The 288358-nt window shown below is 38.2% G+C and overlaps 1 protein-coding gene across 1 annotated transcript; it reads left to right on the top strand.

Moving 5' to 3' along the window:
* The first annotated feature begins 66107 nt into the window (after window positions 1-66107).
* On the top strand, window positions 66108-267699 carry SYTL3 (synaptotagmin like 3). The gene is made up of 16 exons (XM_053710653.1): window positions 66108-66121; window positions 158498-159049; window positions 163033-163248; window positions 163444-163508; window positions 181757-181808; window positions 185857-185920; window positions 186965-187037; window positions 198221-198345; window positions 206817-206957; window positions 208871-209049; window positions 212706-212808; window positions 214024-214194; window positions 226691-226805; window positions 226896-226995; window positions 261454-261659; window positions 267171-267699. Exons 2-16 carry the CDS (start codon window positions 158940-158942, stop codon window positions 267299-267301), a joined length of 1851 nt encoding a protein of 616 aa, XP_053566628.1. The 5' UTR covers window positions 66108-66121; window positions 158498-158939; the 3' UTR covers window positions 267302-267699.
* The last annotated feature ends 20659 nt before the right edge of the window (window positions 267700-288358 follow it).

The following is a 288358-nucleotide window of genomic DNA, read 5'->3' as shown; positions in this document are numbered from 1 at the left end:
CCAGGGCTCTTTCATCTAGTTACTCTAAAAGGAGTATATATGAGACATTGTTTAGATGTTTGACTACTGATCTTACCAACATTTATTGAAACATATTCCCAACCCTATTGCTCCATTATTCATCTTAAAGGGACACTGAACCCATTTTTTTCTTTTGTGATTCAGATAGAGCATGGCATTTTAAGCAACTTTCTAATTTACTCCTATTATCAAATTTTCTTTATTCTCTTGGTATCTTTATTTGAAATGCAAGAATGTAAGTTTAGATGCCGGCCCATTTTTGTTGAACAACCTGGGTTGTCCTTGCTGATTGGTGGATAAATTCATCCACCAATAAAAAAGCTTAGATGCCTTCTTTTTCAAATAAAGATAGCAAGAGAACGAAGAAAAATTGATAATAGGAGTAAATTAGAAAGTTGTTTCATGCTCTATCTGAATCACGAAAGAAAAAATTTGGGTTCAGTGCCCCTTTAAGCTTCTGTAAAGCATATATTCACTCTTAGATATGTATTACTAGTCCCTAGACTTCTCCAAGGTAAATGGTACTGTTTAGAAGCACGATTCAAGAGTAGGAATATCATCATAGCTGATACTGCTAGTACCAAAAAAAATATAAAAAAATTGTAACTACATAATTGGGCTTATATATTATACTATTTCTCTAAATACCCTCAATGCTACTGTACTAACTTTTCACCTCCCCCCCATCTACATAGTTTACTTATGGCTAGATTACAAGTTTTGCGTTATGAGCTATGCGGTGCTACCGTGCAGTTTTTGCTCACCGCTCACTTACCTACAGCGCTGGTATTACGGGTTTTCACAAACCCGGCGTTAAAAGGCAAGAAGTGAGCGTTGAACAAAATTTTGCTCCTTACCACACTCCAATACCAGCGCTGCTTAAGTCAGCAGTGAGCTGGTTATACGTGCTCGTGCACGATTTCCCCATAGGAATCAATGGGGAGAGCCGGCTGAGAAAAAGTCTAACACCTGCGAAAAAGCAGCGTAAAACTCAGTAACGTAGCCCCATTGATTCCTTTGGGGAAATAAAATTTATGTCTACACCTAACACCCTAACATGAACCCTGAGTCTAAACACCCCTAATCTTACACTTATTAACCCCTAATCTGCCGCCCCGACATCGCAGACACCTGCATTATATTTATTAACCCCTAATCTGCCACTCCGGAACACCGCCGCCACCTACATTATACTTATGAACCCCTAATCTGCCGCCCCCAATGTCGCCGCCACCTACCTACACTTATTGACCGCTAATCTGCCGCCCCCAACGTCGCCGCCACTATAATAAACATATTAACCCCTAAAGTGTTAGGTGTTATTGTAACTTAGGTTAGGTTTAATTTTACAGGTACTTTTGTATTTATTTTAGCTAGGTAGTTATTAAATAGTTAATAACTATTTAATAACTATTCTACCTAGTTAAAATAAATACAAACTTGCCTGTAAAATAAAAATAAACTCTAAGATAGCTACAATGTAACTATTAGTTATATTGTAGCCAGTTTAGGGTTTATTTTATAGGTAAGTATTTAGTTTTAAATAGGATTAGGGGTTAATAAGTGTAGGTAGGTGGTGGCGACATTGGGGGCGGCAGATTAGGGGTTAATAAATATAATGGAGGTGTCGGAGATGTTGGGGGCAGCAGATTAGGGGTTCATAAATATAATGTAGGTGGCGGCGGTGTCCAGAGCGGCAGATTAGGGGTTAAAAAAATTCTTTTAGTGTTTGCGATGTGGGAGGGCCTCGGTTTAGGGGTTAATAGGTAGTTTATGGGTGTTAGTGTACTTTTTAGCACTTTAGTTATGAGTTTTATGTTACGGCATTGTACCATAAAACTCATAACTACTGACTTTTAAATTGCGTTAGGACTCTTGACGGGGTAGGGTTTACAACTCACTTTTTGGCCTCCCAGGACAGACTCGTAATACTGGCGCTATGGAAGTCCTATTGAAAAAAGACTTTACGAAGTTTACGTAAGTCGTTTTGTGGTAAGACCAAAGAAGTGTGGTACACCTATACCTGCAAGACTCGTAATAGCAGCGGGCGAAAAAAAGCAGCGTTAGGACCTCTTAGTGCTGCTTTTTTACCTTAACGCACAACTCGTAATCTAGCCGTTAGTAAACTAAGGAAAATATATCCTACGAAATCTCCCTCTAAAACTATTATTAGCGACATTTTATACTAATTATACATTTTCAGTCCCTTTCCCTTTTCTATTATATCATTATTATTATTTCAATTTACATTTACTTCTAGTGCTCCAATAGACTTCATTGTATCTCACAATAACATTACTCCTGATTATTGTCCTGCCTCTATGATTGATGACCAACAGGTGGCTAGCTGATATACGGGAATACAGCAGCGTATTTAGGTTTTGTGCTGCCCTAGGCACTCATAATTCTGCTGCCCCCCCCCCCCCAAAAAAAAAATAATAGCTTTTTTGGGGTCAGTGTGTAAAATGTTTTTTTTGTTTTGTTTTTCATAACAATTCAAAAGAAAATGGGCTAGCAAAACACTTGCATACAGGTGGGTTGAATTGCATGCATCTCATACCATTTTCTCCATGAGAGAAGGGAGAGAAAAGAAGGGGAGGGGAGAAAAGGGAGGGAAAGGAAAGAAGGGAGGGAGGGAGAGAGAAAAGAGAAAAGTGGGGAGGGAGAAGAGAAAAGGGGGAGGGAAAGAAAGGAGTGAAAGAAGGGAGCAAGTGAGGAAGTTGAGGGAGGGAGGGAGTTGAGGGAGGAAGGGAGGGAGAATGGGAAAGAAGAATACACTTTAAAACAATCACTGCCCTTCACATGCAACAACATACAGTAATTACCATCATTCAAGTAATGAAACTTTTTAAGTGTCCGTTTACTATTTACTCCGTGGGTTCTGGAATGTTGAAAAAGCTAGCTATTAGTAGCTAACATATATTAGCGCTGAGAGGTTATGGTTAGACATCACAAGCTGATATAAGCAGATGCATCCAGTGTGTTAGTTACTAAGACCTGCAATAAGCACTGCACTCGCAGACCCACCACAGCTGACAAGGGGAGGCAGCATATCGGCACATGGTCTTCCTCCAGCCTCACCTTGTAAGCATATCCCTGGGTAAGTTTCTCACCAAGAACGCTTCCACTGCAAAAATGCCAGCGGCTCTAAATGAAGCAGCGGTTTAAAGGAGCACTGCCTGTGAAGAGCGACCTTAATCAGCACACGTGCTTTGTCTTCTCTGTAAAAGCCTGCACTTTATCGCTCACTGTACTGTGTGCTGGCTTTTAGAGAGAGGATAGGGCAGATGTGCTGCCCCTCTCAAATCTGACGCTCTAGGCACCGGCCTTGTTGGCCTAGGCCATAATACGCCCATATGGGAATAGGTTGATATACTCTAGAAAAAAAGAAAAATGATGAGGTTCACTATGATTATATCGGTCATATAAGTAGTTACTTCATATCTGGTGTAATTTATCCTATGTAATTACATATTGCTGTTATGTAACCCATTCTATTCCAATCGCTGACTATCTCTTTTTTTGTAAGTTTTTGAATTTAACCTTAATGTTATTTCAAGTATAAATAATTAACAAATTAGTGATAACATTGCACATAAAAAATCCATCCATATAATTGTGGCAAGGAAAACACTTTTTCAAAAGTAAATAGCCACATTTATAGCAAATAACTAACACCTAGATTACGAGTTTTGCATTGCGGCTTTTAACGCTGAAAAAATGGCAATTTCAGCGTAAAAGCAGGAATGCACTATTGGGAGTCGAGTCAGTATAGCTATACCGCAAGCATTTTAGCCTGTAACGCAACGTTAATTTCCATAGCGCCGGTATTACAGGTTGTGCGGTGAGGCTAAAATGCTTGCGTTGCAGCCTATACCAACACGATCCATACCGCCATCTGAGAGCAGTAGTTATGGATTTTGTGTAACAAAAATGTTTCACAAAACTCATAACTAAAATGTTACAAAGTACACTAACACCCATAAACTACTTATTAACCCTTAAACCGCCGCCCTCCTGCATCACAAACACTATATTAAACTTATTTACCCCTAATCTGCTGCCCAACCATATCACGGCTATTAAATAAACCTATTAACCCCTAATCTGCTGCCCACCCACATCGCCAACACTCTTTAAATATATTAACCCCTAAACCGCTGCTCCCTGACATCGCCACCACATTAATAAAGTTATTAACCCCTATTCTGCTGCTCCCCGAGATCGCCGCCACTAAATAAAGTTATTAACCCCTAAACTTTCGGCCTCCCACATCTCCGCCACTAAATAAACCTATTAACCCCTAAACCGCCGGCCCCCCACATTGCAAAACACTAAATTAAACTATTAAGCCCTAAACCTAACATCCCCCTAACTTTAAATTAAAAATACAATATAACTATCTTTAACTAAATAAAACTTACCTGTGAAATAAAAATAAACCTAACATTAAACTATAAATTAACCTAACATAACTATTCTAATAAAATAAAATAAAAAATACTACCAATTAAAATATCTAAATTACAAATTTTAAAAAACCTAACACTATGAAAAAAATCTAAATTACAACTAAAAAAAAACAAATCCCACAAAAAATTTAAATAACCTAAGTTTACCAAAAAAAATAAACACTAAAATCACTAAAAATAAAAAAATACTAACGGCTAGATTTAGAGTTTGGCGTTAGACGTCAAAAGCAGCGTTAAGGGGTCCTAACGCTGCTTTTTACCGCCCACTGGTATTTAGAGTCAGACAGGAAAGGGTCTACCGCTCACTTTCATTCCACGACTCGAGGCTACCGCAGATCCCCTTACGTCAATTGCGTATCCTATCTTTTCAATGGGATTTGCCAAACGCTGGTATTTCGAGTCTTGGAAGAAAAAAAAAGTCAGTAGTTAAGAGCTTTATGGGCTAACGCCGGAACATAAAGCTCCTAACTACTGTGCTATAAAGTACACTAACACCCATAAACTACCTATGAACCCCTAAACCAAGGCCCCCCCACATCGCAAATCCTATAATAATTTTTTTTAACCCCTAATCTGCTGACCGGACACCGCCGCAACCTACATTATCCCTATGAACCCCTAATCTGCTGCCCCTAACATCGCTGACACCTATATTATATTTATTACCCCCTAATCTGCCCCCCAATGTCGCCGCCACCTACCTACACTTATTAACCCCTAATCTGCCGACCGGACCTTGCCGCCACTATAATAAATGTATTAACCCCTAATCCGCTGTACTCCCGCCTCGCAAACCCTATAATACATTTTATTAACCCCTAATTTGCCCTCCCTAACATCGCCACCACCTACCTACAATTATTAACCCCTAATATGCCGCCCCCACCGTTGCCGCTACTATAATAAAGTTATTAACCCCTAAACTTAAGTCTAACCCTAACCCTAACACCCCCCTAACTTAAATATAATTTAAATAAAACAAAATAAATTTACTATCATGAAATAAATTATTCCTATTTAAAACTAAATACCGATAAAATAATCCCTAATATAATAATAGTTACATTGCAGCTATTTTAGGATTTATATTTATTTTACAGGTAACTTGTATTTATTTTATCTAGGTACAATGGCTATTAAATAGTTATTAACTATTTAATAGCTACCTAGTTAAAATAATTACAAAATTACCTGTAAAATAAATCCTAACCTAAGTTACAAATACACCTAACACTACACTATCAATAAATTAATTAAATAAATTAACTACAATTAGCTAAACTAAAATACAATTAAATAAACTAATCTATAATACAAAAAAACAAACAAACACTAAATTACAGAAAATAAAAAAAAATTACAAGAAGTTTAAACTAATTACACCTAATCTAAGCCCCCTAATAAAATAAAAAAGCCCCCCAAAATAATAAAATGCCATACCCTATTCTAAATTACAAAGTAATCAAATCTTTTACCAGCCCTTAAAAGGGCTTTTTGCGGGGCATTGCCCCAAAGTAATCAGCTCTTTTACCTGTTAAAAAAATACAACCCCCCCCAACATTAAAACCCACCACCCACATACCCCTACTCTAACCCACCCAAACCCCCCTTAAATAAACCTAACACTAACCCCCTGAAGATCTCCCTACCTTGAGTCGTCTTCACCCAGCCGAGCCGAATTCTTCATCCAAGCGGAGCAAGAAGATGTCCTCCATCCGTTAGAAGTCTTCATCCAAGCGGCGTCTTCTATCTTCATCCATCCAGAGCGGAGCGGAGCCATCGTCCATCCAGCCGACGCGGAGCCATCCTCTTCAACCGACGGACTAACGACGAATGAAGGTTCCTTTAAGGGATGTCATCCAAGAGGGCGTCCCTTGAATTCCGATTGGCTGATAGGATTCTATCAGCCAATCGGAATTAAGGTAAGAAAAATCTGATTGGCCGATCAGCCAATAGAATGCGAGGTCAATCCGATTGACTGATTGGATCAGCCAATCGGATTGAACTTCAATCTGATTGGCTGATTGAATCAGCCAATCAGATTTTTCTTACCTTAATTCCGATTGGCTGATAGAATCCTATCAGCCAATCGGAATTCGAGGGACGCCATCTTAGATGACGTCCCTTAAAGGAACCTTCATTCGTCGTTAGTCCGTCGGTTGAAGAGGATGGCTCAGTGTCGGCTGGATGGAAGATGGCTCCGCTCCGGATAGATGAAGATAGAAGACGCCACTTGGATGAAGACTTCTACCGGATGGAGGACCTCTTCTTGCTCCGCTTGGATGAAGACTTCTACCGGATGGATGACATCTTCTTGCTCCGCTTGGATGAAGAATTCGGCTCGGCTGGGTGAAGACGACTCAAGGTAGGGAGATCTTCAGGGGGTTAGTGTTAGGTTTATTTAAGGGGGTTTGGGTGGGTTAGAGTAGGGGTATGTGGGTGGTGGGTTTTAATGTTGGGGGGGTTGTATTTTTTTTACAGGTAAAAGAGCTGATTACTTTGGGGCAATGCCCCGCAAAAAGCCCTTTTAAGGGCTGGTAAAAGAGCTGATTACTTTGTAATTTAGAATAGGGTAGGGCATTTTATTATTTTGAGGGCTTTTTTATTTTATTAGGGGGCTTAGATTAGGTGTAATTAGTTTAAACTTCTTGTAATTTTTTTATTTTCTGTAATTTAGTGTTTGTTTTTTTGTATTATAGATTAGTTTATTTAATTGTATTTTAGTTTAGCTAATTGTAGTTCATTTATTTAATTAATTTATTGATAGTGTAGTGTTAGGTGTATTTGTAACTTAGGTTAGGTTTTATTTTACAGGTAATTTTGTAATTATTTTAACTAGGTAGCTATTAAATAGTTATTAACTATTTAATAGCTATTGTACCTAGTTAAAATAAATACAAAGTTGCCTGTAAAATAAATATAAATCCTAAAATAGCTACAATGTAACTATTAGTTATATTGTAGCTATATTAGGGTTTATTTTATATGTAAGTATTTAGTTTTAAATAGGAATACTTTATTTAATTATAGTACATTTATTAAGATTAATTTAAATTATATTTAACTTAGGGGGGTGTTAGGGTTAGGGTTAGACTTAGGTTTAGGGGTTTAATAAATTTTTTATAGTAGCGGTGACATTGGGGGCGGCAGATTAGGGGTTAATAATTGTAGGTAGGTGGCGGCGATGTTAGGGAGGGCAGATTAGGGGTTAATAAAATGTATTATAGTGTTTGCAAGGCGGGAGAACGGCGCTTCAGGGGTTAATACATTTATTATAGTGGCAGCGATGTCCGGTCAGCAGATTAGGGGTTAATAAGTGTAGGTAGGTGGTGGCAACATTGGGGGGCAGATTAGGGGGTAATAAATGTAATATAGGTGTTGGCGATGTTAGGGACAGCAGATTAGGGGTTCATAGGGATAATGTAGGTTGCGGCGGTGTCCAGAGCAGCAGATTCGGGGATCATAATATAATGTAGGTGTCAGCAATAGCAGGGGCGGCAGATTAGGGGTTAATAAGTGTAAGGTTAGGGGTGTTTAGACTCGGGGTTCATGTTAGGGTGTTAGGTGCAGACATAACTTTTATTTCCCCATAGGAAGCAATGGGGCTGCGTTATGAGCTGAAAGCTGCTTTTTTTTTTGCAGGTGTTAGTTTTTTTCCAGCCAGCTCAGCCCCATTGTTTCCTATGGGGATATCGTGCACGAGCACGTTTTTCCAGCTTACCGCTACCGTAGGCAATGCTGGTATTGAGAGTTGAAGTGGAGCTAAATTATGCTCAACGCTCCCTTTTCTGAGGCTAACGCAGCCATTCAGACAACTCTAAATACCAGCGTTGTCTTAAGGGTGCGCTGGAAAAAAAGCAGCATTAGCACCACGGGTCTTTACAGACATAACTCTAAATCTAGGCGTAAGATTACAAAAAATAAACGTAATTATCAAAAATAAAAACAATTACACCTAATCTAATAGCCCTATAAAAATAAAAAGCCCCCCCCCCCCAAATAAAAACACCCCTAGTCTACAATAAACTGCCAATAGACCTTAAAAGGACCTTTTGCATTGCCCTAAAGAAAATCAGCTCTTTTACCTGTGAAAAAATACAAAGTCCACCCAACAGTCAAACCCACCACCCAACCAACTCCCCAAAATAAAAACCTAAGCTACCCATTGCCCCTAAAGGGGCATTTGTATGGGCATTGTCCTTAAGAGGGCATTTAGCTCTTTTTCAAAGCCTAAACCCTAATCTAAAAAAAAAACACCCCAAAAAAACAAAAAACAAAAAAAACCTTACACTAACCCCAGAATATCTACTCACGGTTTCCGTGAGTAGAGCTTCTGGGGTTAGTGTTAGGTTTTTTCTTAAATTTTTTGGGGTGTTTTTTTTTAGATTAGGGTTTGGGCTTTGAAAAAGAAATGCAAAAGAGCTATATGCCCTTTTAAGGGCAATGTCCATACAAATGCCCCTTTAGGGGTAATGGGTAGTTAATGTTTTTTTTAGAGTTAGGTTTTTTTAATTTGGGGGGTTGGTTGGGTGGTGGGTTTTACTGTTGGGGGGACTTTGTTTTTTTACAGGTAAAATAGCTGATTTATTTAGGGCAATGCCCTACAAAAGGCTCTTTTAAGGGCTATTGGTAGTTTATTGTAGGCTAGGGGGTGTTTTTATTTTGGGGGGCTTTTTTATTTTTATAGGGCTATTAGATTAGGTGTAATTGTTTTTATTTTTGATAGTTTCAGTTATTTTTTTGTAATCTTAGTTTTTTTATTTTTTGTGATTTTAGTGTCTATTATTTTTGGTAAATTTAGATTATTTAATTTTTTCGTAGGATTTTTTTTTTTGTAATTTAGATTTTTTATTTTCTTTCCTAGTGTTTGGTTTTTTTAAATGTGTAATTTAGATATTTTAATTGGTAGTATTTTTTATTTTATTAGAATAGTTATGGTAGGTTAATTTATAGTTTAATGTTAGGTTTATTTTTATTTCACAGGTAAGTTTTATTTATTTAAAGATAGTTATATTGTAATTTTAATTTAAAGTTAGGGGAGTGTTAGGTTTAGGGGTTAATAGTTTAATTTAGTGTTTTGCGATGTGGGGGGCTGGCGGTTTAGGGTTTAATAGGTTTATTTAGTGGCGGAGATGTGGGAGGCCGGAGGTTTAGGGGTTAATAACTTTATTTAGTGGCGGCAATGTCAGGGAGCGGCGGAATAGGGGTTAATAGATTTTATAAGTGGCAGCGATGTTAGGGGCGGCAGATTAGGGGTTAATAACTTTATTATAGTGGCAGCAATGTCGGGGAGCGGCTGAATAGGGGTTAACAGATATTATTAGTGGCGGCAATGTTGGGAGCGACAGATTAGGGGTTAATAACTTTATTATAGTGGCGGCGATGTCGAAGAGCGGCGGAATAGGGGTAAATAGCTTTTATTACTGGCGGCGATGTCGGGAGCGGCAGATTAGGGGTTAATAACTTTATTATAGTGGTGGTGATGTCGGGGAGCGGTGGAATAGGGGTTAATAACGTTATTATAGTGTCTGCTATGTCGGAAGCGGCGGAATAGGGGTTAATAACATTTATTAGTGTCAGTGATGTCGGGAGCGGCAGATAAGGGGTTAATAACTTTATTATAGTGTCAGAGAAGTTGGGGGTGGCGGATTAGGGGTCTTTAGACTAGGGGTTTATGTTAGGGTGTTAGGTTTAAACTTAACTTTTTTTTCCCTATAGACATCAATGGGGTTGCATTACGGCGATCACCATGCCGCACTTCAGGTGTTAGTTTTTTTTTCTAACACTCTCAGTCTCTCCCCATTGATGTCTATGGGGGGAAACGTGCACGAGCATGTCAAATCAGCCCTTGGATTTTATGCGGTATGGAGCTTAACGCCACCATATCGCACGCACAAGGAGGCTTTTCAGTAACTCGTAATGGCAGCGCTTAATGCAACGTTTGTTGCGTTCGTTTCGCACCCTGTTTAGCGCAAAACTTGTAATCTAGGTGTAAATAAACAAATAAAGAAACATAAAATATAATGGTGACTTCAATAGGCAATGTGAGAAGATTGTTTACATAAAAATCTCTCAAATATACTGGACAAGTAGAGGTAAATAATATTAGAGCACGGGGGGGCGGAGCCAACTGCCGAAGAGATAAGACGCAACTTTCAGGAGCTCCGGTTCCATCATACCTTATTGGGAGTAATTTTAATATATTTTCGCTATAATCTCGACATTTGACTCTTATAATCCCATTTGGGGTCTCATCCTAACGATCTTGAGAAACATTGGCACATCTGGACACTTTGGTGCTTTGATAGAACCGTGTGGGTACTGAGAGCGGACACCAATACCAAAACGGCAAGTTTACAGTCTTATAGAGTCTAGGCTGCTGCACACCATCTCCCAAGAAACCTTACTAACAAGCAGTGAGACCCGTAGTGCCAAACCTGTCACTTTGTGTAGCGCAAAGCTGAACAGAAGAGGATGTTCAGCCATTTTGATCCCAGTGCTACAAGCAATGGATCGCTGTTTTACACTCTTAGAACAGAGTATACGAGCTGAATTAAAAGATATTTTAGGTTCCTCTATGATTGAAGCAACCTCGCTAGATTGTGCAACCACACAGCGTGCGGCACACAGTGTCAAGGGATATACCTATCCAGAATCAGTAGAGCCACCAATAAACAAAGCACATCAAGGTATCTGGCTAGTCATAACATCTTTACCGACCTACCACAGCGAGAGACCGGCACCTTGGAAGCGACATCAGGGCCTTCTACCACCATGAGATGGAAACTAATTGATGGGGAGTTACGAGTAGTCACGAGGCAGCCTAGAACCAGGGAAGAGATGGTGACCATCACAAAAAATACACAAGGAGCTCTACTCAGTCAAGGTGAAGCGATAAGTACTCACTTAGGGGCATATGTATCAAGCTCCGTATGGAGCTTGATGCCCCGTGTTTCTGGCGAGCCTGCAGGCTCACCAGAAACATCATTTATGAAGCAGAGCTCAAAAAGACCGCTGCTCCATAACCTGTCCGCCTGCTCTGAGCAGGCGGCCAGACATCGCCGGAAATCAACCCGATCAAGTACGATCGGGTTGATTGACACCCCCTGCTGGCGGCCTATTGGCCGTGAGTCTGCAGGGGGCGGCATTGCACCAGCAGCTCTTGTGAGCTGCTGGTGCAATGCTGAATATGGCGAGCGTATTGCTCGCCGTATTCAGCGAGGTCTAGCGGACCTGATCCGCACTGTCGGATCAGGTCCACCAGACTTTAATAAATAGGGGCCTTAGTCTTTATCATACATGAGGAGGAACCAGAGAAGCCAGGACCGATCCCCTCTCAACCACTTCGGATGGAGAACAGTGCTGAGGCCCTTGATGGATTGCTACTCCATTTGCCCCTGCTACCAGCTACCACCATACTACCTACTGCTATGTGGAAAATCATAACTTATTTGCTACCAAATATAGGGATGGGGTAAAGACACATTTGTTCACATCTACTATATCTAACCTTCCATTAAGACAATCTACACTTTATAAACTCCATGACAACTGGCTAGTTTGATGTTATATACCTGTTACCATTGATACAAACCAATAACACCGTTGTGTATATGTTTTTACTAACCTGAACTTACTAGATATATCCTTTCTTAAGCGTTTAAATTCTAACCACCTCACTGAGTACATATCTGTTGTTATCCGGAAGCCTATTGTTTTTGTACCAATATACAATCTGTGCACCTTTATATGTGTGTTACTCTAAACACTTAGAGATGGTCACTTACCCTATAAATACTTTTCTTTGATATAACTATCCACACATGTTGTAGAATAATAAGATTTTTGCATATGTACAGTATTCAAAATAGACGTGCTATTCGTGGTGTTTGTTGTCGACATGTTCTCCTGGGAAATTTGAATGTATATATTATGTTGAGCTTTGATTTATAGGCATGCAGCAGGAGGTTTTATTCCCTTACATTATTTAATTTGCTCTCATCAGTTTTCAATGTGATAACGCAGTTAGGCCTTTATTCAGGCCAGTAAATCGCACTTCCGCAAAGTCAATATCCAGATATAGTTCAAGTAGAACTTCTGTCCTGCTGTGGATCTCTATACACATTGCGATTGTTTATATTTCATTAGGGTCAATAGCACTACAGCATTCCCTAATATAATACTGGAGATACTAATATAGAAGGGTAAGAATAGAAAGAAAGCATGGCTATAAACATGAGCTTAAGTCCGATATAATTACAAAAGGCATCATACAGTATGTGTTAGTAGAGTTGTCACAATGCAGGTTATACTCTAGTTAGGTCCTCCTAGCTTTTAGTCGACACTGGACACATGGAGACCCATATCAGTAGGCTGCCTGCGGCCGGGTCAGTCATATCTGTTATTTATACAGTTGAAGTGGAGTTTTTCAGCCTCATATTAGCAGAGAACTATTAAGATCCTTTGGTTCTACTTTCTATAAGCTTTCTCTGCATGCTAGGAGTGCCTTATGATGTATACCTATTATAGACTGAATACTGATAAGTGTTTTGTGTCCTTTTTTATTCGCTGCCCCCATAATGTATAATATACACCCCTTCAAGATATTGAACTACTGAAAAACCAGAAAAGACCTTTCAAATCTACTATTAGTTATATAAACTCTTATATATGTACACAGACTCCTCTGCTACATGAAAATAGTTAGGGATTTTTATACGCAATATATCACAAATTCTCGTTGGGGTCCATATTGTATATACCCTTATATGTCACTACATGGTTTGTGTCAAAACATTGCATATCCGATCTAATTAAATTTATATGTTTCTAGTTTCATAAGGTACTATCAAAAATACTGCTGCTATTGATCATGATGGATTAATATGGTGTATCACGTTGGCTTCTATTTTATTTGTTCTGTTTTTTTATTTGTTTGTACCCATTACGAACTTTGTCATACCTTGGCTAATTGTATATAGTACTTGCTGTTTGATCTTTTTACTACTGCACCTGAGTTCTGGTTTGTATGGCTATGTTAGCTCCAATAATATATACCCGGAAAGGGAGGAAAAGAGAAAGGAAAGAAAGGTGTCTCCCCTCACCCTTTCCGGCTCTGCGGGGTAGAGCGGGTTATATCCACTACCCCTTTCCCGTCTTCGTCCAGTGGTGACAGCAACCCCTGAGGGGAGATACCACTTATATCCCTTTACTATATAGGTCCGGGGATGTTATGTTTCTATACCAACCCACCCTTCAAGTTATATTTCCTTATACTTGCCCCCTAGCCTCTAACCTCACTCCTTTGAGTTTCAGATGGCTCCGTTCCCCCATTATCCTTTATTTCTCCCCCCTCCTTACACCATTGAGATTACTTTGTAAGCAAAGGAAAATTAATCCTTTAGAAACATTTTTTTTCTCTCTCCATGATAACAACCTAATTCATCCATCAACTATATTTTATTTCCGTGATCTTAAAAAATTCCAGTTATAAATAGACTTTGAAGTGTGAACAACTAATTTTCTGTACTGGAACGGAGTAAGATTTCTAAAAGATCTATTATATCATTGATAGTATTTTGGTATTAACTGTATTGATATGTATGATCACTTGCATCTTTCTAAACAGTGATCATTTGTTGATGAGTGTACTTCATATGTTTACAGAAGAACAAAATGTTATCCATAATGGTTGAAACGTATTACATAATTTGTTGGTGATATATATATTTAATATTCTATACTCTATCAAGCCCAAAAGTGGCTATAGACTCAACTCACTTACCTTCATTGCGTACTTATACTTTACCATGGTCCAAGAGTGGCCTACTTATTTAAGAAGAGGTATATATAATTACAAAAATGAGGTTACTGATATCTCTGCCTATTTCATTTGGATTATAGATTTACCTGACTGTACACTGTTTTATTACCGTGAATTGTATCCCAACATTTGTACTACTCAAGTTTTGGCAATTCTACATACATTGTATATGTTTATATTAACCTCAATAAAAAGTAATTGGAAAAAAATAAATATTAGAGCACTTTACACTAACATCACTTGAGCGCAATCAATAGCACTTTTATTTTTGCCCTCATGTTACATGTTTAAGGAATATTTTAGTGCTCAAACTAAAGTCTAAGGTTTGCTAACATCAGCATGTTGGATAGTGTGGGTGCCCTGAATCCCTAACATAATAGACTTCTATGGTGGTGCGCTGAAAAGCTCATATTCGGCTAATGCTTGTTTAAATACTAAGCTGAATGTGCGCAAAGGTCAAATAGCAGAGCCACTTACTTTTAAAAGGTGATTTTGTATTGAAAAACACTGTTTTAAACCTCTTCTAACGTTTAACAATCTTCTCACTTTGTCTATCGAAGTCACTATTTTATATGTTTCTTTATTTGTTTATATCATTATTTGCTAAAAATGTGTGCTATTTACTTTTGAAAAAGTGTTTTCCTTGCCACAATTATAAGGATGGATTTTTTATGTGCAATGTTATTATCACTTATTTGTTAATTATTATTAAAGGAAAAAATTGTGCTACTTTGTATCTCTGTATAGATTAGGCCCTCACATCAGAGACCTGCTTATTCCTTTTTAGGTGACTGCATAGTGAAAGTTGTAGATAAAAACATAATTTCTGCTTACCTGATAAATTTATTTCTCTTGTGGTGTATCCAGTCCACGGATCATCCATTACTTGTGGGATATTCTCCTTCCCAACAGGAAGTTGCAAGAGGACACCCACAGCAGAGCTGTCTATATAGCTCCTCCCCTAACTGCCACCTCCAGTCATTCGACCGAAGACAAGCAAGAGAAAGGAGAAACTATAGGGTGCAGTGGTGACTGTAGTTTAGAGTTAAAAAATGCCTGCCTTAAAATGACAGGGCGGGCCGTGGACTGGATACACCACAAGAGAAATAAATTTATCAGGTAAGCATAAATTATGTTTTCTCTTGTAAGGTGTATCCAGTCCACGGATCATCCATTACTTGTGGGATACCAATACCAAAGCTAAAGTACACGGATGAAGGGAGGGACAAGGCAGGTACTTAAATGGAAGGAACCACTGCCTGTAAAACCTTTCTCCCAAATTTAGCCTCCGAAGAAGCAAAAGTATCAAATTTATAGAATTTTGAAAAAGTATGTAGCGAAGACCAAGTCGCCGCCTTGCAAATCTGTTCAACAGAAGCCTCATTTTTAAAGGCCCATGTGGAAGCCACAGCTCTAGTAGAATGAGCTGTAATCCTTTCAGGAGGCTGCTGGCCAGCAGTCTCATAAGCTAAACGTATTATACTTCTTAGCCAAGGCGAAAGAGAAGTTGCCGAAGCCTTTTGGCCTTTCCTCTGTCCAGAGAAGACAACAAACAAAGCAGATGTTTGACGAAAATCTTTAGTAGCTTGTAAATAATACTTTAAAGCACAAACCATGTCAAGATTGTGTAATAGACGTTCCTTCTTTGGAGAAGGATTAGGATACAATGACGGAATAACAATCTCCTGATTGATATTCTTATTAGATACCACCTTAGGTAAAAACCCAGGTTTGGTACACAAAACTACCTTATCTGCATGGAAGATCAGATAAGGGAATCACATTGTAAGGCAGATAACTCGGAAACTCTATGAGCCGAGGAAATAGCTACCAAAAATAGAACTTTCCAAGATAAAAGTGAAATCAGCACATTTGGTACACATTCTAAGAGGGGGTTCCACCATGGCTTCTAAACATAATGAACAAGGAGTTTCCTCTATGTCAGACATGTTTAAACAGACTAGCAATGAGGCCAGCAAGCTTGGAAAACACTTTAAAGCAAGTTAACAAGCAAAAAATAAAAACGGTACTGTGCCTTTAAGAAAAATAAAAAAGGTCAGAATTTGAAAAACAGTGAAAAAAAGCAGTAAATCAAATGAAATGTTTACAGTGTGTATGATAAGCTAACAGAGCATTGCACCCACTTGCAAATGGATGATTAACCTCTTAGTTCAAAAAACGGATAAAAAAAACCGATATAGACGTTTTTTAACAGTCACAACAAACTACCACACCCTACCCTACCTTGCCATACAAATGACTTTGGAAAGCCTAAAAGCCCTTTAGAGAGGTCCTATAGCATTCAGGGAACTCCTTGAGGGAAGCTGGATGTCTCAGTCTGAAAAAGTTACTGCGCAATGAAGCGCTAAATTAGGCCTCCCACTCATGTCTACACAGTGGGAGGCCTAAGAAAACTGTTTCTAGGCAAATTTAAGCCAGCCATGTGGAAAAAAACTAGGCCCCAATAAGGTTTTATCACCAAAACATATATAAAAACGTTTACGCACTCCCAGCAAACGTTTTATATCACAGGAATTAAAAAATAATAAGAGTATTACCTCTGACAGTAAGCATGATACCAGTCGCTATTAAATCACTGTAATCAGGCTTACCTTAAATAAATCTGGTATCAGCAGCATTTTCTAGCATTTACATTCCTCTAGAAAAAATTTAAACTGCACATACCTCATAGCAGGATAACCTGCACGCCATTCCCAAGCTGAAGTTACCTCTCTCTTCAGTTATGTGTGAGAACAGCAATGGATCTTAGTTACAACCTGCTAAGATCATTAGAGACCACAGGCAGATTCTTCTTCTATTTTCTGCCTGGGACCAAAATAGTACAACTCCGGTACCATTTAAAAATAACAAACTTTTGAATTGAAGAAAAAACAACTACATTTCACCACATCTCTCTTACTGCTTCCATGCTTGTCGAGAGTTGCAAGAGAATGACTGGAGGTGGCAGTTAGGGGAGGAGCTATATAGACAGCTCTGCTGTGGGTGATCCTCTTGCAACTTCCTGTTCGGAAGGAGAATATCCCACAAGTAATGGATGATCCGTGGACTGGATACACCTTACAAGAGAAAGAGGGATATAGTTGAAAGTAAGACATGTGGTTCTAATCTAAAACAAAGAAGAGAGTAAAGCTTTGGTGGAGTTTAGTAAATTGTCTGATATTATAATCTTCAATTCTGATAGTGCAAGATTGGTTTGATTATGTAAAGGACGCCCTTAAAAAACTGAGAGTAATACCTTTTAGCTTCTAACCTTTAATCCAACTAATAAATTGTATAATGAATTATATAAACTATTGAAAAGGTGGGGTAGTACTTGGTATATTAAAAAAAAAAGAAAAAAGAGAGTGCACCTCCGACTGAAGTGTAAATTATAACTTTTATTGGGTAAAACACCCCTAATAGTAGACAGACACTCACAAGATAAAAGTAAATATCAGGCGTATCACTAGAGAACACACAATGGGTCCGTAAGCGAAGGTGAGTGTCCCATCAGTCAGTGAATGCAGAATCCAGGATCGATCACAGCTGATAAGTTCCAAGGCATACACAAGCCTAAAACAGATACAAGTTTGCCAGTTCGAGATACAAAAGGCCCACTAAGCTAAGAGGAAGCCGGAAGCCGGCAAGGGCCAAAAAGATGCTCAGTCCTCAATCCTCAACACGTTTCTCTCCATCACAGTGGAGCTTTTTCAAGAGGGTATGGGGTAATAGGAGTTGCAGCACCTTTCAGTGTGCTTTGTTTTTACATGGGTCAGTGAGTAGAGGAGGAGAATCTCTGCTATCTGTTTGTCTCTATTGGGAAAGCAGGGGGGAGGGGAGCACAAAGAAACCACAGAGTACACACACACACATATATATATATATATATATATATATATATATATATATATAAATATATACAGAAATCCAATAATACCATTTGTAATATCATGTCCCAAAACTGCATATAGTCTTTAAAGGTTTTAAAATAAAAAATAAAAATTGTAATGCAATTTTTTCCATTTACCCGATAATATGTAAGTATTGCCATTGCAATATACTGTATATGATGTACATTACATCCTGTAAAGGAACATTTCAGGGAACATATATTGTTGGATGTTGATCCTGAAGATATATTTAGCTAGACACTTTGCTATATATAGAAATGGCCGGTCATGGAATGATGAACTGAAGAATTACATTTAATCTTTATTAAAATTTCAATTGATAGATAGCGCTCCACATTTAAAAAAGGGTGGTAATAGGTCATTCTAAACAAACAAGTAGCATACTGGATTTACTTTTTAAAAATGGGTGGTCCAACAGGCATAAGTGAAGTGCCATTTAGGCAGAAAATGCATTGGATGGCAATTGTTTTGTTCAGGAGTATTGTAATAGATTTTAATGTGTACCAATAAAACTTTTGGATTTTACTATTTTGGACTCTGAATAGTCTTTGATCTGTTCCAACTGAACATTTGCCATCCGCATCAGCACTAATAAGATCTGGTAATTTTGGGGTTCTATTGTTTGTGAGCCAAACAAATAATATTTCATACTTTCCATAGCGCTCATAGGGCTAGATTACAAGTGGTGTGCTAACTGTTGCTCGAGCTATGTTGGGGATTTCTCTGCTTGTTGCATGCAACAGAGAATGCTATAGTATTATTTCCCTGTGGTGGTAGCTTTTCCCAAATAGCTTTTATTAAATCCAAAATTTGCCTTGGCTGCCATTTATAGAACAACTCAAATGGAGTGGACCCTTTTGGGAAACTAGGCACCTCCGTAGTTGACAAATTAAATAACAGTCTTTTCCATTCTGCCACAACACATTTTTTACTTACTCTGTGTAATTAGATATACCGAGTTCAACAGCTAAATGGACTTAAAAACCAATAGGTAGACATAGCATTTATTATTAACTAGTCCTAAAGCCTGTATACACGGGCCAATTTTTTTAAATACCACGGTTCCAACCCTTGCTCCCTCTCTTCCCCCCCTCTTTTGCTTTCTCTCTCTCCCCTCTTTTGCTCTCTCCCCCCCTCTTTTGCTCTCTCTCTCCCCCCTCTTTTGCTCTCTCTCCCCCCTCTTTTGCTCTATCTCTCTCCCCCCTCTTTTTCTCTCTCTCTCCCCCCTCTTTTGCTCTCTCTTTCCCTCCTCTCTTTTGCTCTGTCTCTCCCTCTCTTTTGCTCCCCCCTCCTCTTTTTTTGCTTTCTCTCCCCTCTTTTGCTCTCTCTCCCGTCTTTTGCTCTCTTTCCCCCCTCTCATTTGCTCGCTTTCTTTCCCCTCTCTCTTTTGCTCTTTCACTCCTCTCTTTTGGTCTCTCCCACTCTCTTTTGGTCTCTCTCTCTCACCCTCCTCTCTTCCCTCTGTTTTGCTCTCCCTTCTGTTTTTCTCTCTCACTTGACTATGACGCTGCCACCAGGGCTGCTCACTTTGGCTACGCCCCTTCACGTGCGCTCCCGCCAGGCCATGCCCCCTCACCACTCCCACCAACCATGCCTCATCACAACACGTCCGGCCATGCCCCCATCACAGCACGCCCGGCCACGCCCCCACCAGGCTGCTTCCACAGTGCGCACTCCTCTGCTGCTCAAGGCCAGGTATGTTTGTCCTTGTGCAGTCTCTACTGCTCATGACTGCATCTGACAAACATACCTAGCCTTTTATTATATAGGATAGCTGATACACTCCTTTCATTAGCTTAAAAAAAAAAGAAGTTATAATTCTCTTTCTATAGTTTTTGTGGAAATATTACTTAAAGATATTGCTTCAGGATACATAGTTGCATATTGATAAAGACTATTAAAGACTAATTGAAAAAGACTTATATTGACTAATAAAAGACTAATATAAACTGACTACCCAGGATTGTCTTTTCTATGGGTCGGTCTTAGCTCATACCGATTCTCCATTTTTTTAAATTTATTTATTTGTTTTATTTTATTATTAGCCAGTGTTAGTACATATACAGAGATACAAAACAGTGTATATATATAAAGAACATTCTAGTATTAATGTCATACTGGTTACATTGCATATTTAGACTGAATAATAATAAATACTAAACAAAAAAAAATCAATAAACAACAGGTGCTTAATAACAGAAAGACATGTCACTAAAGTTACGTGTCGGTAGGCAGTGGCGTAGCGTGGGTTGTCAGTGCCCAGGGCAAGGCAAGTATTGCGCCCCCCCCAACCCCATTTTAGATATGCTGCTTCTTCTTACATTTGGGACAAACCAAGCAAAGACCCAAGCCTGGTAGATCACATAAAGCAAGGGACACTGTCTCCTCTCCCACAAAATGTTCCCTTAACCATCTTTACTGGATAACTAACAGTTATTGCTGATGATACCCATATCCCCAAAATATGTCCCTTGTCATAAGCAGCTGCTAATCAGTAGCGCCTTACAAACAAAGCCATGAAAATAATATATTGGCAATACAAGAGGCAGTGGGTGAAGCCTGCAAGCATTATGTGCTATCCCCCTGTGATCAAACCCTGTCTGCAGCTCTCCACAGCTGGGCAAATATATATAATATTAAATTTTAAGATTTATTCTCGTTTTACACATAGGGAAAGCCCCCCTTAACCCCCATCTGGTGGTGACATGTCCTGATCTGTAAAACTTCATGGTACAAATACTGCAGACCACAGGTTGCACCCACCCCCACATTGCAGCAACCCATATTGTATATGTGGTGCAATAGGTTTTTGGTAAGTCGTTAAAAAGAGGAAAAGGAGACACACAGGCTGGCAGCTGTTACATAAGGTTGGCCCTGCTGGGCAGACTGTCTTTTGGGTGCCAATGACATATAAAAGTGGGGTATATATTCTACCTTAATAAATATAGCAATTGTAAGTAATCAATATAAAAGGGGCATGGGACAGACAACCCAGCATTACATACATATACGGGGGAAGGGTGTATGGTATTTAGGGGGGTGCTGTTAAATGTATTTACTAACACAAATTATAGTTATTTTTTTTACTTTAAATGCAGTAAGGGTGGGTTTAATGTAAATAAAAAAGGCAATGAGCACCCAAACCCTAAAAATCGGTAAAAGTCCACACCTCAGGAGTCCAGCAAGAAATAGATTCAAGATGGTGAATTCATAGGACTTCTTTGATAGGAGACAAACACAGTGAAATGCCTGGTGAGCAGCACAATCCTGGTGCCAGACAGCACACAAATCCCTAAATCTACTTCTGCCCTAGGAAGATCATGGAGGGGAAAAATCAAATACAGGAAACAAGGTCTCATTTTTGTCAACTGTCACAAATATATTATTTTTGTGCAAGGACAAGATGGCGTAAGTTGTAATCAGAATCCGGTCAAACATGAAAGTATGGTCTCTGATCACCCCACCATCCCACTAACTAGGTAACTGGGGTTAATAGAAAGGCAGAGCACAGTCATGCTGCCACCAGTGCCACGGGTTTGAAAGATTTATTGCACTTTTTAAGGATTCCTCCCCCCACCTCTGCATAGAGATCCTTAAAAAGTGCCCCAGGCAATGCATGGCATTCTGGCTCTGGGTCCTTTGTTGGAACTTACTTGTTTGGTAATAATAGAACCATAATTAAGCTGCATTTTGCGTGTTGCTAGTATCAGGCAAAAACAGGGCTATAAGTAAGTCTGGTCCTGACACCTTACCTTAGTCACGGCATCACCAGATTCCTGACGGGTCGCAGAACAGAGCTGGGGGCCTGTCAGAATTTTTAGCCTCCCTTCTTCCTTTTGCTAAGTTGAGGCTGGAAGCGCCCCTCAGAATTATGCGCCCGGGGCAACCGCCCCTGTTGCCCCCCCACGCTACGCCACTGTCGGTAGGTCCTTAGTGAGTTTAGTTCTTATTCCTTGCTTTTTAGAGTACTTTATTGTTGTCTCATAGTAGCTTAGATAAACCTCTTTAACTGCGTCAATAACAATTTTTGCATAACATTCAGGTACAAAAGGGTATCTATCACAATTTAAAAGATCATATTTTACAATGTAAACAGTTAAATGTGTTGATGGTACAATAACCTTCTACAGAATCTTCCCTAGTTTGATTCTCCAGTTTTTCTCTGATATATTATACAGTATACCCATTTTCTGAACTGAGCACTTATGTAATCCTTTGCAATCAAAAACAGATTAATGATTATCCCCCTAGAAGACATTTATAGAATAGTGATTAACCCCTCCTTGGCAGCTACATAGTAAGCATTCCAGACAAAGTAAGCAGCAGTGGCTGCTTCGGAGGCCCATTGTTTCAGGATCGCCTGAAACAAAAGTTGAGGCAGCTGTCGTAAGATACGATTGGATGATTGACAGCCCCTGCTAGCTGACGATTGGCCTCTAGTGAGCAGGGGGTGGCATTGCACAAGCAATGAAATGCTTGTGTAATGTTAAATGCGGACAGCGTATGTCCGCTCAACAAATAATAAATGGAGCCCAAACATGTAGATTAGTTTTAGAGAAAAGAAGAATTATGACACAATGGGAAAACCAACCATCTAAATGAAAGTAGTAATTACACCCTCCATTAATAGACAAACACCTAGATTACGAGTTTTCAGTGGTATAGGGAAATTAACAACCGCCATAAAAGCGGCGTTATTTCACCTCCCTATAGCGATGCTATTACAGGTTTTGAAAAATCAGGCTTGTGCGGGCGACATGGTGGCGTTGAGCTCCATACCACACTGAAATACAAGTGCTGCTTTCAATGGGGAGAGCCGGCAAAAAAGAAGCCTAAGACCTGCGATTGCGAAAATAAAAGGTCCATAACGCAGCCCCATTGATATCTATGGGGAAAGAAAAAGTCATGTTTAAACCTAACACCCTAACATAAAAACCATGTCTAATCACCCCTAATCTGCCGCCCCCAACATCGCCGCTACCTACATAATGTTATTAACCCCTAATCTGCCGCCCTTAACATCACCGCCACCTAAATAAAATTATTAACCCCTAATCTGCCGCTCCCGATATCGCTGCCACCTACATTACAGTTATTAACCCCTAATCTGCAGCCCCCAATGTCGCCTCCACTGTACTAAATATATTAACCCCTAAACCTCTGGCCTCCAACATCACTAACACTAAATAAATATATTAATCCCTAAACCTAACCCTAAGCATAACCCTAACCCTAACGTAACCCTAGGTCTAAATCTAACCCTTACACCCCCTAACTTAAATATAATTAAAATAAATCTAAATAAACCTTAAAATTATTACCTAAATAATTCCTATTTAAAACTAAATACATACTTACCTGTAAAATAAAACCTGAGCTAGCTACAATATAACTAATAGATTGTAGCTATCTTAGGTTTTATTTTTATTTCACAGTTAAGTTTGTATTTATTTTAACTAGGTAGACTAGTTATTAAATAGTTATTAACTATTTAATAACTACCTCGTTAAAATAAATACTAAGTTACCTGTAAAATGAAACCTAACCTGCCTTACACTAAAAACTAACATTACAATAAAATAAATTAAATTATTAAAATACAATTTTCTAAATTACAAAAAATAAACACTAAATTACAAAAAATAAAAAACAAAATTATTAAAAATAAAAACAAATTACTCCTGATCTAATAGCCCTATCAAAATAACCCCCCCCCCAAATAAAAAAAACCCTAGCCTACACTAAACTGCCAATGGCTCTTAAAAGGGCCTTTTGCGGGGCATTGCCCCAAAGAAATCAGCTCTTTTACCTGTAAAAAAAAAATACAAACACTCCCCAAATTTTTGTAATTTAGTAAATTGTATTTTATTAATTTAATTTATTTTATTGTAATGTTAGTTTTTAGTGTAAGACAGGTTAGATTTTATTTTACAGGTAACTTTGTATTTATTTTAACTAGGTAGCTAGTAAATAGTTAATAACTATTTACTAACTAGTCTACCTAGTTAAAATAAGTACAAACTTAGCTGTGAAATAAAAATAAAACCTAAGATAGCTACAATATAACTATTAGTTATTTAAGGTTTAACTAGCTTTATTTTATTTATATTTAAGTTAGGGGGTGTTAGGCTTAGGGTTACGTTAGTGTTAGGGTTAGACTTAGGGTAAGGGTTACGTTAGGGTTAGGGGTTAATATATTTATGTAGAGTTAGTGATGTGGGAGGAGGTCAGAGGTTTAGGGATTAATAATTTATTTGAGTATATTTTGTTGTGGGGGGCTTGCGGTTTAGTGGTTAATAGGTTTATTATAGCGGCGGTGTAGGCGGATGGCAGATTAGGGGTTAATTAATTTATTTTAGTGTTTGTGATGCGGGAGGGCCTCAGTTTAGGGGTTAATAGGTAGTTTATGGGTGTTAGTGTACTTTGTAACACTTTAGTTATGAGTTTTATGGTACAGCTTTGTAACGTAAAACTCATAACTACTGACTTTAGATGGCGGTACGGATCTTGTCAGTATAGGGTGTACTGCTCACTTTTTGGCCTCCCAGGCAAACTCGTAATATGGGTGCTATGGAAGTCCCATTGAAAAAGGACTTTTTTAAAAGTGCGGTACTGACGTTGCGTGACGGCCAAAAAGGTGTGCGGTACACCTATACCTACAAGACTTGTAATAGCGGCGTTAGGGAAAAAGCATCGTTATGAAGCATATCAATGCTTTTTCACTCATAACGCAAAACTCGCAATCTAGCTGAAAGTTACTATATCAATTTCTGCTCTTTCTGGCCTAGATTTGGAGTTCGGCGGTAAAAGGGCTGTTAACGCTCCGCGGGCTTTTTTCTGGCCGCACCATAAATTTAACTCTGGTATCGAGAGTTTAATCAAATGCTGCGTTAGGCTCCAAAAAAGGAGCGTAGAGCATTTTTACCGCAAATGCAACTCTCGATACCAGAGTTGCTTACGGACGCGGCCGGCCTCAAAAACGTGCTCGTGCACGATTCCCCCATAGGAAACAATGGGGCTGTTTGAGCTGAAAAAAAACCTAACACCTGCAAAAAAGCAGCGTTCAGCTCCTAACGCAGCCCCATTGTTTCCTATGGGGAAACACTTCCTACGTCTGCACCTAACACTCTAACATGTACCCCGAGTCTAAAGACCCCTAACCTTACACTTATTAACCCCTAATCTGCCGCCCCCGCTATCGCTGACCCCTGCATATTTTTTTAAACCCCTAATCTGCCGCTCCGTAAACCGCCGCAACCTACGTTATCCCTATGTACCCCTAATCTGCTGCCCTAACATCGCCGACCCCTATATTATATTTATTAACCCCTAATCTGCCCCCCACAACGTCGCCTCCACCTAACTACACTTATTAACCCCTAATCTGCCGAGCGGACCTGAGCGCTACTATAATAAAGTTATTAACCCCTAATCCGCCTCACTAACCCTATCATAAATAGTATTAACCCCTAATCTGCCCTCCCTAACATCGCCGACACCTACCTTCAATTATTAACCCCTAATCTTCCGATCGGAGCTCACCGCTATTCTAATAAATGGATTAACCCCTAAAGCTAAGTCTAACCCTAACACTAACACCCCCCTAACTTAAATATAATTTTAATCTAACGAAATAAATTAACTCTTATTAAATAAATGATTCCTATTTAAAGCTAAATACTTACCTGTAAAATAAATCCTAATATAGCTACAATATAAATTATAATTATATTATAGCTATTTTAGGATTAATATTTATTTTACAGGCAACTTTGTAATTATTTTAACCAGGTACAATAGCTATTAAATAGTTAAGAACTATTTAATAGTTACCTAGTTAAAATAATAACAAAATTACCTGTAAAATAAATCCTAACCTAAGATATAATTAAACCTAACACTACCCTATCAATAAAATAATTAAATAAACTACCTCCAATTACCTACAATTAACCTAACACTACACTATCAATAAATTAATTAAACACAATTCCTACAAATAAATACAATTAAATAAACTAGCTAAAGTACAAAAAATAAAAAAGAACTAAGTTACAGAAAATAAAAAAATATTTACAAACATAAGAAAAATATTACAACAATTTTAAACTAATTACACCTACTCTAAGCCCCCTAATAAAATAACAAAGCCCCCCAAAATAAAAAATTCCCTACCCTATTCTAAATTAAAAAAGTTACAAGCTCTTTTACCTTACCAGCCCTGAACAGGGCCCTTTGCGGGGCATGCCCCAAGAAGTTCAGCTCTTTTGCCTGTAAAAAAACACATACAATACCCCCCCCCCAACATTACAACCCACCACCCACATACCCCTAATCTAACCCAAACCCCCCTTAAATAAACCTAACACTAATCCCCTGAAGATCTTCCTACCTTGTCTTCACCATCCAGGTATCACCGATCCGTCCTGGCTCCAAGATCTTCATCCAACCCAAGCGGGGGTTGGCGATCCATAATCCGGTGCTGAAGAGGTCCAGAAGAGGCTCCAAAGTCTTCCTCCTATCCGGCAAGAAGAGGACATCCGGACCGGCAAACATCTTCTCCAAGCGGCATCTTCGATCTTCTTCCATCCGGAGCGAAGTGGCAGGATCCTGAAGACCTCCAGCGCGGAACATCCATCCGGACCGACGACTGAACGACGAATGACTGTTCCTTTAAGGGACGTCATCCAAGATGGCGTCCCTCGAATTCCGATTGGCTGATAGGATTCTATCAGCCAATCGGAATTTAGGTAGGAATTTTCTGATTGGCTGATGGAATCAGCCAATCAGAATCAAGTTCAATCCGATTGGCTGATCCAATCAGCCAATCAGATTGAGCTCGCATTCTATTGGCTGTTCCGATCAGCCAATAGAATGCGAGCTCAATCTGATTGGCTGATTGGATCGGCCAATCGGATTGAACTAGATTCTGATTGGCTGATTCCATCAGCCAATCAGAAAATTCCTACCTTAATTCCGATTGGCTGATAGAATCCTATCAGCCAATCGGAATTCGAGGGACGCCATCTTGGATGACGTCCCTTAAAGGAACAGTCATTCGTCGTTCAGTCGTCGGTCCGGATGGATGTTCCGCGCTGGAGGTCTTCAGGATCCTGCCACTTCGCTCCGGATGGAAGAAGATCGAAGATGCCGCTTGGAGAAGATGTTTGCCGGTCCGGATGTCCTCTTCTTGCCGGATAGGAGGAAGACTTTGGAGCCTCTTCTGGACCTCTTCAGCACCGGATTATGGATCGCCAACCCCCGCTTGGGTTGGATGAAGATCTTGGAGCCAGGACGGATCGGTGATACCTGGATGGTGAAGACAAGGTAGGAAGATCTTCAGGGGATTAGTGTTAGGTTTATTTAAGGGGGGTTTGGGTTAGATTAGGGGTATGTGGGTGGTGGGTTGTAATGTTGGGGGGGGGGTATTGTATGTTTTTTTTTACAGGCAAAAGAGCTGAACTTCTTGGGGCATGCCCCGCAAAGGGCCCTGTTCAGGGCTGGTAAGGTAAAAGAGCTTGTAACTTTTTTAATTTAGAATAGGGTAGGGAATTTTTTATTTTGGGGGGCTTTGTTATTTTATTAGGGGGCTTAGAGTAGGTGTAATTAGTTTAAAATTGTTGTAATATTTTTCTTATGTTTGTAAATATTTTTTTATTTTCTGTAACTTAGTTCTTTTTTATTTTTTGTACTTTAGCTAGTTTATTTAATTGTATTTATTTGTAGGAATTGTGTTTAATTAATTTATTGATAGTGTAGTGTTAGGTTAATTGTAGGTAATTGTAGGTAGTTTATTTAATTATTTTATTGATAGGGTAGTGTTAGGTTTAATTATATCTTAGGTTAGGATTTATTTTACAGGTAAATTTGTTATTATTTTAACTAGGTAACTATTAAATAGTTCTTAACTATTTAATAGCTATTGTACCTGGTTAAAATAATTACAAAGTTGCCTGTAAAATAAATATTAATCCTAAAATAGCTATAATATAATTATAATTTATAGTGTAGCTATATTAGGGTTTATTTTACAGGTAAGTATTTAGCTTTAAATAGGAATCATTTATTTAATAAGAGTTAATTTATTTCGTTAGATGTAAATTATATTTAAGTTAGGGGGGTGTTAGTGTTAGGGTTAGACTTAGCTTTAGGGGTTAATCCATTTATTATAGTAGCGGTGAGCTCCGGTCGGAAGATTAGGGGTTAATAATTGAAGTTAGGTGTCGACGATGTTAGGGAGGGCAGATTAGGGGTTAATACTATTTATGATAGGGTTAGTGAGGCGGATTAGGGGTTAATAACTTTATTATAGTAGCGCTCGGGTCCGCTCGGCAGATTAGGAGTTAATAAGTGTAGGCAGGTGTCGGCGACGTTGTGGGGGGGCAGATTAGGGGTTAATAAATATAATATAGGGGTCGGCGGTGTTAGGGGTAGCAGATCAGCCAATAGAATGCGAGCTCAATCTGATTGGCTGATTGGATCGGCCAATCGGATTGAACTAGATTCTGATTGGCTGATTCCATCAGCCAATCAGAAAATTCCTACCTTAATTCCGATTGGCTGATAGAATCCTATCAGCCAATCGGAATTCGAGGGACTCCATCTTGGATGACGTCCCTTAAAGGAACAGTCATTCGTCGTTCAGTCGTCGGTCCGGATGGATGTTCCGCGCTGGAGGTCTTCAGGATCCTGCCACTTCGCTCCGGATGGAAGAAGATCGAAGATGCCGCTTGGAGAAGATGTTTGCCGGTCCGGATGTCCTCTTCTTGCCGGATAGGAGGAAGACTTTGGAGCCTCTTCTGGACCTCTTCAGCACCGGATTATGGATCGCCAACCCCGCTTGGGTTGGATGAAGATCTTGGAGCCAGGACGGATCGGTGATACCTGGATGGTGAAGACAAGGTAGGAAGATCTTCAGGGGATTAGTGTTAGGTTTATTTAAGGGGGGTTTGGGTTAGATTAGGGGTATGTGGGTGGTGGGTTGTAATGTTGGGGGGGGGGTATTGTATGTTTTTTTTTACAGGCAAAAGAGCTGAACTTCTTGGGGCATGCCCCGCAAAGGGCCCTGTTCAGGGCTGGTAAGGTAAAAGAGCTTGTAACTTTTTTAATTTAGAATAGGGTAGGGAATTTTTTATTTTGGGGGGCTTTGTTATTTTATTAGGGGGCTTAGAGTAGGTGTAATTAGTTTAAAATTGTTGTAATATTTTTCTTATGTTTGTAAATATTTTTTTATTTTCTGTAACTTAGTTCTTTTTTATTTTTTGTACTTTAGCTAGTTTATTTAATTGTATTTATTTGTAGGAATTGTGTTTAATTAATTTATTGATAGTGTAGTGTTAGGTTAATTGTAGGTAATTGTAGGTAGTTTATTTAATTATTTTATTGATAGGGTAGTGTTAGGTTTAATTATATCTTAGGTTAGGATTTATTTTACAGGTAAATTTGTTATTATTTTAACTAGGTAACTATTAAATAGTTCTTAACTATTTAATAGCTATTGTACCTGGTTAAAATAATTACAAAGTTGCCTGTAAAATAAATATTAATCCTAAAATAGCTATAATATAATTATAATTTATAGTGTAGCTATATTAGGGTTTATTTTACAGGTAAGTATTTAGCTTTAAATAGGAATCATTTATTTAATAAGAGTTAATTTATTTCGTTAGATGTAAATTATATTTAAGTTAGGGGGGTGTTAGTGTTAGGGTTAGACTTAGCTTTAGGGGTTAATCCATTTATTATAGTAGCGGTGAGCTCCGGTCGGAAGATTAGGGGTTAATAATTGAAGTTAGGTGTCGGCGATGTTAGGGAGGGCAGATTAGGGGTTAATACTATTTATGATAGGGTTAGTGAGGCGGATTAGGGGTTAATAACTTTATTATAGTAGCGCTCGGGTCCGCTCGGCAGATTAGGAGTTAATAAGTGTAGGCAGGTGTCGGCGACGTTGTGGGGGGCAGATTAGGGGTTAATAAATATAATATAGGGGTCGGCGGTGTTAGGGGTAGCAGATTAGGGGTACATAGGGATAACGTAGGTGGCGGCGCTTTGCGGTCGGAAGATTAGGGGTTAATTATTTTAAGTAGCTGGCGGCGATGTTGTGGGGGGCAGGTTAGGGGTTAATAAATATAATACAGGGGTCGGCGGTGTTAGGGGTAGCAGATTAGGGGTACATAAGTATAACGTAGGTGGCGGTCGGCAGATTAGGGGTTAAAAATTTTAATCGAGTGGCGGCGATGTGGGGGGAGCTCGGTTTAGGGGTACATAGGTAGTTTATGGGTGTTAGTGTACTTTAGGGTACAGTAGTTAAGAGCTTTATAAACCGGCGTTAGCCAGAAAGCTCTTAACTCCTGCTATTTTCAGGCGGCTGGAGTTTTGTCGTTAGAGCTCTAACGCTCACTTCAGAAACGACTCTAAATACCAGCGTTAGAAAGATCCCATTGAAAAGATAGGCTACGCAAATGGCGTAGGGGGATCTGCGGTATGGAAAAGTCGCGGCTGAAAAGTGAGCGTTAGACCCTTTAATCACTGACTCCAAATACCAGCGGGCGCCCAAAACCAGCGTTAGGAGCCTCTAACGCTGGTTTTGACGGCTACCGCCGAACTCCAAATCTAGGCCTCTGTGTTTTATTTTCTCTTTTTGTTTTGCCCACCTCCTCACAAGTATTATATCAAATCTCCTTCCTTATTTGAGATCCCGATGCATGGATAGAATATGACCTCAATAAATTTGGTTTCTTGGAATATTAGAGGCTTGGTGACCCCAATTAAAAGAAAATTGATCCTGAAACATATTAGAAGCTTGAAAGCTCAAATAGCGTTTCTGCAAGAAACATATCTTCGAGTTAAAGAGATAGCTAAACTAAAAACAAGTTGGGTAGGAGAAGTTATTGCTACGTCAGGCTCAAACAGGAAAAAAGGGGTAGCTATATTATTACATAAAGAGCTTAAGTATGAAATAATCAGTAAAGATATAGATGCAGATGGTAGATACATAATAATTCAAATTCAAATAGGAAACCAGAGACTCATACTCTGCAATATATATGGTCCTAACGCTCCAAATAAATTATTCTGGGATAAAATTATAAAAAACTCACAGAATATACACAGAGTAAACTCATTGTAGAGGGAAACTTTAAATTAATTACCCAGTTACCAATTTATATAACAGGCAAAATTTTAAAAAATATATGGAATACATCATAGGGGAATTAAATTCCTCAAGAAATTTAGGTTTTATTTACATTTAAAAGATATATGGAGGATTCAGAATCCTGATCAGAGGGAATATACCTGTGAGTAGAAAACTCACAAGTCCTTTTCTAGGATCGATATGTTCCTGATAAATTAAAAAAATGCTGGGGTTGAATTTAAAAGCTACTATTAATCCATTATTAATATCTGATCATGCCCCAATATCCTTGAATATTCCATTGAGGCCTTCGACACCTCAATCTAATAAGTTTATATTCCCAAAGTATATACTTTCAAATATTAAGTTCAGCAATTGGCTACAGAATGCTTGGTTACAATTTAAAACTTTTAATGAGAATACTGTCTCAAACCCAGAAACATACTGGGAAGCTTCAAAAGCTTTGTTAAGAGGGGATATTAAAAATTATTTATGTCCATGGAGAAAAAAAATCAAATGCAAGAAGTATTTAGTTAGCAAACCAATTACGTAACACATATAATATATATCTATTAAATCCTGTAAAAATTAACTAAAATACTAAAAATAGTAACCCAAGAGACGGTAAAGGCTAGTGCTAAATTTTAGAGGTGCGGAGGTAAGACAGGCAAATACCTAGCAAACACGATTAAACAGGCGAGAGGAACTAACATAATAGAAGTTATTATTAATAAAGGGATAAGATTTACAGAAAATGAACAAAAAATTTCTGAATTTGTAGATTATTATAAAAACATATACAAAGAAGACAAAATTAATAAGCAAAAAAAGAAACTGTTTTGGCAAGAATGCTCACTCCCCCAATTAGAGGCTAATAAACTACAGCAATTAAATAGACCAATAGAACTAGAGGAAGTAAATTTAGCAATCAAAAAAGCTTCACTGAATAAAGCAGCATTCCCTCTGAATATTTTAAGATCCTCATGGACCAAATTAATAGGCCGCTCCTTGACCTGTTCAATTTCTATTTCATTCAAAAGGGGAAAATATCTAAAGAATTTACCAAACCATACATCACGTTAATTTCTAAAAAAAAAAGAATAAAACCCCCCGAAAATAAGGGGTAACCCAGAATTCACTCCTGGTATTAATCAGAAATTATTTAAACTATGGGAGGAAAAAGGTCTGAAATTTGTACATCAAATCATATCAAACACAGGACATATATAATTATTTGAAATTTTAATGCAGCAATTTGACCTTCCTAGAAAAAGTTTTTTTGCATACTTACAAATAAGACATTATGGCCTAGATTTGGAGTTTGGCGTTAGCCGTGAAAACCAGCGTTAGAGGCTCCTAATGCTGGTTTTAGGCTAACTCTGGTATTTGGAGTCACTCAAAAAAGGGTCTAACGCTCACTTTTCAGCCGCGACTTTTCCATACCGCAGATCCCCTTACATAAATTGCGTATCCTATCTTTTCAATGGGATTTTTCTAACTCCGGTATTTAGAGTCGTGGCTGAAGTGAGCTAACGACAAAACTCCAGCCGCAGGAAAAAAGTCAGTAGTTAAGAGCTTTCTGGGCTAACACCGGTTCATAAAGCTCTTAACTACTGTACTCTAAAGTACACTAACACCCATAAACTACCTATGTACCCCTAAACCGAGGTCCCCCCACATTGCCGACACTCGATTAAATTTTTTTAACCCCTAATCTGCCGACCGCCAACTACGTTATCCTTATGTACCCCTAATCTGCTGCCCCTAACACCGCCGACCCCTATATTATATTTAGTAACCCCTAACCTGCCCCCCACAACGTCGCCGCCAGCTACCTACACTTATTAACCCCTAATCTGCTGACCGCAAAGCGCCGCCACCTACGTTATCCTTATGGACCCCTAATCTGCTGCCCCTAACACCGCCGACCCCTATATTATATTTATTAACCCCTAATCTGCCCCCCACAACGTCGCCTCCACCTGCCTACACTTATTAACCCCTAATCTGCCGAGCGGACCTGAGCGCTACTATAATAAAGTTATTAACCCCTAATCCGCCTCACTAACCCTATAATAAATAGTATTAACCCCTAATCTGCCCTCCTTAACATCGCCGACACCTAACTTCAATTATTAACCCCTAATCTGCCAACCGGAGCTCACCGCTATTTTAATAAATGTATTAACCCCTAAAGCTAAGTCTAACCCTAACACTAACACCCCCCTAAGTTAAATATAATTTACATCTAACGAAATTAATTAACTCTTATTAAATAAATTATTCCTATTTAAAGCTAAATACTTACCTGTAAAATAAATCCTAATATAGCTACAATATAAATTATAATTACATTGTAGCTATTTTAGGATTAATATTTATTTTACAGGCAACTTTGTAATTATTTTAACCAGGTACAATAGCTATTAAATAGTTAAAGGGACATTATACACTCATTTTTTCTTTGCATAAATGTTTTGTAGATAATCTATTTATATAGCCCATAAAGTTTTTTTTTTTAATTAATGTATAGTTTTGCTTATTTTTAAATAACATTGCTCTGATTTTCAGACTCCTAACCAAGCCCCAAAGTTTTATGTGAATACGCTCGACTACCTACTCCAGCTTGCTCCTGTTTGTGTAAAGGGTCTTTTCATATGCAAAAGAAGGGGGAGGGGGGGGGAGTGTCTTATTTGTCACTTGCAGTGGGCTTTCCAGCTACCTTTTCAACAGAGGTAAACTGACAGCTTCTAAGTAAGTTTTTAAACCTTTTTTTACTGGATTTTTATATCAGTTTCTGTGCATCTTATTCTTTATAGTAGTGTCTATTACATGCAGTTATATGAAAATGAGTGTATACTGTCCCTTTAAGAACTATTTAATAGTTACCTAGTTAAAATAATTACAAAATTACCTGTCAAATAAATCCTAACCTAAGTTACAATTAAACCTAACACTACACTATCATTAAATTAATTAAATAAAATACCTACAATTACCTACAATTAAACCTAACACTACACTATCAATAAATTAATTAAATACAATACCTACAATTACCTACAATTAAACCTAACACTACACTATCAATACATTAATTAAATACAAAACCTACAAATAACTACAATGAAATAAACTAACTAAAGTACAAAAAATAAAAAAGAACTAAGTTACAAAAAATAAAAAAAATCTACAAACATAAGAAAAATATTACAACAATTTTAAACTAATTACACCTACTCTAAGCCCCCTAATAAAACAACAAAGCCCCCCAAAATAAAAAATGCCCTACCCTATTCACCGATCGGTCCTGAAGAGCTCCTCCGATGTCCTGATCCAAGCCCAAGCGGGGGGCTGAAGATGTCCATGATCCAGTAGAAGTCTTCATCCAAGCGGGGCAGAAGAGGTCTTCCATCCGATTGAAGTCTTCATCCAAGCGGGGCAGAAGAGGTCTTCCATCCGATTGAAGTCTTCATCCAGGCGGCATCTTCTATCGACATCCATCTGGAACGGAGCGGTAGCATCCTGAAGACCTCCGACGCGGAACATCCATCCTGGCCGACGACTGAACGACGAATGACGGTTCCTTTAAATGACGTCATCCAAGATGGCGTCCCTCGAATTCCGATTGGCTGATAGGATTCTATCAGCCAATCGGAATTAAGGTAGGAATATTCTGATTGGCTGATGGAATCAGCCAATCAGATTTAGCTTGCATTCTATTGGCTGATCGGAACAGCCAATAGAATGCGAGCTCAATCTGATTGGCTGATTGGATCAGCCAATCGGATTGAACTTGATTCTGATTGGCTGATTCCATCAGCCAATCAGAATATTCCTACCTTAATTCCGATTGGCTGATAGAATCCTATCAGCCAATCGGAATTCGGGGGACGCCATCTTGGATGACATCATTTAAAGGAACCGTGATTCGTCGTTCAGTCGTCGGCCAGGATGGATGTTCCGCGTCGGAGATCTTCAGGATGCTGCCTCTCCGTTCCAGATGGATGTCGATAGAAGATGCCGCCTGGATGAAGACTTCAATCGGATGGAAGACCTCTTCTGCCCCGCTTGGATGAAGACTTCTACCGGATCATGGACATCTTCAGCCCCCCGCTTGGGCTTGGATCAGGACATCGGAGGAGCTCTTCAGGACCGATCGGTGAACCTGGTATGGTGAAGACAAGGTAGGAAGATCTTCAGGGGCTTAGTGTAAAGTTTATTTAAGGGGGGTTTGGGTTAGATTAGGGGTATGTGGGTGGTGGGTTGTAATGTTGGGGGGGGGTATTGTATGTTTTTTTTACAGGCAAAAGAGCTGAACTTCTTGGGGCATGCCCCGCAAAGGGCCCTGTTCAGGGCTGGTAAGGTAAAAGAGCTTTTAACTTTAGTAATTTAGAATAGGGTAGGGCATTTTTTATTTTGGGGGGCTTTGTTGTTTTATTAGGGGGCTTAGAGTAGGTGTAATTAGTTTAAAATTGTTGTAATATTTTTCTTATGTTTGTAGATATTTTTTTATTTTTTGTAACTTAGTTCTTTTTTATTTTTTGTACTTTAGTTAGTTTATTTCATTGTAGTTATTTGTAGATATTGTATTTAATTAATGTATTGATAGTGTAGTGTTAGGTTTAATTGTAGGTAATTGTAGGTATTTTATTTAATTAATTTAATGATAGTATAGTGTTAGGTTTAATTGTAACTTAGGTTAGGATTTATTTGACAGGTAATTTTGTAATTATTTTAACTAGGTAACTATTAAATAGTTCTTAACTATTTAATAGCTATTGTACCTGGTTAAAATAATTACAAAGTTGCCTGTAAAATAAATATTAATCCTAAAATAGCTACAATGTAATTATAATTTATATTGTAGCTATATTAGGATTTATTTTACAGGTAAGTATTTAGCTTTAAATAGGAATAATTTATTTAATAAGAGTTAATTAATTTCGTTAGATGTAAATTATATTTAACTTAGGGGGGTGTTAGTGTTAGACTTAGCTTTAGGGGTTAATACATTTATTAGAATAGCGGTGAGCTCCAGTCGGCAGATTAGGGGTTAATAATTGAAGTTAGGTGTCGGCGATGTTAGGGAGGGCAGATTAGGGGTTAATACTATTTATTATAGGGTTAGTGAGGCGGATTAGGGGTTAATAACTTTATTATAGTAGCGCTCAGGTCCGCTCGGCAGATTAGGGGTTAATAAGTGTAGGCAGGTGGAGGCGACGTTGTGGGGGGCATATTAGGGGTTAATAAATATAATATAGGGGTCGGCGATGTTAGGGCAGCAGATTAGGGGTACATAGGGATAATGTAAGTAGCGACGGTGTCCGGAGCGGTAGATTAGGGGTTAATAATAATATGCAGGGGTCAGCGATAGCGGGGGCGGCAGAATAGGGGTTAATAAGTGTAAGGTTAGGGGTGTTTAGACTCGGGGTACATGTTAGAGTGTTAGGTGCAGACGTAGGAAGTGTTTACGCATAGCAAACAATGGGGCTGCGTTAGGAGCTGAACGCGGCTTTTTTGCAGGTGTTAGGTTTTTTTTCAGCTCAAACAGCCCCATTGTTTCCTATGGGGGAATCGTGCACAAGCACGTTTTTGAGGCTGGCCGCTTGCGTAAGCAACTCTGGTATCGAGATTTGAAGCTGCGTTAAATATGCTCTACGCTCCTTTTTTGGAGCCTAACGCAGCCTTTATGTGGACTCTCAATACCAGAGTTATTTTAATGGTGCGGCCAGAAAAAAGCCGGTGTTAGCTACGCGGGCCCTTACCGACAAAACTCTAAATCTAGCCGTTTGTCTATAATAAGGGTTGGACTACTGACAGAATTCCTGATCCTGTGGAAATTAAACTGTGTGTCTATACATTTACGGAGGGAATGACATCTATCTCACTATTGTATAATATTATGTTGGTTAAACAAAGCCAAATCTATTTAGATAAATTAATTCATATTTGGACACCCTTTTTTTACAGATATAGACCAGTATAAAATAAAGGCAAGTTTCAATGCTTTAGAGAAGTGCAGGATCTCAATGAATTGGAAAGAATAACGTATGAAGTTAATAAACAATTATTATTTTACCCCTTTTAAATTAAGGAAAATATACACAACATAAATCTTTGCCTGTCCACGATGTTCTTGTTCGGAAGCTGACACCCTGCATATGTTTAGCTATTGTCCAAAGATTAATCAGTTCCGGAAAAGATTTTATTTTGGGTTACTAAAAATTATAATACTACTATTATTTTAGAACCAGAAGAAATTATTTTCCTTAAAATGAAAGAGGATAATCAGACCATACAGAAAATATTCTGAATATAATAATCCTCCTAGCCAGACACTTAATACTGAAATTCTGGAAAGGGAAAATAGCGCCAAGTTTCTCACTCTTTATTAAAGAAGTGCAGAATCAAATAACATTTCTTTTCATCTTCAGCTCTCAGGAGAAAAAAAAAATTTAAAAAGTTTATAGAGGGTTGGCTTCCTATAATTAAAACGTATCCATTACAGACTCAAAAACGTATTTTAACCCCCTTTCTGAGCTCGAAAAGCTTTGCAGATTTAGTGGTGTTAGATATATTTCCAAGTGAATGGGTGTCGATGTATAGAGAACCATACTAATAGACAGAATTTTTTTTGGATAATATGTAGGATAATCTGAATTAAGACCTCATGGGGTGAGGGTTTTTTTTTCTCCTTCTGTTGTGTTGTAGTTTATTTTAATTTAAAAAGTAAAAAACCCAAAAGAGTGGTAAAATGTTAATAACATTAGAGATGTGTTAAACAGTCTTTTTTTGTTTGCAAAAAAATGATGTTATATCCCTTTAAAACACCCTGCGTGGTGTGAAGTAGACACACAATGTATTGTATTAGTATACCACTTGTTGACTATAAATAAATAATAAAAAAAAAAAAAATGAAAATCTTAGCTTGTATCGCCCCATTTCGCTTCTCAATATAGACTACAAAATACTTACAGGGATTATAGCTAGGAGAATAAAAACCTTTCTTATGGATCTAATTCACCCAGATCAGACAGGGTTCATGCATCACAGATCTTCTTTCTCCAATTTAAGAAAAGTCCTTATTACACTGGACTACTTTTCACACAATGGGAAGAAGAAAAGGGAAGAAGTAGATACGGATAAGGCTATAATATCAATCGATTCAGAAAAGGCATTTGATCATGTGAGTTGGGATCATTTATATACGTTGTTTGAAAAATTTGGATTGAGGGGTGCTTTCTTGTCTCTATAGATGACCTCTCTCCACCTTAATTATAAATTGGAACATCTCATTAGATTTCCAATTAGCAAACAGGTTTAAGACAGGGATGCCCATTATCCCCTCTACTGTTCAATTCAGCAATAGAATCATTAGCAATCACAATCAGAAATAAAAGGAATTAAAGTAGAGAATAAAGAATTACAAGTAGCACTATACGCGGATGACCTGTTGATATTTATCAGTAACACAAGAATAAATATGCCCATTCTTAGCCAAATCTTTAAGGACTTTGGCTCCTTTACAGGATACAGAGTAAACACAGAGAAATCAGAGATCTTATGGATAAATGAACAATCTGATTCAAGCTCCATTTTTAAAGAAGCTCAATCTCACATAAAATATTAGGCATTAATAAATATCTCCAGGTCTCCGAAAAACTGATATGGGTTGAACTATTCTGAAATCATTAACAAAATCTGTACAGATTTAAAGCGGTGGGCGATTTCACCTCTTACACTTTCGGCTAAAATAAATCTGATAAAAATGGTAGCCTTCCCTTAGCTTCTATATTTCTTACAAAATCTACCACTACTACTTAAATACACACACATTCAAACCTTACACAAAGCCTTCCGAGGATTCTTATGGGGGAAGGGGAAGGCCAAAATGTCAATATATCATTTAAATCAATTACAAAATATGGCAGGGTTTAACCTACCCTCATTACAAAAATATAATTGGGTTTGTGTGGCAAAGATAGTACCAGACTGGGTAGCCGGAAAGGATCACTTTATGCTTAAAAATATTAAAGAAAATAAGTTAGCTCCCTTTAATGGAAAGGCACAAATTCATATACCAGTAAAAAAAATACCAGACATTATTAAAAAAAAAAATTAGTTTTCAAAACCCCCATCATTGCCTGGCAAAAGGTTTGCAAATCTCTAGTTGTCCTCCCTAATTTTTCTAAGTTTCTTCCATTAACGGGTAATCCCAATTTCCCAGAGGTTATGAGTTCAAATATTTTTAAGCAATGGAAACTGCAAGGTCTAGAATATACTGCTCAACTACTTGAGCCTAATTGGACTAACGTTAACTCCTTTGAACAAATCAAACAACAGTTTAATATTGACAATAAAAGCTTATTTGCCTTTCTCCAAGCTAGACATTATTGTACCTTCCTTAAATTGAAATCTACACAACAACAGTGGAAAGATTTAGAAGCAGGGATAAACTTACTTAAAAATGGTATCTGTTCGATATCATATTGGTATAGATTAATTCTTAAACAAGAAGGAAAGAGTAATACTACCATATTAACTGCAAAATGGAGAAAGGTGATTCACTTAGTGGGAGAGGATCTGATTACTAAAAGCATTTAAAGAGCATACAAAACTACGCTTCTCTCTTCCTGGCGTGAGTCCCATGTGAAATTGCTGAATTTTGTCTACATTACTCCAGATGAGCTTACAAAGTGGAATCAAGCGAGAACAGTGTCATGTTATAGGTGCAACTTCCCAAATGCATTGTCTAGGACTATGTCCAAAAATTAAAACAAATTGGGCTATGATATCACATTGGATCTCTAAAATACTGAGTTCTAAGACTGAGATTAACATATCAGATATTATATTTTTAAAAAGCAACAAGAGGGGCCTTATCAATGTGAAGTTTATTAAATTTATTATATTATGCGGTCAAAATGTAATATTTTCCAGCTGGAAGTCACAGAAATCCCCAAATTTAAAAAAACTGCTGGAACTAGTTAAAAATAAAATGATAATAGAACAATTTGATGCCCGATATAATAACAAGACTGAGGACCCCAAGTTTTTTGCAAAATGGGGGGACTACATAAGATTGTAATCCCTAGCGATACAAAAACAAATAATTAGCCCATTTACAAATACGATCTATCTACAGGAAGCCATTCTTAGAGGAGAATTTTTATATTAACTAATGATATTACCAGAAATGAGGCTGGAAATGGTTCTGGGGGTGGTAGGGCGCTCCTTTCCCCATTCCCCCCTTCTTCTTTTTTCTCTCTCTCTTTTTCCTTTTTTCTTTCTCTATTTCTTCTTTGTTTTTTTCTTTTTTTTTTCTTTGGTTTCTGCTCTGGTGTATGTTCAAACCACCTTCCTTAAAAGGAAGGAAAACCTCCAACAGGGTATTTTCATGCAATGTAATATTGTCTTATTGATTGTTTCATTTTCTCAATCAATTTATTATTAATTTGAATCTGTCGATTTATACTATTTTAGTTTTTTTTTTACAAACGTGGAAATGACTGATTTGTACTTTTTCGGTATAGGTATATGTCTAAGTTCTCAATCACCACTACATTATTTGTTTAATCCTTTCTGAATCCCCAAAACACCCTGTGTGGTGGATGGGAGATGCATAATGGCTCTTTCTTTATCATTTTACACCGTTAGTACATAAATAAAAGATTTTTTTTTTTTTTTAAAAAGTAATTACACCCTCCATTGAATCCATAGCTTGTATGAGAGTAATGTACTATAGTGTGCATTTGGAGGGTATTTTATAACACTAAGCATTTTTAAAAACTTAAAAAGTATTTAATTTTTAAATGGCTGGTATATAGGTATTATGTCCTTTTCTTTAATTATTATTAAATCACACATGAAAAGGTTAAGAACTTTCAGATTGTAATGTGGTCTCATAAAGAATGTATCACATTTTAATTAGTGGTTTATTAGAGCATTTACAGATTCTTCTTGTATTGATCTTGGGCACTTAAAGGGACACTCAATCAAAATTAAACTTTCATTATTCAGATAGAGCATGCCATTTTAAACAACTTTCCAATTTACTTCCATTAACTAAATGTGCACAGTCTTTTTATATTTACACGTTTTGAGTCACCAGCTCATACTGAGCATGTGCAAGAATAAGTGTGTATGCATTTATGAATGGCTGATGGCTGTCACATGGTACGTGTATGCATTTGTGATTGGCTGATGGCTGTCACATGGTACAGGGGGAGTGGAAAAAGACATAACTTTTAAAATTGTCAGAAACAAAAATGTACTACTCATTTGAAGTTCAGACTAAGTGCTATTGCATTGTCTTGTTATCTTGCATTTGTTGATTATGCAAATCTACTGTGTTGACTGGTCCTTTAATGAAATCACTGAATTCTCTGTAGCCAAATTCTCTAGGCCAAAGGCTCTTCAGTTTATCCTCTCTGAGAGGAAGGATTTAATATACATTCATTTATAGTCTATGAACTGAAGTGCTTTATGAAAATAGTAACATTTATATTTATCACATGCAGTGCATGTTGCCACTTTATATTATAATGAGACACAGGATACAGTAGAGTCCTATCTTGCCGTCTATATAGAAGATGGTAAGACTGCAAACGAACAAATCCATCTCATATTCATCTCACTTTAGTTTGTTAGCCTTTGTGAATCTAGCTCATTCAGCTGGGCATTGTGCCATTTCTAGTGACGAACAAGTAGGCTCAAATGTGTGATTATTCGTCCTTATCTGTTTTACAACTTCAAGGTCTGATTTCCTTTAAAGTTCAATATATGATTATTTTTCACAGAACTCTTGTCTCTAAATGCTCACCAATTCTGCCTTCAATATTCTGTTGTAACTACTTTTTATTATATGCTAAACAACCACTAGAGGTCCCTCTACTAAATTTCAAGATAAAAATACATACATTATTATTTATAAAATATTTTACCAGGAAGGATACATTGAGATTTCTCTCGTTTTCAAGTATGTCCTGGGATCACAAAACATTGCAATTGATACAATAGGGTACAATAAAATACAAAAACAATAATAATACACACTATATGCAAAAATTTAACATAGAACAGGTAGGAAATATATAAGCAACCATGACAGGTGAATTCTGTTTTGAGATATGTAGAGAGGGATCTCTTAAAGGATATTAGGCATGGGGAAGGTTTGAAAGTGTGTGGGAGGTCATTCCATAACTGTGGCGCTCTGTAGGAAAAGGAGGATCGAGCTGCTTTCTTTTTGTATTGAGGCAAGCTAAATAATGTGCTGGTACTGGATCGGAGGTTATAGGAGGTGGGAATAGCTGGGGAGAGCATTCTGCTCAGGTAGGGTGGGAGCTTCCCAGAAAGGCTCTTAAACACAAGGCAGGAAAGATGGAGGGTGCGTCTAGATTCCAGCGTCAGCCATTTTAGTTCTTCTAGCATGACACAATGGTGGGTCCTGTAGTTACATTGTAGCACAAAGCGGCAGAACGAGTTATACAATGTATTAAGTTTATTAAAGTGAGGTTGCGGTGCAGGTGCGTATTCTACATCCCCATAATCCACGATAGGCATCAGCATTTGCTGTACAATCTTTTCTTTTACTGTAGGGCTGAGGCAAGATTTGTTTCTGTACAGGGCACCTAGTTTTGGATAAAGTTTAGATGCAAGTTTTTCTATGTGGAGGCCAAAAGATAGATTAGGGTCTAACAACATACCCAAGTATTTGAAAGAGTGGACTGCGGTCAGCGTGCAATTGGATTTTGTTTTGATGCGTAGGTGGGAATTTTGTAGTTTGTGTAATTTAGGTCTTGTTCCAAAGATCATTGTGACTGTTTTGTCAGTGTTTAGGAAGAGTTTGTTTTTTGAGATCAACTTTTCTACCTCTGTGAACTGGTCTTGGCACACTGCTTCAAGCTTCTTTAGATCGGAATTGTTTGCATAGATTACCATGTCATCTGCATACATGTGTACAGTTGAGGATTTGCAGACATTAGGCAGATCACTTATAAATAATGTGAATAGTAGGGGGCCAAGAATGGAACCTTGGGGAACACCACACGTGACTGGGAGAGGGAGGGAGTCGCTGTTAGAAATGGAGACATATTGTGATCGATCCGATACATATGATCGAAACCAGGTTAACGGACGATCAGCAATACAAGAGTTTTTTAGTTTGATCAGTAGTATGTCATGGTCTACTGTGTCAAAGGCCTTTGCAAAATCAAGGAAAATAGCTCCAGTTAGTTCTCCTTGTTCCATGCCAGTTTGGATGTTGTTGCAAACTTTTAGGAGGGCAGTTGTAGTGGAGTGATTCAGGCGAAAACCTGATTGATCAGGGGTCAGATCGTTAGAAAGTTGGTAATACTTGCATTATTGCATATGGACGCATTTTTCTAAACTGTTTGACAATACTGGGAGCAATGATATAGGGCGATAGTTATAAACCAAGGTTAACTCCCCACTTTTATGAATAGGCACTACTCTTGCAGTTTTCCAGAGTTTGGGTATGTATCCAGACATCAAGGATTCATTAATTAGGGTTGTGACAGGCTTAGCAATTGCTGGCGCACTGAGCTTCAATCGCATTGCTGGGATTTGATCAGGTCCAGACTGGTTTTTCATTTTTAGATTATTAAGTTGTTTCTTAACGACATTGATGGGTACAGGTCTAAAATTGAACATCTCTATATTGGGTCTTTGCTGCTTTAGTGGGGCCTGATCCACATTTCTAGTTTCAAGATGCGTGCCATTAATTTGTTTGTCAATCAGGGTGGTGGAGCATCCGACAAAATAATTGTCAAAGGCATTTGCTACTTCTAAGGGGAGTTGCAGGGTTTGGTTATCCACATTGACAGTGGAGGGTTGGGAGTGGATTGGTGGATTTTGTAAGTTATTTATGAGTTTTCAAAACTTTCTAGGGTTAGATATGTTATTGTTCAGATTTTCACAGAAATATTGGGCCTTGGCCAATTTTGTTTGTTTAGTGCATATATTTTGCCATTGTCTATATACACCGTGATCGTTCATAGAGCCAGTATGCTTGAACTTTGACCACAATGAATCCCGAAACTGGTACATTTGAATGAGGTCAGCTGTGATCCAATTTAAGTGTGCTCCTTTTACTCTCACCTTACGCAGCGGGCATGTAAATTCCAAACTTGTAGGAGTTCAGACTGAAAGAATTCAACTGCAGAGTCTAGATCTGGGATTAGGTTTAATCTGTGCCAGGGGAGGTTCTTGATGTCATTTAGAAATGATTGAATATTACATTTTTTGAAGGACCTGGTGATTTTAACCTTGGGAGGGGATTTAGTTGCCTTTATTTTGCGCACGCAGTACACTATGCAGTGGTCACTAAAATTGTTAGGGAGAACACCTGCCTCCTGGATTCGGTCGGGAGAAGAGGAGAGAATCCAGTCCAGCAGGGTATGATTATGGGTTTTGATGTTTATGCAAGTTGGGGAGGAAATTAATTGCATTAGCTGCATAGATTTAAATAGCGTGCAACAACTGATATTTTTTGGATTCAGCCAATCAATATTAAAATCTTCAAAAACCAAAATTTCACTTTTTGGGTTTTCAGCTATGGTTTCACTAAGGAGATGGGCTATGTCAGAAATGGAATGCACAGGGGAGCTAGGTGGGTGGTAGATTCCTGCAACAATGATTGATTTACTGCACGGTATCTCAATTGTATCTTTAAAACTCAGCTCAAGATTCGACATTATGCAAAGTCTGGTACTTGAGGTCACTTAGAAATGTGTGTTACAAAATATCTAATGTTATTCTATGGACTTCATACAGGGAGTGCAGAATTATTAGGCAAATGAGTATTTTGACCACATCATCCTCTTTATGCATGTTGTCTTACTCCAAGCTGTATAGGCTCGAAAGCCTACTACCAATTAAGCATATTAGGTGATGTGCATCTCTGTAATGAGAAGGGGTGTGATCTAATGACATCAACACCCTATATCAGGTGTGCATAATTATTAGGCAACTTCCTTTCCTTTGGCAAAATGGGTCAAAAGAAGGACTTGACAGGCTCAGAAAAGTCAAAAATAGTGAGATATCTTGCAGAGGGATGCAGCACTCTTAAAATTGCAAAGCTTCTGAAGCGTGATCATCGAACAATCAAGCGTTTCATTCAAAATAGTCAACAGGGTCGCAAGAAGCGTATGGAAAAACCAAGGAGCAAAATAACTGCCCATGAACTGAGAAAAGTCAAGCATGCAGCTGCCAAGATGCCACTTGCCACCAGTTTGGCCATATTTCAGAGCTGCAACATCACTGGAGTGCCCAAAAGCACAAGGTGTGCAATACTCAGAGACATGGCCAAGGTAAGAAAGGCTGAAAGACGACCACCACTGAACAAGACACACAAGCTGAAACGTCAAGACTGGGCCAAGAAATATCTCAAGACTGATTTTTCTAAGGTTTTATGGACTGATGAAATGAGAGTGAGTCTTGATGGGCCAGATGGATGGGCCCGTGGCTGGATTGGTAAAGGGCAGAGAGCTCCAGAGGTGGAGTACTGGTTTGGGCTGGTATCATCAAAGATGAGCTTGTGGAGCCTTTTCGGGTTGAGGATGGAGTCAAGCTCAACTCCCAGTCCTACTGCCAGTTTCTGGAAGACACCTTCTTCAAGCAGTGGTACAGGAAGAAGTCCGCATCCTTCAAGAAAAACATGATTTTCATGTAGGACAATGCTCCATCACACGCGTCCAAGTACTCCACAGCGTGGCTGGCAAGAAAGGGTATAAAAGAAGAAAATCTAATGACATGGCCTCCTTGTTCACCTGATCTGAACTCCATTGAGAATCTGTGGTCCATCATCAAATGTGAGATTTACAAGGAGGGAAAACAGTACACCTCTCTGAACAGTGTCTGGGAGGCTGTGGTTGCTGCTGCACGCAATGTTGATGGTGAACAGATCAAAACACTGACAGAATCCATGAATGGCAGGCTTTTGAGTGTCCTTGCAACGAAAGGTGGCTATATTGGTCACTGATTTGTTTTTGTTTTGTTTTTGAATGTCAGAAATTTATATTTGTGAATGTTGAGATGTTATATTGGTTTCACTGGTAAAAATAAATAATTGAAATGGGTATATATTTGTTTTTTGTTAAGTTGCCTAATAATTATGCACAGTAATAGTCACCTGCACACACAGATATCCCCCTAAAATAGCTATAACTAAAAACAAACTAAAAACTACTTCCAAAACTATTCAGCTTTGATATTAATGAGTTTTTTGGGTTCATTGAGAACATGGTTGTTGTTCAATAATAAAATTAATCCTCAAAAATACAACTTGCCTAATAATTCTGCACTCCCTGTATATCAAAGTGCTCAAATAGGAAAATTATAGTCAATCTCTGTCATTAGTTCAGTGATAGATACACTGCAGTTGCCATTAGTGAATCACAGTATTTGACAGATTATTGGACCCGCTTCTACCAGTGTGTCCCTTACTATAGATGTGTGATTTTTACTTTCTACAGTTAGATCAACAGATTTTACTACAGATTTTTACATTCTACTGTTAGATCAACACCCTACTAAATAGAGGTAACTCAGTAGTAAATAATAGCAATAATATACATGCTACTCTGTATAATGATTTGAAATATAGACAAAAGGATGGACAAACCTCCAACCTGCACTAATAAAAGTCTCCCTTGAATTAGGATTGTACAATTTCTGCACACCCCTATGTATAGATTAGCTGCTATGGCCCCTCCAGCACTTAAAGGGATATTAAACCCACATTTTTTCTTTCATGATTCAGAAAGAGCATGCAATTTTAAGCAACTTTCTAATTTACTTTTTCTTATTAGTGCATTTTTCTTCATTCTCTTGCTATCTTTATTTAAAAAGCAGGAATGTAAAGCTTAGGAGCCAGCACATTTTTTGGTTCAGCACCCTGAAAAGGGCCTGCTAATTGGTGGCTACATTTAACCACCAATCAGCAAGTGCTACTCAGGTGCTGAACCAAAAATGGGACAGCTCCTAAGCTTTACATTAGTGCTTTTCAAATAAAGATAGCAAGAGAACAAAGAAAAAATTATAGTATGAGTAAATTACAAAGTTGCTTAAAATTGCATTTTCCATCTGAATCATTAAAGAAAAAAAAAATTGGGTTTAGTATCCCTTTAAGCCCTGGTGCCATTGCACCTGCTGCACCAATGGTAGTTCCTCCCCTACTTGGCCATATTTTAGATCTGAAAAAGGAACATCTGAGGTCTTGAAAACTGTTACATAGGATCAATTGAGCAATAATGCACCATCTCATAAGCTGTGAGATACAGAGGAAAAATCATGCGGCTAGATTTAGAGTTTGGCATTAGCCGTCTAAACCAGCGTTAGGGGCTCCTAACGCTGGTTTTGGGCTACCGCTGGTATTTAGAGTCAGTCAGGAAAGGGTCTAACGCTCACTTTGCAGCCGCAACTTTTCTATACCGCAGATCCCCCTACGCCATTTGCATATCCTATCTTTTCAATGGGATCTTTCTAACGACAGTATTTAGAGTAGTGGCTGAAGTGAGCGTTAGAAATCTAACGACAAAACTCCAGCCGCAGAGAAAAGCCAGGAGTTAAGAGCTTTCTGTGGTAACGCCGGTTCATAAAGCTCTTAACTACTGTGCTCTAAAGTACACTAACACCCTTAAACTACCTATGTACCCCTAAACCGAGGCCCCCCACATCGCCACCACTCTATTAAATTTTTTTAACCCCTAATCTGCCGACCACACACCGCCGCAACCTACGTTATCCCTATGTACCCCTAATCTGCTGCCCCTAACACCGCCGACCCCTATATTATATTTATTAAACCCTAATCTGCCGCCCCCAACGTCGCCGCCACCTACCTACACTTATTAACCCCGAATCTGCCGACCGGACCTCACCGCTACTATAATAAAGTTATTAACCCCTAATCCGCCTCACTCCCGCCTCAATAACCCTATAATAAATAGTATTAACCCCTAATCTGCCCTCCCTAACATCACCGACACCTAACTTCAAGTATTAACCCCTAATCTGCCGACCGGACCTCACCGCTACTCTAATAAATTTATTAACCCCTAAATCTAAGTCTAACCCTAACACTAACACCCCCCTAAGTTGAATATAATTTTTATCTAACGAAATAAATTAACTCTTAGTAAATAAATTATTCCTATTTAAAGCTAAATACTTACCTGTAAAATAAACCCTAATATAGCTACAATATACAGGGAGTGCAGAATTATTAGGCAAATGAGTATTTTGACCACATCATCCTCTTTATGCATGTTGTCTTACTCCAAGCTGTATAGGCTCGAAAGCCTACTACCAATTAAGCATATTAGGTGATGTGCATCTCTGTAATGAGAAGGGGTGTGGTCTAATGACATCAACACCCTATATCAGGTGTGCATAATTATTAGGCAACTTCCTTTCCTTTGGCAAAATGGGTCAAAAGAAGGACTTGACAGGCTCAGAAAAGTCAAAAATAGTGAGATATCTTGCAGAGGGATGCAGCACTCTTAAAATTGCAAAGCTTCTGAAGCGTGATCATCGAACAATCAAGCGTTTCATTCAAAATAGTCAACAGGGTCGCAAGAAGCGTGTGGAAAAACCAAGGCGCAAAATAACTGCCCATAAACTGAGAAAAGTCAAGCGTGCAGCTGCCAAGATGCCACTTGCCATCAGTTTGGCCATATTTCAGAGCTGCAACATCACTGGAGTGCCCAAAAGCACAAGGTGTGCAATACTCAGAGACATGGCCAAGGTAAGAAAGGCTGAAAGACGACCACCACTGAACAAGACACACAAGCTGAAACGTCAAGACTGGGCCAAGAAATATCTCAAGACTGATTTTTCTAAGGTTTTATGGACTGATGAAATGAGAGTGAGTCTTGATGGGCCAGATAGATGGGCCCGTGGCTGGATTGGTAAAGGGCAGAGAGCTCCAGTCCGACTCAGACACCAGCAAGGTGGAGGTGGAGTACTGGTTTGGGCTGGTATCATCAAAGATGAGCTTCTGGGGCCTTTTCGGGTTGAGGATGGAGTCAAGCTCAACTCCCAGTCCTACTGCCAGTTTCTGGAAGACACCTTCTTCAAGCAGTGGTACAGGAAGAAGTCTGCATCCTTCAAGAAAAACATGATTTTCATGCAGGACAATGCTCCATCACACGCGTCCAAGTACTCCACAGCGTGGCTGGCAAGAAAGGATATAAAAGAAGAAAATCTAATGACATGGCCTCCTTGTTCACCTGATCTGAACCCCATTGAGAACCTGTGGTCCATCATCAAATGTGAGATTTACAAGGAGGGAAAACAGTACACCTCTCTGAACAGTGTCTGGGAGGCTGTGGTTGCTGCTGCACGCAATGTTGATGGTGAACAGATCAAAACACTGACAGAATCCATGGATGGCAGGCTTTTGAGTGTCCTTGCAAAGAAAGGTGGCTATATTGGTCACTGATTTGTTTTTGTTTTGTTTTTGAATGTCAGAAATGTATATTTGTGAATGTTAAGATGTTATATTGGTTTCACTGGTAAAAATAAATAATTGAAATGGGTATATATTTGTTTTTTGTTAAGTTGCCTAATAATTATGCACAGTAATAGTCACCTGCACACACAGATATCCCCCTAAAATAGCTAAAACTAAAAACAAACTAAAAACTACTTCCAAAAATATTCAGCTTTGATATTAATGAGTTTTTTGGGTTCATTGAGAACATGGTTGTTGTTCAATAATAAAATTAATCCTCAAAAATACAACTTGCCTAATAATTCTGCACTCCCTGTAAATAATAATTATATTGTAGCTATTTTAGGATTTATATTTATTTTACAGGCAACTTTGTATTTATTTTAACCAGGTACAATAGCTATTAAATAGTTAACTATTTAATAGCTACCTAGTTAAAATAATTACAAAATTACCTGTAAAACAAATCCTAACCTAAGTTACAATTAAACCTAACACTACACTATCAATAAATTAATTACATAAAATACCTACAAATAAATACAATTAAATAAACTAACTAAAGTACAAAAACTAAAAAAGAACTAAGTTACAAAAAATAAAAAAATATTTACAAACATTAGAAAAATATTACAACAATTTTAAGCTACTTACACCTACTCTAAGACCCTAATAAAATAACAAAGCCCCCCAAAATAAAAAAAATGCCCTACCCTATTCTAAAATAAAAATAGAAAAGCTCTTTTACCTTACCAGCCCTTAAAAGGGCCTTTTGCGGGGCATGCCCCAAAGAATTCAGCTCTTTTGCCTGAAAAAAACAAACAAACAATACCCCCCCCAACATTACAACCCACCACCCACATACCCCTAATCTAACCCAAACCCCCCTTAAATAAACCTAACACTAAGCCCCTGAAGATCTTCTTACCTTGAGTCGTGTTCACCCAGCCAGGCACCGATGGACCAAAAGAAGACACCTGGAGCGGCAGAAGTCTTCATCCTATCCGGGCAGAAGAGGACATCCGGACCGGTAGACATCTTCATCCAAGCGGCATCTTCTATCTTCATCCATCTGGAGCGGAGCCATCTTCTTCCCAGCCGACGCGGATCCATCGTCTTCTACCGACGCCTACTCGTCGAATGACGGTTCCTTTAAATGACGTCATCCAAGATGGCGTCCCACGAATTCCGATTGGCTGATAGGATTCTATCAGCCAATCAGAATTAAGGTAGGAAAATTCTGATTGGCTGATGGAATCAGCCCATCAGATTCAAGTTCATTCCGATTGGCTGATCCAATCAGCCAATCAGATTGAGCTCGCATTCTATTGGCTGATCGGAACAGCCAATAGAATGCAAGCTCAATCTGATTGGCTGATTCCATCAGCCAATCAGAATTTTCCTACCTTAATTCCGATTGGCTGATAGAATCCTATCAGCCAATCGGAATTTGAGGGACGCCATCTTGGATGACGTCATTTAAAGGAACCGTCATTCGGCGAGCAGGCGTCGGTAGAAGAGGATGGATCCGCGTCGGCTGGGAAGAAGATGGCTCCGCTCCACTCCGGATGGATGAAGATAGAAGATGCCGCTTGGATGAAGATGTCTACCGGTTCGGATGTCCTCTTCTGCCCGGATAGGATGAAGACTTCAGCCTGATGATGGACCTCTTCAGCCCGATGATGGACCTCTTCAGCCCGATGATGGATCTCTTCAGCCCCCGCTTGGGCTTGGATGAAGACTTCGGAGCCTCTTCTGGACCGATCGGTGATACCCGGCGTGGTGAAGATAAGGTAGGAAGATCTTCAGGGGCTTAGTGTTAGGTTTTTTTAAGGGGGGTTTGGGTTAGATTAGGGGTATGTGAGTGGTGGGTTGTAATGTTGGGGGGGGTATTGTATGTTTTTTTTTCAGGCAAAAGAGCAAAATTTTTGGGGGCATGCCCTGCAAAAGGCCCTTTTAAGGGCTGGTAAGGTAAAAGAGCTTTTCTATTTTTATTTTAGAATAGGGTAGGGAATTTTTTTTATTTTGGGGGGCTTTGTTATTTTATTAGGGGGCTTAGAGTAGGTGTAATTAGCTTAAAATTGTTGTAATATTTTTCTAATGTTTGTAAATTATGTTTTTATTTTTTGTAACTTAGTTCTTTTTTATTTTTTGTAATTTAGTTAGTTTATTTAATTGTATTTATTTGTAGGTATTTTATGTAATTAATGCATTGATAGTGTAGTGTTAGGTTTAATTGTAGATAATTGTAGGTATTTTATTTAATTAATTTATTGATAGTGTTGTGTTAGGTTTAATTGTAACTTAGGTTAGGATTTATTTTACAGGTAATTTTGTAATTATTTTAACTAGGTAGCTATTAAATAGTAAATAACTATTTAATAGCTATTGTACCTAGTTAAAATAAATACAGAGTTGCCTGTAAAATAAATATAAATCCTAAAATAGCTACAATATAATTATAATTTATATTGTAGCTATATTAGGGTTTATTTTACAGGTAAGTATTTAGCTTTAAATAGGAATAATTTATTTAATAAGAAATAATTTATTTCGTTAGATTTAAATTATATTTAATTTAGTGTTAGGGTTAGACTTAGCTTTAGGGGTTAATAAATTTATTAGAGTAGCAGTGAGGTCCGGTCGGCAGATTAGGGGTTAATAATTGTAGGTAGGTGGAGGCAACGTTTAGGGGTTAATAATAAAATGCAGGGGTCAGCGATAGCGGGGGCGGCAGATTAGGGGTTAATAAGTGTAAGGCTACGGGTGTTTAGAGCAAGAAGGGAATTGAGAAGCACTCGAGTGTCAGCAAGTAAAAACATTTATTGGACAGTAACAAATGTTACATGAACGCAAAGTGAGGAGTAAATACTCATAGGTAAAATGCAGAGCAAAGTTAACAAAAAGGGAGTGCAGGGGCACTAGAACAAACGGCTTACGCGTTTCGGCCTAAGCCTTACTCATAGCCATATTAAAACAGTGTGACAAACAAACCTGTTATAAAACCTTGCCCATGCACCAATTGGCCGCCCGGTAAACACCTCTCTAAAGGCCGGCCAATCCTAAGTGTGTAATGTTACACACCCCTGTCTAACACACCCACCCCGTTTCCTTATAGTTAAAGCAATCAACACACCGACAAAGCATTATTAACACCAGATTGGTTGGTAGCTGGTCGGATGTCTATCCTCTTCGCTCTGTGTGTACCCGGGGTCACTACATTGAAGAGACTTTGGTGCGCGCAGAAGCCGCTCCGCCCAGTGACGTCAGCAAGCATCACATTCCCCCCGGCAATACACGTAGCGAAAGAGACAAGCCTGTTGTCACAGATACCAGCTGACTGATACTCTAAGAGTCAGCACAGCTCTGGCAATTATGCCAATTAGAATTCCATATATATGAGTGTCAAAAAATGACATGACACAAGGCTCACGATAGAGATCCCACCGCACCAGGGTCTGAACAATGAAATTATCGAAAAACAATTATGCAAACATAGTCTACTCTCATTCTCGATTCATGTATGTAATAGTAACAAATAGTCAGAGATGAAAATAAAATAGAGAACAAATACATAATGAATGCTTTGAAAAGAATTAATTAAATTGAAATAGAGATTCCAATTAAATTGAAAAGAAAGGGACAAATGGGACAGAAAAAATCAGAATCTGTAACAAAGAACCAATGGAAAAATTGTTGACAAGGGAGATACTAGGACAAATTATTCTTCTGTCTTGCACTCCCTGGCGGGAAAGTCCACAGTTAGTGGGTAATCTTACACCCCACGCCGGTACTTAACAGTTACCTAACGTGCCAAATTTTTTTACATAATAACCGGATAGAAATCCAGCTGAACTTATTGGTATTGAAAACCGACCCATAAGATGGGTCATAAGCCGGGTCTCCCCAGACAGGGCGTCTACAATGAACTAAATAGGTCCTAGAGGGTCGTGAGGTGAACAAAAAGAGCACCAAGGAGTGAGTGTTCAATAAGTCAGATTAGGTTGACCAAAAATTGATCAGATCGAACTCAGAGTTGAGGCCTTCTGGAAACCTGGTTCTCAGTTTAAAGATCCAGAATAAGGGTAATATCCAGAAAATTCACTTGTGAGTCCCGTATTTCCGAGGTAAACTCAATACCAACTGTATTCATATTTAGGTAGGTACTGAACTCCTCCAGATGGGATTCAGAGCCCCTCCAAATAAAGAGGAGGTCATCTATGTAGCGTCCAAACCATATGATCTCACTCCGGTGGGGATTCGAATCCCCAAAGACGTGGGACAGTCTTGGAGGGGCTCTGAATCCCATCTGGAGGAGTTCAGTACCTACCTAAATATGAATACAGTTGGTATTGAGTTTACCTCGGAAATACGGGACTCACGAGTGAATTTTCTGGATATTACCCTTATTGGCATCCCAGGCAAAGAGGTAGCCACTGAGGTGTACTATAAACCTATAGCGGGAAACTCCCTCCTTCACGCCTCTAGCTGCCATCCCCGAAGGGTCTTCGGGGGTGTGGCCAAGAGCCAGTTCATCCGCCTGAAGAGGAATTGCTCTGTACCATCTGTCTATGAGGTGAGTGCGGATGAGTTGGCTCTGAAATTAAGTGAGAGAGGTTATAACATGCGGACCATAGTGAAGGCTAGACAAGCTGTGGAGAGGATCCCTCGGGCTAAACTATTAGACCCAGGCAGCAGTAAACGGAGAGAGGCCCATGTGTGGGACAGACCTGACCCCAAGGTCACTTTCATCACAAAGTACTCTAGACAGTATCATGAGATCTGTCAGATTGTGGGCAAACATCTTAAGCTCTTGTCAGCGGATGACGGTCTCACTGATGTAATTGACCGGGGGATCAGGTTTGCATACAAAAGGAACAAAACTATTGGAAATTCGGTTTCACGTACCAGAATTAAACCTATTGGCTCCATTGCCTCCTCTTGGCTGACCTGCTTGGGTACCTTCAGATGTCACTATCATGCGTGTGTTGCGTGTGAAAGATTATCAGTGGGCAATTTGTTTGTTTCTTCAGCAACAGGCAAGAGATTTGAAATGAAATTTTGCTTGAATTGCAGACATACTTTTGTCATATATCTTATCACATGCAACACATGCTCGCTACAGTACGTGGGTCTCACCACAAGGGAGGCCAGAACACGTATTAAAGAACACCTGTCCGACATCAGGATGGGCACACTAACTACCCCTCTTGTAAAACATTTTGTGGATGAGCATCAGAAGTCGTCCAGATCTTTTGCCTGGACCCTCATCAACAGGGTACCACACAAGAGGGGTTTGGCTGAACAAACTTCCAAATTGGGAGAGAGGGAGGCCTTCTGGATCTTTAAACTGAGAACCAGGTTTCCAGAAGGCCTCAACTCTGAGTTCGATCTGATCAATTTTTGGTCAACCTAATCTGACTTATTGAACACTCACTCCTTCGTGCTCTTTTTGTTCACCTCATGACCCTCTAGGACCTATTTAGTTCATTGTAGACGCCCTGTCTGGGGAGACCCGGCTTATGACCCATCTTATGGGTCGGTTTTCAATACCAATAAGTTCAGCTGGATTTCTATCTGGTTATTATGTAAACATTTTTGGCACGGTAGGTAACTGTTAAGTACCGGCGTGGGGTGTAAGATTACCCACTAACTGTGGTCTTTCCCGCCAGGGAGTGCAAGACAGAAGAATAATTTGTCCTAGTATCTCCCTTGTCAACAATTTTTCCATTGGTTCTTTGTTACAGATTCTGATTTTTTCCGTCCCATTTGTCCCTTTCTTTTCAATTTAATTGGAATCTCTATTTCAATTAAATTAATTCTTTTCAAAGCATTCATTATGTATTTGTTCTCTATTTTATTTTCATCTCTGACTATTTGTTACTATTACATACATGAATCGAGAATGAGAGTAGACTATGTTTGCATAATTGTTTTTCGATAATTTCATTGTTCAGACCCTGGTGCGGTGGGATCTCTATCGTGAGCCTTGTGTCATGTCATTTTTTGACACTCATATATATGGAATTCTAATTGGCATAATTGCCAGTGCTGTGCTGAATCTTAGAGTATCAGTCAGCTGGTATCTGTGACAACAGGCTCGTCTCTTTCGCTACGTGTGTTGCCGGGGGGCATGTGATGCTTGCTGACGTCACTGGGCGGAGCGGCTTATGCAGCGCGCACCGAAGTCTCTTCAATGTAGTGACCCCGGGTACACACAGAGCGAAGAGGATAGACATCCGACCAGCTACCAACCAATCTGGTGTTAATAACGCTTTGTCGGTGTGTTGATTGCTTTAACTATAAGGAAACGGGGTGGGTGTGTTAGACAGGGATGTGTAACATTACACACTTAGGATTGGCCGGCCTTTAGAGAGGTGTTTACCGGGCGGCCAATTGGTGCATGGGCAAGGTTTTATAACAGGTTTGTTTGTCACACTGTTTTAATATGGCTATGAGTAAGGCTTAGGCCGAAACGCGTAAGCCGTTTGTTCTAGTGCCCCTGCACTCCCTTTTTGTTAACTTTGCTCTGCATTTTACCTAGGAGTATTTACTCCTCACTTTGCGTTCATGTAACATTTGTTACTGTCCAATAAATGTTTTTACTTGCTGACACTCGAGTGCTTCTCAATTCCCTTCTTGCTCTATGTTTATGTTTTTGGCCTGAGTGAGCACGGAGGTTTCAGCAAGTGGCTGTGGGATGGCTCATTAACCAACGGATCACTTGTGTTCAGACTGAAGACCGTTGTTCTCCGTGGGATGTGGACTACTGACGAAGTGGATACAGATACAGTCACAGGTCGGATATCCTGAGAGGTGGCCTGCTTGCATTGCAAGGTATGTACGCTACTGCTTATGGAGAACTGTGTTACATTGCTTTTTACCGTATGAGTTAGTGAAGATTCGTGTAACAGTAAGGTCTGTCTTTGAACGCATTGACAGACAGGAGGATTGAGGTTACCTCCCTGTCGTTTGTCACATCTTCCTATCAGGGGTTGGGACAACACGTATTGGATATGTTTATAAAGGACGTTATCCGTTACTGGCAGTAATAGCATACAGTCCGCCACTACCCCCTCTGGTTTGTTTTACACCCAATTTATTTCTTGCCTCACTTTCTACAGTTGTTACTACGGGTGTTTAGACTCAGGGTTCATGTTAGGGTGTTAAGTGCAGACATAGGAAGTGTTTTCCCATAGAAACAATGGGGCTGCGTTAGGAGCTGAACGCTGCTTTTTTGCAGGTGTTAGGTTTTTTTTTCAGCTCAAACTGCCCCATTGTTTCCTATGGGGGAATCGTGCACGAGCACGTTTTTGAAGCTGGCCGCATCTGTAAGCAACGCTGGTATTGAGAGTTGCAGTGGCGGTAAATATGCTATACGTTCCCTTTTTGGAGCCTAACGCAGACCTTCTGTGAACTCTAAATACCAGCGGTATTTAAAAGGTACGGGGGGAAAAAAACCAGCGTTAGCTATGCGGGTCGTTACCGACAAAACTCTAAATCTAGCCGATGGACTTTAACAATGCACTGGAGGCTGAAGTGTAAATTTAATCAAAATGTCATATAGTTATAAATATAAGCAAAAATGTTTAAAATGTACAAGCCACTATTGTAAGCACTGGGTTACTTTTGGGGAGTATTAAAGGGACAGTCAAGTCCAAAAAAAAACTTTCATCTTTCAAATAGGGCATGACATTGTAAACAACTTTTCCATTTACATTTATCACCAATTTTGCTTTGTTCTCTTTGTATTCTTAGTTGAAAGCTAAACCTAGGAAGGCTCAAATGATCATTTCTAAGCCCTTAAATGCCGCCTGTTATCACATGCTTTTTTATTTGCTTCACAACAGGGGAGAGCTAGTTCATATAAACCATATAGATAACATTTTGATCACGCCTGTGGATTGTGGCAGACACTGCACTAATTGGCTAAAATGAAAGTCAATAGATAATAAATAAAATGTCATATGATCAGGGGGCTGTCAGAAGATGCTTAAAGGGACACTGAACCCAAATTTTTTCTTTTGTGATTCAGATAGAGCATGGAATTTTAAGCAACTTCCTAATTTACTCCTATTATCAAATTTTCTTAATTTTCTCCACTTGTATTCTGGCCCTTAGTGTATAATGTCCCTTTAAGTGTAAAATATTTACTGCTCTACCTGCATTAGGCTATTTAATTTTAATACATGTTACTGTTTCACTTAAAATAACCACACTGCGTTTCCATTTTTTTTTAGCATTTTAATATGTAATTAGCGACACTGACAGTGCTACATTTTATTGTGTTCTAAGTTTAAGGAAAACAAAGCACCAAAGCACCAATGATCCAAGCTTAATTAATGCCTAGTCCCATACATAACTGCTCAGAGGGAGACAGGAAAAGGATGCCAAGACACAGGAACATATATATGGAGCTTGAGGCCCCTTGTTTCCGGCGAGCCTTCAGGCGAGCCGGAAACAGAAGTTATGAAGAAGCGGTCTAAAGACCGCTGCTCCATAACTTGTCTGCCTGCCCTTAGGTGGCGGACAGAAATCAAGAAGATCAAATACGATTGGGTTGATTGACACCCCCTGCTAGCGGCCGATTGGCCACGAATCTGCAGGGGGCGGCTTTGCACCAGCAGTTCACAAGAACTGCTGGTGCAATGATAAATGCCGACAGCGTATGCTGTCATCATTTATCGATGTGGAGCGATGTGCAGTGGACATGATACGCTACTTTGTATCATGTCTGCTCGCACATTAATAAATATACCCCATAGCATCCATTGTGTAACTTAGAAGAACAGAAAACTTAAAAACAAGTAAATAATAATAAATGTTTAATTCATCATAGTAAAAAAATTGTAGAAAAAAACAGTTCATAAAACATCTTCAGTTATGTTGCACCCATGATCTAAAAGCTAAAATGTTAAACTTGCTTGCACAAAATGAAAGACAGACGACGGATAGATAATTGTAAATATCTCTCTATAACTTGTTTCGTTGCTGATTTAGTAGTATAACCTTTCTGAATCACCAATGTAAAGCACAGTAATGTTAATTAAACCTTCCCTTTGTTTAAAAGCATGTAAAAAAACCCTGTGCCATTCAATTTTTTTAATTGATTTATAGGTAAACACATGTATAACCTGAATGAGAGAAGAATTTTCCGTTTTTCTTGTCAGGTTTAAAAGATCTGCAGATCTGCAGAGTTTCTTTATTAGCCAATGAGCAATAATACAGCAGTATTGTTTTCTGCATTTCCTGCTAGTTTCAATTTAATAAGCATTTGACACATACAAAAAGCAGTTTAATTGTTGCTTTTTCATAAACAAGATATACACAGTATAGGTTTGAGGCTTTATTTAGAATTTACAAGCAATAAAACTTAATATTAAAATAAATGATTGGGTACTAAAGGTTAAACAATCACTAAGATAAGTATAATAATAGGGAGTAAAATGAAATGATTTGCAGTCATACTATAAGAGAAATATAAGCATCTGCTAACAAACTATTATTCAGTAAATGAGTGAACGCCTTCATTTTATGCAAAGTTGAATGATATAAAATATTTTGTTATTAGTCAAGCAACATTATTGCTGATTCTGTAGGTAGAAAATGACTGTGACTATTCTTTTTAAATATAATCTAGACACACCATTATCCAGAAAAGGAAAAAGGAAATTACTAATGTATGTTTTTTTTGGTGTTAGCTGTAAATATCTGACACAATATAGAGGGTGAAATGGAATAAGTATTTAAAAGGACACTGAATTCAAAATTTTTCTTTCATGATTCAGATAGAGCATGCAATTTTAAGGAACTTTCTAATTTATTTATATTATCAATTTTTCTTTGTTCCCTTGCTATCTTTATTTGAAAAAGAAGGCATCTAAGATAAGGAGCCAGGAAATGTTTGGTTCAGAACTATGGACAACACTTGTTTTTGGTGCTGTCCAATCAGCAAGGACAAACCAGGTTGTTCACCAAAAATGGGCCGGCATCTAAACTTACATTCTTGCTTTTCAAATAAACATACCAAGAGAATGAAGAAAATTTGATAATAGGAGTTAATTAGAAAGTTGCTTAAAATTGCATGTTCTATCTAAATCGCAAACGAAATTTTTTTTGGTTCAGCGTCCCTTTAAGTATGGAAAGTCAGTCACTGTTCCCTTTTTTTATTTTCTATCTATCTATCTATCTATCTATCTATCTATCTATCTGTCTACTATCTATCTACAGTATATAGCTCTGTCTGTCTGCCTTTGTCTATCTACAGTATCTATCTATCATCTATCTATCTATCTATCTTCTATCTATGCACAAACATTTTAGCTCAGAAGAGCAGAATGAATTTACACAAATGCATCAGACATCAAAGTAAGAGATGCGATATTGCATAAGTGCTTGCATGATTATATTATATTCATTACATGAAGAAGTGCATGTGAAGTACTGAGAAAAGTAAAATGTTGCTTTGATCCTAAATATGAAAATTAGGGAAGGCAAAATGGCATCTGTTATGTTATCATAGGAGCATGATATCAATTATAAAAAGAAAAAGGAAAAAGAAAAAGAAGAAAAGAAAAAAGGAATGGAGGTTTAAGGGCAGGGATAGGCAAGGTGTCCGTACACGGACATTGGTGTCCGTGACTGGCCCTTGCAGTGTCCGCCACACATTTTGCTGTGGGGAGGGAGGAGTAAGACAGATGAATGCTGGTCCTGACTCCTCCTTAACACATGCAGCGCCATGTTTTGTAGGGTTGTGGCCACTCCCACATGATGCAGCTTGGTACCAGAAAATGACTCTGAGTGAGACAGAGAGAGAGAGGGAAGATTCAAGCAAACTGCCACTGTGTCCCTGGAGCTTTATATGCAAAGGTAAAGCACTTTAACCAGCACCCGAGGTTTATTATGAGTAGTATTTAAATAGAAAGAAAAGATATAGTAAGGTTGTGATTCATAACCTTAGTATATCTTTTCTTTCTGATTAAATAATAGGAAAGGGAAAATATTTAGTGAGAATAAAATGAGTGGCTTGTCAAGAGACTGCTAGCGATATTGGGTGACAAGTTATGGAATAAATAAAGCCTGAGTGAAATACTGGATGTGTATCTGCATCTGTATTATAACACCCAGCCCTATGCAAAGACACAGAAGTGACACTGGCACATGTGTATAGCCAGACAAGGGCTGGTTATAGGATCAGTGGTATCTGCATCAGTATAATAAAATTCAGCACTATAAAATAATAGTTTTAATTGTAAATGTACCTTGGTGTCCTTCACTAAAGGTCTTTACTTTAGAAAATGTCCGCCACAGCCTTGGCTCATGCCTATCCCTGTTTAAGGGGCACTATCACCCACTGTAAAATATATACCTTTATTTTAATTCATTAAAAATCCAGGTTTTGGAAATAATCTAGATTCTTAGCCAGTAATGGATATTGGGGATGAATGAAATAAATTTGATCAAAAATACTGCAGTTAATAGTGTTAAGGGTCAACTAATCCCTCATGGTACACTCCTCTGCAGAATAAGAATACAAAAATTCATATAGTTAAACCAGTTAGCTCACAATGATACATATTTCATGTATGCCCGGCCGATAATCTAGATACCTCTGCATCGGTCTAGAAACGTATTTGTGGCTTTCTGGCACTAGTTATAGACATACAAACATAAAATAACACAGATCCATGTGTTATTTTATGTTTGTATGTCTATAACTATTGCCAAAAAGCCACAAATACGTTTCTAGACCGATGCAGAGGTATCCAGATTATCGGCCGGGCATACATGAAATACGTATCATTGTGAGCTAACTGGTTTAACTATATGAATTTTTGTATTCTTATTCTGCAGAGGAGTGTACCATGAGGGATTAGTTGACCCTTAACACTATTAACTGCAGTATTTTTGATCAAATTTATTTAATTTATCCCCAATATCCCTTACTGGCTAAGAATCTAGATTATTTCCAAAACCTGGATTGTTAATTAATTAAAAGGTATATATTTTACAGTGGGTGATAGTGCCCCTTAAACCTCCATTCAATCTTTCTTTTCTTCTTTTTCCTTTTTCTTTTTATAATTGATATCAGTAATCACAGGCGGTAGGGTGCACCTAATTAAGGTAACCCAATATCAGGATCCTTATTAGTCTAATCCCACATTAATATACACAGTGCATGGCCATATCTTGTTATGCATCTTTACAGATGCATTTAGGTGATATGTACTCCTAAAACGTCTGAAAAACTTCTACAGATGTACAAGAACGTAAATACAAAATGTAAAAGATGATGCTGTTAGAAAGGATATTTTAGGGACCTTTTTGTTGTCTTTAGATCAGAAATACTTCTGAAATTAATGTGACACCCCTAACTAATGTTATGTGTATCTGAAAATTCAGAAGAAAAAGAGTGGAACTCTCCAGCAGGGCAAAATCTCTCTAATTTATTTATGTGCAGCAGAGACAAGCCCAGTGCAATATAGCACTGCATGATATGAGAGTTTTGTTAGACTTACACTTTGTGCATTGCATTTTATATTACTATACATTTCAGATTGGGTCCTTTCAGTATTATTACATTTAAGCTTTGGACTTTCTCATTTGTAATTTAATACATTTAATTTTTGATCTAGCAGTGACTTTACACATTCTGATTATGCTTTGGAAGTTTCTGTGTTACTTTAATAACTTAGGATCCTACTTTGTATATTTCTGTGTATATTTTACAAATTACATTGCACTTTGTATTTTCTCCATTGTAAACTGACAGTTTCAGAAAGAGGGAGGAACAGGGGCAGTTCCCTGGGCTGAACAGGGAAGATCCCAGGGTAAGTCTGAAGCTCTCTCACAAGTCTTGTGAAATTTTCTAAGCATTTTAAACAAGCTGGTCTCACTGATTTGTCTTGTTAGCTGTATGCAATACACTTATTTTAACTAACAGAAAAGCATTATAATAAAATATAGACAAAAGCAAGTTAAATTGTAGTGAAAACATTTCAGTTTAATTTGGAATTGATGCAAACGGAATGTTTATATCAGCCCCAGGGGTTCTGCAGTTACTTTCTCTCTCCCATGTGAACTTTTGTATCCCAGAGAGCTTCATTACTTTCTATGGAAGGCATCTCTCATCTCTCTGGGATTTCCAGGTTCCTCCCCTTTTGTTAGAAAATTTGTTGAGTTCTGCCCCTGTAAAATCAGCACTATGGGGTCAGTTTATCAAGCTACGACGGGCAGGGGCTGCTGCCGGAATTCAGTATTGCACAAGAACACTATTTTGCGCTCTTGTACAACGCCGCCCACTGCCTACACACAGCCAATCAAGAGCGGAGAGATTGAAATTCTCCACCTAAGAGGTAGAGAAAAGGTTAGGGAAGTAGCGGCCTGATGACCGATGTTTCATAAATACCGTCTGCAGGTTCTCTTGTAAGAACCTGCAGTTGTAGGGGGGCGAAGGCTGGCAAAGCCTTTGATAAATCAACCCCTATATTCTCTCTCCAAACTAGAGAATCATTAATTATCTGGCACATAGATGGGAAACTGAAGCTGACAGTTTTTCAGTTTTAATTTAGATAAAAGACATGCCAAGTACAATCTAATTTATAATATATATATATATATATATATATATATATATATATATATATATATATATATATATATATATATATACAAAGTATGAACCTAATTTGTTAAAGTTACACAGAAAACAGAAACTGTGAAGGCATAATCAGAATTTGTAAATCACAATCCTAAAAACACTACTGTATACAAAATAAAATTCAAAATATAAAGTGCAAAGTTTAAATGTAATAAGACTTAATTCGAAGTGTAAAGGGATATAAAATAGAAAGCACAATGTGTAATTGCAGCAGAACTGCCATGTAATGCAATGCTATATTGCACTGGGTTTGTCCCTCCTTCACATACAGAAATGCAGGAAACGCCCTTTGGAGAAGTAAGGCAAAACCTGCCTTTTGAAAAGTTCACTATGTATCTCGTAATGCTGGAGGATCATTTTATAATATCTAACCTGAGCAGAGAGGTTTTTAATATCTGGGCCTTAGTCTGAATTTTGTATGAACAGTAGATTTTTTGGGGGGACAAATTTCAAAATGTACTTCAGTTTGGCAACCCCTGTATCATGTGACATCCATCAACCAATCACAGACTCATGTTTGTGTACACTGAACTCTTGCACATGCTCTGTAGTAGCTGGTGCCTCAGAAAGTGTGCATATAAAAAGACTGTGCACAGCTTTTAATAGTAAAATGGAAAGTCTCCTGAAACTGCATACTCTTCTTGAATAAAGAAAGTTAAATTTTGACTTTTGTGTCCCTTTAAAATATTTATGCCCAGAAGTCAAAGTTTACCATATGATGCTGGTATTTACAGATGTAATATTAACCTACTACTAAAAGCCCTGTAATTCTTTGAAGGGCCACACATACAATCATTTAGAGTTTAAAAGGTTCACACAAAGCAAAAAGAGAAAAAAAAAGTGTGTGAGAGAGTATATTAAGCAGAAAAACATGACTGCTAAAAGAATATAGAAGTACTGTGGAGTAATATAGAAACTATTCTCTAGAGCAATGTTTTTCAATCAGTGTGCCGTGGCACACTAGTGTGCCGTGAGAGATCCTCAGGTGTGCCACGGCAGACTGACAACAGTGCGGGGGTGTCCCTCTTTCAAATTTTGAAATATTGGGAGGTATGTGACAGGCTCATCAGGCATCATTTACAACCATGACATTGACATTCATTCACAGACAATGATTATGATTGTTTGTGAATGAATGTCAATATGTCATGTATAGTTTGTAGGAGGCATGGCATGACAGCACAGTACAGTGTGTGTGTGTATATATATATACTGTATTAGGCTACAATGTGTGATTTTGTAAAATTTTGGGATGGTGGTGTGCCACAGGATTTTTTAATGTAAAAAAGTGTGCCACGGCAAAAAAAAGGTTGCAAATCACTGCTCTAGAGTCACATAAGAAGCCTCTAAGAAACAGATGGTTGACCAAGACTACTTCTTGCACACCATTACCTTAAAATATATACACTGTAAATTACAATTATCGAACAAAGGATTTTCTAACCCCCAGACCCAGGCTATTATTTGGTTTTATTTAGTCAGTGGACATGGAGGATAGCAAATCAACTACTACAGGGGTTATTTATTAAAGTAGTTTAGAACATAGCTTATAAAATGGGAAGTTTCTGACAGGGTATATATATTGGTACAGCTGTTACCTAGCTGTTAAATATCTTTATTTTTTGGCTGTAAGAGAGTGTCATAATATACCCTGTCAGAAACACAGCTATCAGGTGCATGTTTTGGTCTGTGCCTACAGCCACAAGATTTAGGGGGTGGCAGCAAATTTTGAGGTAGTTCTGTAACATGGTACCGCTGATGGTTATGAGAAATATAGGAGGAAAATGCAAGCATAAATTGTTGAAGTGAAGGGTGTTGTGTTGGCAGCATAATTACCAGTGCCTAGGGCAGTATAAATACTAAATACACCACTGAGTGCTATTCATACTTGCTAACAGCTAACAAAATTACTGGAAATCAGCCACCACATACATTTCTTAAAGAGTGTTGCTGCTTTTTTGTTTTTACAGAGCACATGCAGAGCTCAGTATACTTAAGAGTAATGTGGGTATTTTAGTACTGGGAAATTGCTTACTCATTTTGTCAGTCTGTGGTCAAGAAAATATGTTTTTTTCAACTGCTCCTGTAACATGAAATAGATGGTAATATTATATATATAATCTCAAACATAATATGCAGGCATAGCTCTCTCTCTCTCTCTCTCTCTCTCTCTCATCTATCTATTTATCTATCTATCATCTATGAATATATATGTATCTATCTATCTATCTATCTATCTATCTATCTATTTATTATCTGTCTATATAAATATGTATTTATCAATCTGTCTGTGTCTATCTTAATGCCTCTGTTTGGTGGTGGGTGCTGGATGACTTTGTTAATGCTTATACTTGGCTGATAAAACACATCCAAGTTGGTACAGATCATCATCATCCTTACACTAGAAGTGCTGAGAAAAAAAGGAAAGAGTTCTATTCACGATAGGGTTTTTCAGAGCATGCTGTGGCTGCATTGCTAATACAGATAATAATGTCCCCCCAGGGTCCCACTGACTGACAGAGCAGGAAGGAAAGGCTATGACGTCGTTATTTCCACAGCTAGAAAAAAAGTTGACTCCTGGTGCTGAATAGCTGAGTTTTCTCATCGCTGGAACTGTGAAGGTAGGCAGCCTTTATTGCTTTAATTCAATGGTGTATTTATTAGTATGGAAGATATTGATTAATGGACAGGTTTGTCATAGCAGATTGTAGACGTCAATGAGCTATGTTTGAAAATACTTGTAAATCATAACATACTGTTATATCTCATATACAGGACACTGTTGTAGTTATTTAATTCTACGTTTGTTAAATGCATACATTGTATTAAATGTATATTCCCTTTTCCATCTCTCACTGTAAGAAACAAGAGAAAAGTTTAAACTTTTCATATATAAAAACATTTCTATTGTAAAAATATAAAAACCAATTCCATTTGTTAGAAAATTAAAAAGATGAAGATATATGTATTTTTTATGTTGTTTATTTACATATATATTTGTCTATAGATATGCTATACCAAAGCTTTATACTTATTTTGATGCTGAATGTGACAGATATGTTTATAATATTTTCAAACCATTTTTCTCTTTGAAATGTTGTAAAATGTATTTTATGTAGGCTGCCAAATGCATTTCAAAGCACTTAGGGCTATTTTATAATTGAGCTAAACAAATGGAGCTACTATCTAAAATGACTTTTGACAGCAGAAGTTTGATAAAGGCACTGTTTCTGTGGTGGTATTACAAATAACACTGAATTATGGTGATATCGCATTATTAGTGTATGTTCTCTTAGTTGCTACTGCTTCTGCTGCAAGATGTCAGATGTTTTAGAATAAAAAGTTGCACTTCAGTATGCTGATTAGAAACAGTACAGTCACTACAGCAGAACTTGATTCCCCCACAGTATATTTAACCCACTTCCCCCAAAACACAATAGTCCCTTCCCTACACAACATACACCCTTCATCACTTTTAACAACTGCAACTACTTTTCTCTTCAAAGTTATATATATATATTCATTCTAATTTATATTTAATTTTGCTATAAATACAAAATTCCTGTATGAGAATAATTGGACTTACTGCAATTCAAATTTAGATAGACAACAATACAGCAGCAGTGGTATGACTGTAACAGGGTTTTACATTGTACAAATGCCTTTAGCACCTTTTATTGGTACTAATAATTGTCATTAAAGTGCTTTCTGCCAACGTCATAATAGAGCAACAATATCACTTACAAAAGCTGCTATAATTTAGCCTTTAAAGGGACATTCAACACTCGACATAACATAAATCTACATTAAAAAATTAAAACTCAAGATCCGCCTGCAACCTTCCCCCTTTCTATTACTTCCTTCCTTCACTGCTGAATCGTTTAGTCTATCTTCTATATTTGGGTGTTAATATGGCTCCCTAACTCCCCCCACCGTGACGTATGGAGCTTCTTTTTCAAACGAGCAGCCAATGATGTTCTATTCCTCGGACTGAAATTGAAAGCGCGTTCACGGACCTTTGCGCATGCGTGTTAACCTAGGAACCATAAAGTTAGAAAATGAAGACATGAACAGATCTTGTAGTGATTACGATTGCGCTCTGTTTGTAAGAAATGCGCATGCGCGATGACGTTGTAAGAGCGTCATCAGAAAATAACATGAACGTGTATGAAGGGATGAGTGCTGGGGAAGAAGCGTGAAGGGGAGGAGTTAGGCGGCCATATTTACAGAATACTGCAAGGTATAACAATCAGGATTACTTGGACATGGGATATGTAAACAAGGCTGGGATGCGGTGCAGGCGGATTTTGGATTCGGTTTAAAATACATGAGATAAGGTTATAGCGGGTGTTGAATGTCCCTTTAATCAAAGAATGCTAACAAACTGAATGTGTTCTGCCCATTTGTTTGTATTTTGTTGTTGTTGTCTACAATATATGAAATCCATATTGGCTCTCTGCTTCAATCTAGTGTAGGTGAAAAATCTCTCATCTATTTACTTAGTAAAAATCCCCAGGAAACTTAATAGAAGCTAGAAAGGTTGGAGAAAAACTGATGGCCTGTGATGAAAGCCATGTTATTTGGGAACCTTAATTCCACAAGGGTGATTTTGTTATGCAAATGCAAAGATGGGTTTGTGTATATTATAATTTGATAGTCAGGTTTAATGACACTGGGTAAAATATGATTCTCATGAGGTTTTTCAATCTCATATACATTCTCACACCTGGGAACATGAGAGATGTACTTCACACATTCACTTTTACAGTGGTACTAAAAAAACTGTTTTATAAAACTGTTTTATAAACATTTCAATTGCCTTATGGTTCCCGGAGAAATTAATTGAAAAGGAAAGTTTTAATTGGAGATGTATATTTTTCAAGTGTAAATTAAAGTTTTAAAATATTTTGTACCTTACCTTTGAAGAAATTTCTTTTCTTCCTCTAATACTTATTTATCGCACACCCGCAAACGGGCAAATTTGTGTGTTATGGCATGAGAACGAGGCTCCCATTGGAGTGTAATGCTTCCTAGCAATGCGAACACGAGCTCGCGTTCATATTGCTGTAAATTTGTAATACTAGCACACATTAGCGTTATTACTCAGTGAAGCGAGAATATCACTTTCACAAAAGCGATACTTAGCACTCCACTTGTAATCGGGCCCATATTGTTTAAATGCAAACAAATGGTTTACATTACATGAACAAATCAGTTTCTCTTTACATGATGTGCATTATTACACAGCTCTACTCAATTTGTTTACCACTCTGAAATATATGAAAAAATAGAAGGCACCTCCTAGTTCAGAACAGCTATTGATTAAATATCTCTAGATACATTGAAAAAAACTGTTATACTCACAAATGGAGCAGCACTTTGGTGTGCTGTTAGACGCAGGCTGGGAAATCACATTATCCCAGCTCACTGACTCCTGGTATTGGGTTTACTTCTCCAGACAATAGGGGACTGTATTTCGCTTGGGTACCAATCCAGCGTTAATAACATTTATTAAAAACAAACTGCATCAAAATAATAAGAGGGAGTATGATACAGCCCTCAAATATCCTAGCAGAACCGCAATGAGTTTCTCAGCTGCTTGAGTTGTTTCATCAGGTGTATGCTACTAATTAATAACACATTCATAATATCCTACTATGTAGCCAATCACAATTCCGAAACAATCACACACCCATTCAAGGGTTATTAGCCAATCCTTCAACGTATCCTGCTAATGATCTGGATATGCTAACTCATATATCTGCAAATGACCATATACATACATAAATAATGTCCCATATAGGAGTGAATCACACAAATGCCCCAAACTATTGTCCAAGGTTATTTTTTTATTTGAAGGGACATAATACTCATATGCTAAATCACTTGAAAGTAATGCAGCATAACTGTTAAAATCTGACAAGAAAATATCACCTGAACATCTCTATGTAAAAAGGGAAGATATTTTACCTCAGAATTTACTCAGGTCACCAGAGTAAGTGCTACGTAAACAGTTATACTTCAGCTGCTGTCCAGGTGCAGGTAAAAAAAGAAAAAAGAAAGAAGAAATGAATATCAGCCAATCAGCATCAGCAGTGCTGAGGTCATGAACTGTGATGTCATGAGATTTCATAGTAAACTTACTTAAACTGAATAGAAAAATAACATGAGTGTGCATGAGGCACGCTCCCTTGCAGGTCCCGGGACAGGCATACTGATTTGCTGCTTAAAGTCCTTAACAATGGGGTGTGAATACTTAGGACATTTTGAGGTAAAATATATTTCTTTTTTACATAGAGATGTTCAGGTGATATTTTCTAGTCAGCTTTTTACAGCTATGCTGCATCACTTTCAAGTGTTTCAACATTTGGGTATCATGTCCCTTTAAGATTTATATTGTTGCATTGTATATGTTAGGGGTGCACCCTTTTAAAATGTACCCCCTGTGTTGCCTTTTTAAATATGCTTTCACTTTCTTAATGGATAAATAATAAAGATATCCACCTTGGTGGGCTAGAGTATAATTTCTGGTGACTCTAGGATTAATAATTAGAAAAACATGATAAGACAATTATTTAACAAATTGGAACGAGCATCGGCATTGGTGGGATCTTGATTTTTTTTAAAAATATTATGAAAAGAATAAAATTCATAGAGGGCTACTCATCTTTAAAAATGGTTCTTTTAAAAATAATCCAGTACTTTTAGAAAAGTGGTATGAAATATTGGATAAATGTTCATTCTGGCTAATAGAGCTTTTTATTGACCATAACAAAAACTAGTAAATGAAGTTGGGGTTGAGATTGACAAGGTACAAAATGAATTGGAACAATAAAATAATAATCATGTAGAGTACCATAGTTTGAATGAACATACTGTTAAAATAACTAATGAATGTCAAGATGAGTTAAAGGGACACTAAACCCAATTTTTTTCTTTTATGGTTCAGATAGAGCATGCAATTTTAAGCAACTTTCTCATTTCTATTCGTTGTAAGCAACGAATAGAAGTGACCGATATAAACAACCCACTACAAACAGATATAGGTTATTAAGAGAGAGGCGAGTATAGTAGGGATGTGAATAGAATCTACCTCACAGGTTTTTTTTTAGGGAAGACAAATGTCAATCTGGCCCTTTTATGTAGAAAAGGACCACAAAATTGAAACATTACAAGGAATCAAGGTCTTAATGAAACTGGAGGAAAATTCCACAACAAAGAGAAACTGGAGAAATTGAAACAAGGTATTTTAAATCTCTCTACCCATGAACTAACAGATGAGGAAATTAGAGTTCCTTGTAAATGGTTATCCTTCTGTACCTCCAACTCCCATAACATGTTCAGACTATTTGTGGACCTTGATAGGTTTACCAGAAAAGTTTCCCTTCAGAGATATTTTGCTGTTAAAAAACCTAAACAGAAAGGAATAGATGGTTCTTCTATTTTAACTGATAATATGGAGGAAAGAAGGAATAAAATAGTGATTCATAGTGATCCTGGAGTACTGACTGAAAGTATATGTGAGGACTATATTCACACAGATTTGAGTTTGTCTTCAAATTTGTCCCACCCTAGTTATGCACCAGGAGGATAAAGGTGTGGGAATAGTCCTCCAGGATTAAAATGATTATATAAAAGAGGCAGATAAAATTCTTATAGATATGGAATACCATCGACCTCTACAGAATTGTTACTAATGTTACCAAAAATTCTCTAAAGCATAGTGTATCCAGACATCACGCTTTACATCATAAAGGTTCTGGTTGTAGATTTTTTATAACCCCTTTGGAAAGAATACAAATTATAAGCTAGATTACGAGTAGAGTACATGCATTTTTTCATGCATCGGGTTGTGCTCATATTACAAGGTTAAAGTAAAAAGTCAAGTGAAACCAGACGCACGCTTATATTTTATTGTGACTGCGTTAACCTTTTCTTCCCATAGAGGTCAATAGAGAGTACAAATACCTATACTCACGCACTAACCCAACATAAATTAGTAATAGTTCACATTCCAATGTTTTACACATACAGAATAATGTTCTTTTTCTTTTTAAATACATATTTCTATATATATATATCTGTATATACATATATATCTATTCCTATAGATATATAGGTATTTTACATGAACATTATCAGATATATATATATAAATATATATTTAATAATGAAAAGCAAAAACATTTACATGTGAAGAACATAGGAATGTAATAATAATAATAATAATAAATAGAAAAATCACAATAATGTGGTTAAAACAGATAATAATATAAACTAAAAATAAAAAATGCAACAAAAACCACACACAAATAGTGATAAGAATACAGACCAATATGTAGGAATATATCTGTCATGAGATGCAGGACATATGCAGGACACAGCAATGATGGTACAACTCTATTTTATTACAGAGCATAGCAATACACATCTAGACAGGTTGATTGTACTAAACTAACTGCGACACAGACACCGGACCTAAGCCCCGCCCACAAACTAGTAACATCACATCCTGCTCTCATCACATCTTCCCCTTTTTCAAAGGCAAAGCATACATTTGCATATAACACATAACAAGGTACACCAACAGGGTATACAACAACATTTTTGTTTTTGAACATTATAAAAACAAACAGATTAGAAAACATGAACAGATAAATTACATCCTGACTTGGACATCGGGGTAGACTACCCTAGTCCACAGTGACCATGGGATTATTCTGCCCATACTTCCGGTCACTGTTCTAGCTAAAGTCAGTCCCTATATCGGGCCGGAAGTTTCACCACTCTTCTGCTTGATGTAACTTTGCATGAACTGTCCTCTGATACAGAAGATGGTGAACAAGAGTCCGCTGGAGGGAAAGATATATCCCCGTTGTGGTCTTGCTGAGGGGAAGGGACCTCTCTTAGAACAGGGGATCCCACCGGCGGTGGTACTGAGGCATCCAGTTCCAGACTCTCAGGTACAGACTGAAGATGTCTTTGGTTACGGCGTGTAACCGTCCCTCCCTCCGTAAGGACTGTATAAGACCTTGGTTCTGGAGAGCGGCCAACTACCGTAGCAGGCATCTTCCATTTCTTCTCATCGTCCAGTTTAATTCTGACACTTTGGCCCGCTTTCAGTTCCTCTAAGGGCCTGACAGAATGTCTCCTGTCGTAGAAGAAATGATAACCCTTTTTGGCCTCTTCATCCCTCCTAAGGACTTCGTCCCGAGGAACAGGGCCAGGCGGCTTGAAGACACCCACTGAGGGTAAAGCGGTGCGAATCTGGCGTCCTAGCATCAGCTGTGCCGGGCTAAACCCGGTGGCTTGAATGGGCGTCGCCCTGTATGACAAGAGGGCTAGGTACGGCTCAGATTGTTTTAGAATGAATTTTGTTGTTTGAACTGCCCTTTCAGCCATTCCGTTGGCCTGCGGATAATGTGGACTTGACGTGGAATGTACAAAATCATATTCCCTGCTGAAAGCACTGAACTCTGTAGAAGCGAACTGCATACCATTATCACTCACCAGCTCCATTGGAATGCCCCAGCGGGCGAACAAGCTCTTCAGGCGAATGATAACGGCCTGACTTGTGATATCATTCAGGGGTGCAATTTCCAAATACCTGGAATAGTAGTCGATCACAACAAGAAACTTTTTCCCGTGCAGTTCGCACAAATCAGCAGCTATTTTCTGCCACGGCCCCGCAGGCAGCGGAGTAGACATTAAGGGCTCCCTTCTCTGAGTAGGCCGGCGTTCCCGGCAAAAGGCACATTTAGACACATGATTTGCAATGTCGGAGCTGATCCCAGGCCACCACACAGCTGTAGCTGCCCTTTCTCTGCACTTTGTAATGCCTAAGTGGCCATCGTGAATCCTGTTCAACATCTCTTTCCTCATGCTGACAGGAATTACAATGCGGTCTTGGAACAGCACCAACCCCTCCAGCTCCGTGAGCTGTGACCTCTCTGGCTGGTAAGCATTTAAAGACATCCAGGCTGCCCGGCTCTCTGGCCAGCCTTCTTTTATGTACCGTATAACTTCTTGCAGATCTGTGTCCAAATATGTCTCTTTCTTTATCTCTTCCAGTTTCCTTGAAGAAATGGACTTAGAGGCCAGAACTGAATCAACATACACTTTCACATCCGATTCTGTGGAGGATTCTTCAGCAGCAGCCAGCGGGAGCCTGGATAGTGTATCTGCCACAACCAGCTGTTTCCCTGGCACATGCACTGCCTGAACATTGAACCTGAGCAGTCTCATTAAAAGTCTCTGGCATCTCAAGGGTGTTTTGTCAATGTCATAAGAATTGATTAGAGGGACTAGCGGTTTGTGGTCAGTTTCCAGACTAAATTTCTCCAAACCCACTAGATAACGCTGAAAGCGTTCACAGGCCCAAACTGCAGCCAGGCACTCTTTCTCAATTTGAGCGTATTTTGACTCCGCAGCCGTCAGTGTGCGGGAACAGTAGGCGATGGGCTGTAGTTTGTTGTCATTCAGCTGCAGGAGTGCAGCCCCCAACCCATAACTGCTTGCATCAGCACTAACCACAGTCTTTTTTGAAGGGTCGTAGAACCCCAGCACTGGGGCAGACCCCAGCAGGGACTTGGCATGCAGAAAAGCTTTTTCTTGTGAAGGTCCCCAGACCCAGGCAACGTCTTTCTTAAGCAACTCTGTGACAGGGTGTAAAACTGTTGATAAATCTGGAAGAAACTTGCCCACATAATTTACAAGGCCCAATATCTGTCTCAGCTCATGTACATCAGAAGGGCTCTTCATCTGTTCAATAGCACAAATTTTCTCGGGGTCTTGCTTGATGCCATCCCCGTTGATGATATGCCCAAAGTAGCATAATTCAGTTTTCCTTAAATGACACTTTTCTTTATTCAGCTTCAGCCCAGACTCTTTGATAGCCTGTAGCACACAACTTAAACGCTGATCATGCTCCTCCGCTGTAGACCCATACACTAGAATGTCGTCCATGACGACCGCTGTGCCCACGTGGTCACTCAGGAGAGAACTCATTTCCCTTTGAAAAATTTCAGGAGCGGAGGATATCCCAAAGGGGAGTCTGCAGAAGCAGAACCGACCTACCGGTGTGATAAAGGTAGTCAGTTTGCGGCACTTTGGATCCAGGGGGATCTGCCAAAAGCCGCTAGAAGCGTCTAATGTGGAAAAGAACTTCGCCCCAGCCAACTTTGGAGCTATATCTTCCAATGTCGGCAGCACAAATCTCTCTCTCTTCACTGCTTCATTCAACCTTTTCAGGTCCACACAGATGCGCACCTTTCCATTTTTCTTTGCAACTGGAACAATGGGGGCACACCAATCAGTCGCTTCAACAACCTCTTCAATAACCCCCATAGACTTCATGCGCATAAGCTCTTTCTCCACTTGAGGCATGAGCGGGAACGGAATTCTACGAGGGGTAGAAATACAGTATGGGACTGCGTCACATTTAAGTGCTATACAGACAGGTTTGCAGTTCAGTAGGCCCAACTCGCCAAACATATCTTCGGAAATCTCATTCACTCTGGCCACGAGGCCCAAGTCACAGGCTGCTTTTCTGCTCAATAAACTGTTAACACACTGGCCTCGGATCACATGCACCCACATGGTGAACTTCCTCTGCTTGTACTCACAACTGGCAAGAAATTTCCCCACACAATCAATGCGGCCACCAGGACTATGGACATTTGTAGTAACCTTCGCCAGCTGGGGCTGTCGAGGCAGTTTCATAAATTCGGCAAAAGACATTACAGTGATATCTGCTCCTGTGTCAATCTTAAAATCAACTTTGGCTCCCATTACAGTAAAAGTAACTTTCCAATCTTCCTCTGAGCTTGTCCGTTCCACAACAGACCCCACAAAAGACACTTCCTGACCCTCCTGGTCACTGTCCACCTGCATCTCCTTAATGTATTCAGTTTTACACACCACTTCAAAATGGCCTATTCTGTTACATTTTCTGCATCTTTTATCTCTGGCCGGGCATCTACCGGGCTCTGATCATGAGCCCGGTAGCACCGTGTGCATCGGCCATGTTGCGCCCATCCACTTCTAGGCCTTTCCAGTACTTTAGATCTACCGCTCACACTGTGCCTTTCACTAGTAGTTTTCCTAGACTGTTGCACTTCATCCACAATACTCTCAGACCTCAGATCAGCACTTTGCTTTTTCACCAGTTCACTCTGGCGGGCCATCCTAATAGCCCCTTCTAATGTTAAATCAGGCTCTAACTGCAGCTTCAGGGAGACTTCAGCATCTGCAATTCCAATAACTATTCTGTCTCTGATTTGCTCTTCTTTAGCAACACCAAACTCACAGAATTCAGCTAATTCATACAGGCTGCGCACAAATGACTCCACAGATTCTCCCACATGCTGATTACGTTTGTGAAAACAAGCTCTCTCATGAATCACATTTCTTTTGGGCACAAAGTGGGCACTGAGTTTATCCATAACTATATCAAAGTTAACTTCTTCCCCTTCTTGGAAAGTAAAAGCATTGAACACTGGCTCCACATCTTTCCCCATAGAGTATAAAAGAGAATTAACTTGTACTTCACCACTCTCCTTGTTCAGTTTGGATGCAATCCTGAAGCGCTGAAACCGCTGACGCCATGTGGGCCAAGCTGCAGGCTGAGAAAAGTCAAAAGGCTCAGGTGGGGTAAACTTTGACATTGCAATCGATCATGAACAGAAGCGCAGTCCAGAACTTCTGACACCATGTCATGAGATGCAGGACATATGCAGGACACAGCAATGATGGTACAACTCTATTTTATTACAGAGCATAGCAATACAAATCTAGACAGGTTGATTGTACTAAACTAACTGCGACACAGACACCGGACCTAAGCCCTGCCCACAAACTAGTGACATCACATCCTGCTCTCATCACAATATCCAAAGTGAAAAGAGTCTTTAATGCAAACAGTCCTACAAATACAAAAAGTTTAAACAATGTTCATCAAACGGAAGAGAAAGAAACACATCATAATGTAATACAGGTGGCCCTCGTTTTACAACGGTTCAATTTACACCGTTTCAGAATAACAACCTTTTTTTCCAGTCATGTGACTGCTATTGAAAAGCATTGAGAAGCAGTTCATTTATTAAAATAACCAGTAGGTGGAGCTGTCCGCTTGTGTTGCAGCAAAGCCAAGCAAGCTGAAATGAATCAGTTTAACCAGACCTGAGCTATCAAGCAGATTTCAAAGGAACAAGATCTTCCTGTCTATAACTCAGTCCAGATTGGAATGCATAGAAAGAACTGTTTGCAGAAAAATGCAAGTGAAGTCTGTGTTGTGTGATTATTTTATTAGGTTTATAATGCTGTTCAGCAAATGTTTTTGTTCATTTAACTTAGTTTAATTATATATTCTGTGTTGTGTGATATTTTATTAGGGTTTATAATGCTGTTTAGCAGTTTAAAAGTCTGCATTTCAAAGCTTTTAAAATAATGGTATTAGGTGTTACTTATGACAATTTTGAGAGGGGCCTGGAACCTATCTCCCTCACTTCCCATTGACTTACATTATAAACTGGGTTTCAATTTACAACGATTTCGATTTACAACCATTCCTTCTGGAACCTAATCCCGGCGTAAACTGAGGGCTACCTGTACTGTGGTAAATCTTCACTCCCCAGATGGGAAGGGCAGACCCAGAATACTACATTAGGAACAGCTCAACAGCGCAAGACAAGTTAGCTCTATTGTGCAGACGGGATACAGGGACAATGACAAATGCTTAAAGCAAATGTACAATTTATTAAAAACAAAAGCCAAGAGTTCTTGTAGCTCACTACGGATAACAGGTACATAGCATACAAAGATACTATGCGTGTCTCCTTGAAAAAGCTAACAGCAGTTGGTGAAACAATCGTCGAGTCATCAAGCATTGTTCAAATTGGTAACGAAGGAGGGGTACTTGTCCAGTACAGAAAGACTACAGATACGTGTGGAGCTTCATACGGTCTGTAACAACTGATTATCACACACAAACATTAGATAAACTTCTCTAAAGGATCCATGTGGTTATCCCGGGCCAAATGATTTAAACACATAGATAAAGTCTTGCTTGGTAATTGCAAGCATTAGTAAATGTGCATCTGTTGTGGGTTATAATACAGTGATTGGATGGTATGGTAAGGGGTTAAATTATGTATTGGGTTATTCAGAAGGAACCAACCAGTGAGGATAGCTGTGACAGAGGAACAATACTAATGCTTTGGGGGAGAATGGGCCTGATTTGCAGTGAAAGAGGGAAAGATTAAGGTATAGAAACTTTCAGTATAGAAAGGGACACCATGACAAAACCGCTATTTCAAATACCAATATAAAGGTAAATAGTAATTTTTAAACAATTAATACATTCTAGCAAGTAAAATTGATATTGGAAACAAATGGTAGAAGAAGCAGAATGGAGATAATGTAAGTCAGTGTGAGAAGATAAAAGAGGAAATTTAGAGATAGCAGTGAGAAAAGGAAGATAATATACAGTATTTGATAGGAAATAAGAGAAGGGAGAAGCAAACAATGAAACACAGATATAAGAGAAACAGAAATTTATACTAAAAGTTAGAATGATGGGTGGCTGAAAGAGTTAATGATTAGAAGAGAAAACATATATGGAATACATGAGGGACAATACACAAATAAATTACAGGGCAATTAAAGGAGGTTCAAGGAGTCAAGAGAGGAGGACAACAAAAATTCTATAAGAAGTTTATATTAATTCACATCTAGCAGAGAACCTGTCCTCCTGCAATCACCACTTGTGGCCAGGTTGTTATGAACTGCAAAATTGCTCTGGTTGTTCAGTCTGGCTCCTGCTCTCTGCAGCCAATTGTGTGAGAGCAGGGCCTGTCAATCACCCTTACAAGTGAGGGTTTGAGGTGATTTATCTCTGCCACCTAGGATAAGAAGCAGAGACTGAGGGCCTATTTATTATTTGCGAGCGGACATGATCCGATATTGCGGATCATGTACGCTGCACATTGATAAATCCGACAGAATACTCTCGGCATTTATATTGCGACCAGCATGTTCTGGTGAACTGCTGGGGTGCCAAGGCCGCCCCCTGCACATTCGCAGGGGGGTGTCAATCAACCCGATCGTATTCGATCGGGTTGATTCTGTCCGCGGCATCAGAGCAGGCGGACAGGTTATGGAGCAGCTGTGGCCGTGAAGGCTCGCCGGAAACACAGGGCATCAAGTGTTTGTGTTACAGATTTACTCTTGCAAACCTGAACTGCAAGTTCTCAGAAGCTGCAAATGCCACTTGATACATTTTTCAAGCACTACAATAAATCACATTAAAGTGCCATAAAACAGGTTGAGATCTGTGCATATCCTAAAAGGGCTAATTAAGTAAAAATAGTTTGCATAAGAAAATTGTATAAAAATTGCTGGCAAGTATTTAAAAAAATAAATAAAAAAGAATCAAAATTAGTTACATAACCTGCTGTTTGGGAGAAGTCTAATCCACCCCACCCCCCTATCAGTGTTTAGCATCAGAAACAAAGACTTTGTATTTCACAGCTACTTATTTGCTTCTAGGCATACTCCATTATTAATGAGTGTTAAAGTCTGCATTCTACCAAAAGCAAAGGTGGATATACTGTAGAAGCAGCCATAGAAGGAATTGTGTGGGGGGAGTTAGAGAGCTGTATAATTTGTAAACTTAAAAGAAAGGGTTAATGGTGAGGCACTGCAGTATAAATTTGCAGGGTAAAGTAATTAAAGTACATATTATATTTGTCTCTATTCAACTTGTTTTATGTCCCTTTAACTTGCAGTGTATAACTGCAAGTTTTGGCCAGGGGACACATTTTGACAGTGTCACTCGTATAGTGATGATAATGAACATATATACAGTAATAACACAGCCCTCTCGACTATATCATATTGTAAGGAATCTATACAGTAATGGGACATGCTGCACTGTATAATGAATGCAGAGTACCTTCCACACTGATAACATATATGCTGTAGAACAGAACAGTGCCTATACACTGATGGTGAGTACTGTTTAATTACATTTTTTGAAGGATTGTCAGATCTCCTATGAGCGCCCATCATCCTCAGTAATACCCATTAGGCTGTAGGTGGAAGTAAGTCCCGCTGCCGTCAATAGTTTCACCAACTTTTATTAAGCTAGCAGGGGCTGTGCAGTGTGATATTTCAGCCAGATGATTCCAGATGTTCTTGCTGACCTGGACTCTCTGCCTCCCTATGTTTCAGGAGAGCCCCCTTACCTTCTAGCCATTAAGCCACTACATATGGCCCCACTACTATGAAGCCCAAATTAGGTAGCTAAAAAATAAATTTACACCAAGGGTCCTATTTATCAAGCTCTGTATGGAGCTTGATCCACCGTGTTTCGCCAGAAACACAAGTTATGAAGCAGCTGTCTAAAGACCGCTACTCCATAATCTGTCCGCCTGCTCTGAGGCGGCGGACAGACATCGCCGAAAATCAACCCGATCCAAGACGATGGGGTTGATTGACACCCCCTGCTAGCGGCCGATTGAACACGAATCTCCAGGGGGCGGTATTGCACCAGCAGTTCAGATGCGCAGCGGACATGATCCGCAATATTAGATCATGTCCTCTCGCATCATGATAAATAGGCCCCCAAATGTGCGCCCCCGCTAAAGGGGCGCAGTTAGGCAGTCGCCTAGTCTGCCTCTATTGTAGCACCAGCCTTTATTGCAGGTGAATTGTAGGTGATCTGAAATCTTTCATTAACTATGCATTATGAAGGGCCAAACCCAGTGAGTATCTCCTGCAAGAAGAGCTGAGCTAGCCCTGCACAATGCATAGTTAATGCTACATACAATGCACCTGTAATTTTCCTATTTTAGGAGAATTGTACACAGCATTAACTATGCAATGTGCAGGGCTAATTCAGCTCTTCTTGCAGGCGATACGCACTGGGTTTGACCCTTAATAATGCATAGTTAATGGTAGGAATTTAAATGTTTCAATTCACCTGCCATTCACCTCTTAATGAGTAGACCCCTAAATATTTGCCTCTTCAAGTATGAGAAAAGGACCCCACAATGAAAACCAAATTCACCATGATATTGCATGGAGAGGTCTCAGGAAACATCTCTCACCTTGGTAAATTTATAGAACAAATCATTATAACCATTAAGTTAGCTTCATTTTAGGCAAAAGTAAGGTAGGGTGTGTAAAGAATATTATTTTAATATAACATTTTGTTGCTGGTTTTGTGTGCAAGTCTTTGTACCCACCAGTAGTTATTAATAGTTTATGTTTTGTTTTTCTTTAGAAAAGGAAAACAATTATGAATATGGTTTAATCTCTTGGAACCAAATCATCCAAATGTAATATAAATTGCACACAATATTCAAAATGCTGTTAGATGCACAAAGTTTCATTACTTTTTGCTAAAATACAGAGATACTTTGCAAAATGCTGTTTTTCAGGAAATTAAGTTTATGCTGTGGTTTACATTGCCCTACTTTCAAGTTAATTTATCACCGTCAACATCTTTAATACATAAGTAATTAATATGCAATATCCTCCTGGCTTGCTGTAATATAACATAACAGTCATAGAACTGACTGAACCATAATAATAACTTATAACATAAATAAACACAAGACCCAGGGTGTGGGAAAAGATCTGTGGGTCACGTTTATTATGAAACATGAGAACCGGCTGAAAGCAACAAAGCAAACCTACACCATGTGGCGGCAATCTAGCTAGGAGAGTAAGCAACCGCCTGCTAGGAAGATAGATGAATGCCGACACAAACGGAGCTTAGCTGCACGCAGAAGGGCTTAGGGAGTTCTTGGCAATGTTAAATGGGGGAGGGACCCCAGGCGCGCATCTGCGGACATCACCCTCCCCTGGGGCAGCCGTCACTCTACCTCTGATGACAAACTGGGGTGCAGGCCAACCGCCCAACCAGGGTGTAAATTAAAAACTCCATACCAGTAGGACCAGGTGTGACTAGGTGCATGTGCATCCTATTACCTGGGGAGTAAAAACTACCGTCCTTGGACTTAAGGAAACAAGCCGTGTAGCTCTCATCCGGCCTCAGACCACAGCTGAACTTCATAGTGATGCCCAACCTAACGATTGCCACATTACCAGATTCAAGGGAGGGAGGGAGGGAAGCTGTGAAGATGAGCTGGAAAGAGGGTCTGGGGCCTGTAACCTGACTTCTAATAGGTAAGCCAAATACCCACCCACACTAATGCAACATTGTTGCCTTTTCACAGCTAGCACACTCCTAAGGGCCTTAATTCTTATGTTTGTTACAGGTTATTCTGCCCTCCACTGTCTTAAGTAATTACATGCCCAATCCTCCTGTCTTGCTGTAATATAATATAACAGTCATAGAACTGACTGAATTATAACACTAACTTATAACTTATAAATAAATACAAGACATAGAGTGTGGGAAAAGACGCGTGGGTCACGTTTATTATGAAACATGAGAAACGGCTGAAAGCAACAAAGCAAACCTACACCAGATGGCAACAATCTAGCTAGGAGAATAAGCAACCCCCTGCAAGGAAGATGGGCCATGCCCGTGAATGCTAACACAAGAGGAGCTTAGCTGCACACAGAAGGGCTTAGTGAGTTATCGGCAACATCAAATGGGGGAGGGACCCCAGGCGCGCCTGTGGACACCACCCTCCCCCTGGGGCAGCCATCACTCTACCTCTGATGGCAAACCAGGGCGTGGACCAACCGCCACAAGAGAAAGCCAAACAGGCACAGCTCTTGCCGCCACCCTCATAGATGTAACAAAATAGCATGCCTCAAATAAGATAGGAACAGGTCAATGTCCCTCTCAGTGAGGTGCACCCCGTCCCTCCTGTAGAAGCTCCTCTCAGCCACTGTGATGTTACCATGTTAAACAACAAAACCTATCTGGGACAAGAACATTCTCACTTCCCTATTTAGCTTTTTACAGACCTGAAAGGCCGCCCTGTGGGACTGCATATGGCGCCACTCTATCCTAGGGATGATGTTGGACCATCCTATCCTAGCATTGGGGTCCAAGTATTAAAGGTGCGCAGGCCTGATTGAATCACCGTACTGAGCTGTTTACACCCATACCCATATCATTCCCCCTGGCGTGAATGATCATAACGTGAGGTTTCTCCCTCCGATGCATAGCTCCCTGCAGTAACTAAGGAAGACCTCATCAAGTCAACCACCTGTGGCCCAGCCATCTAACAGCAACCCTGGAGGAATGGAATCCTAACTTTCGTCCATATGGTCTCGCAATCACTCTCAGTTCTGCCCAATGGATGTAGGAGTGACCCATAATCCACATTCTCAGTGGACCCTCTCTTGGTCCTGCAAAAAAACAACAGTTAGCAAGGGAACATCGCTAGGCAAAACAAAACACTTATTCAGTCAATGGCCTAACGTACAACAGGTATCTTTGCGACCTTCACCTCCCCAATGATCTAATATGGTCCGCAGATGAACCCAACCCTGCAGCGGTGGTAGCTGCTCCAACCCTAAATTAATGAGGAGCAATGACCCTAGGGTCAAGGCCTACTCTAGCAGCTGCCCAGTTCAGGACTTTCTGGAACTGAAATCTAGTCAACGTGGAACTATTAGCGTGGACTAGAAATTGTACGGGACCCTCTGGACGCATGTCCATATAAGTCCCAATTAGTCTAACTGGGCAACAAGCGGAGCGAGTTTGGGTAGGTAATGAGATCCAAGTACCTCTACCTTCCTGGTCGGTCTTCGATCTGGGCAGGAAATCGAGTCCTGTACATGAGAGGCCAAGAGGCCTCCGGGCTTGTTCCTCGAAGGGGAGACTACTTTACTCACCCTGAGTGCCCCGGGAAAAGCCAGTCCAAAGGCGGCTGTGAACAGGGTAGCCTCGTAAGCAGAGGAACACATGTCAGGCAAAGCTTGACAAAGGCTCACCAGGCGATCAATAGTAACGGTTCCCTAATGTCCCTCGTTCTTGGCACCATACGTCCCCAACCCCTCAGTACCTGTCTCACCAAGAAGGTCCTGGAAGAGTCGACGAGACCATATAGTTTACAGAAGAAGGAAAGGGTGGACAGTCGGGAACTGACCACCCCCTTAGACACACCATTACCTCGTAGCTCAGCGATCCAGTCAAGGAGACCCCATTGGTCGCCATCACAGGACAGCCATCCCTTGGCGTCACAGAATGCGATCCATTCCGACCAGTGTCTTACAGAGGTGTTCCAGGTAGAGGGAGCCAACGAAGATCAGATCATCATTATTAAGGGTTCCCTTCCAGCACCACCTGCCATAAGTAATCAGGACAAGGACAACCGTGAAGATCTGTTTTGGGGGCTAAACTATAGAAGGCTTCCCACTGAAAACGGAAGAGCGCATCAGCAATCTTATTCTGCACTCCAGGGACATGTCGTGCACGGAACACAATGTTCAGGTGCAGACACGTCAGCACTAACAGCTTCAGGTACCTTACTACCACCGGAGACCCTGACATAAGTTTGTTGATTGCAAAGACAACACTCATGTTGTCTGTTCAAAAAACTACCACTCGATCGCAAAGCTGACCATCCCATATCTCGAGGGCCACTATGATGGGGAAAAGTTCCAATAGACAGAGGTTTTTTACTAGCCTCCTGTCAATCCGCGAATGAGGCCACAGGCCGGCACTCCATTGCCCGCACAGGTAAGCACCGTACCCGTGAGACCATGCTGCGACGGTGAACAATTGAATTGCGTATTGGAAGAAACTTCCCTCCTCCACATGCAGATCCCGTTGAAGTGACTCAGGAATTGTTCCCACACCTCCAGGTCATCCACCATCTCAGGAGTCACACGAAACCTATGTGTTTGAGACCGAGCCCCGCACAATTGGTGTTCGAGCTGCCGGAGGAAGATCCTCCCCATGGGAATGACTCAACCAGCAAAATTTAAAAGACCCAGAAGGGTTTGCAGGTTCTTTATGGACCTGTAAGGTTCCGACTTCATAGACCTGACTGCCCCCAGCATGCGGTCAATTTTGTCCTCAGGTAAACGGCATTGCATCACCTTAGAGTCAATTTTGATGCCGAGGAAACTAAGGCAGGCACAATGAACTTGCGTCTTGTCCTCTGCCAGGGGAACGCCCAACCTACCCATCATGAGTCTGGTGACCTTCATCAAGAAGGTGCATTCAACAGGAAGTCATCCAGGTAGTCCGCCAGACTGTCAAAGCCAGAAACCACAGCAATAATCCAGTGCAGGAAACTACTGAAAGCCTCGAATCAGGAACAAGAAACAGAGCAACCCATGGGCAGGCACCTGTCTACGAAGTACTCACCCTCAAACCAACACCCCATAAGGTGAAAGGATGAGGGATGGAAGGGGAGGAGCCAAGAGGTGGATTCCATGTCCAGCTTCGCCAGTAGTGCCCCTTTACCAGCCCTTCTGACTAGAGAAAGAGCATCGTCAAAGGACTGGTATTGTCCTGAACTAAGTTCGGTGGAGATAGCATCATTCACGGACCGCCAATTTGTAAAAGAAAGGTGTTGAATTAGCCTGAATTTTCCGGGTTCCTTCTAGGAACAACCCCCAAGGGAGAGATAACTGTCCCCGGAATCGGTATCTCCCTAAAGGGGCTTGCCATACGGTCCAATGCGATCTCCTTGTCCAATTTTTCCCTTACAACGCTTGGGAATTGATATGATGATTTTAGGTTCCTGCGGAACGCAAACCTTAGAACTGATGGGATAACAAAGCCCCATTGGAGGCCTGCGCCGAGTAAATCGCCGGCCTCCCTATCTGGGTAAAGTATCAGTCATTTTTCAATTGCGGCTACCCTCAACGTTGTGCTCGTTCTTTCCACCAGTGTTGGGTCTAGACCCGACGCCCTGTCTCTCCTGAGATCGCCCAGATTCCTGGGACCTCGTGCACTTGGGAACCGGAGTGGCTCCCACCACTATACCTGCAAACGGTCGGAATGCGCACGCTGCTCCCTTAACACAAAGCTTATCCTGGAAGCGCTAGCAGATCCCTGCGGGAAGCTGTCGAGACCGCTGTGAAGCTCTGCTTCCCAAGGGCCCTGCAGAAGGTTGCCCAGGCCCAACTGGTTTCTCAGGCCCCAATTATGCCCATAGACTCATCTCCACATCCCCAAAGGCCAAGCGAGGGTTACCGACTTTCTTTCTGCAAAAGGCAATATCGTAATCCCTCCACTCCGCTTCTCTATAGCATTCTTGAATAGTTTCTATGGCATCTTGATAGTTCAGAATATCCAATGCCTGGTCTGGAGATTTTGTAACATAGCAAGAAGCGTACACACGAAAGCATTTTCGCCATTCGTCAAATGTATCTGGCCTTTTAAATTTTTTGGCGCCTGTGCCATCCTCCGCCATTTCTTTTTGGTGGTAGGCTTCAGTGGAGAGTTTAAACATTTGAACATTTTTACCCTTCTGGATCCTTCTAACCATTTTGTCTTGCGATGCTCGTGTAGGCTGAATGAGGGCCACAAATACGTATCCCCATACATAGTTGCCTTGCGTCTGTCATAATTCCACCTTAACTTCTATCTGTCCACCTTTATTGTTGCTCTATATAAGGCTATCAGCAACACCTGGTTGTTGCTTGATTATTGAAGTTGTGATCTGGATTCTTTCCCTGAACTCTCAGCTCATACTAATTTCAAGCCTCAACCTACTCAGCCTTTTATACCTTTGTATATTTACAGTGTTCAACTAATCTGAAATTTCAGTTTTCTCTCATTCAGCAATCTCATCAACTATTCTGAGTTCACTTTTTGCCGTAGCTGGAATTCCTGACGTCATCCATCACCGCCTCTCATCTGAGCCACTACCACCTAACAGACGCTGCTCAGAGCTTACGCGGCACACGCTTCCCTGCAAACAAACAGTAGCGTCTCTGCCTCAGAGTCAGACGCCGCTCTGGTTCAACACCCCACGCTACTCCACTGTTCAGTAACTGCAAGTATCTTTTGTATGCACTCTCAAATTGAACTATTACCTCAAGTAAAATGTTATAAGTTATCTGTGCATATAGTTTATCAAAACCTAAAACTCATTTGCCGAATATAACAGAACTTCCATGTTTCTCATTTTTGACCTCAGTCTTATTCATAATTATCTCTAGAGAGTTGGTGAGTCTATCACAAATCATTACCTTCGTTAACCCTAGAGTATCAAATTATAACTTGTGGGGTAATCATATTATAATAATTACTAATATAATTTGCTAATACCTTATGCATCACTCATCTAAAGGTATATGAGTTGAATATAAGGAATCAGCTATAAACCTAATATTTTTGCTATAAGGAATCTAGTTCATGATAGAATAATCAAGCCTAACAATTATTTGAATTCCAAAAATAACTATGGATCCTGCAGCTATGGCTAATGAAATAACCAGTCTAAACCAGAAGGTAGAAATATTAGCCCAGGGTTTAACAGAGTTAAAAAATGAAAATAACACTTTGAAACGTATTTTGAATGACTTTATCATGCAAAAGGCTGCTGAACACCCAGAACCAAAAATTAACCCTCCATGTGTGTTTACTGGTACTCGTGCACGTTTTCGTGAGTTTCGCAATGCCTGTTATTTGATGTTTTCAATGAAACCTAAAACATATAACTCTGACAGAGTAAAAGTATGCACTGTGATTTCTTACTTAAGTGGTGAACCTAGGTTATGGGCGGATAAATTTTTTGAAGTTAATGATCCCATATTAGGTTCCCTGGAGGAATTTTTCAAAGCAATGGCTCTCTTGTATGAAGATAGAAATACACAATTAACCGCAGAAAATAACCTGAGATCACTGAAGCAGGGTAAAAGACCCGTTGAAGACTACATCGCGGAGTTCCAGCTATGGGCCACGGAGTCTCAGTGGAACTCAGTCTCCTTACGCAACCAGTTCAGATTGGGATTGTCCGAACATCTAAAAGATGAGCTCTCCCGTATTGAATTTCCTGACACCCTAGAGTCACTTATAAAGATCTCTATCTCTATGGATAGGAGATACAGGGAACGCCGAGCGGAAAAAGCTCCATCTGAACTCTACCCCAAGAAGTATCACGTACCCCAAGTGGAGAAAAATACTACAAATCCTGTGCCTATGGAAATTGGAACAATAAAAGGTCCATTATCTTATGAGGAAAAACAACGAAGAAGGACTTTAAATCTATGTATGTATTGTGGAAACAAAGACCACACTGTATCCACTTGCCCAAACCTGATACGCCAAAAGAGGGGTAAGATTTTGATAGTTAATCCACAACATAAGTCTAAAGTGATGTCACACTTAAATATTTCATTGTCTTTACAGTGGGATCAACATCTTCTCAGGAATGAAGCAATGATCGATTCAGGGGCCTTCGGCATGTTCATGGATCAAACATATGTAACTGTAAATAAAATACCTAGTGTGTTAAAGCAATTTCCTGTGCATGTGAAAGTTATTGACGGATCCACTTATTTAAAAGGTCCTATAACACACCACACCATCCCCCTATTAACAACATCAGGTAATGGGCATACTGAATATATTACATTTGATATACTACCAAACTCAATACACCCTATTATTCTGGGTTTCCCCTGGTTACGGACACATAACCCAAGTATAGATTGGAATACAAACACTATACAATTCTCATCTCAATACTGTACCACAACCTGTTACCCCATTCTCTCTTTGAACCACATACAACCTCAAATACCCACAGAATATACCGCATTTTCAGATGTTTTTAACCTGAAAGAAGCAGAAAATTTACCACCACATAGGCCATTCAATTGCCCTATTGACACTATGCCAAATACCACTATACCTTTTGGTAAGATATATCCTATGTCTAAAAAAGAGTTGCAACACCTTAGAGAATATCTCGATGAAAATTTAAGAAAAGGGTTTATATCCACATCCACATCCCCAGCAGCTACTGGAATGTTTTTTTGTGACAATAAGGATGGCAGTTTACGCCCAATTATTGACTATAGAGGTTTAAATGCCATCACAGTGAAAAACCGCTATCCACTTCCACTCATCCCCGAACTTTTAGAAAGATTAACTGATGCCCAAATCTTTACCAAACTAGATTTGAAGGGGGCATATAATCTTATTCGCATAAGGAAGGGTGATGAGTGGAAGACAGCATTCAAGACCCGTTATGGCTTATTCCAGTATAATGTAATGCCGTTTGGTTTGACAAATGCCCCAGCGACATTTCAATTTTTTATTAATGAGATTTTTAAGGATTTATTGGATATCTGCGTAGTGATATATTTAGATGACATCTTAATATATTCAAAATCCATGTCAGACCACATTAAACACGTGAGATGGGTCCTAATGAGATTAAGGGAACATCAACTTTATGCTAAATCTGAAAAATGTCAATTCCATGTAAAGACAATCAAATTCTTGGGTTATATCATCTCCCCAACTGGCATAGAAATGGACCCTGACAAGGTAAAAGCTGTATTGGAATGGCCAACACCTACTAGTTTGAAATCTCTTCAGAGGTTCTTAGGTTTTTCCAACTTTTACAGAAGATTCATAAAGGGATATTCTTCTATCGCTCAACCTTTAACTAAGTTAACAGGAAAAAACAGATTCAGCTGGACAAACGAAGCAAATGAAGCTTTCAAAAACCTGAAAGAAAGTTTCACATCAGCTCCAATCTTACAGCTTCCAGATCCAGAAGCAGATTACATTTTAGAAGTTGATGCCTCAAATGTTGGGGTTGGGGCTATTCTATCTCAACAACGAGTTGGTTCACAAGTTCACCACCCAGTTGCCTTCTATTCGCGTCTCTTGACACCCGCAGAAAGAAATTACTCCGTAGGAGACCTTCTACAGTACCTGAAGAAAAACAAGACACTATCATCACGACAAGTCCGCTGGTCGCTCTTCCTGGATCGTTTCAATTTTCTCATACAATATAGACCAGGTACCAAAAATACCCAAGCTGATTCTCTATCCAGAACTTTCCAAAATATCCCTGAAAAGGAAAGGGCACAAAACATCATTCCCTCTCACAAATTTCTAGCCTCTATTACATCATTCCATTCCGATTTACTAACTGCTCAGCGTATGGATTCCAACATCCCCCAGATGTGTACCAAAGAAACCAAGTCTGGTTTATTTCATTTTGGGAGCTCGATATATGTACCGACATCCCTGAGAAAACAATTACTCCATCATTACCACGATAACCCTTTATCAGGACATCCAGGAATTACCAAAACCTTTGAATTGTTGAATAGAGAGTATTGGTGGCCAAGGATGAAACAAGACATATGTGACCATATCAACAATTGTCAAATATGTTCCCGAAACAAGCGAATACCACACAAACCCTTCGGATTGTTGTCTCCCTTACCCATACCTGACACACCTTGGCAAATGATATCAATGGACTTCATTGTAGATCTACCACCATCAAGGAATCACACTTGTATCTTAGTGGTTGTTGATCATCTCACACGTATGGGACATTTCATCCCCTTAAAGAAGATCCCTACTGCTACAACCACAGCAAACTACTTCATCTCTCATATTGTAAAATTACATGGACTACCTCTTTCAATAGTAACAGATAGGGGAACACAGTTCACTTCCAGATTCTGGAAGGAATTGGGTCGTCTTATGAAGATTTCACCAAGGTTCACAACAGCTTTCCACCCACAGTCTAATGGATTAACAGAACGTCTAAACCAAACATTGGAACAATACCTAAGGTGCTACATTTTACATATCCAAGATGACTGGGCTGACTGGCTCCCGATGGCAGAATTCGCCTACAATAACTCAATCAATACATCCACTAAAATGTCCCCGTTTTATGCCTCCTATGGATATCATCCGAGAACAATACCCACCACTACAACCTCCTCTTCCTCTCCATATGCCGTAGCATACTTTACTGAGTTACAAAATACTTTACCTATATTGAAAAAACTTTTGGAAAATGCAAATAGCAAACAAAAACTTTACTTTGATAAAAAGCATTTACCACCCCCTCCGTATGCTCCTGGTGATCGAGTTTGGTTGTCTACAAAGAACCTGAAGCTGAAGGTCCCCTGCAAAAAATTGGCAAATCAATTTATTGGACCTTTCAGGATACAGAAAATCCTCAACCCCAATGCAGTGGTGCTCCATTTACCCAGGAATCTGAGGATCCATCCATCTTTCCATGTGTCTCTCTTGAAACCTTACTCTGGACGTACCGATACACTGCCTGAGAATGTTGTCTCTGAGGATACTATATGTGAAGATCAGTCTGAATATGAGGTTGAGAAGATCCTCGATTCTCGCATTTGTTGGAGACGGGTGGAATATCTGGTTCGTTGGACTGGCTATGGTCCCGAAGAGGATTCTTGGATTCCCCTGCGAGACGTTCACGCTCCTGATCTACTGCGTGACTTCCATCTTCGTTGCCCAACCAAACCGGGCTCGGTGAACCCCGGAGGGTCACCTTGAGAGGGGTGATCTGTCATAATTCCACCTTAACTTCTATCTGTCCACCTTTATTGTTGCTCTATATAAGGCTATCAGCAACACCTGGTTGTTGCTTGATTATTGAAGTTGTGATCTGGATTCTTTCCCTGAACTCTCAGCTCATACTAATTTCAAGCCTCAACCTACTCAGCCTTTTATACCTTTGTATATTTACAGTGTTCAACTAATCTGAAATTTCAGTTTTCTCTCGTTCAGCAATCTCATCAACTATTCTGAGTTCACTTTTTGCCGTAGCTGGAATCCCTGACGTCATCCATCACCGCCTCTCATCTGAGCCACTACCACCTAACAGATGCTGCTCAGAGCTTATGCGGCACACGCTTCCCTGCAATCAAACAGTAGCGTCTCTGCCTCAGAGTCAGACGCTGCTCCGGTTCAACACCCCACGCTACTCCACTGTTCAGTAAATGCAAGTATCTTTTGTATGCACTCTCAAATTGAACTATTACCTCAAGTAAAATGTTATAAGTTATCTGTGCATATAGTTTATCAAAACCTAAAACTCATTTGCCGAATATAACAGAACTTCCATGTTTCTCATTTTTGACCTCAGTCTTATTCATAATTATCTCTAGAGAGTTGGTGAGTCTATCACAAATCATTACCTTCGTTAACCCTAGAGTATCAAATTATAACTTGTGGGGTAATCATATTATAATAATTACTAATATAATTTGCTAATACCTTATGCATCACTCATCTAAAGGTATATGAGTTGAATATAAGGAATCAGCTACAAACCTAATATTTTTGCTATAAGGAATCTAGTTCATGATAGTGTCTCTGTGTCGCCTCAGGGCCCGCAACCCCCGCTGGTGCGGGAGGTGTCAGCAACTGAATACGGGGTTCCATGTGGGATGAACCAGGGGGGAGGGGCAGAACCATGGCCTTCCTTTCCTCTACCAACCATTTCATCATCCTATACATTCTTTTCTCACCTTTGGCCTCCAACCCCAGTGACCTATCCTATCACTTTCTGACCCAGAATCATCCGAAGATGAGCTAAACCCCTTAAGCCCAGAAATCAAAGATGTCTTACTAGTTCTCAATGAACGCTGCACTGACTGGGGACCGGCAGAAGTCAAGGGCTGCTCCTGACTGCTCTGCTCCTCTTCGGCATAATAACCCAGACCAGAGTGTTCTGCAATTCCATGATTCCCTGGAATGAGAATTGGGAGAGAGGAGTACCACAGGGAGAAGTCAAAGCCCCCACTGCCCCAGTTGAAACAAACTCTAAGCCCCCTTGACTGCTGAACATGCATTCCGCCATATCCATATAATCAGGCACACCACCCTCCTGCGTATCAAGCATTTGCAAACTGTACTTGCCGGGAAGGGCTCTGTTCTGTATCTACCTCCATCGCTTGGCATAAACTATGTAGAGTGCCTGAGACTTTCTTGGCCGACGCCGAAGCCCGCATGGCCGAAGATTCGTTCAACTACGCCCTACGACCAGGAGATGAGGGGGACGGCTGACAACCGCGACCAAAGAGGGAGGACCGCCTTGCAGAACTGATGCAAGCGACTGCAAGAGCACCACCGCGGCCAAAATTGACTCGCCGGACAGCGTGATCGATGGCAGTGGTAAGTATGAAGTGCTCACACTCCAGCCAATGATGCACCCTTGAGACACGCATCAGGGGGCGAATTTTGAGTAGGGGGAATGCCAACCCCAACCGCCGGCTGACCAGGTGATTGGAGGGAAGATGGGCCTTCCTTGGGAGAGTCCTCTACAAGTACCCTGCCACTAATGAGACCAAGGGAAGGGGGACCCACTTCTACCTGAACCTCGGGTAAAGGGAAGGAATCAGAGTACGGCTCACAGGAGATGGTGGAACCATGTCCTCCGAGTCGAAATCGCCAATTATTAACTCCTCCAAGTCTTCAGTCCTCGCAGGTGCCCTGAAAGATCTTGAAGAACTATCCATGCTAAAGCAGACTGTTTAACCGGACAATGAAGATCCTACAAGCTTTGAAGACGAGCTGAAAAGAGGGTCTGGGGCCTGTAACCTGACTTCTTATAGGTAAGCCAAATTCCCACCCACACTAATTCAACTTTGTTGCCACTTCACAGCTAGCACACTCCTAAGGGCCTTAATTCTTATGTTTGTTACGGGATATTCGGCCCTCCACTGTCTATTTTATCACCATTTAACGCAAAGGCATACAGATAGCTTTTATTTCTTTGGTATATCTAAAAGGGGCATTTTTAAATTGCATTACAATCTTTTATCTCTATACTATATATATATATATATATATATATATATTTATATATTTATGTATATATATATATATATATATATACATATATATTTGTTTAGTTTAATGTTCATGAGACATGTCACTAACTATCAATAAAACAGCAGAAGAATTGCTTATCAGCCAGTGATCAAAGCCAAGTTTAACACAGATATCCACCTCCTGTTAGCTTCAAAATTAAAAAAAGCTTTTCATTAACCTTTAAACACTGTTTAAATAGTGATTTTCATAGGCATGATAGTTATTTTAAAGTTTATTGTTCCTTTAATCTTCAAAGCATTATTATTAGCTACAGTGCTGAGAGTGCTGTTTCAGGGGATATCTTTTTATCCACACTGTATGTTTGTCCAGTCTGTACTGTTGAGGACTTTGGTGGCCCTGCGTAAGAAAGACCTCAGCATCCCCCTGGTAACCCGGGTATAGAGTGAGCATTGTTCTGACTTTCTCTGATTACAATGGAGAATGGAGGACAGCTTACTAATCAACCAGATTCAAGTGTTCCTCCTAGAACACTTCTGTAAACTGGAGGAGAGAATCACTGGAATCCTTAACCCTTCACAGCAGCTATGCAATGGGGGTTGTCCTACTCTTGGTCTGAAAGAGTCCACCATGTCTATTATACCTGGGGAAGAAGTAACCCTGCAAGTTGCGCCACGTCCCTCTTTACCTTGGAGGTCCATCTGTGATAGAGCCCTGTTACAACCATGTCAAGGGTGTTCCTGTGGGACTATTTAATAGTGTACCAGTGGATAGTGGGGGAATGGAAGAGGACCTTATGTATCCTGAGACCCCTCAGTTATCATGAGAGGACGCCCTCATGGAGGTAGCAGCATTGATTGACTGGTTAATTTGGTCCACTGGCTTAGTTTTGCATAATAAACAGGGAAAATAAGCTGCAGAAAGTTTTTGGGCTGCATTATGTTCCCTAGGGGACCCTTCTAATGGGTAGGTTAAATTAATGTGGGGTACAGACATGACTGCAAAATAATAAGCAAAACTGCAGGTAATTGGAAATAAAGATATATTCCAAAACTTTATATTATCAGTGCATTTGCACAAAATACAACAAACAGCCTATAAAAAACACATCAGAACCCTAGAAGACAGAGTAAAAAACAAACCAATTTCCCTAAAAAAAAAAAAACATTTTTTATTACCCATGAGGGTACTCACCCACCTCCTAGACAAGGATTAAAACTGGACGCAAACCTAGGGACTTTTTTCAGTCACTTGGAGATCCTGTGAGGGAGAGAGAAAGTTAGCCAAAGTTTGGAATGATGTGCAGGCTAAAGGCCTTTGAGAGAAAAAAACACTAAAACACACCATACACATATAATATTGAATAAAAAAAAAACCTTTGATCCCCCTTGTGCCCCCAACCGTAACCTCATCCATCATGAGCTGAACCACTAACTGAATAAGGCAAATACTGGTTTTCTTAAAGTGTAGCTTTTTTTGCTCTGTGAATTATAGTGAACCCAGGACTAAAATATACTGAGGGCTGCTAAGGGGTAATAAGGCAATGAAAAAAGAGGTATTTTAACTCTGAATTCCAAAATTTTTTGGTGTTAAACACATGGGTAAATAGCTATGTTTAAAGGCTGAGACCCCCCAAGTGTGTAGTACCTGTACAAAGAGAGTACTAGGGATAGTTCCTGTGCTGTGTTTAGTGTCTGTGTCACTTACCTGCACTGTAGCACCCCTCTACTGTATCTTACCAGCTTGCTCACATAATGCTGATCCAATAGAGAGACCATCCAGTGCAAATAAATATACTGCAGAGGATACTTGCGGATATACCAGCAACCCCTCAGGTGGAGGTGGGTCCCTATGACGCCTAAAGGGCAATTTTGGTTGAGAGATTTACCCATAAGAATACTGACATGACGTAATTGGTTCTGCTTCACTCAGAATCTTGGAGAAATTATCCTGAAGTCTTCCCTGAGTGAAGATGGAAGAGAGGTATTTAGAATCAAGTCAGGTCTGAGCCCCCAATAAATAATTAGATAGGAAATAATAAAATCTTGTTTGCAGTGCACTGCTCTCAATCTCTCTCCTTAGAGGCCAAGAAGAGATGTGAGGGATTAAAGTTGGAGTGGGTTAAATTCTGATTTACTTGGTGGACACCCTGGTTTTATCAGTATTTAGTTTAGCTTTATTTATCTAAGATTACTACTGTTCTGAGGTACAGGATGCAATATATATATATATATATATATATATATATATATATATATATATATATATATATATATATATATATATATATATATATATATACTGGATATATTATTATTTTGATTGTGTTTTATACTGTGCTATTGTCACTATGGGGTTATTCACTACCTGCAGCGCATGTTTGAAAGAGAGGGAGAGAGTTGATTTTGTGGAGCTACCCAGTGATTATACTGGGGTTTTAAAGTTTTGTCCTGGAAAAAATAAACATAATGCCCACTGCTTTTCCTGTCAAGAGTTATATAAAATTTATTTTTACAGCTAATATATATGGGGCCTTGTCCTTTAAGTGTAATTCTTAGCAGCCAGTATAAATAGGGCTCATTTTACTTAAAGGGATATGAAACCCAACATTTTTCTTTTGTGATTCAGATATTTATTCTCATGATATTCTGTGTTGCAGAGATACCTAGGTTGGCATCTAGAGCACTACATGGCAGGAAATAGTGTTCCTATCTAGTGCTCTTGCAAATGAATAACATTCTTGCAAAACTTCTGCCATATAGTGGTTCAAAAATGGTCTGTCTCCTAAGCTTACGTCCCTGCTTTTCAATAAAAGATACCAAGAGAACAAAGAAAAATTGATAATAGAAGTAAATTAGAAAGTTGTTTAAAATTGCATGCACTGAATCATGAAAGGAAATGTTTGGGTTTCATATCTCTTTAATAGATCCTAGACGGGTTATAGTTATTATATACTTCAGTAATATGCAGGAAGAACTATGCTCCCAAGTATATTTCCACGCCTTCAAGTTCCAAGGGGAATCTTGTTTATATTGATATTTAGTCAAGTGGAAATTTGCTACTTTATTATATAAGTAAGCTGTTGTGTTCTGTATGTGTGCTAGGAAGCAGTTTAATGAGTCTATTAGACCCAAAGACCCAAATGTTAATACTGAATATGTGAAGCAGATTTGGCTATACCTTGACTGCCCTAATCCCTCTAGATTTTTTTAGTTTTGTTATATAATGGCCTGTAATTGGGAGAATAGATCTGTTTCCTCTATTGGTAGCTGTTGCCCTTTATGTGTAAAGTAATTTCAGCTCTTTTGGGCAAAAAATAAATAAATAAACGTATTCTAAAAAACCCCAAAACAAAACAGAAAACCCCCTGAATTTATACTTACTGATAAATGTCTTTCTTTCGGGATGAGGAGAGTTCATAGGTTTCCATAGCATGTGGGATATATTTCCTGTCACTAGGAGGAGGTCAAGAACCCTCACAAGAGCTTAAATCCCTCCAACTCCTCTCCCCACTCAGTTTACATATAGCCGAGCTGAGGAGAGAGATAGAAAAGCTAAGAAAGTCACAAAGCAGGGTTAATCTAGTAAAATCTAGTAAAAATGTGAGCGGGTCCTATAGACTCTCCTCATCCCGAAAGAAAAAAATGTATTAGTAAGTATAAATTGCATTTTCTTTTATAAGATGAGGAGAGTCCATAGATGTCTATAACGTGGGATACAATACCGAAGCTGAGAGTCCATGTTAAAGACGAACAAAATGATGGCAGCTCCTATTTGCTGCTATTTGCTGAACACTGCGGCCTGAAGGACTTTCCTGCCAAAAGCAGCTTCGAAAGAAGCATAAATATCAAAAAGAAAACATTTAGAAAAGGTATGAAGAGAAGACCAAGTTGCAGCCTTGCAAATCTGTTCCAAGGAGGAGAAATTTTTGAAGGCCCAAGTAGTAAATACAGATCTAGTAGAATGAGCAGTTACTCTTTCTGGGGATGGTTTTCCCGCAGTGCCGGATTGGCCTGCCGGGAAAACTGGATTTTTCTCGGTGGGTCACATCAGCTGGGGCCGGCATGAGACACTTATAGGGTGCAGCGTTCCTGTCTGCTACACAGTGAGTAAGGGCCGGTATAGGCACAGAGAAGAGGGTGCATTTTTTAACTGTAGCGTAGAATTTTGTTTTTATTCCAGAGCAGTACAAATGTTAAGCTTCTATATTACTCCGTATAGGAAGTGGGAGGAAGGGTTAAAGGTTAAAATATGCCTGCACGTGGTATGCAGGGAAACCGGAGGGAGACTGAAGACAAGCGTAGTAATAAAGATAACACATCTTCCTCTCCAGAGTGAAACTGTCAGCAGTGACTTCTGATAATCAATTTAACTGCTGGACTTCTAGATATAAGGTGACCCTTTGTTGTGCTTATTATACAGACTGTGTAGTGTTTAAATATGATTTTATTTGCAACTTCATACCAGAGTTTTAATCTGCACATATCTGTATTCTGAAGAAAATTATATTACTCCTTTTAACACTATGATTTTTTAATTATATTTCATACTTATTTTAAACATAAACATTTTATCATGTTAAATAAAGGGATTTCATTTTTTCCATGTATTTTAATTTACAGGCACGGTAGATTCTGTCTTTAATTATTTATGTTATTTATGTTTCTGCTACTAACAATTCTGTCCAGCTTGCTTAGCCATTTTTTTTTCTAGGTCATCCCAATGTCTCTCAGGTTGATGCTGTTCAGGCAATGCCACAGCATTCTCCTTTTACGTCCCAAGTCTCAATGGAGTCACATGCAGTGCCCTGCAGTCCCTCTTTATCTCCAGGAGGAGTTTATTTGCCTGCAGAAATGGTTGCCCAGGTGTCTTCTGCAGTATCTGTGGCATTATCTGCTTTTCCTATTCTAGTGGGAAATCGCAAGAAGACAATTAGAGATTCAGATGGTAAGGTTTCTGCTCCACCTGCTACTACTCAGACTGCTCCTCCTCATGGATCTGAGTCAGTAGCCTCTGAGGGTTACATCTCAGATTCGGACAGTATAATTCCTTCCTCTGATGCTGAAGTAGAAGTAATATCCTTCAGTCTTAAGCTTGAACTCCTTCGGGTATTGATAGAGGAGGTTTTGGCTACTTGGAGCGACTCAGATATGCCTGTTGTTGTCAACCCTAAAGAATCTAGTAACCTTTATAAATACTAGGATTCCTCTGTGGAAGTTCCAGACCGTGCTAGGAGATTTTTCACAGGAATGGGAGAAGTCAGGGATTCCTTTTTCACCGTCTCCTGTCTTTAAAAAGATGTTTCCTGTCACTGTCTTCATTAAATATCTTGGCGCATGGTGCCTAAAGTAGTAGGATTTCTGGCTAAGAGAATTACGATCCCTAGATCAATGGATGGAGGAACAAGTGCGGCATCTTATTGGTGCAATGCCTTGTCTGATTCCATTTTGGTAGGGATCCAGAACAGATTTAAGGCTTTTAAGTTAGCCAATTCTTCTATTTCTGATGCTATTATGCCAGTCTTCAGCCGGGTGCAAAGATATCTGTCTTCGCTGTGCTAGCCCACGGGGCGTTGTGGCTATGTCTTGCTCAGTGGGTTTTTCCCCTGAGTCCAAGCTTCTGGCTTTTCCTTACAAGGATAAGACCTTGTTGGGTCCTGATTTGTCAGAAATCTTTCTGATATTATGGTGGAAAAGTGTCTTTTCTATCACAAGAAAAGATGAATAGACCTAAAGGAGTTTGCCCCCAACCCAGGATCAGACCAAGTGGGGGGCTGAATCTCTCTGTTTATCTTCTAACATGGATACGGGATGTCCCAGATAAGCTACGGACATAGTCTCTCAGGTTTTCTAATTAGAATTCATTCCTTCCTCCCAGAGGCAGGTTCCTCCTCTCAAATTTATCTGCAGGCCAGATACCAGTGAGGCATTTTCTTCTCTGTGAATGATAGCTCCAGTTCCTGTAAGGGAACAGGGTCTAGGATTCTATCATTCCTGTTCGTAGTTCCCGGAAAAAGAGGGAATTTTTCGTTCTATTCTAGACCTAAAGTGTGTCAACAAGTTTTCTCAGGGTACCATCCTTTAAAATGGAAATAAAATCTGGCGGATTTCCTGAGCAGACAGACATTTCATCCCGGTGAGTGGGCTCTCCATCCGGAGGTCTTCTCCAGACTAACCCTCAGGTGGGGGGTGCCATAGTTGGATCTGATGGCGTCTCATCAAAACGCCAAGCTTCCAAAGTACAGTTCAAGGTCAAGAGATCCTCAGGCCGCCCTGATAGATACTCTGGCAGTTCCTTGGGATTTCGATCCAGCATATCTGATTTCTCTGTTTGCGCTCCTTCCATGAGTCATTGCTCCTATTAAACAGGAGAGAGCATCGGTAACTCTAATAAATCCTGCATGTCCTTGCAGGATCTGTATGCAGACCTAGTGAAGATGTCATTTCTTCCACCTTGGAGGTTGCCTCTGAGGAAGGACCTTACTAACTCAGGGTCCATTCCTTCATCCAAATCTCGTTTCTCTGAAGCTGACTGCTTGGAGATTGAATGCTTAGTCCTGTCTAAGTATGGTTTTTCTAAGTTGGTCATTGAGACCATGTTTCAGGCTGCGCCTGTTACTAGGAAGATTTACCATAAGGTATTGCGTAAATACCTTATTGGTGTGGATCCAAGGGCTACTCTTGGAGTAGGGTCAGGATTCCCAAGATTTTGTCCTTTTTCCAGGAAGGCCTGTGTTTAAGTCTGTTGTTCCTCCTTGGAGTCTTAACCTTGTTCTATAGGTGTTGCAGCGGGCTCCGTTTGAGCCATTGCATTCCATAGATATTAAGTTGTTATCTTGGAGGGTTTTGTTTCCCTTTGCTTCTCTTCTGCTCAGAGAGTTTTGGAAGTCTCATTCGCCTTATTTTTTTCTTTCATGCTGATAAGGCAGTTCTTCGTATCTAAGTTTGGATTTCTTACTAAGGTGGTTTCAGATAGAAATATTAATTAGGAAATTGTTGTTACTTCTCTATGTCTTAATCCTTCTTCTCATAAGGAACGTTTCTTGCACAACCTGGTCGTGTGTGCTCTGAAAATCTACCTAAAGGCAACTAAGGATTTTAGCCAGTCTTCTCCTGCCCTGTTTGTTTTTCAGGAAAACATATGGGTAACAAACCTACTGCTTCTTCTCTTTATTTATGGTTGAGAAGTATAATTAGTTTTGTTTATGAGTCTGTGGGTCGGCAGCCTCCTGAGAGAATTACAACTCATTCCATGTGAGCTGTTTCCTCTTCTTGGGCTTTCAACAATGACGTCTTTGTGGACCAGTTTTGCAGGGCTGCAATTTGGTCTTCTCTGCATTCTTTTTAAAAATTTTACAAATTTTATTCTTTTCCCTTGACTGAGGCTTCTTTTGGGAGAAAGGTTCTTCAAGCGGGGGTGCCTTCTGTTTAGGTCTGCCTGTCTTGTTCTCCTTCCCTAGTCATCTGTGTCCTCTAGCTTGGGTATTGTTTCCCAACAGTAATTAAGGACGTCGTGGACTCACCATATCTTAAGAAAGAAATTAAATTTATGCTTACCTGATAAATTTATATCTTTTCGGATATGGTGAGTCCACGACCCCACCCTTTTTCTTAAGACAGTTATTTTTGACTAAATGTCAGGAACCTTTACATCCTTTGTAGTATTCCTTTTTCCATTTCCCTTCGGTCGAATGACTGGGGTTTGTAGGAAGGAAAGGGATACTTAACAGCTTTGCTGTGCTGCTCTTTGCCTCCTCCTGCTGACCAGGAGTGATATTCCCAACAGTAATTGAGGATGTCGTGGACCATATCCGGAAATAAATAAATTTATCAGGTAAGCATAAATTTCATTGTATATATATATATATATATATATATATATATATGTATATATATATATATATATATATATATATATATATATATATATATATATATATATAGTCAGCACCAGTTGAAAGCACTCACTGGGTCTTACACAACTTGATAAATCAAAAATTATTCATAATAAAGTTTCGGGGGGTGTTAGCCCCGTCCTCAGATAGTGACTAACCCCCCCCCCAAACATTATTGTGATACATTTTAATTTATCAAGTTGTGTAAGACCCGGTGAGTGCTTTCAACTGGTGCTGACTATTGTTTATTTAAATGCACCCTGGGCAGTTGCATTGAGAAGAGTGAGTGCGGAGCCCTACGTGGGATATATATATATATATATATATATATATATATATATATAAAAGTATTTATATATATATATATATATATATATATAATATATATATATATATATATATATATATATATATATATATATATATAAAGTAATTTATTTGAAAAAAATTTAGGCAGGTGTGAAAAAATGCAGTAAAGTAGGAATAGAAAAGTTTTTTTTATCAATTAACAAAATGCAAATTGAGTGAACAGAAGAAAAATCTATATCAAATCAATATTTGTGACCACCCTTTGCCCTCAAAACAGCATCAATTCTTCTAGGTACACTTGCGGGAAGTTAGGAATTTTATAGCCATATAGTCAGGTGCATGATTAAACATTTATACCAGACAGGTGCAAATTATCATCAATTTAATATGTAGGTTAAAACACAATCACTTACTGAAACAGAAAAACTATGTAGGAGGAGTAAAACTAGTTGAGAAATAACCAAACTCTCAGGAAGATTACAAGTTATGCGTGCTATAGGGAAATTAACGAACGCAACTAAACTAAACTAAAGTTGCGTTATTTAACCCCCTATAGAGCAGCCATTACAAGTTTTGAAACAGCAGCCTTGTGTGTGTTATATGGTTGCATTAAGCTCCATACCGCACAAAATACAAGTGCTGTTTTGACGTGCTCCTGCACGCTTTCCCCATAGACATCAATGGAGAGAGCGGCCTAAAAAAAAACCTATCACCTGCGATCGTGGAATGAAAAGCTCTGTAACGCAGCCCCATTGATGTCTATGGGGAAAAAAAAGTTACGTTTAAACCTAACACCCTAACATAAAAACCATGTCTAAACACTCCATATCTGCTGCCCCCGACATCGCTGACACCTAAATAAACTTATTAACCCCTAATCTGCCACCCCCAACATTGCCGCCACCTACATAATGTTATTAACCCCTATTCTGCCACTCCCAATATCGCTGCCACCTAAATAAATCTATTAACCCCTAATCTGCCGCTCCCGATATCACCACCACTACACTAAAGTTATTTACCCCTATTTACCTGCACCCCAACAATGCCCACACTATAATAAATCTATTAACCCATATTCTGCAGCTCCCCGACATCGCCGTAACTAAATAAACCTATTAACCACTAAACCGCCAGCCCCCACATTGCAACAACCTAAATTAAACTATTAACCCCTAAACCTAACCATAACACCCCCTAACTTTAACATAATTAAAATAGAGCTACATTAAAGTTACAATTATTAACTAAATAATAACTATTTAAAACTAAATACAAAGTTACCTGTGAAATAAAACCTAAGCTAGCTACAATATAACTAGGTAAGTTTGTATTTATTTTAACTAGGTAGACTAGTTAGTAAATAGTTATTAACTATTTACTAATTACCTAGTTAAAATAAATACAAACTTGCCTGTGAAATAAAACCTAAGCTGCCTTACACTAAAACCTAACATAAAAAATTTAACCATCTAAAAAATTACCATTACAAAAAATAAAAAACACTAAAATTACAAAAAATAATAAACAAAATTATAAAAATTATTCCTATTCTATTACCCTTTTTAAAAAATAAAAAAACCACCCCAAAATAAAAAAGCCTAATCTATAATAAACTACCAAGGGCCCTTAAAAGGGTCCTTTTGTGGGTCCTTAAAAGGGCCTTTTGTAAGGCATTGCCCTAAAGTTAACAGCGCTTTTTCTACAAAACAAAACAAACACCCCCTAACAGTATACAAACCCCCACCCCCCAAACCCACAAAATAAAAATAATGTAAAATCTAATCTACCCATTGCCCTGAAAAGGGCATTTGTATGGCATTCAGCTCAAAATAAAAAATGGCTATTCTAAAAAAAAAAAACACCCCCCAAAACAAAAACAAAAGAAACATTAAACAAAATAACAAACAAATTATCAAAAATAATAAAATTATTCCTATTCTAATACCCGTTTAAAAAATAAAACACCCCAAAATAAAAAACCTAATCTAGAATAAACTACCAAAAGCCCTTAAAAGGGCCTTTTGTAGGGCATTGCCCTAAGTTAAACAGCTCTTTTACCTGAAAAAAAATACAAAGACCAACTAACATTACAAACCCCCACCCCCCCCAAACCCAAAAAATAAAAAAAAAACTATCTAAAAAAAACCTAAGCTACCCATTGCCCTGAAAAGGGCATTTGTATGGGCATTGCCCTTAAAAGGCCATTTAGCTCTTTTGCTTTGCCCTGAAACGGGCATTTAGCTTTTTTACAAAAAGCCCAAACCCTAAACTAAAAAAAAAAACACCCACAAAAGTTTAACCCCTTAAGGACCAAGGACATGCAGGGTACATCCTACAAAAAAAGCCACTTAAGGACCAAGGACGTACTCTGTAGGTCCTCAGGGTTTTCAAGCACTGGAAGCGATCGTGATTGCCTCCAGCTGATTTCATGTTATTGCAGTGATGCCTCGATATTGAGGCATCCTGCAATAACATGTTTTACGCATCGGATGCAGAGAGAGCCACTCTGTGGCCCTCTCTGCATCGGCCAGCGATGGTGCTGATTGTTGGTGGGTGGGAGCCATAGCAGGGAGGCGGGTGGGCGGCCCATTGCTTTTGCCATATCCGGATCCGGTTCCTGAGTGTCCGGTATCGCGCGGGGGGTGGGGCTCCCCGCGCGATAAGGAGGGAGTGGGGGAAAGGGTGAGGGAGGGTGAATAAAACATTTGTAAAGGGATCAGGGAGGGGGAGGGGGTAGTGTATTGAGGGGGGGGCGCTACACTACAGAAAAAGCTGTTTGTAAATAATTTCAGTGACTGTATTTGTGAAAAAGTTTGTGAAAAAGCTAACGATTTTTTTTATTTAAACGCATTTGGCGGTGAAATGGTGGCATGAAATATACCAAAATGGGCCTAGATCAATACTTTGGGTTGTCTACTAAAAAAAAAATATACATGTCAAGGGATATTCAGGGATTTCTGACAGATATCAGTGTTAAAATGTACCTATCGCTAATTTTTTTTTAAAAAAATGGTTTGAAAAAAGCAAAGTGCTGCTTGTATTTATTGCCCTATAACCTGGAAAAAAAGCATAGAACATGTAAACATTGGGTATTTCTAAACTCAGAACAAAATTTAGAAACTATTTAGCATGGGTGTTTTTTGGTGGTTGTAGATGTGCAACAGATTTTTGGGGTCAAAATTTGAAAAAGTGTGTTTTTTCCATTTGTTTCCTCATATTCTATCATTTTTTTTATAGTAAATTATAGGATATGATGAAAGTCCATTTAATGGCGGTTAAACGGTATATAATATGTGTGGGTACAGTAAATGAGTAAAGGGAAAATTACAGCTAAACACAAACACCACAGAAATGTAAAAATAGCCCTGGTCCCAAACGGTCAACAAATGGAAAAGTTGTCTGGTCACTAAAGGGTTAAAAAATCCTAACACTAACCCCCGAAGATCTACTTACAGTTGTTGAAGTCCCACATAGAAGATGCCGCCTGGATGAAGATGGATCCACCTGCCGCCTGGATGAAGATGCATCTGCCTTGATGAAGATGGAGTCACCGGTATGAATATCCTTCAAGCAGGACTTCAACAACTGTAAGTGGATCTTCAGGGGTTAGTGTTAAAAAATTTTGGGGGTGTTTTTTTTTTAGTTTAGGGTTTGGGCTTTTCGTAAAAGAGCTAAATGCCCTTTTAAGGGCAATGCCCATACAAATGTCCTTTTCAGGGCAATGGCTAGCTTAGGTTTTTGTTAGAGTTAGGTTTTTTTATTTTGGGGGGTTGGTTGGGTGGTGGGTTTTACTGTTGGGGGGGTCTTTGTATTTTTTTACAGGTAAAAGGACTGTTTAATTTAGGGCAATGCCCTACAAAAGGCCCTTTTAAGGGCTATTGGTAGTTTATTGTAGGCTAGGTTTTTTATTTTGGGTGGGCTTTTTATTTTGATAGGGCTATTAGATTAGGTATAAATCTTTTTTATTTTTGATAATTTCGTTTGTTATTTTTCGTAATTTAGTGTTTGTTATTTTTTTAATTTAGTATTTTTTATTTTTTGTAATTAGATAGTTTGTAATTTTTATAGTAGTGTTAGGATTTTTTTAAAGTGTATTTTAGTTTTCTTTAATTGGTAGCTAGTTTAATATTAGTTCAATTGTTATTATGGTTTAATTGTTAGTTTACATTAATGGCTAGATTACGAGTCTTGCGTTATGAGGGGTGCGGTGCTAACGTGCAGTTTTTTCTCACTGCTCACTTACCTGCAGCGCTGGTATTACGGGTTTTTACAAACCTGACGTTAAAAGGCAAGAAGTGAGCTTAGAGCAAAATTGTGCTCCGCACTGCACTCCAATACCAGCGCTGCGTAAGTCAGCAGTGAGCTGGTTGTACGTGCTCGTGCACAATTTCCCCATAGACATCAATGGGGAGAGCCGGCTGAGAAAAAGTCTAACACCTGCAAAAAAGCAGCGTAAATCTCAGTAACGCAGCCCCATTGATTCCTATGGGGAAACACATTTTATGTTTACACCTAACACCCTAATGTGAACCCCGAGTCTAAACACCCCTAATCTTACACTTATTAACCCCTAATCTGCCGCCCCCGACATTGCTGACACCTGCATTATACTTATTAACCCCTAATCTGCCGATCCGGACATCGCCGCCACCTACATTATATTTATTAACCCCTAATCTGCTGCCCCCAACATCGCCGACACCTACATTATATTTATTAACCCCCTAATCTGCTGCCCCTAACATCACAGCAACCTACCTACATTTACTAACCCCTAATCTGCCGCCCCCAACATTACCGCCACTATTCTAAATTTATTAACCCCTAAACCTAAGTCTAACCCTAACCCTAACACCCCCTAATTTAAATATAATTTAAATAAATCTAAATTAAATTCCTATCATTAACTAAATTATTCCTATTTAAAACTAAATACTTAACTATAAAATAAACCCTAAGCTAGCTACAATATAACTAATAGTTACATTATAGCTAGCTTAGGGTTTATTTTTATTTTACAGGTAAGTTTGTATTTATTTTAACTAGGTAAAATAGTTACTAAATAGTTATTAACTATTTAATAACTACCTAGCTAAAATAAATACAAATTTACCTTTAAAATAAAACCTAACCTAAGTTACACTAACACCTAACACTACACTACAATTAAATAACTTACCTAAATTAAATACAATTAAATAAATTAAATACAATTAGCTAAATTACAAAAAAAGCACTAAATTACAGAAAATAAAAAAACAAATTACAAGATATTTAAACTAATTACACCTAATCTAAGAGCCCTATAAAAATAAAAAAGCCCCCCCCCAATAATAAAATCCCCTAGTCTAGGGCCTTTTGCTGGGCATTGCCCCCAAAGAAATCAGCTCTTTTAATTGTAAATCAAAAATACAAATACCCCCCAACAGTAAAACCCACCACCCACACAACCAACCCCCCAAATAAAAGCCTAACTAAAAAAACCTAAGCTCCACATTGCCCTGAAAAGGGCATTTGGATGGGCATTGCCCTTAAAAGGGCATTTAGCTCTATTGCTGCCCAAAGCCCTAACCTAAAAATAAAACCCACCCAATACACCCTTAAAAAAATCCTAACACTAACCCCCGAAGATTCACTTACCGGGAGAAGTCTTCATCCAAGCGGCAAGAAGTGGTCCTCCAGATGGGCAGAAGTCTTCATCCAGATGGCATCTTCTATCTTCATCCATCCGGCGCGGAGCGGCTCCATCTTCAAGACATCCGGCGCAGAGCATCCTCTTCAATCGACGGCTTCTTCGGAATGAATGTACCTTTAAGTGACATCATCCAAGATGGCGTCCCTTTAGATTCCGATTGGCTGATAGAATTCTATCAGCCAATCTGATTTAAGGTAGAAAAAATCCTATTGGCTGATGCAATCAGCCAATAGGATTGAACTTCAGCCAATAGAATGCCAGCTCAATCCTATTGGCTGATTGCATCAGCCAATAGGATTTTTTCTACCTTAATTCCGATTGGCTGATAGAATTCTATCAGCCAAACGGAATCTAAGGGATGCCATCTTGGATGACGTCACTTAAAGAAACATTCCTTCCCGAAGAAGCCGTCGATTGAAGAGGATGCTCCACGCCGGATGTCTTGAAGATGGAGCCACTCTGCGCCAGATGGATGAAGATAGAAGATGCCGTCTGGATGAAGACTTCTGCCCATCTGGAGGACCACTTCTGCCCATCTGGAGGGCCACTTCTGCCGGCTTCGTTGAAGACATCTTGCCGCTTGGATGAAGACTTCTCCCGGTAAGTAAATCTTCGGGGGTTAGTATTAGGATTTTTTTAAGGGTGTATTGGGTGGGTTTTATTTTTAGGTTAGTGCTTTGGGCAGCAATAGAGCTAAATGCCCTTTTAAGGGCAATGGGGAGCTTAGGTTTTTTTACATAGTGGGAGCAGATTATAGACAGAATAACATTTCGGGTAATCAACCCTTAGTCATGTTCACATAGTGTTTGTAAAGCCTAATCACCCTTAAATACCTACAGCCAGGTAAGACCACACCTTTTCACTAAATTACCTAAACATATATATCTCCTAATCTCTACTGACATCTAGTGGTCTAAACCTATATCAAAGATACAAAAATATATACAATTTTATTTTTTTATAAAAACACAGACACATTTGTTGAAAGACAGATCTAAAAAGGCCAGAATACAAAATGCAATGCTAGAAAAGGAAATTTCATATGGTATTAAAAAGTATCTCTATCTATAAAAATATGCTCAAATCTAATTCCCTATTCATACCATTAGGGAATAAAGTGTCTAATTTATTAATCCAAAATGCTTCATGTTTTTTGAGAAACAATTCCCTATTGCCACCACGCCTAGGACTCTGTATGTAGTCTATTATCTGAAATCTTAATTGTGCAATAGAGTGTCCTTTACTTATAAAATGGTGGGCAACTGGAGCACTCAAATCACCTGTTCTAATCTTAGATTTATGCTGGACTATTCTATCCCTAGCCCTCTGGGTCGTCTCTCCAATGTAAATTAGCCCACACGGACACTTAATCAGATATATCACAAAATTAGCATGGCAGTTATAATAACCCTTAATCCTGAATTTCTGTCCCATAAGGGGGTGGATGAATTCATCACCTTTTATCATATTATTACAACTGGAGCAATTCAGGCAGGGGAAACAACCATTTTTCTCAGAAGTGATATATCCCAATTTAGATTTCTTTTTAGGGCCAACATCAGCCTTAACAATTTTGTCTTTTAAACTAGGAATTCTAGTATAGGCTGGCATCGGCGGTTGGCGAAATGCTGGCACCCCAGGGTTGCACTCTCTTAGAACATGCCAATGCTTCCTAACAATCCTTTGAATTTCTGTACTGCAGGCACTGAACTCAGACACAAATACCATCCTGTCAGGGTCCTTTCTCTTATGGGTATTTCCACTATTAACCCTCCCATCAGGTAACTGTACCACCCTATCAATAGGTTCCTGAATTAAACTAGGAGGATAACCTTGCTGCACAAATCTAGTACCCATCTCCTGAAGTCTCTGTAAAGCCAAAGACTCATCTTTTACTATCCGCTTTACTCTCAGCATCTGACTGTATGGTAATGATTTCACTACAGCAGGTGCATGGGCACTAGAGAAGTGTAGGAGGCTATTCCTATCAGTATCTTTTCTATACAGATCAGTTTTTAGAAGGGAACCATCATTATAAACTTTGGTATCAAGGAAATTGATTGACTCTTCACTCCAAGACATCGTGAATTTAATACATCTTGATGCCCTGTTCAATAACCTCACAAACTGTTGTAGGGATCCAACGTCGCCCCACCAAATGCCAAATATATCATCTATGTAGCGCCACCAGGTGGCGCCACATAGAATAAAAAGTTCATTTTCTAAGTCAGCTCCTTCGGTGAGAGAATGGATAAAAAAGTACATAACCTTCTCATGCTAGAGAGATACTATTTTCTTAAAACTAATCAGCTGCCATTATATCATAATATGTTGTTTTTGTGGGATTCTTATAGGGGACTCAGACAGTAATGTGGCCTGAAGCAATATAAATTGATTTTATGTTCTTTTTTTTTTTCTAGATATGTTTCTTATTTATAGGTATGCTATACTCCATCAGGTGTGAACGCACTGGGTCTTAGAAATAGACAACGGCTTTCTTTAAGTGTAGTCACTGTTGCAAGTAAAACATTGGGGCTAGATACTGCTATGAGTTATTGTTAACTTAGATTTGATTGTTAGGTTATTTAGTTTTTTTTGTTTAGATTTCTAGATATTGAGAACTTTACAGTATGAGACAAAGATTTTGTATTCTTGTTTACATTTACCTATATGTTGTAAATTAACTAAACACTATTTGTAACATGTAGGATTCTTCAATAAAGAAATAATAAAGAAAAAAAAAAAAGTTAATTTTCATATATAAATCTTTCCTCGAAAACATTCATGAAAATATTGGCATAGGTAGGAGCGACGTTGGACCCCATAGCAGTCCCCTGTTTTTGTAAAAAATAGGAATCCTCAAAAAGAAAATAGTTGCAGTACAGTATAATTTCCATTAACTCAACAATAAACTGTTGTTGCATAGTAGTTGAACTGCAACTATTTTCTTTTTGAGGATTCCTATTTTTTACAAAAACAGGGGACTGCTATGGGGTCCAACGTCGCTCCTACCTATGCCAAAATTTTCATGAATGTTTTCGAGGAAAGATTTATATATGAAAATGAACTTTTTATTCTATGTGGCGCCACCTGGTGGCGCTACATAGATGATATATTTGGCATTTGGTGGGGCGACGTTGGATCCCTACAACAGTTTGTGAGGGAATTGAACAGGGCATCAAGATGTATTAAATTCACAATGTCTTGGAGTGAAGAGTCAATCAATTTCCTTGATACCAAAGTTTATAAAGATGGTTCCCTTCTAAAAACTGATCTGTATGGAAAAGATACTGATAGGAATAGCCTCCTACACTTCTCTAGTGCCCATGCACCTGATTTAGTGAAATCATTACCATACAGTCAGATGCTGAGAGTAAAGCGGATAGTAAAAGATGAGTCTTTGGCTTTACAGAGACTTCAGGAGATGGGTACTAGATTTGTGCAGCGAGGTTATCCTCCTAGTTTAATTCAGGAAACTATTGATAGGGTTGTACAGTTACCTGATGGCAGGGTTAATAGTGGAAATACCCATAAGAGAAAGGACCCTGACAGGATGGTATTTGTGTCTGAGTACAGTGCCTGCAGTACTGAAATTCAAAGGATTGTTAGGAAGCATTGGCATGTTCTAAGAGAGTGCAACCCTGGGGTGCCAGCATGATTTCGCCAACCGCCAATGCCAGCCTATACTAGACTTCCTAGTTTAAAAGATAAAATTGTTAAGGCTGATGTTGGCTCTAAAAAGAAATCTAAATTGGGATATATCACTTCTGAGAAAAATGGTTGTTTCCCCTGCCTGAATTGCTCCAGTTGTAATAATATGATAAAAGTGATGAATTCATCCACCCCCTTACGGGACAGAAATTCAGGATTAAGGGTTATTATAACTGCAATGCTAATTTTGTGATATATCTGATTAAGTGTCCGTGTGGGCTAATTTACATTGGAGAGATGACCCAGAGGGCTAGGGATAGAATAGTCCAGCATAAATCTAAGATTAGAACAGGTGATCTGAGTGCTCCAGTTGCCCACCATTTTATAAGTAAAGGACACTCTATTGCACAATTAAGATTTCAGATAGTAGACTACATACAGAGTCCTAGGCGTGGTGGCAATAGGGAATTGCTTCTCAAAAAACGTGAAGCATTTTGGATTAATAAATTAGACACTTTATTCCCTAATGGTATGAATAGGGAATTAGATTTGAGCATATTTTTTATAGAGATAGATGAAATTTCCTTTTCTAGCATTGCATTTTGTATTCTGGCCTTTTTAGATCTGTCTTTCAACAAATTTGTCTGTGTTTTTATAAAAAAAAAATGTTGTATATATTTTTGTATCTTTGATATAGGTTTAGACCACTAGATGTCAGTAGAGATTAGGAGATATATATGTTTAGGTAATTTAGTGAAAAGGTGTGGTCTTACCTGGCTGTAGGTATTTAAAGGGACATTAAACCCAAATTTTTTCTTTCATGCTTCAGATAGAGAATACAATTTTAAACAACTTTCTAATATAATTCTGTTATCTTATTTGCTTCATTCTCTTGATATTCCTTCCTGAAAAGCATATCTAGATAGGCTCCGTAGATTCTGATTGGTGGCTGCATATATTTGCCTCATGTGATTGGCTTACCCATGTGCATTGCTATTTCTTTAACAAAGGATATCTAAACATTGAAGCAGATTAGATAATAAAAGTAAATTGGAATTACGCTTAAAATTTTATTTTCTGTCTGAATCATGAAAGAAAATTTTTGGGTTTAATGTCCCTTTAAGGGTGATTAGGCTTTACAAACACTATGTGAACATGACTAAGGGTTGATTATCCGAAACGTTGTTCTCTCTATAACCTGCTCCCACTATGTGACAATAAAGGAACTTTCTTGGATGATAAGAAGTGGTGCTGCTGCATTCTTTGTAAGTTACATATTCTTGGGATCTTTTCAGTGATCCTGTGTCAGCGTGCACACACCTGAGGGTTTGAGTGATGGATATTGACTTTGTGTATTAGTTTTTTTAGTTAGGCTTTTATTTGGGGGGTTGGTTGTGTGGGTGGTGGGTTTTACTGTTGGGGGGGGGGGTATTTGTATTTTTTATTTACAGGTAAAAGAGATGATTTCTTTGGGGCAATGCCCTGTAAAGGCCCTTTTAAGGGCTATTGATAGTTTAGTTTAGGCTAGGGGGTTTTATTATTTTGGGGGCTTTTTATTTTTATAGATTAGGTGTAATTAGTTTAAATATCTTGTAATTTGTTTTTTATTTTCTGTAATTTAGTGTATGTTTTATTTGGTAATTTAGCTAATTTTATTGAATTTAGTTAATTGTATTTAATGTAGGGAATTTATTTAATTGTAGTGTAGTGTTAGGTGTTATTGTAACTTAGGTTAGGTTTTATTTTACAGGTAAATTTGTATTTATTTTAGATAGGTAGTTATTAAATAGTTAATACCTATTTAGTAACAATTCTACCTAGTTAAAATAAATATAAACTTGCTTGTAAAATAAAAATAAACCCTAAGCTAACTATTAGTTATATTGTAGCTAGCTTAGGGTTTATTTTATAGGTAAGTATTTAGTTTTAAATAGGAATAATTTAGGGAATGATAGTAATTTGTATTTAGATTTATTTAAATTATATTTAAGTTAGGGGGTGTTAGGGCTAGGGTTAGACTTAGGTTTAAAGGGTTAATAAATTTAGAATAGTGGCGGCGACATTGGGGACGGCAGATTAGGGGTTAATAAATGTAGGTAGGTGGCGGTGATGTTGGGGGCAGCAGATTAGGGGTTAATAAATATAATGTAGGTGGCGGTGATGTCCGGAGCGGAAGATTAGGGGTTAATAAGTATAATGTAGGTGGCGGCGATGTTGGGGGCAGCAGATTAAGGGTTAATAATATTTAACTAATGTTTGCAAGGCGGGAGTATGGCGGTTTAGGGGTTAATATGTTTATTATAGTGGCGGTGATGTCCAGAGCGGCAGATTAGGGGTTAAAAAATGTATTATAGTGTTTGCAATGCAGAAGGGCCTCGGTTTAGGGGTTAATAGGTAGTTTATGGGTGTTAGTGTACTTTTTAGCACTTTAGTTATGAGTTTTATGCTACAGCTTTGTAGTGTAAAACTCATAACTTCTGACTTTAGAATGCGTTAGGAATCTTGGAGGTAGAGGGTGTACCGCTCACTTTTTGGCCTCCCAGGACAAACTTATAATACCGGCGCTATGCAAGTCCCATTGAAAAAAGACATTAAGAAATTTACGTAAATTGATTTGCGTTAAGGCCAAAGAAGTGTGCGGTGCCCCTAAACCTGCAAGACTCGTAATACCAGCGGGCGTTAAAAAGCAGCGTTAGGACCTGTTAACGGTGCTTTTTAAGTTTACCGCAAAACTCGTAATCTAGCCGTTAGTTTTTTTAATTTGACAGGTGAGTTTTAATTTAATTTGAGATAGGGAAATTGTAATTTTAATCTAAAATTAGGGAGGCGTTAGGTTTAGGGGTTACTAGCTTACATTAGTTTATTGCGATGTGGGGGGCTTGCGGTTTTGGGGTTAATAGTTTAATTTAGTATATTTCGTTGTGGAGGGTTGTGGTTTAGGGGTTAATAGGTTTATTATAGTGGCGGAGGTGTAGGGCTTAATAACTTTAGTATAGTGGGGGCAATGTGGGCGGACGGCAGATTAGGGGTTAAAAGCTCCGAAAGGCCCGTGTTTCTGGCGAGTCTTCAGACTCGCCAGAAACAGCAGTTATGAAACAGCGGTCACAAAGACCGCTGCTCCATAACCCTGTCTGCCTGCTCTGAGCAGGTGGACAGGAATCGCAACAATTCAACCCGATCGAGTACGATCGGGTTGATTGACACCCCCTGCTGGCCGCGAGTCTGCAGGGGGCGGCGTTGCACCAGCAGCTCTTGTGAGCTGCTGGTGCAATGCTGAATACGGAGAGTATATTGCTTTCCGCATTCAGCGAGGTCTGGCGGACCTGATCCGCACTGTCGGATCAGGTCCGCCAGACTTTGTTAAATAGAGGCCTTTGTGTTATCATTCATATTCTCTGAAAAATGGCCAATTAATAAATTCTGCCAGGGTATGTAAACTTATGAGCACAACTGTATATAATATATATATATATATACACACAAATAGACACACATACATATTTACATATATTTCCCTAAATTAACTAAAAAATGGACAATAAGAAGCACAAGTCCCCTCTTCATATATTTTCTCCCCGCACATTGCTTGACATTATGAGCTAAATAATTGATTTCTTAAAGAAAGGCAGGTGTGTTCTATTTGTTTGTGATGGCCACGAAATATTAAAGGATACTAAAAGCTATATAGATAAGTGTTTTGCTGTGTTTATTTTGCCTGTCTGCTGTAAAACCTTTATGTCTTATCTTCATAACTGTTGTTCTTCTGAGATACTTGGACAGAGCATTTTCTCAAAAGATAATCTAATGAAAAAATACTTGAACAAAAAACGAAAGTACTTACATGAAGATTAGATGACAGATTTCTTTCTGTTTGGAGAGAAAATATTTGCACAAAGTTGCACTGATTACTTAAAGGGATAGAAAGGTCAAACATGAAATCCGCATAGGTGCATTTTAATTTGAAATAGAAACATGTTTGCAATATTCTAATATTAAAAAATGCTTCTAATACGTTATTTCTGTTTTTCCTGTGGTATACGTACATATCCTGTGAGTGCCTGTACAGCAGCATTTAAACACCACAGCTTCTCAGAGGGTCACCAGTAGTTTGGATTAGTCTAGATTACACGCAAAGGACAAATTTGCCTGTCTGTGGGCGCACAATAATTAATCAGCCATTACAAGTGGCATTGCTACCGCAAGCTTGCCATAGCAATTAGCAATTATAAAATTAACGAGATATCAGATCTCTGGTTAATTTTAAAAATATGCCCCAAATGGCCCCAAGATACTGCCTAGTGTAGTTTATTAAAAAATAAAGATGGCAGCATATTTAATTTTAATAAATGTACTGCACTAGGCAGTATTTTGGGGTTAAAGTTGGTGGAAGTGGGGTGTTAGAAAAAAAAAACCGGAACTGAAAAAGTGCTTTTACGTTGTGGTCAATGGGTACTGTGTGTTCCCAGTAAATATATATGTATATGCTTATATACATATATATTTATGTGTTAATAATAATATAATAATAATAATAATAATAATAATAATTTATATAGCGCTTTTCTCCCTTTGAGACTCAAAGCACTTTACAAGTATACCAACATAAAGACATAAAAGTTGGGAGTTTCTGAAGGTCAGATAAGCGGACTGAATGCCTGATGGAAGAGTGGGTCTTTAGCTTTTTTTTTAAAAGTCTGTAAGGACGGTGCCTCTCTGATTGCGCACGGTAAAGAGTTCCAGAAAGTAGGGGCAGCGTGGCCGTATGCTCTGGAGCCTGAGTTTGTCCTTATTCTTGGCACTGAGAGGAGGGATGTATTGGATGTGTTTATATGTGTATATAAATATATTAACACATAAATATATTTGTATGACAGCATATACATATATATTTATATTTGCTGCTATTGCTGCACGACTTACCCCCTTGACTAGCGCTGAAGTTATAATGCTGTTCGTTACAGCATCAGATTTAGGCTCCCATAGGAGCCTATGGAAGAGCACCCTGTTGAGTGCAATGCTTCCCAGCGATGTTAATGCAAGGTCGTGTTAAGGTCCACTAACTTGTATTAGTGGAGTGCAAATATCGCTTTCATCAAAGCCATATTTAGCGCTCCACATGTAGTCTGGCCCTTGGTGTTTAAATACTGGTGCACGGGCTCTGACAGGATATGTGCGTATGCCGCTGAATAACAGTAATAACTTTTACTAGAAGCATTTTTGCTAATGAAGTATGTTACAAAAATGTTTATATTTCAAATTGAAATCCACCCACGCACATTTCATTTTTGACCTTTCTATCCTTTTAAAACAGTAATGTGCTTATATTAGTCATGTTATTTTATCAATAATACTTTTTGTTAATTCAGAGTTTTACTTGATTCATCTTAGAAATACCCAAAACATATACATACAGATTTTACCGGGGCCTTATCAGCTATAATATTTTACCTCAGCTCACAATGTAATGCATTGCATTCTGGTTACTAGTTGTCTGGGGAGACGCACCATAATAATACAGATTAAAGAATAATAATTGATCAGTTTAAGATATCAAGCAGTTTATAAAAAAAAAAAAAAAATAACCTTTTTAACTGTTTATTTTGCTGTTTCTTGATTTGTGGCCATTTGAGAAGTGAATGGAATAGGTCATGGAAAAGTAAAATATACCTTCCACTTAAAGTAAGCAAAACATCAACACTCAAATAAAAAAAAAAAAAATGACTACACATTAAAGGGCCATAATATTAAAAAATGACATGCTCTAATTTGTTTTAAGACTAGCGATCCTGCACTACTATGGGCCAGATTACAAGTGGAGCACAAATGTTTGCTGCCAAGAGATAAGGGGTTAAACATGGGTGTTTGCGCTCATTGATCTTATCGCTCGTATTACGAGTTGAAAGTGAGCACGATTGCACTCAAGCTTTACGTTAGAATGATTACTGCGTCCTCAGAGCTCTAGTTAACTGTTCCGCGAAACAAAAAAGTGTCACAAAACACATTAAAAATACATTATAAAGTACAGTTACACTCATAATAACACTATCTAATAAAAATTATTAAAAAAATATTGCACAAAAAAGTTATAAGGCTTTAACAGAGCTACATACATACACGTCTAAAGATACATACAGGGCTCAAAAGTTCCACTAGCCCACTAGCCATTGGCGAGTGGAAATTTTACAGTGGGAAGTGAAAGTTAGTGAGTGAATGTTGGGTTACCTACAAATATATTAGCTAAAGGTGTGTTATATATTATTATTATTATTCTTTATTTATAAAGCGCCAACAGATTCCGCAGCGCTGCCCATGGGTACAAGGATAACAGTACAGTGGAGAAACAATACGATAAGACACAAAATTTTACAGACAAATACAGGGGGAATTGAGGGCCCTGTTCCCGTGGGAACTTACAATCTAGATATCCATGAAAGTGCAAGGATATGTGATTCATCTAGGGATATAGGGACCCCATTAGTGCTTAGACTATTACTTCTGAGAGGGTAAACAGGGGCAGAGAGAGATTGGAGAGGAAAAGTGAAAGTGGAGAAAAAGATAGCGTTACTGTTAAGGGCTAGATTTATTAAGCCCCTATGGCAGCAAGTTCTCTCAAGAACTTGCTCGCCGTGATTTATCAAGCAGCGGTCACCAGACCGCTGCTTCCCTAACATCTACGCCACCTCTATTATGGCGAAATTCAATCTCCTCGGTCGAGTCCGACGAGGAGATTGACAGCTCCTGCCCGCACGTGATTGGCTGTGCGCAGGCAGGGGGCGGGATTGCACGCGAGCGCAAAATTGCACTCGTGTGCAATGTTAATTACCTGCAGGTAATTTCGCCCCGCAACAGGCGAGCTGAGGCATACAGGGGCGCGTATACGTGCCCCTGTACGCCTCAGCGTTGATAAATCTAGCCCTAAGAGTGGAGAGAAAAAAAAAGAAATAGTGAAGAGACATGAGAGGGGAGAGAGAAAGAGTGTAAAGAGAAGATATCGCCTGAGAGAAGGGAGGAAGTAAAAAGAGAGACTGAAGAGAGAAGGGAGTGGAGAAAGATAGATGAGAGATAATTCTAAAACACATTGTCCAGGTCTGCTATGACCTCACATTAATGTCAACACTCTCTGCCCTCTCTCAGTTCAACAACTTCCTTTTTCTTTCCAGCTGTTGTCTTCCCCAGAACCCTCGTTGATGTTGATAACTGCTATGAACTTATTTTTGTTAAATTATTACTCGTTGTAGCATTATTTAATTTATAGTAAAAAACAAAAACAATAATAAAAAATTACCGCACAATAAGGTGTTTCACATTGGCTAACCATATGCAAAGGTGGGGGGTAGTTACAGACATATATATACATATAAACACATAAATACATATGTAAGTATACCTATATATACATTTTATAAGTGCATTGGAGCCCTTTGCAGTTAAGCCGATGAAAACATGTAAAAGCATATTTATGCAATATTCATATTCAATAAAGTGTTATACTATGGGGCCAATTTAAGAAGCTCTGTATCAGCCCCAATGCCTCTGTTTCCACGCGAGCCTTCTCGTCCGCTGCCTCTGAGGCTGTGGACATCAAACCACCAGATCTCATATGCTCTAGCTGATTGACAACCCCTGCTAGAGGCAGATTGGCCACGAATCTGCAGGGGGTGCATTGCACAAGCAGTTCACCAGCTTATATATATATATATATATATATATATATTTCTCCTACATTGGTGTGTCCTGTCCACGGCTTCATCCTTACTTGTGGGGAATATTCTCTTCCCTAACAGGAAATGGCAAAGAGGCACACAGCAAAAGCTGTCCATATAGCCCCTCCTATGGCTCCGCCCCCAGTCATTCTCTTTGCCTGCTCTGAACAAGTAGCATCTCCACGGGGATGGTAAAGAGTATGTGGTGTTAGTTGTAGTTTTAATTTCTTCTATACAAGAGTTTGTTATTTTAAAATAGTGCCGGTTTGTACTATTTACTCTACAACAGAAAGTGATGAAGAGTTCTGTTAAAAGAGGAGTATGATTTTTAGCACCAGTAACTAGAATCCATTGCTGGTTACCACGCAGGACTGTTGAAACCAGAGAACTTCAGTTGGGGGTAACAGTTTGCAGACTATCTGCTCAGGTATGACCAGTCTCTTTTTCTAACAACACATAGTAATGCTAGAAGACTGACAGTTTTTCCCTATGGGGACCGGTAAGCCATTTTCTTAGACTAAGTACAGAATAAAGGCTTATATATTGGGCTCTATACTGGTTGACACTATTGTGGGCTAAATCGATTTGCTTATTTCATATTCTTATGACATTTGGAGTGTTTTATGAACTTAGAAACACTTTTGGGAACGTTTTAATTACGCCTGGCATTGGTTTAGACGCCTAATCTAGTCAGAAAGGCCCCTTCACTCTAGTATGCAGAGGGAGGAGGCCTCATTTTCGCGCCTCAGTTGCGCAGTTACTTCCAAAGGCAGTGCATGCAGCTTCATGTGAGAGGGTCCTGTGGCTGAGAAACAGACTCCGGAAGGCTTATTTCTGTGGTGAATAACCCCTAAGGAAGGTAAAAGCCGCAGCAAAGTCTGTGGCTGGGACTGTAGTGTTTTAAACCGGTTAAATTGAACAATTAGCTCCGGTTTGCTTATTTAAGGGTCTAGAAACTTCATATTTGGTGTGCAATACTTTCAAAGCATTAAGACACTGGGGTGCAAATTTTATAAAGATCGGATATTTCCTTCATAGTTTTTTGAATATGCAGAAATAAAGTGTGTTCCTTTTATTATTTAAAGAGACAGTAACGGTTTTGTATAAAATCGTTTTTATTGCATTAATAGCCTGCCTAAATTCTGCCTAAACATGTCTGTTACCTTCAGATAGCATATGTTCTGTGTGTATAGAGGGCCAAGGTGTTCCCCTTTAAATGTATGTGCAAATTGTGCCATGGCCGTCCATACAAAGTAAGGGACTGTACTGTCACATTTAATAAGGTTGCCCAAGATGATTCTTCAAATGAAGGTAGTGGGGATAGTTCATACATCCTCTCCTTCTGTGTCAACACCAGTTTTGCCCTGCGCAGTGCGATACTAGTACATCTAGCGCGCCATGCTTGTTACTATGCAGCAATTAACAGCAGTAATGGATAATTCTATAGCAAATCTTTATCTCAAACTGCCAGCATTCCCAGAAAAGCGTGCTTGCTCAGTTTTAAATACAGAGGATGAGCAAGAGGCGCTGACGATAATTTATCTGTTATACCCCTCACATCAATCTGAATTGGCAGCGAGGGAAGATCTGTCCGAGGGAGAAAATTCAGATTCAGGAAAAATTTCTCAGCAGGCAGAACCTGATATCGTGGCATTTAAATTTAAGCTAGAACATCTCCGCGCCCTGCTTAAGGAGGTGCTAGCTACTCTTGATGATTGTGATTCTTTGGTAATTCCAGAGAAGTTGTGCAAAATGGACAAATTCTTAGAGATCCCAGTGCACACTGATGCTTTTCAAATACCCAAGAGGGTAGCGGACATAGTGAATAAGGAGTGGGAGAAGCCAGGTATACCTTTTGTTCCACCTCACTATATTTAAAGAAAATGTTCCCCATTGTTGACCCCAGAAGGGGACGCATGGCAGACGGTCCCTAAGGTAGAGGGGGCAGGATTCAACGTTAGCAAAGTGCACAACTATTCCTTATAGAGGACAGTTGCGCTTTCAAAGATCCTATGGATAAAAAATTGGAAGGATTGCTTAAAAAGATTTTTGTTCAGCAAGGGTTTCCTTCTTCAACCAATTTCGTGCATTATTCCTGTCACCTCAGCGGCGTCTTTTTGGTTCGAGGAACTAGAAAGTTCGCTCCAAAAGGAGACTCCATATGATGAAGTCATGGACAGAATTCACGCACTAAAGTTGGCTAATTCCTTGATTTTGGATGCCGCTTTTCAATTAGCAAAATTAGCGGCAAAGAACTCAGGTTTTGCAATAGTGCGCTTAGGGCGCTTTGGCTAAAATCTTGGTCGGCGGATGTGTCGTCCAAAAACAAAATTACTTAATATTTCCTTTCAAAGGTAAGACCCTTTTCGGGCCAGAATTGAAGTGAGATTATTTTCTGACATCACTGGGGGAAAGGGCCATGCCCTCCCACAGGATAGGGCCTTTCAAGGCTAAGAACAAGTCTAAGTTTCGTTCCTTTCGCAATTTCAGGAACGGACCGGCTTCTATCTCTGCAGCCTCTAGACAAGAGGGTAACGCTTCCAGCCTAAACCAGCATGGAAACCATTGCAAGGCTGGAACAAGGGTAAGCAGGCCAAGAAGCCTGCTGCTGCTACCAAAGACAGCATGAAAGGGTAGCCCCCGATCCGGGGACCAGGATCTAGTAGGGGGCAGACTTTCTCTCTTTGCTCAGGCTTGGGCAAGAGATGTTCCGGATCCCTGGGCACTAGAAATTGTCTCTCAGGGGTATCTTCTAGAGTTCAAGGAACTCCCTCAAGGGGAAGGTTCCTGTCGTGTCTCGCTTATCTTCAGACCAGATAAAGAGACAGGCATTCTTACATTGCGTAGGAGACCTATTAAAGATGGGAGTGATATACCCAGTTCCAACAGCGAACAAGGTCTGGGTTTTTACTCAAACCTGTTTGTAGTTCCCAAAAAAGAGGGAACTTTCAGGCCAATTCTGGATTTAAAAATACTAAACAAGTTCCTCAGAGTTCCATCATTCAAGAATGGAAACCATTCGGACGATCTTACCAACAACCATGAGGGTCAATATATGACTACCGTGGACTTAAAGGATGCGTACCTGCATATTCCTATCCACAAAGAGTCACCATCAGTTCCTAAGGTCGCCTTTCTGGACAATACATTCCCAGTTCGTGGCTCTTCCATTCGGTTTAGCCCACTGCTCCCAGAATTTTCACAAAGTACTAGGGTCCCTTCTAGCGGTTCTAAGGCCGAGGGGCATTGCTGTAGCACCTTACCTAGACGACATTCTAATCCAAGCGTCGTCCCTTTCCAAAGGCAAGGGCTCATACAGACATTGTTTTAGCCTTTCTAAGATCTCACGGGTGGAAGGTGAACATAAAAGAGTTCACTGTCCCCGTACACAAGGGTTCCCTTTCTGGGAACGATAATAGATTCTGTGGAAATGAAGATTTTTTCTGACAGAGGTCAGAAAGTTAAAACTTCTAAAAGCTTGTCGAGTTCTTCATTCTATTCCTCAGCCTTCCATAGCTCAGTGCATGGACGTTATAGGACTAATGGTTGCAAGCAATGGACGTGGTTCCTTTTGCTCGAATACATTTCAGACCATTGCAGCTGTGCATGCTCAAACAGTGGAATGGGGATTATGCAGACTTGTCTCCCCAAATTCAAGTAGACCAGGTAACCAGAGACTCACTCCTCTGGTGGGTTGACTCAAGTTCACCTGTTCTCATGGGAATGAGTTTTCCGCAGACCAGAGTGGGTCATTGTCACGACCGACGCCAGCCTCTTGGGCTGGGGGCGCGGTCTGTGACTCTCTGAGAAGCTCAGGGTCTATGGTCTCGGGAAGAGTCTCTTCTCCCGATAAACATTTTGAACTGAGAGCGTATATCAATGCGCTCACTGGCTTGGCCTCAACTAGCGAAGGCCAGGTTCATAAGATTTCAGTCGGACAACATGACGACTGTAGCGTACCTCAATCATCAGGGGGGAACAAAGAGTTCCTTGGCGATGAGAGAGGTATCCAAGATCATCAAATGGGCGAGGATCACCTCCTGCCATCTATCTGCAATTCACATCCCAGGAGAAGACAACTGGGAGGGCGGATTATCTGAGTCGTCAGACTTTCCATCCGGGGGAGTGGGAACTTCACCCAGAGGTCTTTCCCCAGTAACTCAACTATGGGGCACTCCAGATATGGATCTGATGGCATCCCGTCAGAACTCCAAGGTTCCTCGGTACTGGTCCAGAATCCAGGGATCCAAGGCAACACTAGTGGATGCATTGGTGGCGCCCTGGGTCGTTCAATCTGGCTTATGTGTTTTCCACCGTTCCCTCTCCTTCACAGGCTTGTAGCCAGGATCAAGCAGGAGAAGGGCCTCTGTGATTCTAATAGCTCCTGCTATGGCCACGCAGGACTTGGTATGCAGACCTGGTGAATATGTCAGCGGTTCCACCATGGAAGCTACCTTTGAGGCAGAATCTTCTAGTGCAAGTCCATTCAAACATCCAAATCTAGTCTCTCTACAACTGACTGCTTGGAAATTGAACCGCTTGATGATTCCCTATCTATAGCGTGGGTTTTCAGACTCGGTTATAGATACTCTGGTTCAAGCCAGAAAACCGGTGACTAGGAAAATTTACCATAAGATATGGGCTAAAATATATCTGTTGGTGCGAATCCAAGGGATTTTCTTGGAGTAAAATCAAAATTCCTAGAATACTTTCCTTTCTCCAAGAGGGTTTGGATAAAGGTTTGTCAGCTAGTTCTTTAAAAGGACAGATATCTGCTCTGTCTGTTTTGTTGCACCAAACGTCTGGCAGCCGTGCCAGATGTGCAGGTGTTTGTTCAGGCGTTAGTTAGAATCAAGCCTGTCTACAGACCTATGACTCCCCCATGGAGTCTAAACTTAGTTCTTTCAGTTCTTCAGGGGGTTCCGTTTGAACCCCTACATTCCATAGATATTAAGTTACTATCTTGGAAAGTTCTGTTTTTGGTTGCTATTTTCTTCTGCCAGAAGAGTTTCTGAATTTGTCTGCTTTGCAGTGTACTTCTCCCTATCTGGTGTTCCATACAGATAAGGTAGTTTTACGTACCAAGCCTGGTTTTCTTCCAAAAGTGGTTTCCAACAGGAATATTAACCAGGAAATAGTTGTTCCTTCCTGTGTCCGAATCCAGTTTCAAAGAAGGAACGTTTGTTACACAACCTAGACGTGGTCCGTGCATTAAAATTCTATTTAGAGGCAACAAAGGATTTCAGACAGACATCATCCTTGTTTGTTGTTATTCTGGTAAGAGGAGAGGGGCAGAAAGCTACTGCTATCTCTCTTTCCTTTTGGCTGAAAAGCATCATCCGATTTGGCTTATGAGACTGCCGGACGGCAGCCTCCTGAACGAATTACAGCTCACTCTAACTAGCGCTGTGGCTTCCACATGGGCCTTCAAGAACAAGGGCTTCTGTTGATCAGATTTGTATGGCAGCGACTTGGTCTTCACTGCACACTTTACCAAATTTTACAAATTCGATACTTTTGCTTCTTCGGAGGCTGTTTTTGGGGAGAAAGGTTTTAACAAGCCGTGGTGGCCTTCCGTTTAGGTTACCTGACTTGTTCCCTCCCTTCATCCGGAGTCCTAAAGCTTTGGTATTGGTTCCCACAAGTAAGGATGAAGCCGTGGACCGTACACACCAATGTAGGAGAAAACAGAATTTATGTCTTACCTGATAAATTCCTTTCTCCTACCGGTGTGTCCGGTCCACGGCCCCGCCCTGGCTTTTGTCAGGTTTAAAATGTTTTACTTCTATACACTACAGTCACCACGGCACCCTATGGTTTCTCCTTTTTCTCCTATCCGTCGGTCGAGAATGACTGGGGGGCGGAGCCAGAGGAGGGGCTATATGGACAGCTTTTGCTGTGTGCCTCTTTGCCATTTACTGTTAGGGAAGAGAATATTCCCACAAGTAAGGATGAAGCCGTGGACCCGGACCACACCGTAGGAGAAAGGAATTTATCAGGTAAGACATAAATTCTGTATTATATATTGTACCAAAATACCATCAGATATATGTAGAAAAATAATATTTATGAATAAATAGAACATATTCTTGTATGCAAAGAACATTTAAATGTGAAATATTCATATATTCATGTCGAGATATATGGATCAGGTTTGTGCGAGAGTAGGGTGATAGGGTTTTTTCACACTTTTTTTTTACTTCTATGGGGGAATACGTAAACACGCACGCGATATTCTAAACTTCATACTTTTTGCGCTTGAAAGGGAAAACAGTTTACTTTCAACTCATAATACGAGTGCAACCTGGCGAAGCGCAAAAAAAGCTTACATCTAGCGCAATTAACACTCCAGCGGGAGCATTAAATAGCGCTCCACATGTATCTGCCCTTTGTGTTTTAACCCCCCCGAAAAGGGTTAAGCAACAAAGTATAAGTGCCACTCGGGACACACAAAGCACTTCTGGGCCTGTGAAGAAACTACAGATGATCCAATCAGCAGTGCTATTCACACAACTCAACTGTGTAACTAGCACTGCTTATTGGGATCAGCAACAGTTTCCGCTGTGGACCAGCAGTGTTTTTTAAGTCTTGAGTAGTACTTCTACTGTGTGTTTAACCGCTTTGTGGGTAGTTTAGGGTCGCTAGTCTTAAAGGTGACATGCTCTAGGCAAATTAGAGTATGTCATTTTTGACCATTAGGCCCTTTAAACCTGTCTGAGAAATATTGTGGCTCCTCTGCTGGTCACAATAGTCACCTATAAATTGTACCTGATCATGGCTAAAATATGTTTTTGAAAATTGCAATAAAGATTAAGTGTTGGTTCCAGAATAACATGGGTGCCAGACTCTTGTGTTGCTGATCTCTCCCAGATCACATACACCCACAATAAAGATTGCACCACCCTAAGTACCCTGTACAACAATAAAACCCTAACTGTGCCCCCACAACATTAAGCTCTAAGAGCCATCCTTTTTAACTTCATTAACTGCTTTCTACCTATACAGATTAACCCCATACATTTCAACTCCATCAATGCAACCCTTGCTTAGACCACCTTTCCATCATATTTCAGGTGTCGATTATAGGAAGTCATTTAAAAAAATATTATACTTTTTTTTTTGCATATTTGAAATTAAGCTTACCCCAATTCTACAAACTGCAGCCAGCCAATACTGCCAACCTGCTATCTGAGCACTCCTTGTCTAAGGGGATAGAGAAGAAATATTGAGTACTCAGGAGCACTGCACCCTATTATCCAATTAAAGATAAGTAGGGTAGATTTATCAAATGTCAGGCGGACATGATCTGGTGAAATGCTTGTGCAATGCCGCCCCCTACACATTCGCGGCCAATCGGGATGCTAGCAGGGGGGTGTTCAATCATCCCGATCGTATCCGATCCGATGATTGCTGTATGCCACCTCAGAAGGGTGGCAGATGAGTTAAGGGAGCAGAGGTCAGCTTCTTACTTAAGTTTCAGCGGACCTGAAACTTCGGGGGGTAGATTGCAGGCATCCGCTGCTTAATAAATCTACCCCAATGACTTAGATGAAATGACCACTCACAGTCATTTTTTTTAGAAGGCAGCAGTGGGGGCCAGCTAGAAACAGGGTATGGTTTAATTTAAAATATGCACATTTTAAATGACTCCCTACACAGGCAATATGCATATGGCAAATGACATAATACATTAAACTTAAAAAAAATCATACCCATATCCTTTTAGAATCCCACTACTTCTAAAACTGACTTATACCTAACAAACCTATGCTCACATAAAGTTAAACCCCTACACAACACAAACATCCGATGATTTTGTTAGGGCCAATTAAAGAATCTCCAATTAAATTACAAAAGGAGCAACCATAAGTGGTGGAGCTGCAGCACATAAAACGTTGCAATAAAAGTTGGGGGGAATCCATGTTCACGATTGACCCACAAGAGCATTCCACAGTACTCAGATTCTGAATAGCCCATTGGATATTGAAAAAAGTACAACTGGTATTGATATAAGGATAGAGTGTACTTTTCTCTTGTTAAGACTCTGATGCATCAGTCTTCAGGCAGTGCAGCTAAAGTTAAGGGACTGCAGGGGCCATGCATTTGATCTGAAGGTCCAATGGATGCAATAAGGGGGATTGCATGGTGCCCATGCATATGACCTAATATCTAATTTTGCCATAAATCTGGCATGAGGAGGGCATATGGGGTAATGTTTATTATCTGAGCATGCAATTAATCTGAAGACCAATAGATGCAGTGTGAGGCAGCATGAGGCCATACATGTGACCTGAGATCTAATTTGGGCATACATCTGGCATTAGAGGAGGGTGTAGGATAATTTATATCATTGTATCTGATATGAGAATTATTTTGGGCTCAATTTTCATGAGGGTGTTGTAGGAACTGTGCAATTTAATTTAGTAATATAGTTGCTTGAGGAGTTGTAAGGGCCATGTATCTGATCTGCTGTTCATTGTATACAATAATAAGCTGCATAAAAGGGACTGCTGGGGGGTTATGACCTTGCACATTCAAATAGATGGCAAAATGTTGTCACTATATTTAGTGATTTTTCATGTGTGGAGAAGGGGAAATGTTTTTTGGATTCATCCTGTTTAACCACTTTGCACAAAGAAATAATCAAGAGAATAATCTGTATCATGCTATATACTTTATATCAGCATAACATTTAGCAGTGCCACAAAAACATCCTGTCACGCAGCAACTGCCAAGGTCATATTTATCATTTGGATCTTCAAATGTTTTAAAAGAGCCAAGGCTCTGAAACCTCTTATCTCACTAAAACAGAACGGAGAGAAAGACTTTATTCATATAGCATATCCATTAAACAGCCAGGCCTCTTAATTATACATAGCAAAGATCTCTTTCAATAGTAGATATACAATTTTCTTTCAGTTATAGCAGATAACAGGTATATGTCAATTAATTCACACACACACAAACAAACCACACATGCACACACACACAATCCCACCCCACACACACATACACACGCATACACACACAGATACATACTCAAACATACACACACATGCATACATACATATATTCACACACACTCACATACACACACCACCTACCTACTCAAACATACACACTCATGCATACATACATATATTCACACACACTCACATACACACACACCTACATACTCAAACATACACACTCATACACACACACACATATATTCCACACACACACATACTCACATACACACACACCTACATACTCAAACATACACACTCATATACACACACACACACACATATATTCACACACACACACAAGGTTGGTCAAGAAATAAAAGTAAAGCTTACATACTTATTGCGGACATAGGTATCAATCAACTGACAAGGACATTGGATCACTATTGAATATTAAAAAACTGCAGATATGTCAACTAAATAATTGTGTCACATAGCATTGTTTTATTCATATATATAGAGAGACTAGAAAAAAAACAGGGTTCTGTAACTCCCGCATTTGTATATAGATGACAGAAACCTATTTATCAAAGTTTGCCATAAATAAATCACTTTAAAAAAGCCAGGCTACTTCTTGGACAATTCTAAATAGAATCAAGTAAAATGTAAAGCTTAAGACACTGAACCCAAATTTTTTCTTTCGTGATTCAGATAGAGCACGCAATTTTAAACAACTTTCTAATTTACTCCTTTTATCAATTTTTCTTCATTCTCTTGCTATCTTTATTTGAAAAAGAAGGCATCTAAGATTTTTTTTGGTTCAGAACTGTGAACAGCACTTTTTTATTGGTGGATGGAATTATCCACCAATCAGCAAGAACAACCCAGATTGTTCACCAAAAATGGGCCGGCATCTAAACTTACATTCTTGCATTTCAAATAAAGATACCAAGAGAATGAAAACATTTTGATAACAGGAGTAAATTAGAAAGTTGCTTAAATTGCGATGCTCTATCTAAATCAAGAAAGAAAAATTTTGGGTTCAGTGACCCTTTAAAATGACTACAAGTTTTAATGTATGCTATTTTAACTATTAAAATCTACAATGAACAAACTCTGTTATGTATTATTCATAAATTACATGACATAATATAAGGCACATTTCTCCCCCAACAGAAAAAATAGTAATCTGAAATTCTTTTTTTGTTTGAGTATTTTTTCATACAGCTTATCGTTTGAAAAAATGTGCTGACAAAGTATCTCATAAGAACAACAGTTATGAAGATAAAAACCTAGAAAAAAATAGGGCTAGATTACAAGTAGAGCGCTAATTTATTGTGTGCCCGCAAACCATTACAAGTGGCCGGTTATTGCTACCGCAAGCTCAATGGTAGCAATTAGCGCTCCAAAAATTAACCAGAGGGTCAGACCTCTAGTTAATTTTCTAAATGTTCCCCAATAGCCCCCTTAATTTAGTGTGTAGTTGTTTTTTAAAATAAAAAATATGAGTGTTTTTTAATTAAAAAAACTGCACTAAGCAGTTATAAGGGGTTAAAAGTGTGGGTTGTTAGAAAAAACAGCATTGAAAAGTTACCTTTGCATTGCGGGTCTATAGGAATTGTCTGTTTTCCTGAAATACATATGTATATGCTTATCTACATTTATGTTTGCTGCCCATCGCTGCACGACTTACCACATTTTGCTGCCCATCACTGTGTGGACTTACCCCCTTCACTGCGCTCCACGGCATTGAGAACGAGGCTCCATTGGAACCTATGGAAGTGTTCCCTCTATCTGGAGGCGCAATATGACCTCTAGTAATGTACCCAGTAAAATAAATATTTTTTATTGTATCCTTTAATATTTCAAAACCATCCCAAACAAAATATTTAACAAAAAAACACCTGCCTTTTCTTTAAGAAATCAATGAATTAGCTCATACCCCCAGGATGACAAACAGAGGGGGTTCTGCGGCCTCTGGATCTTAAGAGATATTATTATGTTTCTTATTGGTACATATCTTAGTACTTGAAGTTAATTTGGTGAAAAATATATCTATGTATGTGTGTGTGTATATAAATTGGCAACAAAAATATGTTAACATCACTGATGACATCACATAAGCTATATTGTGATAACATCTTTTAGTGACATCACTAGTGACCATCATCTATGTTTATATAGTGTAATCTGCACCATCTACTCTCACTCTCCCTTACATAAGCCTCTGGCAACATTTTCATTCCCCGCTCTCCCTCACATGCAACATCCTCCGACCTCACACACAATCTCCTCCTCACCCTCTCACCTTCATTTCCCGCACACACGCTTTTTTACCTCTCACTCCCTTTAAACCCTCTCAATCCAACTAACCCATCTTACACAGCTCTTCACAGTCTGGCTTTGCACCCTCTTATTGCGCTCTCTCTAATGCACAGCGACCTTCTCAACCGCTGTCTGTTACACACAACCTCCCCCTTATCCTCTTTACCCACTGCCCCTCATATGTCAGCCCTTGCTCACCCTCTCAGTCCCCCTCTCCCTTGCACACAGCCTCCTTATCCTCTCATCTCCTCTCCCTGTCATATAACTCCTGCTCACCATACAACACTACACTAACACATCTCTCTAGTGGCATGACCTGTACTGTTACAAAAGTGTTAATATATATTTTCTGCACAAACTTGTACACACACGGACAGTATGTGCAAAACATTTATCACAAAAAAACACAAACATTTACCTTTCTTCTATTTCCTATGGGGAATGTCTTCAGGCAGGAGGCCAGCAGAGGTGGACGCTGGACAGCAACTTAAATAAAGCAGTAGGTAATGGTACTACTGATACAAGCCAACAGCAGCATACAAAGGGAGAACATTGTTTTAATTTTTTTATTGGGGGACAAAAATAAAATGGAATCTTACAAACTTATTAATGATGATAAAAAGTGTGCTGAGCTGTATAATTATGCAGAGTATCTGTACAATGATAATAAACACTTTTTGCTCTCTAATGGTGACCAAGTAAGAACATTGATAATCAGCATTTTGCTCTGTGTAATGATTCTCAGGGGGTCAATTTATCAAGCCCCTGAAGGCTCGCCGGAAACAGAAGATATGATGCAGCGGTCTAAAGACCAATGCTCCATAACCTGTCCTCCTGCTCTGAGGTGGCGGACAGAAATCAACCCCGATCAAATACGATCGGGTTTTGATGACACCCATTTGCTAGCGGCCGATTGGCAGCAAATCTGCAGGGGGGGAGCATTTGCCCCAGTACTTCACAAGAACTGCTGGTGCATTGATAAATGCTGACAGCATATACTGTCGACATTCATCAATGTGTGGCGGACATGATACGCTACATCGTATCATGTCCGTCCACATTTTAATAAATATACCCCTAAGTAAGTTATACATTGATAATGAGCACATCAATCTGTTTAATGTGTATAAGCATCTATACACGAATAGTGAGCGATTTTGTGAAATATAATAATTGCTGCATAATGAACATGCTACGCAGCTCAAAAATTACATGCTGATAATTACCACACTTTACACTTTTGTAATGATGTTAAGCATCAATAAATCGATAATGAGCTCACTGCAACTGTATAATGAAAATGAATGATAACTATGCAGTGATAATCAGCAAACTGCAGTGTATAATGATAATGTGTACCTATACAGTGATATTAAACACACAGATCAGTATGATTTGAGTACCTTTATTATTATATATATATATATATATATTTATATATAAATATATATAAGTAAGCGCAGTTCAATGCTAATATATATATATATATATATTATATATATATATATATATTTAATGAGCTCACTGTATCATGATAAAAACATATGTATTACAGTGATACTGAGCATATTGCATTTAGAACATGTCATTTTTCGACTATTATTGCACTTAAATAATGTAAAGTTTGAAGTACAGAACAATTGGTTTGGAAGTATGCTGGGAGTATGGCTTTATTAAGATAAGGGGATATGAAACCCAAACATTTTCTTTTGTGATTCAGACAGAACATACCATTTTTAAAAAAATTTCCAATTTACTTATATTTTCAAAATTTGCTTTGTTCCCATTATATTTTGTGATGAAGAGATACCTAGGTAGCCATCTGAAACACTACATGGCAGAAAATAGTGCTTCCATCTAGTGCTCTTGTAAATGGATAACATTCTTACCAAACTGCTGCTATATAGTGCATAGATCCCTGCTTTTTAACAAAAGATACAAGAGGAACAGAGAAAATTTGATAATAGATGTAAATTAGAAAGTTGTTTAAAATCACATGCTCTATCTGAATCATGAAAGAAAACAATTGGGTTTATATCCCTTTAAGGTTTATTTCAGTATGGTGCTTTTATCTTTGTTTATGAGATAGCACCAATATAAGTAACTAGGGGTCTGAAAAATTCTCAGTATTACGAGTGCAGGAGAGGTGAAAAGAAAGGTGTCCTTTAATGAGGAGTTATCAAAGTAGCATTGACCTATTATGGAAATAGAAGCAGTATCATATGGATCAATGAAAATGATTAGAAAGAGGCATAAATTAGATCTTGTTATAAATAAAGTTATTTCGTATTTTTTGGATTGCAAATTGAATGGAGTATAGTTGATGCAGCTTAGCCTGGTAAGGGGGCTTGATAGGAAGAATCTAGAAAACAGGTGTAATCAATTTAGTAAGCCATATTTGACTGAAGATATATCAATATACATTTAGCAGTGTATGCAGCAAGCAATGAGAAGACAGAGCACTGAGACTTGGGGGCGTATTAATCAAGCTCCCTTCAGGTTTGCCGGAAACAGAAGTTATGAAGCAGTGTTCTAAAGACCCGCTGCTCCATAACCTGTCCACCTGCTCTGAGGCGGCGGACAGAGATCAGAGCCGATAGAATATGATCGGGTTTATTGACAGAGAATCTGCAGGGGGCGCGTTGCACGAGCAGTTCACAAGAACTGCTGGTGCAATGATAAATGCCGACAGCGTATGCTGTCGGCATTTATCGATGTCCGACGGACATGATACGCTACATTGTATCATGTCCGTCAGCACTTTAATAAATATACCCCTAAGTATTTATACATTGATAATGAGGCACACGAATCTGTTTAATGGTGATGAGCATCTATACATTAATAGTGAACACTTTGTGAAATATAATAATGCTGCATAAATTACATGCTGATAATTACCACATACATTGTAATGATGTTACGCTTCAATAAACCGATAATGAGCTCACTGCACTGTATAATGAAAAATGAATGATAACTATGCAGTGATAATCAGCAAACTGCAGTGTACAGGGAGTGCAGGAATTAATTAGGCAAGTTGTATTATTTTGAGGATTAATTTATTATTGAACAACAACCATGTTCTCAATGAACCCAAAAAACTCATTAATATCAAAGCTGAATAGTTTTGGAAGTAGTTTTTAGTTTGTTTTTAGTTTTAGCTATTTAGGGGGATATCTGTGTGTGCAGGTGACTATTACTGTGCATAATTATTAGGCAACTTAACAAAAAACAAATATATACCCATTTCAATTATTTATTTTTACCAGTGAAACCAATATAACATCTCAACATTCACAAATATACATTTCTGACATTCAAAAACAAAACAAAAACAAATCATTGACCAATATAGCCACCTTTCTTTGCAAGGACACTCAAAAGCCTGCCATCCATGGATTCTGTCAGTGTTTTGATCTGTTCACCATCAACATTGCGTGCAGCAGCAACCACAGCCTCCCAGACACTGTTCAGAGAGGTGTACTGTTTTCCCTCCTTGTAAATCTCACATTTGATGATGGACCACAAGTTCTCAATGGGGTTCAGATCAGGTTGAACAAGGAGGCCATGTCATTAGATTTTTCTTCTTTTATACCCTTTCTTGCCAGCCACGCTGTGGAGTACTTGGACGCGTGTGATTGGAGCATTGTCCTGCATGAAAATCATGTTTTTCTTGAAGGATGCAGACTTCTTCCTGTACCACTGCTTGAAGAAGGTGTCTTCCAGAAACTGGCAGTAGGACTGGGGAGTTGAGCTTGACTCCATCCTCAACCCGAAAAGGCCCCACAAGCTCATCTTTGATGATACCAGCCCAAACCAGTACTCCACCTCCACCTTGCTGGCGTCTGAGTCGGACTGGAGCTCTCTGCCCTTTACCAATCCAGCCACGGGCCCATCCATCTGGCCCATCAAGACTCACTCTCATTTCATCAGTCCATAAAACCTTAGAAAAATCAGTCTTGAGATATTTCTTGGCCCGTCTTGACGTTCAGCTTTGTGTGTCTTGTTTAGTGGTGGTCGTCTTTCAGCTTTCTTACCTTGGCCATGTCTCTGAGTATTGCACACCTTGTGCTTTTGGGCACTCCAGTGATGTTGCAGCTCTGGAATATGGCCAACACTGGTGGCAAGTGGCATCTTGGCAGCTGCACGCTTGACTTTTCTCAGTTCATGGGCAGTTATTTTGCGCCTTGGTTTTTCCACACGCTTCTTGGGACCCTGTTGACTATTTTGAATGAAACGCTTGATTGTTCGATGATCACGCTTCAGAAGCTTTGCATTTTAAGAGTGCTGCATCCCTCTGCAAGATATCTCACTATTTTTGACTTTTCTGAGCCTGTCAAGTCCTTCTTTTGACCCATTTTGCCAAAGGAAAGGAAGTTGCCTAATAATTATGCACACCTGATATAGGGTGTTGATGTCATTAGACCACACCCCTTCTCATTACAGAGATGCACATCACCTAATATGCTTAATTGGTAGTAGGCTTTCGAGCCTATACAGCTTGGAGTAAGACAACATGCATAAAGAGGATGATGTGGTCAAAATACTAATTTGCCTAATAATTCTGCACTCCCTGTATAATGATAATGTGTACCTATAGAGTGATATTAAACACACTGAACAGTATGATTGTGAGTACCTTTATAATATATATAAATCTGCTGGGGGCGGCATTGCACCAGCAATTCAAAAGAACTGCTGGTGCAATGATGAATGCCGACAGCGTATGCTGTCGGCATTTATCGATGTGTCGCGATGTGCAACAGACATTATACGCTACTTCGTATCATGTCTTCTCATTGCAACAACCTAAATTAAACTATATTAACCCCTAAACCTAACCGTAACCCTAAACCTAACCCTAACCGTAACCCTAAACCTAACACCCCCTAACATTAACATAATTAAAATAGAGCGAAATTAAAGTTATAATTATTAACTAAATAATACCTATTTAAAACTAAATACATACTTACCTGTGAAATAAAACCTAAGCTAGCTACAATATAACTAATAGTTATATTGTAGCTACCTTAGGTTTTATTTTTAGTTCACAGGTAAGTATGAATTTATTTTAACTAGGTAGACTAGTTAGTAAATAGTTATTAACTATTTACTAACTACCTTTTGTGAACCCTTAAAAGAGCCTTTTGTAGGGCATTGTCCTAAAGAAATCATCTATTTTTCTACAAAAGAAAAACATACACCCCTAACAGTATACAAACCCCCACCCCCCAAACCCACAAAATAAAAATAAAGTAAAACCTAATCTACCCATTGCCCTGAGAAGGGCATTTGTATGGGCATTGCCCTTAAAAGGGCATTCAGCTCTTTTGCTGCCCATTATAAAAAAAATGGCTATTCTAAAAAAAAAAACACCTCAAAACGAAAAAAGTTTTATTAACTATTTACTAACTACCTAGTTAAAATAAATACAAACTCTCCTGTGAAATAAAACCAAAGCTGCCTTACACTAAAACCTAACATTACAAAAAATTAAAAAACCTACCATTGCAAAATATAAAAAACACTAAAATTACAAAAAATAAAAAAAACCTACCATTACACAAAATAACAAACGAATTATCCAAAATAATAACAATTATCCCATTTAAAAAAAAAAAAAACACCCCAAAATAAAAGAAACCTAATCTATAATAAACTACCAATAGCCCTTAAAAGGGCCTTTTGTAGGGCATTGCCCTAAAGAAATCAGCTCTTTTTCTAAACGAAAATAAAAAGACCCATTAACTTAACAACCCCCCCACCCCCTCAAACCCACAAAATAAAAAAAATATCTAAAAAAACCTAATCTACCCATTGCCCTGAAAATTGCATTTGTATGGGCAGTGCACTTAAAAGGGCATTCAGCTCTTTTTCTTGCCCTTAAAAGGGCATTCAGCTCTTTTAAGAAATGCCCAAACCCTAATCTAAAAAAAAAAAACACCAAAAAAAAACACTAACTCCTCTTTAGGTACTCACAGAACAAGCTATTATGCTATTGTTCGTTCCCAGGTTGAGTGCTTCTCTCTTTTTATTTATGCAAATTATGACACTTGGGGAAGTCTTCCCTAAGTGTGATGCGGGAAGTCAGACGTGGAGCTCAGTGTGCCTAGAGGGATATGGCTGCACCTCACTGACGAGGCCCACAATAGGCCGAAATGTACGTCTGGGGTTTTGCTGTTTCTCTTGTTCAGAGAGGGATTGCCTGGTATTACGGGGCTGGACTGCACTGTTAAGTCAGGATCAGACTGATATGCTTCAGGAAAGTTCTTCTCTGTGAAAGGCACATGTTGAGCAAAAAGAGGCTGCTCCTTGGGTGGTAACTAAGCCATAGAACAAGCTATTATGCTATTGTTCGTTCCCAGGTTGAGAGCTTCTCTCTTTTTATTTATGCAAATTATGACACTTGGGGAAGTCTCCCTAAGTGTGATGCGGGAAGCCAGAGAGGGATTGCCTGGTAGTCCAATCTCATTATGTAGGTAAGCTAGTCTTTCTGCATATGTTAAACTACTGCAGCAGCTATGTCAGGTTTGGTTGTGGTTGTACAAGAGCTTAACTATGTTCTCTTTATTTTGCCATGTACGAATGTAGTCTTTACATCAGGTTGTTCTACATGCATCTTTCTTGAGGCTGCTATGGTCAAAAGTACTCTTTTACCATTGGAGTTGCCTTTTTTTTTTTTTTCTTTTTTTTTTTTTTTAAATTCTTTTTATTAAGAGAGTAATCATCGTGCGAGTACATAGAGAAACACAAAAAAAAATTGAAAATCACATTACATCACAAAGGTCCAGTACAGAAATTAAAGAAGATAGCATTGCATCAACATCAGGATAGACCGTTTTGTCTATTTGCAATATAAACATTTCTTTCTTATACAATAGGGCAGTACTGTACAATGGTTTATTTCCAAAGACATAGTTCTACTCACACCAAGTCCACTCTCATTTTTTTTATCATTTTCTGAGAGATTAAAACTTCTCTCTTGATTAACTTAAACTAACCTACACTAACCCGCTAACGAACATCTCGCGGGAATAACACTTGTCTAACTAACTTCCATTCTTACCACTTTGGTCAACATGGTACTTTAAATCTAGATTCTCCGATATGGTCTGGCAACCGAAGGAGAGGAACAGGGAAGAGAAATGAAAAGAGAAAAAGAAGAAAAAGAGAAAGAAAAAAAAAAAAAAAAAAAAAAAAAAAAAAGGGGGGGGGGGGGTTCAGATATTGAGATGGTTCCAGTCCCCCCTCAGGGATTCTTCCAAAAATGCAACAGTGTTGCGGAACGGCAGTAGAACCTGTCTTTGTATCTCTAATTCAAATGTCAGGATCAGTCTCCGCCATTTTCTTAGAAATAAATTTAGCCTGCCCCCTACATCTGCTCTGACATCTATTTGTTCAATAAATAACTGCGATCTTAACATGTTGCGAAAGTAAGGTATTGTGGGTGTTTTAGATGCTGTCCAGTGCTTAAGTATGCATTTTCTCGCTAATAATATCAGTAGGGTCAGTTCTGAGTCATATTGGCTATTTTGTCGTTCCCAGTCCAAGAATATTACACTTGCAGGTGTCAAGTCAACAGAAATGCCTACCTTTTTTTTTATCCAGTATTGCAGTTTGTTCCAGAATTGTCTAACCATGGGGCAGTCCCAAATGCAGTGCAACAGGCCAGGCGACCCCGCCGAGCATTTAGAGCATCTATTAGGCCAGTCCGGGATCCATTTAGCTAGACACTTGGGAGTCATATATGCCCTATGTAAGAACCTGATTTGCGTTTCCCTCAGATTCGCAGATAAAGTGACTTTTCTAGTTCTCTCCAATCCCCTCTGGGCCTCCTCCCATGCAGGCTCCTGTAGCCCTTCTTTCTGCCAACCCTTTAAGAGCTCCGGCTGAATCAATTGTAAGCGTCTGTGTATTAAAGTTTGATAAATCTCTGATAATGAGAAGCTCCCCAATTTAAATAGGTTTTGCGAGACACGAAATGGTGAACCATCCCAGAAGCCCGGTCCATCCCTAATTAGTTTGGATACATAATGCCGTGCCTGCAGGTACGCATAAAAGTGATTTCTCGGTAGGTTATAGTCTGTTTGTAGCTTTGTGAAGGATTTGACTGTCTTCAACAGCGGGTCTACTAGCGAGCCCACATTCCTCAATCCAAGCGTCTCCCATGTGCGAAATGGTTTCGTATCCATACCCGCTGGAAAATCTGGATTACCACTAAATGGGAGAAAAGTAGAACCCAGATTCGTTTTAGCCAAAAACCTGTGCGCCAAGTGCCAGGCCCTAAGAGGTCCCTGGTATAGAAGGTTGCCATCTAGCACCTTAGTTACCTGCGATTTGGACATGTGCGGAAGGTATGCCAATGCTATACTTCCTAGAGTTGCCTGCTCTAAATTCCTTTGATAAAAGTGACCCGTGCTCAGTTGCCAGTCCAGCACCAAGCGTATCATGGCTGCCCAGTTGTATAATTTGAAGTCCGGGAGGGATAGCCCCCCATGGAGGTAAGTCATAGATAATTTGTCAGTCGAGATACGTGGTCTCCCTCCTCGCCATAGAAAGTAGCGCATTGCCGAATTTAGTGCTTTCACGTATGCCTTCGTAAGTAGCAGGGGCAGCATAAGCATGGGATATAAAAGACGAGGTAAGATCACCATCTTAAGAAGACTGACTCGACCCATTAATGATAGAGGGAGTGATCTCCAGCTTCTCATTTGGCAACACAGCTTTGCACATAAAGGGGTCAGGTTGATAGAATACAGTTTACTAGGGTTCACATGAATCTGGATGCCTAAATATATGATCACTTGATTCGCTACTGCGAATGGGTATTTCTGAGCTGATTCCTCTCTCTTGTACAACCAAAGAATCTCCGACTTTTGCATATTGGCTTTATAACCCGAGAATGTCCCGAAATCCAGCAATGTCTGCACAATGGACGGAATATGTGTTTGTGGGTCCTGTACAAATAGCAGCATGTCATCCGCATACAATGCGAGGTGCTGCGGGCATCCCGCTACATCAATCCCCGGAAATATTTGGCGTAATTTAATTGCCAACGGTTCTAATGCTAGGTTGAACAACAGAGGGGACAACGGGCATCCCTGCCTCGTGCCCCTCTGCAATATCACGTCTGACGAATACAGGTTGTTAGCACAGATATTAGCAACCGGGGAGGAGTAAAGATTTTGTAGAAACGAGACAAAGGGCCCAGAGAAATTGAATTTGTCCATTGTGTGGAACAGGTGACCCCATTCCACTCTATCGAAGGCCTTCTCTGCGTCCAGGGACAGCAGGAAGGCCTCCGGAACCTCACATCTCTCTCGAGACTGTTTCATCCTCCAGAAATGCTGGAGAACTTGCAGGATTCTACGTACATTTACCACAGAGGATCTCGCCATCATGAAGCCTGTTTGGTCCTCATGTATCAACTCCGGTAAGATATATTTAAGGCGCTCCGCTAGCAATTTTGTTAGAATCTTGTAGTCGGAGTTGAGTAGCGAGATCGGTCTGTAAGATTCCGGAAGAAGCGCATCTTTACCCGCTTTAGGGATAAGGGTGATATGGGCAGCCGCAAAGTTCCTAGTCGGTTTGCTCGCCTCTGAGAAATAACTCGTAAATAAATCAGTGAGCACTGGCGTTACCTTTGTTTTTAACATTCTGTAAAATTCTATGGGCAGCCCATCTGGGCCTTTTTTTTCTTTTTTTAAATGTAATAAACAAAAACAAAATAAATTCCTGTCCCCTCTCCAACTTGATATTAACAGAACCATTTGCCTCTCAATCTAGTCTACGTTATATATTGAGTATTTTTAAATTTAGCTTTAATCCGAAATTTCCATTTTTCAAAAAATCTTTTGACGTTAATCTCGAGATTAAACCAAATATCATTTTGTTCTATCAGAAATTGCTTATGTACTTCATTTTTCAATGATTTAAGAGAGGGTGGATATGTACTTTTCCATCCTTTCAAAATCAGATTTCTGCCCAATAGGAGTAGTATAACGAAAAGGTTCAGAAAATAATATGTTCTGCTTGGAGTACCAAATGGGTATTGCAAAGATTGTTGGCCCAAAAAGATAACATTCTCCAAAATGTTTGTAATTTCGGGCATAACCCTAAACAATGTATTCAATTTGCTCTATGCTTTCTGCATTTCACACAGTGGGAATCAACTGCATTATTCCCCCATTTAGACAGCATTTCTGGAGTTATGTATGTCATCCATATTATCTTAATATGCTGTTCTCGTATAGACATCGATAGTAAGGCTACTCCTACTCTTTCTAAGCTTCTTAAAACAGCCTTTTCTGGCAAATTAGCGAAATATAAATCTTTCCATTTTAATATAATCTTGTCCAGCTGTTTTTTGTAATCTATATTATTTACAATATTATATAATAGGGAGATAGAAAATTTTACCCTTTTGTATGCATTAATTACTAGTGAGAGTGTGGGATAGTCCCACGATTTCCCATACAGTCTTATAAGCTTCAGGCAATAATCTCTAACCTGTAAATAAGCGTAAAAAATTTCCTTCCATAAATTGATCTTGAATAGTTGCAAAATCTAGAACCTTAGAAGTGTCTTGATTTTTAGTCACCAATTGTAACCATATTAGCTAAACCATTTTCTCTCCAAATAGAGCAAACATTAGAAAGTAGTCCTAGCTGGAAATCATGGTTTCCTTCAATAGATAGGAAGTGTGACACAGCAAACTTTAAATCTAACTTTTTACAAATCCTGTGCCACGCTAATATTGGGTCTTTGAGAAAATCTATTCTCTTAATTTACAGGGGGAGATTTTTAATCTCTAAATGGACAATATTTTTAAGATATAGAGGTTTGACTAAATTAGAGTCAATGTCTAACATGGTAAAATTCCCATTAGCCAATCTAAGGCAATTGTTCCTACTGCCACTAAATTATATGTGAGGATGTTTGGGAGAGCCATTCCCAAGTATTTTATGTGTAGCGTAAGTTTTGTATAGCTAAATTTTGTTTTTTTATTCCCCCACAAATAATTTCTGATAGAGGAGTTAATTTTCTTAATTTCCACATTTTTAATTAGCAGTGAAATATTCTGAAAAATATGTAATAAGTGTGGTAGTGCTATCATTTTTCTCACAAGTCTCACAAAATACCTTAACACCTTCTTTTATGTTTAATATATATAAATCTGCTGGATCAGCAGAGATCTTGATCCCTAAATTGATTATTGAATGTTTTACTTCCTTAAAAATTTGAGTTCCTGAGTCCTGTCTCTTATGAATCTATAGAACCTCTGACTTGCTTGTGTTGATCTTATATCCCGAAAATGAACCAAATCTTTCAACAATTTGGCATATAGATTTAAAGTTTATCCTAGACTGTCTGTAAAAAATTAAAAGATCATCAACGTATACTGCAAGTTTGATCTCTTTGCCTTGCAGTGTTATTCCTGGGATATTTTTCCTTAATTCTATCAGTAATGGTTCTAGAGCTATATTAAAAATCAATAGGGAGAGTGGACAGCCATGGTGAGTGCCTCTCAATAGTGGAAAATATATTGTTTTTTTCATTATTAATGACTAACGCTGCCTGAGATTTCCTATATAATAATTCAATCATGTTGTAGCAATTGCCTGAGAAACCAAATTCAGTTAGTGCCGTGAATATATGGTCCCAGGCAATTGAATCAAAAGCTTTGTGAGCATCTAGAGATATTATAGAAATATCTTCCTCCACCTCTCTCTTATTAAATATTTTGTTATACCAAGAATCTGATATTGTTAAGTAAATTTTCCTTAGGTTTATATTGGAAGAACAACCTTTCATAAAGCCCTTTTGGTCCTGGTGGACTACCTCATTAAGAATTGTTTGTAACCTTTTTGCCAAAATGCTTGTAATTATCTTATAGTCAATATTTAACAATGATATTGGTCTGTATGACTCTAATAAATTTGGATCTTTTCCTGGTTTTAGGATAACAATTAATGTAGATTCATTAAAGTCTGCAGAAGGTACAAGTTGCCCAGACCAGAATTTGTTCAGCAATAATGTTAATGTGGATGTAATTTAATTTATCAATATTTTGTAGAACTCCATAGGTAGTCCATCAGGGCCAGCAGCCTTGTTGTTAGACAATCTTCTAATTGTTTGAGATACTTCCTTCTCTAATATAGGCACATTAAGTTTGTTTATTTGTGTGATGTCTATTTTTGGCACTCTAATTTATTTCCAAAATTGTTCTTTCTTTTTCCTATCTATTTGATGTGCTGTATATAAGTTTGCAAAGTACTCATAGAATGCTTTTTGTATATCCTTAAAATCAGTCAGTGTGCCCTCCCTACCTTTTATTTTCGAGATAAATGCATTTTTTTTCTGATTATTGGCTATTTGGGCAAGAAACCTACCAGCTCGATTGCCAAACCTATAGAATTTAGAGCAGGTCTTCATATTTTCTTTAATTTCATTTTGTATAAAAAAGTTATCTCTATTCTGTTTAGCTACGGTGTATTTTTTCTAATTGGACTTGCTCCTATTCCCCAGGTACCTCGTATATGCATTAATTAGCCCTTTAGTTACTTGTTGTTTCTGTTGGTTTATTTTTTTCCTTCAGTTTAATTATAAAAGAGGTAACCTTGCCCCTTAATACAGCATTGGCTGTGTCCCAATAGATTTTAGCTTTATTAAGGTAATTATTGTTAAATCTATCATATTCAATCCATTTCCCTTTCATGAAATGTATAAATTTAGAATTATTTAATAGGTACCTGGGCATAAAGAAGAAGCTCTTCTGTTTTGGAGGTATTATAATTAATGAGATAATATTGGGGGCATGATCTGATATTGTGATTTGTTCAATAGCGGATTCTTGAACCTGGTTAATCATATAATCAGAGACCAGAAACAGATCTATTCTAGATAGGGATTGAGTAGATTTGGAGAGGCAAGTATACTCCCTATCATCCGGGTGCATAATTATCCAGATGTCTTGTACTCTTAAGTCTTTTTGTAGTTTTTTAAGTATAATACTTTCCCTTTTCCGTTTTGCCTGTTTATTTTTTTTTAGAGTCTACTTTAAGGGCCTGCTCCTATCTAGAATTAAATTTGGGATCAAATTAAAATCTCCTCTGATTATTAAATGTTTATCTGAGTGCATAAACAAGTGATCTAAATTGTTTTGCCAAAAGCCAGGATCTTCATCATGTGGGCCATATATATATTGCAAAGGAGGTATTCTTTGTCCCTTATTCTCATTGTCACTATAATAAATCTTTTGTCTTGATCTAATTTCATATTCTAGTGTCTTTTAAAAAAGAATTGCAACACCATTTTTACGCTTAATATAGGGAGTGAAAATTATTTCCTTAACCCATCCCCTTTTAGTTTACATGCTTCTTCCTTCTTCAAGGAGTATCTGTGCTCCCAAATTTTATGCATGTCTTAATATGGATTTCCTTTTAATAGGTGAGTTAATCCTCCTACGTTCCATGAAATAATTTTAAGTCATTTAATTCTATATTTAAAAACAGTAGAGTAAATGGTTCCATGCAATACTCCTACTAAATGTTTGTGAGGGGAGGGATGGGCGTGGGAAACAAAACAAAAGCAAAAAATTAAAATAAAAAAATTAAAAAAGGAAAAGAAACCAGTAAAAAAAGTTTTTTGTTTTTTTTGGACAAATTATCATGTAATCCAATAGCCTTGTCATTACTTCTTGCTGCCTCGATGATTACTTGCTAGGAATAGTCTAACTTCTGCTTCTTCCGTAAATAACGTATTACCATCTTTGGTTTGTATATTCATTTTGGCTGGGTATAGTAGTCTAGCCTTCCATCCTTCTTAAATTAATTTGGTGCATAACGGTGCCATATTCCTCTTTTTAGTAGAAGTTTCTACCAAGTAATCATTAAATATTAAAAGTTTTTTACCTTTATAGTTCAGTTCATTATTTGTTTTCCTATAAGCATTAATTATTCTCATTTTATCCTGAAAGTTTAATAACTTCATTATATAAACTCTATTAATACGGTCTCCATTTGAATCTCTTCTTTCTAGGCCTATTGTGCGGATTCTTTCAACTACTATTGTCGATTCTACTGTATCAATATCTAGCAGTTTCAGTAGTTCTTTCTGTGCAAAATTGTTCAGATCTTTCTCTGCAATCCCTTCTGTTAGACCTACTAATCTAAGATTGTTTTGTATAGTACAATTTTCTAGGTCTTCAAGTTTAGCTTTCATGGCTTCTAGTTGTTCTGACATATTTTGCACTGTTTAAATCTCTCTGTGTTTCTCTGTCTTCAATATCTGACACTCTGCTCTGCGTGTTTGAGTCTATTTGTAAAGTGTTTTACTTCATTAGAAAGTGAGGTTATGCTATTTTGTATTAAGTCAAATTTAGGTGAAAAGAGTGAATTTAGCTGACTAATTACTGTAAATCATCATTACTTGTGCTTTGTGGAGTGTTTTCTTCATTGTGTCCTTCTAGGATCTCCAGTGTAGATTTATTAGCTTTTTTTCTCTGATTTTTATTTCTAGAAGACATGTTAGGTGATCTGAATTTATTTTTGGATATATATTTATCCATATATAGTGTGAGCCTATTATACTGTATGTAAGTGTATCCACTTAAGTGCAAGTGAGTTTCCCTGCAACAGAACGAGTGCCTAGACTTCTAGGGCAGAAAAGCTACAAAAGATATATCCCATCTATTTGCTTTATACAGAAATTGAAAAGAGAAAGTTAAATATAAGGAAGGAACACAGAAAAAAAAACAGAAAAAAAAACCTGTCACTATTAATAAAGGGCTATATCTTAATTACTATAACACCATTAGTGCATATACATTGCTTAACACTTTTTAACTCAAAATTACATTTCCTGCTATAATTATCTCTTTAGATTAATCCACAGATCAAATGTAATACACTTCAGTTAGACCAGATTACTGTTAGCAGGAGTTATATTCTGTTAGGTTATACAGGGAGTGCAGAATTATTAGGCAAGTTGTATTTTTGAGGATTAATTTTATTATTGAACAACAACCATGTTCTCAATGAACCCAAAAAACTCATTAATATCAAAGCTGAATAGTTTTGGAAGTAGTTTTTTGTTTTTAGTTTTAGCTATTTTAGGGGGATATCTGTGTGTGCAGGTGACTATTACTGTGCATAATTATTAGGCAACTTAACAAAAAACAAATATATACCCATTTCAATTATTTATTTTTACCAGTGAAACCAATATAACATCTCAACATTCACAAATATACATTTCTGACATTCAAAAACAAAACAAAAACAAATCAGTGACCAATATAGCCACCTTTCTTTGCAAGGACACTCAAAAGCCTGCCATCCATGGATTCTGTCAGTGTTTTGATCTGTTCACCATCAACATTGCGTGCAGCAGCAACCACAACCTCGCAGACATGGTTCAGAGAGGTGTACTGTTTTCCCTCCTTGTAAATCTCACATTTGATGATGGACCACAGGTTCTCAATGGGGTTCATATCAAGACTCACTCTCATTTCATCAGTCCATAAAACCTTAGAAAAATCAGTCTTGAGATATTTCTTGGCCCAGTCTTGACGTTTCAGCTTGTGTGTCTTGTTCAGTGGTGGTCGTCTTTCAGCCTTTCTTACCTTGGCCATGTCTCTGAGTATTGCACACCTTGTGCTTTTGGGCACTCCAGTGATGTTGCAGCTCTGAAATATGGCCAAACTGGTGGCAAGGGGCATCTTGGCAGCTGCACCCTTGACTTTTCTCAGTTCATGGGCAGTTATTTTGCGCCTTGGTTTTTCCACACACTTCTTGCGACCCTGTTGACTATTTTGAATGAAACGCTTGATTGTTCGATGATCACGCTTCAGAAGCTTTGCAATTTTAAGAGTGCTGCATCCCTCTGCAAGATATCTCACTATTTTTGACTTTTCTGAGCCTGTCAAGTCCTTCTTTTGACCCATTTTGCCAAAGGAAAGGAAGTGGCCTAATAATTATGCACACCTGATATAGGGTGTTGATGTCATTAGACCACACCCCTTCTCATTACAGAGATGCATATCACCTAATATGCTTAATTGGTAGTAGGCTTTCGAGCCTATACAGCTTGGAGTAAGACAACATGCATAAAGAGGATGATGTGGTCAAAATACTCATTTGCCTAATAATTCTGCACTCCCTGTAACTGTCCAATAAGTCATTTTTAGCTCCCTTTCTCCCTCTTCCCTTCTTTTCTCCTCCTTTTTCCTCTCAGTTATGGGGCAACAATCACCCTGTTAAAGCCATAAAGCAGTCCATATATCCCTTGGGCCTTGAATAGAAATGAGGCAGCTTTTTACCACCTAGCTCTTCCTTTCAAGAGGTATGAGGGATGTTTTATGTAACCATCTTTACACAAAGTAGGCTGTTTCCCCATTTCAGGAGTCTTTTCATTTTAAATCTCTTCCCCTTCCCTTCTTTTCCTTGTTAGGTCTGCAGTCGACTGTTTCAACTAGTTTAAGAGAGGATAGGGATGCTAGATTTGCTGAATCTTTTCGCAGGAGACACAGATTGGGAGGGGGTTGTCACATTATTATAGTAATACAGTTCTTGGATTTTATTTGTGGGGCCTTCTTGCAACTAGATTGCCACCTTAAGCAGTCCTTGCTGTATAGTAGAGCAATATGTGTGTAGCAGTATTATCTGATGTGTCACAGTGCATTAGAGGTAAGCATGTAATGTGCCCTGTGTCCTACACATAGTAGGAAATCCTTTTTTTTAGAAAAAACTTTTTTATTGAAGTTTTCACATGGTACAGAAAATAAAATCCCGATAATGAAGAAGTCATAGTCCTGTGAAATGGCAACAATCTGTACAACACATTAGTGCACATAATTATGATAATTGCATTATATATGATCTATCTGCATTATCTTAAAACCGCCTTTGTATTAAACATAAACAAGAAAAAACAGAAAAAATAAAAATAAAAAATAAGTAGTGAAGTCAGTGACAGAGCTCTTTTACATACAGTACTTTACAATTGGAAAGAGTGCAGTAAGTTAAGGTAGTTACAGAGATCGTTGGGTACAGTGTTGGTTATTACATTATCTCAGTGCTATAGACAACGATTTATAGCTATGGCATGATTCAACATCATGGGGCAGCCCACGCCCTGGTAATCCCAAAGGCGCTAGTTTAGAACGGTCAGGTTTTTAATCAATAAAACATATAAGTCTGCTAGGTGTTTCCTGTCACCGAGCTTTTAATGTAAGATCGCTCTTACGGGGTATCCTCAGGGCCAAGAAGTTAGATCTCAGTACCCATACATATCCTTAAAGCTAGGGAGTATCTGCTCAGGTTTACCATGTATACACAATTCTATTGTGGTGCGTGTTTCCTATATAGATAATTAGATTCCCAGTAAAACAGTATCTCAGCATAGAAGTCAAGTCTATCTATTGAATAATAATACCTTTCTAATTTCAGGTTAGTATTCATCTGTGTGACCCACATCTTCAGTGTCGGAGGAGACTCCGATTTCCACAACCGTGGAATCACCTGTTTGGAGCTGCAAATTGCCAGTTGTAAGAGTGCTTCATGCTGTTTGGAGGGCAATCTAGGAGTGACATTAAATAGATATACTAAGGGGTCTTAGTCAAACTCACATTCCAGAATTTTACTAATGGTAGAGTGTATGTCTGTCAAAAGCTTTTTCAGCGTTAGTAGACAGTAATATCAAGGGGAGTTTTTGTACTTTAGAAAATTGTAAGAGGTGGAGGACTTTGACTGTATTGTCTTTTGTTTCTCTCTGCGGCACAAAACCCACCTGATCTGGGTGTATCAACGATGGTAAAAGGGTATTTAGTCTATTGGCCAGCACTTTCAAATAAATATTTAAATCTACATTTAACAGCGATATAGGCCTGTAGCTAGATGGGAGCGCTGGGTCTTTATTTAGCTTAGGAATCACGGCGACCATTGCTTCAAGCATAGATGATGGCAACACGTTGCCCTCATCAATATGTCTGAAGACAGCTAAGAGATGTGGTATCAGGATATGTTTAAATTTTTTATAATAGCCGCCAGTAAAACCGGCAGGTCCCGGACTCTTACCCTGTTTTAAAGACTTGATAGCTAACTATATTTCTCTGGATGTAAACGGTTGTTTTAGTAGGTCAATTTGTAGTTTTGGCAGTTCTACATGTCTTAAATATTTCTTACAGTCGCGTATATGTCTGTCCTTATCTCTGTCAGGGAAGAGGTTGTATAACTGAGCGTAAAAGTCACGAAAACCATCTGCAATCCCTAGTGAATCTGCTATACTGGTACCTAGGGTGTTTGAAGGTGGGAAACATATTTGGTTGTTAGCTTGGTTCTATGCGCTCTGGCCAGCAATTTTCCGGGCTTATTGCCCTCAATAAAAAAAAATTGCTGAAATTTGAAGGCTTGGGTGTGTGTAGCCTGTTGAAGGAATTCTCTAAGCTTATTAGTGGCATGGTCTAATTTTTTTTTTTTTTTTTACTCAAATGCACTTTATAGTGCTTTTATTCACTATGATCAATATATTTTTATTTTTTTCCTTTTTTGCATTTTACATGTTCATTTATTGTTGTTATTATTCTTCAAACTATATTTTCTTTTATTGAGGCTTAAAAAGAAAACAATTACAAAACAAATAAGCATTGTCAAGGTGCAGTATAAACATAAATAATCCTATACTTCACAACGTAGGATGATACATGACTTTTGTCACTTACGCATCAAATAAAAAATAAAGCAAATATAAATGTTACCTCTTGTTTTATGTTTCTTGAATATAATAACCTCGTTAGGAACTAAAAGGCCTCTTTTGGACCTGTATGTAGTGAAAATGAGCAATTGAGGTTAACTAACCCGAACATATCAATTAACAACATATATAATCTATTTGTTACACAAGAATGAACAAATATATCATAGGTAGATGAGTTCTCTCAGAATGTTGCTGAATTCCTATGAATCATAATAAACTATAAATACCCAGATGAAACCAAAAGTCGCATCTATGTATATGTGGACTAACATGGAAGTCTACGATCACCATCATACTCATAAATAACAGAGTCAGTCTAATAACCACAGTACAGAACATTGAAACAAAAATATATAGGTTGCCCCTTAGTGTATATATACATTTGTCAACTGGGATCACTTTTCAATTTGCCATCTGCCAACATACCTAGCCATGCTATGCTGTGCTGGCTCTTATAAGATAAATATATAAAAACAGAAGAGTGACTAGTGTTGGAGTCTCCTATATCGTTAGACCATCTCATTGTATAGATAAGCAGCGTATGTAAATGTATTAGGTCTCTAGGAAGGATTATGTTATAGAGACTGGTTTCGTGGAGAGTAGCCGATAGCATCATCAGTGAAGGGAACATACATATTGGATTCAAAACTAGACCATGACTTAATAATTAGGAAAATTGTGCATTTATGAGGGTCAATGTGAGAATAGGTAACGTTAAATCCCATTATCTAGGGCACCACTAGGAAACTAATCCTCTACAAATAAAACATAACACCTAGGATTGCAAAATATATAAACATTAAAACATAACAAGCTTAACCTGAATTTCAGTACAAGGATAAAACAAACAAACAAAAAAAGAATCTGTGAGCATAATTCAGTGTGTACCACTGTCTCGGCCGTTGACAGCGAGAACACAACTTTATATGTAACATAGTGTAGAATATATAGACCTTGGTAGACCTACTATTAACCATGTAAAGCAAGCAGTAATTGTTGCTCTATAATGAGCAGGTAATAAAACACAACTGTACAGTTATTCAGTACCCAATTAGTCCCTGCTGTTCATATTATCTGAGGTATGAAGTAGATGATACGTTCCATTATCCAATAACTATGGGATCACTTGGGTACAGTTTCAGGTTGTAGATCTCACTTAACCCACGCCAACTATTGATCTTTTTAAGCTAATTTTGTTTTAATGGTCTCGTCTGTGGGATATAACTTATGGCATATGTCCCATTTGGTTAATTCAGTGCTCAGGTTAGTGTAGAGTGACCTCTTTTCCTTTGTTTGGATTGATTTTATCTTAATTAATTCTCCCCTTAGGAAACACTTATGCGTCTCCCACAATATAAAAGGGTCAATTTCGGGAGTGTTGTTAATCTGAAAAAATTCTAGGAGTAATTGCTCAGTCTGCTGGGTTAGGAGTTTATCTTTCAAAAGGGTGTCGTCTAAATGCCACTGGAAGGGCCTTAGTGGGGTCTGAGTCCAATTTAACTTACAAGAAACTGCAGAGTGATCTGACCAGACTATAGGGAGTACTTTTGTATCTAACAGACATGATAGCGTGATATGGTCTATTAATATATAGTCAATACGTGTGTATGTTTGATTCTGTGCTGAGTAGTAGGTGTAGTTTTTCACCCCCGAGTGTCTGTGTCTTCAGGAATCATGAACTCCCCGCAAAAAAATGTGTGAGGTGCATGTAGAGCTGTCCATTACAGGGTTTAAAGGGACGTTAAGAACTCCCCCTATAACGAAAGGGCCTCTAGAGACGGATAGGATAGATTTAGTGGTTTTACGAATAAAAGAGGGCTGCTGTGTGTTGGGGGCATACATGTTAACCAAAGTTATTAACCTGCTGAACAAGAGTCCGGTAATCGCCAGGTATCTCCCCTCTTCATCTTTGTCTGTTTGCTGTACCTGAAATGGAGTTGTTTTATGTATCAGAATAGAAACCCCGCAAATCTTTTTTGTGTTGTGACTACTATGGTGATGCGTGGGGCATGTTGAGGCAAAAAAAGAAGGTTTTTTCCCAGCTATAAAATGTGTTTCTTGTATAAGGAGGATATCAATACCCTTCTGGGAGATGTCCTTGAAGGCTATTCGTCTTTTGTGCGGATCATTAAACCCCTTGACGTTTAGTGTAAAAATCTGTAGTGGCTTACCCATTACACCGCTGCAAAGTTAATGTGCTTAGTATACCTATGTATAGATGTAGCACCGCGGCTTTCCGACTGGTAACTTTGGATAATAAGACTGTACTAGTATTTGTATTAAAGGCCTATAAAATAGGTGGAAACGTTTTAAGAGACTGCATCTGTCAACAACATCTAAATAACACTGAACTAACAAAAAAGGAAACAAATACAACAAAATCATATGTAGTAAGAAAAAATGTGGGGAGAGTAGTGTACCTCTCCATTAACTTCTAAATGTATAAACATTAGGTAAGGGTTAAGGTAGTTGAACCATATTAACCTGTATGATGTGCAAACAGTATTTAACAACCCTATAAGATACAGCATACAGATTTTGCCTTCAGGTCCTCAGATTTAAATCTGACAAGAAAAGGCTTATGTGCTCTTTACATTTGAGTTTGTTAAAGCAGTCCACAATGTCCTCATTTCATGTAGGCTCAACCATGGGTTTCATTGAGTGTTTCTTTGGCTTTTTTGCTGGGGCTGCTTGCCATTGTGGTCGTTGTGGTCTCGGTGGTGCTACTTGTCCTGGTGTAGGTTCATCCTCTGATGCAGGGAGATCTTTCTGTATAGGGATACCTATTAAAGAACAGAAGGAGTGTGCTACTGACATGGCTTTACAGATGTATTGACCACCCTGTAGTTAGCGGCCAAAATTTCCGTCTCCTTTGCAATGTCCTGGGTGCAAGGTCTGTAAACACTTGGATGTGGCAGTTTTGATATGTGATGTGCCTCTGCTGCCTGGCCGCTTTCAGAATCTCCTCTTTTGTTTGCAAATCTTTCATTCGAGCATTGTCCGCAGGTCTAGGCCGTAAGGCCCTAAGCGCTCTGTCCATTGTTGTGTTACATGTAGTTGAAGGCCCCAATAAATGAGAGAATAAGCCTGCCAAGAATTCAAAAAGAGTGTTTGGTAGGATGGATTCTGAGATACTGGTCTGGCAGCTTGAAGTATGAGTTCACTGTTTGGTGGGATATAGCAGTAGGTTTGCCAGGCTTCTCTACTTTGTTAAGCTTCTTTGGTGACATTGTGGTACCTTGTAGGGGAAAAGGTCTGAACCCTCAACACAAGCCTGGGGGTTCCAGGTATAATAATGCGTTATATGCAAGGTTGTGCAATTAACCCCCCTGGAAGTCCTCTTATGGTAAGATGTATATACGTGGAGAGTGCACTCAGGGTTAAGGAGGTAAAAGTTCTTTCACTGTATGTATATATTATAAGTAGTAGGAAATATCATCAGACCCATCAGCAATGTAAAGCATAATGCAAGATTTGGTATGTGGAGATAATAGCTGAGGACCCTTATGCAGCTTTATCTAAACAGTTAGGTATAAGACAGTCTCAGGCATATTATACGAAAAAGGTGATAGTAATCTCTTTCCCCTCCATGCGATATCATCGTTTTACTTTTACGGTTATGAGCACCCTAATAGGGGTCAGAAGGATTGCGTTCAGATTGTAACGGTATCAGGTAAGTGTAGAAGGCTCATACCTCATTATCTTTGGTTGGGATCATTGAGACCTGTTATTTGGCATCATGTAGCAAGTGGCGATTCCGTAGGCTGAACAGGGTGTTGTATACGAGCTGCGTGATTTTTCTATTTACAGCCTGTCAGGGCTTCAAGATGGCGGCGGTTTGGTACGCCCTGTTTTCAAATCAGTGTTAGTTGGCTTCATGCAAGGTATATTCGATATGCTCAAACCTTACATCCTACTCTGTGGGGCTTAATCTCACTTCAGGGCTGGAATATCGAAGCAATAACCCTCGTTTATGAATCTTTTGGAGAGGTGACCTTCAGAGCTCACCTACAGTGCGGCCATTCCTCTCGGATGCCGGCTCCGCCCCCCCAGGAAATCCTTTTTTTCTTTTTTTTTTCTCCCTTTCATTTTTTAGTGTGTCCCGGATTTATGCACCCAGGTGCACTTTATTGCAATTGTAAGTCCAAGGTAGCCTATACTTCTTTTATTGTGTTCTGTTGATTTTAGGTAGGAAAAGGGGACTAGGTTTGCTGAGTCTTATCACAGGAGAGACAGGATGTGAGGAAACTGTCAAGTTATTACAGTAGTACAATTCTTGGATGTTATATATTTGAGACGCTATCATGCAGTCTTCTTGTAGCCGTATTGCTACCTTAAACAGAACTTGCTGTGTGCTGGGGCAATAGATGTGTAAAGGTCTTCTCTGTTATATCACATCACGTTTAAAAGTAAACATATAATATGCCCTGGGCCCTACAAATAGCAGGAAATCCTCCTTTTATAATGTCCCGGAGTTATACACCCAAGTGCACCTTATTGCCCAGCATAGAAATGTAAAAATATTCTCTGTCATATCACATCACATTTAGGAAAAAACATAAAGTATGCCCTGGGCCCTACAATAGCAGGAAATCCTGCTTTTAGGCTGTCCCAGAGTTATGCACCCAGGCGCACTTTATTGTCCAGCATAGGAGTGGTTAGTTTTAAGGTCCCCAATTAAAACCACGGGAGTTGTAGCTTAGAAGCAGGAAGATATACTATAGGCAATTAATATATAATAACATAGAGAGGCAACGTTACTTAGCTTCGCTTAGGATACAGCCTCAACATTCCCTTTTCCAGCAGCTCTTGTTCCCCGCTGCTCTATTCCAGCAGTGTCCGTGCCCTGCTGTTCCCCTTAATCCAATTTACTTGACGGTGGGTTGAGACATCTGACCGGAGCCAGTCCGGTGATGGATCATCTGATGTCTCTCTATGCGGTCATTCTGCAGCGACCAGGCTATCCACTCCCTTGATGATCATGAGGGAGTTTCTGCTAGAGGAGATAGAAATTGTGCCTCCAGGTGCGAGCACCTCTTAATTCACTCGCTAATTCCACTGTCGTGCAGAAATCTTAGGTAGTCTTCCCTTCCTTGCTGGCGTTAAGCCTGTTCACGCCTAGGGAAGCAAATCCTGTAGCTTGGGAATGATGGTCTATTCGCTGCAAGCGTTCTCTTGCTTTCCCGCTCATGTGACCGCACCCGCCGGTGGTGGAGTTAATATTGATAGTCCAGGAGCGTACCTTTAATTGAATCTACTGGAGTTGTCTTAGTGGTCACCATATTTGTGCGAGTAGTCTTTGACGACTAGTCTAGCCTTGTACCTCTGTATTTTCCCTTATGCAACCTGCTTGCTTTGAAAACACACCTGCAGTTTATGATTTTCTTGCCTTTAGGCAATTTGGTAAGAGTCTACATTTTGTTTTTGTATAGTGCTTCTATTTCTTGCTGCATTTTTCCGTTTGCCTACTTCAGCAGCAAGCATCTGGTCCACTTCCTTCCATGATGCTGGTTCATATGGCAACACAGGAAAGTCATTTAGTTGGAACTCTTTTGTTAGGTTGGAATATTACTCTCAAGTTGCTTGTGCTTCAGTCGTCTCAGGCTGCGCTGTCTCATCAGCTTTTCCTGTTAGTGCTTTTATGTAAAACCTCCTTATCTGTTTTTTTCTGGGGTAAGATTTGCATCTCTGGGTATCAATAAATAATCTTCTTCTTTCTCACTGCCACTATCATCTTCAACTTCTAAACAGACATTGTTAAGATGACTTTAGTCACTTTTCTCTTTTTCATCAAAATGAACCACACTGCATACTCACTTTATCTATGGGTTCAGGATTCTGTATCCCCCCCCCTTCCTGGAGCATAGCTGACCATAATCCCATTTTTTAATCTGGGATTTAGCTTGGATCTTCTGTCTTGGCACGTGTGCAAAGGCCTTGGATCAAATATTATAAGGTGCTCTGCGCTTAGTTATATTTGATGCCATAGTTCTTAAGAAGTTCTCTCAATGGCTTTGGTTGGCAGTCTATTGTCTAGGAATTTTTTTGTGTACACAGCTTCTCCCCAATACTCATTAGGGAGTCCTGCATCTAGAAGCATACACCTCACACTCGGCTAGAATACGAGTTGTGCGTTATGGTTTTAACGCTGAAAAAAATGAACATTTCAGCGCAAAAACAGTAACGCAGCCATTTCGAGTCTTGTCGGTATAGCTATACAGCAAGCATTGTAGCCTGTAACGTAACGTCAGTCCCAAACTCAAAAAAATTACGGTTTTGCATGGGATTTCCATAGCGCCAGTTGTGCGGTGAGGCTAAAATGCTTGCATTACAGCCTATGCCGACACTATCCATACGGCCATCTGAGAGCAGTAATTATGGATTTTGTGTAACAAAAATGTTTCACAAAACTCATAACTAAAGTGTTACAAAGTACACCAATACCCATAAACTACCTATTAACCCTTAAACCGCCACCCTCCCGCATCGCAAACACTATTTAAAACTTATTAACCCCTAATCTGCCCCCGCCCCTATAATAAAGTTATTAACCCCTATTCTGCTGCTCCCCGACACCGCCGCCACTAATTAAACCTATTAATCCCTAAACCGCCAGCCCTCCCACATTGCCAGTAATAAATTAATCTATTAACCCCTAAAACTAACAACCCCCTAACTTTATATTAAAATTACAATATCCCTATTTTAAGATAAATAAAAACTTACCTGTGAAATTAAAAAAACCTACTAATAATTAACCTAACATAACTATTATACTAAACTATTATACTAAAATTAAAATAATTACCAATTAAAAAAAACTAAATTACACATTAAAAAAAACACTACAAAAAAATTTAAGTCTAACATTGCAAAAAATAAAAAATACTAAATTACGAAAAATAACAAATGAAATGATCAAAAATAAAAACAATTACACCTAATCTATTAGCCCTATAAAAATAAAAAAGTCCCCCCAAATAAAAACACCCCTAGCCTACAATAAACTACCAATAGCCCTTAAAAGGGCCTTTTGTAGGGCATTGCCCTAAAGAAATCAGCTCTTTTACCTTGAAAAATAATACAAAGATCCCTAACAGTAAAACCCACCACCCAACCAACCCCTTAAAATAAAAAACCTAACTCTAAACAAAAACCTAAGCTACCCATTGCCCTGAAAAGGGCATCTGTATGGGTATTGCCTTTAAAAGGGCATTCAGCTCTTTTAAAAAAGCCCAAACCCTAATCTAAAAAAAAAAACAACCAACATTTTTTTAAAAAAAACCTAAGTCCGGACATACAGCCTCATCCAGGCCGCAACAAGTCTTCATCCAGGCGGCATCTTCTATCTTCATCCAGGCGGCATCTTCTATCCTCATCCCGGCGGGGTCTTCTATCTTCATCCCAGCGGCGTCTTCTATCTTCATCCCGGCGGAGCGGATCCATCCTTGAAGACATCTGGCGTGAAGCGTCCTCTTGATTCGGTTGCGGCCGTACACTGAATCTTCAATGCAAGGGAGCCATTTCAAAATTGCGTCCATTGCATTCCTATTGGCTGATTTGATTTTTAAAATTCAAATCAGCCAAAAGGATGAGAGCTACTGAAATCCTATTGGCTGTTAAAATCAGCCAATAGAATGAGAGCTACTGAAATTCTATTGGCTGATTTGAATAGCCAATAGAATTTCATTAGCCCTCATCCTATTGGCTGTTTTGAACAGCTAATAGGATTTCAGTAGCTCTCACCCTATTGTCTGATTTGAATTTCAAGAAACAAATCAGCCAACAATAATGCAAGCAACACCATTTTGAAAAGGCTCCCTTGCATTGAAGATTCAGTGTACGGCGGTGACCATATGAAGAGGACGCTCTGCGCTGGATGTCTTCGTATCATGTCCGCTCGTACAATGATAAATATGCCCCAATGTATCATTATTAGATCCCGGAAATATATAAAACACATAAAAATGTTAACCTTTTTTTATTCATGTAACTGACATGTTATTTGCTTTGGGCCTCAGTAGACCCACATAAGGCTGTTTCATCCAGCCCATCTAGCTAAAATAACTAGCATTTCTGTTATCATGAGTTAGATTGAAAATACCTATACATTTTAAGCAAAATGATGATAAAAGGAACAAAATATACAATAACATATGTTTTGGAAACTGAGCTCAGCCTTTTAAAACCATTTTACTTATAGCCTTTTTTTATTCACTGGGGCCGATTTAACAAGGGCTGAATGGCCCCTGTTCCCCTTTTGGGCCTTCAGACTCGCCCAAAACAGGAGTTAAGAAGCAGCGGTCTTAACTCGTCCGCCTGCTCTGAGTTGCAGACAGCAATCAACCCGATCAGATACAATCAGGTTGATTGACACCCCCTGCTAGCGGCCAATTGGCCGTGAATCTGAAGGTGTCGGCATTGCACAAGCAGTTCACTAGAACTGCTTGTGCAATGTTAAATGCTGACAGCGATGTCGGGCAGACATGATCGCTGCAGTGTATTATGTCTGTCCGACAGATGATAAATAGGCCCCCAATTCTCAGAATGCAAAATCATGAGAAAAGCATCTAACTTTGCCTGCCCTTCAGTTGGATAAAGCCCATATAACATTTAGATGAAATAATATATTTAAAGGGACCGTAAAGTCAAAATTAGACTGTCATGATTTAGACAATTTTAAACAACTTTCTAATTTACTTCTGTTATTTAATGTGCTTCCTTCTCTTGCTATCCTTTGCTAAAAGGTTTATCTAGGAAAGCTCAGGAGCATCAAAGAACCTAGGTTCAAGCTGCTTATTGGTGGCTGCATATATATATACTGTGTATATATATATATACATATATATATAAATATATAAAAATATATATATATATATATATATATATATATATATATATATATATATATATATATATATATATATATACACACACACAAATATATCATGTTGCAAAGGAACCATGTTTTATGCTGTACACTTATATTTTCTTTTTCCTGGCCAGGAATTTTTTCTTGTGCACAAAGATATGCTCATGTTCATATACAAGTTTGTTTAAAGCTTGCACCTGAGTTATCCATGTCACATGCTTATTTGATTAATTGTTTCTAAAAGAGTGCTGAATTCCCTAACTGTGTGGAGGTTACAAAGCTCATATACCTCCTCTCTTTCTATTTCTGTTTTTGATAAAGTTTGCTTTAGGGTCTGCACCATTACCCTTGAGGGGTGGTTTGTAGAGCTTTTGCACTTTAGTTATTATAATGTAATTTTGACCCTTACAATATTTTCTTATTCCAATATCAATATATATATATATATATATATATATATATATCTTGTCATTGGCTCACCCATGTGTTCCATTATAAACCAGAAGTGCATTGCTTCTCTTTCAACAAATGATACCAAGAGAATGAAGGAAATTTGATAATAGTAGTAGTAGTAAATAGTAGTAAAAATAATAGTAGTAAAAAGTAAACTGGAAAGTTGTTTAAAATGTTATGTTCTACCTAAATCATGAAAGAAAAATTTGAGGTTTCATGTCCCTTTAAGTTTAGACCCCCTTTTTGTATATAATTTTGCAAATCTTTAGCTTTAAACTTCCTTGCACCATGCAGAACAAAAATGCTTCCTTTTGCTCTTTGATCAGCAAGCTAAATTCAACAAAGCCACAACTGAGAAATTAGTATTCAGATGGAAACAATGTTAGAATATTTTATTTTCATAAGCAAAAATCAATCCTCTTGAGGCACATGGAGCTAAGAACAAAATCCCCATAGTAAGTGGGCTGTTTGAGCCCAATGAATGGGTAGCACTGTACATTCTGTCATTGTAAGTTTACTATATTTACAGGAATACATGATTATGTTTCCTACTGCTTCATTATACAGCTTAGCTAGCATACAGAAATGTTCGAAACAGCTGGATTCTTCAGAATGTAGTTTCTTCTAACAAGTCTTTTCTTTCAGAGTCTGAAAAGAGTGATCAAGCTGACATTTTCATTTTGGAGACCTGTGATGGTTGAAGCATTACATATTTGGAAGAATCAGCTGCAAGTATTATGTTTTGGCAGTTCTGGGAAGAAATGTTGTTTTCATAATCATAGATAACAAAGAAGAACTTGCTGCAGTCCAGTGTTTTCCCATGTGACACAGCTCATAAATTACATAAAAAGCAAAAGGTCTTCATTGACTTTATGAAAGAGGGAGCCTCTGGTGCTGTATCTGTGATGCTAAGGAAGTGTTCCGCACCAGTCTGCTGGATCAATGTACTTTTTGGTCCCTAGTCAATGACACATTAATATCACCAGGAGGAGATGAATATATGAAAGCTGCGTTACATTCTACCCGTTATTGAACTAACAAAGGAGCTGGCTGGGTATATTCCTTTACTGTGTGGGAGACAAAGATTATGGCAATTGATTTTAATTTAAGCTTTTTAAAGGAGCTGGAAAGAGAAAGGGTTTTGGAAGTTCTCTACAGAGACCAGTCCCTACAAAAGCTGGAAGAGGAAAGAGTAAGGTAATTAAATAGCATTTCTTCTAATATGTTGCTTTTTTTCAAACACATACACAATCCTGACTTTTCAAAGGCATTTTGTTTGTTGCATGTTTTGTGTTAATTAAAATAAATTATATTGTCTGAAACTAATACTAACAGGTCATGATATCAAGTATATAAGTGTGCATGATTGTCGTAAGGCTGCATCCAGGTGGATTCCAAAAAATGGCAGGTTGGTGAAAGAATCCACCCTGACATTTTTTTAATCCACCTGGATGCATCGTAAGCTGCATCCAGGTGGATTCCAAAAATGGCAGGGTGGTTCCGTCACCACAAAATACTGCCCTCTGGGCAGGCTTTCCCACTCATATTTATATAAAAGAAGAGTTACAAAATAGGTTGTTTCTACATCTGTAGCTAAAACAAAAATTAGACTGCCCTTTGGGCAGGCTTATCGACTAGTGTATGGTATAATTTTGTAAATAAAAATGTGTAATTATGTAATTCCACACAACTGCCACTAGATGGCTGTGGACGTTCTTTGGTTCCACTAGAAAAATGCAAGCGGACCAGGGACATTTAAAGTTAAAAAGCTGCAGCAAACAAAATTAAAAATGAACTTGCTTCTTAGGAGAAAAAAACTATCAATAACGAATTATGAATTCATTAAATCTAGCAGATACTATAGTCACTGTCTTGTTTCAAATATCCCATCAGAAATATTATCATGTTTATTTAATATAAAATATTCAAAGATTTCGTTTTACAATTTAAGACAAAGCAAAACTGTTAGTGTTAAATCCACTGATATAACGATAACTAAATAGAAATCATGATTTTATAAAACTATTATGAAGAAACAATTGTTAACATTGTGTGTATATTTCAAATATTGAATACTTCTAAGAGATAAAAATATATACATATATTCAGGTGCGCACACACACATCACACATACATACAGACATCACACACACATATCATACACACACACAAACACATCACACACACATATACAGACACACATACATATATTTAAACATCGCACACATATACACATACACATCACACACATATCATGCACACACACGAACACATCACACAAACACACACACATTTTTACACATACATATACACATCACACACACATATACAGACACACATACATATATTTAAACATCGCACACATATACACATACACATCACACACACAAACACATCACACAAACACACACACATTATTACACATACATATACACATCACACACACACATACACATATAAAACACACAAAACACAAACACATCACTCACACATACATATACACATCACACAATAATACACACACACACAAACACATCACTCACACATACATATACACATCACACAATAATACACACACACACACAAACACATCACTCACACATACATATACACATCACACAATAATACACACACACACACACACAAACACATCACTCACACATACATATACACATCACACAATAATACACACAAACACACACACATTTTTACACATACATATACACATCACACACACATACACATACACATCACACACATATCATGCACACACACGAACACATCACACATTTTTACACATACATATACACATCACACACACACATACACATATAAAACACACAAAACACAAACACATCACTCACACATACATATACACATCACACAATAATACACACACACACACAAACACATCACTCACACATACATATACACATCACACAATAATACACACACACACACAAACACATCACTCACACATACATATACACATCACACAATAATACACACACACACACACACAAACACATCACTCACACATACATATACACATCACACAATAATACACACAAACACACACACATTTTTACACATACATATACACATCACACACACATACACATACACATCACACACATATCATGCACACACACGAACACATCACACATTTTTACACATACATATACACATCACACACACACATACACATATAAAACACACAAAACACAAACACATCACTCACACATACATATACACATCACACAATAATACACACACACAAACACATCACACATTACTCACACATTATAATAAGTGTTATTACACTTCCTTATCAAGGTCTAGGTACCAATCTTTTTTTTTGTGGCTTTTCTGCTATCATCATATCAATAAGAAGCTCTTTAATTTGAATTATCAAAGATAAGTTTTCAGCATGAAACAATTAAAATATCTGGATTTCCTCCTTTTAAATTAGGTAAACATACAAGAAACAGGAATTTTTGCAAGCTTTATGTAAACCACCACCAAAAACTAAGCAGCCAATAGGAAGGGAAAACATCATGCACACATTGAATCACTGTTACAGATGACTGCATGGTTTGATTGGTTGTATTTTTTTTTAATATATATATATATATATATATACGTATATACACACACCTCACTGACTAAGCCCAATGAAGGTCGAAACGATGCGCTAGAAGTAATCTCTATAGAGCTTTAAGACACGCTAAACCCGATGAGCATAAATCACGATTTTGCTCATGTGTTCCCATATACTTTTAACTTGTAATACGCACGTTCTTGCCAACGTGCGCAAAAATCCACATTAAACCTTATATCGTTCGAGCAAAACAGTGTGCCACTCATAATCTAGCCCCATGTCCGTAAATAACATACTGGCTGGGTGGAAACCCTATATGCAACTTTTGTTATTTCACTGCAGTTTTTTGGTGGGGTGGACACTTTTTTTGAAACAAAAAAAAGAAGACTTTGTATAAATTATTTATGTAAAGAGAATTAACAGACTTGTTTTTAAATGAAAAACAAATTATATAATAGAGAAATGTATGTAAAAATAAATATATGGACAACCACATAAGCAATTATTCTAGCTTGTTTAAACTGATATCATAATCACCTGAATTACACAGACAGAAAAATGTTCTCCTCTGGGAAAAGCACAATTGGGCTTAAAGAGGCTGCTGACTTGTCTTTCTGTATGTATTTATAGTATGACTCTGTGAAAGTCTCTCTAAGGGTGATGGGGAAACCAGACGTGGACTCATTGCCCAATGTGCTTAGAGTATGGCTGCATCTCACTGACAAGGGACACAGAAGGCTAAAATAATAGTTTGGGGTTGCCATGTTCCTTGTTCAGACAAGAATTGCCTGGTATACTTCTGGAAAGTTCTCCTCTGGGAAAAGCACAATTGTGCAAAAAGAGGCTGCTCCCAGGTGGTAAATTGCCATAGAACAAGTTACTGAGCTGTTTTTCGTTCCTGGTAGAGCGCTTCTCTATATCTATCTATCAATCCATCTATTGTCTATCTATAAATTACTGTGCAAAAGTTTTAGGCAGGTGTAAAAAAATGCAGTAAAGTAACAATGCATTCAAAAATAGAAATGTTAAGAGAGCGATGAGTGTTTGCAGGAAACAATGAAGCATGGTGAAGATTCCTTGCAAGTCTGGGGCTGCATTTCTGCAAATGGAGTTGGGGATTTGGTCAGAATTAACGGTCTCCTCAATGCTGAGAAGTACAGGCCGATACTTATCCATCATTCAATACCATCAGGGAGGCATCTGATTGGCCCTCAGTTTATTCTACAAGGGTTAGTAGTTCACGCATAGAAGTCTATGGGGAGATGGTCTTAGTGCAGCTGCGCTATCTGACCTCCAGATGTTAGTGTGCATGAGGCTTTTGCTTGATAACTTTTAAATTTCAAATTGTAATACGAGTGCAAGAATAAGAGTGCTATCGATTTAACTTAAGTGCTATTAGCGCTCATTAGTGCTAATATGTTTGTGATCCTCTTTTGTTCCATTATTGATAGGATAGGGAACCTATTCACAAATATCTACTGCGTGTAATGTATGTTAGCACATAAAAGCAATGCATGTCTGTGTTTTGCATTCTACTAAAATATGTACTTGCATTTCATCTATTTTGTATGTGGTTCAGGAAACTAAAAGCACAATTGCAGCAGCTCCGTTGGAAAGGTGCTAAGAGTGTGAGCAGGGAATACGAGGAGAGATCGTGTGCTCGTTGCCAGAAACCCCTTGGCCGGTTGCTAAATAGAGGAGCTGTTTGCGATGGTTGCAGTCATCGCGTGTGCCAGGAATGCCAGGTTTTCTTGCAGCACCTCATGTGGAAGTGTACTGTCTGCTATGCCCATGGGTAAGGAACCTTGTTCTACTTCAGCTGTTGTTTTTCTTTAGTGGATAGTGAAATTATAATTTAATGCCAGCAACCCATTGGTAAAAATATCCAGCAAATGCCTGGGTTATCTTATGGTGTTTTTAGAAATGTTAAACCTGAAGGTATCTGCAAATGTCTTTTGATTATCTCATACACATATTTTTATTATTTCAGGGAAGTTAAGATACAAACAGGGGAATGGTTCTTTGAATTAAGAGAGAAGAAGTTTCCGTCCACAGGTAATAGAGAACAAAAACATAACTATGTCCCTTAGCATTCAATATCATCTGCAATAATGACCAGTTTAATAATCAAGAAGCAACCTGTTTTTCTACATGCCTGATGGAACCATTGGATCAGATGCTGCTTTAGTAGCTTCCCTAATGCCAGCTGTATGCCCAAGTGAGATTTCAGATCAGAAGTATTTCCCCTGCACCCCACCTTTATACCAGCTATATACACAAATGATATCAGTTCAAAAATGTGCTATTGCAGCCGTATTATGCAAACTGTATGACCGTGTGGTACATTAGATCTAATGTGTGACCTCTGCAGCCCTTTTTAAACAGCTATATGCCTCTATATCAAAGATGCTAAATATATATAGAACCCAAATCAGATGCATGTTTAATGGAGCTCCAGTTATGTTAGCTATATACCCATATGAAACCTCAGATAAGAGGCGTGGGCTTCAGTGCTATATTGTAAATATAGTGTCAAATGCACCATGCCTGCAACCACAATATATAAGCTATGTTTCTAAATAAAACCCCTTAAAAAATACAGCTCCTGCAGCCTCAGTGCCTAAATCAGACCTCAGTTAAGATGCTCACCCTCTTTTCCAGCTATATGCCAAAGTGAGACCACCAGCAACAATATTAAGTGTTACTACAACCCCCAATATGCCAGCTATATACCTATGTCAGACTACAAATCAAAAGTATGACCCATGTAGCCCCCAGTATGCCAACCATATGCCAAGTGAGACCCCAGAATAGATGCATAGCTATTGTAGACCCTTCTCTCTGCTATTGGTGGTGCTGCTGCTGCTCAATATGTGGGACTTTAAGGTGAGGGGGAAGCTAGACAGCAAAATACAAAAGAACAGCTGAGTGTGTGCTAGTAGAAGAGGGGCAACCCTGCAGTAACAGCAGACTGATGGTATTTTTTGAAAATCATACCTAGGTAAGCTCAGGGGCTGAGAGCTAGTTGCTGAGTTAAGGCTGCATATATACACCTAGTTTTCATTGGCTTACCAATATGCTCAGCTACCTCCCAGTAGTACATTGCTGCTCCTTAAATAAAGGATACCAAAAAGAATTAAACAAAATTGATAGTAGAAGTAAATAAGAAAGTTGTTTTAAAATATATGCTCTATCTGAATCATAAAAGAACAAATTTGAGTTTCATGTCACTTTAAGCTCTAATTGCAAGCAGTGAAACAAGCAGTGTCTATATCTCTTTAAATACTTTTCGAATGGATAGAAGAATACAAAGGCAGTTTATGTATATATAGAAACTTAATATATTCATGTAAATTCATGAACTAAAAATTTAAAAATAAATTTAAAAATATATTTAAAATTATTTATAAAGATTGTATCTTATTTTTCAATATATCCAGTTTTCCATTTTATTAAAAACTCACTATGATTAGGAGTTAGGAATTAAACTTTGCTGGAATATAGTCTACAGTAAATAATTTTTTCTTTTTTTAGGATAAGCATTGTAGGATATGGAGTTCTAATTGTGTATATTTTGTGACATTTCTTTGATGAAATAGGCATTGGGTAGGATATTTCAATGTAGATGATTTTGTATATATTGTTTTAAGAAAATGTCTAGACTCTATGGATTTCCTTTTTTTTTAAAATGTATATCATGTTTGAAATTATTATGTGGATGACTCTGTTCCATATTCTCTTAAAAAAATAAAATAAACAGATATTAAAAAAAAACAAAAACTCATGAATAAGCAAAAAGTTTAATGAAACTGTAATAGATAACTTTACCAAACTTGATATCTATCAGAAATAATACTTTCATATGAACATTTTTTATATTCAGAAAAAATCATTATATTATTTTGCCAGCACTAAATAATATGTAAACATCAATACAATCTGCAAAATACATTTAAACTCATTTATAGAATTGTATGAAAATAATACATATCATGGCACAATTCACTTCATCATCATTTGCTGTATCAGATTTGTTTTCTTTCCAAGACTTCCAGCCAGGAAGGGAATAATTCCAGGAAATGATCACATTGTTCTGGGAGACATTACACTACAAAGGGTAACTTATATGTTAATGAGGCCAGTTTAATGTTATGACGGATAAATATTTAAAAAAAAAACCTCTAATAAAACAATGACAAGTTGATACAATAGAAAGTGTACTCCAGTTTATAAGTAGCATGTCCCAAATGTATGCAGTGTAAATGGTCTTGGAATGGATGTTTGCTAGACACCTGTTTAGGAATCCCTAGAAAGATGCTTAATATGCCCAATGGTTATTTTAACACTGTGTAATCTCTCCTAAAATGTTTCATTACATTGCCATGAAACCCATTTGTTTCTTTCATGATTCATATAGACTGTACAATTGTAAAAAAAAAACTTTCCAGTTTGCTTCCATTATCAAATGTGCTGTTGGTAGGTAGGCTTAGGAGTGTGTCTAGAGCACTATGTGGCTACAGTTCTGCTATACATTGTTTTATATTGTATAAACACTGTTGTCATCTACTGCTCAAAAGTAAATCTGTATAGCTGCTACCAAATAGTGCTTGCTGCTGAAACTCCCTAAATATGTTCTTCAACAAAGAATTCCAGGAGAACAAAAGGCTAGATTACGAGTTTTGTGCTAAGGTAAAAAAGCAGCGTTATCAGGTCCTAACGCTGCTTTTTGACGCCGGCTGGTATTACGAGTCTTGCAGGTTTAGGGGCACCGCACACTTTTTTGGCCTTAACGCAAATCAACTTATGTAAATTTCGTAAAGGCTTTTTTTCTATGGGACTTCCATAGCGCCGGTATTACGAGTTTGTCCTGGGAGGCCAAAAAGTGAGCGGTACACCCTCTACCGCCAAGATTCCTAGCACATTTTAAAGTTATGAGTTTTACACTACAAAGCTGTAGAATAAAACTCATAACTAAAGTGCTAAAAAGTACACTAACACCCATAAACTACCTATTACCCCCTAAAACAAGGCCCTCCCGCATCACAAATACTAAAATAAAATTATTAACCCCTAATCTGCCGCTCCGCACATCACCGAGACTATAATAAACATATTAACCCCTAAACCGCCGCACTCCCGCCTCGCAAACACTAGTTAAATATTATTAACCCCTAATCGGCCACCCCTAACATCGCCGCCACCTACATTATACTTATTAACCCCTAATCTGCCGCTCCGGACATCGCCGCCACCTACATTATACATATTAACCCCTAATCTGCTGCCCCCAACATCGCCGCTACCTACATTATACTTATTAACCCCTAATCTGCCGTCCCCAATGTCGCCGCCACTATTCTAAATTTATTAACCCTTTAAACCTAAGTATAACCCTAACCCTAACACCCCCTAACTTAAATATAATTTAAATAAATCTAAATAAAATTACTATCATGACCTAAATTATTCCTATTTAAAACTAAATACTTACCTATAAAATAAACCCTAAGCTAGCTACAATATAACTAATAGTTACATTGTTGCTAGCTTAGGGTTTATTTTTATTTTACAGGCAAGTTTGTATTTATTTTAACTAGGTAGAATAGTTACTAAATATTTATTAACTATTTACTAACTACCTAGCTAAAATAAATACAAATTTACCTGTAAAATAAAACCTAAGCTAAGTTACACTAACACCTAACACTACACTACAATTAAATAACTTACCTAAATTAAATACAATTAAATAAATTAAATACAATTAGCTAAATTACAAAAAAACCCACAAAATTACAGAAAAAACAAACAAATTACAAGATATTTAAACTAATTACACCTATCAAAATAAAAAAGCCCCCCAAAATAATAAAAAAAAACCTAGCCTAAACTAAACTTCCAATAGCCCTTAAAAGGGCCTTTTGCGGTGCATTGCCCCCAAAAAATCAGCTCTTTTACCTGAAAAAGAAATACAAACAACCCCCTCAACAGTAAAACCCACCACCCACACAACCAACCCCCCAAATAAAACCCTAACTAAAAAAACCTAAGCTCCCCATTGCCCTGAAAAGGGCATTTAGCTATAGTACTGCCCAAAGCCCTAACCTAAAAATAAAACTCACCCAATACACCCTTAAAAAATCCTAACACTAACCCGAAGATCACTTACCGGGAGAAGTCTTCATCCAAGCAGCAAGATGTCCTCAACGAAGCCGGCAGAAGTGGTGCTCCAGACGGGCAGAAGTGGTCCTCCAGACGGGCAGAAGTCTTCACCCAGACGGCATCTTCTATCTTCATCCTTCCGACGTGGAGCGGCTCCATCTTCAAGACATCTGGCGCGGAGCATCCTCTTCAATCAACGTCTTCTTGCTGAATGAAGGTACCTTTAAATGATGTCATCCAAGATGGTGTCCCTTAGATTCCAATTGGCTGATAGAATTCTATCAGCCAATTGGAGTTAAGGTTGAAAAAATCCTATTGGCTGATCCTATTGGAGTGAAGTTCAATCCTATTGGCTGATTGCATCAGCCAATAGAATTTTTTCAACCTTAATTCCGATTGGCTGATAGAATTCTATCAGCCAATCGGAATCTAAGGGACGCCATCTTGGATGATGTCATTTAAAGGTACCTTCATTCAGCAAGAAGACGTCGATTGAAGAGGATGCTCCGCGCCAGATGTCTTGAAGATGGAGCCACTCCGCGTTGGAAGGATGAAGATAGAAGATGCCGTCTGGGTGACGACTTCTGCCCGTCTGGAGGACCACTTCTGCCCGTCTGGAGGACCACTTCTGCCGGCTTCGTTGAGGACATCTTGCCGCTTGGATGAAGACTTCTCCCGGTAAGTGAATCTTCGGGGGTTAGTGTTAGGATTTTTTAAGGGTGTATTGGGTGGGTTTTATTTTTAGGTTAGGGCTTTGGGCAGCTATAGAGCTAAATGCCCTTTTAAGGGCAATGCCCACCCAAATGCCCTTTTCTGGGCAATGGGGAGCTTAGTTTTTTTAGTTAGGGTTTTATTTGGGGGGTTGGTTGTGTGGGTGGTGGGTTTTACTGTTGGGGGGGTTATTTGTATTTTCTTTTACAGGTAAAAGAGCTGATTTCTTTGGGGCAATGACCTGCAAAATGACCCGCAAAAGGCCCTTTTAGGGGCTATTGATAGTTTAGTTTAGGCTAGGGTTTTTTTTTTATTTTGGGGGGCTTTTTTATTTTGATAGGGCTCTTAGATTTGGTGTAATTAGTTTAAATATCTTGTAATTTGTTTTTTATTTTCTGTAATTTAGTGTTTTTTTTGTAATTTAGCTAATTGTATTTAATTTATTTAATTGTATTTAATTTATGTAAGTTATTTAATTGTAGTGTAGTGTTAGGTGTTAGTGTAACTTAGGTTAGGTTTTATTTTACAGGTAAATTTGTATTTATTTTAGCTAGGTAGTTAGTAAATAGTTAATAACTATTTAGTAACTATTCTACCTAGTTAAAATAAATACAAACTTGCCTGTATAATAAAAATAAACCCTAAGCTAGCTACAATGTAACTATTAGTTATATTGTAGCTAGCTTAGGGTTTATTTTATAGGTAAGTATTTAGTTTTAAATAGGAATAATTTAGGTAATGATAGGAATTTTATTTAGATTTATTTTAATTATTTTTAAGTATGGGGGTGTTAGGGTTAGGGTTAGACTTAGGTTTAGGGGTTAATATGTTTATAGTAGTGGCAGCGACGTTGGGGACGGCAGATTAGGGGTTAATAAATGTAGGTAGGTGGCAGCAATGTTAGGGGTGGCAGATTAGGGGTTAATAATTATAATGTAGATGTTGACGATGTTGGGGGCAGCAGATTAAGGGTTAATAAGTATAATGTAGGTGTTGGCGATGTCTGGAGTGGCAGATTAGGGGTTAATAAATCTAATGTAGGTGTCGGCGATGTAGGGGGCAGCAGATTAGGGGTTAATAAGAATAAGATTAGGGGTGTTTAGACTCGGGGTTCATGTTAGGGTGTTTGGTGTAAACATAAAATGTGTTTCCCTATAGGAATCAATGGGGCTGCGTTACTGAGTTTTACCCTGCTTTTTTGCAGGTGTTAGACTTTTTCTCAGCCGGCTCTCCCCATTGATGTCTATGGGGAAATCGTGCACGAGCACGTATAACCAGCTCATCGCTCACTTAAGCAGCGCTGGTATTGGAGTGCAGTGTGGAGCTCAATTTTGCTCTATGCTCACTTCTTGCCTGTTAACGCCGGGTTGATAAAAACCCGTAATACCAGCGATGCAGGTAAGTGAGCGGTGAGAATAAACTGCAAGTTTGTTTTTTTTAGTTTTTATATCATTTTAAGGAAAATAAAATGTATTTAAAAAAATCTATCATGGATATGAAATAGCAACATTTACATATGCCAAATATTAACTTAAATACATTTTAAAATGCCTTCTTTCAAACAAAGTAAAAAAATACTACATTGTCCCTTCAGTTGCTGAAATATGCCATGCGTGTGTCCCTTTAAGGTTTTCAGTTTGAAAAGGAGTACTGATACCAGGTCACAAAAGATGTAATCATTTTGACAAAAATAGTTTGAACTAAGTCATTTTCCCTAGTGCTACATTTTTATTATGTGGCATATTCCTAAATGCTCAGTAATAAGATGAACGTCGGCAGCTCTGGCTGGAAAGCTAAGCTCTATACTATAATGTCACATTATGAGCTGGGTCTGAATCCTCAGCAGGCATTATTATAATAACACATAATGCACATCCTGCTGTTTGTGTTGACATTTTATTTTGCAATTAAGTTTTCCAGGTCACTGCTAAGTGAGGGCTATGATTTTATTATCTAACAATGAACAATTTCTTGTCACATTTTATAGCCAGGTTATGTCCCTGCAATCTTTCTCTTTGCTTCTGTAATATGGCAACTATTTTAGTCCTTAGACATTGTGAGCTATTAAAGGGACATAACATCCAAGACTAAAATGTGCATGCGTGCATTTCGATTTTGAATAAAGCTTTTTTTTCACAAATGTTCTAGTAAATGTGATCCTAGTTAAAGCTTTCACTGTTTCCGCAGCATACCCAAATGTGCCTCAATGCAATGTGCACCCTCATTCAAACACTGCGCCAGTTCAAAGTGCCAGCGGTAGCATGTATTGTGTCAGATACAAATTAAACAGACATAGAACCCAGACTTTTTATTTTATGATTTAGATAGAGCATACAATGTCCCTGCATATCTATTCCTATACATATATAGGAATAGATATGTATTTTACATTAACATTATCACACATATATGAAAATATGTATTTACAATAAAAAGTACTTCATCCTGTAAGTGAAGAAGATTGGAATGTTACGTATTTACAGTACATATACAGTAAAACACAAATAAATACTTAAATACATATGTACACACATCTCTACATATATATAGAGAGAGGATTTGATATATAAAGGCACTACAAAGAAACAAAGACAACATACCAAACCTACTTTTATTACCATCTATAGCAGAGATTTCAACAAAATCTGTGACATTGTACGTGGTTGCTTACCTATTCTAGAAAGTGACACAAAGTTAAAGAAAATTGTTGCCGAAAGTTGCCTTTTTTTAGCATGGAGAGCGAGAACTTTAGGAAGCATTTTGGCTCCTTCTATGTTACAACAGACAGACATGGCTTACAAAAAGATTGGGATGTAACAAATGTAATGGCAATATTTGCAAAACGTGTTCTCAAATAGAACAGGAAATAAAATTTAAATCAAGTGCAACAAACAAAGAATTTGATATACGTTACATGTCATCTATCTTTTAACATGCCAGGGATGCAAAAAGCAGTACGTAGGGCGCACAAAACGTGCCCTACGTGACAGGGTACTACAACATTTAAGAGATATAGGGAATCCAGATAGTACAACTCCTATAGCAAAGCACTTTAGATAGGAACACAACTCCAATGAATCCCTGTTAACGGTACAAGGTATAGATCACATACCAAAACATAGGAGAGGGGGTGACAGGAAAAGGCGTTTAGACCAGAGAGAAGTGTTTTGGATTTTTAATTTACAGACAAAGCACCCCTCTGGTCTAAATTCAACCATGGATGTAGATTTATTCTATTGAAATCATATTGCTTATGAAGGTATATTTTATGTATAAATTGTAACATTTAAAATTTAAATTATATGTTTTCTCCAAACATCCTTTGAAATTATTAGCGTTATAGGTATTAAGCAATGTACATCAACATAAAAGTATTAGTATTCTTTATTACTACACATCAACATTTAAATATTTGCTCTTGTTTTCAAAGAGTTAATAAGGTACAGATGCCTGCAATCACTTTAGCACTTTACCTTTAAATAGCACTAGCAGGTGTGAACACAAACTATGCCAGTGAACAAGGGCTGAAGCTTGGCCCGAAACATGTTTGGCGTTTGGTTCTGAACACCTTGTTGCAGGCCTGCGACTAGCTTATGCAGATTACATGTTTTTACATGATTTTTAATTATTTTTGATAAATAAAATTTATTTTTGTTTTTAAGAAAACATTTTCACAGTATCTCTTTTTCTCTGGAGCTGCGGGATGACAAAGTGTGTCTACTACCTATATATATATATATATATATATATATATATATATATATATATATATATATATATATATATATATATTAGTAAAGAATGGGGATGCACTCGCCAGGATTTCCAAAGTTTTACATTAAAGGTAACTTTGGAAATCCAGGCGAGTGCATCCCCATTCTTTACTACTATCAATACCATGGAAGCACCTTGGGTGGATGAAATGTTAACCGTGAGTGCTGGCCTGCCTGCTGTCTGTATATATATATATATATATATATAGATAAATATATATATATATATATATATATATGCATACATACCCATATTTAGACATATTCAGAACCTTTTTTTTCAACCACCTTATACCATCTAGCTTTGAGTACTTATATCTCTTTAAATATTTTTCTAATCATTTTTATCAGACAGTGTTTATGTGAGTGTAACTACTTTTGCATGTATTTATGTTGTGTTTAATAGTGAGTTCTTGATCATCAGGCCATAAGAAAGACGTAGTTATCTAAACTGGCATGTGTGTTACTGCACATGAGAGACAATGAGGCTACGTTCTGTAGACCCCAAACATAATGTATTAGAGGGCAAGGCATACAATTATTTCTTTTGCAAGATGTACCGAGTCCACGGTTTCATCCTTACTTGTGGGATATTATCCTTCCTAACAGGAAGTGGCAAAGAGAGCACCACAGCAAAGCTGTCTATATAGCTCCCCCTTAACTCCACCCCCCAGTCATTCTCTTTGCCAGCTTTAAGCAGGAAGGGTAAAGTGAAAGAGGTGATAAACTGTTAGTTTTTATTTTATCTTCAAGCAAGAGTTTGTTATTTTTAAATGGTACCGGTGTGTACTATTTACTCTCAGGCAGGATATAGATGAAGATTTCTGCCTAGAGGATTATGATCTTAGCATTTGTAACTAAGGTCCACTGCTGTTCCCACAGAAGCTGAGGAGTACAGGAAAACTTCAGTGTGAGGAACTGTTTCTTGCTATACAGCAATGAGGTATGTTCAGTAATTTTTTCTGCAGAAACTGTGATAACTCAGAAAGGCTGACAGTATCCCCATGAGGGGAAGGGTAAGCAGTAATCCTAGTATTAGAAGGGGCTTTACTAGCTTGCATAAAGGGCTTAATTTATGGACACTCAGTTTGAATAATATATAAGGCAAACATTTGTGTGTTCTGGGAGTACTGTTTATATTTCTTATGGGACAACTGTTTTGAGGGATACACTTGGCTTTTTTTTGGGGTTTTATAACCCACATGGCTGTAAAAACGCTTGGTAGTTTGTTCTGATGGCCCTAGTAACATTGAGTGCGGTGGGCGGGGCCTAATTTCGCGCCTCAGTTGCGCAGTTATTTTATATAGACAAGCAGCAAGCTACAATACTGGAGGGTCCTGGTGAACTTCTGGGGCCTAATCGAAGCTTTATCCCCACATTATTGATCCCTAAGGGCAGGTAGGAGCAACAGCAGAGCTGTGGCAAGGTGCTAAAACAAAATGGGGGAGGGGTGCGCTCAAAAACAGAGCAGTGAGTGGGACTAAGTCTATTACCTAATAACTAATATATATATATATTATCAAAGGCTCGTTAGTATCAAGTGAGTGGTTAGTCGTTAGTCGTGGTTATTTGGCAACCTAGTTAAGGGAGGTGATTTGCCGTGATATCTGGTAATTATATAATGGGGGGTGTTTTTAATATGTGGGTCCTCAATAGGATATGATACACATATGTGTACAATGGGGTTTGTTACAAATTGTGATACAATATGTTACAAGATAGCAATGCTTAAGGTGCAAAATACATATGGTGGAAACAAACAACAATATGTGGTGTTTAGAATAAAGATAGGTGCTAATATAGAGTAAAGATTCTGTTATACAGATATGTGTGTATATGTAAATACTTCCAGATTAAAAAAACAAATATTGGATTTGTATTAATATTCAGTTTATAGATATAAACAAATAAAAACAAATAAAATGAACAAATCAGTAAACCTTATCAATTGAGTATATCAAATAATGTACTGTGTCAGTAAAAATGGTGTCGGTAAAAATAACTTGTCAGCATAGACAAAAATACTGAGATTAGCTGAGGAAGTCTTGATAAAGGCGCATATCCAGCGCTGAAACGCGTAGATTTTGACAATCCAGTGTGACCGAATTTGGCTCCAGCAAGAAAATCTGATAGAACCGCTATTGCACCACTCCCCCCAACGACCCGGCTATCCGATTGGACCTCCGAGGACCACGTGACTACTCTGTGTAGACGTCAGGGTAGGAAGGACTGACCGGGAAATTTGAAGGTGAGACGCTCACAAACCACCACAGCTACACGGCAACACGCCGAACTGAGACACATCCCGGGTCAATTACAACCTTCCCATAACCCACGATACTAGAAGAGGAGGTAAGGGATATCGGTAGTCCGGTAGGGGTGAGCATCATAAGAACTCTGTATATTCAATTACGGGACATTATAAGCTACACAAGCTACCTAAACAGGAAATAGCTCCTTGGAGCTCTTTGGATCCCTTACAAATAGTTGTGGCCACAACTTTTAACTTTTACATTTCATACTGAACTATAATCATCATATCCTTTCAAGGACATAGTATGAACAAGAGTGTCTATTATCATATCAGCTAATCTCAGTATTTCAGTATTTTTGTCTATGCTGACAAGTTATTTTTACCGACACCATTTTTACTGACACAGTACATTATTTGATATACTCAATTGATAAGGTTTACTGATTTGTTCATTTTATTTGTTTTTATTTGTTTATATCTATAAACTGAATATTAATACAAATCCAATATTTGTTTTTTTAATCTGGAAGTATTTACATATACACACATATCTGTATAACAGAATCTTTACTCTATATTAGCACCTATCTTTATTCTAAACACCACATATTGTTGTTTGTTTCCACCATATGTATTTTGCACCTTAAGCATTGCTATCTTGTAACATATTGTATCACAATTTGTAACAAACCCCATTGTACACATATGTGTATCATATCCTATTGAGGACCCACATATTAAAAACACCCCCCATTATATAATTACCAGATATCACGGCAAATCACCTCCCTTAACTAGGTTGCCAAATAACCACGACTAACGACTAACCACTCACTTGATACTAACGAGCCTTTGATAATATATATATATATATATATTAGTTATTAGGTAATAGACTTAGTCCCACTCACTGCTCTGTTTTTGAGCGCACCCCTCCCCCATTTTGTTTTAGATTTTACACTTTCTGATACTGGGAGCATATCAGAATTAGGGGCTGCATAGTTGAGTCCTGCACATATATCACCACACATCTTACTAGCTGTGGCAAGGTGCTGACAGGGGTTCTTTCCGGTTTTTGACACTTTGTCAATCCGGTTTGCATATTTGGGGTTAATTGCTTCAATACTTGTGGTGCAATCTTACAAATGTTTAGTGAGTCTACTACAAAAATTTCGGTAAATTTAAGTGAATTTTAAGCAGTTTTGCAGTTTGTGTATGCCTTTTTTTGTTGTTTTTTCATTAAATAAAGTGTTTTCCAAGCTTGCTTGTCTCATTACTAGCCTGTTCAACATGTCTGACATTGAGGAAACTCATTGTTCAATTTGTTTAGAAGCCATTGTGGAACCCCCTCTTAGAATGTGTCCCACTTGTACTGATATGTCTATAAATTGCAAACAGCATATTTTGACTTATAAGAGTTTGGCACTGGATGATTCTCAGACAGAAGTAAATCAGATTTTGCCATCTAGTTCTCCCCAAGTGTCACAACCAGTAACGCCCGCACAAGCGATGCCAAGTACCTCTAGTGCATCTAATTCTTTCACCTTGCAATAAATGGCCTCAGTTACGAATACTACCCTCACAGAGGTTTTATCTAAACTGCCTGGGTTGCAAGGGAAGCGCAGTAGCTCTGGGTTAAGAACGAATGCTGAGCCTTCTGATGCTTTAGTAGCCGTATCCGATATACCCTCACAATGTTCAGAGGTAGGGATGAGGGATTTGCTATCTGAGGGAGAGATTTCAGATTCAGGAAAGATGTTCCCTCAGACAGATTCAGATATGACGGCATTTAAATTTAAGCTAGAACACCTCCGTTTATTGCTCAGGGAGGTTTTAGCGACTGGATGATTGTGACCCTATTGTATTTCCAGAGAAATTGTGTAAAATGGACACATTTTTAGAGGTTCCTGTTTACACTGATGTTTTTCCGGTCCCTAAGAGGATTTCGGACATTGTTACTAAGGAGTGGGATAGACCAGGTATTCCGTTCGCTCCCCCTCCTGTTTTTAAGAAGATGTTTCCCATATCTGACACCATGCGGGACTCATGGCAGACGGTCCCGAAGGTGGAGGGAGCTATTTCTACTCTGGCTAAGCGTACAACTATACCTATCGAGGACAGTTGTGCTTTCAAAGATCCTATGGATAAAAAATTAGAGGGTCTCCTAAAGAAAATTTTTGTTCATCAGGGTTTTCTTCTCCAGCCTATAGCGTGCATTGTTCCTGTAACCACTGCAGCTTCCTTTTGGTTTGAGGCTCTGGAAGAGGCTCTTCAGGTGGAGACCCCACTAGATGATATTCTGGACAGAATTAGGGCTCTTAAGCTAGCTAATTCTTTCATTACAGACGCCGCTTTTCTTCTAGCTAAGTTAGAGGCAAAGAATTCAGGTTTTGCCATTTTAGCGCGTAGAGCGTTATGGCTTAAGTCCTGGTCGGCTGATGTGTTATCAAAATCTAAGCTTTTGACCATCCCTTTCAAAGGTAAGACCCTATTCGGGCCTGAACTGAAGGAGATCATTTCAGACATCACTGGAGGGAAGGGTCATGCCCTCCCTCAGGATAAGTCAAATAAGATGAGGACCAAACAAAATAATTTTCGTTCCTTTCGAAACTTCAAGTGGTCCCGATTCCTCTTCCCCTGCTGCAAAGCAAGAGGGGAACTTTGCTCAATCCAAGCCAGTCTGGAGATCTAACCAGGCTTGGAACAAGGGTAAACAGGACAAGAAGCCTGCTGCTGCCACTAAGACATCATGAAGGGGTAGCCCCCGATCTGGGACTGGATCTAGTAGGGGGCAGACTCTCTCTCTTTGCTCAGGCCTGGGCAAGAGACGTTCAGGACTCCTGGGCAGTAGAAATTGTAACCCAGGGGTATCTTCTAGATTTCAAGGATTCTCCTCCAAGGGGGAGATTCCATATTTCTCAATTGTCTGTAAACCAGACAAAAAGAGAGGCATTCTTACGCTGTGTAGAAGACCTTTTTACCATGGGAGTGATCTGCCCAGTTCCAAAAGCAGAACAGGGGCAAGGGTTCTACTCCAATCTGTTTGTGGTTCCCAAAAAAGAGGGAACCTTCAGACCAATTCTAGATCTCAAGATCCTAAACCAATTACTAAAAGTTCCATCCTTTAAGATGTAGACCATTCGGACTATTGTACCAATGATCCAGGAGGGTCAATATATGACCACCGTGGACTTGGATGTATCTACACATTCCTATCCACAAAGATCATCACCGGTTCCTCAGGTTTGGTTTTCTGGACAAGCATTACCAGTTTGTGGCTCTTCCCTTCGGGTTGGCCACGGCGCAAAGAGTCTTCACAAAGGTGCTAGGGTCCCTTCTGGCGGTCCTAAGGCCGCGGGGCATAGCAGTGGCGCCTTATCTAGACGACATCCTAACTCAAGCGTCGACTTTCCAACTAGCCAAGTCTCACACAGACTTAGTGTTGGCCTTTCTAAGATCTCATGGGTGGAAGGTGAACGTAAAAAAGAGTTCTCTTTTCCCTCTCACAAGAGTTTCATTTCTAGGGACTCTGATAGACTCGGTGGACATGAAAATATTTCTGACAGAGGTCAGGAAATCAAAGATTTTGACCACCTGCCGAGCTCTTCATTCCATTCCTCGGCCGTCAGTGGCTCAGTGTATGGAGGTTATCGGTTTAATGGTAGCAGCGATGGACGTAGTTCCATATGCTCGCTTACATCTCAGACCACTGCAACTGTGCATGCTCAATCAGTGGAATGGGGATTATGCAAATTTATCTCCTCAGATAAATCTGGATCAAGAGACCAGAGACTCTCTTCTTTGGTGGTTGTCACAGGATCATCTGTCCAAGGGAATGTGTTTCCGCAGGCCAGCGTGGGTCATAGTGACGATGGATGCCAGCCTATTGGGCTGGGGTGCAGTCTGGAATTCCCTGAAAGCACAGGGTTTGTGGACTCAGGAGGAGGCCCTCCTACCGATAAATATTCTGGAATTAAGAGCGATATTCAATGCTCTTCAGGCGTGGCCTCAGCTGGTTTCGGCCGGATTCATCAGATTTCATCAGATTTCATCAGATTTCAGTCGGACAACATCACAACTGTAGCTTATATCAATCATCAGGGGGGGAACAAGGAGTTCCTTAGCGATGATAGAAGTTTCCAGGATAATACGATGGGCAGAGACTCACTCTTGCCATCTATCAGCAATTTATATCCCGGGGTAGAGAACTGGGAGGCAGATTTTCTAATTCGTCAGACTTTTCATCCGGGGGAGTGGGAGCTCCATCCGGAGGTGTTTGCTCAACTGGTTCAGCTATGGGACACACCAGAATTGGATCTGATGGCGTCTCGTCAGAACGCCAAACTTCCTCATTACGGATCCAGGTCAAGGGATCCTCAGGCAGTACTGATAGATGCTCTAGCAGTACCCTGGTCATTCAACCTGGCTTATGTGTTTCCATCTTTCCCTCTCCTTCCACGTCTGATTGCCAGGATCAAACAGGAGAGAGCTTCGGTGATTTTGATAGCACCTGCGTGGCCACGCAGGACTTGGTATGCAGACCTGGTGGACATGTCATCTCTGCCACCATGGACTCTGCCACTAAGACAGGACCTTCTGATTCAAGGTCTGTTCAAGCATCCAAATCTAATTTCTCTGCAACTGACTGCTTGGAGATTGAACGTTTGATTTTATCAAAGCGGGGTTTCTCTGAGTCGGTCATAGATACCTTGATTGCCTGTCACCAGGAAAATCTATCATAAGATATGGTGTAAATATCTTTTTTGGTGCGAATCCAAAAGCTACTCATGGAGTAAGATCAGGATTCCTAGGATTTTGCCCTTTCTTCAAGAAGGATTGGAGAAAGGATTGTCAGCTAGTTCCTTAAAAGGACAGATATCTGCTTTGTCTATTCTATTGCACAAACGTCTGGCAGATGTCCCAGATGTTCAGGCTTTTTGTCAGGCTTTAGTTAGAATCAAGCCTGTGTTTAAACCTGTTGCTCCGCCATGGAGTCTAAATTTAGTTCTTAAAGTTCTTTAGGGGGTTCCGTTTGAACCCATGCATTCCATAGATATTAAGCTTCTATCTTGGAAAGTTCTGTTTCTAGTTGCTATCTCTTCAGCTCGAAGAGTTTCTGAACTATCTGCATTACAATGTGACTTGCCTTATCTTGTTTTCCATGCTGATAAGGTGGTTTTGCGTACCAAACCTGGGTTCCTCCCTAAGGTTGTTACTGACAGGAATATCAATCAGGAGATTGTTGTTCCTTCTCTGTGTCCTAATCCTTCTTCTAAGAAGGAACGTTTATTGCACAACTTGGACGTGGTTCGTGCTTTGAAGTTCTATTTGCAGGCAACCAAAGATTTTCGTCAAACATCTTCTTTTTTTGTTGTCTATTCTAGAAAGCGTAGGGGTCAAAAGGCTACGGCTACCTCTCCTTTTGGCTGAAAAGCATCATCCGTTTGGCTTACGAGACTGCTGGACAGCAGCCTCCTGAAAGAATTACTGCTCACTCTACTAGAGCTGTGGCTTCCACATGGGCTTTTAAAAATGATGCTTCTGTTGAACAGATTTGTAAGGCTGCGACTTGGTCTTCGCTTCATACCTTTTCCAAATTTTACAAATTTGATACTTTTGCTTCTTCTGAGGCTATTTTTGGGAGAAAGATTTTGCAAGCAGTGGTGCCTTCATCCGTGTCCTAAAGCTTTGGTATTGGTATCCCACAAGTAAGGATGAAACCGTGGACTCAGTACATCTTGCAAAAGAAAACAAAATTTATGCTTACCTGATAAATTTCTTTCTTTTGCGATGTACCGAGTCCACGGCCCGCCCTGTCTATTCAAGACAGATAGTATTTTTTATTGAAAACTTCAGTCAACTCTGCACCTTATAGTTTCTCCTTTTTCTTCCTTGGCCTTCGGTCGAATGACTGCGGGTTGGAGTTAAGGGGGGAGCTATATAGACAGCTCTGCTGTGGTGCTTTCTTTGCCACTTCCTGTTAGGAAGGATAATATCCCACAAGTAAGGATGAATCCGTGGACTCGGTACATCGCAAAAGAAAGAAATTTATCAGGTAAGCATAATTTTTTTTTTTTTTTTTTAAAGTAGGTTGTGGCAATGTAGCCAATCAGAGACAACTTCTTGTCCTTATTCTGAGAGCACTCATGGCTGCTTGTTATTATGGAATAGAGACTGAAGCAGTGTGCACATGAACAGTCTCTCCCACTCTCCTATATAAGTGCTTTTATATTGAGGATAATGGATTGTGTGAAGCTGTTTGACTGCTTTTCTTAATAATATGCAAAATATAAGCAGATAGACTAAAATGACTGGAAGAGATGCATTACATTTAAAGCAATGCTATATGCCCCTTTAAAAGCAGAATGAAAAGAAATACACTGCCTCATTGTTTGGTAGATAGTAATGTAACCTCTGTTGGCTGAGATCCAAAATTCTTAGTGTATCACTTCACTGCTGGATAATCATCTGCATTCAAGGCTCTTAGATTTGTTCTTTCTTTTTTTTCTCTTCTTTCTTTCTTTCTTTCTTTCTTTCTTGCTTTTTATTGTTCTAGTCGGAATAAACAGACAGATGCTTCACAACTGTAAAGTTTGGAGTTTGGAAGTAGCAAAAGATTTCTTGATGTTGGAAGACAGTATCCTCTCATCTACCATACTGTAGAAGTTTCTCTATTCTTCCTAAGGGATTTTAGTGACATTTCAGGATACCTGACATTGAAAAAACACACACACATATTCTGTAATACATACATAGGGGCTGATTTATCAGTGTCTGACAGATATGATACACTGTAGTGTATCATGTCTGCCAGACATCGCTGAGTGCCAACAGCATACGCTGTCGGCATTTAACATTGCACAAGCAGTCCTGGTGAATTGCTTGTGCAATGCTGCCCCCTGCAGATTTGCGGCCAATCGGCCGCTAGCAGGGAGTGTCAATCAACCCAATCGTATTCGATCGGGCGGATTGATGTCCACAGCCTCAGATGCCACGGACGAGTTAAGGAGCTGCGGTCTTTGTTTCTGGCGAGCCGGAAGGCTAGCAGGAAAACAGGGGTATTTGGCCCCATTCGGGCCATGCTAAATCGGCCCCATAGATTTATGTTTCTTATTTCTTTCAGAATGGTACTTTTTTATTTTTAAAACCCCTCTCTTTTTTACATGACGAACACAAACAATGTTTTCTAAATGCTTTAAGTGACATTTCCAACACTTGGAAAGTGGGTAATAAAAGTGTTTAGCTGTGATTATATCCTGTATGATAATGTGTGTGACACATTTGTACTGATTGTATAATCAAGTTTCACTGGTGTCAACATCATTTTGATGTTATCTTGTTCCTTGTAACTGCAACAGGCAATTAAGTCTGACTAAAATATAAGTTTTGTATTTAACTTGCAGGAAAACAAGAAACTGTTGGTTCCAAGCTACTGAAAACTTACCAAAAAATGAGGTAAAATCTCCTTGTCAACATTTTTTTTTGTACTTATTTTTTATTGTCTATATTAAACAATACTTAATAGTTAAAGCAAGGGAGTACAAATCTTTGTACTCCCTTGCTTTAGTTGTTCCATATTCGGGTGATTAGAAGAAAGATCATCCAAAGAGGAGCTGCATCAACTTGGGTAATTGTGCTATATCACCTCCACAAAGGACTTGAAAAACGTTTTTTTCTTGTGCTATTTCTTTTGGACGTTTGGGTAACTTGTTTATTTTATCTTATGTACTAATGTTGTAATGTTGTTATTTTTTATATCTATATGAATTTGTTTATTGTTCGTTGTGTGTGCATATATATTAATCATATGTGGGGTCTATACTAATATACTAAAATAGGAAAGTTGCAGGTTGTTTTAGCGCTGATAATCTTTTTTGGTGTGAATACTTAATAGTATAGAGAGGTCAACAATGAAGTTTGCATGGGTGCATTTCAATTTTAAACAGAAGCAATTTTGCAATATATTTCCATTAGCAAAAATACTTCTGTTATTACGGTTTTTCAGTGGCATACACACATATCCAGTGAGGGCCTGTGCACCAGTATTCAAATATCACTCCTTCTCAGAGAATCAGCAGTGACTTGTATAACACAAATTAAGTCTTCTCTGATACACATGAGGGCCAGTCATGGCGTTTGACTCCTGAAGCTCTAGTCACATAAAACACACGTGCGTGTGCCGCTAAAACAGCAGTAACTTTTACTAGAAGAATTTTTGCTCATGGAAGCATAATGCAAAAATGATTCTATGTAGTTCTGAAATGCACTCGTACACATTTTGACCTTTCTGTCCTTTTAAGATCATATGCAGATTATACAGTAACCATGGTTAATTAAACATCAGCTTTTTGCTTTCAACCATTTGAAAATAGCTATATAATCTGTGAAATAATTAATTTGAGAAAATGCAATTGAAGGAAACACAGAGTCAGATAGAGGTGTTACATTTTGTCTATCTGTTTATGCACCTAAATAAAACTTAAACAGTCACATAAGCTCCTGGCTGTAACATTAATGGTACCTGTTTTTCCCCTATAATATCATTTTTAACATATGATCTATGTAAGCCTAGGAGCCTATCTGCTTTGTAGATCACCTCTATGAGAGCTGATTTACAGCAGTGAAACTCCTGGCAGGGCCCTCTATCTCTTTATCCCATAATTGTTACCTTTCATATTAGACCCATGTTTTTATGCTGCGGAATCTGTTGGCGCTCTACAAATAATCCATGATAATAATAATAATAATAATAATTCAACTTGCTCTGATATATATAGGAACAAAATGTTTCTATAGTTTATACATTTGAATGTCCAGTATCCACGTAACATATTAGAATTAGCTCCTGCTCAATGTTTAACAAATTGAAAATATGGTTTAGCACCCAAAAATAAGATTCAAGACAAATATGGGTTAACCCTTTCTGTTCTGTAGTATGTTTATTTCTATATTTCTAGTAAGTGCTATACAGTCTTCCTGTGAAGAAATGTTGTTTTTATATGGCAACTATCGAGTTTATTCCATGTTTTGTTAATGAGATTTTCATAAGATTTTCCTTTATAAAAATGTGATTTTGAATAGTTTTCAAAATACTCCACACCCTATTTACTTATCATATACTTAACATTGGAACACCATTGCATATCAAAATCTAATCCATCAAAATAAAAAAATAAAAAATACACAATTTTTTTTTAAATTTCTCAAAATGTTTTTCAAAAGGCATTTACCTTGTTAAAAAGACATTTTTACATAGCAGGCCTAGCTTTTTGCATGTTCATTTCAAATTTTTTAATTAACAAGATCACTTCCAAGGATCGGTAAAATATTTAAATAGTGAACAAATCAAAGTAATAAACGATGAAATATATTTTAACATTTATTTTAGAAAATAGTTTTGTTTTTTGAAAAATTAATTTTATGCATAAGCATATAATGACTAAAATGAGAAAGGGTTAATCACATTTGTCAACAATTTAGCATGTAACTTTTAAAACAAATGTTATTGTATATATAAGGGATCCACCATTGATTTGGAGAGTGAGGGGAGATAATCTGTTAGTCCAGGATGAGTAAGTGACCAGGAAGAAAGGGTGAAGATGTTGGAAAATTGTTGAAGTTTTTGTTAAAGTGATGGTAAACTTTCCCCTTTGTATAATTTTAGATTGAGTTTAATTCACCAGTTGTAATGAAGATGCGCTTTAACTTACTTTTTAATGTAGCACTGAAATTCAAATACACCGCGCTCCGGCTGCCAACATCAAAAGTATTTTTTTTGTGAGCTAACATTTTAAACTGTTATCCAATTTGTGCTATAGCCATACGACACTCACACAATTTTTTTATTTTTTTTTGTAGCTAGAGCACCAATTGGAGAACAATTCAAAACATTAGCTCACAAAAAAAGTTTTGAAGTTGGTGGCCGGATAGCGGGGTATTTCAATTTCACTGCTACATTAAAAAGTAAGTTATAGTGTATCTTCAATACAACCAATACATCTGATGTATTAAACTCCATCGAAAATATTGCTAACATTCCTGCTTATACAAAGGGGAACGTTTACCATCTCTTTAAGTCATGCTAGGCACCAGCGGATTGAAGAGTAGAGTACTTTCTCCAAGAGCAAGTTTATTTGATGGTAATAAAGTAGCAAATGCCAGTCTAGAATTAGTTATTCTAACAACAAAACTTAGACCTTGTTTGACAAGAGCAATAGAATCAGGAGCAGTTGAATATAATGGCATAAAACAAAAAAGTCAAAATTATAATATACGCTACAAAGTGAAGATTATAATATACTCGACAACCTTCTTGTTAGGCTTAGGGAACAATGTTTCTAACCAGTTAAAAATATTCTATAGATCAAGGGTGTTTCCAAACGTGACACCCCAGAGTTGTTTGTTAGTTCAGCTAAATGAAATAATCTCTCTCTAGATTTGAAAGATGATTTTTGTAAGGTTAGTTCAAGAAAATGGTCAATTAAATATTTTAAGCATTTTTCTGTTGGTTATTCTCTGTAATGATGGCTCATCATCAGACAATTATAAGTTCTATACATGGATAATGGAGCAACTTGTTCTTTAACATGGAAATGATCATTTGGATGTGTATATACATCACACTTTCCTCTCTTTTATGGGCCATTTTGATATTTATGTATATAGATTCAATGTAGAAATGTTTAGGAAACCTGGGCAGTACCCAAACCCATGCCATAGTGCATGTGCAGAGAGACAATCAGCAGTCACCCTGTCTCATTGTAGCCCACCCATGTCTCTGATATATAGCCATAGATATCTATTTTACATTCTCATATATATATATTTATAAATACGCAATAAAGTCATATTTATTTAAATCCAGAGAGTGCATTTGTCTTCATATTGGACTATACATATATATATATATATATATATATATATATATATATATATATATATATATATATATATACTGTATATATATATCTATATAAATTTAATTTAGTTTTCTATGTGAAGAACATTGATTAACACGCTTCTGATTATGTTAATGAAAAGTTGATATCTATACCTATATATCTATAGGAATAGATATTTAGGTATCTATAAATATATATAGAAATATATATTTACAATAAAAAAAACATTTTTCTGTATGTGAAGAACATTGGAAGGTGAAATATTAATAACTCCTGTTGGGTTAGCGCACAAATGATAGGTCTTAGGATTTTTTCTTCTGCGCTCTCCATTGACATCTATGGGGGTGAAAAAGTTAATGTGGTTGCGATATTGTAAGTCTTTTGGTTAGCGCACATTGGTTTTGATCGGGTTTCAACTTGTAATGCATTCACTTCCCGACTCACACAAAAAGCTTACGTCTAGCGAAGTTTATGCTCGAGCAAAAGCACTAAATAAGGCACCACTTGTAATCTAGCCCTAAGAGTATAGTTTGATATAGATTTAGAAAAAATACATATATTATTTATGATTAACCCCTTGTTTTGTTTTCTTTATGTTGTAGCAAAATATCTGTTGTTCCACCTACTCCACCTCCTTTCCATGAAGTGACACCTTTAAACACTTTGGTAATGTATTCAATTATTGTTCTCATAGTAATTTAATTCAATTCTATATACACTACAAAATATATTCTATATGTTATATGCAACATTATAATATTGTTTTCCCTAAAAACTGCATTACATTTTTAGTTATTCATAAAAAACATTGTAAAAAAAAGCTGTTTCTATTTATAAAGATGTATAACTAATGTTGCTACATTCACAGGTACAATGAATACACTTTAGAACCACTCCAGTAATATTGCTGTAAATTACGGCTTAAACCTTAAAGGGACACGGAACCCAAATTTTTTCTTTCATGATTCAGATAGAGCATGCATTTATAAGCAACTTTCTAATTTACTCCTATTATCAATTTTTCTTCGTTCTGTTGCTTTTTAAATTTGAAAAATAAGGCATCTAAGCTAAGGACCCAGCCAATTTTTGGTTTAGAACCATGGACAGCACTTGTTTATTGGTGCTGTCTAATCAGCAAGGACAACCCAGGTTGTGAACCAAAAATGGGCCGGCTTCTAAACTTACATTCTTGCTTTTCAAATAAAGATAGCAAGATAATAAAGAAAAAATGGTAATAGGAGTAAATTAGAAAGGTGCTTAAAATTGCATGCTCTATCTGAATCATGAAAGAAAAAAATTGGGTTCAGTGTCCCTTTAAAGGGATATGAAACCCAAAAATGTTATTTTGTGATTCCGACAGAACATAACATTTTTAAAAAAAATACTTCCATTATCAAATTTGCTTTATTCCTATGATATTCTGTGTTGAAGAGATACCTAGGTAGGTATCTGGAGCACTACATGACAGGAAATAGTGCTGCCCTCTAGTGCTCTTGCAAATGTATAATATTCTTGTAAAACTGCTGCCATATAGTGCTCAAGAAATGAACCAGCACCTAAGCACATGTCCCAGCTTTTCAATAAAAGATACCAAGAGAACAAAGAAAATGTGATAATAAAAGTATGCGCCATCTAAATCATGAAAGAAAAAGTTGGGTTTTATATTCTTTAAATTACGGACGTAAATAATTGTTGTCATCTTTGTTACAGGAGCTCAGCAAATCAAAAGGATTTAATAAGTCAGTTGAGAACCTGTTTCTTTCCCTCACATCACAAGTAAAAAGTGAGTAATCCAAAACTGAGCCAATGTCAGCTCTAGAGACTCTAAAAAAATCATTTGCCACAGGGTCTCTTGTGTGTGACGCTTCAGTGCTGTCCTATGTGGTTCCTTAACAAGTGTTAGGCGTCAAAGGAAATCATAATAGCATGCTGGGAAAAATAATGGTGACATCACAAATAAATCCATACTGAAAGTAAATGAAAAATTAATTGCAACTAATGGTTGATCATATGAAGTATTTTTCTTATATTCCTTATGGCATATGAAGCCTATCTTTATAATTGGTTGATACCTACATCTTTACACATGCTTAACCACTGCCTAATTTCAGTATAGAATTAGGGGCCTATCTATCAAGCTCCGAAAGGAGCTTGACGGCCCGTGTTTCTGGCGAGTCTTCAGACTCGCCAGAAACAGCAGTTATGAAGCAGCGGTCACAAAGACCGCTGCTCCATAACATTGTCCGCCTGCTCAGAGCAGGCGGACAGGAATCGCAACAATTCAACCCGATCGGGTACGATCGTGGTTGATTGACACCCCCTGCTGGCAACCTATTGGCCGCGAGTCTGCAGGGGGCGGCGTTGCACCAGCAGCTCTTGTGAGCTGCTGGTGCAATGTTAAATGCGGAGAGCGTATTGCTGTCCGCATTCAGCGATGTCTTGCGGACCTGATCCGCACTGTCGGATCAGGTCCGCAAGACATTTCTTAAATATGCCTCTTAGAGCTGACTTTTGTTACTTGTGTATGCAGAACAACAAGATGGTTATTAAAGGCATAGTAAATCCTAGCGTTTGTGAAACGCTAGGATTTACCATTGGAACAAATAAAGGGGACTTTCAGTCATGAAGTATAAAATACTTCATGCTGAAAGTCCCTTTATTTGTTTGAATGTTCGCTGTGCTGAGCGTCTCAGGCAGTCCACGGCAGAACACTTCATGACTGAAAGTCCCCTTTATTTGTTCCAATGGTAAATCCTAGTATTTCACAAAGTGCTAGGATTTACCATCCCTTTAATGTATATATCAAACATAGGCTAAATTGCTGCTTTATGTAGCTGTATTCATAGGCATCCAAAGAAATGACACAGTCACATAAATGTGAACCAAGGGAATAACCCAATAGGGGGCGCTACTAAGAACGGTGTGTAATATATATGTAGGCCCACGTAACCATATGTGGATGTTTCAGACCAAAAATCAACAAAGTACTAATATAACATAGATACAATATAAGTGTGTGTATTCACAATATTATACCCAGTCCTAGATCAGGATGAAAGACAAATACACAAAGTCCAAAATGACCCGATCTGGTACAGGTATCTGTCTTCTATGGAACTGGAGGCAGCACTCGATCTTCACCCTCCAAAGGTTATAAATCTAGAATCAAACACAGGAAAGAGGCGCTGTATGTGTGAATCTGAAGGAGCCAACGACAAATATAAATCATGTGCAGGGTACTCACAATGTGGAAAGGCACTCCAATGTGCCTATAGGGGCAGGCTGGTATTCACAGCAAACCAGCTGGCTGAACCGGCAAACAAGGATACCCAAGGTAGAGGACTCTATGTCTTAACGGACTGTGTATACTGAATCCAGCGATATGGGACCAGGAGCTAGGTGCAAACAAAGGCACACCACTGTGTGAATCTGTAGGAGTACACAGGTAAATAAACAATCTGTGCAGGGTACCCTGCACATGATTTATATTTGTCGTTGGCTCCTTCAGATTCACAGATACGGCGCCTCTTTCCTGTGTTTGATTCTAGTCACATAAATGTCTAGCACATAGTAATCAATATTATATACACAAATATGCATATATGTTTAAAAAAAACACAAGTAAGCAAATACTAATTGTTGCACAGGAAAAGAATATAGTAGTTATCAATGATGTCTAGAGGGACATTTCTGGGATTCCCATACATGGAATCAGATTGTAGTCAAAAAGTGTGTGATTCTTTATCATTGTACATACATTGTAACATATGGATACAAATCTAAATATTCAAATACATTTGTTTTGTTTTTTTGGAAATACAATATATATTTTTTTATGAATACAAAATTTTAATTACAAATACAATTCTTTTTTTGTAAGTACAATTTTGTTTTTTGTAAGTACAATCAATATTACTTAGTACATTATTATTATAAAACAAGACAGAATAAGCACTTTGGGCATGTTGTATGGTAAAGCATAAAAAACATACTCTGAAAGAAGACCACGTGCTATAACAGTGAGTTTTTGCTGCTACCACTAAAAATGTAATTAAAACAAGAAAATCGATATTCCTCTGTATAGTGTTGTATTATGCAAATTACAATAATCACTTCAGGCATTAATGTTACATTATAAATTAAAAATGTTTACCTGAGATTATGATGTGTTTGGATTATCAGCCATTTCTCCACATTTAATTAAAACAAAATAGGAGCTGGTTCCCGGGCAAACTGCTGAAGTGGATACTGTGACATCACAAGTCCTTTAGCATATGGGAACTAGATTTATATTTGACAGTGTATTGACACATACTGGAAGTGTAATTCCAAAAAAAAAAGATTGTACTTACAAAAGGAAAAAATGTATTATATTTCCAAAAAACAAAAGTATAATTCCAAAAAAAGAAGAGACTGTACATAAAAAAAAAAAAATTGTATTTATAATGAAAGATTTGTATTATAAAAATAATTTGTATTTCCAAAAAAATTGTATTTGAAAATTTAGATTTGTATTTGTTTGTCACAATTTATGTACAATTATAAATAATCACACACGCTTACCTTTTTGACAGCAATCTTATTGGGGCCAATTTATTAATGTCTGTCCGACATAATACGCTGTAGTGTATCATGTCCGACACACATCACTGACTGTCGACAGCATACGCTGTCGGCATTTAATATTGCACAAGCAGGTTACCAGAACTGCTTGTGCAATGCCGCTCCCTGCAGATTTGCGGCCACTAGCAGGGGGTGTCAATCAGCCCGATCATATAGGATCAAGAGGATCAATGTCCGCAGCCTCAGAGGCAGTGGACCAGTTATGGAGCAGCGGTCTTAAGGCTCGTGCAGAAACAGTGGCATGAAACTCCATTCAGAGCTTGATAGTTCGGCCCCCATATTTTTGCAAGTAAAAGCTGTATTATGACATTACATAGTTTTACATATTGTAGTTTACACTTGGGGCCCCATTTAACAAACAGTGATAGCTGCTTCGGAGCCCCAGCATTTCATTGCTAGTTAACTTAACCTATTTGTGACACTTTAGGTGGCAGATTGCAATCATCTTGATCTGATCTTGGGCATGCACAAGCTGAGGTCAGCATTGCACATTCAGCAAATTGTGCAATGTAAACTATGGGTAGCGTATTGCTGCCTGCTCGCCACGAGGCTGGACACACAAGGTTCCAGACAACGAACCTCATGTGCCTGGCCTTTGATAAATAGAGCCCTTGGTCCCATCCCCTCTGCAAGCTGTCCCATTTTACAAACCTAAATATTCAATTATTCAAACTGTTCCAAAATCCAAACTTTTTCCTATACCGAGCAGATTTGATGGTTCTGTAGCTGTAATGAACAATTTTACAGTATAATGCATATAACTTAAGATGCAAGAAAGTACTTTTTAAGAGCTGGCCCATTTTAGGTTGAGCACCATGGATAGCACTTGCTTATTGGTGGCTGGCGTTTAGCCACTAATAAGCAAGTATAACCCAGGTTCTCAAACAAAAATGGTCCGGTTCCTATGCTTTACATTCCTGATTTTTAAATAAAGATAGCAAGAGAACGAAGAAAAAATGACTAGAAAGTTGTTTAAAATTGCATGCTCTATCTGAACCATTAAAGAAAAAAATTGGGGTTTAGTGTCCCTTTAACCCCTTAACCCTTTGAGTGTTAAGCACTTTCCCACCTGGTTGCTAAGCTTTTTTAAGTTATTATCTATTTATTTTTTTAAATTTAACTTTTTTTTTCAGATCTTCAAGACTTACACTATTGGAAAGGTTAGGCAATTACCTTTCCAACGGTGGGTCTTGGGGGTCTGTAGCTGCTTAGATGCCTGAGATACAGGCTTCTAAGCAGCATGCCCCCTGCGCCTATAGTTAACATTGTTAAAGGGACACTGAACCCACATTGTTTCTTTCATGATTCAGATAGAGCATAACATTTTAACCCCTTAATGACCACAGCACTTTTCCATTTTCTGTCCGTTTGGGACCAAGGCTATTTTTACATTTTTGCGGTGTTTGTGTTTAGCTGTAATTTTCCTCTTACTTATTTACTGTACCCACATATATTATATATCGTTTTTCTCGCCATTAAATGGACTTTCTAAAGATACCATTATTTTCATCATATCTTATAATTTACTATAAAAAAATTATAAAATATGAGGAAAAAAATGGAAAAAACACACTTTTTCTAACATTGATCCCCAAAATCTGTTACACATCTACAACCACCAAAAAACTCCCATGCTAAATAGTTTCTAAATTTTGTCCTGAGTTTAGAAATACCCAATGTTTACATGTTCTTTGCTTTTTTTGCAAGTTATAGGGCAATAAATAGAAGTAGCACTTTGCTATTTCCAAACCACTTTTTTTTCAAAATTAGCGCTAGTTACATTGGGACACTGATATCTTTTAGGAATCCCTGAATATCCCCTGACATGTATATATTTTTTTTTAGAAGACATCCCAAAGTATTGATCTAGGCCCATTTTGGTATATTTCATGTCACCATGTCACCGCCAAATGCGATCAAATTGAAAAAAACGCTACATTTTTCACAATTTTATGTTTCTCACTAAAATTATTTACTAACAGCTTGTGCAATTATGGCACACATGGTTGTAAATGCTTCTCTAGGATCCCCTTTGTTCAGAAATAGCAGACATATATGACTTTGGCGTTGCTTTTTGGTAATTAGAAGGCCGCTAAATGCTGCTGCGCATCACACGTGTATTATGGCTAGCAGTGAAGGGGTTAATTAGGTAGCTTATAAGGAGCTTGCAGGGTTAATTTTAGCTTTAGTGTAGAGATCAGCCTCCCACCTGACACATCACATCCCCTGATCCCTCCCAAACAGCTGTCTTCCCTCCCCCACCCCACAATTGTCCCCGCCATCTTAAGTACTGGCAGAAAGTCTGCCAGTACTAAAATAAAAGTTTTTTTTTGTTTTGTTTAAAAAAAAATAATAATTCTGCTGTGTAGGACCCCCCCCTTAGCCCCAACCTCCCTGATCCCCCCCAAACAGCTCTCTACCCCCCTCCTCTGCCTTATTGTGCACCATATTGGGTACTGGCAGCTGTCTGCCAGTACCCAGTTTGAAATCAAAAGTTTACTTTAAGATTTTCTGTAGTGTAGCTTACCCCCCTTAACACCCAACCCCCCACCCTCTCCCAGATCATTAATATTTTTTATTCCCACCCTCTCTCCCACTGAGTCCCACCTTGTGCCTCTTCCACTTCAATTCTAACTTTTGGGCAGTTTCACACGTGCACGCGCGCGCACGCTCCCGTGCACGCGTGCGCACGCTCCCGTGCACGTGCATGCGCGTGCACACGCAATCCCGCCCCCCTCCTCTACTGATGGCCACCCACTCGCCTCCCTGGACACGCTCCCACCCACCAACGATCATAGCCATCAATAGCCGATGCAGAGAGGGCCACAGAGTGGCTCTCTCTGCATCGGACTGCTTAAAAAAGTTATTGCAGGATGCCTCTATATCGAGGCATCACTGCAATAACATGAAAGCAGCTTTCAAAGACCAACGACGTGCAGGGTACGTCCTTGGTCGTTAAGGACATTTTTTTGGAGGACGTACCCTGCACGTCGTTGGTCATTCAGGGGTTAAGCAACTTTCTAATTTACTCCTATTATTCGTTCTCTTGCTATCTTTATTTAAAAAGCAGGAATGTGACGAATAGGAGCCGGCCCACTTTTGGTTGAGAACCTGGGTTATGCTTGTTTATTGGTGGGTAGATGTAAGCCTCCAATAAGCAAGCGCTATCCATAGTGCTGAACCTAAAAGGGGCTGGCTGCTAAGATTTACATTCCTGCTTTTAAAATAAAGATAGCAAGAGAACAAACAAAAATTGATAATAGGAGTAAATTAGAAAGTTGCTTAAAATTTCATGCTCTATCTGAATCATGAAAGAAGAAATTTGGGTTCAGTGTACCTTTAAGTATAAATAAGGTTGCGCAGTGACGTCATCACGTCATTGCGTGGGACATCACCGCGCATAACGTGAAGCCCCGGCAATGCCGGTCACTATGCAGGCCCGATCGCCGGGGAAGGAGAAGGTGGGAGCCCCCAGATCTCCCTCAAGGTGGGAGAGTGCTAGCGACGGCTTTGAGCCTTCGTTAGCACCAGAGGGGAAAACTCTGCAATGGCTCAGAGCTGTCGTTAGCACTCAAAGGATTAACGACCAAGGACGTTTCAGGCACGTCCTCATTTGGATGTCAGTTAATGACCAAGGATGTGCCTAACACGTCCTCTGGGGTTTAAAGCACTGGAAGTGATCGTGTTTTTTTTAATTGGAATATGATACTCATAAGACTGAATCTACCAAAGCTACAGCCAAAATATAACTCAGATTACAAATAAAAAAAAATATTTCTTTGGAGGCCATAAGCTTGACTATCTCACAAGTTGAACAGTTATCTCACTGGATTAAACCAATATACATTTTATAGTAAGAATTTGTGCTAAAGTTAAACAATCAAATGGAATGATTATTGTCGTTAGGTATGTGACTTATATGATCCTGTACTCATCTGATAGTCATAATAAACAAACTAAATCTAGAATGGCTTCTATAAATGTTGATGTGATTGAGGATATGAAGACCTCTTATGAATTTTTATTAGGTGTCCATAAATCTGAAGAATGTTTTCTTTATTTCTCTGCTGAAGGAAACTATAAGACATTTACAGTGTATTATTCAATAAAGAATAAATTATTATCATAGGAGCCAGTTTTAAATGGGGCCTTAAAGAAGGTTTACCTTGTAGGGTTTTTTTTTCTCTCGATGGTGATACCCAAGAAACTGGCATTATTAGATGATTTTGAGTCATCTTCTAGTTGGCTAATCTACTGGACGATCAGTTCTTTGTATTCTGATACTTTAAGAAACCAGATCTGTTGGAAGAATTAAATGACAGAAAAATGGATTCTGCCTACCAAATAGAAATTCACGAGCCTGTTTTTAGAACAATAAGCTTTTAGGTTTCAGCAGTTAATCTTCTCTAGAGGAAGCATAGCCAAACATGTTTTATTTCTGGATTAACTATAAGATATCCTCATGATAATGTATGGAAAAGAATTTACAGGGTATAATTTATATCATAAGTCTTTACATGTAGTAGAAATGAAAAAAATCCTCCTGGAAACCCTTTTAAAGGGCCATGATACCCACATTTTTTCTTTCATGATTTAGAAAGAGAATGCATTTTTAAAGATCTTTCTAATTTACTTCTATTATCTAATTTGTTTTATTGTCTTGATATTCTTTGCTGAAAAGCATATCTAGATATGCTCAGTAGCTGCTGATTGGTTGCTGCACATAGAAGTCTCATGTGATTGGCTCACACATGTGCATTGCTTTTTCTTCAAATAAGGATATCTAAAAAATGAAGCAAAATAAATAATAGAAGTAAATTGTAATGTTGTTTAAATGTGTATGTTCTATCTGAATCATGAAAGAAAGATTTTTGGTTTAGTGGCCCTTTAATTCAATTAATTCCTGATGTATGTTCCAGTCTTCCATAATAAGCTCTTTAAAATTCAAACCATCTTCAATGGTTTGTCATTAAAATCCACTGTTTTAACTAATTTATCACTGTCATATGTAAACTTTGCAGTGTTGAACTTTGCATTTTCTGTTGTACATGAGTTCTGGCAGCACTTATATGACCTTCATGTACCTACATGTCTCATCTAATCCCATGCATACAGTAAATAATCATATAGTTTACTGAGTAAAAACATTACTGTACCATCCTGTTACATCATTATCAATAATGTATTATCAGAATAAATGCAACATGCCATGAGAAAAGGGTATACAAATTCTGAATAAACTAGTTTTTTTAAAGGGACATAATACTCATATGTTAAATCACTTGAAACTGATTTAGTATAACTGTAAAAAGCTGACAGGAAAATATCACCTGAGCATCTCTATGTAAAAAAGGAAGATATTTTACCTCACAATCTTCTCAGCTCAGCAGAGTAAGTTCTGTGTAAAAAGTTATACTCAGCTGCTCCCAGCTGCAGGTAAAAAGAAATGAACAGCAGCCAATCAGCATCAGCAGTGCTGAGGTCATGAACTCTTTTACTGTGATCTCATGAGATTTGACTTAACTCTCATGAGATTTCATAGTAAGCTGAATAGGGAAATAATATGAGAGTGCACGAGGCTCATCCCCTAAGCTGTCCCAGGACAGACACACTAAAATGCTGCTTAGAAATCCTTTACAATGGGATGTTGCTACTTTTGAGGTAAAATATATTTCTTTTTTACATAGAGATGTTCAGGTGATATTTTCTAGTCAGCTTTTTACAGCTATACTGCATCACTTTTAAGTGTTTAAATATTTGGGTATTATGGCCCTTTAAGCTTATATAGCTAAAGAGAATAACATATAAGTGACTAGAAAATAAATAGATAAATATAATACAATAATAATATAATAATATAAAAATAAAGTGTGTGCATATAATTCTGTTATTGCTTGTCACGTGCAAAGGAAAGCATTAGATGCATTCATTTCATAAGACTTGGTGGCTAGAAGCAGGTATTCCTTGCTTATGCCCAAAAATACAGAATGTAATAGTCACATGAATTGAAGGCACAATACAGTCAATTCTGAAACAAACGAAAAAACAGAAAGTGCCATCTAGTGCAGATCAAATGTGCATTCAATGGTGTCCAAAGTGCACAATCACAAGTATATTAACAAGACTAGCAGTACTCAACCGTGCAGATAGAGGCAGACTGAGAACTTGCAGTGTCCCAGCTTACTGATTCTCGTGTGAGGGTATATAACCTGCAGCTCCTCCCAATAGACCAAGTCAGTAAGCCGCTCTTGTATGTGTAAAAAAAAATTTGTATTTGAAAGAATAAAAACATTTTAGGTTTAAGGATTCATCCACATATCTTCATATATAGTAGCAAAAAACAACCTACGCGTTTCTCAGCTCCAAAGATATTTCATCAGGTGTCTGTTGCACTGATGTATCATGTTTCCTGTGGGTAATTGTATTAGTCTATTGCATAAATGAGGTGCCCCTCTGATGATAAAGCTTGTGCTTTTGTTGCCTAGCAACCGGAAATACCAGGGTGTTTGAGTGCAATACAGGTTAGTGACCAAATACATAAAGAATGCAAAAATAAATCATCATTGATTTATAAATTTGGTATTACTACTAGATGTGTGCTTTGAAGGCCCTGGCACAATATGCATAAATAAGAGTAGCTTTAAAATGAGTAGTATTATTTGCTCCTATCTTATTGATATTGTTCAATTTTCATTATTCAGTTTAATCCATTTTCTTTCATTCCGGATGATCCCTCATTTAGTGCTTGAAGAAAAAATATAATATTATATTACATTCCTCTGTGAAGTTTTTTTCCAGTACACCATTGCAAACAACTTTAAAGATTAGCTTTACCCACTGCCATAATTAAAAGTTAATTACAATTCTTCATAAAGGGAATGAAACCCCAATTTTTTCTTTAAAGGGACCGTCTATTACAGAATGTTGATTGTTTAAAAAGATACAAAATCCCTTTCTTACCCATTTCCCAGTTTTGCATAACCAACACAGTTATATTAATATACTTTTTACCTCTGTGATTACCTTGTATCTAAACCTCTGCAGACTGCCCCTTATTTCAATTCTTTTGATAGGCTTGCATTTTAACCAATCATTGCTGACTCATAAATAACTCTACAGGTACAGGAGTGAGCACAATGTTACTTATATGGCACGCATGAACTGGTGCTGTCTAGCTGTGGAAAACTGTCAAAGTGCACTGAGATAAGAGGCAGACTTCAAGGGCTTAGGAATAAGCATACCTAGGTTTAGCTTTCAACAAAGAATACTAAGAGAACAAAGCAAATTTGATGAAAAAACAAATTGAAAATTTGTTTTAAATTGCATGCCCTATCTGAATCATGAATGTTTAATTTTGACTAAACTGTCCCTTTAATGATTCATATAGAGCATACAATTTTAAACAACTTTCTAATTCACTTAAATGTAACATTTTCTATGTTGACTTGGTATCTTTCGTTGAAAAGCATGGACGTAAGCTCAGGAGCATGCATGTGTCTGGCACAAATTATATATATTTGTAAGAGCTCTAGATAGCAGCACTATTTTGTGCCATGTAGAGCTCCAAACACCCATCTAGGTATCTCTTCAACAAAGAATATCTTGGAAACTAAGCAACTTTGGTAATAGAAGTAAATTAGAAACTTTTTTTTTAAATTGTATGCTCTGTCTTAATCACAAGATAATATTTTTGAGTTGTTTTTCCCTTTAATATTATATATAAAATATTTCTATACTTTAACCACTGGAAGGCTCAAACCTATTCCTTGAAATATATAATCAAAGGAATTTTTAGAATAAAAAAACAACTTTTTAAAACATATTACATTACTGTGGTGTTACAAATTAAAGGTGCCTGGGTGAAATCGTAAAATGAAAAATCAAAAGCATAGTATTAAGCAGAAAAAACCCACAATAGGGTATATTTATTAATGTGCGAGTGGACAGGATACAATGTAGCGTATCATGTCCGCCCCACATCGCTAAATGCTGACAGCATACGCTGTCGGCATTTATCTTTACACCAACAGTTCTTGTGACCTGCTGGTGCAATGCCGCCCCTGCAGATTCGCTAGCAGGAGGTGTCAATCAACCAGATCTTATTAGATCGGGTTGATTTCTGTCCGCGGCCTCAGAGCAGGTGGACAGGTTATGAAGCAGCGATCTTTAGACCGCTGCTTCATAACGTCTGTTTCCGGCGAGCCTGAAGGGGCACCAAGCTCCATACGGAGCTTGATAAATTGCCCCCTATATCTCAATGTACGTTCCCCTAATTACATTTTCTTCTCAGACATACAAAATAATCTCTAAATAATATTTATTTCTTTTCTCTTTATTTTACAGAGATATCTAAATCTCAGAATGATATGACTGAAAAATATCACCTTACAACTGATTATGGCCAGAAAGCAGAGAAGAGGAAAGAAAAAAGGAGTCACTCGGACACTGCTATAAATATAGCTAGTGAGGTATCTTAGCATGAGTTCTTCCTTGCTGACACTGGTGTAAATAAAGAGTACACTGTCCCTTGAAGTTTAAAATGTACAGTACTATATTTATCAGGTGTAATGGACATTTCTCCCTATGTATCTTTTTCAATTTATCTTTAGCCTGAGGCACTGATGACTTCTCTCCCTTGGTCCAAACACTCCAGTGCTTTGGCATATGTGACACTGCTGGTTCCCTTTTTATCTCTCAAATTGCACCGTTTGCATATCATTCTGTGTCCCGCTTTTGTTGTGTGCCTTAAGGCTCTGTTCTAGGCCCTCTTTTCTTTTCAGCTAGTGCATTATTTCTAAATGCTGATGACACCACTTCTTTAAGAGATATGAAACCCAATCTTTTTCTTTCATTATTCAGATAGATCATGTGATTTTAAACAACTTTCCAATGTTTTACTTCTATTATGCATTTTGTTTTGTACTCTTGGTTTCATTTGTTAAAAAGGATACCTAGGTAGGCTCAGGAGCTGCTGATTGGTGGCTGCACATATATGTCTCATGTTATTGGCTCCCCCAAAAGGGGCCAAATTATCAAATGGTGAATCATGTCTGCACGACATTGCTATGTCAACAGCATACGCTATCGGCATTTAACATTGCACAAGTATTTCTGGTGAAATGCTTGTGCAATGCCGTCCCCTGCACATTCGCGGCCAATTGGCCACTAACAGGGGGTGTCAATCATCCCGATCAGATCAGGATGATTGCACTCCGCCACCTCAGAGGTGCTGGACGAGTTAAGGAGCAGCGGTCTTAAGAGTGCCCGGCGAGCCGGGGGTAGATTGCAGCATCCGCTGCTTGGTACATCTACCCCAAAGTGTTAACTATCTCTCTGCATTGCTGCTTCTTTAACAAAAGATACCAAGAGTAGGAAGCAAATTAGAGGATGTAAATTGGAAAGTTGTTTAAAAGTGTATTCTCTATCTGAATCATGAAAGAAAAATGTTGGGTTTCATGTCCCTTTAACTTGTCTTAAATAGAATTAGATGACAGATGAACAAAGTGTAGTAATATAAATGTAATGTGAGACATATAAGGAAATTATCAAAGAAAATTGTGGCAATAAGGAAAAGTATGACGTTCAAGTCAGAGAATGAATAGTAAAAGTACATTATTACCTCCTAGAAAGTCATAAACTCTGGGACCAGTGTTTTGTGCAAATTTTGCCCCAAGTACCAGGGAATTGTGAAATTATTTTGCTATCTCTGAGTTTAAACAGAAAAAGACCTTTTTGTTTTTTGAAAATGATCTTCTTCTTCTTTTTTTTTTTTTAAATAAAAAGAGCTATCAGTGGAAGACACTTTCAAATTACCTTTTTAGTTACATAATTAAAAAGATTATTGTAAAATTCCAAAAGTAAAAAAAAAAAGGTGAAAAGATTAATTCCACAAAAACCTGCAAATAAAAAACTGTAGAAAAAAACCCTCAAAATGTGTTAATTGGCAAACTTTTTAAACATTATATATATATATTGTATTGTTCCGAGTATAGGTCGCACTTTTCCCCCCTAATTTAAATCTTTAAATTCGGGATGCGGCCTATAATCGGGGTTTTATTTATTTTACATTTCATTGTTGCCTCCTGAGTTCCCGCGCTGAATGCAGAATGCGGGAACTAGAGGTGTAGTAGCTTAGTATTTTTGATACGCCTTATTAGGAGCACAGGAGGGCGGAAGCGATTAGCGTGCAACTGTCTGATGTGGTAAGTGCTCTGCTGCAGCCTGTGTAATTAAAGGGATACTAACACCACATTTTTTTCTTTCATGATTCAGATAGAGCATGCAATTTTAAGCAACTTTCTAATTTACTCCTATTATCAATTTTTCTTTGTTCTCATGGTACCTTGATTTGAAAAAGCAGTAATAAAAGGTTAGGAGCCTGCCCATTTTTAGTTCAGCACCTTGGTAGAGCTTGCTGATTGGTTTGCTACATTTAGCCACAAATCAGCAAGTGCTACCCAGGTGCTGAACAAAAAATGGTCTGGCTCTAAAGCTTACAGTACTGCTTTTTCAAATCAAGATAGCATGAGAACAAAGAAAAATTGATAATAGGAGTAAGTTAGAAAGGGGCTTAAAATCTCATGCTCTATCTGAATCATGAAAGAAAAAAAAAATGGGTTTAGTATCCCTTTAAGTCGGTGCCAAGGGAGGTCAAACTAAAGTAAGTGGAGACTAACTAACTGGTATTACCAGTATTTTGTTTAGGGCATACTGTTCAGAGCAACTCGGTTCCATTGTTGTGTTAACCTTTACAGCCAGGCAGAATGAAAAGCACTGAATGTAAAGGCTGTCTGTGCAGTATCAGTTCCCACAGGAGATTATAGCGATTTACACATAGCTGAGGTACGGCTGTGCTGACACAGTAATGTGTAGGAGAGGGCAGCAAAGAACGTTGCAAAATATCGGTATTAGGTAGGAATAACAACAAAAAATATATGTACAACACAGAGTTAATACTCTGGGGCCTAGTTATCAAGCCGTCAACCTCAAATATGCTGGAATTCCGCAGCGTATTTGTGGCGAGGCTGATTCGCCTTAGTTATCAAAGGCTAGAGACCGGCAAAAGTAGAATTTTGTGATGTAAACTTCGATCCGCCGGACTCAGTCCGACACAGATCGATTCTTACGTCACTCCAGAAGTGCGGCACAATCTGACTACTTTTGCTAGTTATCAAAAAACTAGCAGGTACGCTCGGCACTTTTCCGGCCCAGCGTACCTGGTTTTCAAACCGCCACTCTGGAGGCGGCGGATCCCATAGGAATCAATGGGAGTCTGACCATAGCGAAAGTACAAGTTCGCTGCTGCCAGACATCCCATTGATTCCTATGGGAGATGGCTGCACCTAACACATGTACCCCGAGTTCAAACACCACTAATCTGTCCCCCCTACACCGCCGCAATTAAATAAAGTTATTACCCCCTAAACCGCCGCTCCCGGAGCCCACCGCAAGCTACTCTATACATATTAACCCCTAAACCGCCGCTCCCGGAGCCCACCGCAACTATAATATATGTATTAGCCCCTAAACCGCCGCTCCCGGAGCCCAACGCAACTATAATATATGTATTAACCCCTAAACTGCCGCTCCCGGGCCCTGCCGCAACCTATATTAAATTTATTAACCCCTAATCTGCCCCCCTACACCGTCGCCACCTATAATACATTTATTAACCCCTATCCTGCCCCCCACTACACCGCCGCCACTGTAATAAATTTATTAACCATTAAACCTAAGTCTAACACTAACCCTAACACCCCCCTAACTTAAATATTAATTAAATAAATCTAAATAATATTTCTATTATGAACTAAATTAATCCTATTTAAAACTAAATACAGGTACTTACCTTTAAACCATAATATAGCTACAATATAAATAATAATTATATTGTAGCTATCTTAGGATTTATTTTTATTTTACAGGCAAATTTCAATTTATTTTAACTAGGTACAATAGCTATTAAATGGATCAGCCAATCGGATTGAACTTCAATCTGATTGGCTGATTCAATCAGCCAATCAGATTTTTCCTACCTTAATTCCGATTGGCTGATAGAATCCTATCAGCCAATCGGAATTGAAGGGACGCCATCTTGGATGACGTCCCTTAAAGGAGCCTTCATTCGTCGGTAGTCCGTCGGTAAAGAAGGATGTTCCGCGTCGGCGGGATGAAGATTGAAGACCCCGCTTGGAAGATGACATCGCCCGGATAGAAGACTTCTTCAGCGCCTCTTGGAAGATGACATCGCCCGGATGGAAGACTTCTTCAGCGCCGCTTGGAGGATCACTTCATCGGATGGAAGATGTCTTCAGCGCCACTTGAAGGATAACTTCTGCCGCTCCGGGTCTCCTCTTCGGTTCCATCACTGCTCGGCTGAGTGAAGACGACTCAAGGTAGGATGATCTTCAGGGGATTAGTGTTAGGTTATTTTAAGGGGGGTTTGGGTTAGATTAGGGGTATGTGGGTGGTGGGTTTTAATGTTGGGGGGGTTGTATTTTTCTTTTACAGGCAAAAGAGCTGAATTCTTTGGGGCATGCCCCACAAAATGCCCTTTTAAGGGCTGGTAAGGTAAAAGAGCTTTGAACTTTTTTAATTTAGAATAGGGTAGGGCATTTTTTTATTTTGGGGGGGTTTGTTATTTTATTAGGGGGCTTAGATTAGGTGTAAGTAGCTTAAAATTGTTGTAATATTTTTAAAATGTTTGTAACTTATTTTTTTTATTTTTTGTAACAGCTTTTTTTATTTTTTGTACTTTAGTTAGTTTATGTAATTGTATTTAATTGTAGTTATTTGTAGGTAATTTATTTAATTAATGTAATGATAGTGTAGTGTTAGGTTTAATTGTAACTTAGGTTAGGATTTATTTTACAGGTAATTTTGTATTTCTTTTAGTTGGTAGTTATTAAATAGTTAATAACTATTTAATAACTATTCTAACTAGCTAAAATAAATACAAAGTTACCTGTAAAATAAATATAATTCCTAAAATAGCTACAATGTAATTATTAATTACATTGTAGCTATCTTAGGGTTTATTTTACAGGTAAGTATTTAGTTTTAAATAGGAATAATTTATTAAAGTATAGTGTAGTGTTAGGTGTAATTGTAACTTAGGTTAGTTTTTATTTTACAGGTTAATTTCTCTTTATTTTAGCTAGGTAAGCTATTAAATAGTTAATAACTATTTAATAGCTATTGTACCTAGTTAAAATAAATTGAAATTTGCCTGTAAAATAAAAATAAATCCTAAGATAGCTACAATATAATTATTATTTATATTGTAGCTATATTAGGGTTTATTTTAAAGGTAAGTATTTAGTTTTAAATAGGATTAATTTAGTTCATAATAGAAATATTATTTAGATTTATTTAATTAATATTTAAGTTAGGGGGGTGTTAGGGTTAGTGTTAGACTTAGGTTTAGGGGTTAATAATTTTATTACAGTGGCGGCGGTGTAGTGGGGGGCAGGATAGGGGTTAATAAATTTATTATAATTGGCGACGGTGTAGGGGGGGCAGATTAGGGGTTAATAAATTTAATATAGGTTGCGGCGGGGTCAGGGAGCGGCGGTTTAGGGGTTAAACTATTTATTTAGTTGCGGCGAGGTGCGGGATCAGCAGGATAGGGGTTAATAACTTTATTATAGAGGGCGACGGTATGGGGGGGCAGGATAGGGGTTACTAGGTATAATGTAGGTGGCAGCGGTGTCCGGGAGCGGCGGTTTAGGGGTTAATACATTTATAAGAGTTGCGGCGGGGTCTAGGAGCGGCGGTTTAGGGGTTAATACATTTATAAGAGTTGTGGCGGGGTCTAGGAGCGGCGGTTTAGGGGTTAGTAACTTTATTTAGTTGCGGGAGGCTCCGGGGGCGCCGGTATAGGGGGTAGAACAGTATAGTATAGTGTGGGTGCTTAGTGACAGGCTAGCAATAAAGCTGTGAAAAAGCCGAAGAGCAGCGAGATCGGATGAGTGATAACTCTCACAGTCCGATGCTCATCGCCCCGTACTTGGTGCGCGGCTTTTTGACAGCTTTTTTGATAACTTAGGCGAATTTTTGCAGGTCCGCGGCGGCGATGTGAGGCGAGCTTAGGCGGGCGTATTGGGCCGGCGAAGGCAGAAAAAGTAGACACGTTGATAACTATCCCCCTCTGTGTTGTACATACATTTTTGTTGTTGTTATTTCTACCTAATATTTTACAACATTCTTTACTGCCCTCTCCTACACATTACTTAAGGGAAGTACGGTATTAAAAAAAAAAAACCTGGTCAAAGTGCTGAGTTCTTTTGTGCACAGGTGGATTTTTGGATAGCAGATCATTGTAATGCTTGTTGTGACTTAAATAGTTATGCTAAATATTGAACTTAATTTATTGTGATTTTTGATGTTTGATGATTTTTGGTTTCATGTAGTGCAATTTATATAAGTGGGATAACGTGTGCATCCGTATCTAGTGATTTTTGACATGGTGTCAGTGATCCACAAATATACTGCTCCAAATGCCCTTTTTGCCCCCACAGAACACTTCAATCAAGGTCTTCGCTCATATTTTCTTTAAAAGCTAAAAAGTAAATTTCTTTAATATGGCACCCAACTTTAAGGGTGCGGCCTATAATCAGGTGCGGCCTATACTCGGGACAATACGATATATATATATATATATATATATATATAAGCATCCAAAGAGAAAAGCACTCACCGGGTCTTTTTTAGCAATAGCAATTTTAATCTGTGACGTTTCGGGGTTGCCCCCGTCTTCAGACAACTACTTACAGGTAAATACAGTAACTCACCCTTTATAGCAAGCAGACCCGCTCCCAAGTGCAGCCCCGCCGGTGGCGTTCCGGAAGTAAGCAGCCGCGCGCAGATCCCTACGTCATCGGCTGTCATAGCAACCAGGACGCCTCCCGGCAGAGTCCCTATTACAATTAAAAAACTTAAAAATGAACTGTGCAATGATACAACATTATTTACAAAAGGCAAAACAAAAAATATATACTTGGAAAAACGTTCCTAAAGTGTGGGCACTAACTTCCAGGCAATAAAACCGTAAACTAACAGATAGAAAACTATCCTAATATCGCTAAGTCCATACATTACTTAGCGATGGAGTTAGCGATATTAGGATAGTTTTCTATCTGTTAGTTTACGGTTTTATTGCCTGGAAGTTAGTGCCCACACTTTAGGAACGTTTTTCCAAGTATATATTTTTTGTTTTGCCTTTTGTAAATAATGTTGTATCATTGCACAGTTCATTTTTAAGTTTTTTAATTGTAATAGGGACTCTGCCGGGAGGCGTCCTGGTTGCTATGACAGCCGATGACGTAGGGATCTGCGCGCGGCTGCTTACTTCTGGAACGCCACCGGCGGGGCTGCACTTGGGAGCGGGTCTGCTTGCTATAAAGGGTGAGTTACTGTATTTACCTGTAAGTAGTTGTCTGAAGACGGGGGCAACCCCGAAACGTCACAGATTAAAATTGTTATTGCTAAAAAAGACCCGGTGAGTGTTTGTCTCTTTGGATGCTTGTATTATTATTTTAAAGCACCCCGGGCAGGCTGAATGATGATCATGTCACCGTGAGTGCTTCTACCTCTTTGGATATTATATATATATATATCCCCACAACAGTGAAGGCAAATGTCTGTTTTCCATATCTAATAATTTAGTCAATAATTGTGAAAAACTAAAGCAGGTGGTATCTAGGCATTAACAGTCACTAACCGGTAAAAGGGACAAAATATCTGCCTGTTTCTAAGCCACTACAGACATCCTCTTATCACATGCTTTTTAATAACTTTCCACAACGGGAGACTGCTAGTTCATGTGGGCCATATAGATAACATTGTGCTCACTCCCGTGAAGTTATTTAAGAGTCAGCACAACACAGCACTAATTGGCTAAAAATGCAAGTCAATAGATAATAAATTAAACAACAAAAATTCTGGTGTAGACGTTGTATCAATAATGATCATCCTTATCATTTGCTTTGTTATCAGAACATGATGGCAAGAAGCAGTTTATAGCAGAAGATGACATGGATAAGGAGATTGATCAGGAAGTAAAAACTAAATATGTCACCATGTGTTGTCTTTATCTAAACATAATCACAGTTCTGATCTGAGCATCACTATTACTACATACCTGCATTAGAATGTAAATCTTTATAAAAAGTTCTATATTCTTCAGTAGTAGCAACAAATCGTTTTGGTCATGTTGTTACTGGAATTAATTATCAATGCCATCCTTGGAGATGAAATTAAGAGACTTTAAAGTTGAAACTTAGAGCCATTATATATAAAACCATTCCTCATAATCTGGCGATCACACCAGCTTTACCTCGTGTGTGTGCAGCAAAATCATTACTAGATTCAAAGATCTGCAACTTTCTAATGTTCTCCTATTATCAATGTGTCTTTGTTCCCTTGGTATCTTTATTTGAAAAAGCAAGAATGTAACCTTAGAAGCCGTCCCATTTTTGGTTCAGCACCTGGGTAGCACTTGCTGATTGGTGGCTACATTTAGAAACCAATCAGCAAGCTTACCCAGGTGCTAAACCAAAAATGGGTTGGCTCCTAAGTTTAGATTCTTGCTTTTTTAAATAAAGATACAAAGAGAATGAAGAAAAATTGATAATAGGAGTAAATTAGAAAGTTGCTTAAAATTGCATGCGCTATCTGAATCATTGAAGTTTAATTTTGACTAGACTATTCCTTTAAATAAAAAAAATTACACATTTATTTTACTATTTGTATATATTGTTTCTAAGAACTTTAAATAAAGTTATTTTTTTACTCATTGTAGTACATTTAGACAGTCAAATATCAAACTTGCTGAAAATATACAATCAAAACACAACAAAAGCAAACTTGCTTTATCTATTTACTAAACAGCGCTGAAAAATGTCCGAGGTTTTCTAATGTGCCATTTTCTTTCCGGCAGCTGGAAAAATCTAACAGCCTGCACCACCTTATCCACAAAGCTAAAGAAGAAGAAATGGTTGAGAAAAGGCAAACAAAGCATGAGAGTGATGAGGAAACCAGTTCAATGAAAAAAAGGGTATTTTTTGGCGTTCTAAAACGAGTAAGCTGTTTGTCTTACTTAAAAATGTGTAAAAATATACAGAGCAATATCTTTTTGCTTGTGAGTCACTGTTAGGTGTTAAGCAACTTAACATATAATAATCAACAGGACAGATAGACGTGATCTGACAATCTAAGGGATACATGCTATGTACTGTATATGCAGGAGTAACAAACAAGATCTTCAGGACTTAGGATATTGCAACCACGCTAACTCCCTCTCCCCATAGACTTCTATGGGGTACACTAAAGAAAAACCTTTTACTTTTATTGCTTGTGTGCTAACCCAAAACTGCGCTAGATCAACTACGCTAAAGCTGAAAGTGCGTTAGGAATACTTTGCAATCCTATGTTCTCCACTTAGAAGAAAATTTCCTTTTTATTTATTTATTTCATATATATATATATAAATATATATATATGTGTGTGTATGTATATATTTTTGTAAGATATATATCTAAACCTTATATCTATATTAATAAAAAATATATACATACTGTGTATGTGTATGTGTATATATATATATATGTATATATATATATATATATATATATATATATATATAAATATATATATATATATATATATAATACACAGACACACATTGGAGCCCTTGCCAGTCAAACACCTTGACATATACCATATTTCTTTCACAACATTTTTTTCAATATTAAAATTAGATTTTTGTATTAAAAACATATGAGTGTAATACTTTGTTTATTTGTTTTACATGTGTTTTGTGAATTTTTTTCAACCCTAAAACTTTACGTCAGGCCTCAAGTCGTACTTATTCTTCTAACGCTATTTGGGCTTCTATTTAAGCCCAACCCGTAACTATAAACTTTTGATATCAGCGGTGTTTAGCATGGTCACAATATCCATTGAATGTAATAGGTGTGCTAAAGCGATGTTGCTGCACTAAAACTTCTCTTGTAAATCTAATTTACCAAGGACTTGTAATATCAAGTTGCACGCTAATGTTAGCTCGATCCAGCGATACTGCTTATGACGTCCTGCGCTATCACCACTAATCTGGACCTTAATTTTTTTTAAGGGACTTTTCTACACGCTGCAGATTAGTTGGTTTATATGTGTAGGATCCCGCTTATATCTGTCCCTAATTGGCCACAGCAAAGAAAGTAAAATAAACAACATTCCACAGGCTTTGCAAGGGATGTTTTCGGGGCCTGCAAAACAATGTATCTCTTACTAACAAAATTAAAATTTTGGATGCTTTTTAAACATTTATTTTGCATGCAGATCCTTTGCAATGTTGTAAGTATTTGTTATAAATAAATTCAGACATCCCAACCTGCAAAAACTAATTTCAGGGAGGTAGCTTCATCCGCTACTGCGCCACTTCCCCCCCCGACCAGTTATATATTGGACACCTTAAAACCATAAATAAGATAGAGACTTATCATTAAAGTAGCTTCCCACTAAAGTCACATTAAAAAAGTAGCTTTATTGCACAACCACATACAACAAACCTATTTTCCAGTGATCGTACGCTTGTTGAATGCTTAAATATTTTGGAATACAAAGTTTAATTACGTGCAGTAAATAAGGTAGTATTTGTGTTTTATTTTATTAAAATCAGTGGGGGGCTTTTTGGTTACTGGTGCATGCTTTGAGGGTTCTATAACGTCCCAGCAACTAAAGGCATTCCTTAAAGAAACACTTTTCCGGGTTTGGGCCACTTTGGATCATGGTACTTGGAATTTCAGGGAGATTGCATTCCATTTGCTGGCATCAGGGAGCCGCTATTACAGTCAGGGAGACTCCCTGAACTTCAGGGAGAGTTGGGATGTCTGTAAATTCAAAATTGAATTTGTCTATTTAATATATAATTTGTACACCAAACATGAATGCACAACTCAAATGTGGAAAATGCTCTAACATTTTGCTTTTCAGGAGAGTATGTGCAGCATTAGCAGCAGTTGCACAGAGACAGAAAGCTTTGACAATGCAGATATTACTGGAGAAATAGAGTTTGCTATATCATACAACTTTAAGTTCTGCACCCTAGAGATATCCATCAAAGCTTGCAAGAACCTAGCTTATGGGGAAGAGAAGAAAAGGAAGTGTAACCCGTAAGTTTACAGTCCATTACTATAAAGCGGTAACATAATCAGAAGAATTTGCATTATGTTTTTCTTAAGCATAACAAGCTAGAAAATACAATTTGTGATCAGAAAAAAACACCACATGTTCAGTAATAGACAGGATTAAGAGCTAGATTGTCCAGAGTGGGCCTTAAGAAAGATCCTATAGTGTTTCCCCCATAAATCTTTAAAAAAAAACAACATGAATTGCAATCATAGTAGACCCAGAGACACCTACATTTCATCTGTAGATAGGTGTATTGCATTGAGCGATGATACTTTTTTATTGGACTAATTATACATTTATAAGATGACAAGCTTTGCGGAAGAATGTCTTCCTTTTTCAAATCTGAAGCAATACTGACCAATTTGATGGAATTTTCTGATTATATATTAAAACACAGGCTAAAAAGACAGAAAGTGTTACAGAGGTCTGAATGCAGGGAGAGGAGGGGGTGTCATAAAATCATGAGGGGGGTTTAGGAGACAGAGGCAGACAGTGTCCAGTTAAGTATAACAGACAGGGGAAATATATGGTTATACACAAAGCATATACTGACATAAAGTTATATATCAACATAGAATCAATATGTATAAAGATGTGAAATAAGGTATACAGGGGAATATAAGATAGTCAAAAAAGGGAGAAAGGAAAGAAAGAAAAAAAAGGGGAATAATAGTAATGACAAAAGTGTTGACATAGGCTTACCTGCGTACCTATACATAGAGAGTGTGGAATATACAATGTAATTGACTACAATATATCGGCTAGATTTGGAGTTTTGTCGGTAACGACCCAAAAAACTAACGCCGGCTTTTTTCTGGCCGCACCATAAAAATAACTCTGGTATTGAGAGTCCACATAAAGGCTGCGTTAGGCTCCAAAAAAGGAGCGTAGAGCATTTTTAACGCAGCTTCAACTCTCGATACCAGAGTTGCTTACGCAAGCGGCCAGCCTCAAAAACGTGCTCGTGCACGATTCCCCCATAGGAAACAATGGGGCTGTTTGAGCTGAAAAAAAACCTAACACCTGCAAAAAAGCCGCGTTCAGCTCCTAACGCAGCCCCATTGTTTGCTATGCGGAAACACTTCCTACGTCTGCACCTAACACTCTAACATGTACCCCGAGTCTAAACACCCCTAACCTTACACTTATTAACCCCTAATCTGCCGCCCCCGCTATCGCTGACCCCTGCATATTATTATTAACCCCTAATCTGCCGCTCCGTAAACCGCCGCTACTTACATTATCCCTATGTACCCCTAATCTGCTGCCCCTAACACCGCCGACCCCTATATTATATTTATTAACCCCTAATCTGCCCCCCACAACGTCGCCTCCACCTGCCTACACTTATTAACCCCTAATCTGCCGACCGGACCTGAGCGCTACTATAATAAAGTTATTAACCCCTAATCCGCCTCACTAACCCTATAATAAATAGTATTAACCCCTAATCTGCCCTCCCTAACATCGCCGACAGCTAACTTCAATTATTAACCCCTAATCTGCCGACTGGAGCTCACCGCTATTCTAATAAATGTATTAACCCCTAAAGCTAAGTCTAACCCTAACACTAACACCCCCCTAAGTTAAATATAATTTAAATTAACGAAATTAATTAACTCTTATTAAATAACTTATTCCTATTTAAAGCTAAATACTTACCTGTAAAATAAATCCTAATATAGCTACAATATAAATTATAATTATATTATAGCTATTTTAGGATTTATATTTATTTTACAGGTAACTTTGTATTTATTTTAACCAGGTACAATAGCTATTAAATAGTTAAGAACTATTTAATAGCTAAAATAGTTAAAATAATTACAAAATTATCTGTAAAATAAATCCTAACCTAAGTTACAATTAAACCTAACACTACACTATCAATAAATTAATTAAATACAATTCCTACAAATAAATACAATTAAATAAACTAGCTAAAGTACAAAAAATAAAAAAGAACTAAGTTACAAAAAATAAAAAAATATTTACAAACATAAGAAAAAAATACAACAATTTTAAACGAATTACACCTACTCTAAGCCCCCTAATAAAATAACAAAGCCCCCCAAAATAAAAAAATGCCCTACCCTATTCTAAATTACTAAAGTTCAAAGCTCTTTTACCTTACCAGCCCTGAACAGGGCCCTTTGCGGGGCATGCCCCAAGAAATTCAGCTCTTTTGCCTGTAAAAAAAAACATACAATACCCCCCCCAACATTACAACCCACCACCCACATACCCCTAATCTAACCCAAACCCCCCTTAAATAAACCTAACACTAAGCCCCTGAAGATCATCCTACCTTGTCTTCACCTCACCGGGTATCACACCGATCCGTCCAGAAGAGCTCCTCCGATGTCCTGATCCAAGCCCAAGCGGGGGGCTGAAGAGGTCCATGATCCGGCTGAAGTCTTCATCCAAGCAGGGCAGAAGAGGTCTTCCATCCGATTGAAGTCTTCATCCAAGCGGCATCCATCCGGAGCGAAGCGGCAGCATCCTGAAGACCTCCGACGCGGAACATCCATCCTGGCCGACGACTGAACGACGAATGACGGTTCCTTTAAATGACGTCATCCAAGATGGCGTCCCTCGAATTCCGATTGGCTGATAGGATTCTATCAGCCAATCAGAATTAAGGTAGGAATATTCTGATTGGCTGATGGAATCAGCCAATCAGAATCAAGTTCAATCCGATTGGCTGATCCAATCAGCCAATCAGATTGAGCTCGCATTCTATTGGCTGTTGCACTTCAACTTGCTAAATTCTGGACTAAATGTGGACTCTGGTTTCTTAACCCATTATCAAATATTTTTGTAATGTACTTTCATATACTGTAGTCAATTACATTGTATATTCCACACTCTCTATGCATAGGTACGCAGGTAAGCCTAGGTCCACACTTTTGTCATTATTATTATTCCCCTTTTTTTTCTTTCTTTCCTTTCTCCTTTTTTGACTATCTTATATTCCCCTGTATACATAATTTCACATTTTTAGGAAGACATTCTTCCGAAAGCTTGTCATCTTATAAATGTATAGTTAGTCCAATAAAAAATTGCTCAATTCAATACTATTTTGATATCTAAATATCTGGACTAACACGGCTACTCCAATATATATATATATATATATATATATATATATATATATATATATATATATATATAACAGGTTCTGGTAAAAATGCCATGGTCCTGGGTTAATGAACTAATCAAGTAATTTAATCTTTTATTTTTAGATTATTTTTTATTAATAAGATTTCTGTTCCTATTTCTATTCTGTAACCATTTTTTGGTCTAAGGCAGATAAACATAGTGCACTTAATCTAGCTTTCGAACAATTATATTAAAATTAGGACCTTATATATACATATCACATATTATCTATCTATCTCCCTGCCTGTCTGTCTATCTACAATTGTTTCCATGCACTTAACCTCAAAAATACCATAAAATATGGACTATAGATTGAGAGTGAATGACAAGGTCTTACTCACATGAAGAAGTCAATGCAAGTTTAGAAAAGTCTGATCTAGTGCAAAGATGGGAGATAGATAGAAAGATAGATAGATAAAACAAAATCATCCGTTGACCTGATTATGCTCATATTAAAGTTTTCTTTTCTTTTAAGATACATAAAGACATACTTGAAACCTGATAAATCTTCTAACAGCAAAATGAAAACAAGTGTTAAGAAAAATACAGTGGACCCATTATTTCATGAAACTTTAAAGGTAAATGATCAAGATCAGTCATACTATTTCCTAAGCCGGATATCATGTTTTTGAATTTCTACTATCAGGCAGTATTGTTAAAATAATATTTTAATTAACTGAACACTATATTTAATGATAATTTTATGTATCTTAGACTTCTTAAGCTGTGATTAAATGATCTGACTACTTCACTGATGTTTAAATATTTAGTACAATTTTACAAACTTCACTTATAAAGCAACAACACATTATGCAATAATATCTAAAGTGATTTGGAGATGGTAATAATATATTGTTAAAGGGACAGTCAACACCAGAATTTTTGTTGTTTAAAAAGAAAGATAATCCCTTTATTACCCATTCCCCAGTTTTGCATAACCAACACTGTTATAGAAATACACTTTTTACCTCTGTGATTAACTTGTATCTATGCTTCTGCAAACTGCCTCCTTTTTTCAGTTCTTTTGGCAGACTTGCATTTTAGCCAATCAGAGCTTACTCCAGGGTAACTTCACGTGCATGAGCTCAATGTTATCTATATGAAACACATGAACTAATGATCTCTAGTGGTCAAAATGCATTCAGATTAGAGGCAGTCTTCAAGGTCTAAGAAATTAGCATATGAACCTTCTAGGTTTAGCTTTCAACTAAGAATACCAAGAGAACAAAGCAAAATTGGTGATAAAAGTAAATTGGAAAGATGTTTAAAATTACATTCCCTATTTAAAGCATGAAAGTTTTTTTGGACTTGACTGTCCCTTTAATAGAGTAAATAATTATATAAAATGTACTACTACATACAAACTACAATTCTTTATTGCAAGTATTCCTCATTTCAATAGTTTCTTCATATAACATGGTACAATGTCTTATTTTGCTACAAAAGTGGAGTGGCTATTAATCTACTTATCTCCAAATATCCCAGTTACTTGACTGATTGGTACATTGGCAATCACCTGCCTACTTACAACCTTTTGTTGTGCTTCCAAGTGCAGCTTTTCTCGAGAATTCTCCATATCACTCTTTACGTCTTAACTACGTTGAGTGTGTTGGATGCTACAGAGGGCTGAGATACAGCTATTGCTGTCCCCCAATTGTAAAAAAGTAATAAGATTGTTTTTCTTTGACTCAAAAATGTGTCACTCCTTCTATTAGCAATTCTAATTTTTGTTGACTTATTATTTTTTAAGGTGATAAAAATTGTTTTTGTGTTCTTTTTTTGTTTTTTTTAAGTACAACATTGAGTACTGCCAGCTGGGAACACGAATACTTCAGGTATCTGTGTGGCATGCAAGTGCATTGAAGCGTAAAGTATTCCTTGGGGAAGTGAGCATACCCCTTGAATCGTGGGATTTTCAGGATAATTCAGCTCAGTCGTTTAACTGGTATCAGCTAAGGGCGAAGGTAAGTGACATATCAGGAGAGAGGTGAATTGTCAGAAAATATGGAAGAGGAACAGTAACAAACCTCTGATGATGTCTTTGGCACAGTACAAAAAAATCAACTGCATTAAAGGACCAGTAAATACAGAAGATTTGCATAATCAACAAATGCATGATAAAAAGACAATGCAATAGCACTTAGTCTGAACTTCAAATGAGTAGTAGGTTTATTTTCTGACAAACTTTGAAGTTATGTCTATTCCATTCCCTCTGTATTATGTGATAGCCATCAGCCAATCACAAATGTATATAGGTATATTATGTGAATTCTTGCACATGCTCAGTAGGAGCTGGTGACTCAAAAAGTGTAAATATAAAAAGACTGTGCATGTTTTGTTAATGGAACTAAATTGGAAATTTGTTTAAAATTGCATGCTCTATCTGAATCATGGAAGTTTAATTTTGACTTGAGTGTCCCTTTAATGACAAAAGGACACACAAACTGATACTGTGTGTTATCTACAGTATATTTAAGACCAATGTACCCTGCCTATTTTCATCTATGTTTGTGGCCACACATAGATATATGAATGTATACAGCATATCTATAACAAACTGATTTTTAACCCCTTCATTTTCAAAACAGTAATTAAATATACTGTATTAATGTATTAAATCAAAGTGCAGCTGAAACATATTTTACACTTTAAATATAGTCCCTCTTGTGATTTTAAATGATTAAAATAAATCACAAATTAATTTGGTTGTTAAAATGTGAATTGAGCTTTATCAGATGTCTCTGGATGTCCGATAAGCAGTTTGGAGCTTTAAATAGCTTTTCAAAATGGTGATGATGTGTTGATAAAGAAAAAAAGTTAATGAGCTTTAAAAGGTCTTTAACATGATTGCTAGGCTTGGAATAGTTGTTGTATCCCAGTCCATTTTACTCCAATGCAATCTGATCAGTGCTGAACAAAATGGTTCTTATACTGACTGTGGTAGCTCAGAAGAATGAATAATCTTTATCACAACAGGATCATATAATCATCAGCTTAAATGAAGACAAGGCTAAGGGTAATTGATTTGTTTTTCTTGGCTTGTTTCAAATGGGATAAATCAGAGATTTTGTGGAATTGTCCAAGGAAATGCTGTTTCTTGCCCTGTCCTTTGAAGAGTTAAACCATTTTGTGTTCTTTATTTAGTTATGGTTATCCATGTGAGAGGAAAAACAGATAAATATTACTGAATGTATCACTGGCCTTAAGCATCCTTCAAAAGTAATTATTCCATTAATTATTAAGTTATAGACTGGGTATTGTTAATTATTCAGTGTATAATGATAATGCCTTTATGTTGATACAGTTTGTTTTTCCTTGCAATTTTTTATCAAATCGTTTTTAGCTAGCTGGGACTTCAGTAACATATTGAACAACTTTTCAACTAGAATAGAATTTACTCTGTTGCTTTTCTCGGACACACAGATATAGGCTTGGATGAATTGGGTAGGTTTACTTTTTATTCTTTTTATTTAAAGGGGCAGTCAACTCAAAATGTTTTATTGTTTAAAAGGATAGATAATCTCTTTATTACCCATTCCCCAGTTTGCACAGCCAACATGGTTATATTAATATACTATTAACCTCTATGAGTACCTTCTATCTAAGCCTCTTTTGACAGCCTCCTGATCACATACCTATTTATTTATTATTCATTGATTTGCATTTTAGCTGTGTTGTGCAGAATCCACGGTCGTGAGCACAATGTTATCTATATGGCCCACATGAACTAGTAGTCTCCTGTTGTGAAAAGCAAATAAAAAAAGCATGTGATTAAGAGGCTCTCTATAGTGGCTTAGAAACAGGCAGAAATTTAGAGGTTTAAATGTTATAAAGTATATTAATATAACAATGTTGTTTGTGCAAAGCTGGTGAATGGGTAGTAAAGGGGTTATCTATCTTTTTAAAACAATAACAATTTTAGTGTTGACTTGCCTTTTTAAAGAAGGTTATTTTAAACATGTTCTGCTTAGATCCAATACAATTACAAACAATGGAAAAAGCAATATACACATATATTTAAATATTAGACAGATAGATAGTCTGCTCTTTTGTAGCTGCCAGGATAAACAAAGCAGTTGCAGTACAGGTGCAAATCCCTAAATCCGGAAATTCCAAAATCCAGACTTTTTCATTAATATTTTTTTTTTTTAAATAAAATGATTAAATATTAAAAATGTTCCCCACCAGTAAGTCACAATCTCCTCTGTCTGCCTATTTAGCTTGGTTTATGTGTTATAAAAATGCAAATACGAGTATAATATCTAAAACTATTACCTTTCTTATTACAGTACTGTACTATCTTATCTTTCTGATTGTGCTATGTAATAGAAGTATTAAGAATGATATAAACTACCTGTTGGTTACATGTATAAGTTGTATTATGACATGAAAATATTAACTTAATGACATAAGATAATTGTGTTTTGATTTGGTCCTGTCCCCTCTCCAAGCTGTCCCATTTTACATATGCAAATATACAAATATTCTAAAATCCAAACTATTCTGAAATCCCAACCTTCTCCAGTTCCAAGCAGTTTGGACAAAAGGGTTATGTACCTGTAATGAACAGTTTTACAGTTATAAATTACACATTATACACACATGTACGGTGTACAAAAAAAGCAATCATTCTTTTTTTTTTTTAAACATTAATGTAATAGTCGTGCAAAGATATATCCCAATTAGATCTCTTACTCATTCATTTTGTATAGGTTAACAACGATTTGTTAGAGTGGCCAGACAATTGTAAAATATTTTCATATATAGATATTTTCTATGGTCCCAAAGTCCATAGATGGAACATACATACATTAGTAATATAACACATAATTGGATTGGCTGATGGAACTTAATTTCTCTAAAGAGGAAGAGGATGATATGTAAGCTGGATTTACACTTCAAACGCTATTGGGAGATAATGGTCAAAAGTGAAATGTGCATTTATTTGTATTACAAAAAATTATTCTAGTAAAAGTTATTAGTTTTGACAGCATATGTACATATGTCCTCTCTTAAACACCTCACCTGCTGAGAGAACAAGCAGTGACATATATGCTCTCAGTTATTAATTAATTTACATCATAGAAGCCATTTTTTGTTAAGGTGTGGTGTTTAAATGCTGGTACACAGGGCATGTACCGCATATGTGTTTATGCCCTAAAACAGTAATTACATTTGATAGAAGCAATTTTGCTAATATAAATATATTGCAAATATGCTTCTATTCAAAATTAAAATGCAATCATGCATGTTTCAGTTTTGATCATTTTGTCCCTAAAATGAGAAAATAAAACAAACTGAGATAAATAATTGGCTAATAAAGCCTTACATTTGTATGGATATAAATATGCAACATTATACTAGTGATTGAAGTTAATAACTGCAATGCCCATAATAATCTATATACACATACTATTACTAAAGGTTTAAATAAAGGACTAGTGAATGTTTTATTAGAACGTAACATGAGATGTGCACCCAGTTTATTCTGAGGGTGCTGCCAAAGTTTATGGAAGCTGTGGTTTGAATTAGTAAACATGTCAGATTAGGTATGCAGTACAGGTATACAAAACAACCAAACTATCGCAACTATTAGGATTTATAATGAACAAGCTCTTAAAATACACCCAGAATCTGTAAGTAGAAACAATATAGAAGCCTGTGGCTGCCTTCTAAATATCAATGTCACTGTGACAAAGTTGGCAGCACTGTTGTATTTTGTTGGATGTGGTATACTGTGAGCGGTATTGAATGAGGAGACGCTGTTTGTTGGTAGCAATAACAATGCAGAGCTGTGTAACTTCCGCTCTGTTCATTTGGTGTCACATACGTTTATTACAGTAACAAGTTATCGCCACTTTGACCAAAGATTCTAGTATATTCAGGGTGCTGTTAGTAACCACTCTGAAAGGAACAACATTATTGACCGATATTCGAGTGACCACAAGGGTTTTCTGATAGATTTAATCAATATCGACTGAAAATACTGGTGAAGTTAACACCAGGAGGGGATGGAGATGATCTTGCTGTCTTCGTTTATATTGATACCAATGATGAAGTGAAAATGGTAGGATCCTAAAGAATGATTTCAAGGAACTAGTAATCAAGCTTAATGGGACATTATACACTAGAAATTCTTTGCATAAATGTTTTGTAGATCCAGTTATATAGCCCATCTGGGTATGCTTTTGTAAAAATGTATAGTTTTGCTTATTTATAAATAACATTGTGCTGATTTTCAGGCTCCTTACCAAGCCCCAACGTTTTAGATGTATACTGATGTATACAGACTTCAGACTGCTTCTGTTTGTATAATGGGTCTTTTTATATGCAGGGGAGGGGGTAGGTTCTGCTATCAGCCCCTTTCAGTGGGTGTCCCAGGCTTATCTCATTAACAGTGTTAAATTGGTAGCTTCTAAGTAAGTTTTTAAAAGGTTTTACACTGGCTTTTTATATCAGTATCTGTGCATAGTATTCTTTATAGTAGTGTATATGAAAATTGGTGTATACTGCCCTTTTAAGAAAAGGACCTCTGGGGAAGTATTTTTTGAGATACTACTTGTGCCACACAATAAGGTATAGCAAGGCAGTTGGAATTCATGGAGTTTAATAAGTGTCTAAAGTCTTGGGGGTAGATTTATTAAATGTCCGCTCGATGTTGCTAAATGCTGACAGCATATGCTGTCGGAATTTATGATTGCACAAGCATTTCTTGTGAAATGCTTGTGCAATGCCGCCCCCTGGAAATTCACGGCCAATTGGCCACTAGCAGGGGGTGTCAATCATCCTGATCGTATACGATCAGGATGATTGATGTCCGCCACCTGAGAGGTGGCGGATGAGTTAAGGAGCAGCGTTCTTATGACCGCTGCTTCTTAACTTTTGTTTCTGGCGTGCCTGAAGGCTCGCATGGAAACAGCTGCATTCGCAGCATAATAAATCTAGACCTTGGTGTAAAGATTTTGGGGTTTAAGAGCATTGGGCTGTTTTTGCATTTGTGTATAATTTTTATAGTCATGATGAATTGTACCTGAATGAAAGAGAGTCTGCTTTGCTTGGGAAGAGGATCGCTAGATGGTTGGAGAAGGATTTAAACTAAGAAAAAGGGTTAGGGGCAAAGCTTAAATGGGAAAGCAAGTACAGAGAGAGGTGGTAACCCAGTTAAAACCAAGGGCAGTGGAGATGGGGAGGAGGGGAAGTTCAGATAACAGGTAGGTGTCTATTCATAAAATCAATCTAAACACTAGAAAAAGAGAAGTGATAGCTTCTTTGCTAGTGTTGCAGATTCAACTTGTATAACGTATCAACAAAGCATAACTACAACTGGAAGCTACAAATGACCAGAATGCTACTATAGACAATAACAATACAAATTTGAATCTTAGTGGGTAGGGTAGAGTAGCAATTACAGACTTTAAGAGAAAAAAAAGAGGCATGATAAAAGTTGCTTAAGGACAATAATTTGTCTCTGATTGGCTACATTGCCACAACCTACTTTAAAAATAAAATAATTGGGGTCTACAGAACGTAGCCTTATTGTCTCTCATGTGCAGTAACACACATGCCAGTTTAGATAACTACGTCGTTCTTATGGCCCGAGGATCAATAACTCACTATTAAACACAACATAAATACATGTAAAAGTATACTTACACTCATATAAACAGTGTCTGATAACAAATAAATATTTAAAAAGTTATAAGGGCTCAAAGCTAGATGGTATAATGTGGTTGAATAAAAAAAGGGGCTGTTAAGAGCTTCAACATTTATATACATACACACACATGTCTAAATATGAGTATGTACGCATATATACTGTATATATGTGTGTAGAGAGATGTGTATACATATGTACTTAAGTATTGATGTGTTTTACTGTATATGTACTGTACATATCTAACATTCCAATCTTCTTTACTTACAGGATAATGTACTTTTTATTTTAAACACAAATTTCTATATATATGTGATAATGTTAATGTAAAATACATATCTGATAATAGAACTAAATTGGAAATTTGTTTGAAATTGTGTGCTCTTATCTGAATCATAAAATAAAAAATACCAAGGAGCAATGGTTACCTTAAAGGGATAGTCTACTCTAAAATTGTTATTATTTTAAAAGATAGATAATGCCTTTACTACCCATCCCCCCCTTTGCACAACCAACATTGATATAATATCTATACTATAATTGCGTTTGTAATGCGGTGGATTCCGGAAATGGCAGGGTGGTGAAAGAATACACCAATTCTTTCACTACCCTGCCATTTTCGGAATTCACCGGGATGCAGTGAATTCTTTCACCACCCAGCCATTTTCGGAATCCACCAGGATGCAGTGAAGGCAAACGGAGCATTACAAAAGCAACAACTAACCGCCCGCATCAATTATTAAAAAAAAAAACAATAAACTAACCGCCCGCATCAAGTATTAAAAATATATAAATAACCGCTCGCACCAATTATTAAAAAACAAAACAAAAAAAAAATTAAAAAAACATGTCTAACCCCCAGGTTGCTACTCACCATTCCTGAAGTCCGGCGGAGATGGTCCTGTTCCAGGTGGTGAAGTCTTCTTCCAAGCGCGACCTCTTCTTCTTCCCGGAACATCCTGCGTGTAGCGGAGCTGAAGACTGAAGACCAATGACCAGTGAATAGTGAATTCAAGGTACGCGATTAAAGATGGCGTCCCTTGAATTCCTACTGGCTGATTTGATTCTTCCAATTCAAATCAGCCAATAGGATTAGAGCTACTCAAATCCTATTGGCTGTTCAAATCAGCCAATAGGATGAGATCAAGTGGAATTCTATTGGCTGATTTGAATAGCCAATAGGATTTGAGTAGCTCTAATCCTATTGGTTGATTTGAATTGGAAGACTCAAATCAGCCAATAGGAATTCAAGGGACGCCATCTTTAATCGCGTACCTTGAATTCACTATTCAGTGTACGGCGGAAATCGTAAGAAGAGAATCCTCCACGCTCCATGGCTCCGCGGTCGCCGGTCTTCAGTTCCAGGGCCATCTTTAATCGGGTATCTTGAATTCACTATTCAGTGTACGGCGGAGATCATACGACGAGGATCCTCCACGATCCATAGCTCCACGGTCGCTGGTCTTCAGTTCCAGGGTCGCCGGTCTTCAGCTCTGCGGTCATCGGTCTTCATCTCCGCTCCACGCAGGATGTTCCTGGAAGAAGAAGGCACATTTGGAAGAAGACTTCACGCCTGGAACAGGACCTTCTCCGCCGGACTTCATGAACGGTGAGTAGAAACTTGGGGGTTAGACTTAGGTTTTTTAAGGTTTTTTTGGGGTGGTTTGCTTTATTTAGATTAGGGATGGGCAGTAAAAGAGGGCAATGGGTAGTTTAGATTTTTTAGTGTTAGGTTCTTTTATTTTGGGGGGTGGGGGCGTTTACTGTTAGGTGGGACTTTTTTTGTAAAAGAGCTGATTATCTTGGGGCAATGCCCTGTAAAAAGCCATTTTAAGGGCTACTGACAGTTTATTCTTAGAGTAGGGGTGTTTTTATTTTGGGGGGCATTTTTATTTTCATAGGGATTAGGTTTAATTTTGTTAAATTTGGTAATTTGATTTTTTATTTTCGGTAATGTTAGCCTTTTTTTATTTTTTGTAAACTTAGTTGTTTTTTTTTTGTAACTTTAGAATGTATTAGTTTAGGTTATTTAGGTTAATTTAAGGGGGTGTTAGGTTAGGGGGTGTTAGTTTAGAGAATACCTTTTGTATTTATTTCGGACAGTAGTTTGTCCAAATAGAGTGTGGCTATATCTGTAGTTTATTATATAGAAATTATTTTTGATATATTTAAGACAGTAGTCTATTATAATTATAGTATTGCTTCACCTGTAGCTTAAATATTTATATAAAAGAAGAGTTACAAAATAGGTTGTTTCTACATCTGTAGTTTAAAAAATAATTAGACTGCCTCAACTAGTACTTTATAACATTTAAACCTCTAAATTTTTGGCTAAATGCAAGTCAATAGATAATAAATAAAAAAGTAATGTGATCAGGGGGCAGTCAGAAGATGTTTAGATACAAGGTAATCACAGAGATAGTATGATTAATATACATTGGGCTTCCTTATCCCTCCTTGTCCCTTTATTTTATTTTTTATTTATTTTATTTATTTTTTATTTTCTGTAGCGTAGGGCCCTCCCTCCCCCCTCCGCCGCTGTGCCACCCACCCGCCTCCTGGATTACCTCCCAACACCTCCCGCCAGCACCAGCAGATGATCGCTACACTCAGTGTCACTCTGTGTGACAATTTAACATCTGCCCTCATATGGAACCTGAGCACCGATCTCACTCTGGTTCCATATGCGGGCAGATGCCTAGAACTCGGGAACTCCAGCTCTTGTCTGTAACTTAACAGCCAAGTTTGCTGAAGCTTCCTGAAGCTCAGGCATATATATACGTTGTGCGGTATGATTGAAAGTACCGCACAATGTATAAATACGCCTTTTTGGCTGAAGTGGTTAATATAACCATGTTGGTTATGCAAAACTGGGGCATGGGTAATAAAGGGATTATCTATATTTTAAAACAATAAATATTCTATTGTAGACTGTCCCTTTAAATATCTGCTGCTTGCAAATGAAGTAAATTGAGTAACAAAATGGGGGCGCTAGAGTTATTGGCATATAAGGAACAGTATGTCATAAATGCTATTACAGAAACCTTGTGGTTTGAAATACATGACTGGGAAGTCAATTTAAATAGTTAAACACTATTTTGGAGGGACAGAGGAAACAGGAAAGGGGAGGAGTATGTTTAAATGTTAAACCTGAATTAAACACTAGTGTTAATTAATTATCATGTCATAATACTGATGATAATGTGGAAGCACATTATGAGTTGAAATTTGCACATGGCCAATACATTAATCATAAAAATATGCTACAGAGCACCAGATATTAATATTGATGAGGAAGATCAGCTTTTATCACAGATGGAGAAAGCTGCACATATGGGGCAAGTTTTAATAATAGGATTTTTTTTTTCCTTACCCAGACATTGATTGAGATTTAGGGGTTAGTTAGGGGTTAGTAGCTCAGCTATAGGGAACAAGTTTTTAAACCTGCTAAATGGGTACCTGTCTGGATTTGGTAATAACTAATAATGTACTGCTCTTTTCAAGCATTCAAGTTAGAAAGCACTTGGGAAGTAGTAACCATAACATGGTGTCAGGAAATTAATTTAAAACACACACAAACTGATAGGAGCTTTACCAAAACACTTAAAAGGATAGTCTAGTCAATATTAAACTTTCATGATTCATATAGAACCTGCAATTTTAAACCACTTTCCAATTGACTTTTAACATTAAATTTGCTTTGTTCCCTTGCTGGTAGTTTTGAAAAGCTAAACCTAGGTAGGCTCAAATTGATTTTTAAACAGTTAAAAACTGCCTCTTAGCTCAGAGTATTTTGAAAGTTTTTCACAGTTAGACAGTACTAGTTCATGTGTGTCATATAGATAACATTGTGCTCACTCCTGTGGCGTTATTTAGGAGTCTGTACTTATTGGCCAAACTGTGTGTCTGTCAAAAGCACTGAGATAAGGGGGCAGTCTGCAGAGGCTTAGATGCAAGGTAATCACAGAGGTAAAAAGTATATTGATATAACTGTGTTGGTTATACCAAACTGGGGAATGGGTAATAAAGGGATTATCTATCTTTTAAAACAATAAAAATTCAGGTGTAGATCGTCCCTTTAATTTTTAGAAAAGGTCAGTTTCTGCAGCTTGTGTGATGCTAAGTGCTTAAAGGACCACTAAACACAGTAGAAAATCATAATCAGTTGGGTAATAAAAAGACAATGCCAACGTTTGAATTACAATTAAATAATATAAGGGTCAGACAATATACTCCCTGCTCTGGGGTTGTACCGAAAGACTGCCGTACAGCAGGAGTGGTGCCCATATTTAAAAGCAACCAAAGGACCAAAAGATCAGCCAGGAAATTGCAGACATGTGAGCTTAAATTTAAAAGATTATATAGGGATACTATTTAGGAATACATTTTGGCCAACAGTATCATTAATAGGAGTTAATATTGTTTTTTTGAAGGAGAGATAGTGTCACCCCAACCTAATTACATTTTATTAGGAATTTAGTAAAAATATAAATGAGGGTGATGCAGTGGATGTGATCTATTTCGATTTTTCTTAAGCATTTGATACAGTTTCACATATAAGATTGTACAAATTGAGAGAGATAGGTTTGGAGAAAAATACTTGTACTTAAATTGAAAACTGGCTTAATGGGATATGAAATCCATTTATTTTTTTTAGCCAGCTCCTAAGCTTAAATTCCTGCTTTTTCAAATAAAGACACCAAGAGAACAAAGAAAATGTATAATAGGAGTAAATTAGAAAGTTGCTTAAAATTGCATGCTCTATCTGAATCATGAAAGAAAAAAAAATGGATTTGATATCCCTTTAAGTAATGAGTGCAGAGAGTGGTTGTTTATAATACATTTTCAATTGGAGTAGGTCCTGTCCTAGGTCCACTTTTCTTTTTAATTTGTTTAATAATGATCATGAATGGGGCATCAAAAGTCAAGTGTCAGTGTTTGCAGATGTCAAAAAATTAAGTAAGGTATTGAAGTCTGAACAGGTTGTTACTTCTCTACAGAGAGACTTGGATAAATTGCGGGGGGGGGGGGGGGCTGGGCAGCAAGTGGCAGATGAGATTTAATTTAGGTGAATGCAAAGTTATACAGTTTGGCAGCAAAAATAAGCATTCAACATACTATTAATGGGGTTTAATAAATGAGACTGACGTGAGAAGTATTGTAGACAACAGACTTATAAATAAGGTGCAATGTCAGACAAGAGTTGCAAAAGCCAGAAAGGAGCTCTCGTTTATAAAAAGGGAATATACATTCACATGATGAAAATATAATTTTGCCTCTTTATAAATCAATGTTAAGATCCCACCTTGAATATGCAGTGCAATTTTGGGGTATCATTTTTTAAGAAGGACATTATTATGGAACTTTAAAAAGTGCAAATTAGGGTTACAAAATTAATAAGGGGTAAATGTGCTTTATGAAGAAAGGTTGCAATTATTCGCAATAGAAAAGTCTCTAAGGGGTCCAGCGAGCCTTCAGGAAGACCGCTGCTCCATAACCTGTCTGCCTGCTCTGAGGCGGCGGACAGAAATCAACCCGATCGGATACGATCGGGTTGATTGACACCCCTTGCTAGTGGCGAATCTGCATGATAAATGCCGACAGCGTATGTTGTCGGCATTTATCGATGTGCAGCAGACATGATCCGTTATATCGGATCATGTCCGCTCGCACCATAGTAAATAGGCCCCAATGTGGATAAAATCACATTGTACAAATATATTTATGGCCCATATAAGTAATTTTGGCTGATCTATTTATCAATAGGACTGAACAAAGGACAAGATGTCATCCATTAAGACTTGAGGTTTCAGTAGTGTAAGGGATTCTTTATAGTAAGAATAATAAGGATATGCCAAATGAGGTTGTTTTAGATGCTTTTTGGCAAAACATCATATACATGGTTATAACAGTATTGACAGTAGAGTAGCTTTTTAATCCAAGAAGAAATCTGATTGCTACTTTGGAGTTAAGAATGGATTGTATCCCTTCGTTTGGGTCAACAGTAGTAACCAAAATGTGTGAAAGTTTGAACTTTATGTACTGTAGTCTTTTTCAACCAATATCACTATGTAAATATGTAACAGTGCAGAGTACATTAAAAACCATATGACCACTTAGTTTTCAATTTCCTTGAATTTAAAAAGAATTGCAAGAAAGTTCTTAAGGTTTTGCTAATGAACTGGAATATAACTGCATAGTTATAAACTAGGAAGGGTAGCTAAGATTAGGCTCTAAATAATGGAAGTACCTTTGTAAGGTATATGGCTTATCATTTTGTGGCCAATAGCTATAATGAAGTCATTTTTTTTTTTGCATTTGCTAGTCTGAAAAGAAAAATGCAATAGTCCTCTGAATGTATAAAATTTTATCTGGAGACCTATTGCACATACATAATGTATTTACAGCTAAATATACACATTTATATTATGAAGCTGGTCATTAGAGCGAGGCAAAAGGAAGCTTAAAATGACACTCACGTGTACAACAAACAACTCTGCGGCATCACATATTGACACTTTGATTCTTTTCCCCCGCTCTGAAAAAAATTCTGCAGGCGCCCATGTTGTGCTGTAATGTTAAATTCATTCAACCTACCTGTCAATGGCAACAATTTCAAATTGGTTCAACTACCCCACACACATAGTTTAGTGCCCGCATCTGAAATAGGAGATATTCATAACTAGTCCTCATTTAATTTAAAGTGAGGAGTGTAAGGGCAGGGAATATTATTACTCTGATGCAGAGTGAGCAAATTACTTCTCATTACAACATGGGCTATATATAAATCTTTTTTTCCCCTCCAGCCAAAAAAACACGAAGAGGGCATGATTCAGTATCATGGAGAACTTTGTGTAAGAGTCAGACTTGCAATACCTCCGGTTTGTAACAAATTCCAGTATGGAGACTACACAATTCAAGGTAAATATACTTCCAGGTTTGCTTTTGATCTTTACTGATTGATTGAATTTATTCATGATCATATTTTAAATGTTTTCTTCATTTTCACAGAGGTAAAAAAACCTGAACTGAGTCAACTACATGTTGTCATAAATGATGCCAGGAACTTATCATTAAGACCAGATGGTAATTTAAGTTCATATGTAAAAAGGTAAAAAAACAAACATTGTTTTTATTGTTACCTATATGAACATTTCCATAAACAAGCAAAACCATTTTCTCAGATATGGGCATCCACCAATATTTTATTTGAAGTGAGTGTGAGGGGAGGGCAAAGATGTAATATTATTAATGTAGAAAAACAAACACAATCTATATGTATAGCTTTAAAGGGACAAGAGCTCTCCGTCATTCAATAGTAAGACTTAGAAAGACAAACAAGCAGGAGTATGCTCTGCTCTCTTGTGATTGGGTGAGATGTACAGTATCTGATTGGCTGCACCATCCGCCCATGCATTAAATGAGAAAAAAAGCAACAGATTGGAATTATCTTCTAATTATGTACAGTACATAGGTTCTAAGTATAGTACTGTTTGTATATAAAAAAGAAACAGTTACTGTTCTTTTAACACCCACCACACTTTTTTTTCTCTAAATAGAAGTGTCCATGGACTTGAGTTATTGGAATTTTTCAATCATACATATAGTACCTAGCGTGCCAAAAACTTAAATAAAAGAGACTTTGCTGGTTTTTCATTTTATTTCCATTATTTTTTCCCAACATAAAATATATTCCAAACAAATAATATGTTTAACAAAATGTAAAGAATAATGCAACAAAGCAACATAGACATAATATACAATACATACTGTAGGTCTAGATTACAAGTGGAGCACAAAAATATAAGCACTATTGTGTGTTAACATTGTTCAATTGCAATCAGTAGTTATTCTTTATTGCTCAAGCAATAGTCTAGGACGCTTACATCAATATGAAAGTTAGTACAGGTGCACTAAATCCCTCACTCTAGTGCTAATCTGATGGTGCTCTAAGCTGAGTGTGAGCTAAGGTGCACAAGCAGGGGTGTTCATCGTGTAGTTCTGTACTACTTGATTAATAATAATAATGGTTTATTTGAAGTCTCAAGGGGTAAATTTTACAGTGGTATTTTGGATTGCACTTGAGAGCAACACTTAACTCATTATTGGTAATACAAGTGCAATGGGTGCACTAATAGCGCTCCTAGCACAGTCCATTAAAAGTATAGGATGCATTAAAAAAGTTTTAGCTGTGTTAACAAAGCAATTGCAATATTTCTGAGCCAAACACATCCCAAATGAGTTAAAAGGGTAATTGTAGTCCATGTCTGTGTTTTGCAAGTGGATAGAGTGGTATTTATGATAAGTGTTAAACAGTATGAATGCCATTTGTTTATAAAACTTTTAATATATTAAAAAAATGTTATTCCATTGTGGTAAGATTTTCATCTAAAATCAAGTAGAACACTGCAGGGTATTCATTTCCATATGAAGAAAATGGCCACAGGTTATCTCATCTTCTAAAACTAGATTTTAACAGTTCTCAAACGGTAAATTGTGAAACCCCTAAGTGACAAAGTTTTAAAGATGGTACAAAGTGGCAGAACACAAAGGACAGACCACGATTTCAAAGACCCTACTCTCACTTTACAGAACAGAGTTTCTATTTGCCTCTTTTTTTATAACTGTAAGAAAATAGCAATTTTAAACAAACAAGACTGAATGGCAAATACCGAGAGAAACCCCATTCCTAAAGATGAGAATACTGTACTTTACAATCCAAAAAATGTGAGTATGAAATAAAACCAAAGATGCTCATGGGACAGTCTACACCTAAGTACCTTAGATTAAGCTGCAAATATCCTCTTGCACCCCTTTCTTTATCATGCAGCAGGAATGATAAAAAAGTTATTTTAAAATTAATATTGTTGCTGGTCACTTTGAAATGGCTACCAAGCTCTGCCCACTGATGACATCACAATCTGGGCTGCATCTAGGCACTCTGCTGAATAGCATTGACAGTTTGTTGAATCCAACTAGTGAGCCTTTTGTGATTGGACGCCATGTGCAGCCTAGATCCTGTTGTCATCAGTGGGCGGATCTTGGCAGCCATTCCAAAGTGGTCAGAAACAATATTCATTTTAAAATAAAAAATGTTTACCATTCCTGCTGCATGATATAGAAAGGGGTGCAGGAGGCTAGTTGATTAAGGTGTAGACCATCCCTGTAAGAGAACAATTACTAAACACCATTTCTTAATGTTGAGGTTGTGATTTCCATGTTCTTGAATTTTCTGAAGATCTCCCTAGCAATACAAGATATCACATACAGTATATGTCTATTACATACATATACATATGTAAATGCCTGTCCCTGGCATCTGTGTCTGTTTCAGAGTATGTTACACATGCTTTATAGAATATAATTATTTCAAATTAACTTGGAATGCTGTCAAATATGTAAAAAGTATAGTTTTGAATTTTATCATCACCCTTTGTGTGTTGAATTCATTGGGGTAGATTTATCAAACCCCGGGCGTACATGATTCGCTATAGCGAATCATGTCTGCCCTGCATCGCTAAATGCCGACAGCATACGCTGTCTGCAATTAACATTGCACAAGCATTTCACAAGAAATGCTTGTGCAATGCCGCCCCTGCACATTTGCGGCCAATTGGCCGCTAGCAGGGGGTGTCAATCATCCTGATTGTATCTGATCTGGATGATTGAAGTCCGCCACCTTCTTAAGACCGCTGCTTCTTAACTCCTGTTTCCCGGCGAGCTGGAAGGCTAGTGCGGAAAAAGCAGCATCTGATGCTTGTTAAATTTACCCCCTAGTGTCTTTACACCTTCATCATTTTATCTCCACCATATTGCCTGTGGTTCTATTACTAGATTAGACAGCAATGGTGACAGAGGATATCCTTGTCTTGTCTCTTTACATAATTTTATCAAACCTGATTCACAGTTGTTGACCAATATCTTGGTGTTAGAAATTTTATTTAAGGCTTTAAGTGTATTCATGAATTTGTTACCAAACAAAATATTCTCTAAAACTGTATAAAGAAGTCCTGTTACATTATCAAAAACTTTTTCTGCACCGATTGTTAAAATTGCTGAGTTCTTACTATGGATTTGAATTCATTCAAATTTTCATTTCCCAACATTTACATCATGAAATAAAAAAAAATATTATGTTCTTTCTTATAAACTGTCATTTAGGAGCCAGTCTGATCTTTATGTAGTTATTAATCAAAAATATTTTGCAATTAAACTAGCAGATTCTAGGTCAAAATCATATAGTCAACATTTGACAGTGCAATAGGTCTAGGCTTTCTGTCTGTTTTTAATATGAGGCAGGTTATTAGGTTTCTAGGGTAGGTTGGACTTTTCTTCCCAACAGTAATTACATGATCTAGTTAATGCAAAAATTATGTAATATCTTGTAATATTCAGTATTTAGTATCTAGTTTTTGTTCTTTATTTTTTCCTCATTTTTAATAATGTTACCAACTACATCTGTTCTATTTCTCTTTTGAATTTGTTCCTTTGATGTTCTGATAGTTTGGTAACCCGCTATTTCTACAGAACTCACACTTATTCTCTTGTAGTGCATGTGCATATTGTCTGAAAAGTACTTGCCATTATCTCCATAGTATTTAACCTCATTTTCCCCATTAACCTCTACTACTGGGATATTATTATTCCCCTGTTTTTTTTTTTTTTACCTTGTTTATAAAACATACTTTATATTGTCCTTTCTGTTTATACTGCTTGTTGCTGTAAAAGTGTCATCTTTTTGGTTTCAGCTACTTTACTTTTATGTTTATATGAACATAATCTATTGTTAAACAAGTTTTATGTGATCTTTACTTTACTAAATTGATTTAACCTCCAAATACTGCAGTCTTAGGCCTAGATTTGGAGTTTGGCGGTAGCCATGAAAACCAGCGTTAGAGGCTCCTAACGCTGGTTTTAGGCTACCTCCGGTATTTGGAGTCACTCAAAAAAGGGTCTAACGCTCACTTTTCAGCCGCGACTTTTCCATACCGCAGATCCCCTTACGTCAATTGCGTATCCTATCTTTTCAATGGGATTTTTCTAACTCCAGTATTTAGAGTCGTGTCTGAAGTGAGCGTTAGAATTCTAACGACAAAACTCCAGCCGCAGAAAAAAGTCAGTAGTTAAGAGCTTTCTGGGCTAACGCCGGTTCATAAAGCTCTTAACTACTGTACTCTAAAGTACACTAACACCCATAAACTACCTATGTACCCCTAAACCGAGGCCCCCCCCACATCGCTGCCACTCGATTAAATTTTTTTAACCCCTAATCTGCCGACCGCCACCTACGTTATCCTTATGTACCCCTAATCTGCTGCCCCTAACACCGCCGACCCCTATATTTATTAACCCCTAACCTGCCCCCCACAACGTCGCAGCCAGCTACCTACAATAATTAACCCCTAATCTGCCGACCGCAAAGCGCCGCTACTTAAGTTATCCTTATGTACCCCTAATCTGCTGCCCCTAACACCGCCGACCCCTATATTATATTTATTAACCCCTAATCTGCCCCCCTCAACGTCGCCTCCACCTGCCTACACTTATTAACCCCTAATCTGCCGAGCGGACCGCACCGCTACTATAATAAAGTTATTAACCCCTAATCCGCCTCACTAACCCTATAATAAATAGTATTAACCCCTAATCTGCCCTCCCTAACATCGCCGACACCTAACTTCAATTATTAACCCCTAATCTGCCGACCGGAGCTCACCGCTATTCTAATAAATGTATTAACCCCTAAAGCTAAGTCTAACCCTAACACTAACACCCCCCTAACTTAAATATAATTTAAATCTAACGAAATTAATTAACTCTTATTAAATAAATTATTCCTATTTAAAGCTAAATACTTACCTGTAAAATAAATCCTAATATAGCTACAATATAAATTATAATTATATTATAGCTATTTTAGGATTAATATTTATTTTACAGGTAACTTTGTATTTATTTTAACCAGGTACAATAGCTATTAAATAGTTAAGAACTATTTAATAGCTAAAATAGTTAAAATAATTACAAAATTACCTGTAAAATAAATCCTAACCTAAGTTACAATTAAACCTAACACTATACTATCATTAAATTAATTAAATAAAATACCTACAATTACCTACAATTAAACCTAACACTACACTATCAATACATTAATTAAATACAATACCTACAAATAACTACAATGAAATAAACTAACTAAAGTACAAAAAATAAAAAAGAACTAAGTTACAAAAAATAAAAAAATATTTACAAACATAAGAAAAATATTACAACAATTTTAAACTAATTACACCTACTCTAAGCCCCCTAATAAAATAACAAAGACCCCCAAAATAAAAAATGCCCTACCCTATTCTAAATTACTAAAGTTCAAAGCTCTTTTACCTTACCAGCCCTGAACAGGGCCCTTTGCGGGGCATGCCCCAAGAAGTTCAGCTCTTTTGCCTGTAAAAAAAAAACATACAATACCCCCCCCAACATTACAACCCACCACCCACATACCCCTAATCTAACCCAAACCCCCCTTAAATAAACCTAACACTAAGCCCCTGAAGATCATCCTACCTTGTCTTCACCTCACCGGGTATCACCGATCGGTCCTGGCTCCAAAATCTTCATCCAACCCAAGCGGGGGCTGGCGATCCATCATCCGGTGGCTGAAGAGGTCCAGAAGAGGCTCCAAAGTCTTCATCCTATCCGGGAAGAAGAGTAGATCCGGACCGGCAACCATCATCTTCCAAGCGGCATCTTCTATCTTCATCCGATGAGGACCGGCTCCATCCTGAAGACCTCCACCGCGGACCCATCTTCATCCGGCGACGTCCAACTGAAGAATGACGGTTCCTTTAAGGGACGTCATCCAAGAAGAGTTAATTAATTTCGTTATATTTAAATTATATTTAAGTTAGGGGGGTGTTAGTGTTAGGGTTAGACTTAGCTTTAGGGGTTAATACATTTATTAGAATAGCGGTGAGCTCCGGTCGGCAGATTAGGGGTTAATAATTGAAGTTAGGTGTCGGCGATGTTAGGGAGGGCAGATTAGGGGTTAATACTATTTATTTTAGGGTTAGTGAGGCGGATTAGGGGTTAATAACTTTATTATGATAGCGGTGCGGTCCGCTCGGCAGATTAGGGGTTAATAAGTGTAGGCAGGTGGAGGCGACGTTGTGGGGGGCAGATTAGGGGTTAATAAATATAATATAGGGGTCGGCGGTGTTAGGGGCAGCAGATTAGGGGTACATAAGGATAATGTAAGTAGCGGCGGTTTACGGAGCGGCAGATTAGGGGTTAAAAATAATATGCAGGGGTCAGCGATAGCGGGGGCGGCAGATTAGGGGTTAATAAGTGTAAGGCTAGGGGTGTTTAGACTCCGGGTACATGTTAGGGTGTTAGGTGCAGACGTAGGAAGTGTTTCCCCATAGCAAACAATGGGGCTGCGTTAGGAGCTGAACGCGGCTTTTTTGCAGGTGTTAGGTTTTTTTTCAGCTCAAACAGCCCCATTGTTTCCTATGGGGGAATCGTGCACGAGCACGTTTTTGAGGCTGGCCGCGTCCGTAAGCAACTCTGGTATCGAGAGTTGAAGCTGCGTTAAATATGCTCTACGCTCCTTTTTTGGAGCCTAACGCAGCCTTTATGTGGACTCTCAATACCAAAGTTATTTTTATGGTGCGGCCAGAAAAAAGCCGGCGTTAGCTACGCGGGTCCTTACCGACAAAACTCTAAATCTAGCCGTTAGTGAATTTGCTAAATTTTTAAATAGTTTAAATTAGGTCTATACATGTTGCAAAGCTCAAAATCTGTCTTTTAAAGTGATGGTTACCCTCCCCCTTTTTTAAATCAGAACAGACTGTTAGTGATATTTTATATGACGTTTTATTCATCAGATGTAAAGTTTGCTATAATTTACTTTTTTTTTTTTTTTTTTTTTCTGTTAGATAATGGTTTGAATTGTTGTCCAATCAGTGCTCTCCCCATATGGCACTTTTGTTGTTGCTAGAGCTCTGATTGGAGAACAATTCAAACCTTTAGCTCACAGAAAAATTGTCTTTTGAAGTGGCCTGCGGAGCGTGAGGAATTTCATATCTACATTAAAAAGTAAGTTTTAGCACATTTTCATTACAATTGAATAAAACTCAATATAAAATATCACTAACAGTCCGGACCTGATTTTAAAAAGGGGAGCATTTACCATCACTTTAAGTATTATTTCAAATATAATTTATTTCCTATTATCATCTTTTTTGTTATGTAATTTTTCTAAAATTTACATTTATTTTTTTCTAATTAGAATAGTTACTACCCTGGCACTCTTAGAACAACATTAATGTATTGCTTCACCAAGCCAAACTACTTTAAACTTCTTAAAGGGACAGTAAACATCTTGATATTTTTATATAAAATGTTTAGCTATGTATAATGATACAATAATATATTTTCATTATTTTTTTTTCCCATTGTCAAGTAATTTAGCTCTGAAAACATAGCAATTTCTAACTCTCAAGCCTTGTTGTCAGCAGCCTAAAGCCTAGATTAGCTTTTCCAAATAAGGAAAATGATCAATGGAGTTTGATTGTTTAACAATATTTGTAGTAAAAAGGATGTTTTTAAAAAAACAAAAAATAAGACCTCCTTGATATGTTATTCTATTATTCTACACTCTGAAATGTATTGTAATTACAAGGTGTTTGTCCCTTTAACATCCTCTTGTTTAAAATGTGTTTCCTGCAATACAATTAGCTCTAAATTCTGCTAAATCCCTAATAGCTACTAAATGGAAATCACAAGAAATCCCCACATATGAGGCCTGGGAGGCGTCAATGAATCATACAATCCAATTAGAAGAGTATGGCTACTTTATAAGAAAAGATATGGAAATGTTTAACAATGTAAAGTTCTATTGGGAAACACGAATGCACGCACATTAACTACTATATATAAATTAGTGCAAATTTATAGCAAATGGGAGAAGAGATCCCGGTTAGAAATCTTACAGACATTGTATAAATCATTATATTCTTATATCGAGATGGACATGAGAATCTTCAGTGTTTGCATAGATGTGGTGACCGACTTTTGGTTTTATATTTCTTAGTAAGTTGTATAAGTTGTTTGATAACCTTCAAAAACACAATATAGGATGTTAAGCTCTTGTACAGCACAATTTGACATGCCAACATGTACTCACTTTGTTCTGAAATGTATCACAATGTATTGTCATAATTTCTTTCATCCAATAAAAATATGATTAAAAAAAAAAAAATGTGTTTCCTGCAAAATATATAGGTCAGCTTGAAATGTATTTATCTCATCATTTCTTTAAATTTGGCATAGAGAATCATTCTAGATTCAAAAAGATAAGTTTACCCTGATTTTCCATCATATTAAAATTCACAATCAAGCTAGAGAAAAAGAGAACTATTTAAAGGGACATTAAACACCAAATAAATGCTAGATAGAATGATGCATTCAAAGAAAAGATTAGACTGAGAATAATATATAGATGTACTTTTTAAAGTTTGATCAGCTATTTAAATATTGACAAAATAAGTGTAAAGCCTTTGGCCCCTATTTATCAAAGGTCTTGCGGACCTGATCCGACAGTGCGGATCAGGTCCGCAAGACCTCACTGAATGCGGAGAGCATTTTATCCTGAGTTCTGTGGAGGTTTTATTTTATAATTGTTAGTAAGAACTTTGTCCCTAATGATCTTTGAATATAGTTTTTTTTTTTTAACATTTTCATCATTTGTTTTATCAAGTGAAATTCAAAAATCTTACAAAATGAGGCTATCATTTTTACATATAGGCCCAGATTACAAGTAGAACGCAAAAATATTAGAGCTATGGTGCTTGACACAAGTTTAAAGTAATATATTAGTGCACTAGCAAAAGGCATTATCATCTGCAGGTCAGAAAGTGTAGGTGCGCAGGATCCTTCGTGTAATAGTATTCTTTGGGGGTGCACTGAAAACTATCGCTTGAGCCCTAATTCAATGGGGCACTTATCAAAGGATCAAATAGTGGACTTGTTCACTTACTTTTTTTTTTATATTGAATTTTTTTTTTTTATTGAGGTTTTTCAGGTAAAAAAATACAGCATAAAGCAAATGTTCAGTAACATATACATCGAGTACATCAATAATTATTATGATGTTACAATGTTATATCTAGAAAACAAAACAACAATCAACCATGGAATTACTGAACAGTTAGAGTAGAACCTAATTTTTTTTAAAATATATGTACCTCCATAATTTCAATGGGACTCTCATGGACCCATATAATCTTGAGTAGCTCAGCGGAGGACTTTGAATAAATCTTACCAATGTTTACATCAATATATGAGACACAAGGTCACGAGAACAAAAAATAATTGCTGAAATTCAATATCGTTGATGCATCATAAGGAATAAAATCTCAATATAAAGAAGATCTAACGTTATCAAACTTAAGGTAAAATAAACATGTATCAACTAAAATATATAATATTTATGTAATTTAGGGAAATTGTGTGCAGTGTTTCCAAGAGAAACTGTGTTTTAAGTCTCTGGATACAATTTACAATTACCAGAGTACTTTTGAGGTTATGGTGGGGAAATGGTAAAAGGTCAGCCGGCATGAGCGATGTTTGGATCATAACAGGAATACCCCTGAACTTTAAATATTTACGCATATGATGAATCAGTTGGACATTGTAAATGCTAGAATCAATATCATATTAGTATGATTAATGCGGGTAATTTTAAGGGCTACAGATATGAGCAAGGGTCCAGCCACAATCTGGAAGATAAGAAAGGTTAAACTAACGCCATAAGTAGGAGTATTAATAAATATAATAATCACAGAATGCTGCCTCGGCCGCTGGCAACATAGCTGTACTAGATAAATGAGCTGTAGTATGTAGGATATTAGAAATAGCTCTTCAAAATGATTTAGGGGATTATGACTGTTTAGCTGGGGAGGTCCCTTACTGTAAAAACTATACTTAAACATCTTGAGTCAAGTTTCCACTTATGTAGTAATACCAGGTGTTGTTGTATAGTCTATTAGGAGTTGTCTGACGTCCTCTTAAACCACATAGCAGATATGACAACCTAATAAGAAAAGTAGAAAACCTCAAACTTGTTTATAAGGGGCTATTTATGTACCAGTTATATAATGTTGGGTCTAGAAGGTATAGTTATATAAAAAGAGCAATGTAGATGAGCTTCCCATCATATGAATACTAAGCATCTGTATATAGTGCTAGAGATGGTTAGATTCAAGACATTTGGTCATATTTAATAGGCATTTTTGGCCTATGCATATATTAACAAATATAATAATATAACATGAGTAAACAGCAAGCATCATCAGATTTTGGGTCAATGTTTTTCCAATGGAGGAGCTGAGGACAGAAACACTATTACGTATATTATAGCAAAATGCCCCTTATTATGAATTAAATATATATTACTCAAAAGGCAAACATACGCCTAGATTATGAGTTCTGCGTTAGCCTTAAATAGCAGCGTTGAGAGGTCCAACGCTGCTTTGTAATGCCCGCTGGTACTACAAGTTTGGCAGGTACAGGTGTACCGCTCACTTCTCTTCCGCGACTTTTGGCTACCGCAAATCCCCTTACGTCAATTGCGTATCCTATCTTTTTAATGGGATTTTCCTAACACCGGTATTACAAGTCTTGGAAGAAGTGAGCGGTACAGCCTCTCCTGTCAAGACTTCTACCACATTTAAAAGTCAGTAGTTAAGAGTTTTATGGGCTAACGCCGGAACATAAAACTCTTAACTAAAGTGCTAAAAAGTACACTAACACCCATAAACTACCTATGAACCCCTAAACCGAGGCCCCCCACATCGCAAACCCTATAATAAAATTATTTAACCCCTAATCTGCTGACCGGACATCACCGCCACTTTAATAAATGTATTAACCCCTAAATCGCCACACTCCCACCTCGCAAACACTAGTTACATTTTATTAACCCCTTATCTGCTCCCCCCAACGTCCCCGACACCTACCTAAAATTATTAACCCCTAATCTTCAGACCCCAATGTCACCGCTACTATAATAAAGTTATTAACCCCTAAACCTAAGTCTAACCCTAACCCCCCTAACTTAAATATAATTTAAATTAAACAAAATAAATTTACTACAATTAAATAAATTATTCCTATTTAAAACTAAATACTTACCGATAAAATAAACCATAAGCTAGCTACAATATAACTAATAATTACATTGTAGCTAGCTTAGGATTTATATTTATTTTACAGGCAACTTTGTATGTATTTTAACTAGGTAGAATAGTTATTAAATAGTTATTAACTATTTAATAACTACCTAGCTAAAATAAGTACAAAATTACCTGTAAAATAAATCCTAACCTAAGTTACAATTACACCTAACACTACACTATCATTAAACTAATTACCTAAACTACCTACAATTAATTACAATTAAATTAAATAAACTAAATTGCGGAAAAAAAAACACTACATTACAGAAAATAAAAAAAGAATTACAAGAATTTTAAACTAATTACACCTAATCTAATCCCCCTAATAAAATAACCCCCCCCTCCAAATAATAAAATTCCCTACCCTATACTAAATTACAAATAGCCCTTAAAAGGGCCTTTTGCGGGGCATTGCCCCAAAGTAATCAGCTCTTTTACCTGTAAAAAAAATTACAATCCCCCCCCAACATTACAATCCACCACCCACACACCCCTACTCTAAAACCCACCCAATCCCCCTTAAAAAAACCTAACACTAACCCCCTGAAGATCACCCTACCTTGAGCCGTCTTCACCCAGCCGGGCACAAGTGGTCCTCCATACGGCAGAAGTCTTCATCCGATCGGGGCAGAAGAGGTCTTCCAGACGGCAGAAGGCTTCATCCAGGCTGCATCTTCTATCTTCATCCTTCCGGCGCGGAGCGGGTCCATCTTCCATCCAGCCGACGTGGAGCATCCTCTTCAATCGAAGTCCTTACGAAGAATGAAGGTTCCTTTAAATGACGTCATCCAAGATGGCGTCCCTCGAATTCCGATTGGCTGATAGGATTCTATCAGCCAATCGGAATTAAGATAGGAAAAATCTGATTGGCTGATGCTATCAGCCAATCGGATTGAAGTTCAATCCGATTGGCTGATCCAATCAGCCAATAGAATGCGAGGTCAATCCTATTGGCTGATTCGATCAGCCAGTCGGATTGAACTTCAATCCGTTTGGCTGATAGCATCAGCCAATTGGATTTTTCCTACCTTAATTCCGATAGGATTCTATCAGCCAATCAGAATTCGAGGGACGCCATCTTGGATGACGTCCGTTAGGACTTCGATTGAAGAGGATGCTCCGCGTCGGCTGGATGGAAGATGGACCCGCTCCGCGCCGGAAAGGATGAAGATAGAAGATGCAGCCTGGATGAAGCCTTCTGCCGTCTGGAGGACCTCTTCTGCCCAGATCGGATGAAGACTTCTGCCGTATGGAGGACCACTTGTGCCCGGCTGGGTGAAGACGGCTTAAGGTAGGGTGATCTTCAGGGGGTTATTTTTAGGTTTTTTTTAAGGGGGGATTGGGTGGGTTTTAGAGTAGGGGTGTGTGGGTGGCAATGCCCCAAAAAAGGCCCTTTTAATGGCTATTTGTAATTTAGTATAGGGTAGGGAATTTTATTATTTTGGGGGGCTTTTTTATTTTATTAGGGGGATTAGATTAGGTGTAATTAGTTTAAAATTCTTGTAATTCTTTTTTTATTTTATGTAATTTAGTGTTTTTTTTTTAGTTTATTTAATTTAATTGTAATTAATTGTAGGTAGTTTAGGTAATTAGTTTAATGATAGTGTAGTGTTAGGTATAATTGTAACTTAGGTTAGGATTTATTTTACATGTAATTTTGTACTTATTTTAGCTAGGTAGTTATTAAATAGTTAATAACTATTTAATAACTATTGTACCTACTTAAAATAAATACAAAGTTGCCTGCAAAATAAAGATAAATCCTAAAATAGCTATAATGTAAATATTAGTTATATTGTAGCTATATTAGGGTTTATTTTATTGGTAAGTATTTAGTTTTAAATATGATTAATTTATTTAATTATAGTAATTTTATTTAGATGTATTTAAATTATATTTAAGTTAGGGGGGTGCTAGGGTTAGGGTTAGAATTAGGTTTAGGGGTTAATACATTTAGTTATAGTGGCGGCGACGTTGGGGCGGCAGATTAGGGGTTCATAGGTATAACATAGGTGGCAGCGGTGTCCGGAGCGGCAGATTAGGGGTTAATAATATAATGCAGGTGTCGGCGATGTTGGGGCGGCAGATTAGGGATTAATAAGTGTAAGATTAGGGGTGTTTAGATTCGGGGTTCATGTTAGGGTGTTAGGTGTAGACATATTTCTTATTTTCCCATAGGAAACAATGGGGCTGCGTTAGAAGCTGGACGCTGCTTTTTTGCAGGTGTTAGGTTTTTTTTAAGCCGTCTCAGCCCCATTGTTTCCTATGGGGATATCGTGCATGAGCACGTTTTAGCCATCTTAACGCTACCGTAAGCAGCGCTGGTATTACAGTGAGATGTGGAGCTAAATTTGCTCAACGCTCACTTTTCTGAGGCTAACGCAGCCATTCAGAAAACTTGTAATACCAGCGTTGTTTAAAGTGAGCACTGGAAAAAAAGGGCCCATTAGTAACGCAAGTCTTTACCGACAAAACTCGTAATCTAGCCGATAGAATGTTAAAACAAACAGTTGCAACAAAACCACAATTGTCACCTATGGCATAACAGGATGAGATTGTGCAACAAACAAACAAATGGCTGCTGTCTCTAGCAGGTAATTGCAAAAATAATATAATCTTGCAGAAATTTAAACATGAGTATACCCTGACAACTTATAATATCATATAGCCCATATCTTCTTAAATGCTATCTGCTGTATATTATGTGCCCTACATCGTACCGTTATCCCATACCTTGTCTCTGCTGTGAGCTCATGGTATTCACTACTTAAAACAAACTATGGTGATCGGTCCAAAGCTCGCGAGAGTAGTATAGATAGTAGGTTCAGGGGCAGGAACATTCTGGGGCTAGTTAAACCTCTCCTAGTAGTAATATAGTATAAGAATCAGTATACGGTATCCAGTAAATTACTTAACAGAGCAACTACAACAGGGTTAGGCAGCCTGAGAAAATTACAGACCAAAGCATCAAGTCTATATGACTATCATAGAGATTATTGTCTGTAGCAAGGAAATGTATAGGTTAGTCCAGTCTTACCATAGCAGGATTCCTATTTAAAATATAACACCACTGCAGAGTTATAGCCTAGGTGAGTTATAGTGCAGTAGCATGGTATCCCAGCATGGTATCACCCCACACCAGATCGCGGAGCTAAGTAGAGTCTCTGGACTGTGCACAGATTTTTTCCATCCATGTTCTCAAGCCTCACACGCCTCCTGTATATATCACCCTGCATAGCAAGGGTTTGCAAGGTTATAGGGCAATCTGGGCTTTTGTGTTATAGGTCGCCAGGCTGAAGTTGCATAAAGATGGGTGTTAAAATAGTGAGGGTACATAATGAGCCTTCCTTCATAAGTGGAGCCTTTAGGACCAGTCAATACAGTAGATTTGCATAATCAACCAATGCATGATAAGAAGACAATGCAATAGCACTTAGGGGCCTAGTTATCAAGCCGTCAACCTCAAATACGCTGGCGAGGCTGATTCGCCTTAGTTATCAAAGGCTAGAGACCGGCAAAAGTAGAATTTTGTGACGTAAACTTCGATCCGCCGGACTCAGTCCGACACAGATCGATTCTTACGTCACTCCAGATGTTCCGCACACAAGTGCGGCACAATCTGACTACTTTTGCTAGTTATCAAAAAACTAGCAGGTACGCTCGGCACTTTTACGGCCCAGCGTACCTGGTTTTCAAACTGCCACCCTGGAGGCGGCGGATCCCATAGGAATCAATGGGAGTCTGACCATAGCGAAAGTACAAGTTCGCTGCTGCCAGACATCCCATTGATTTCTATGGGAGCTGTCTACACCTAACACCCTAACATGTACCCCGAGTCTAAACACCTCTAATCTGTCCCCCCCTACACCGCCGCAACTAAATAAAATGATTAACCCCTAAACCGCCGCTCACGGAGCCCACCGCAAGCTACTCTATACATATTAACCCCTAAACCGCCGCTCACGGAGCCCACTGCCACCTACATGATACCTAGTAACCCCTTATCCTGCCCCCCCTATAATAAAGTTATTAACCCCTATCCTGCCGATCCCGCACCTCGCCGCAAATAAATAAATAGTTTAACCCCTAAACCGCCGCTCCCTGACCCTGCCGCAACCTATATTAAATTTATTAACCCCTAATCTGCCCCCCCTACATCGTCGCCACCTATAATACATTTATTAACCCCTATCCTGCCCCCCACTACACCGCCGCCACTGTAATAAATTTATTAACCCCTAAACCTAAGTCTAACACTAACCCTAACACCCCCCTAACTTAAATATTAATTAAATAAATCTAAATCATATTTCTATTATGAACTAAATTAATCCTATTTAAAACTAAATACTTACCTGTAAAATAAACCCTAATATAGCTACAATATAAATAATAATTATATTGTAGCTATCTTTTTATTTTACAGGTACCTTTCAATTTATTTTAACTAGGTACAATAGCTATTAAATAGTTATTAACTATTTAATAGCTTACCTAGCTAAAATAAAGAGAAATGTACCTGTAAACTAAAAACTAACCTAAGTTACAATTACACCTAACACTACACTATACTTTAATAAATTATTCCTATTTAAAACTAAATACTTACCTGTAAAATAAACCCTAAGATAGCTACAATATAATTAATAATTACATTGTAGCTATCTTAGGATTTATATTTATTTTACAGGTAACTTTGTATTTATTTTAGCTAGTTAGAATAGTTATTAAATAGTTATTAACTATTTAATAACTACCTAGCTAAAAGAAATACAAAATTACCTGTAAAATAAATCCTAACCTAAGTTACAATTAAACCTAACACTACACTATCATTAAATAAATTAAATAAATTAACTACAAATAACTACAATTAAATACAATTACATAAACTAACTAAAGTACAAAAAATAAAAAAAGCTAAGTTACAAAAAATTAAAAAAATAAGTTACAAACATTTAAAAAAATATTACAACAATTTTAAGCTACTTACACCTAATCTAAGCCCCCTAATAAAATAACAAACCCCCCAAAATAAAAAAATGCCCTACCCTATTCTACATTAAAAAAGTTGAAAGCTCTTTTACCTTACCAGCCCTTAAAAGGGCCTTTTGTGGGGGCATGCCCCAAATAATTCAGCTCTTTTGCCTGTAAAAGAAAAATACAACCCCCCCCAACATTAAAACCCACCACCCACATACCCCTAATCTAACCCAAACCCCCCTTAAAATAACCTAACACTAATCCCCTGAAGATCATCCTACCTTTAGTCGTCCCTGAAGATCATCCTACCTTTAGTCGTCTTCACTCAGCCGAGCCACCTATGGAACTGAAGAGGACATCCGGACCGGATCGGAACAGCCAATAGAATGCGAGCTCAATCTGATTGGCTGACTGGATCAGCCAATCGGATTGAACTTGAATCTGATTGGCTGATTCAATCAGCCAATCAGATTTTTCCTACCTTAATTCCGATTGGCTGATAGAATCCTATCAGCCAATCGGAATTGAAGGGACGCCATCTTGGATGACGTCCCTTAAAGGAGCCTTCATTCGTCGGTAGTCCGTCGGGAAAGAAGGATGTTCCGCGTCGGCGGGATGAAGATTCAAGACCCGGCTTCGAAGATGACCTTGCCCGGATAGAAGACTTCTTCAGCGCCTCTTGGAAGATGACATCGCCCGGATGGAAGATTTCTTCAGCGCCGCTTGGAGGATCACTTCATCGGATGGAAGATTTCTTCAGCGCCCCTTGGATGATCACTTCTGCCGGTCCGGATGTCCTCTTCATTTCCATCGGTGGCTCGGCTGAGTGAAGACGACTAAAGGTAGGATGATCTTCAGGGGATTAGTGTTAGGTTATTTTAAGGGGGGTTTGGGTTAGATTAGGGGTATGTGGGTGGTGGGTTTTAATGTTGGGGGGGTTGTATTTTTCTTTTACAGGCAAAAGAGCTGAATTCTTTGGGGCATACCCCCACAAAAGGCCCTTTTAAGGGCTGGTAAGGTAAAAGAGCTTTGAACTTTTTTAATGTAGAATAGGGTAGGGCATTTTTTTATTTTGGGGGGGTTTGTTATTTTATTAGGAGGCTTAGATTAGGTGTAAGTAGCTTAAAATTGTTGTAATATTTTTTAAATGTTTGTAACTTATTTTTTTAATTTTTTGTAACTTAGCTTTTTTTATTTTTTGTACTTTAGTTAGTTTATGTAATTGTATTTAATTGTAGTTATTTGTAGTTAATTTATTTAATTAATTTAATGATAGTGTAGTGTTAGGTTTAATTGTAACTTAGATTAGGATTTATTTTACAGGTAATTTTGAATTTCTTTTAGCTAGGTAGTTATTAAATAGTTAATAACTATTTAATAACTATTCTAACTAGCTAAAATAAATACAAAGTTACCTGTAAAATAAATATAAATCCTAAGGCCTAGATTTGGAGTTTGGCGGTAGCCATGAAAACCAGCGTTAGAGGCTCCTAACGCTGGTTTTAGGCTAGCTCCGGTATTTGGAGTCAGTCAAAAAAGGGTCTAACGCTCACTTTTCAGCCGCAACTTTTCCATACCGCAGATCCCCTTACGTCAATTGCGTATCCTATCTTTTCAATGGGATTTTTCTAACTCCGGTATTTAGAGTCGTGTCTGAAGTGAGCGTTAGAAATCTAACGACAAAACTCCAGCCGCAGAAAAAAGTCAGTAGTTAAGAGCTTTCTGGGCTAACGCTGGTTCATAAAGCTCTTAACTACTGTACTCTAAAGTACACTAACACCCATAAACTACCTATGTACCCCTAAACCGAGGTCCCCCCACATCGCCCCTGAAGATCTTCCTACCTTATCTTCACCATACCAGGTTCACCGATCGATCCAGAAGAGCTCCTCCGATGTCCTGTTCCAAGCCCAAGCGGGGGGCTGAAGAGGTCCATGATCCGGCTGAAGTCATCATCCAAGCGGGAGCTGAAGAGGTCCATGATCCGGCTGAAGTCTTCATCCAAGCGGGAGCTGAAGAGGTCCATGATCCGGATGAAGTCTTCTATCAACAGCATCTTCAATCTTCTTTCTTCGGGAGCCATCATCTTCCATCCGACGTGGAACATCCTCTTCTCCCGACGCCTACTAGCCGAATGACGGTTCCTTTAAATGACATCATCCAAGATGGCGTCCCTCGAATTCCGATTGGCTGATAGGATTCTATCAGCCAATCGTAATTAAGGTAGGAATATTCTGATTGGCTGATGGAATCAGCCAATCAGATTGAGCTTGCATTCTATTGGCTGTTCCGATCAGCCAATAGAATGCAAGCTCAATCTGATTGGCTGATTGGATCAGCCAATCGGATTGAACTTGATTCTGATTGGCTGATTCCATCAGCCAATCATAATTTTCCTACCTTAATTCCGATTGGCTGATAGAATCCTATCAGCCAATCGGAATTCGAGGGACGCCATCTTGGATGACGTCATTTAAAGGAACCGTCATTCGTAGTTCAGTCGTTGGCCAGGATGGATGTTCCGCGTCAGAGGTCTTCAGGAAGCTGCCGCTCCGCTCCAGATGGATGACGATAGAAGATGCCTCTTGGATGAAGACTTCAATCGGATGGAAGACCTTTTCTGCCCCGCTTGGATGAAGACTTCTACCGGATGGAGGACCTCTTCTTGCTCCGCTTGGATGAAGAATTTGGCTCGGGTGAAGACGACTCAAGGTAGGGAGATCTTCAGGGGCTTAGTGTTAGGTTTATTTAAGGGGGGTTTGGGTTAGATTAGGGGTATGTGGGTGGTGGGTTGTAATGTTGGGGGGGGGGTATTGTATGTTTTTTTTTTCAGGCAAAAGAGCTGAACTTCTTGGGGCATGCCCCGCAAAGGGCCCTGTTCAGGGCTGGTAAGGTAAAAGAGCTTTGAATTTTAGTAATTTAGAATAGGGTAGGGCATTTTTTTATTTTGGGGGGCTTTGTTATTTTATTAGGGGGCTTAGAGTAGGTGTAATTAGTTTAAAATTGTTGTAATATTTTTCTTATGTTTGTAAATATTTTTTTATTTTTTGTAACTTAGTTCTTTTTTATTTTTTGTACTTTAGTTAGTTTATTTCATTGTATTTATTTGTAGGAATTGTATTTAATTTATTTATTGATAGTGTAGTGTTAGGTTTAATTGTAAATAATTATAGGTATTTTATTTAATTAATTTTTTGATAGTGTAGTGTTAGGTTTAATTGTAACTTAGATTAGGATTTATTTTACAGGTAAATTTGTAATTATTTTAACTATTTTAGCTATTAAATAGTTCTTAACTATTTAATAGCTATTGTACCTGGTTAAAATAAATATAAATCCTAAAATAGCTATAATATAAATATAATTTATATTGTAGCTATATTAGGATTTATTTTACAGGTAAGTATTTAGCTTTAAATAGGAAAAATTTATTTAATAAGAGTTAATTAATTTTGTTAGATTAAAATTATATTTAAGTTAGGGGGGTGTTAGTGTTAGGGTTAGACTTAGCTTTAGGGTTTAATACATTTATTAGAATAGCGGTGAGCTCCAGTCGACAGATTAGGGGTTAATAATTGAAGTTAGGTGTCGGCGATGTTAGGGAGGGCAGATTAGGGGTTAATACTATTTATTATAGGGTTAGTGAGGCGGATTAGGGGTTAATAACTTTATTATAGTAGCGCTCAGGTCCGGTCGGCAGATTAGGGGTTAATAAGTGTAGGCAGGTGGAGGCGACGTTGTGGGGGGCAGATTAGGGGTTAATAAATATAATATAGGGGTCTGCGGTGTAAGTAGCGGCGGTTTACGGAGCGGCAGATTAGGGGTTCAAAATAATATACAGGGGTCAGCGATAGCGGGGGCGGCAGAATAGGGGTTAATAAGTGTAAGGTTAGGGGTGTTTAGACTCGGGGTACATGTTAGAGTGTTAGGTGCAGACGTAGGAAGTGTTTCCGCATAGCAAATAATGGGGCTGCGTTAGGAGCTGAACGTGGCTTTTTTGCAGGTGTTAGGTTTTTTTTCAGCTCAAACAGCCCCATTGTTTCCTATGGGGGAATCGTGCACGAGCACGTTTTTGAGGCTGGCCGCGTCCGTAAGCAACTCTGGTATCGAGAGTTGCAGTTGCGTTAAATATGCTCTACGCTCCTTTTTTGGAGCCTAACACTGACATTATATGGACTCTCAATACCAGAGTTATTTTAAAGGTGTGGCCAGAAAAAAGCCAGCGTTAGCTACGCGGGTCCTTACCGACAAAACTCTAAATCTAGCCGTAAGATAGCTACAATGTAATTATTAATTATGTTGTAGCTATCTTAGGGTTTATTTTACAGGTAAGTATTTAGTTTTAAATAGGAATAATTTATTAAAGTATAGTGTAGTGTTTTTTATTACAGTGGTGGCGGTGTAGTGGGGGGCAGGATAGGGGTTAATAAATTTATTATAGGTGGCGACGGTGTAGGGGGGGCAGGATAGGGGTTAATAAATTTAATATAGGTTGCGGCGGGTTCAGGGAGCGGCGGTTTAGGGGTTAAACTATTTATTTATTTGCGGCGAGGTGCGGGATCAGCAGGATAGGGGTTAATAACTTTATTATAGAGGGCGACGGTATAGGGGGGGCAGGATAGGGGTTACTAGGTATAATGTAGGTGGCAGCGGTGTCCAGGAGCGGCGGTTTAGGGGTTAATACATTTATAAGACTTGCGGCGGGGTCTAGGAGCGGCGGTTTAGGGGTTAGTAACTTTATTTAGTTGCGGGGGGGCTCCGGGGGCGCCGGTATAGGGGGTAGAACAGTGTAGTTTAGTGTGAGTGCTTAGTGACAGGCTAGCAAGAAAGCTGTCAAACAGCCGAAGAGCAGCGAGATCGGATGAGTGATAACTCTCACAGTCCGCTGCTCATTGCCCCGCGGCTTTTTGACAGCTTTACTTGATAACTTAGGTAAAAAAATTTCAGGTCCGCGGCGGCGATGTGAGGCGAGCTTAGGCGGGCGTATTGGGCCGGCGAAGGCAGGAAAGTTGACGCGTTGATAACTACCCCCCTTAGTCTGAACTTCAAATGAGAAGTAGATTTTTGTTAAATAAATTGCAAAGTTATGTCTATTTCCACTCCCCCTGTATCATGTGACAGCCATCAGCCAATCACAAATGCATATACGTATATGCTGTGAACTCTTGCACATGCTCAGTAGGAGTTGGTGACTCAAAAAGTGTAAATATAAAAAGACTGTGCACATTTTGTTAATGGAAGTAAATTAGAAAGTTGTTTAAAATTGCATGCTCTATCTGAATCATGAAGTTTAATTTTGACTTGAGTGTCCCTTTAAGCGGTTTCAGTTCTTCCAGAACGGTAAGCTCACTGCAATTTATTTTTTCACCACCATCAGCCATATCCTTATTTGCGTGTATGGAGCCTTTGTAGATATCAGTTCTATGCGTAGGATAAGAATCCATGCTGTCTATCTGCGTGTAAGAAAGACGATCGCTGCCGTTCGGGTTCCAAAGCACTGTGGCCCCCCTCACGATCATAGATAGGTAGTAGGGTTGCACCGATACCGATGCTAGTATCGGTACCGATACCAAGTATTTGCATGAGTACTTGTACTCGTGCAAATGCACCGATACTTAAACCGATACCTCCACTTCCTACCCATATGCTATCTTGTGTTTTTTCAAACTGCATGTTCCCATTTCATTTTAAACTGGAGTGGAGACTAAACTAAAAATTGTTTACTACTGTTCTGCCAATACAAATTGCTGTTATTTGTATTATTGTAGGAGAGATCACTGTACCTCGTTCAGACAAACCCCTGAAGTACTGGGAAGTTAATAAACAGATTTCCAGTTCTAGCTAAAATGGCCCAAAAATATCTTTCTGCACCATGCAGTAGTGAGGAAAGTGAAAGACTGTTCAGCTTAGAATCGAACCTCCATACAAATGTCAGATTGACGTTATGTAACAGCCCTACAACCCAATTGCATCACCCCTTTAAATTTAATATTTTATTGTAATATTTTTTATTTATAAACATGTTCAGTGAACTTTGTGACAAATAAAACTTTTATTATTTCATAATGTCTTTTGAATGAAAGCCCTTTATAATTCTAAAGAAGGAATCTTAAATAATTAGTCTGTATTGTGCTTGGTAAACTGTCACATGACATTAAAAAAAAAAAAGTATCAGTAATTGGTATCGGCGAGTATTTGAAAACAAGTATCGGTACTTGTACTCGGTCATAAAAAATGGTATCGGTGCAACCCTAATAGGTAGTGATTGCTGGCTTTCATTGTCGATGTAGATTGCAGGTGTGGAGACTGCAGCTTGTAGTACCGATGTAAAGGCGGCTTGATACGCATCTAGGAGGTTGACCATTTCGTCTGTTATCAGCTTGATAAGCTCCATACTGGAAACTGATGAAAACTTGTATATGGCTTAGTAAAATTGATCTTTTCTCTTCTTGCTAACATCTGAGATGGGAAGGAAGCTGTATTAGAATCATATTTCCAATTCCAACGATCATCTTGAGTCGGCTGCTGCAGATCTCCTGCAAATGTGTTCCTTTGCTAGCCTCGTGGTGAATCCTTTTAGGATCCTCCAAATCTTTGTTAGGGTGATCTGCAACCCTGTTCACTTACTTTTAAACTAAGCTTTTGTATTAAAATATAACTTTAAAATACTGCACACATGCATAAATATATATATATCTTGTGTGCGCTGAAAGCTGCAATCAGCAGGCAATATAACCACAGTGACTTTTTCATACAGTTCCCTAAATGATTCTAGCATAACGAGGTGCAACTCTCTCTATCTGGTTTGAATACCTTAGAGGAAATACTATGCCAACAAGTAAAAATAATATTCAAATGGAAAGAACTGGCTATTCAATATTTATACTGAGGACTCAGTTTGTGGTTGCTCTAAATGTTTATGCAATTGTATTATTGCTATTATGTTTGCATTCTGATACCTACACTATACACGTAGGTTGTTTATGGTTGATTCAGTAACTTACTATTTTGATGAATTGTATGTAACTTTCACACAGGTGTTTCTTTATATCAAGTGGCTGACTTGAAAAAGATGTGAATAATAAAAATGCCCATGTTAAAGATTTAAAGAGTGCTGAATTCCCTTGCTTTGGTATCATCATTTTTTTATATATATAAATATACACATATATGTAGACACACACAGTAGATATATATATATATATATATATATATATACACACACACATTTAAACGTATCTACATTGACACACATACAAATACACAAACATACCTATACACCTTTGAGCCTTTCTCAATCCAGCACCTGATCGTAGACAATATCCCTTTAGAACATTTTTTTTTACAATGATAAACCTTGATTTTACATTTAGTATTTATAATTATGAGTGAAATACTTAATTTGAACATATTTTATATTTCTTTTGTTATGCATATTTTCAAGCAATAAAACTTTACTTCAAGTCTCCAAAATTGCAACATTTTCCAGCTTTATTAACTCTCCACTTAATATAAGCGATAATAGCACACCCACACAAGTGGAGCGCAATGATAGTGCAGTGTGCATTATCCTTAGAACAATCCTGCACAAAGAATAATGCACAATTTGGTATTACAAATGGAGGGTAAAATAGGTTTACTATATCAATTTAAAGTGTCAGGTGAGAAAAAAAAACTTTTTTTTGCCATCCATTTGTAATGCCGAATCGTGCATTATACTTTACACAGGATCGTTCTAAGGATAATACACACTGCGCTATAATTTACGCTCCACTTGTAATGTAGCCAATAATATCATCTACTGCTATGAATAAAGTGTATAATGTGTAATTTACACCAATACCTCTTACATTTAAAATTAATCTCTATCTAATCCACTCCCTATGTACAAAGCTTGACTTACAACAATTATTTGTGCCTAGAACAGAAACAGGTATTGGCGCACATCCAAACACATAAGACCACATATTTTTTCACATATTTTTAAATGCTGCAAAAAATTGCCTGCTTAATATTTTATACATTTTTAAATAAAGTTGGGATTTTAGTCATACAATATGGCCATATTCTGCTCAGCCAGTCACCACGTACAAGGTGTCCCAAAATAGACTGGTCCTAACACTATAAAGTTTAGCCTTACTGGGCTGAATCATTCTATTCTAATATACCAATACAGAATTCCAACACTGCAGTACTAATCATGACTGCACAGAATGAGACTCCCTGGCTTTTTCTATATAACTTAATATGGCCATATTAATGTGAGGTCTTAATTGTTTGATACATTCTCTTTGACCAATCTATTTTATGTCTTTTTACTATGGAAATATAAACTCGTTTCAAATTTGGTACTGCAACACGTTCCAAAAAAGGTTTGGGCAGGGGCAATTTAGGACTAATAGCGATGTGACAATTTGAAATAAGAAGGTGATGTGAAACAGGTGAAGCAATCGTGTAATCATAGTATATAAGGGGCCTCCAAAAAAGGTCTAGTCCTTCAAGAGCAAGGATGGGTTGAGGTTCGCCAGTCTGCCAACAGATGCGTCAGCGAATAATCGAACACTTTGAGAACAACATTCCCCGAAGACAAATCAGTAGCATCTTGGGCATTTCACTTTCTACAGTGCACAATATAAATAAAAGATGCAAGGAATCCGGTCAAATCTCGGTGTGTAAAGAGAAAGGCCGAAAACCACCCACTTCTGAATGTGCGTGTGATCTCCAATCCCTGAGATGTCACTATCTCAAAAACCGTTATGAGTCTGTAATGGATATCCTGACATATGCTCGGGAATACTTTTGTAAACCTTTGTCAGTCAACACCATGACCGCTGCATCCACAGATGCAAGTTAAGGATTTACTATTCAAAGCAGTAGCCATACATCAACACTGTCCAGAAGCACCACCGACTTCTTTGGGCTCTGTCTCATCTGAGATGGACAGTAGCACAGTGGAATTGTGTTTTGTGCTCTGACATGTCAACATTTCAAATAGTTTTTGAAAAAAACAGCCTTCGTGTTCTCCGGCCCAAAGAAGAAAAGGACCATCAAAGTTGTTATCCGCGTCAGGTCCAAAAGCCAGCGTCTGTCATGGTATGGGGATGTGTCAGTGCCCATGGCATGGGTAACTTGCACATCTGTGAGGGCACCATTAATGCAGAAAGATATGTATACAACATATGCTGCCATCCAGATGTCGTCTTTCTAGGGACTTCCGTGCATTTTCCAGCAGGACAACCCCAAACCACATTATGCTCAGATTAAAAGTACAAATTCTTTATTCATAAATTGGAAATAATTCACAATATATGAATAAAAAATCACAACGATGATTTTATAACTACCAGGTTAGATCCAATGAACACATTCACTAAATTCCTTTTACTAGCAGTAGCTTAGCTGTTTAAGGGTGGGTCAGAAATGTTTGGGGTTTTTAATTCCCAGCATAGCTGGCAACATCAGGTAAGCTAATAATCATAGCAAACTGTAAGAAAACATAATGTATCACCAGGTTACTGAATAATTTACAACTTGATTGCTGACAGATAAGAGAAGGTGTATAACTTAAAATCATATTAACAATAATGTTTCATGTAGGTTTGTGTCATACTTTTGAGATCCTTCTCATTGTGAATACACCCTTTGGTGCCGATTTATCATCGTGTGGGCGGACATGATCGTGAAATGCTTGTGCAATGTCACCCCCTGCACAAATTCTGGCCAATTGGACGCTAGCAGGGGGTGTCAAGTATCCGATTGAGATGATTGCTGTCCACCGCCTCAGAGGTGGCGGACGAGTTAAGGAGCAGCGGTCTTAAGACCACTGCTTCTTAACTTAAGTTTCAGGGGAGCCTGAAACTACTGGGGTAGATTGCAGCATCTGCTGCTTGATAAATCTACACCTTCAGGTTATTCCTGGTCCCACTGTCTCCATTATTCTGACTTCTCTCTTCATTTAAAGGGACACTTTACTGTAAAATTGGTTTCCCCTTAATGTTTGGGCCTGTAACTAGATTTAATGGAGATAAATCACACTAAATCTTTGGGATTTATTTAGAACTTATATTTTAATAAAGGAGGCTATCTTTCACATACAGAACATTGCATAGTAAAATCTCTCAAGGTAAAATGTAGGTTTTGAAAATTCTTTGAGGGACCTCACTTTACGGACAAGACTTATTAGATCATTAGTGGAGAACTTTAGATCATCAGGTTCTTAGACCGAACAATTGAAAATTTACATTGTAGTTCCTGTCTCTGCCACCCATACTGGGCTGCTACAGATTCTTGTTTGCCTAGTTTTGCTTTAGAGAATGCAATTGTATTAATATTTCTAGCATAGGTGGTAATTATAACAGGCAAGATCAACTATCATTGGGAAGACATTAAAGGGAAGAACATTTTTAAGTAAGAAAAACTGAGATAAGCGCTGAAAAGTAAGAGATGAGCCACAAAAAGAAAACAGAAAGATTAATAAAATCCCCAAGATAATATTAACAAAATGTATAGAAAAAAGTTGAATCTTTCTGCGCTAAAGGTTAAAAAAACGTTTTAACTAAAGCTAAATCAAGATGGGCGGATCTCTTGATTGAGGCTACGTGGATAATTGCAAGTGGAATTTATTTATTGCACCAGAAAATATATATATAAAAATTTATTTTATAACAAGAAAATTCCCTTAAAAGCATTTAATTGAAAAACATTCAATATATGAAAATTGATATTGGTTAGTATATCAGTGAGTTAGTATACACAGTTTTTTGGCACAAAAGAGCACACATGTGCACAAAACAGCTGATTAGATACGTTATAAATAAACGACTTGGTGATTAGATACGCTATAAATAAACGACTTCAAAGACAAGCAGTTTAAAAACTCTCTTTAAAGAAGATTCCTTTTCATGTATAAATAGTGTAAAAAGATATCCAATATTGCATGTGGATTAGATTGAGTCTTTTTCTTCCAATGAGGAATTAACACCTCGGTTCCACAGGTGGAGTAGAGACTCTGTAAGTGTGGAGAAAAACTTTCTCAAAAGTATGCTTGTAATCAATATATTTACGGATGTCTATCCGAACTTACAGTTTAAGGTCTCTGTAAACGGCTCTGTTGTTCAAAGGGGTCACTACACCGGGTCTCGATGCGGACCATAGATTGCCTGTCGGCTCCGTCACAAAAAAAGCCAGGTGGTCTGGGGGTGGTCTGCTAATACAGACTGCGGTGGCCTCACTGGATTAAAAGGAAACAAATTGTCCGTCAGCTCTGTAACGAAAAGCCGGGTATTGGAGATGATACAGACTACGGTGGCCTCACTGGACCAAAAAGAAGCAACGCGTTTCGTGTAAGTCCTTTCTCAAGCTTCTAATGGATTGCTAACACAAGAGCTCCTTATATAGCAAAAGGAGTTTTAATCAGAGGTATATCACATGCGATACTAAAGATTCCCCTATTAATAGAGATGTACACTAAGCTGATATATAGACAAAAAATAGTATCGCTGAAAAAATATTTTTTTTCAAAATTATGCAAATTGGGGGATATAAAAATATTTTAAAAATCATAAACATCACATTAATTATTTGGATTTAAACTATTTATATTTAAAAAGAATATTTAGTATATCATGCTTCAAAACTTACAGCAGTCAAGTAAAAGTAAGAAATGAAAATAAACAATAGCTAAAAAAATATATATAAATAAACAACATAGTGTAGGAAACAACCCTAAATCAGAAAAAAACAGAAATACACACACATACAACAAATGCCTCTTGAAATATTAAAAGGGCATATCTCTAGAGAAATAGCTAATCTAGCATAGTACACTAATAAAATTATGGAATAACGCAATCTATAACTCGATGTAACTAAAATATTCAAATTGCCATAAGAGACCAAAATAGGGGGGAATTATTGAAAATTTTATACTCATACTTAATCTATTTTAATACTAGGAGAACACTACACAGCCATAGGGAGAATCAGAAGGAGGAGATTATAGACCATTACTACATATATATTACATATGATATTAATACTGACACACAGCACCCATGCACCACCATACAGAACCCTCTTCGGATACCCGAGACATCCATCAGAGGACCCCAAAAGGGGGGGCTGCATGTGTAATGCACATAGTGCCAGTATGTGGTTATTCATTTAAAAAACTACCCAAGTCAAAATCCAAATTCATACCTATTGGGGCTAGGATGTTCAATTCAAAAATCAATTTGGCTTCAGCTCTTAAAAGGGCATTACTTGATTCCCCTGCTCTCCAATTTTTCTTGGAGTCTATCAATAATAGTATATTTGAAATGCTTTAAATTTCCATTATTATTATTTTTTTTAAATGTCTCGGTACTGGGAGAACTTTATTCCTGTCCTCATTCATATTTTCGATGGATAGAATATGTTCTCGGATGCAGTCATGGGCTGACCTCTCCAACTCTCCTACATATTGTGCCCCACAACTACATTGTAAGAGGTATACAATACATCTATTAGTGCACCTATATGTTCCTTTTATATGATACTCTTTACCCATAGCTGAGGATATAAAGGATTTTTTCTTCGTTGCATGTTTGCAGGATTTGCATGAGAGACATCGAAAGAAACCTCTCAGATCTTTTCCCCATAGGTCTTTTTGGTTTTTTATATTTTGTTTCTTTTTCAGATTAGTAGGTACCAGCATATTTTTTAGATTTTTTGACTTCCTATAAACTATTTTTGGATATTCGGGTAGAATAGGGCCCAACACTACATCATTTTTGAGAACAGGTCAATATTTTCTCATAATTTTTTCAATAAACCCTTTGTTGCAGTTATATTGAGTAATAAAAGGTAAAAAAAAAAAAAAAAAAAAAGAGCCCTTTTTTTGTTTAGACAGCAATTGGTCTCTAGATTTATTCATGCAGATTTTTCTATCAGTTTCAATCTGTTCCTTATTATATCCCCTCTCTTCAAATTTCTTAGTTAACCCCTTAACGACCAAGGATGTGCCAGGAACGTCCTACAAAAAAAATCCTTAATGACCAAGGACGTTCCTGGCACGTCCTCTGGGGTTTGAAGCTCTGGAAGTGATCCTGATTGCTTCCAGCTGCTTCCAGGGTATTGCAGTGATGCCTCGATATTCAGGCATCTCTGCAATACCCTTTTTACCCCACCGATGCAGAGAGAGCCACTCTGTGGCCCTCTCTGCATCAGTCATCGATGGCCGCAATCGTTGGTGGGTGAGAGCTGACGTGGGAGGTGGGTGGGTAGCAATCGATGCATGGCTGATGAAAGAGGGGGGTGGGATCGTGGCCGGAGTAGCCAGGGGTGGGCACGGACGCGAGCGCGCGCACGGGGGGCATGGGACGGGCGCGTGCACAGGGGGGGGAGTGGGTGGGAACCGCTACATTACAGAATTTTTTTTTGAGAAAAGTGGGAGAGAGGGGGGAGGGAAGTTTTATAAAATGAATCTAAGGGATCTAGGAGGGGGGTTGGTCTTTGGGGGGGGAAAGCTACACTACAGAAATAAATAAAATAAAAAAAGCAAACATTTTTTTTGTAAACTGGGTACTGGCAGACAGCTGCCAGTACCCAAGATGGCGGACAATAAGGTAGAGGGGGACGGTTAGAGAGCTGTTTGGGGGGGGGATCAAGGAGGTTTGGGCTAAGGGGGGATTCTACACATCAGCATATGTAAATATGCTAAAAACATAAACAAAATTAAAAAGATACCTTTTATTTTAGTATTGGCAGACTTTCTGCCAGTACTTAAGATGGCGGGGACAATTGTGGGGTGGGGGAGGGAAGAGAGATGTTTAGGAGGGATCAGGGGGTGTTATGTGTCAGGTGGGAGGCTGATCTCTACACTAGAGATAAAATTAACCCTGCAAGCTCCCTACAAGCAACCTAATTAACCCCTTCACTGCTGGGCATAATTCACGCGTGGTGCGCAGCAGCATTTAGCGGCCTTCTAATTACCAAAAAGCAACGCCAAAGCCATATATGCCTGCTATTTCTGAACAAAGGGGATCCCAGAGAAGCATTTAAAACAATTTGTGCCATAATTGCACAAGCTGTTTGTAAATACTTTCAGTGAGAAACCTAAAATTTGTGAAAAAGTTTGTGAAAAAGTGAAAATTTTTTTTATTTGATTGCATTTGGCGGTGAAATGGTGGCATGAAATATACCAAAATGGGTCTAGATCAATACTTTGGGTTGTCTACTACATTGCACTAAAATTAACCCTAGAAGCTCCCTAATTAACTCCTTCACTGTTGGGCATAATACACGTGTGGTGCGCAGCGGCATTTAGCGGCCTTCTAATTACCAAAAAGTAACACCAAAGCCATATATGTCTGCTATTTTTTAACAAAGGGGATCCCAGAGAATCATTTACAACCATTTGTGCCATAATTGCACAAGCTGTTTGTAAATAATCTCAGTGAGAAACCTAAAATTGTGAAAAATGTAACATTGTTTTTTATTTGATCGCATTTGGCTGTAAAATGGTGGCATGAAATATACCAAAATATGCCTAGATCAATACTTTGGGCTGTCTACTACACTAAACTAAAGCTAAAATTAACCCTACAAGCTCCCTACATGCTCCCTAATTAACCCCTTCACTGCTGGGCATAATACACGTGTGGTGCGCAGTGGCATTTAGCGGCCTTCTAATTACCAAAAAGTAATGCCAAAGCCATATATGTCTGCTATTTCTGAACAAAGGGTATCCCAGAGAATCATTTACAACTATTTGTGCCATAATTGCACAAGCTGTTTGTAAATAATTTCAGTGAGAAACCGAAAGTTTGTGAAAAAATTTGGGAAAAAGTGAACGATTTTTTTTATTTGATCGCATTTGGCGTTGAAATGGTGGCATGAAATATACCAAAATGGACCTAGATCAATACTTTGGGATGTCGTCTAAAAAAAAAAAAAAATATATACATGTGAAGGGATATTCAGGGATTCCTGAAAGATATCAATGTTCCAATTTAACAAGTGCTAATTTTGAAAAAAAAAAGTGGTTTGGAAATAGCAAAGTGCTACTTGTATTTATTGCCCTATAACTTGCAAAGAACATGTAAACATTGGGTATTTCTAAACTCAGGACAAAATTTAGAAACTATTTAGCATGGTGTTTTTTGGTGGTTGTAGATGTGTAACAGATTTTGGGGGTCAAAGTTAGAAAAAGTGTGGGTTTTTTTCCATTTTTTCCTCATATTTTATAATTTTTTATAGTAAATTATAAGATATAAAGAAACTAATGGTATCTTTAGAAAGTCCATTTAATGGCCAGAAAAATGGTATATAATATGTGTGGGTACAATAAATGATTAAGATGAAAATTACAGCTAAACACAAACACTGCAGAAATGTAAAAATATCCTTGGTCCCAGACGGTCAACAAATGGAAAAGTGTTCTGGTCACGAAGGGGTTAAGATGTTGGATTGTATTATATAGTCCTCATCGTTATTACAATTTTTTCGAATTCTAGTGAATTGACTTCTTGGAATGTTGTCTAGATGGCAACTGGATGAATGAATGTAGTTATTTATGTCTACTGGTTTAAAATATGTTTTTGTTAGAATCTTGTTATTTTCTATCCTGATATCCAAATCTAAAAACTGGATATTAGTGGGGCTACAGGTATATGTAAAACTCAAATTGTTTTCATTGTTATTCATTCTAGATATAAACCAGTCTAAATTCCTTTCCAAATAATCAAAATATCATCAATATATCTTTTATAGAGAACCAGGTTTGCTCCCAGATCAACGGAATCTAAAAAGATATGTTCCCAAAGACCCATAAATAACTATTAATAATAAATTGCATAACTGGGAGCAAACCTGGTTCCCATTGCTGTACCGCATAATTGAAGAAAAAAATCATCATTAAAGGCAAAGAAATTATGAGTTAGAATATATTCTATACTGTCAAGAATAAAATCTTTTTGTTCTCTGTGTATGGAGTCATCCTTGTATAGTTAGAATTTTACAGCTTCCAGACCTCTATGGCATTCGATGCATGTGTATAGCGCTGATACATCGCATGTTGCTAAAATGTAGTCATCCTCCCACTCTATCTTGCTCAAAATGTTCAGAACCTCTGTTGAGTCTTTTAGAAATGAGGGGAGGGTGACTACATATTTTTGCAGATATTGATCTATGTATTGGGACAGGTTGGCTGATATAGAGCCTATACCTGAAATAATCGGGCGACCTGGAGGGGAGATGAGGGAATTATGTATTTTAGGCAGACAGTAAAAAAGGGGAATTTTTGGAAACTTAATAGATAAATAATTATATTCTTTATCATTTAGTATACCTGATTCATTTGCTTTGCATAAAAGATTATCTAAATCTATTTTTTTTTAAAATGTTGTATGTTTTAGCATCCCTCAAAAGGGTATAAGCCATATTCAGATAGATTCGACTTTTCTCTAGAACAAGTCCCATCTCATCTAGAAAGGCCGTGATCATCACGGATGCCAGTAAGTAGTCTGCTCTCTGTCATGTTGCCTGTATAGCCATACTACAGTGTGTGCCCCCCATGTTGTCCCATGTGGGCTCCATTGTATGATTGAGTGTGTATTATATGGAACACTGTTTACTGCACCCTCAGTGATAAGGTAACTTCACATAAATGACTTGCTAACACTCATTTCAGCTAAATGAAATGTTTTTATTAATGCTTAAGCCGTCAGCATATTTTCCCCTCAGAGGTTGATGGTTAGTGCTAAGCTATAAAAGGTGAATTCATGTTTCTCAATATGTTATTTAAATCAAGTCAATATCTCTGTTTGTCCATCAACCAAGGCTGAAACCCACTAATGTTTATGGAATAGGAGACTTGCTGGGACCATATATAAATAACATATATTTGTGGATATAAATACCAGTGATATAATAAATAAAACCATTCAGCTTGTTAGGGACCATGAATAGCTAAACTAAAATGTCTAAACATGATTATCTTAGTGAAAGTAGAACAATATCAGAATCAAAAAAAGTTATAAATTAAAAAACAAATACTGGTTAATAGCTGTTAATTAATTCAGCTTCCTACAGTATATATGTGTATGCACACATACCTAAATATATATGAGTTCAGCATATATCTTCATTTGTACTCCTAGATTATATAGCACCAATGCACGTAATATTTTATGCCATATCACAATAGGGAATTTTCCCAACAATTTTTCTGATACATTGATATATGGATACAATATTAGGTCGAGTTAGAGGCACAATTTAAGAACCCTTCACCATTTATTAATTAAACCTAGTGTTTTGCTCTTTCTTGCTCCAACTCACAGATGCCCATGACCTTGGTATTGCAATATAAATATATTAAAATTCAAAATATGCAGAAGGTTTAATGTGGAATTTTGTGATTATTCCTGTAACTGTCATTTGACTTAAAAGGAGAATGATACTCAAATTTTGAAGCACTTGAAAGGGATGCAGCATAGCTGTCAAAATCTGACTAGAAAGTATCACCTGAATATCTCTATGTAAAAAAGGAAGATATTTTATCTCAAAATTTCTTAAAGGGACATGCCACCCTCATTTTTTTCTTTTATGATTTAGAAAGAGAATGCAATTTTAAACATCTTTCTAATTTACTTCTATTATCTAATTTGTTTTATTCTCTTGATATTCTTTGATGAAAAGCATATCTAGATATGCTCACTAGCTGCTGATTGGTTGCTGCACATAGAAGCCTTGTGTGATTGGCTCACCATGTGCATTGCTTTTTCTTCAACTAAGGATATTTAAAAAATGAAGCAAAATAAATAATGGAAGTAAATTGTAATGTTGTTTAATTTTCTATTCTCTATCTGAATCATGAAAGAAAGATTTTGGGTTTAGTGGCCCTTTAAGTATTCACACACTATTGTAAAGAAACTTTAGGCAGCCAATCAGGATACTTGTCCCAGGACTTGCATTGGAGCATGCATTTGGCATATGCAGGCAGTTGTTATTTTCCTATTTAGTTTAAGGAAGTTTACTGTGAAATCTTACAAGATTTCAGTGAAAACTCATGAGATCACAGCAAAGCAATGCATGACCTGAGCACTGCTGATGCTGATTGGCTATTGTTTTTGGGATTTTTAAAGCAGTTGAACAGCAGCTATAGTATAACTTTTACCAGTGCACTTACTCTTCAAAGCTGAAGAAATGTTGAGGTAAAATATTTTCTTTTTTTACATAAAGGTGTTCAGGTGATATTTTTTGTCAGCTTTCTACAGTTATTTTGCATTACTTTCAAGTGATTTAGCATATGGGTATTATGACCCTTTAAACTCAGGCTAAAGTTATTTTTATATTTTGTTTTTCAGTTGTCTTGTACTACCAAACAAACGGGAAATGAAGCAGAAGACACCAGTGCTTAGAAAACAAATTTGCCCAACGTGGCAACACACATTTGTTTTTAATATCCAAGGTTCAAATGAACTCAAAAAATGCCATCTTGACCTTACAGTCTGGGACCAAGCTTCCCTGGGACTAAATGACCGCTTTTTGGGTGGGGCCAGACTAATCACTGGTAAGAACCTATTATTTGCTGTTTTCCATGGTATTCAAAAATATATGAACACAACAACAAGCTACCTACTTCATTGGTCACAAATAATTTTGCTGAAAATTAAGATTAAAGGGACAGTCTACTCCAGCGTTTTATTGTTTAAAAAAAACCAGATAATCCCTTTATAACCTATGCTACATTTTTGCATAACCATCATGGTTATATTAATAGACTTTTTACCTCTGTGATTACCTTGTATCTAAGCCTCTGCAGACTGTCCCCTTATTTCAGTTCTTTTGACAGACTTGCATTTTAAACAATCAGTGCTCTCTCATAAATAAATCCACGGGCATGAGCACAATGTTATCTATATGGCACACATGAACTAACGCCATCTAGCTGTAAAAAACTGTCAAATGCATTGAGATAAGGACAGCCTTTAAGGGCTTAGAAATTAGCATATGAACCTACCTAGGTTTAGCATTCAACTAAGAATACAAAGAGAACAAAGTAAATGTGATGATAAAAGTGAATTTAAAAGTTGTTTAAAATTGCATGCCCAATCTGAATCATGAAAGTTTAATTTTGACTAGACTGTCCCTTTAAAAACAAAATGTCTGTTCTATCACATGGTATTTTTCCACCTATCACTATGTTACTTATTATATACCATACAGATAAATAAATATTCTCTTATAAACAGTATAATCCCTTAAACACAGTGAGTGTTTTATTAAGGTATATGCTGCAGAGAAATAGATACTATCAATGGCAACATTTACTAATCTATAAAATTAAACATATGTAGAAATACTTTGAAAAGCTTTCAACTAAATGTGTTGATATTTATCATGGCAATCATTAAAAAGATAAATAAACATGAGAATACACTTTATTACTAAAACCATACATGAGTAATATGGGCTATTACAACGCTAGTATGATAGAAACATAGATGCAAACAGGATGACTTATTCAGTCATAACATTTTTCAACAACAGGGTAAAAAAGTATATGTTGGGGGAGGGGAACACAATGACCAGTGCTAAAACATAATTATTTAAGTGCAACACCTTAATTCCCCATAAATGATAAGTAAATTGCAAAGGAATTATTAGTTTGCAAAAAAGGGACATCAGAACCGATACTTAAAGGGACATGATTTAGAAAGAGCATGCCATTTTAAACAACTTTCCAATTGACTTATATTATCTAATTTGCTTCATTCGCTTGATATACTTTGTTGAAAAGATATCTAAATAGGCACAGTAGCTACTGATTGGATGCCTCGTGTGATTGGCTCACCCATGTGCAGTGATATTTCTTCGGCAAAGGATACCTAAAGAATGAAGCAAATTACATAATAGAAGTAAACATGAATATTGTTTAAAATTGTATTATCTAAATCATGAAAGATACATTTGGGATTTCATGTTCCTTTAAATATAATGGCCTCATCCCAAACCATACTATGTATTTGTCACAAGTGAGGAGTTATTAACTCCTTCCCTCTGATTCACAAAGAACAGTTTAAGGTTAAACTCCTGAGTACAACTACAGTAGCATGGGAACTGCTCCTCATGTTATTGGTTTTTATTCCTGTGCCTGCAGTATTAATTAGTGAAGCTCTGCATCTTCACACTGGGTGCCGCCATTTTGAAGCTTATATTTCTTAAGTAACTTGTAAACTGTGCAAAAAAACTGTAAAAATATAACGTTTCCGCTCTATATTATCTGAGCTGAAGTGAAAGGTACAGCTGTAAAAAAGCCAGTGACATCACAGATCTGTGAAAGGTCACTGCTTCTATCACAGGATGTAACAATACGTGAGCTACAAGATGGCGGCACCCAGTATAAAATGCAGAGCTGGATTCTGTAATGAGCTAAAATAAGAGAATGGCTTTAAAAAGAGCTGCAGGTACAGCAGAGAAAACAACAAAATGGGGAGTAGTAAACCTCAGTGCTACTGTGTTTTACCCAGTTGTTTAATGTCCCTTTAACTCTTTGCTCCCAGTTGCTGACAGACATATGAATAGGATTAGAAACAAGTGTGGAAACATTTTCCAGCCCTGCAGTACAAGTGAAATTGATCCCAGGGGCAAAAGACTCTTACATTAAATGTTCAGCTGAGTCAACTAATTGGGTTCATCTGTCCTGGGACTGCCCTAAAATGAAGTGTTTTGGGGAAAACTTACTTAACTAAGTTAACTCAGACCTTACTACAAGTGTTTTTTCTTGAAACAAGAGGATTAGGGGACGAATTAGCAAGCTCCTTCAGGCTCGCCGGAAACAGCAGTTATGAAGCAGCGGTCTTAAGACCGCTGCTCCATAACTGATCCGCCTGCTCTGAGGCTGCGGACATCAATCCGCCCAATCCAATACGATCGGGCTGATTGACACCCCCTGCTAGCGGCCGATTGGCCACGAATCTGCAGGGGCGGCATTGCACAAGCAGTTCACAAGAACTGCTTGTGCAATGATAAATGCCTACAGCGTATGCTGTCGGCATTCATCTATGTCTGTCGGACATGATACGCTGAGCGGATCATGTCGGACAGACCGATGATAAATCAGCCCCATAAGCTTCGAACAGTTTTTATGTAAACGTGGTTTTACTTTTAGCAAGACGTCACATACTTCAGTAATGGACTGCAGATAGAGGTCTGCCCGTTAGAAACTAGTCAAGGTCACACACTCCCAAATGATGCTACAGAAGGCTGACACAAAGGGAGATTTGGAGGTCAAAAAGTTTATTAAAAATGGGTTGTGTACCTAATGTACATACCAGAGAGGCTGAGAAAAAGAGTGCTGGTTCAAATAGAAATAGTACATTTATGTTAAATTAAAACTTACAAGGTAAGTGGTGTGTACAGAATACTGAACGGAGTACATCCTAGCATACAACATTGAGACATATAACACTGACTTCCACAACACAGATCTTACATTACAAGGCGAAGGGTTGGAATTACGGTTGCCCCCTGCGTCATGTTTTCCTGGACTCTTGTGAGTTACACATGATGCATGGTGTGCAGGGAGGAACATGAATAGTGCCAGGGTAATATCTGTGTGCTGTCCAGCAGCACAATGTATGTTCCCCTCTGCACACCCTGCAGCATGTGTAACTCATAAGTGTGCAGAAAAACATGGCCGTTGTTTAAACCCTAGTTGAAAGTCTGCACATGAAGGGTCTTGGCCCTGTCATGGAGATGACATACTTGTGTAATTATTGTCTTATTTTTTATTTTGACGGATAAATTAATTTTATTATTCATATTTTATGCTAAAGCCATTACAATGCATTCTTAAAGGGACAGTCTACTCCAGAATTAGTATTGTTTAAAAAGATAGATAATCAGTTTATCACCCATTCCACAGTTTGCATAACCAACACATTTATATTCATTTACATTTTACCTCTGATTACCTTGTATCTAAGCCTCTGCAGACTGCCTCCTTATTTCAGTTCTTTTGACAGACTTGCATTTTAGTCAATTAGTACTGAGTCCTAGGTAACTACACAGCCATGAGCACAATGTTGTCTATATGGCACACATGAACTAGCATTGTTTAGCTGCAAACACATCAAAATGCACTGAGATAAGAGGCAGCCTTTAAAGGCTTAGAAATTAGCATATAATCCTACCTATGTTTAGCTTTCGACAAAGAATACCAAGAGAACGAAGCAAATTTGATTGGAAAAATAAATCGTTAAAGGGACAGTCTACTCCAGAATTGTTATTGTTTAAAAAGATAGAAAATCCCTTTATTACCCATTCCCCTGTTTTGCACAACCAATATGGTTATATTAAGATACGTTTTACCTCTGTGATTACCTTGTATCTAAGCCTCTGCAGACTACCCCCTTATTTCAGTTGTTTTGATTTAGCCAATCAATGCCCTCTCACTTGTAAATCTACGGGCGTCGCCACAATGTTATCTGTATGGAACACATGAACTTATGCCCTCTAGCTGTGAAAAACTGCCAAATATATTGAAATAAGTGGCGACCTTCAAGAAATAAGTGGCGACCTTCAAGGTTTTAGAAATTAGCATATGAGCCTACCTAGGTTTAGCTTTCAACAAAGAATACCAAGAGAACTAAATTTGATGATAAAAGTGAATTGGAAAGTTGTTTAAAATTGCATTCCCTATATAAATCATAAAAGTTTAATTTTGACTAGACTATACCTTTAAGTTGTATTAAATTGCATGTTCTATCTGAATCATGAAAGTTTAATTTTGACTAGACTGTCCCTTTAATTAGTCACTTTTACTAGTTTTATGGGGAAATTAGTTACAAACCTATAAGCACCATCACTTACTACTTCACTGGGAGCACCAATTGTCACCTATTTTAATCAGGACTTGGTCAAAAATGTGTTTATTTTTTTCTGTGTTATCCTCATCCCATACATGAAAACAGTGAAGGGATAGTCTTTTTTGTTATGTTTAACCATAAACTTGTAATACCAGTCCCAAAATGCAAGTTGTATGGATTGCGCTCCAGCGCTGTTTACAAATCAAACACAAAAATGCAAGTAAAGAAGTGTGATCTGACCCAAAATGTTGTAACCACATTACCATGCTTCTCAATAGACCTCATAATAAAGATAGTCCGTGTTTCAAATGACTGAACATTTTGCATTATCTGCAAAGGTGAAAAAATGAGTAGTTGATTTTGATATGACCCTAATAGCTTGAATTCAATTGGATGGGTATGTTGATACACAATGCCTATTATTTTAATGAAGAAAGGAAAGGAGGCTTATAAAAATCACTTGATAACTAATTGCCAAGGACTTGAAACCCACAATTTTGCTTTCATGATTCAGATAGAAAATACCATTTTAAACAACTTTCCATTTTACTTTTATTATCTAATTTCCTTCATTCTCTTGGTATCCTTTGTTGAAGAAACAGCCATGCACATGGATGAGCCAATAACATGAGGCATATGTGCAGCCACTAATTACCCTTTCCTGAGCTTATCTAGGTATGCTTTTCACTGAAGGCAGCATTGGTCTCCCTCTCCATCCATATTTCTATGTCAAACATATCTATATTATGTGTTAACCTAGAAAAGTAAGAGGAAAATGGGATGAGAGAAGTAAAATAGGGAGGACCTTTATGAGTAAGGAAAGGAGAGAAAAAGAGTTGACAGAGAGCAGCAGGAGAGAAGAGTGAAATGTAAAGCACATGTGAATAAATGACATAGCTGTTAGGAATACAGAAAAGGAATTAAATAAGAAAAGTTTTATAGAGAATAGCTTATAATGTGAATTAGACAGAATAAATGAACTAAAAAGCCAGGTTGAGAGTTGAATGGAGGTGGGAGGTAACAGGGGAAAGGAAAGTGATAGAGAAAAGAAATCAAGGTAAGATAAACTATGAGAAAACCATCTTGTGACACACAGCCCATATTTCCAGAGTTTTCTTGTTTTTTCCCTACAATATGGTGCTTATTTATATTTAATCAATATGTTTAAGTACATGGTATCATAGGTAATTAATTATTTTGTTTTCCTACAGCTGAGGACACCAGTGAATCTGAATGTTACCAATCAGCAGAACCCCTGTGGCAGCGACTACTTAACCGGCCCAATGAATGGATCGAGGAAACAATTGTGCTACACTCTAACATGGGGCGTTATCATTTTTGACCACCAGAATGGAATGTCAAACTGTTGCATATATAATGCATGAGAGAATTGCTGTATAAAGCAATATCCACTTGTACTATATTCAGAGACTTGCTATACGCTCACTGTGCAAAATAAGAAACTAAGACAGTTCAGCCTACAGAAATTTACTATATTATCATAAAAAAGCACTTGTTTACCTGTGTATACTGTACTGGGCATGCATATTAGTCATTTATGGTTCACACGGTCATAATTTGCACTTTCTTTTATAATCAATACCATTAATATGATTATATCATTCAGAGAAGTGTTTGTCAACCTTCTTGTAGCTAATACTTCTACAGATATACATTTGTGTCCTAAGTACCCACGACTGCAACACATTAAAATGATTAAAATAAAAAAATAAGAGACAATGGTGCATAACCCAGAATGTGACAAACTGGTATCAGATATAGTTTTCTCTTTTCAGGAATTTATTTTAAAATCCAGTTTTACCAAGGATATCCCTCCATTACCACAGGGGAGTCAGTAACAGCAAGTGAGAAGCTAAGCGGCTAAGGTTGCCACCTCAGCCATGTTTTCCTGGACACTTATGAGTTATACATGCTGCAGGGTATGCAGGTAGGAACACGAATTTCAACCCTGGAAAGCACACAAATAGTGACACTGAACAGAACTATTCATGTTCCTCTCTGCACACCCTGCAGCATGTATAAAGCATAAGTGTCCAGGAAACCATGGCTGAGGTGGCAACCTTATGAGCGGCCAAAGGAAATCCAATATTGCCGGTTAGTGGTGCTTGAGGGTGGAACAGAGAGACAATGATATCTGTGATACATTCACTGTTTACATGAGATGTATTAGGGCAATTGCAATGCTCTGAGTACCACCAGGGGTATATGTAACACAGGGGCATGAAACCCCCCAAAATATTTAATGAATCAGATACCTCATACAATTTTAAACAGCTGTCCAATTTACTTCTGTTATCAAATTTCCTTCATTATCTTGGTATCCTTTGTTAAAAGAGCAGCAAAGCACTACTGGGAGCTAGTTGAACACATTGTGTGAGCCAATGGCAAGATGTATATATGTGCAGGTAGTTCCCAGTAGTACATTGCTGCTCCTGAGCCTACCTAAGTATTTCTTTCAACAAAGGATATCAAGTGCACAAAAAATTGCTTAAAGGGTCACTGAACCCAAATTTTTTCTTTTGTGATTCAGATAGAGCAAGACATTTTAAGCAACTTTCTAATGTACTCCTATTATCAAATGTTCGTCATTCTCTTGGTATCTTTATTTGAAATGCAAGAATGTAAGTTTAGATGCCGGCCCATTTTTGGTGAACAACCTGGGTTGTTCTTGTTGATTGGTGGATAAATTCATCCACCAATAAAAAAGTGTTGTCTGAACCAATAAAAAAAAGCTTAGATACCTTATTTTTCAAATAAAGATAGCAAGAGATCAAAGAAACATTAATAATAGGAGTAAATTAGAAAGTTGCTTAAAATTGCATGTTCTATCTGAATCACGAAAGAAAACATTTGGGTTCAGTGTCCCTTTAACACAAGTCAATTGGAAAGTTATTTAAAATTGCCTTTTATATCTGTATCATGAATGATTAATTTTGACTTTACTGTCTCTTGCCATACATCTTTACCATATCTGTTTACATTGTTTCTATACACAGATAGAATCATAAACCTTTGCATGCAAGAAATGCCATTCCATCCATTTGCTGCAATATCAAACCCTAAGGGGTCAATTTATTAATCTGCGGTGGACAGGGGCGGACATACGCGCCCCTCTCCGCCGCAGCTTGCCTCTGGCGGGCTGAATTCTGCTGGCAGAATTTAGCATTGCACACAAGCGCTAATTTGCGCTAGCCTGCAATCCCGCCCCCTGCCCGCGCACAGGCAATCACGTGCAGACAGGAGAGATCAATCTCCCCGGTCTGACGAGACTGGGGAGATTGAAATTCGCCACATTAGAGGTGGCGAAAGGTTAGGAAAGCAGCGGTCTAATGACCGATGTTTGTTAAATACAGACTGCCGGTTCTCTTGTGAGAACCTGCAGTTGTAGGGGGTTGAAAGGCTTGAGAACCCTTTGATAAATCGACCCCTAAGGGTAAGAAAGAACTATACCAATAGAATTTATACAGACAGTATGGTTAAAACCCTACTCAACATTTTTATTAAGATGTGTAAACTATGATGTAATTTCTCCTTGTTTTCACATTAACTAAAATTTTGGAAATTTCCAAAATTTCCAATTCACAGAGAAGAAAATGCAGATATGCAAATGACATGACACAATATTATATAGACACATCTAAATAAATGACCAAACAGTATTTTTTTAAAGGGGAGTTTCTAATAGGTAAGTGACAGTTGTTCTTTAATGATGACTATTTACTTTTAGACATTGTGGATTATTTACATTTAAGGCATCATGCAACAGTTTTGCAGTTTCTCTCGTTCAGAGAGGGATTGCCTGGTACAGGTGAAACTCGAAAAATTAGACTATTACGCAAAAGTTCATTTATTTCACTATTGCAACTTAAAAGGTGAAACTAATATATGAGAGAGACTCATTACATGCAAAGCAAGATAGTTCAATCTGTGATTTGTCATAATTGTGATGATTATGGCTTACAGCTCATGAAAACCCCAAATCCACAATCTCAGAAAATTAGAATATTACATGCAATCAATAAAACATAGAACAATATCGGACCTCTGAAAAGTATAAGCATGCATACTGTATGTACTCAGTACTTGGTTTGGGCCCCTTTTGCAGCAAGTACTGCCTCAATGCGGCTTGGTATGGAAGCTATCAGTCTGTGGCACTGCTGAGGTGTTATGGAAGACCAGGATGCTTCAATAGTGGCCTTCAGCTCTTCTGCATTGTTCGGTCTCATGTCTCTCATCTTTCTCTTGGCAATGCCCCATAGATTCTTTATGGGGTTCAGGTCAGGCAAGTTTGATGGCCAATCAAGCACAGTAATCCCACGGTCATTGAACCAGGTTTTGATGCTTTTGGCAGTGTGGGCAGGTTCCAAGTCCTGCTGGAAAATGAAGTCAGCATCCCCATAGAGCTCATCTGCGGAAGGAAGCATTAAGTGCTCCAAAATCTCCTGGTAGACGGCTGTGTTGACCCTGGACTTAATAAAGCACAGTGGACCAACACCAGCAGATGACATGGCTCCCCAAATCAACGCAGACTGTGGAAACTTCACACTGGACTTCAAGCATCTTGCAGTGTGTGCCTCTCCATTCTTCCTCCATACTCTGGATCCTTGGTTTCCAAATGAGATGCAAAATTTGCTCTCATCAGAAAAGAGGACTTTGGACCACTGAGCAATAGACCAGGTCTGTTTTTCTTTAGCTCAGGTAAGACGCTTCTGACGTTGTTTGTTGTTCACGAGTGGCTTGACAAGAGGAATACGACATTTGAAGCCCATGTCCAGGATCCGTCTGTGTGTGGTGGCTCTTGATGCACTGACTCCAGCCTCAGTCCACTCCTTGTGAAAGTCCCCAACACTTTTGAATGGCCTTTTCCTGACAATCCTCTCCAGGCTGCAATCATCCCTGCTGCTTGGGCACCTTTTTCTTCCACACTTTTCCCTTCCACATAACTTTCTATTAATGTGCTTTGATACAGCACTTTGAGAACATCCAACTTCTTTTGCAATTACCTTTTGAGGCTTTCCCTCCTTATGGAGGGTGTCAATTATGGTTTTCTGCACAACTGTCAGGTCAGCAGCCTTTCCCATGATTGTGATTCCTACTGAACCAGACTGAGAGACCATTTAAAGGTTTAGGAACCCTTTGCAGGTGTTATGGCTTAATTAGCTGATTAGAGCGGGACACGTTGAGCCTAGAATATTGCACCTTTTCACAATATTCTAATTTTCTGAGATTGTGGATTTGGGGTTTTCATGAGCTGTAAGCCATAATCATCACAATTATGACAAATCACGGCTTGAACTATCTTGCTTTGCATGTAATGAGTCTATCTCATATATTAGTTTCACCATTTAAGTTGCATTAGTGAAATAAATTAACTTTTGCACGATATTCTAATTTTTCGAGTTTCACCTGTATTTCGGGGCTGGGCTGTACTGTTAAAGGGACAGTCAACCCAAATAGCGTTTTCATTTATACTATTGTTTCTAATCAAATAATAAGTGCAGTAACAAAATATAAACTCTTCTACAGCATATGTACGTTTCAGAGTTCAACAATGTGCAGAAATCATTTACTCTCACAGGCTGCTTTTCCACTTCCTTTACTTGCTGCTATGTGCAACACCCCAATTCACTAGCAGTAATAACAAGAAGCCACTTTTCCTGATACATAATAAAAACAGCCTGCAAAGTAAATCGATCCAAAAACGGAGCAATATGCTACAGTAAATCCATCCAAAAACGGAGCAATATGCTACAGTAAATCCATCCAAAAACGGAGCAATATGCTACAGTAAATCCATCCAAAAACGGAGCAATATGTTACAGTAAAGCCATCCAAAAACGGAGCAATATGCTACAGTAAATCCATCCAAAAACGGAGCAATATGCTACAGTAAATCCATCCAAAAACGGAGCAATATGCTACAATACAGTTTGGCTAAGAAAGTAAGATTTGGTAAAAAAAAATGAGATCCATAGAAACAATAGTAGTTCTAGCTATCTCTGTAACTGAACATAACAAGCTGATGGACAAACATTACACTTCACACTTGTATATACACACATACGCATGAAATGTATACACCAACACCAGTGACAACCATATAAGTCACAATGCTGCTAAGAATCCAATACCAGAGGCGCATTGCGCATGCGCAAAAATCCGGTTACGAGTAGGATAGAAAATTTACACAAGTAAGAAGAACCTGCTGATGTCACTGATGATGAAAAATGGGATGGGCTTAACGGACATTTTGAATCGGCTGCGGCGCGAACAGTAAGTGATTTTACTGACAAACACTATATATTTGAAAACTGGGCTACATTGAGAAATGATGATCCATGGCAAGTATATATGTATAAATGAAACCGCTATTTGGGTTGACTGTCCCTTTAAGTCAGGATCAGACTGATATGCTAGAGGAAAGTTCTTCTCTGTGAAAGGCACATGTTGAGCAAAAAGAGGCTGCTTCTAGGGTGGTAACTAAGCCATAGAACAAGCTCTTATGCTATTGTTCGTTCCCAGGTTGAGCGCTTCTCTCTTTTTATTTATGAAAATTCTACCTGTATATAAAGTGCTGGTAGAATAGGAGCAGGTAACATTTGTATTAGATTGCTTTATTTTATTTTAATAGAATGTTTATTATTAAGAAGCTGGAAAACTAACAAGTATCTTGTGTATGCGACACACTGCTAACATAGCTTCACGGCACCATCCAAGTTCCTCCATTGTTGCAATGTACTGTATGTGCCTCACTTATAGGGATATTTATCTCAAAATTAAACCCCTGCATAAAATGTTTTACTATAAACTATAGTGTATGCTAATGATTTACTTTGCCTGCTTTTCCTGTACATTTTCTATTGAAAATGATGGTTTTCTTTACTGTCCTGCTGTAGACTTCAGAAACTTAATACTGCTGCATATTACATATTGACTTACTGAATTTTAAAGGGATATGAAACTTTTTTTTCCTTTCATGATTCTGATAGAGCATGCAATTTTAAACAACCTTACAATTAACATCTATCATCTCATTTGCTTCATTCTCTTACTATGCTTTGTTGAACAAAATACCTAGGTAGGTTCAGGAACAGAACTGCAGATTGGTGGTTGCACATATATGCCTATTGTCATTGACTCAGCCAATGCATTCAGCTTGCTCTCAGTAATGCATTGCTGCTCATTCACCAAAGGATACTAAGAGAACAAAATTAATTTGATAATAGAAGTAAATTGTATGTTCTATCTCAATCTTGAAAAAATAAATGGGTTTCATATCCTTTTAACATAAAACACAACATAAAACTTAGAAATTGGATGGGGTCTAACTTCCTATCTACTACCATGCCTACATTACACTCACAGTCTCCTAGCCTGGGGAAAATTAAGTTTTGCTAGACATAAATAGCCCACACAGCAGTAGGCTAGCAGTTCAGGCCATTTGACCAAGTGTATAGTGTAGTTCACCCTTAAAGGGACATAATACTTATATGCTAAATCACTTAAAGGGATAGTCAACACCAGAATTTTTGTTGTTTAAAAAGAAAGATAATCCCTTTATTACCCATTCCCCAGTTTTGCATAACCAACACAGTTATAAGAATACACGTTTTACCTCTGTAATAACCTTGTATTTAAGCTTCTGCTGACTGCCCCTTATTTTAGTTCTTTTGACAGACTTGCATTTTAGCCAATCAGTGCTCACTCCTAGGTCACTTCACGTGCATGAGCTCAATGTTATCTATATGAAACACATGAACCAATGCCCTCTAGTGGTCAAAATCCATTCAGATTAGAGGCAGTCTTCAAAGTCTAAAAAATTAGCATATGAAACTCCTAGGTTTAGCTTTCAACTAAGAATACCAAAAGAACAAAGCAAAATTGGTGATAAAAGTAAATTGGGAAATTGTTTAAAATTACATGCCCTATTTAAATCATGAACATTTTTTTTTACTTGACTGTCCCTTTAAATGTGATGCAGCAGAACTGTAAAAAGCTGACAGGAAAATATCAACTGAACATTTCTATGTAAAAAAGTTGTCTTTCAGTTACTGCCCAGCTGCAGGTAAAAAAAAAAAGGAAGGAAGAAAAGACCAACAGCAGTGCTGAGGTCATGAACTCTTTTACTGTGATCTCATGAGATTTCACTTAAAGGGACATGAAACCCAACATTTTCTTTCATGATTCAAATAGAGAATACAACTTTAAAAAACTTTCCAATTTATTTCTATTATTTATTTTGCTTCCTTGTCTTGTTATCCTTTGCTGAAAGGTTTATCTAGGTAAGTTTAGGAGCAGCAAAGAACCTAGGTTCTCGCTGTTGATTGGTGGCTGCATATATATACCGATTGTCATTGGCTCACCCATGTGTTCAGTTAGAAACTAGTAGTGCATTGCTGCTCCTTCAACAAATGATACCAAGAGAATGAAACAAATTAGATCATAGAAGTAAATTAGAAAGTTGTTTAAAAGTGTATTCTCTATCTGAATCATGGAAGAAAATGTTTGGGTTTCATGTTCCTTTAACTCTCGTAAGATTTCATAGTAAACTTCCTTTAATTGTATAGAGAAATAACACAAGTGTGCATGAGGCTCACTCCCTTGCCGGGTCCTGGGACAGACATACTGATTTGCTGCTTAAAGTCCTTTAGGGTGTGAATACTTAGGACATTTTGAGGTAAAATATTTTTCTTTTTTACATAGAGATGTTCAGGTGATATTTTCTAGTCAACTTTTTACAGCTATGTTGCATCATTTTTATGTTTTTCAACATTTGGGTATCATGTCCCTTTAAGTTACACCCACCATATCACAGAAATCGCCGTTCATATACTTGTTCACAAGGAATTACACCTTCTTTCTTATTGTGTCTTTAGTGTTTTTTTTCCACACATGGATTTAACCATACTAGTGTAGGTAACCCCACATTAAACAGAGATACCTGCTTAAAGGGACATGGAACCCAAAAGTTTTCTTTCATGATTCGTATAGAAAAACAAAATGTATGCTTACCTGATAAATTTCTTTCTCTTGTGGTGTATCCAGTCCACGGGTTCATCCATTGCTTGTGGGATATTCTCCTTCCCAACAGGAAGTTGCAAGAGGACACCCACAGCAGAGCTGTCTATATAGCTCCTCCCCTAACTGCCACTCCCAGTCATTCGACCGAAGACAAGCAAGAAAAAAGGAGAAACTATAGGGTGCAGTGGTGACTGTAGTTTAAAAATAAAAAAAAACACCTGCCTTAAAGTGACAGGGCAGGCCGTGGACTGGATACACCACAAGAGAAAGAAATTTATCAGGTAAGCATAAATTTTGTTTTCTCTTGTAAGGTGTATCCAGTCCACGGGTTCATCCATTACTTGTGGGATACCAATACCAAAGCTTTAGGACATGGATGAAGGGAGGGACAAGGCAGGAACTTAAACGGAAGGCACCACTGCCTGCAAGACTTTTCTCCCAAAAATAGCCTCCGAGGAAGCAAAAGTATCAAATTTGTAGAATTTAGAAAAAGTATGAAGTGAAGACCAAGTCGCCGCCTTACAAATCTGTGCAACAGAGGCCTCATTTTTAAAAGCCCATGTGGAAGCTACTGCACTAGTGGAATGAGCTGTAATTCTTTCAGGAGGCTGCTGGCCAGCAGTCTCATAAGCTAAACGGATTATGCTTCTCAGCCAAAAAGAAAGAGAAGATGCCGAAGCCTTTTGGCCTCTCCTCTGTCCAGAGTAGACAACAAACAATGCAGATGTTTGACGAAAATCCTTAGTAGCTTGTAAATAAAACTTTAAAGCACGAACCACGTCAAGATTGTGTAATAGACGTTCCTTCTTTGAAGAAGGATTAGGACACAGAGACGGAACAACAATCTCCTGATTGATATTCTTATTAGATACCACCTTAGGAAGAAACCCAGGTTTGGTACGCAAAACTACCTTATCTGCATGGAAGATCAGATAAGGGTAATCACACTGTAAGGCAGATAACTCTGAAACTCTTCGAGACGAAGAGATAGCTACCAAAAACAGAACTTTCCAAGATAAAAGCTTGATATCTATGGAATGCAGAGGTTCAAACGGAACCCCTTGAAGAACTTTAAGAACTAAATTTAAACTCCATGGCGGAGCAACAGGTTTAAACAGAGGCTTGATTCTAACTAAAGCCTGACAAAACGCCTGAACGTCTGGAACATCTGCCAGACGCTTGTGCAGAAGAAAAGACAGAGCAGAAATCTGTCCCTTTAAGGAACTAGCTGACAATCCCTTCTCCAATCTTTCTTGGAGAAAGGATAATATCCTAGGAATCCTGACTTTACTCCATGAGTAACCCTTAAATTCACACCAATGAAGATATTTACGCCATATCTTATGATAGATTTTCCTGGTGACAGGCTTTTCGAGCCTGAATTAAGGTATCAATGACCGACTCAGAGAAACCACGTTTTGATAAAATCAAGCGTTCAATCTCCAAGCAGTCAGCCGCAGAGAAATTAGATTTGGATGTTTGAATGGACCTTGGAGTAGGAGGTCCTGCCTCAGCGGCAGAGTCCATGGTGGAAAGGATGACATGTCCACCAGATCTGCATACCAAGTCCTGCGTGGCTACGCAGGTGCTATCAAAATCACCGAAGCTCTCTCCTGCCTGATCTTGGCAATCAGACGAGGGAGGAGAGGAAATGGTGGGAACACATAAGCCAGGCTGAAGGACCAGGGCACTGCTAGAGCATCTATCAGCGCTGCCTGGGGATCCCTTGACCTGGACCCGTAACAAGGAAGCTTGGCGTTCTGACGAGACGCCATCAGATCCAGTTCTGGTTTGCCCCATAGTTGAATAAGCTGGGCAAATACCTCCGGATTGAGCTCCCACTCCCCCGGATGAAAAGTCTGCCGACTTAGAAAATCCGCCTCCCAGTTCTCTACTCCTGGGATATGGATAGCTGAGAGATGGCAAGAGTGAACCTCTGCCCAAAGAATTATCTTTGAAACCTCCAACATTGCCAGGGGACTTCTTGTTCCCCCCTGATGGTTGATATAGGCTACAGTCGTGATATTGTCCGACTGAAATCTGATGAACCTGACCGCAGCTAGTTGAGGCCAAGCCTGAAGAGCATTGAATATCGCTCTCAGTTCCAGAATGTTTATCGGAAGGAGGGCTTCCTCCTGAGTCCACGAACCCTGAGCCTGAGTTCCAGACTGCGCCCCAGCCCAGAAGGCTGGCATCTGTCGTCACTATAGTCCACTCTGGCCTGCGGAAACTCATTCCCCTGGACAGATGGACCCGAGATAACCACCAGAGAAGAGAATCCCTGGTCTCTTGATCCAGATTTAGCAGAGGGGACAAATCTGTGTAGTCCCCATTCCACTGATTGAGCATGCAAAGTTGCAGTGGTCTGAGATGTAGGCGGGCAAACGGAACTATGTCCATTGCCGCTACCATTAGGCCGATTACTTCCATACACTGAGCCACTGACGGCCGAGAAGTGGAATGAAGAGCACGGCATGAAGTTAGAAGCTTTGATAACCTGACCTCTGTCAGAAAAATTTTCATTTCTACTGAATCTATCAGTGTTCCTAGGAAGGAAACTCTTGTGAGAGGGGAGAGAGAACTCTTTTCTTCGTTCACCTTCCACCCGTGAGACCTCAGAAAGGCCAGAACAATGTCCGTATGGGACTTGGCGATTTGAAAAGTCGACGCCTGTATCAGAATGTCGTCTAGGTAAGGAGCCACCGCTATGCCCCGTGGCCTTAGAACCGCCAGTAGGGACCCTAGAACCTTCGTAAAAATTCTTGGTGCCGTGGCTAACCCAAAGGGAAGAGCCACAAACTGGTAATGCCTGTCTAAGAAGGCGAACCTGAGGAACTGATGATGATCTCTGTGAATCTGAAAATGGAGATAAGCATCCTTTAAGTCCACGGTAGTCATATATTGACCCTCCTGGATCATAGGGAGGATGGTTCGGATAGTCTCCATCTTGAAGGATGGGACCCTGAGAAATTTGTTTAGGATCTTGAGATCCAAGATTGGTCTGAAAGTTCCCTCTTTTTTGGGAACGATAAACAGATTTGAATAGAAGCCCTGCCCCTGTTCCTCCCTTGGAACTGGGTGGATCACTCCCATAACCAGTAGGTCTTGAACACAGCGTAAGAATGCCTCTCTCTTTATCTGGTTTACAGATAATTGTGAGAGATGAAATCTCCCCTTTGGAGATGAAGCTTTGAAATCCAGAAGATATCCCTGGGAAACTATCTCTAATGCCCAGGGATCCTGGACGTCTCTTGCCCAAGCCTGGGCGAAGAGAGAAAGTCTGCCCCCTACTAGATCCGGTCCCGGATCGGGGGCTACTCCTTCATGCTGTCTTAGAGGCGGCAGCAGGTTTTTTGGCCTGCTGCCCCTTGTTCCAAGCCTGGTTCGGTCTCCAGACTGGTTTGGACTGGGCAAAATTTCCCTCTTGTTTTGCATTAGAGGAAGCTGAAGCTGCGCCACTCTTGAAGTTTTATTATTATTCTGTTTGGTCCTTAATTTATTGGACCTATCCTGAGGAAGAGCGTGACCTTTTCCTCCAGTAATTTTAGAAATGATCTCCTTCAGGCTCGGCCCGAATAGGGTCTGTCCTTTGAAGGGGATGTTAAGAAGCTTAGACTTTGAAGTAACGTCTGCTGACCAGGACTTAAGCCATAGCGCCCTGCGTGCCAAAATGGCAAAACCTGAATTCTTAGCCGTTAGTTTGGTTAGATGAAAAACGGCGTCAGAAATAAAGGAATTAGCTAACTTGAGAGCTTTAATCCTGTCTAAAATATCATCTAACGGGGTCTCCACCTGTAGAGCCTCCTCAAGAGACTCGAACCAAAAAGCCGCTGGGGCAATGCATGCAAGAGGCTGAAGAATAAAACCTTGATGGATAAAATTTTTATTAAGGAGACCCTCCAATTTTTTATCCATAGGATCTAAGAAAGCACAACTGTCCTCGACGGGGATAGTTGTACGCTTAGCTAGGGTAGAAACCGCACCCTCCACCTTAGGGACTGTCTGCCACAAGTCCCGTATAGCGATATCTATGGGAAACATTTTTTTTTTTTTAAAAGCAGGAGGGGGAGAGAACGGAACACCTGGTCTATCCCATTCCTTAGTAATAATTTCCGAGAACCTCTTAGGGACTGGAAAGACATCAGTGTAAACAGGCACTGCAAAGTATTTGTCCATTTTACACAATTTCTCTGGAGCTACAATGGGGTCACAGTCATCCAGAGTCGCTAAAACCTCCCTGAGCAATAAGCGGAGGTGTTCAAGCTTAAATGTAAAGGCTGTCATTTCAGAATCGGACTGAAGTAAAATCTTCCCTGAATCTGAAATCTCACCCTCAGATAGCAACTCCCTTGCCGCGGCTTTGGAGCATTGTGAGGGTATATCGGACATAGCTACTAAAGCGTCAGAAAGCTCTGTATTTGTTCTAGCCCCAGAGCTGTCTCGCTTTCCTTGTAACCCTGGCAGTTTGGACAATACCTCTGTGAGGTTATTAGTCATAACTGCCGCAATGTCTTGTAAGGTAAACTCATTGGACGTGCTAGATGTACTTGACGTCACTTGAGCGGGAGTTATAGGTTCTGACACGTGGGGAGAGCTAGGTGGCATAACCTCCCTTTTGTCAGTCTGAGAAACCTTTGGTGATAAATCTTTAAATGCCATAATATGGTCTTTATAATTTATAGAAATTACAGTACATTTGGTACACATTCTAAGAGGGGGTTCCACAATGGCTTCTAAACATATTGAACAAGAAGTTTCCTCTATGTCAGACATGTTTAACAGACTAGTAATGAGACCAGCAAGCTTGGAAAACACTTTAATAAATGTGAAACAGCAATTAAACAAAAACGGTACTGTGCCTTTAAGAGAAAAAAAATCACATAAATTGCAAAACAGCGTTAAAAAGTAGTAAACTCTTCGAAATTTTTACAGCGTGTATAAGGGACTAAAGCAGCATTGCACCCACTTGCAAATGGATGATTAACCCTTTAGGCCCCAAACCGGATTTGAAAAACGTTAATAAACAGTTAAACACCTTGCCACAGCTCTGCTGTGGCTCCTACCTGCCCTCAAATACGATTTAGGGAAGAAATAAGCCCTCTATAGTGGTCCTCAGATGCCAGAGGACTCATTTAGGGAAGCTGGATGTCTCAGTCTGAATAAGAACTGCGCATCTAGAGCGCGAAAATAGGCCCCTCCCAACATGCACTTGATGTCAGAGGGCCTTAAAAAAAATACTCCTAGGAGTATCTGACTAGCCATGTGGAAACTAGGCCCCCAAAAAAATGATTTATCACCCTCAGAGAAAAAACGTTCTTTCTATATAACATGCAAACGTTTTGTCACTAAGAAATATGAGTATACTCGAATGAATATTACCCTTTTTGAAAGCATGATCCCAGTCGTTGTTAAATCACTGCATCAGGCTTACCTCAATTATACAAGGCTCTGTCAGCATTTTCTAGATCTTATCATCTCTCTAGAAATAAATATACTGAACATACCTCAAAGCAGGTAATCTGCAAACCGTTCCCCCAACTGATGTCTTTCCCATACTCTTCAGTTATGCGTGAGAACAGCAATGGACCTTAGTTACAAACTGCTAAGATCATCAACCTCCAGGCAGATTCTTCTTCTAATTTCTGCCTGGGAGTAAAACAGTATGACGCCGGTACCGTTTAAAAATAACAAACTCTTGATTGAAGGTAAAAACTACACTAAGTCACCACATATCTCTTATACTTCCCATCTTGTCGAGAGTTGCAAGAGAATGACTGGGAGTGGCAGTTAGGGGAGGAGCTATATAGACAGCTCTGCTGTGGGTGTCCTCTTGCAACTTCCTGTTGGGAAGGAGAATATCCCACAAGTAATGGATGAACCCGTGGACTGGATACACCTTACAGGAGAAATAAAATTTAAAAAAAAACTTTCCAATTTACTTATTTTATCAAATTTGCTTTGTTCTCATGTTATTCTTTGTTGAAGAGATATATAGATAAGCAGCGTGCACATGTCTGAAAATAGTTCTGCCATCTAGTGCTCTTTCTAATGTAAAACGTTGCAAAACTGCTGCAATATAGTGCTACAGATACGTGTACACTCCTGACTTACCTTCCTGCTTTTCAACAAACGATAACAAGAAAATTGGAAAATTGTTTAAAATGTTGTGTTCTGTCTGAATCATGAAAGAAAAATGTTTTATGTTCCTTTACGGGCTAGATTACGAGTGGAGCACTATTTATCGCTCCCACTTGCGTGTTAAAGGGACATTAAAACCAAAAATCTTCTTTCATGATTCAGACAGAGAATACCATTTTAAACAACATTCCAATTTACTTCTATTATCTAATTTGCTTCACTCTTTAGATATCCTTTGTTAAATAAATAGCAATGCACATGGGTGAGTCAATCACATGAGGCAAATATGTGCAACCACCAATCAGAAGCTACTGAGCCTATCTAGATATGTTTTTCAGGAAGGAATATTAAGAGAATGAAGCAAATTAGATAACAGAAGTAAATTAGAAAGTTGTTTAAAATGGTATTCTCTATCTGAATCATGAAAGAAAAAAACTGGGTTTAATTTCCCTTTAACTCAGTTAGAAGTAAGCTTTTTGTGCAGGTATTACAACTTAGAATATTACAACCGCGTTAACGTATTCCACCACAGACTTCAATGGAGCGCAAAAAGTGAAAACATTTAAGTGCAAACCCTATAGTTTTCTCAAGTGCGCTAACCCAACATTAAATATGAATATTTCAAATTCCAAAGTTCTTCACATAGCAGAATGTTTTATTTATTCTTAAATATATATCACTGTGTTGTTAATTTGTTTTGTATTTTTCCCTATGGGTCATGTGATGTGTACACGGTCCAGTCTGAGGGTGCAGTCCACTTCCGTGTTTTGTATGTGTCTAGGGAGATTATATAAACCTGTGCCAGCTTGGGTGTGTCCCAGTTTGTTTGATTGACAGCATGCATTGTCTGGCTGTATTAGGGACCCAGCAAGGGAACAACCTTGAAATGGTTCCTGAGCTTGACCCAGCCATTTGACCAGATGCGGTAACTAACTCTTCCATTTTTCTTTTAATCTTAGCTATGTGCTTGCAAGTGAGTGCCAGACTTCCTCTGTGTTGTGTTAAAGGGACAGTCTACTACAGAATTTTTGTTTAAAAAGATAATCCCTTTATTACCCATTCCCCAGTTTTGTATAACCAACAGTTATATTAATATACTCTTTACCTCTGTAATTACCTTGTATCTAAGCCTCTGCAAACTGTCCTCTTATTTCAGTTCTTTTGACAGACTTGTATTTTAGCCAATCAGTGCTGATTTATAAGTAACTCCACATGCGTGAGCACAATATTATCTATATGGCACACATGAACCAACACCCTCAAGCTGTGAAAAACTGTAAAAATGCCCTGAGATAAGAGGCGGCTTTCAAGGGCTTAGAAATTGGCATATGACCTACCTAGGTTTAGCTTTCAACAAAGAATACCAAGAAAACAAAGCAAATTTGATGATAAAAGTAAATTGGAAAGTCCTATCATGAAAGTTTAATTTTGACTAGACTGTCCCTTTAATTTGTTTCCTATTTTTCCTATGGGCTTTGCATCCAGGCTTGTCTTGGGTTAACTGCCTGTGGTTCTGGGGGCTGTGCAGCTACCTGTGAGTGCTATTGAGCACCCAGGGCATTTTGCTGGGTCATAGGATGTGTACCCACTTCAGACTGAAAGTGCACTCCACTTCAGAGTATGTGTGTGTGTGTATATATATATACACACACACGATTATTTATAGATATAGCTGGAGTGTTGAATCTATCTTTTGTTTTACAGTAAAACAAAATTTATGCTTACCTGATAAATGTTTTTCTTTCCGGATATGGTGAGTCCACGACGTCATCAATTACTGTTGGGTATATCACTCCTGGCCAGCAGGAGGAGGCAAAGAACACCACAGCAAAGCTGTTAAAGGGACAGTATACACTCATTTTCATATAACTGCATGTAATAGACACTACTATAAAGAATAAGATGCACAGATACTGATATAAAAATCCAGTATAAAACTGTTTAAAAACTTACTTAGAAGCTGTGAGTTTGGCTCTGTTGAAAAGCCCACTGCAAGTGGCAAATAAGACACTCCCCCCTCCCCCTTCTTTTGCATATGAAAAGACCCTTTACACAAACAGGAGCAAGCTGGAGAAGGTAGCTGACGGTATTCACATAAAACTTGTGTCACTCCCCTTCCCATAATCCCCAGTCATTCGACCTGAAGGGAAATGGAAAAGGAATAACACAAAGGTGCAGAGGTGCCTGAGGTTTAGTAAAAAATAACTGTCTTAAATTTAAAGATGGGGTCGTGGACTCCCCATATCCGGAAATAAATAAATTTATCAGGTGAGCATAAATTTTGTTTTCTTTCCTAAGATATGGTGAGTGCACCACGTCATCAATTACTGTTGTGAACCAACACCCAAGCTAGAGGACACAGATGACTAGGGAGGGAAAACAAGACAGGCAGACCTAAACAGAAGACACCACCGCTTGAAGAACCTTTCCCCCAAAAGAAGCCTCAGCCGAGGCAAAAGTATCAAATTTGGAAAAAGTATGCAGAGAGGACCAAGTTGCAGCCTTGCAAATCTGTTCCACAGAAGCTTCATTTTTGAAAGTCCAAGAAGACAAAACAACCCTAGTGGAATGAGCTGTTATTCTCTCAGGAGGCTGCTGTCCAGCAGTCTCATAATATTTCTACCAGAAACCACTTTTGGAAGTAAACACACCTTAGTACAAAGAAGCGCCTTATCAGCATGAAAAACAAGATAAGGCGAATCACACTGCAGGGCTGAGAGCTCCAAGACCCTCTGAGCAGAAGAAATAGCAACAAAAAACAAAACCTTCCAAGATAACAACTTAATATCTATGGAATGTAAAGGCTCAAACGGAGCCTGTTGCAAAACCTTAAGAACTAAGTTAAGGCTCCAAGGAGGAGCAACAGACTTAAAGACAGGCCTAATTCTGACCAGGGACTGACAAAAGGATTGAACATCTGGCACATCCGCCAGACGCTTTTGTAACATAACAGATAATGCAGAAATCTGACCCTTCAGAGAACTGGAGAAAAGACAAAATCCTAAGAATCCTGAACCTACTCCAAGAGTAGCCCTTATTTACACCATATCTTATGGTAGATTGCAAGCCTGAATCAAGGTCTCAATGACCGACTCAGAAAAACCACGCTTAGACAACACTAAGTGTTCAATCTCCAAGCAGTCCGCTTCAGAGAAACGAGATTTGGATGAAGGAATGGACCCTGAGTTAGAAGGTCCTTCCTCAGAGGCAGCCTCCAAGGTGGAAGAGATGACATCCACGCAGGAGCTATTAGAATTACCGATGCTTTCTCTTGTTTGATACGAGCAATGACTCATGGAAGGAGAGCAAATGGAGGAAACAGGTATGTTAGACTGAAAACCCAAGGTACCGTCAGAGCATCTATCAGGGCGAGGATCTCTTGACCTTGAACCGTACCTCGAAAGCTTGGCGTTCTGTCGAGACACCATCAGATCCAACACCGGCATCCCCCATTTGAGGGTTAACCTCTAGAACACCTCCGGATGGAGTGCCCACTCCCTGGGATGAAAAGTCTGTCTGCTCAGAAAGTCCGCTTCCCAGTTGTCCACCCCTGGAATAGGGATGGCAGATAGACAACAAATGTTGGCTTCAGCCCACTGAATAATCTGAACCACCTCCTTCATGGTTAAGGAACTTTGAGCTCCTCCCTGGTGGTTGATGTAAGCCACTGAGGTGATATTGTCCGACTGGAACCTAATAAACCGGGCTAAGGACAACTGAAGCCACGCTTTGTAAATCACTCTCAACTCCAAGATAGTTATGGCGAGAGCAGACTCCTCCCGAGTCCATAGACCCTGTGCTTTTAATGAGTCCCAGACTGCTCCCCAGCCCAGCAAGCTGGCGTCCGTGGTTACAATGACCCAGGAAGCTCTCCGAAAGCATATGCCTCGAGACAGATGCTCCCGAGAACACCACCACGGGAGAGAGAGTCTCTCGTCGACTGAACTAGATCTATCCTCTGAGACAGGTTCAAATGGTCTCCGTTCTATTGTCTGAGAATGCATAACTGTAGAGCTCTCAAATGGAATCGAGCAAAGGGAATGATGTTCATGGAAGCAACCATCAACCAATTACCTCCATACATTGAGCCACTGATGGCTGAACAGTAGACTGAAAAGGAAAGAATCTTGGATTTTCTGACCTCTGTCAGAAAAAAATCATAGATAAGGAATCTATTATGGCCCCTATGAAAACCACCCTTGTAGCTGGAACAAAGGAACTATTTTCCAGATTCACTTTCCATCCATGGGAACGTAGAAGAGACAACAAGATCTCTGTATGAGATTTTGATTGTTGAAAAGATGGTGCCTGAATTCCCTGAGCCCTGATCACTGCCAAGAGAGCCCCCAGAATCTTTGAAAATATTCTGGGAGCTGTGGCAAGGCCAAATGGAAGAGCCACAAACTGAAAGTGTTTGTCTAGAAATGCAAATCTCAGGTACTTGTGATAATCCCTGTGAATGGGAACATGAATATATGCATCCTTCAAGTCTATGGTTGTCGCAAACTGACCCTCTTGTACCAAGGGGAGAATGGTCTCCATTTTGAAGGATGGTACCCTGAGAAACTTGTTTAGACACGTTAGGTCTAAAATAGGAAGAAAAGTCTATTTTTGGAACCACAGATTGGAATAGAAACCCAGAGCCTGTTCACTTTCGGGAACAGGAGCTATCACTCCCAGGGAAGAAAGGTCCATAACGCAATTCAAGAATGCCTCTTTTTATCTGGTCTGCAGATAATCTTGAGAGAAGAAACCTGCCCCTGGGAGGAAAAGTCTTGAATTCTATTTTGTAACCCTGAGACACTATGTCCACAGCCCAAAAATCTAGGACATCTCGTACCCAAGCTGGATAAAACAGAGAAAGTCTGCCCCCCCACTTGATCTGGTTCTAGACCGGGGGCAACCCCTTCATGCTGCAGGCTTCTTAGATTGCTTCCCTTTGTTTCAAGACTGATTGGGTTTCCAAGAAGACTTGGATTGTTCCTGCTTGGAAGAGGGAGAGGAAGACTTTCCTTTGGGGTTACGAAAGGAACGAAAATTACTTTGACGTCCTTTAGATCTATTCTTCTTGTCTTGTGGTATAAAAGACCCTTTTCCACCAGTAATGTTAGAGATTATTTCTGCCAAACCAGGGCCAAACAAGGTCTTACCCTTGTAAGGAAGCGCTAAAAGCTTGGATTTAGAGGTAACATCTGCTGACCATTGATTTCAGCCACAAAGCCCTGCGAGCTAGCACAGTGAAGCCAGATATCTTGGCTCCTAGCTTAATAACTTGCATGGTGGCATCAAAAATAAACATTACAACTAAATTGTCCTATCGTGATCATTTTATGATATTAGATAAGAATTTGTTAGGCCTTTGCCATATCAGAAACATGAAAAATATCAAAATGACATAATATCTAAACTAAATTTAAATATTTATGCTATGATTTAATTTTCTTCTCTTTGAGGTGTGTATATATACACAAGGACTGAAGGAAGTCCATCTCATCGTTTACTCCTGTATCCGAAATTTTAAAACTTTCAATAAATTTGACATTTCTGAAATTTCCTGTTTAATGATTATTGGGACATTATTGGTCCTCAGTGTTTACAAATTCACATTTTTATTTGCATTAAGACTGTTAAGTGACATGAAACCAGGCATTGGGGAACTGCAAGCACATTAATTTTTTTTTAAATAATGAAGTAAAAACTAAGGGTAAGATTACAAGTTGAGTGCATAATATAGTTTCCACAAAAGCAATATTTGCGCTCAATTTAGTAATACCTAGTGCACGCAAATGTGCACTGGTATTACAAGTGAGGTGCAATTGCATTTGCATTGCACGGAAGCATTGCAATGACAAGAGCGCTCTTCCATAGGCCTGCTCTCATGACGCAGCGAAGGGGGTAAGTCATGCAGCCATGAGCAGCAAATATAAATGTATATATATATATTTATGTGTTAATATGTGTATATTGCAGTCCCCATAGACCGCAATGCAAAGGCACTTTTCAGTGCCGTTTTTTTCCCCCTCTCACACCTGCTAACTTTCAGCCCTCATAACTGCTTTTTGCAGTTATTTTATTAAAAAATAAAAATGCTACAATTTTTATTTTTTAATAAACTACACACCACTGTATTTGGGGCCAATTCAGGGACATTTATAAAATTAACCAGAGATTGCGGTAGCAATTACCAGATGGTTATTTATCGTGGGCCCTTAAACAGGCGAATATGCCCGTTTATGGGCGCACTAAATATTAACGCTCCACTTGTAATCTGACCGTAAATGTAGTATATAAGACTCTCACATTATAAAGATCCAATGGTATCACAAGAAATACATTTTTAATTATTTAAACTAATTTTTTTTTTATTATTTGAATAACTATTTCATTAATTCTTAAGGCTGTGACACACTGCAAGCGATGCGGCGCGAGGCGAAGCAACTGCTTCACAACGCGTCGCATTGCTTCTGAAGTTCAAATATTTCATCTCTGAACACTCAGCTACGTGACCTGATGCAGCAGAGTGCTTAGAGATGAAAAGGCAGGACACACTGAGTGCGCATAGCCGCATCTACACGCTCCGCTTGCAGTGTGTCACAGCCTTTACTCTTTTAAATTCTGATGTGTCATTATCTTCATTAGGGATTGTACACTGCTATTCTGAATAATATTTTCCCCTGGTAAGGTCAGGGGAGGATTAGCGCTGATGGTAAGTTTATGGAACCAAGGGGGCAGTGGCTGGGAAAAAGTGGAAAAATCACTGGGATAACAATGTTTCTCATGAATATGATAAATAATGTCTCAAATATGAATTAAATAATAATGTTATAAACAGTTACAAGGGGGGAAGGTAAGAAAAATAAAGAAAGGGAAACCAATAACTATACAATATCACGCTTGAAATTTAAATGATGCTTCTAAAAACACCAGTATATACTGATAACATTTTTTATCATAATGAAATATCATGGATTAGAAGCACTGGGATGATGTGATGGGGATTTTAGATTTTTGTTCTCACTCAATTAATTATTATGGATTTAAAGAGCAGAAATGAAGTGATGGGGCATATATTGCACTCTCTTTCCCCAATTGTGCACATGAAAGGGACAGTATACACCAATTTTCATATAACTGCATGTAATAGACATTACTATAAAGAAGAATATGCACAGATACTTATCTAAAAATCCAGTATAAAACCTTTTAAAAACTTAGAAGC

The sequence above is a fragment of the Bombina bombina genome, chromosome 4 (genome assembly GCF_027579735.1).
Source record: "Bombina bombina isolate aBomBom1 chromosome 4, aBomBom1.pri, whole genome shotgun sequence".
NCBI classification, from domain to species: domain Eukaryota; kingdom Metazoa; phylum Chordata; class Amphibia; order Anura; family Bombinatoridae; genus Bombina; species Bombina bombina.
The sequence above is the reverse complement of the archived record's forward strand: the minus strand, read 5'-3'. Positions and strand labels throughout refer to the sequence as shown.

Bases quoted from the DNA above. Each gene is read 5' to 3' on its own strand.
- SYTL3 (XM_053710653.1), top strand. From the start codon at position 158,940: ATGGCAATTGATTTTAATTTAAGCTTTTTAAAGGAGCTGGAAAGAGAA. The intron at 214,195-226,690 runs GTAAGTGACATA...TTTCCCCTCCAG, and splicing joins GGTATCAGCTAAGGGCGAAG to CCAAAAAAACACGAAGAGGG. The intron at 261,660-267,170 runs GTAAGAACCTAT...GTTTTCCTACAG, and splicing joins TGGGGCCAGACTAATCACTG to CTGAGGACACCAGTGAATCT.